Below are 288358 nucleotides of genomic sequence, written 5' to 3'. Positions count from 1 at the left end.
AGAGGAATTAAGCTCGTAGTTTTTATCTCATTTTTACGTCATTGATTCCCAAACCAAAATGTTGACCACCAATGGAGCAGGCCATCTGCTTGCCTCTTACTAACGGAAATAGTGACTTTAGCTCTGAATCAAGCAGGGTCATTTTTTTCCAGTTACAAAATTGTGTATGCTAGATTCTTCCATACTGAAAACTGTTATCAGCTCCTTTCCAACACCCAAATTGAATGATCTCAATGCTACTTGACATTAATAGAAAAGAGAGGAAAACATTTGAAGCAGCAGAAAAACATCAATGCCAAGTTCCCAACCCATTTTACAGATAAACCAACAAAAGATTGAACTCTTTCCTCTCCCACTTCATGCAATTATGTCTTCAGATGGAGAAGCTGAGGCAGCATGAATCTATTTTCATTGACATTACCTGCATCAGTGGTACAATCATCAGAACTCAGGAACTTCCCAGGCACACAGATGTTAACAAACACCTGCCCTCTACTTCTGTGTGTTTTTCAGTCACTCAGTCGTGTCTGACTCTTTGTGACCCCAAGGACTGTAGCCCACCAGGCTTCCCTGTTCTTCACCATCTCCCAGAGTTTGCTCAAACTCATATCCATTGAGTCAGTGATGCCATCCAACCATCTTGTCCTCTGCCATCCCCTTCCCCTCCAGCCCGCTATCTTTCCCAGCATCAGGGTCTTTTCCAATGACGATGTTTTCCAATCAGGGTCTCTTCTGTGTAAGCAGGCTTATAATTTCACCTACTTCAGGTCTCTGTCAGGTTCTTACTTCTCTCTGTGTAACTATTACTTTATTACAAATTAATAAAGCCATATTTTACTAAAAGCCTCTAAGGTAAAACTCAGTTGATTGATTTTTTAAATTTTCTTTATTTTTTCCTGGCCATACAGGACAGAATTTTTAAAAATCTGTTTTCAAACATTCTTTCAGAATGAAGTAAGTCAGAGAAACATAAATATTGTTTATGCCACTGATGCATATATGTGGCATCTAGAAAGATGGTACTGATGAATTTATTTTCAGGGAAGCAATAGAGAACAGACCTATGGATGTGGGGGAAGGTAAGGAGGGAGCCACTGGACCACCAGGGAAATCTCTGATTATTTTTTTTATTTTGTTTTTACTGTCTTTGCACTTTTGGTTCTAGTTTAGGTCCAGAGTCTGATCTTAGTTTGGATAACTTAGTTCTAAAACATGATGATGTTTTAAATTTTTTCTGTCAGTTTAATTTTACTACATTTCAGAAACAGGAATCAAATTTTATATTATCTTCATCTGAGTTGAGGACAGGCCTCCCTTGTTGCTTAGCTGATAAAGAATCCACCTACAATGCAGAAGACCTGGGTTTGATCCCTGGGTTGGGAAGATCCCTTGGAGAAGGGAAAGGCTACTGTCCACTCCAGTATTCTGGCCTGGAGAATTCCAGGGACTGTATAGTCCATGGGGTCGCAAAGGGTCTGACATACTGAGCGACTTTCACTTTAAGCGGAGGTCAAAGGTTTCTGTGATTAAAAAAAAAAAACAAATATCATTTTTCTCTATGTGAAAAATTCTGATCTCAGTTCACTTCATAGCTACCACACATACTTACATACATGATTTTTATATTGAAAGAATATTTTTGCCACTTTATTTTTTTTAATTGAAGGATAATTGCTTTACAGAATTTTGTGATTTTCTGTCAAACACCGACAAGAATCAGCCATAGGTACACCCCTGTCCCCTCCCTTTCAAACCTCCCTCCCGTCTCCCTCACCATCCCACCCTTAGATTGTTACAGAGCCCCTGTTTGAGTTCCCTGCGTCATGCAGCAAATTTCCATTGGCTGTCCATTTTACATATGGTAATATAAATTTCCATGTTACTCTCTCCACACATCTCACCCGTCCCTCCTTCCCTGCCCCCACGCCCATAGGTCTGTTCTCTATGTGTGTTTCTCCAATGCTGCCCTGAAAATAAATTCATCAGTACCATCTTTCTAGATTTCATATCTATGCATCAGTATACAATATTTATATTTCTTTCTGACTTACTTCACTCTGAAAGAATATTTGAAACCAGATTTTTAAGAATTCTGTCCCCATTATTAAAAGTAATAACTAATTTCCATTTCCCCTCACTTTGATGCTATTTGGCACTAGAATTTAAGTGCCATTAAATTCCACTTGCAGTTAATTCTATGGGTACACTATGTTTTGAGGGCTAAATATTGATCCGTGCATGATGAAAATAGTATTCAGAGACAAAAATAAAGAAAAAAGTGTGTTTAATGGTTAGACCACATCCTGCAGCTAGCTCAGAAGTACGTATCACTAGTTACAAAGGAAAATGAAAAAGGGAGTATAAAAATCTTAGTAATATTGATAACTGGAAAAGAAGTCAAGTTCAGGGCATACAGATGATAGATCAGTTATACCACCTTTTTATTTGAAGGACACCACACTTTATTAGTTGACAGTCTGCAAAGTTTAGTTGTAGTTTCAGAATCAATCATACTAATTTCGATATATATCTGAGTATGTATAGCATACTTCTACCTAGAAATCTCTTATTCCTAACAGTCTGTCTTCAAATCCAAGTTTCAGAATAGTTGCCATCCATTCTTTTTTAAAGGAGCAATTCATTATGATTAAATTTTATTGAACCATTTAGAGAAAAAGTTTCTGAAATGCAGAAAGTAGAACAAACTTGGGTTTCCTGCCTTTGAGTTCATACAATTAGTCCAGAAACCAGATCTTAAATGGCACAAGGCGATTTTCATAGTTTAAAGAGAGAAGACAGTAAATCTGGTTTATCATGTTCTTATCTTTCAAAAACGTGAGGACCTCTGTGAATCGAACAATAATTATAAAATTAGGAACAAAAGAATCAGATGGAACAAAGCCTTTTTTTGCTTTTTTCTCCTTTCTTTTTTAGGATTCTAAATCACATACAAAACATTTGTTCTGCTCCAGCTCTTTGTGAACTAATTGGCTCTCCTGGAGGGATAGGTAATTGTACCTGACTACAGAAGCTGTCCCGAAGCTCCCTTGGAAAGCTCCAGTAAGCTTCTAGTGTTAGCAGCCATCAAGGATTTCACAGGTCAGGCATCGGATCGATACAGCTAAAAGCAGCAGGGACTGTAATGTCGACAGCAGGTTTCAGAAAGCGCTGCAAGTGCCAGTTTGTTCCTCTTCATGCAGAAGCTCAAGACAGCTTAATTAACCCTTGGAAAATACAATTTATCCAGAGGCTCGGCAGGTCCCTACCAGGCCTTATTGGTGAACTGATAGGAGAGATACTATAGCTGGCAGTGCTGAATTCCCATTTCCCCCTTTAATGCTGTTTCAGTTAGGATGCAAAGAAAACATGATTTTCGGTGGATGTGTTCATCCTGTCCTGAAGAGCCTGCAATAGGAGGCAGCTTTAGAGGGGGGTTTGTTAGAACTCACATGTGACTTCAGCAGGAGCGAGGCTGGGCCTGGGCATTGATCATCCGAGTCCTGGGGCGAGGCAGTGGTGTGTGTGTGTGTGTACGTGGGTGTGTGTGAATTAGATGTGTGTGTGAGGGAAAGTCAGATGTGTGAGGAGTGTGTGTGTGTGAGTGTGAGTGAGAGGGGGTGGGGAAAAAGATAGGGGGAGCAAAAGCATTTTGTACTTTTCCACTGATGTAAATGTGTCCATGAACTTATTTAAAGATATCCTCTTGTTCGTTGTCTGTAATATATAACCAAGAAAAAACAGGTCCAAAAATATTTTATATCCCCCCAAATATTTTACTTGGGAAGACAAAACACCAGCTGGGGTGATGGAGAAAGAAGTTAATTTGTCCTATATTATAGTCAAATCCTCGTCTCCAGAGTTGCCCACTGTGTCACAGGTCTTTTCCCCTAGTGCAGTTCCTCCATGCTAAGGCAAGCAGCCAAGGAGACATAAATGAAGGTAACCAGATACAGAAAATATTGAAAGTTAGTGGGGCTTGAGGAATTGTGGCCACATGAATGGTCTGGTGCGGTTCATTTAAATTGATTGTGTCTACTTATATTTGCATTCACATTAGCTACATTTTAAAATTTTGTATCATTTCAATTAATTCCTATAAAAGTATTTTCCTAGGTTTGTATCTATGATCATTAGTGAGAGTTCATGGCATTCAGGTTCCAGAACAGTGAACCCTTGCAGGGATACAGCACGGATAGATGCCCTCTCCTTTCTGCTGGCTCATTTCCACTTATGATCAGATGCAAAGTAGATTGAAGTGGAAGAAATAAAGTTAAATACAGATTAAATATGCATAGGATCAAACATGATCTCTTTAAAATAATTTCTAACAAATATAACACACACAGAGAAAAAACAATCATATTCGATGACAGGTGAGAAACCGGTACTCTTCACCCATCACCGGTCTTTCTCCCCAGAGCTGCAGCATGTAACCACTCATGTTACTGGCTTTTTTATAGGTTGTTGCTGTTGTTGTTTTAGTTGCTAAGTCACGTCCAACTCTGTGCGACCCCGTGGACTGTAGCCCACCAGACTCCTCTGTTGGTGGAATTTCCCAGGCAAGAATATTAGAGTGGGTTGCCTGTTTTTTCTCCAGGGGATCTTCCTGACAACAGATATTGAACCTGAGTCCTGTTTGGCAGCCAGATTCTATAGCACTGGTCTACCTGGGGAGCCTTTCTATAGGTACCAGCATGTATTTACTCAACACATACATACTGAACAGTTACTATGTGCCAGGTAACTTTTTAGACCTAGATGAAGAGGCAAGTGAAAGAAAGGAAGAAAGAAACAAGGACTTACATCAAAGAGTTTATTTAGTAAGGTAGTTTATTTTCTGAGTAGACAAAAGATAGTCAAACAAAAACACATATATAATATGTCAGGAAGTGACTATAAAGAAGCATGGAGCAGGGTAAGAAGTTTGGAGTTTCTATCATTATCATCCCTTCTAGCATTAGTTGGGGAAGTTGTCTCAAAAGGTAACACTGAGGAAAATTAGGGGGGAAAAAAAGAATAGTGTTCCATGTAGATACCTGGAGGAAGAGCTATCCAGGCAAAGGCAGCATGTACAAGGGCCCTGAGGTTGAAGTGTGCTTTTCCTGACCACAGATGAGCAAGAAAGATTTTGTGGTTGAAGCAAATTATGCTTGGGAGAAAAAAAGCAGGACTTTAAGTCATGGTATAGTCAAGAGCCAGCTCATGTAAGGCCTGATAGGTCTTTCCAAGCATCCCGTTGCTAGTAAGAGCAGAGCTGGGATTTGAACACAAGAATAACTGTGTGTACCTAACCACCATGCTGCACTAGCATTTCGTTTTACACGTGATCAAAACGGAGTCATCTATACTGTATCCCTTCTATCTGCATGCCTGCATGCTAAGTTACTTCATTCATGTCCGACTCTGAGCAAAGTACGAACCTATGGACTGCAGCCTACCAGTTTCCTCTGTCAATGGGATTCTCCAGGGAAGAATACTACAGTGAGTTGCTGTGTGCTCCTCCAGGGGATCTTCCCAACCCAGGGATCAAACCCCATGTTTCTTAAGTCTCCTACACTGGCAGGTGGCTTCTTTACCGCTAGCATCACGTGGGAAACCCCTCCCTTCTGCACTCATTGTCTTATTCTGGTTAATCAAGAGATGACTGTAATTCTAAATTAACAGACTTATTAACTGATCTGTAACAACATCTCCACCGCAAACAGACATCCATGTTTTCTAGCTGTATGTGAGGAGAAGTGACAGAAGCTTTATCAAGAATTACGTATGTCTTCCAATAAGACTTCCAAAAGGCTGAATACAGACCCAGTCCTTGACTAGTGACACTGGAAAGGACCACAGAGGTTAACTAGCCAACCCTCTTCATTCTATAAACAAGGGGGGGAAAAAGGCCTAGAGTGATTAGTAGTTTCCTTTTCAAATTCAGAAAAGTAAACCACCACGGAGATGATCACTGATCTAGTAGCTATGATTTTCTACCTCAGTGTCTGAGATGGCCCCTTTTCACCCTCTCTTTTCTTTCTGACTAGCTCTGCCCCAGTGCACTCCTCCAGCTTCCAATTTCTGATAACACTAAAAATTCACACTATGAATTTTTAGTTTTTTATGACAGGATATAAGAAAAAGAGAAGGCATGAAATCCCTCAAGCTCATTTTCATTGTACTGTCCTTCTCTTCAAACTGCTCACTGAAGCATCTAGAAAACAAAAGGATAACATGTATTTGTGAATTTCACTTTCTTTCTACACCCTTGTGCTGTGAAGTTCAACAAAATGGCTGAAAAGTGAACGGTGGGAGGCTTGGGGCTGGGGGAGGAGATGAGGCAGTGAGGGCTGGAGGCATAGCATAAACTCATTCATCAGATGACCTGTGATGTGATTTTTTTTTTGCCATGTGATGTGATTTTGAGCAGGTCTCTTAAGGATGTTAAGCCCTAGATTCCTCTTGTGCAAATTGAGAGCTTGAATAGATAATCTCAAAGTTCCTGTCAGCATTAAATGAGGTTTTAAATTCATGCCATCAAAGGACCAGCACCTAGCTGTCACAACTTGTCCCCAAAAGCCACACACCATTCTTCTACTGCTGAGATTTCTGTACATTTCATATAACTACCATTCAAATGTGGCATGCACTCCTAATTAGCACTTTATTAAAGCTCAGCTCGTGTGTCTGTAGTCCATTTTTCAAGATGACTTAAAAGAAATCAGAATTTGTATGCTATTCATTCCCTCTAAAAAGCATATTTTCAAGATGTATTTAGGCAATAGTGCTTTTCCAAAGCATAATTGTATCCTAATGTAAAAACTGCAAATATATTTCTTTTTTTCCATGTTTGGCAAATCCTTAAATGACCTCACATTTTAGCATCATTATATAATACACAAAGGAAGATGCATTTTATGTGAACTTACACACATAAATAGGATTTTAAAAAATTCTTGACACATTACCGTATGCTGCATCCTTTTTATGGATTATGAAAGAACAGAAGACTAATATACTAACTGAAGTTTAAGAATTTCTCAACATTATCTGAATTTCTATGGCATTTACTCCATTTCATGACACATTTAAATGTCAGTCCGTTAACAGGGTCCTCAAAATGTTTATATGTTGACTGCATTTGAACAAGATTTTTTTTATATTTTCTTTTTGCAACCTATCAATGCTACTATGTCTGAATCACAAAGATGAGAGACCATCAGATTTATTGACAGATGTTGCATATTCATATTACAGTTATTGCAATGTTTTCATGATCAAAGTGGAAATAACAGAATTAGCAAATACATCTGTTTGTTTAATGACATCCCCAACATAGCTTTTGTACTCTAAGAACTATTTAAAGTATCATGATACCATCTAAACTAGCCAGCCATATCTTTCTTCAGTTTTTACTTGGCTTCATATTTCTTCATAAGCTTATCATTATCTGAAATTATGCTATAAATATATAGCCATACTGCCTCTAATGTGATTTCCCTGAATGTGGAAAGCTTGATTCTAATCTTGTATCTACAGCCCCTACAAAAATATTGAGCACATAGTAGATACAAAGTATATATTTGTTGGATAACTAAACTTTGGACCATTTGTATGCATTTGTAAAGAAGAATATACAACATTGAGTTTATACATTGGCATATCCATAGTATATTTTTAACATTAAGAAATCTCTAAGGCTGATAATTCAAATATAATAAACGTGATTGGATATTTGCAAAGTCATCTTAAGGAGACTGAAGGTCTCTACAGCTAAGTGTGAGACCTGGAGATATTTATTTCCTGGCCTCATTCCAAAAAATGTCTAATGGGGAAATAGCTAAGTTTTTAATAATGATACATCCAAGAAGAAATGGCATATTAAGAAAGCAGGAATAGAATGCAGTAGAAGTATAGAAAAATAGAAGCCAGAAATTTTAAATTGATAATGTGCCAAAGTCAAGAATGCTTCAGAACCAGAGCAACTGAGGCACCAGAAAAGAAAGACAAGGTGCTTCCTCTGGCTCACACACTATCATGCTCCTTTACTCTGATTCTAACCTTACAGAGCAGTCCTTTGATTTAGAGTTGTCTTACTGATGAGGGGCAGTAAATACAAGCATTACCCTCTCCAGAAAGGGGATCTCTGATAATTAATGAAACACATCTCTAGTTTATACATGACCTTTATTGTTCTAAGCTCATCTGTGAGACTGTGAGACACTGCCCCATCCTCAATATGGGACATCAGTTTCATGAGATTCTAAGGCCATCTAAGATCTAGACTCCGGGATAGTGTGTCAGAACTGACTTGATTCTTCAAGATCTTAAGTGGAGGAGGCTTAATCGACAAATTGAGGAGGCTCACCATGAGTCAAGATCTGAAATCCTGTCAGAACTGTGACTAGCCAGCTTTCATCTGCCCACACTCCTACAACCAGACACAAATGGATCCATTAATTTAGTGTAAAGAACATTTCACCATATGCCAAAATATATACAAAATTCTATATCCTTACAGAGACCTTCCATTTTTCACTTGTTTTTAACAATTTCTAAGTCATTTGGCCACAGGACTGGAAAAGGTCAGTTTTCATTCCAATCCCTAAGAAAGGCAATGCCAAAGAATGCTCAAACTACCCCACAATTGCACTCATCTCACACGCTAGTAAAGTAATGCTCAAAATTCTCCAAGCCAGGCCTCAGCAATATGTGAATCATGAACTTCAAGATGTTCAAGCTGGTTTTAGGAAAGGCAGAGGAGCCAGAGATCAAATTGCCAACATCCGCTGGATCATCAAAAAAGCAAGAGAGTTCCAGAAAAACATCTATTTCTGCTTTATTGACCATGCCAAAGCCTTTGACTGTGTGGATCACAATAAACTCTGGAAAATTCTTCAAGAGATGGGAATACCAGACCACCTGACCTGCCTCTTGAGAAACCTGTATGCAGCTCAGGAAGCAACAGTTAGAACTGGACATGGAACAACAGACTGGTTCCAAGTAGGAAAAGGAGTACTTCAAGGCTGTATATTGTCACCCTGCTTATTTACTTATATGGAGAGAACATCATGAGAAACGCTGGGCTGGAAGAAGCACAAGCTGGAATCAAGATAGCGGGAGAAATATCAATAACCTCAGATATGCAGATGACACCACACTTATGGAAGAAAGTGAAGAAGAACTAAAGAGCCTCTTGATAAAAGTGAGAGGAGAGTGAAAAAGTTGGCTTAAAACTCAACATTCAGAAAACTAAGATCATGGCATCCGGTCCCATCACTTCATGGCAAATAGGCAGGGAAACAGTGGTAGACTATTTTTTCCGGCTCCAAAATCACTGCAGATGGTGATTGCAGCTATGAAATTAAAAGACACTTACTCCTTGGAAGGAAAGTTATGACCAACCTAGACAGCATATTAAAAAGCGGAGAAGTTATTTTGCCAACAAAGGTCCATCTAGTCAAGGCTGTGGTTTTTCCAGTAGTCATGTATGGATGTGAGTGAGAGTTGGACTATAAAGAAAGCTGAGTGCAGAAGAATTGATGCTTTTGAACTGTGGTGTTGTAGAAGACTCCTGAGAGTCCCTTAGACTGCAAGGAGATCCAACCAGTCCATCCTAAAGGAGATCAGTCCTGGGCATTCACTGGAAGGACTGATGTTGAAGCTGAAACTCCAATACTTTGACCACCTGATGTGAAGAGCTGACTCATTTGAAAAGACCCTGATGCTGGGAAAGATTGAGGGCAGGAGGAGAAGGGGACGACAGAGGATGAGATGGTTGGATGGCATCACCGACTCAATGGACATGAGTTTGGGTAAACTCCGGGAGTTGGTGATGGACAGGGAGGCCCGGCGTTCTGCAGTTCATAGGGTCACAAAGAGTCCAACACGACTGAGCAACTGAACTGAACTGAAGTTATTTTGAGTAAATCAAAGGACATACATTCAGCATCTTTAAAATCCCTGACAGAGAACAATCCCAACTTCAGAAAGGATGGCAAGGTGCATACCTATTACCACTCCATAGATATCAAGCATAGACAATGACACTTACTGCATCAGACTAAGACAGTTTAATACTCAGCAATACCATGTGTCATCATAGTATCACAGATTCCCCTTGTCTCTCAAATTCCATGAGCATCATTGGGCCAGATGAATGCTCTAATATAGTGGGTTGAGTTGCAGCTAAGGAAAATAAGGTCAAGGGTTCAGCACCTTTTATAGCAAGTAGCAAACAAGTTAGTGGTCACATCACAATCACCTTGACTAACTTAGTGATGCTGCACAGCCATCCACAGAATTTGCTCAGTATCATGAGACAGAAAGAAGGTAAAGTGAAAGAGTTAGTTGTTCAGTTGTACTTGACTCTTTGCAACCCCATGGACTGTAGCCTGTCAGGCCCCTCTCTGCAAAGAATTTTCCGGGCAAGAATACTGGAGTGAGTTGCCTTTCCCTTCTCCAGGGGATCTTCTGGACCCAGGGATCAAACCTGGGTCTCCCCAGGCAGGCAGATTCTTTATCATCTGAGGCATCAGGGAAGCACATCTACAGAATTTGTTCGTTTGATGAGACAGAGAGAAAGAAGGAAGCATACAAATAATAAATTGTAGGGAGGAGGAGGTCTCATCCCCTGAAGACTGGACTGGTTTGATTCAGTTCCAAAATTAAAGTGTTTTATTCTAAAGAGTATCATTATCTATAATTTTTTCATGGTGACAGCTCACCTTGGAATTCTCTAAGTTGCTTCATTCATTATCTAATCAAATAACTATAGAATGTAAATATATAAAAATTTTTCAGAGAAAAGGCAAAGCAGTTGAGGTTGAATAATTACTCCCAAATCTCAAAGACACCAAAAGAGCCTACTTGGCATTGCAGAAAAATTTGAATCATTAGAATATAGAACCAGCATGAAAAGTATTCTTAGTATGCTGCAGAAAAGGATAAGATAATGTAAATCATGAAAGAAGAAAAATTAAGGATAAAGAACAAATGTACAAACTATAAAAAATAGACATAGGAGGAAGAAATCGAAACAATTTGAGTAAAGTAATAAAGGTATAAGAGAAGAAACCTCTTCTCTAAAAAGTTTTGAATTTAGAATTAAGGGACTTCCTTGTTGGTCTGGTGGTTAAGACTTCACCTTCCAGTGCAGTTGGTGTGGGTTTGATTCCTGATTAGGGAGCTAAGATCCCACATGCCTTGTAGCCAAAAAACCAAAATATAAAACAGAGCAATATTGTAACAAATTCAACACTTTAAAAATGGTCCACGTTAAAAAAAAAAATCTTTACAAAAAAAGAAATTGAGAATGTTCACCATTATAAATCAAGAAAAATAAATGAGAGAGATACTTGCTTACCTAGACATATTCTAGTAAGATGTTTGATTCTTAAGCATAAAGCTAGATTCACTGAAAAGGAACAGATAAACTGGTCTTAGAATGCCAGAAGAAAATAAACATCTGTGGTGCTTTGAGAGGAAACAGTTGATTCAAGATTTTATACCCAATCAAGCTGTTGTTGTTATGTGAATGTCATCTTGAGATAAGCAGTGTATCAGAAAATATACCATTTTGTACCTTTTTACCAAATAAAAAAATTTGCCCCAGGTTACCAGGAGATTAATCAAATTTTAAAGCTGAATAATGAGGAAGAAATGTCAAGTTTGACTGCCAATGAGTATTGATATTGGTTAAAAATTTAGAGATAGTCCAAAACAGTATAGTCCAATTGGAAAAACATTGACTTTGTGGAATACTAAAAATGTTCTGGGCTTTAAAATTGGTTCTATAGTTGAAATTTTAGGGGAAATTTTGCATAATACAACTTCCTAGAGAAAATTCACCATACTTATGATTATATTAGTCTCCCTTAAGATGCCTTTTGGGCTTCCCCAGTGGTTCAGAGGTAAAGAATCAGCCTGCAATGCAGGAATCACAGGAAACGAAGGTTTAATCCCCCGTCAGGAAGATCCCCTGGAGGAGGGCATGGCAACCCACTCTAGTATTCTTGCTGGAAAACCCTATGGACAGAGGAGCCTGGTGGACTGCAGTCTATAAGGTTGCACCACTTGGTGACTAAACAACAACAACAAAGATGCCTTTAAATTAGAATATCAGAGTAATTGTGTTTACCTCTGCATTGTCTGGCTAGCCTTACTGTGAAAGAGTCCTTTCTATGGAATACACCAATGTATTATAAAACAATGTATATTGGAAGTCTCTAATTGGAAAATGCTATCCTCAATAATGTGATAAATGTACCTAAAGATAAAACATAAAGGACAAAATTTGCAGAGAGATGCCTACTATAAAGGGAAAGAGGGATCAATATGACAAAAATTAGGATAACAAAGAATGGGAGGAATTATGAATGGGAAACTAACAAAGTAGAGAAGAGCAACACAGTCTTCATCTTTTATTTGATAAAATCAGAAGTTATTTTAGTTTTGAGCTACAAATAAATATATGTTTAAGAATTGTTTTTAAAGTTAAACACTTGAAAATTTAAATGCATTTGCCTAGTTACACATCAAGGAGGACATAAATTATGAGTTCAATGCTATTTCATTCACATTATTAAAGATAGCAATTTAGGAAATCATGAGGTTGAATGTTATTTATATATTCAAACTTTTTGTATGGAGCTAGGACTGCATCAAAAGTAAATTCATATCTTATATATAACCCTTTATTAAAGGAAGAGTAAAAACTAAATAAAGATTAGAAATTGCTATTATTTTAAGTATCTTTGCATGTATGTTTACATGTGAGATATTCATTTTCCTTGTTTTATGAATTAAACTGCTTTTGATATTGAATTTACATCTTCCCTGGTGGCTCAGACAGTAAAGAATCCACCTGAAAATATAGGAGACCAGGGTTTGATTCCTGAGCTGGGAAGATCCTCTAGAGGAGGGCATGGAACTCACTGCAGTATTTGCCTGGAGAATCCCATGGACAGAGGAGCCTGATAGGCTACAGTTCATTGGGTTGCAAAGAGTTGGACATGACTGAGCAATCAACACTTTCACTTTTCTGCTTTATAATTCCTCTATACTCAAAGGAAAATCTATATTAAAAGAAGAACCTGTTTCTTGAAGATCCATAAAGCACTTGAGCCAGGGTTCTTTTTAATAAACAGCCAGAGTCATATTTATGGTTTGGGTTTTTTTTTTCATTGATTTTTATTAGTTGGAAGCTAATTACTTTACAATATTGTAGTGGTTTTTGCCATACATTGACATGAATCAGCCATGGATTTGCATGTGTTCCCCATTCTGATCCCCCCTCCCACCTCCGTCCCCACCCCATCCCTCTGGGTCTTCCCAGTGCACCAGCCCTGAGCACTTGTCTCATGCATCCAACCTAGGCTCGCGATCTGTTTCACACTTGATAATATACATGTTTCAATGCTATTCTCTCAGATCATCCCACCCTCGCCTTCTCCCACAGAGTCCAAAAGTCTGTTCTATACATCTGTGTCTCTTTTTCTGTCTTGCATATAGGGTTATCGTTACTATCTTTTTAAATTCCATATATATGCATTAGTGTACTGTATTGGTGTTTGTCTTTCTGGCTTACTTCACTCTGTATAACGGGCTCCAGTTTTATCCATCTCATTAGAACTGATTCAAATGTATTCTTTTTAATGGCTGAGTAATATTCCATTGTGTATGTGTACCACAGCTTTCTTAGCCATTCATCTGCTGATGGGCATCTAGGTTGCTTCCATGTCCTGGCTATTATAAACAGTGCTGCAATGAACATTGGGGTGCACGTGTCTCTTTCAGATCTGGTTTCCTTGGTGTGTATGCCCAGAAGTGGGATTGCTGGGTCATATGGCAGTTCTATTTCCAGTTTTTTAAGGAATCTCCACACTGTTCTCCATAGTGACTGTACTAGTTTGCATTCCCACCAACAGTGTAAGAGGGTTCCCTTTTCTCCACACCCTCTCCAGCATTTATTGCTTGTAGACTTTTGGATAGCAGCCATTCTGACTGGCATGTAATGGTACCTCATTGTGGTTTAGATTTGCATTTCTCTAATAATGAGTGATGTTGAGCATCTTTTCATGTGTTTGTTAGCCATCTGTATGTCTTCTTTGGAGAAATGTCTGTTTAGTTCTAAGGCCCATTTTTTGATTGGGTCATTTATTTTTCTGGAATTGAGCTGCAGGAGTTGCTTGTAAATTTTTGAGATTAATCCTTTGTTTCTTTGTTATTATTTTCTCCCATTCTGAAGGATGTCTTTTCACCTTGCTTATAGTTTCCTTTGTTGTGCAAAAGCTTTTAATTTTAATTAGGTCCCATTTGTTTATTTTTGCTTTTATTTCCAATATACTGGGAGGTGGGTCATAGAGGATCTTGCTGTGATTTATGTCGGAGAGTGTTTTGCCTATGTTCTCCTCTAGGAGTTTTATAGTTTCTGGTCTTACATTTAGATCTTTAATCCATTTTGAGTTTATTTTTGTGTATGGTGTTAGAAAGTGTTCTAGTTTCATTCTTTTACAAGTGGTTGACCAGTTTTCCCAGCACCACTTGTTAAAGAGGTTGTCTTTTTTCCATTGTATATCCTTGCCTCCTTTGTCAAAGATAAGGTGTCCATAGGTTCGTGGATTTATCTCTGGGCTTTCTATTCTGTTCCATTGATCTATATTTCTGTCTTTGTGCCAGTACCATACTGTCTTGATGACTGTGGCTTTGTAGTAGAGTCTGAAGTCAGGCAGCTTGATTCCTCCAGTTCTATTCTTCTTTCTCAAGATTGCTTTGGCTATTCGAGGTTTTTTGTATTTCCATACGAATTGTGAAATTATTTGTTCTAGTTCTGTGAAGAATACCATTGGTAGCTTGATGGGGATTGCATTGAATCTATAGATTGCTTTGGGTAGTATACTCATTTTCACAGTGTTGATTCTTCCAATCCATGAACACGATATATTTCTCCATCTATTTGTGTCCTCTTTGATTTCTTTCATCAGTGTTTTATAGTTTTCTATGTATAAGTCTTTTATTTCTTTAGATAGATATACTCCTAAGTATTTTGTTCTTTTTGTTGAAATGGTGAATGGTATTGTTTCCTTAATTTCTCTTTCTGTTTTCTCATTGTTAGTGTATAGGAATGCAAGGGATTTCTGAGTGTTAATTTTATATCCTGCAACTTTACTATATTCATTGATTGGCTCTAGTAATTTTCTGGTAGAGTCTTTAGAGTTTTCTATGTAGAGGATCATGTCATCTGCAAACAGTGAGAGTTTTACTTATTCTTTTCCTATCTGGATTCCTTTTATTTCTTTTTCTACCCTGATTGCTCTGGCAAAAACTTCCAAAACTATGCTGAATAGTAGTGGTGAGAATGGGCACCATTGTCTTGTTCCTGACTTTAGGGGAAATGCTTTCAATTTTTCACCATTGAGGATAATGTTTGCTGTGGGTTTGTCATATATAGCTTCTATTATGTTGAGATATGTTCCTGCTATTCCTGCTTTCTGGAGAGTTTTTATCATAAATGGGTGTTGAATTTTGTCAAAGGCTTTTTCTGCATCTATTGAGATAATCATATGGTTTTTATCTTTCAATTTGTTAATGTGATGTATTACATTGACTGATTTGCAGATATTAAAGAATCCTTGCATTCCTGGGATAAAGTCCACTTGGTCATGATGTATGATCTTTTTAATATGTTGTTGGATTCTGTTTGCTAGAATTTTGTTAAGGACTTTTGGATCTATGTTCCTCAGTGATATTGGCCTGTAGTCTTCTTTTTTTTGTGGCATCTTTGTCTGGCTTTGGAATTGGGTGATGGTGGCCTCATAGAATGAGTTTGGAAGCTTACCTTCATCTGCAATTTTCTGGAAGAGTTTGAGTAAGATAGGTGTTAGCTCTTCTCTGAATTTTTGGTAGAATTCAGCTGTGAAGCCATCTGGTCCTGGGCTTTTGTTTGCTGGAAGATTTCTGATTACAGTTTCGATTTCCTAGCTTGTGATGGGTCTGTTAAGATCTTCTATTTCTTCCTGGTTCAGTTTTGGAAAGTTATACTTTTCTAAGAATTTGTCCATTTCTTCCACGTTGTCCATTTTACTGGCATATAGCTACTGGTAGTAGTCTCTTATGATCCTTTGTATTTCCGTGTTGTCTGTTGTGATCTCTCCATTTTCATTTCTAATTTTGTTGATTTGGTTCTTCTCCCTTTGTTTCTTGATGAGTCTGGCTAATGGTTTGTCAATTTTATTTACCTTTTCAAGAAACAGCTTTTAGCTTTGTTGATTTTTGCTATGGTCTCTTTTGTTTCTTTTGCATTTATTTCTGCCCTAATTTTTAAGATTTCTTTCCTTCTACTAACCCTGGGGTTCTTCATTTCTTCCTTCTCTAGTTGCTTTAGGTGTAGAGTCAGGTTATTTATTTGACTTTTTTCTTGTTTCTTGAGGCAAGCCTGTAATGCTATGAACCTTCCCCTTAGCACTGCTTTCACAGGGTCCCATAGGTTTTGGGTTGTTGTGTTTTCATTTTCATTCATTTCTATGCATATTTTGATTTCTTTTTTGATTTCTTCTATGATTTGTTGGTTATTCAGAAGTGTGTTATTTAGCCTCCATATGTTGGAATTTTTAACATTTTTTTTTCCTGTAATTGAGATCTAATCTTACTGCATTGTGGTCAGAAAAGATGACTGGAATGATTTCAGTTTTTTTGAATTTACCAAGGCTATATTTATGGCCCAGGATGTGATCTATTCTGGAGAAGGTTCTGTGTGCACTTGAGAAAAAGGTGAAATTGATTGCTTTTGGGTGAAATGTCCTATAGATATCAATTAGGTCTAGCTGGTCCATTGTGTCATTTAAAGTTTGTGTTTCCTTGTTAATTTTCTGCTTAGTTGATCTATCCATAGTTGTGAGTGGGGTATTAAAGTCTCCCACTATTATTGTGTTACTATTAATTTCCTCTTTCATACTCGTTAGCATTTGCCTTACATATTGTGGTGCTCCTATGTTGGGTGCATATATATTTATAATTGTTATATCTTCTTCTTGGATTGATCCTTTGATCATTATGTAGTGTCCTTCTTTGTCTCTTTTCACAGCCTTTATTTTGAAGTCTGATATGAGTATTGTGACTCCTGCTTTCTTTTGGTCTCCGTTTGCATGAAATATTTTTTTTCCAGCCCTTCACTTTCAGTCTGTATGTGTCCCTTGTTTTGAGGTGGGTCTCTTGTAGACAGTATATATAGGGGTCTTGCTTTTGTATCCATTCAGCCAGTCTTTGTCTTTTGGTTGGGGCATTCAACCCATTTACATTTAAGGTAGTTATTGATAAGTATGGTCCCGTTGCCATTTGCTTTGTTCTTTTGGGTTTGCGTTCATACAACCTTTCTTGTGTTTCCTGTCTAGAGACGATCCTTTAGCATTTGTTGAAGAGCTGGTTTGGTGGTGCTGAATTCTCTCAGCTTTTGCTTGTCTGTAAAGCTTTTGAATTCTCCTTCATATCTGAATGAGATCCTTGCTGGGTATAGTAATCTGGGTTATAGGTTATTCTCTTTCATTACTTGTATGTCCTGCCATTCCCTTCTGGCCTGAAGAGTTTCTATTGAAAGATCAGCTGTTATCCTCATGGGAATCCCCTTGTGTGTTATTTGTTGTTTCTCCCTTGCTGCTTATAATATTTGTTCTTTGTGTTTGATCTTTGTTAATTTGATTAATATTTGTCTTGGAGTGTTTAGCCTTGGGTTTATCCTGTTTGGGACTTTCTGGGTTTCTTGGACTTGTGTGACTATTTCCTTCCCCATTTTAGGGAAGTTTTCAGCTATTATCTCCTCGAGTATTTTCTCATGGCCTTTCTTTTTGTCTTCTTCTGGAACTCCTATGATTCGAATGTTGGGGTGTTTCACACTGTCCCAGAGGTCCCTGAGGTTGTCCTCATTTCTTTTGATTCTTTTTTCATTTTTCTTCTGTGCTTCATTTATTTCCACCATTTTATCTTCTACCTCACTTATCCTATCTTTTGTCTCCATTATTCTACTGTTGGTTCCCTCCAGAGTGTTTTTGATCTCATTTATTGCATTATTCATTTTTAACTGACTCTTTTTTTCTTCTTCTAGGTCCTTGTTAAACATTTCTTGCATCTTCTCAATCCTTGTCTCCAGGCTATTTATCTGTAACTCCATTTTGTTTTCAAGATTTTGGATTATTTTTATTATCATTATTCTAAATTCTTTTTCAGGTAGATTCCCTATCTCCTCCTCTTTTGTTTGGCTTGGTGGGCATTTTTCATGTTCCTTTACCTGCTGGGTATTTCTCTGCCTTTTCATCTTATTTAGATTGCTGTGTTTGGGGTGGCCTTTCTATATTCTGGTAGTCTGTGGTTCCTTTTTATTGTGGAGGTTTCTCCCAGTGGGTGGGGTTGGACGATTGGCTTGTCAAAGTTTCCTGGTTAGGGAAGCTTGTGTTGGTGTTCTGGTGGGTGGAGCTGGATTTCTTCTTTCTGGAATGTAATGGAATGTCCATTAGTGAGTTTTTTTTTTTTTTTTTTTTTTTTATTATTATTATTTTTTTTTTCCAGTGGGTTTTGTCATACATTGATATGAATCAACCATGGATTTACATGTATTCCCAATCCCGATCCCCCCTCCCACCTCCCTCTCCACCCGATTCCTCTGGGTCTTCCCAGTGCACCAGGCCGGAGCACTTGTCTCGTGCATCCCACCTGGGCTGGTGATCTGTTTCACCATAGATAGTATACATGCTGTTCTTTTGAAATATCCCACCCTCACATTCTCCCACAAAGTTCAAAAGTCTGTTCTGTATTTCTGTGTCTCTTTTTCTGTTCTGCATATAGGGTTATCGTTATCACCTTTCTAAATTCCATATACATGTGTCCGTATGCTGTAATGTTCTTTATCTTTCTGGCTTACTTCACTCTGTATAATGGGCTCCAGCTTCATCCATCTCATTAGGACTGGTTCAAATGAATTCTTTTTAACGGCTGAGTAATATTCCATGGTGTATATGTACCACAGCTTCCTTATCCATTCATCTGCTGATGGGCATCTAGGTTGCTTCCATGTCCTGGCTATTATAAACAGTGCTCCGATGAACATTGGGGTGCACGTGTCTCTTTCAGATCTGGTTTCCTCAGCGTGTATGCCCAGAAGTGGGATTGCTGGGTCATATGGCAGTTCTATGTCCAGTTTTTTAAGAAATCTCCACACTGTTTTCCATAGCGGCTGTACTAGTTTGCATTCCCACCAACAGTGTAAGAGGGTTCCCTTTTCTCCACACCCTCTCCAGCATTTATTGCTTGTAGACTTTTGGATAGCAGCCATCCTGGCTGGCGTGTAATGGTACCTCATTGTGGTTTTGATTTGCATTTCTCTAATAATGAGTGATGTTGAGCATCTTTTCATGTGTTTGTTAGCCATCTGTATGTCTTCTTTGGAGAAATGTCTGTTTAGTTCTTTGGCCCATTTTTTGATTGGGTCATTTATTTTTCTGGAATTGAGCTGCAGGAGTTGCTTGTATATTTTTGAGATTAATCCTTTGTCTGTTTCTTCATTTGCTATTATTTTCTCCCAATCTGAGGGCTGTCTTTTCACCTTACTTATAGTTTCCTTTGTAGTGCAAAAGCTTTTAAGTTTCATTAGGTCCCATTTGTTTAGTTTTGCTTTTATTTCCAATATTCTGGGAGGTGGGTCATAGAGGATCTTGCTGTGATTTATGTCGGAGAGTGTTTTGCCTATGTTCTCCTCTAGGAGTTTTATAGTTTCTGGTCTTACATTTAGATCTTTAATCCATTTTGAGTTTATTTTTGTGTATGGTGTTAGAAAGTGTTCTAGTTTCATTCTTTTACAAGTGGTTGACCAGTTTTCCCAGCACCACTTGTTAAAGAGGTTGTCTTTTTTCCATTGTATATCCTTGCCTCCTTTGTCAAAGATAAGGTGTCCATAGGTTCGTGGATTTATCTCTGGGCTTTCTATTCTGTTCCATTGATCTATATTTCTGTCTTTGTGCCAGTACCATACTGTCTTGATGACTGTGGCTTTGTAGTACAGTCTGAAGTCAGGCAGGTTGATTCCTCCAGTTCCATTCTTCTTTCTCAAGATTACTTTGGCTATTCGAGGTTTTTTGTATTTCCATACAAATTGTGAAATTCTTTGGTCTAGTTCTGTGAAAAATACCGTTGGTAGCTTGATAGGGATTGCATTGAATCTATAGACTGCTTTGGGTAGAATAGCCATTTTGACAATATTAATTCTTCCAATCCATGAACACGGTATGTTTCTCCATCTGTTTGTGTCCTCTTTGATTTCTTTCATCAGTGTTTTATAGTTTTCTATGTATAGGTCCTTTGTTTCTTTAGGTAGATATACTCCTAAGTATTTTATTCTTTTTGTTGCAATGGTGAATGGTATTGTTTCCTTAATTTCTCTTTCTGTTTTTTCATTGTTAGTATATAGGAATGCAAGGGATTTCTGTGTGTTAATTTTATATCCTGCAACTTTACTATATTCATTGATTAGCTCTAGTAATTTTCTGGTAGAATCTTTAGGGTTTTCTATGTAGAGGATCATGTCATCTGCAAACAGTGAGAGTTTTACTTCTTTTCCTATCTGGATTCCTTTTACTTCGCAAACGGAGACCAAAAGAAAGCAGGAGTCGCAATACTCATATCAGATAAAATAGACTTTCAAATAAAGGAAGTGAAAAGAGACAAAGAAGGACACTACATAATGATCAAAGGATCAATCAAAAAAGAAGATATAACAATTATAAATATATATGCACCCAACATAGGAGCACCGCAATATGTACGGCAAACGCTAACAAGTATGAAAGAGGAAATTAATAGTAACACAATAATAGTGGGAGACTTTAATACCCCACTCACAACTATGGATAGATCAACTAAACAGAAAATTAACAAGGAAACACAAACCTTAAATGACACAATGGACCAGCTAGACCTAATTGATATCTATAGGACATTTCACCCCAAAACAATCAACTTCACCTTTTTCTCAAGTGCACACGGAACATTCTCCAGAATAGATCACATCCTGGGCCATAAATCTGGTCTTGGAAAATTCATTAGTGAGTTTTGAGATGGGTCTATTGGTTTGGTGTGACTTTGGGCAGCCTGTATGTTGACGCTCAGGGCTATGTTCCTGTGTTGCTGGAGAATTTGCCTGGTATGTCTTGTCCTGAAACTTACTGGCTCTTGGGTGGTGATTGGTTTCAGTGCAGGTATGGAGGTTTTTGGATGATCTCTTATTAATTAGTGTTCCCTGTAGTCTGGAGTTCTCTGGTATTCTCAGGTTTGGGGCTTAAGCCTCTTGCCTCTGGATTTCATCTTATTCTTCCAGTAGCCTCAAGACTTCTCCATCCATACAGCAATGATAATAAAACTTCTAGGTTATTGCTGAAAAGATTCTCCACAGTCAGGGACACCCAGAGAGGTTCACAGAGTTACATGAAGAAGAGGAGAGAGGGGAAGGAGATAGAGGTGAGCAGGAGGAGAAAGGGGGGGATTCAAGAGGAGAGAGACAGATCTAGGTTATACTCTATTCCCTACATGTTCTCCACAGCCCAGAACACCCACAGAGATTCACAGAATTGGATTGAAAAGAGAGGGGGGAGGGAGGAAATAGAGGTGATCTGGGGGAGAAAAAGGAGAGTCAAAAAGGGGAGAGAGTAATCAAACCAGTAATCACACTCCTGAGTAAAAATGGGTACTGAAGGTTGGATTCTTAAATGTCCAAAATTGATATCAAATACTGAAAAACAAAGATTAAAAATCTAGAATAGAGGTTAGACTCTTAAAAATACAATATTAAAAAAACAAAAACACAAAAAATTTAATAAATATATATGAAGTTTGCTTTAAAAATAGGGTCCCCCCCCCCTTTTTTTTTTCCAAGGTTATAGTGGGTTATAAAAATGAAAATTAAGGAGTAATAGAGAACTTTAAAAAAAAAAGAAAGAAAAAAAATTTTTAATTAAAAAAATAATAATAGTAAAAATATATCTAAGAATTTCTCTGGAGCTGTTGCAGACAGTGTGAGTTCAGTTCAGTTTCAGATAGCTCCTTGTTCCAGCTTGCACTTCTTGATGTCTATAGGCCCCTTCCAGTGTAGTCGGTGTTAACCACAGGAATTTTAATCTGGCTTCTGTTTGCAGGTCTCTACAGTGACTAATTTCCACCCTGACACAGGCGGGCAGAGGTGGTCTCTTGTTTAGGTTCGCTTGTTCAGTCGTGCTGCAGACAAATATCACTGGTGTGTGTGGGGAGCACTCGCAGTGTTCCGGCCACACTGGGTTTGCCCCCACTCACGGCACATGTGCTTTCCCCGTCTACATTGCTCAGGCTCCAGGCTGCTCTCCAGGGAACGGGTCCTGAGTTGCATGCACTTCCCAGGCCCAAGCCACTCAGGTTCAGGTTTTCGGGTACTCCACAAAGGCGCAGAGTCCGTTGAGCCTTCGTTTTGTGCCTTCCCCGGTCGGAGCAGCTCAGGGAATCAGGAGCTTGACGAGCACACTCTGCCCAGGCGCAGTGCGCCTTATCCCCTCCCTGTCCCCGCCTGAGTTTCCAGCTGCGCCTGTCGAGTGCACCTTGTGTCTGTTCTGGGGAGCTGATCTCTGGCTGCAACCCTCCTGGGGGATGTCAACCATCCAGAATCTCCGGAAGTCTTTGGTTAGAAACTGGAGGCCTGTTTGCAGTTTGGTAGGGGATGCCCTCTCTGTGGCCGAGTTTGCCCCTTCCCGCCCACCTCCTGCCTCCGGTGGGGGATGGCCTGGTCCTCCACTGGCTAGCTCTTCTCTGGAATTGCTCAGTCGTTCCTTTGTTCCGCAAACGGCCGGCAGTGCCTTCGGTTAGGGCTTTTCCCAGGTTAATTCTCTCTCTCTCTATTGCTATCCCACAGTTTAAGTTGCTATCTCTCATTAGCTCCTTCCGATTGCCTTCAGGGCATTCAGGCCCGGTCCTACTCTAAGCAATGCCGCCCGCTCCTCTCCGTTCAGCCCCCACTTGCTGGTGGCAGATGTGAGCGTCTGGGGTACTTTTCTGCTGGGAGTTGCTTTTAGGCATGTAATCTGTGGGTTTTATTTATTTTTCCTCCCAGTTATATTGCCCTCCGAGATTCAAAAACTTCCCCCAGACCTGCTGGTTTCTGGTGTTTGGAGACTTTCTCTATTAGGACTCCCTTCCCGGGACGGATCTCCGTCCCTCACTCTTTTGTCTCTCTTTTTATCTTTTATATTTTGTCCTACTTCCTTTCGAAGACAATGGGCTGCTTTTCTGGGTGCCTGATGTCCTCTGCTAGCGATCAGAAATTGTTTTGTGGAGTTTGCTCAGCATTCAAATGATCTTTCTATGAATTTGTGGGGGAGAAAGTGGTCTCCCCGCCCTATTCCTCAACCATCTTAACTCCTCCTCCCAGAGTCATATTTAATTAAAGATTCTTGGTAGCTCAGCTGGTAAAGAATCTGCCTGCAATGAAGGAGATCCTGGTTCGATTCCTGGGTCGGGAAGATCCCCTGGTAAAAGGAATAGGCTACCCACTCCAGTATTTTTGGACTTTCCTGATGGCTCAGATGGTAAAGAGTCTGCCTGCAATGTGGGAGACATGGGTTTGATCCCTGGGTTGGGAAGATTCCCTGGAGAAGGGCATGGCAACCCATTCCAGTATTCTTGCCTAGAGAATCCCCATGGACAGAGGAGCCTGGTGGGCTACAGTCTATGGGGTCAAAAAGAGTTGGACAGGGCAGAGCAACTAAGCACATAGTACAGCAATATCTGTGTATACATTTTCATTGTTTACTTTTATTTTACATTGATACTTCCTTTGCAACTATGGAATATTTTATGTTTTAACAGAAAATTTATTTCAAAAATTCTGATTTTAGCAAAATATACAATATAGTCATATCTTCAACACATTTTGGTTTAAAAGTATATATATATATTCACACATACATCTAGCCATATAAATATTTATATGAATATGTATGTATGTGTTTTATATACATGCATTTTATATATCTTTTACAATATGTAATTATTTCGTGTTCCCTCCCACATAAACCTAATACTCTGGCATTGGCCACACAGTACAGACTATAGGTTTATATGAAAGAAAAAAATAGGAAAGAGGAAAACTGAAATTGAAACTTGTTCGTATCAAGGGGTCAATGGGATTCTTTTATGGTGAAGCAGAAAGACCTCAGCACAGGAACAGAGAACATTTTTGAAGCTATAATGTGGACAGTGGGGCTAGCAAGCCAAAGCAAGAGTGTTCTAAGTTCAGAATAAGAGGGGAGATTTCTTAAACTGCTTAAGCATCGATGCAGCTGATCCTAAAAGAAGTAAACTCAAGGTTTCTTTTAATACCTTCCTCAGTTCTCCTGTTTTACATTTCATTTGTTTTGTTTTCATATATATTATATCCATTCTCTTGATTTTTCTTAGGACTCCTCAAAGTGCTTTTTCTAGATTCTTGAAATATAAGCTAAATTAATATGACTTTTACCACTATAGAATTACTTTAAAACCAATCCCAAGGATCAATTTATTTCATCTCTAAACGTTTCATAAATCTCTTTTAATTAGTACATTTTTTCTTCCTCTTTATATCTTTTGCAGTTTATTTTTTAAAGAGACTGTAGAGTTTTCCACATTCTGTACTCCGCTGCTTGTATCGCTGTGGGGTCACTTACATGTTCCTTTAGTCTATGTATTTTCTGTAGACTGGTGGTAACATGCAGACTCTTTGTGTTGGGATCTCCAAGATCACCTTCAGGTTCAGTGATTCACTAGACAAATTCACAGGACTCAGCATATAGTCATATTTGTGGCTATGGTTTATTACCCAAAAAAGATATAAAGAAAGTCAACAAATGGTAAAGATACATAGTGACTCCAGGTGCAAGCTTGCAGAGCCCTCCCCCAGCACAGTCAGACAGTATTAGCAGCAAGTGGAGTGGAGTGAAGTCGCTCAGTCGTGTCTGACTTTTTGTGACCCCATCGACTGTAGCCTACCAGGTTCCTCCGTCCATGGGATTTTCTAGGCAAGAATACTGGAGTGGGTTGCCATTTCCTTCTCCAGGAGATCTTCCCGACCCAGGGATTGAACCCAGGTCTCCTGCATTGTAGACACACTTTACCGTCTGAGCCACCAAGTGATAACACACAAAATGCCATACACTTAGGACGCTCACTAAAAACTCAGTGTTTAAAGATTTTATTAGGAGCTGATAGGTCAGCTGGCCATTCCAGCTGAGCTATTTAGAATCCTAAGAGATGATCCTGTTAAAGTGCTATACTCTATATGCCAGCATACTTGGAAAACTCAGCAGTGGTCACAGGACTGGAAAAGGTCAGTTTTCATTCCAGTCCCAAAGAAGGTCAATGCCAAAGAATGTTCAATCTACCACACAATTACACTCATCTCACACTCTAGCGAGGTTATGCTCAAAATCCTTCAAGCTAGGCTTCAGCATTACATGAACCAAGAACTTCCAGATGTACAAGCTGGGTTCTGAAGAGGTAGGGAAACCAGAGATCAAATTGTCAGCATTCGTTGGATCATGGAGAAAGCAAGGGACTTCCAGAAAAACATCTACTTCTGCTTCATTGACTACACTAAAGCCTTTGACTGTGTGGATTACAACAAATGGTGGAAAATTCTTAAAGAGATGGGAATACAAGACCACCTTACTTGCCTCCTGAGAACCCTGTATGCAGATCAAGAAGCAACAGTTAGAACCAGACATGGAACAACTGACTGGCTTCAAATTGGGAAAGGAGTACAACAAGGCTTATTTAACTCATATGCAGCCTGTGCTAAGTCACTTTAGTCATGTCTAACTCTTTGTGACCCCATGGACTATAGCCCGCCAAGCTTCTCTGTCCATGGGATTTTCCAGGCAAGAATACTGGAGTGGGTTGCCATTTCCTCCTCCAGGACATCTTCCCAACCCAGGGATCGAACCGGCATCTCTTAGTTCTCCCGCATTGGCAGGCAGATTCTTTACCACCAGTGCCACCTGGGAAGTCCTACCAGCAGCAGCGGCATACATCATGAGAAATGCCAGTCTGGATGAATCACAAGCTGGAATCAAGATTGCCAGGAGAAGTATCTACAACCTCAGATATACAGATGATATCACTCTAAAAGTGCAGGGCAACTAAAGAGCCTCTTGAGGAGGGTCAAAGAGGAGAGTGAAAAAACTGGCTTGAAACTCAACATTTACGTATAACTCTATGGCTGATTCATATCAATATATGACAAAACCCACTGAAATGTTGTGAAGTAATTAGCCTCCAACTAAAAAAAAAAAGAAATAATGGCATTTAAAATCAGGCCCTGATGAGGCTGAGAAAGAAAAATAAAAAAATAAAAAACTAAGATCATGGCATCTGGTCCCATCACTGCATGTCAAATATATAAGGGGGAAAAGTGGAAGCAGTGACAGATTTTCTCTTCTTGGACTCCAAAATCACTGTGGATGGTGACTGCAGCCATGAAATTAAAAGATGCTTGCTCCTTGGAAGGAAAGCTGTGACAAACCTAGACAGCATATTCAAAAGCAGAAACATCACTTTGCCAATAAAGGTCTGTATAGTCAAAGCTATAGTTTTTTCAGTAGTCAATATGGATGTGAAAGTTGGACAATAAAAAAGGCTGAGTGCTGAAGAATTGATGCTTTCAAATTGTGGTGCTGGAGAAGACTGTTGAGAGTCCCTTGGACTGCAATGAGATAAAACCAGTCAGTCCTAAAGGAAATCAATCCTGAATATTCATTGGAAGGACTGATGCTGAAGCTCTGATGCTTTGGCCACCTGATGTGAAGAACCAGCTCACTGGAAAAGACTCTGATACTGGGAAAGATTGAAGGCAAAAGGATAAGAGGGTGGCAGAGAGTGAGATAGTTACATAGCATCACCATCTCAGTGGACATGAATTTGAACAAACTCAGGGAGACAGTGAAGGACAGAGGGGCCTGCAGTCCATGGGGTTGCAAAGAATCAGGCACAACTTAGTTACTGAACAACAACTACACTTCATGCAGGCACCTTCTGCCTGGCACATACCACTGTTTGAGACACCCAGAAAGAAAGGGTGTTAAGTGTTAGTCAGCTAATTCAGTTAAGGCACAGTGAGGCATTCTTATCAGGGAATGGAGGTAACTCTCAACATCCAAGCTTCCAGATACCAGTCAAAGACCAACTTTAAGCAGGCTTCAGTAAGGATTAGGAAACTTGGGCTTCCTCTGTTAACTATTACCTGTGCAGTCTTGATATGATTGTATCTTTTTTTTGTTTTTTGTTTGTTTGCAAGACTGCTTTATACGTAGAATCTTCTTTCAGAAAGCTCATAATTCCTGCTTCTGTTTATTTTTTATGTTAGGATCTATTTATAATCAATGCTTGAATCCATTATTTCATTTAAGATTAAAATTTATGGTATTCTATTTCTATTTTCACATTTACTAACTGGAACAATTATATTAAGACTTTTCCTAAAACAAGAAAGACAGAGAGTTCATTTCACATAGAACAGGCAAATGAATTCTTAAATTGCTTACTTAGCATTCTCAAAGGTGACCAATGAGATTTTTTTCTTTAATTATTATTATCTATTCATGTATTTAAGCATATTGCATACGTTCCAACTCCTCTGTGTGGTGGTGGTGTTGTTTTGCCCTAAGACTTGTCTAGCTCTTTTTCTACCCCATGGACTGTAGCCTGCCAGGCTCTTCTGTCCATAAGATTCCCAGGCAAGAATACTGGAATGGATCATCTTTTCCTCCTCCAGGGGATCTTCCCAACCCAGGGATTGAACCCAAGTCTCCTGTGTGGGGAAGCAGATTCTATTCCACTGAGCCACCAGGGAAGCCCTCCAACTCCTTACAGTTATTACTCCTAAAATTTGATTGTCTTCGGCTAATAAGAGATTTCTTCATGTTGGCTCTTGAGTTCTGTAGTTTTTAAATAGTTACCTTGCTTTCTCCAATACTTTGGCCACCTGATGCAAAGAACTGACTCATTGGAAAAGACCCTGATAATGGGAAAGATTGAAGGCAGGAGGAGAAGGGGACAACAGAGGATGAGATGACTGGATGGCATCACCAACTTGATGGACATGAGTTTGAGCAAGCTCTGGGAGTTGGTGTTGGACAGGGAAGCCTGGCATGCTGCAGTCCATGGGGTCACAAAGAGCCAGACACAACTGAGCAACTGAACTGACTGACCTTGCTTTTTTATTGGACATGATGTTCCCAGATTACCTTGTATTTTTCCTGCCTCAGACTTGGATTCAGCCAAGGAATTCAATCATATTCAAACAAACCAAGGAGTCTTGCTTTGTTTATTGGGAATTGAGACCGCACTTTGGGCATGTGCATATTCATTGCTGTTAGGTTAGTCATTTCTAGACTATTCAGTAGACAAATCTAGTAAATATGTTTGTTTGCTTCTGCTGTGCTTTTAAGAGAAAATACATATGCTATCATATCAATATTTCTAACTCAAATGTAGAATCTGAGCCTTTAATTCCCTTAATCTTATACCTGTTTCTCTTCTCTCTTATACCAAGACTTTTAGTTCCTAATGATATTAATGTACTTTTTCCTACTATACATATGTAATAGTTACAGAATAACACCACCAAGAGTAGATTACCAAAACAGTTTAATTTGTTTCTGTTGTTTTGGTTTTTAGGATGTAACTCACTAAGAAATTTCAATTGATTCACTATATTTTAATCTCTTGCATTAATTATTTTCTGGGTGGTTATGCCAACAGTTTACTACAGAGTTAGACTCATTTGTCTTATTTTAATTTTGTGTTTAACTTTTTGCATTTTTTCATTTTGATTTAATTTTTCATATTTCCATAAAATAACATTACAAAGTCAAGTCTATAAAACAAGATATATAACTTTTCAATCTTCAATATCTAGATCTTATTCATTTTTCCTGTCCCATAGATAAGTATACACAGTTTTCTCCAACTTACTTTTCTTTTTCATCTAAAAATATGTATTGAAAATTATTCCATATGTGTATATAAAAACGTCCCTTATTTATTTTTACAGCTACCTATTTCCATTGTATGAATGCAATTAGTTCATATTCAATCAGACACCAGTTGATGAGTGTTTGGGCTCTTTCCAATTTTTGCTACTATAAATAACTCTAGTAAATAGCCTCATACATATGTCTTTCATAGTTTTCCAGAGTATCATTGGAATAGATTCCTAGAAATGAGTTTTCTGGGTCAAAGGGTAAATGTTTATGTAGTTTTGTTAGATGTTGCCAAATTTTATTCCATGGGGGTTGTACCATTTTTTATTATCATGAGCAATATATGAGTACGTATTTTCTCATAGCCTTGCCAACAGATGTCAAACTTTTGGATTTTTGCCAGTCTGATAGAGGAGAAATAGTACCTCAGTATAATTTTAATTGGCATTTCTCCTATTATGAATAAATTTGAACATCTTTTTTCATATCTTTAAGGGCCAGAAAATATAAGTAGAAAATATATAAAAAGTATGATCTCCTATTAACAAGTAAATATATTTCAAATAAATAAGTGATGATAAATAAGAAACACATCAACGTAATATGTAGTACAAGTATATCAAATTTAAATATATTTACTCAAAAAAGGCTGAAAAGCATTTTTCTTTTCATCATCCACTACCCGTTTCTTAGGGGTTCTTTTAGCTCTTAAATTTTGAAGTTCTATGTAATAAATTTTGCTCAAATTATTTACCTCTTTTGACCTTTCAATAAAATAACCCGGAAGAGAAATACAAAATAATAATTGCCTTGTAGCACTGTAAAACTATGAATGGCCATCAAAGAAGTAAATTTTAGGGTTTTTCTGGAAGACATCATGCAGATGTCATTAAAATTGCAAAGGAGTGTGCTGGTCCTAAGTGCTGAAAATTAAAAGAAAGGATAACTCCCAGAGAGTTTCTCATTTCTTGGCAAATATGTATTCCTAAAAGTCACAGAGGAACCTTTATGTCCAGAAAAAATTAAAAGAATTTTACTATGAAAACCAATCTTCTTCAAGGAAAACTACATTTTAATTCTGGGAGAAACATGTTAGGTACCTGAAACTATAGAATGAAAGGGAAGCAGAAGTGTAAAGATCCCAAAAACAAGGTATATGTGTGGCAGGCAAGGAGGTGGAAGTATTTCAGAAAATCAAAGGCTCTGAGGAAAGAAGCAACTGTGTCCTATAGACTAAAATAATATTGGGTAAGGTAACAGCAGCAAGTTGATTCTAAGTGTGATAAAAAGACATGGAAGAATATTGCATTTATTTAAAACAATTTTTTCTGCTGTGAAGAAAATGTGGTCAGAGGAGAAACTGACTGATAGAGCTTTAATCATGAAGAAATATTTTCTAATACCTTTCTCTCAGAAACTATCAGTTCAAATAGATATATAAATTTAATAAAGTCTGAATTGATTAATATATTGATAATTATTTAACCAACTAACATAGAATACATATGCTTTTCAAATGTCCATGGTATATTTTAAATTAATTATCTATAAATTATTAAGACATAGCAAAATTCCATTAAACTGAAATAAGATGAGCATATTTTCTTATTATATTTCAAAGGACAAGAACTTTTCTTGTCCAAAATATTTCTTATTTTAAATAAGAAATGCAAATCAAATCTCTCAGAAGGAGAAAAGAATTTCTTATAAAAAATCAGCTAAAAATACAGAATCTGTAGAACTCAAGGAAAAATGAACATATCTTGTTAAATTATGTGGGATAAAGGCAAAAACCACAGAGTCAATTTATGGCACTATAGTCTTTCCATTAGTCATGTATGGATGTGAGCGTTGGACTGTAAGGAAGGCTGAGCATCAAAGAATTGATGCTTTGGAACTGTGGTGTTGGAGAAGACTCTTGAGAGTCCCCTGGACTGCAAGGAGATCGAACCAGTCAATCCTAAGGAAATCAGTCCTGAATATTCATTGGAAGGATGGATGCTGAAGCTCCAATACTTTGGCCACCTGATGTGAAGAACTGAGTTATTGGAAAAGACCCTCATGCTGGGAAAGATTGAAGGCGGGAGGAGAAGGGGACGACAGAGGATGAGATGGATGGATAGCATCACCAACTCGATGGACATGATGAGTTCAAGCAAGCTCCAGGAGTTGGTGATGGACAGGGAGGCCTGGCGTGGTACAGTCCATGGGGTCACAAAGAGTCAGACAAGACTGAGAGACTAAACTGAACTGAATTGCTTTACAAATGTGTTAGTTTCTGCTGTACCGCAAAGTGAATCCATTATCCGTATACCTATGTCCCCTCTTTTTTGGATTTTCTTCAAATTTAGGTTACCATAGAGCACTGAGTAGAGTCCCCTGTTCTATACAGGAAGTTCTCATTAGTTATGTTTTATACAAAGTAATGTATATATGTCAATCCCATTCTTCCGATTCATTCCACCAGCCCCCACCCCACCTTGGTAACCATATATTTGTCTTTACATCTGAGACTATTTCTGCTTTTCAGATAAGTTCATCTGTATCATTTTTCTAGATTGCACATATAAGCGATATTTTAGGATGTTTGTTTTTCTCTTTCTGACTCACTTCACTCTGTAAGACAGACTCTATCTAGGTCTAAGTAATATTCCACTGTTTATGTGTAGCATATCTTCTTTATCCATTCTTCACAATGGTCAGCTCTTATTTGATAAATAGTGGCATCAAAATACACAAAGCAAAAGCTATTGCACATTCATGAAGAATCTAAAAAAAATAAATACAGTGAAGAAATCGACACCCATCACATTTGAGAGATTAGGACTAAGACACTGATAAAGATATCTTAAATAATGTAATTTATAAGATTTATTTAACTGAGTTATACATAATGTCATAAATTATAGAGAACATATTTTATTTGTATATTATATTACACAAATTACTTGCAAACTATGCTACCATATTTTAAGCTCAAACAACCTCTAACAATTTGAAAAGTAAAATTTGTGCAAGCAAGTCTTTCTAATAACAATAAGAAAAACACACGGTACCAAGAAATTAATAACAAAGTTATATATCTGTAAACCAAGGTATTCTAGATAAGATCAGTAGCTGAACTGGATCTTTGGCTCATTCCCAAAATTAGCCGTGCTCCAAACACATAAAAATGCTAAACAAAATCAGAATGATAGTAAACTTCTTAGGAGCAATTGTAAGTGCAGAAAGGTAATGAAGTAGTGCCTTTTGTGCTAAGATTTTTTTTTAAACAGTCAAGTTAGGTTTGTATATTAGTTTTCTATTGCCACCATAACAACTTGCCACAGACTTTAAGGTTTAAGCTTAAACCAATACAAATGTATAAACCAATACAAATACAAATGTGTTACCTTACAGTTCTTGGCTCATGATGCTCTTCCTGCATCTTTAAAGCCAGCAATATTGCATCTCTAATTTTTCTTTCATAGTCACTTCTTCATCTAACCTCCTTGAAGGGACTCATTGGATTAGATTGAGCCCGCCTGGATAGTCCAGGACACTTTTCCTATCTCAAGATCTTGAGCCTTAATCACATCTGCAAAGTCCCTTTTCCACATAATGTATTCATAAATTTCAGGGGTTGGGAAAATGACATATTTGAAAAGCTGCTATGCTGATCACCACACACCTGTCAAGTTATCATGTAAGTTTAAAAAAAATGAAAAAAAAAAGCCCAGAAGGAAACTATTAATATTGTAGGACTCTAAATTAACAGTATTTGTCTCCTTTTAATACTTTCTGTCTTGGCATTACTTGCTACTACTGAAAAGTTTACTGTCAAGAGGGAAATAGAATCGGCTATACCCCAATACAAAATAAAAAGTTTAAAACACAAAGAGAGGGAAGTAGAAACAAGTTCCTACTGTATAGCACGAGGAACTATACTCAATATTCTGTGATAAACCATAATGGAAAAGAATACAAAATAGAATGCATGTGTGTGTGTGTGTGTGTGTGTGTGTGTGTGTGTGTGTGTAGGATTCTGGGAGGTTGGTAGGGCATATGGACTAGCATCTCCTCTCCTTTTGACCTTTCCTAAATTTTTCTGTTTATTGTAACCTGTTGGTTCCACATTCTTTACCAGGACCTCCTGCTCAAAGACAACTCATGCAAGTGGTTACTATCAGTTCCAAACAGGACAAGCAGTTTCAGTCAGTGGTTCTTCTAACAATAGTTAAAGTGCAAATGAACATAATTGTTCCATATGTAGAGCTGAAGAGTAGGGAGGACACTCTGGACTATATACATATATACATAAAAGTAAAAACAACTTCATATTTCAACCTAACAAAAAGAAAATTAAACGAATCTATAGTACAGTCCCAAGTATCAATGTAAATGCAAAACAAAACAAAGCTTTCCCAACTCAAATGCTAACAATGTGTTTTATGTGTATTAGGGGAAAAATACTCAGTGACCAAGTAGGTCATTTCTAGAATAAAAGAGTAGGAAATTTGACACTATAACTTATCTCTAGTAAGAGGGTTAAAATCATGTAATTATTAGTATTTGGCAATATAATTTATCTCTGATAAGAAGATGGAAATCCTGTAATCTTGTTGTTAAGTGCTAAAAGGCATTATATTAACAGTTAACTATACCAAGCTTTTTTCTTCCATTTGCTAAAACTTTCTTACTAAACTCGAAAAGGAAGGATCCTTCTTTAACATAATAAAACTGTCTCAGCCCAATGTACCCCACGAGTGACAGACTGCATTAAATCCCTGTAATGTCAGAGAGGAAACAGATGGCTCAAGACAATGTCCTTGAAGTTACAATCAATCCAACTAGAGGACAATAATGACACATTTTGAAAAGAAGGAGATAATTTATTTTCTTTAGCTAACATTACTATCTATCATAAAAAACCCCAAGGAAAACAATTAAAAAGTGTTACAAGAGATCATTATAAAATAAACATCTAAAATTCTATAGCTTTTCTACCTATCAACAAAAGCAAGCTGGAAGATAGTGAAAGACTGCATTTTAAAAGCAGCAAAAAGACGTAGCATGTAGGAATGAAACATTTTTAAAAGGTAAAATAATATGGAACATATATAAAGAAAACTAAAACATTTTATTAAATATTTCACAAAATTAAGGTTATCAAAAAGTCATTTTTAAAATCATTAAAAAGTCACCATTAAGTCATATGTTTGTTATGTTCTAATTTTCTGTACATTAGAAGCACACCATAAAAAATATCTCTTGCTGGATAGCTACCTAGCTAGGTAAAGTTTGGGCAAAACTGTATCTCTGCTAAAGGAAATTGCTTAAAAATTATTCTATGTTTATCAACTAAAATATTATAAATAAAATCAAATGTATATTATGAAATAACACTTAATAATATAGAAATAATATGAAAAATAGTTATATCTCCTTTATTACTATATAATCAGTATATACTAATTACTTAAAGTTATTATATAAGTAATAAAAATATAAAAATATTACTTATATAATCAGTATATAATAAATACTTATCAGAAAAGAAAGGATTGTGAGAGAAAATAATCACAGATAAAAAATAAATGAATTTGACTATGTAAAATATCTTACCTATAACATAACTATCTCAAACCAGTATACCAAACTTATATATTACTTATATAATCAGGAAAATTATAGGACTGAAAGGAGATCCAACCAGTCAATCCTAAAGGAAATCAGTCCTGAATATTCATTGGAAGGACTGATGCTGAAGCTGAAACTCCAGTACTTTGGCCACCTGATGCAAAGGGCTGATTCACAGGAAAAGACCCTGATGCTGGGAAAGATTGAAGGCAGGAAGAGAAGGGGGCAACAGAGGATGAGATGGTTGGATCGCATCACTGTCACGATGAACATGAGTTTGAGCAAGCTCCAGGAGATAGTGAAGGAGAGGGAAGCCTGGCGTGCTGCAGTCCATGGAGTCACAAAGAGTCAGACACGACAGAGTGACTGAACTGAACTGAATCAGGAAAAAAAATCCAATAAATTTTCGCTAGCAAATATGTCAATGGAAAAAAGATGATTTATCAGCCAAAAATATTGGATCCATTGCTTGACCAATCAATTTCAGAATTTTACTTTATATCTCACTTTAAGATAAATTGTATATCCAACAGATTATAAACTCTAGGGAGTGAAACTATCATGAAAGTTTTGAAAGTAAGTAAATACTTATCAGAAAGGAAAGGATTGTAAGAGGAAATAATCACAGACAAAAAATAAATGAATTTGCCTATGTAAAATATCTTACTTCGAAAATAATAGAACTGTATCAACCCAATATACCAGAGTTAAAACACTGGAAGCAGCCATTTGCCAGCTAGTCACAGTTCAGTTCAGTTCACTTCAGTTGCTCAGTCTTGTCCCACTCTTTGTGACCCCATGGACTGCAGCAAGCCAGGCCTCCCTACCATTCACCAACTCCTGGAGGTTACTCAAACTTGTCTCCATTGAGTCGGTGATGACATCCAACCATCTCCTCCTCTGTTGTCCCCTTCTCCACCCACATTCAATCTTTCCAAGCATAGCATCAGGTGACCACAGTATTGGAGTTTCAGCTTCAGCATCAGTCTTTCCAATGAATATTCAGGATTCATTTCCTTTAGGATGAACTGGTTGGATCTCCTTGCAGTCCAAGGGACTCTCAAGAGCCTTCTCCAACACCTCAGTTCAAAAGCATCAGTTCTTTGGGGCTCAGCTTTCTTTACAGTCCAACTCTCACACTTATACATGACCACTGGAGAAATCATAGCCTTGACTAGACAGACCTTTGTTGGCAAAGTAATATCTCTGCTTTTTAATATGCTGTCTAGGTTGGTCATAACTTTCCTTCAAAGGAGTAAGCGTCTTTTAATTTTGTGACTGCAGTCACCATCTGCAGTGATTTTGGAGCCCAAAAAAATAAAGTCTGCCACTGTTTCCCACATCTATTTGCCACGAAGTGATGGGACCGGATGCCATGATCTTCGTTTTCTGAATGTTGAGTTTTAAGCCAACTCCTTCATTCTCCTGTTTCACCTTCATCAGGAAGCTCTTTAGTTCTTCACTTTCTGCCATAAGGGTGGTGTCATTTGCATATCTGAGGTTATTTATACTTCTCCCAGCAATCTTGATTCCAGCTTCTGCTTCATCCAGCCCAGCATTTCTCATGATGTTCTCTGCATATAAGTTAAATAAGCAGGGTGACAATATACAACCTTGACATACGCCTTTCCCTATATGGAACAAGTCTGTTGTTTCATGACCAGTTCTAACTGTTGTTTCCTAACCTGCATACAGATTTCTTAAGAGGCAGGTCTGGTCGTCTGATATTCCCTTCTCTTTCAGAATTTTCCAGTTTGTGGTAATCCACACAGTCAACGGCTTTGGCATAGTCAATAAAGCAGAAATAGATGTTTTATGGAACTATTTTCCTTTGTCAGATCCAGCAGATGTTGGCAATTTGATCTCTGCTTCCTCTGCCTTTTCTAAATCCAACTTGAACATCTGGAAGTTCATGGTTCACATATTGTTGAAGCCTGGCTAGGAGAATTTTGAGCATTACTAGTGTATGAGATGAGTGCAATTTTGCAGTAGTTTGATCATTCTTTGGCATTGCTTTTCTTTAAGATTGGAATGAAAACTGACCTTTTCCAGTCCTGTGGCCACTGCTGAGTTTTCCAAATTTGCTGGCATATTGAGTGCAGCACTTTCACAGCATCATCTTTCAGGATTTGAAATAGCTCAACTGGAATTCCATCACCTCCACTAGCTTTGTTCATAGTGATGCTTCCTAAGGCCCACTTGACTTCACATTCCAGGATGTCTGACTCTAGGTGAGTGATCACACCATCGTGATCATCTGGGTTGTGAAGATCTTTTTTGTACAGTTCTTCTGTGTATTCTTGCCACCTCTTCTTAATATCTTCTGCTTCTATTAGGTCCATACCATTTCTGTCCTTTATTGAGCCCATCTTTGCATGAAATGTTCCCTTGGTATAATTTTCTTGAAGAGATCTCTAGTCTTTCCCATTCTATTGTTTTCCTCTGTTTCTTTGCAGTGATTGCTGAGGAAGTCTTTCTTACCTCCCCTGGCTATTCTTTGGAACTCTGCATTCAAATGGGTATATCTTTCCTTTTCTCCTTTGCTTTTCACTTCTCTTCTTTTCACAGCTATTTGTAAGGCCTCCTCAGACAGCCATTTTGCCTTTTTGCATTTCTTTTTCTTGGGGATGGTCTTGATCCCTGTCTCCTGTGCAATGTCATGAATCTGCATCCACAGTTCATCCGGTACTCTGTCTATCAGATCTAGTCCCTTAAATCTATTTCTCACTTCCACTGTATAATCGTAAGGGATTTGGTTTAATTTATACCTGAATGGCCTAGTGGTTTTCCCCACTTTCTTCAATTTAAGTCTAAATTTGGCAACAAGGAGTTCACGATCTGAGCCACAGTTAGCTCCTGGCCTTGTTTTTGCTGACTGTATAGAGCTTCTTCATCTTTGGCTGCAAAGAATATAATCAGCTGATTTCAGTATTGACCATCTGGTGATGTCCTTGTGTAGAGTCTTCTCTTGTGTTGTTGGAAGAGGGTGTTTGCTATGACCTGAGCATTCTCTTGGCAAAACTCTATTAGCCTTTGCCCTGCTTCATTCTGTACTCCAAGGCCAAATTTGCCTGTTACTCCAGGTGTTTCTTGACTTCCTACTTTTGTATTCCAGTCCCCTATAATGAAAAGGACATCGTTTTTGGGTGTTAGTTCTAAAAGGTCTTGTGGGTCTTCATCGAACCATTCAGCTTCTTCAGCATTATTGGTCGAGGCATAGACTTGGGTTACTGTGATACTGAATGGTTTGCCTTTGAAACGAACAGAGATCATTCTGTCATTTTTGAATTTGCATCCAAGTACTGCATTTCAGACTCTCTTGTTGACTATGATGGCTACTCCTTTTCTTCTAAGGGATTCTTGCCCACAGTAGTAGAGATAATGAAGCAGCTAGTCACAGTACCAGACAAATTGGCAGGACTTGAAATGTAAGCCTGATTTCTAAAAGGAAAAAGAAGTTGAAATTACATGTTAACACACAGTGCTGTTTCTTGTCTAAATTCTGGTGTAGTAAAGAAGCAGATATTGACAGTGATTTATGCTGCAGTAATAACAAACAGACACAGCAAATAGAAAGGGAAACTTAATTACTCATTGATTTCCCCCATTTAAATCCTGGAATAACTGGCAGGAAGAGAAATTTAACTGATGCATGGAAGATCCCAAATGGTCACATTTTAAAGTTAAATTTTGATTTTGACTTTAAAAGTTGAATTTCTGCAATTCAATAGGTAAACCAGAAGTTTGGAGGTTAATGGAATTTTTATTAAGATATCTGTACATTGCAACCAGAATTTCTTTCTTTATGATATATTTCAAGTGTCCAGAAAAGGAGAAAGAGTAATGTTACAAATATGTATAGAATCAGCACCTGGAATGAATACACATATTTTGATATTTTCTATAGATACTTCAAAAAGAAAATATTATAAACACAGTGGAAAACCCTAATATTTTTCAGTTTTGTTCCCCCGCCCCAGAACCAACATCACTATCCTGATGTTGGGTTTTCTTTCCAAACATGTTCTGATACTTTTCTCTGTACTTCCAAAAGATTTTTAGATTTGGCTAATTAAGTTCCACACAATAAGGTTTTAGGTATTTTATTTAAATTATGCTGAATTTATTGCTTAATTGGAAAAAAAGTTAACATTTTTTCATTTTTATCTTTCCTTTCATCAATATGGTCTATTTATTCATTCATTGGTCTCCTTTATGTACTTTAAAATAATTTGATTTTTTAAATAATGTTCACCATTTTATATATATATATATATATATATATGTATATATAGATAGATAGATAATTTTGAGGGTTGCTCTGGGTCTTTACTGTTGCAAGCAAGCTTTCTCTGGTTGGAGTAGGGCCTACTCTCGAGTTATGGAGCACAGGCTCTCAAATGCTTGGGCTCACTCATGGGTCAGTTTCTCCATGGCCTGTGGGATCTTCCCGGATCAGGGATCAAACCCATGTCCCCTCCATTGGCAGGTGGATTCTTAACCATTGGACCATCAGGGAAGTCCATAATAAATTTTTTTATTACATCTAATCTTAGGTCAATTTTGGTTTCCTATTATGAAACTGCTTTTTATAAACAATATTTTCCAGTTTGCTTGTTACCAGTTCATGGTATAATTTGATGTCTTCATAATTGTACTTGTAAACAGCTACCTGGCTGATCTTTCTCACTAGTTTAACTGGTTTGTCTGCAGACCCTCTTAGATTTTGCCTTACTAGAATATGCCACTTATTTTTTTTTTTTCTCTTTCACTGCTTAAAACCTCCAGTAAAACAGTGAATAGAAGTGGTTGAAAAAAAAGGCACATTAAGGAGAATTTAAGTTCAACAGCTATTATGATGATTTTTTTTAAATCAGTGGTTTAAATAAAAAAGATTACTTACCAGGGCTAGTACATGGTGTCAGAGACCAAAGTGGTTATATCTGGTTGCCCTGTCATTTTTAGGATGTTGTCTTCATCCACATGCTCCATTCATAGTTATATATCTAGCTCAGTAGGCAGGAAAGCCTAAGTGTCAAGAATGAGATGGGCTCCCTCCCTTTCATGATGCATCCTAAAAGTTACACACATTACTTCCAAAATGGACAAAGGTATACTCGTTCACCAGAGAGGCCAGGCCATATAGGCAGCTATGGGTCCACTTTAAAATCAGTGGTTATTTTACTACAGGAGGAGAAAACAGGTATTGGAGGCACCCTTTCTCTGTGACTTTCATAGAGACTGCTTCTAATATTTTACCCTCTTAGTTATGTTTGAAGAAGTTATCTCCTACAGCTAGTTATTTTAGTCTTCTTATCACAAGTAAATTCTCTGCCTTTTTTTTTTCTTCTTTTTTTTTTTTTTTACAAATTGCTCATGTGGGATATTTCATTTGTTGTTGTTCAGACACTCAGTCGTGCCAAACTCTTTGCGACCCCATGGGCTGCAGCATGCTAGTTTTCCCTGTCCTTCACCATCTCCTGGAGCTTGGTCAAACTCGTGACCGTTGAGTCAATATGCCATCCAGCCATCTTATCCTCTGTCACCGCTTTCTCTCAGTCTTTCCCAGCATCAGGGTCTTTTCCAATGAGTCACCTCTTCACATCAGGTGGTCAAAGTATTGGAGCTTCAGCTTCAGCATCAGTCTTTCCAATAAATATTCAGGATTCATTTCCTTTAGGATTGACTGGTTTGATCTCCTTGCAATCCAAAGGACTCTCAAGAGTCTTCTCCAACATCACAGTTCAAAAGCATCAATTCGCTCAGGCTTCTTTATTGTCCAACTCTCACATCCATACATGAGTACTAGTAAAACCATAGTCTTGACCATACAGAGCTTTGTTGGCAAAGTAATGTCTCTGCTTTTTAATATGCTGTCTAGGTTGGTCATAGCTTTCTTCCAAGGAGTAAGCGTCTTTTAATTTCATGGCTGCAGTTGCCATCTGCAGTGATTTTGGAGCCCAAGAAAAATAAAGTCACTGTTTTCATTGTTTCCCCATTGATTTGCCATCAAGTGATGGGACCAGATGCCATGATCTTTGTTTTTGAATATTGAGTTTTAAGCCAGCTTTTTCACTCTCCTGTTTCACCTTCATCAGGAGGCTCTTTGGTTCTTCTTCACTTTCTGCCATAAGGGTGGTGTTATCTGCATATCTGAGGTTATTGATATTTCTGCTGGCAATCTTGATTCCAGCTTGTGCTTCATCCAGCCCTGCATTTCACATGATGTACTCTGCATACTAGTTAATTATTTTATTCCTTTAGAACATCATACTTAGCCAAAGTAAATTATTTAAAAATATTGCTGCATTTCATTTGCAGGCATTATGTCTGTGACTAGATTTCCATTTTCTTGAGTGTCATTAATATTTAATTTTATTTTTGTGTATTGCCTTTATCTGGTTTTGGTGTCAATCTTATATTAATATAAAATTTAAGAATATTGCTTTGTCTCTTTTAATTTATTTTCTGAAACTTTTCTGAAACTTTATAAGATATGTATTACTCGTTCCTTGAAAGTTTAGTAAAATTTATATAACAATTTCAGCTTGGTTCCTTTGACACTAGGTGGTAGGAAGTGAGGAGTTTTTTCAAATTCAATTTATTGTTTTCTGTTGTGCCTTAAGAAAGTTTGGAATATATATTTTTTCCTAAAACATTCTCTATTTATATAAAGTTTTAAAATTTGCTGGCTGTAAAGTTTTTCCAATATTTCTGTATGCTTTTATTCAGTTCAATAAAAGCTTTTCCTGTTGGTTTTTCATTCTATGCAACTTATTTGTACCTTCTCTCTCTTTTTGATTAATTTGGTCAGTATTTTTCTGTTATTGTTTTCAAAAGAACAGTGATTTATTTTTATTAATTTATATTTATTTTCTGTATAATCAATTTATTATTATTTTTACTCTTTACTTGGGGAGAAGGAAAATTTAACTGTGGTCTAGCTTCTTAAACAGAACCCAGATTTTCAATATTCCTGACTTTCTATAATATATATTCAATATAAATTACCCTCTAGGTATTTCACATAAATATTAATATAGAGTGCTTCTATTATTTGCATGTAAATATTGTATAACTTTGCTAGCTGCTCAGTCACGTCTGACTCTTTCCTTCCCCACGAACTGTAGCTTGTTAGGCTCCTCTGTCCATGGAATTCTCCAGGCAAGAATAATGGAGTGGGTTGCCATTCCCTTCTTCAGGGGATCTTCCTAACCAAGGATCAAACCTGGGTCTCCCACATTACAAGCAGATTCTTTACCATTTGAGCCAACAGGAAAGCCCTATATTGTATAAGGTAAATTATAACAAGATATTTAGCTTATAAAATATTTATAGTTTTTGGTTTGTTTTCAATCATATGCTTTTGAATATCTCTTTATATTCTAACTACATTGCATTAAGATTATGCCATGTCATTCATATGGTATCATGTCTTTGGAAGTTATTAAAACTTTTTACTAGCCTAATATATTACCAATATTTGTACATTTTAATGTGCATTCAAATAGAATGTACTCACTCAGTCATGTCTGACTCTTTGCAACCACATGGACTTCAGCCCATCAGGCTCCTCTGTCCATGAAATTTTCCAGACAAGAGTACTACAGTGGGTTGTCATTTGTTACTCCAGAGGATCTTCCAGACCCAGGGATCAAACCCACATCTCCTGTGGCTCCTGCACTGGCAGGCAGATTTTTTACCACTGAGCCACCTAGGAAGCCAATATAATGCCAATTTTGTACATTTTAATGTGTATTTTAATAAAATATACTTTTTAGGGTGCAGTATCTATCAGATTGAACTTTTAGTATTTTAAAATTCTTCTATACCTAATTTTTTTTTAGATTTCTGTTATCAGTTTCTTAGGTAGGAGTGTCAAAAATATCTTCTGTAACAATAGAGAATTTGGCAGACATTACCTTAACCAACTTTTCAAAGTCTCAATCACTTGTTACTAAACACATCATGTATCTCCTGATATGAAACACTGAGAAAACAAGATCATTTCTATAGTGTTCTTGTCAAAAATATATAACCTCAATCTTATTGTGAGAAAACATCAGACAAGCCCAAATTGAGAGATAGTCTATATATAATTCATCAGTATTCTTCTAATGAAAGACAAAACTGAAGAACTATCTCAGACTGGAGGAGAGCGAGACAGAAAACTAAACAGTCCATGGGATCTTTGACTGGGTCCTGTACCAGAACATGGGCATTAGTGGGATAACTGAAAATATTTGAATAAAATCTATATAATAGTTAATAGTATTTATCACTGCTAATTACCAGTTTGATCACTGTACTATTAGGTAATGCGTAAACATTTGATGAGAAACAGAATATCTGGGAACTTTGTGAAATATTTTTGAAACTTTTTTAAAATCTAAAATTACTTCAACATAAAAAGTTTACAATCTTTTCACAACTGTGGGTTTTTGCATTTTATCTCATAATTATATAGGCCTTTGCTTTATGTATCTTCAGATAGTTTTGTTAACTAAATACAGGATATTGACCTATATCTTTCAGGTAGACAATCACTGCATCAGTCTCTTCAATTATATTCTATCCTGATCTGTCTAGTCAGCATTCCACCAGGAAGGAAAAACCACACTATACAGAGAATTTGTTGTATAAATGTTGGAGGGTTGAAAGAATTTGAGGTAACTCAGAAATAATCACTGTGAGAAGCAGTTACTTTCTCTAGAATGGCAGATGTGAAAGGGAAGGAAAGAACTTCCTAGAACGTGTAAGGTCAGAGAAGCTGCCCTACAGAAATGGTGCTCAGACTGCTAATAAAGAGACAGGACAAGACTGGCTCTGGGCGTGCCCAAAGAAGCTGGAGACTGAAGCTGACACTGATGGAGCAACAATGAAAGAATAGGAAGTCCCTTATCCTTCTCACTCTCTCTAGTGCCACCTATTGACAGAACTTAATGGAAACCAACTGGAAAAACATCTGGGAAATGTAACTACTCTGCTGAATTCCAGTACCAGCATCACAGAGCAAGGTATACAAGAGAGATTTGGAGCTAAGAGACAAGAGGCAAATACAGTACTTGATACACCCATTAACACTTTCCTTCAAATACAGATTTCCCAATTTCAAATTATAACAACATCTTTCTTTTAATACTTGCCAGATATACCTTTATCTTTGTTTAAGAATTTTTTATACCATCAAAATGCATTTCTCTTTTAATAGTGAAGTTTATTAATATTTAATGTTATTGCTGATATATGTGTCCATTCGTTTTTAACTTTATTTTTATTTACCATATGTTTTATTAAACCCAACTTATTTTTTTCCTTCCTGCCTCCTATTAGATTTATCAAATTCTATTTATTCATTAATTTCCCTTCCTGGTCTGCAAAGTTTATTTTCTGTTTCTATTATCTTAGTGATCATCTTCTCCTCTTCTAAAATCTCTACTTATTCCAAGCCTACTAGAGACCTAAGTAGTCTATATGTCTGTGCTCATGCTTAGTCATGTCTAGCTCTTTGCGACCCCATGGACTATAGCCTACCAGGCTCTTCTGTCCATGGGATTTTTTAGGAAAGAATACTGGAGTGGGTTGCCATTTCCTCTTCCAGGGGATCTTCCCAACCCAGGGATCAAACCCACGCTTCCTATGTCTCCTGCATTGCAGACAGATTCTTTATCAGCTGAGCCAACTCTATTCACCTCTTAAATCATAGAAAAAACTTAGACTATTTTAGCTTCATACATTTCCTCCCATTGTCCATGTGACTGCTATCTTCTCTTTTTAAAATAATTCCTCAAATTAATCTTTCATTTTTACAAGCTAATGTAGTTACAAATTTCTTTGCTTATAATGTCTTCATACATGATGTTTTTGTTCTAGACTCAATTTCCTTCTTGTAATTGTTCTTTCTGCAAACACATGTGTGTATTACATACACTGATACTGTATGATGGTGTCTTTATTTCATACTTAATCCTGGATGACAATTGATCAGTTACAAATTCTAAGATGAAAAAGTTATTTTATTTTTCAGTACTTCAATGTGCTAAGATTCTTTTTTTTTTATGTACTAAGATGTTACATCAATGTGTCTAGGTATATATTTTGCTTTTATCTTTCCTCCTCAGGATTCATTGGGTTTCAAAGCCCAAAGACTCATCTTTTATCTCCTCTAGAGAATTATTGAATATTAACTATTTGAATATTGCCATTTTACCTATTCTCCTTTCCTGGAATTCTTACTAGACATATATGCAAGTTTAACATTCTGTCCTCCTTGTTTCTACTGTATACCTCCTGTATTTGATTTACATTTTCTATATTCACAGTGATTTTTCTCCTCTCTCATATCTTCTGATAAGCTAAGTTTCTTTACCCCTGTATTTAACTTGCTGTTTAACCTTTTAATTTTTATTGCTATCTTTCTGGTTTCTAAAAATTCAGAATTTCTATTTGGCTGGTTGTTAAGATTACCTATTTCAACTAAAGGTCACAACTATAACAACTATAAACCTTCAAAATTAATAAGGAAACACTATGAACAACTCTTCCCATAAATTTTACTTCTCTTGTGGCTCAGCTGGTAAAGAATCCACCTGCAATGTGGAAGACCTGGGTGGGATCCCTGGGTTTGGAAGATCCTCTGGAGAAGGGAAAGGCTACCTACTCCAATATTCTGGCCTAGAGAATTCTATGGACTATGCATGGGTCACAAAGAGTTGGACATGACTGAGAACGACTTTCACTTCACTTCCATAAATTTTACAACATAGGCAAATTGTTTTAAAGACACAAATTGCCAAAGGTCACTCAAGAAGAAATGGAAAAATGAAAAATTATTGTATCTATTAAAGGCATTAAATTTATAGTTAAAGATCTTCTAACCAAGGAAACTCCATGCTGGCAAATTCTACAAAACAGTTAAGAAATAAATAATATCAATTCTATACAAACTCTTCCATAATATGGGAAAGGAGGAAGCATTTACTGACTTATTTTACAAGGCCAGACAAGTAACAGAAATAGGTTACAAAAAATTTTTTTGGAACCTATTGTTCTTCATGAATCTAGGTACAACTATCCTCAACAGAATACTAGTGGATTAAATTAAATCTAGCAATATAAAAAAAGGACAGAATATCATGACCAAATAAGACTTATCCCAGGAGTGCAAGTCTAGTTAAGCATTGTTAATCAATTATTATAATGTCATGTTAGTAAGCTAAAAAATGTTAAAAATGCATTCATATCCCAATTATACAGAAAAAGAATCATTAAAATTCAATATCCAAAGTGATTCAATACAACAACAAAACTCTCACCAAACTCAGAATTAAAGAGAATTTCCTTCTATTTCTTTAATCTGGTAAAGGATAGCTACCAAAAATCTACAGCTAACATCATATGTACTAGTGAAACAATGAATGATTTCCTCCTAAGATCAGAAATAAAGTGAGAATGTTCTACTTTCATCCCTCCTATTCAATACCATACTACGATCAGAACTGACATCACAAATTACTGGTAAGGATTCAGAATACGTGGAATCCCTCATATGTTAGTGGTGAGAAGGCAATTTATTACAGCCTCTTTGGAAGATGTTTGGAAGTTTCTTATAAAGTTATACATTTACTTGGAGAAGGCAATGGCAACCCACTCCAGTACTCTTGCCTGGAAAATCCCATGGATGGAGGAACCTTGTAGACTGCAGTCCATGGGGTCTCGAAGAGTCGGACACGACTGAGCGCCTTCCCTTTCAACTCTTCATTTTCATGCATTGGAAAAGGCAGTGGCAACCCACTCCAGTATTCTTGCCTGGAGAATCCCAGGGACAGAGGAGCCTGGTGGACTGCTGTCTATGGGGTCGCACAGAGTCAGACACAACTGAAGCAACTTAGCAGCAGCAGCAGCAGAAGCATACATTTACTTATCATATGATGCAACAGTCAGATGGAAGAATGTTCACACCAACACCTATGTATAAATATTTATAACATCTTTATTCATAATTGCTAAACAATTATATGGAAACGATTCATATGTCCCTCAACTAGAGAATGAACAAAAAATAATATGACATCTCCATAAAATGGAATAGTATGTAGCAATAAAATGGAATGAACTCCTGTCCTGATACACGCAGCAGCTTGGATGAATTTCAGATGCATCAAGTTAGATAAAAGAAGCTACATTCAAAAGGCTATACATACTGTATAACTTCTTTTACATGACATTCTGGAAAAGCCAAAGCTACTGGACAGAAAACAAGTTAGTTGTTTTCAGGACCTGGGGTTGGGAGGAGGGATTGACTGTAAAGGAGGGCATAGAAAATATTTGGAGGCAAAGGAGCTGTTTTTTGTTTATCTTGTTTATTGTGGTGTCGGTGTACAGCTGTACATGTTTGCCCAAACTTGCAGAACTGTGTGCCCAAAAGGGTGAATTTTGCTGCATGTAAATTATGCTTTAATTTACACATTTTTAAAATGTTCACTCTTCTTTTGTACTGTTTTAGCCAGATTTTATGGTTTTCTTCTGTCTTTTACATTTCTGACATACTTACCTTAAAATCTCTTCATGTTTATGGTTTCTTCTTCTTGAGATATTTTGCCATCAGCAATGGCTCAGTGTTTTTCTTAGTAACTGTACCTAGTTCTACTGCCTAATGCTGTCACTGTGAATTTGGACCCAGACCTATTCAAAGCACAGACTGGGGTTATATAGTTTTTTCCTACCCATGGCACTAGAAAATGCTGGTTTCTTATTGCTTCCAAGCCACCAGATAATTTTTTCCTATTCTCAGTTTCCTGAACATAGCAACTCTCTCTAGCTCAGTTTCAGCATCTTGATTTGCCTGGATTTAATTTCTCATCACATGTCCATGTAGATATTAAAAAAACCAGGCATCAAGGTCCTCAGATCCCCCATGAGACATTCAACTTCAGCAGGAGCTCACTATTCTACCTGATTTCAGTCTTTGTTTCTGGCAGCTAAGTTTTCCATTTCTTGGGTTCACATTCAAATGTACATTTCAATTATTATTTTTCCTAACACTTTCTGTACTTGGATCCAGAAAGTGATTGGGTGGAATTTCACATCACTTAAGGGTGCCCTCCTGGCTGAAAGTCTCACAACAATATTTCCTAACATACAATTCTGATATCACTTGGGTTTTTTCATACATGAAAGGTGAGTTGGAACATTAACTTAATTGTACACTTTGGAAAAGAAATGTTCATCTTAATTTTATATATTTTCTTTTTTGTTATTTGTTTTGTATTTTGTATTCTGTTACATGACCTGAATTTTCTACTAAGTACTTCATGTTTTAGTAAAAGTTTTGTTTTTGTTTACATAGTGAATGTATAGTATCCTTAATATATGAGTAATTCATTCAGGTAGATTCAGGATTAAACCAAATAAGTGTCACTAATTTAATCCACAAACAACTCAGACTTCCTTGTAGCCCAGCTTCAGAGTCCAAGAAAACCTGAAAGTTGAGATGTATGAAGTATCCACATAAGGAATACATTCTCATTTCTTTCAGAGAATTCAGATTTGATAATAAAATTATCCAATTTTAAACAAAGTAGCTTAAAACAGTAGTCATCCCCTGTTTGTTATAATATTTTAAGAAAAATACAATATTTCTGCAATAATTTATAAAACTGCCAAAGGATATATAAGTTAATAATACTGTATAATAGATCACTAGATTTAGAACATCTGACTGGAAAAGCTGGAAATGAGAAGTTTAAAGTTCAAGGAGGTCTGAAATCTAACAAGCTTAATCAAAGGAAAAGATGTGAAATTTTCACAAAAAGGAGTCTGCAAAGCCACACACACAGAAAGACTCTGCCAGTGTGGGAAAAGAATGGCAACTTTTTCCTATTAAGAAAAAATAAAAATAGGTCACATTGTTGACCTTGGCCATCCTCTGGCATAGTCATGTCACAGTCATAACACAGAGCATCACATAAATGGCCAAGGGGCTCGCAACATGTGAGAACAATTTCTGAAAAGGGGGTAGGAAATCAATTCATACTAATTTTAACTCCCTCTTGTTTCTGCAAAGCCTCATCTTTATTTCTTGGTGAACTTTAACACTCTCAGACTCCTTGACACAGTTCAGTTTTTGTGCAGTTCCCCTTAGACTACAAAAGAGGTCACTGGACCATAGACGGTGCAACAGATAAACATGACCTATCTTGTACTAAAAATGAGTATGTCATACTGAGCTGAAAGAAGAGAATTAGACAGGGTAAATATGGTCCAGATGTAGGACCAGATCACAGGCAGAAGTGCATTAAGATTTACCTTTCAAAATGGCACAGCAATTTTTTATACTTATCATCAAAAACGTCATCAGAAAACAGCTCTAAATCTAAAATTAAACTTCACTCCAGTATCACTGGCTAGTGTTGCTCACACATCAAGCTCAAAGAAAAACACTCATTACATGTAAACTTGTATCCATATTTTGCTGAGCACTATTGTAAAGATAAGAAATGTAGAAAAATATCTTACATTTCAAAAATACTTTGTTATTTATAAAACACTTTGCTGTTAGCATAGGCAAAGGGTAGCAGTATCTATTATATTCCTCTCAATTTCTGATTACAGTAGATACACACACACACCAAATTAAATAAAAGAGAAGTTGAGTATACAAACTATATATTAAATGTATGAAGAGAAAAGAGTTGGAAAGGAACTTTATGACTTTCCTGTTCATAGGAATGGATGGAAAATAATATGTATTTGAATATCCCTAAATTCACTCCCTGAAACAAATGGCACAGATCACTTAAAAAAACACTTTAATCTACTCCCGTTCTTAGACTCTAATATGTAGATCCAAAGTCTGTATTTACCAGTAAACTGGTGAACATTTTTCAGTTGCAAGAGGCATGCTTTCTGAGTTTGACAGATTTCACCAGTAACTCTCCCCTTCACCAGTGCCTCTGTTTACACACCTATTTAGACACTTAAGTTTTTAAATATTCACTATGGTTCTATATTTTGATTGAAGTGGTAGTTACATGACAATATGCATTTGCCAAACATTGAACTACTCTTTTTAAAAAGGGCGAATTTTAATCTCTATAAATGATATCTCAGCAAAAAAGAAAAAGTAAGTTAAAATATGTACAATATGATAAGAAGTAATGGGAGGCAAGGGCACTGTTGTGTCGAACTTGGACATGTTGTTGTTATTTCATCGCCAAGTCATTGTCTAACTCTTTCGCAACCCCAGAAACTGTAGCTCACCAGGCTCCTCTGTCCATGGGATTTCCCAGGCAAGAGTACTAGAGTGGGTTGCCATTTCCTTCTGCAGGGGGTCTTCCTAAGGGAGAGATAGAACCCACGTCTCCTGGTTGGCAGACAGATTCTTTACTACTGAGCCATGTGAGATGCTCTGAACTTGGATATACTTATTTAAGAAAAAGCATTTCAAATAAGCGTTGCAAAAGATTGATGTTTGCAGGCCAACAAAGTCTACGGGAAGCAGACTTTATTCATCTCATAAAGAACGTGAAAGTGAAGTCACTCAGTCGTGTCTGACTCTTTGCTACCCCGTGGAGTACAGCCCACCAGGCTCCTCTGTCCATGGGATTTTCCAGGCAAGAATACTGGAGTGGGTTGCCATTTCCTTCTCCAGGGGATCTTCCCAACCCAGGGATCGAACCCAGGTCTCCCACATTGCAGGCAGATACTTTAACCTCTGAGTCACCACATCTCGTAGCATTTACCAAAGCAGTGTCCAGAGAGGGTGCAGACATATGAATATAACATCTTCCTTGAAAATGTTTCACAAATACTGACTTTAAAAAGAATGATTAACAATCTTCATTTTTAAAATTGAAATATAGTTGATTTACATCATTGTGTTAATTTCTGCTTTACAACAAAGTGATTCAGCTATAAATTTATACATTCTTTTTTTTTAATATTCTTATCCATTGTGGTTTACCATAGGGCATTGAATATAGTCCTCTGTGGTGCACAGTAGGAACTTGCTTTTGTCCATTCTATATATAATAGCTTATATCTGGTAACCCCAACCCCCCACTCCATTGCCCCCCCAACTCTCTCCCCCTTGATGATCACAGATCTTTTCTCTATGTCTGTGAGTCTGTTTCTGTTTCACGGATAGATTCATTTGTGTCATATTTTAGAGTCTACATATAAGTGATAACTTACGGCATTTGTCTTTGTCTTTCTGACTTACTTAGTATGATAATCTCTAATTGCATCCATGTTGCTGCACATGGCATTATTTCATTCTTTTTATGGCCGAATAATACTCCACTGTAGATATGTACCACATCTTCTTCACCCATTCATCTGTCAAGGGACATTTTGGTTGTTTCCGTGCCTTGGCTGTTGTGAATAGTGCCCCTGTGAACATAGGGGTGCATGTACCTTTTTTAATTAGAGTTTTGTCTGCATATATGCCCAGGAGTGGGATTGTTGGATCATATGATGGTTCTATTTTTAGTTTTCGGAGGAACCTCCATACTCTTTCATAGTGACTGCACCAGCTTACATTCCCACCAGCAGTGTAAGATGGTTCCCTGCTCTCCACACCCTCTCTAGCATTTGTTAGTAGTAGTTTTTCATGATGGCCATTCTGCCTGGTGTGGGATGGTGCTTCATTGTAGTTTTCAACAAGCGTCTTTGTTACGGGACTTCTCCAGGTGCTTCATCATGCATTTCCAAGAGGGAGAAGTAGCACATTGTATCCCAAAAAACATATGAAATCCTCACACATATGAAATCCCTGAGCAAGCAAATGGCAACCAGAGACTAATTTCATCCTCCAGAACAGTTAGAGGTCCTGAAATTAAACTGCCGTGCAGAACAGACTGGTCTAGAGACCATGAAATGCTGACTTTCAAATCATGGACAGATCTAGGTGCAAATTACCTGAGAGCTAAAATACACAGTTAAGAGGATTAAGATACAACAGTGTGTAGGCATGTAGCACCTGTTTAGATGTCTCTGAGTTCACAATTAAACAAATATGTATATGTATGTTATATTAAAATTTGTAAATACTTATCTTCAATTTAAATATGCAAAAATACTGAAACAAGAAAAAAATTTGGAATAAAAACATGTTGCTGAAATTGCTTCCTGTGCAAAACATAAGAATACCATGTTCAACATTTATTTGATGCAACAAAAAAATCTAAATGATGAAGCAAGAAGCAAGGAGTCATGAGAGGGCAATGTTCTGAGATGGAATGGGACAAAGAAATGAAGCTGGCTAAAAAATAAGCTAAGCAACAAATAACTTTTAAAAGTAACAACAGAGTAAAAAGTAATTGCATCAGGAAAACCCCAAATTGTCATCATTAGAGAAAACCAAATCAGTAAAATGCGGGCAAACTCAAAAGGTTCTCCCAGTGTTAGAAGAAATGGATAATGAGAATACAATCCAATACAATCCAAATGAGTTGGCCTAGCTTCCAAAGTTCATTACCAGCTGGCCTCTGTCTGACTCTTCATTTTACCACCATCTCAACCTCTTCCCTTACCACAGCCCACACTTTAGGCTTAAATAATTACCTGCAACTCCCTGAATATGATGCTACTCTTTCATTACCCTAATTTAAAAGCATCAGGAGTTAAATGCCAACTCAGATTTCAATTCTTCCAATGACTAACTTTATGATCCTGAAAAAATTACTTTACCTTTCTACGCGTCAGGTATTCTAACTGTAAAATAGGGATCATTCCTCAGCTTTTAATGTTTTTCTTCCTCTTTTCCAAAGAGCTAAATCCTACTCCTCTTTAAATCTCAGTGTTTACTGTTATTTCCTGGTCTTCCGGTCTATGTTAGACATCTTAAAAATATTGTTTATTAAAACAAGATCTATGTCTTTATTATTTTATCTTCTAGCATCTAGAAGTGAAAGTGTTAGTCGCTCAGTCATGTCCAACTCTTGCAAACCCCATGAACTCTAGCCTGTCAGGTTCCTCTCTCCATGGAATTCTCTAGGCTAGAATACTGGAGTGAGTTGTCATTTCCTTCTCCAGGGTATCTTCCTGACCCAGGGATCAAACCTGTGTCTCCTGAATTGTAGGCAGATTCTTTATCATCTGAGTTATCAGGGAAGAATCTAGAAGAGTGTACATTAAAAAACCCTAATAAGTAGCTATTGGAAGTGCAAATAAGTGAATAAATTAAGAGGTTAATGATAATAGCTGAATAATGCTAAATTTCAGTCAAAACAATAAAGATAGTAGTCTAGCTTAAGATGGTAAGAATTACTAGCTAAATAGAAATTTGTGAAGAGAAGGTATTGGATGCCATGTAAGAGCTTATTTTTAATCAGAAGCTAATGATCTCAGGCTTGTTCCATAATTTCTTGGTTTGGGTAGAAATTCTACTAGAAATCCTCTGTATTCTATTCCAACTCTTAAATTTTAGGAGACACCGGTTTTTAACAGATATAATTTTATGGAGGAAATGAAATTTAAAATGAGCTTTAAAGAATGGGTTGCATTTCACTAGCGTAAAGAGGAAGGGGATTCAGATTAGGGAACAACAAGTACCAAACCATGAATATTTCAGTTGTCTTACAGTGAAAAGGAAATGAATCACTAAAGTTAGATATAAGAAATAATGAAAATCCCATAAGCTGCTAACAGAATTCACTACTGTTTATTTTTAATCATACTGTATTTTGAAAACCCAGAGAAGAATCATAGTGTGAGAGTTAAATTCATATTCTCTGAAGCTAGTTGGCCTGCTTTCTAATTCCACTTCTGAGACTAATAAGCACTTTGGACAAAGTTGTAAGTGCCTCAATTTACTCATCTATAAAAAGGATACAATAACAACACTGCCCTCATGAAGTGGTTCTAATGGTTAAATAACTTAATACATGCAAGTCACTTAGAACAATTACTAGCATATTTAAATGCTCAAATATTGTTACTTAAGAGCAGATTTTCTCTTGAAGGTTAGGTATATATCATTCAACATTTAGCTAGTTAAACTAAGTCTTTTCTAACTTGGAATTATAGTGACTCACTGACACTTTAAGACAGTTTCCAGTACTAACAACACTATCTTATTTAGGGTAACATGGGGCTTAATGTCATAAAAGTCAAAGGAAGACGAATTCCTGTGAGATTACCCCATTTTTATTGATGGTATTCAAAAATCCCAAACACAGGTGCATTAGAATGAGATTATGCTAACCAGTGGGTTATTCTTGAAAACAAAAAATCCCTAGAAAAAAATGAGAAGGAAGGGAGGAAAGAAAGAAAGAAGGAAGGGAGAAAGAGTGGGAGGAAAGGGGGAGAAGGTGGAGAAGGGAAAAGAAAATAAAGAGGAAACAGAGTTTCGACTTTGTTCCTATTCAACCTGGAAAAGGGCTTCCCTAGTAGCTCAGTTGGTAAAGAATCCACTTGCAATGCAGGAGACCCCAGTTCGATTCCTGGGTTGGGATGATTTGCTAGAGAAGGGATAAGCTACCCACTCCAGTATTCTGGCCTAGAGAACTCCAGACTGTATAGTCCATGGGGTCGCAAAGAGTCAGACACAACTACGTGACTTTCAATTCACTAACCTGGAAAAAATTATAGCAGAAACTGTGTAAAGACCCTAAAAACTTCTTTCTAAATTACACTGCACGTGAGCCATTGGTACTGTTTGTTGCCCTGGACCGGATTCATTCAGAGTTACTGAAATATTAATCTGATCTGCGATTTGGAAAATGTTTCTCAATAAAAATATTCAAAAGCCTGAGTGCTTCTCAGCTCTCAGATGAGTTAAGATTTAACTCTGACATGAATTGAACCTCTCTCTAGGGATGCTTCTCTTTACGGGGGCTGAGATCACAGAGTTCATCCTTCCGGCACTAGCAGCCCTTTGATTTTTGTCAGGAAGGCCTGCCACCGGAGCGCAATGCATAGCAACGTGAGGGTATGTCTCCCCAGTCCCCTAATGAAAAGCTAGCATGGAGAGTGGGGGTAGGTTGGAGGGTAAATTTCAAAGAGGGGAAAGGTCAGTTCTTGGTCAAAGTATGAAGAGCTTGTGGAAGAAAGAAAACTTCGAAAATAAAGCATTAACATAAATTACTGAGCACAGGCTTTCAAGTTCTATAGAAAGAGATGAACCAATGCTACCACGATAAAGGGTCCCCTTTTTAAAGGATGTGTCCATCTTTGTCCTCTTCTTATTGCTTCAGAAAATTATCAGAAATGTCGGTAGATGATTCTATTTGAGCTTCTTAAAGAAAACTTTACAGGCATTGACACTTAAAGAGATCCCCCCCTCTTAAAATCAGAAAGGTGTTAAGGTCATGGGGTTAGCTTTCTGGGAAGAAAATAAAATCTCACTTTCTCAGGAGAAGAGCCTTTACTAACTGAGGAGGAAATAGTTAAGTTGACATGCTGCTGCTGCTGCTGCTAAGTCATTTATAACACAAAGTGCATCAGTTCAAAGATATGGGGACACAAGTCAGTGTCAATAATATGGTAAATTTAATAATCTATAAGTAAACTAAACAATTATTTCCCCAAAGTACAGATTGGGATGGGAGAAGAGGGGCTGTTTTCTGCAGGATTTGAAGGAATAACATAACTAGCCAGTTTTCTACTACCAGAGTGATAGAAGGACAAAAATATTCAGAAGGATTCAGAAACAAAAACTCAGCAGAAAGACTATGGTGAAGACTTCAGTTCATTGCAGGCAAGAAGTTAAGAGTAGTGGCTTTGGCCTTAGGACCCCTTTTGAAGACCCCCAAAGACCATTTGTATGTGGATTACATATTTCAACATTTGCTCTTTTAAAAATTAAAACTGAAAAGTGTTTAAATATTCATTTGAAAACAATAACCATAGACTTGCTCTATATTAACATAAATTGCATGTATTTTTACCAAAAATCTCTGTATTTTCCCAAACCGAAAAAAAATTATTGAGAAGAGTGACATTATCTTACACTTTTGCAAATCTCTTTTAATATCTGGCTTAATAAAGACAGCTGAATTCTCTCTGCTTCTGTATTCCATCTGTTGTGATATCTTAATTTTAATTAAAAATATCAAGAAAATCTGGTCTCACACAGAAATGCAGTAGGAAAAGGAAGAAGCATTTTAACAGCCTTTTCAGATAAATCTGGGTACTCTTCTCTGATACGACACTAATATCTGACAAGTGATAGCGTCTCAAAGGTTACTTGCGATGTAGAATCTGAAACCACACCAGTGGCTTTTCCATACTCTGTTACATTGAAATGCATTGGTCAGTAGGGTATTTTGAATGAATCTTTTATCTATGCATGATTTGTAACATCATACATTTGTCATTTAGAAAAAACAATAGTTTGCTGGGTTATGTAACTCTTCTATTGCATAAATTCATTAATATCACCACTAATTTCAGAAAAAAAAAAACACTTTAAGTATTGAGAAGCTGTCAAACTCACAGTAGTGGATAGGAGCTTTACAAAAACTTAATTTTTGCCTGAAAGCTTAAATTTTATTATTGGTGATAAATACTGTTAGTGGTTTCCTTAAAGAGATTGTTTTTCTCCATTCATTATCAAGCAAATATCATCACCTACATTATCATAGTTTTTCTGTCAATCATTCTTTCAAATAGAAATAATGTTTAATGAAAAAAAAAAACATGTGTCTTGTTCAACATACTTCTCAAATGATCACTTAAGTTATTTTGCCCGAGACAGTTACTATGTTCCAGTGTGCAACAGAAAGGCTTTATGCATTTTTCCTGCCTTGTCATACAGTATTAAAAAGGTGTGCTCAAAGGTGAAGATTTAATACAGTAATAAGTTTTATTTTTCATCAAGAACACTCTCAGTAAAATTGTTAAAAGAAAAAAGAACTTTGAGTCCAGTTTGGTAACACTGACTGGATTCATGCCAAGGCACTTGCATTTTACCTACCACCTTTGCTTTTTCATCATCCGTAAAAATGCCAGTACAAAGAAACAATGTCTTAGTGTTATCATAAAATATTTTCTTTTATTATAGAAGTTGCAGGTATGGAGCACTATAATTCAACATCCACATACACCACAAAATGATCAGCAGCACGAGTCTAGCTTCCATCCATCACTTTACTACTGATCCCCTTCATTCATCGCATCCACCCCCAACCCGCTTCTTCTCTGGCAACCATTAATCTTGTGCTCTGTATCTCTTTGTTTTTGTTTGGTTTGGTTGGTGTTTCAGATTCCACATGTGGGTAAAATCATAAGGTATTTGTCATTCTCTGCTGACTTGTTTCACGTAGCATAATAACCTTTAGGGTTGATGCATGTTGTTTCAAATGAAGGATTTCATTCTTTTTTGTGACTAGTAGTATTTGTGTGTGTGTGTGTGTGTGTGTGCGCGCGCGCACACACACGTATCAGTGGGCATTTAGCATGTTTCCATATTTTGGCTGTTACCTCTCATAAACCACCAAAAATGTCTTTTGGACTCTCAAGGGTCCTCAAGTCATACTTTGAAAACTAATAAAAATAGAGATAAGTTGGCTAAAGCTCAAAGAATAGCAAGTATTATGAGATACTATAGTAAGAGCAGAGGAAAAAGCTTCTGACTTTTTGCTTTTTATACCAGATCAATTAAGGAGAGAATTTGGGGGACGATAGATGCTCGTCATATCCTGAAAGAAAGCAAACATATGCAGTAACCTTTTTAAAAAATCTGTATCTTGAGTGGAAAGAAGGAGAACTAGCTACAACTAATTGGATATAACTATATCCACAAGGCCTTGGAAGAATTTCAGCCCAAATTAGAATAAGAGATCTCTGAACTCTAGGGAAGAATGTCTTCCAAAAAAAGAAATTCTAAGCAACAGACCAAATGAGGAACAAGCTAAAGATGGCTAACATTTTCCTTGTCTCAACAAGAAAAGAAGGATGGTTCCAGGTCTAAAAAAAAAAGAAACAAAAACTAAACAAGAAAGTTTGATCCAAATAAGATGCAAACAAAGTATGATATGATTTGAGCAATGGATGGAAGGAAAGAAGAGAGAATCCATTTATTGATGCCTGGAAATTTCTCTTTTGAGTTAATAAGAGATTTTGACTTTGGATTTGTAGAGAAGAAAGTATTTCATGTCTTATAATAATATAAATACTATTTACTCTCTATATATGTATATAACGATACACAACTTTTAGGTTAATTATATATATATATTTCAGTTAAATATACATGTTATTTACATATATATAATTACATATGTATGTGCTCAGTCAGTCATATCTGACTCTTTGCAACCTCATGGACTGTAGCCATGTGGCTTCAATACTGAATCAGATTGCCAGTTCCTACTCCAGGGGATCTTCCCGAGGCAGAGATCGAACCCACATCTCTTGCATCTCTTGCTTTGGCAGGCAGGTTCTTTACCACCAGCGTCACCTATGTAACCAAAAGACAAAATAAAGATTTCAATATGGTTGCGGAACAATGTGTTAATGTCTATATTATAGATGGCGGGCAGAGGGAATGGGAATCCCTGAGAATCTCCTCAGTAATGGGGAGTCAAGGAATGCAATTTACAGTTAACAGAAAAAGAAATACAGGGGAACTTCAAGTATTAAGTATTCTTTAGCATTGTAAAGTTAAGAGATTTAGAAAATCATACAATTATCATAAATTGGGAAAAGTGGGAGAGATAGGTCTTGTGAATGAGCTAAATTTTCTTTAATAGTGCTGACTCAAGAGATGATGTTTCATTATGATAAATCCAAAAATAAGAATATAAATTATATTATTTGTGCTGGTAGTTTAGTTGCTAAGTCGTGTCCATCTCTGTGACCCATGGACTATAGCCCACCAGGCTCCTCTGTTCATGGAATTTCCCAGGCAAGAAGTGGATTGCCATTTCCATCTCCAGGGGATCTTCCTGACCCAGGGATCGAACCTGTATCTCCTGCATTGCAGGTGTTCTCCTGCATTGCAGGCAGATGGTCTACCATTTAGCCAGCAGGGAAGCCCAACTTCTATTATTTAGATGGCCTTAATATTAAAAATATTTGACAACTATTAATATTGTGGCATAGGCACATGATGTTCAGACCAGATGTCTATATGTTCAGAGTGAAGACTGCCTGGGACACACTGGCTCTGTATCAACTCTTTTTAAAACAGAATTGGGGGACTTCCTTGGTGGTCCAGTGGTTAACACTCTGAGCTGCAATGCAGGGGATAGTGGTACAAACCCTATTCAGGGAACTAAGATGCTGCATGCCAGTGATATGGCCCAAAATAAATAATTCTTTTTTAAAAAGAAGAAGGCTGAATTACATTAGAAAAAACAAACAAATCAACAGAATTAGGAAGATAACAACTATAAAAAATAAAGACAGGAGCAGGCCAAAAAGTAGTCAGGGCTAAGGTAGGAAACTATTGCTTTTTATTAAAAGCCTTTCTCTGCTATTTTAATTTTTACTGTATGCATGTATTACTTTGACGAGAAATAATATTAATGTATAAAAAGGATTTTTCATCCTATTAGTTGTTAAAACTCTTTAAATATTGTGCCATCATCCTCCTTAACATCTGTAAGCAAATGATGTTCAGTAGAAATAAATTTAATAAAATATCTCCTTAGTAAACATTTTCTTGGTTTAGTAGCAGACTTTTTAATGTATCCTCATATATATTCTCAAGCATATATAATGGAATTACTTCAAATTTTAATTTAAAAGATAAATCATACTTTTATTTCTTTCTCATGATGACAGGGAAGCAATGGAAAGTATCCTAAAACATACAGCTTGTCTCTAGGGCACATTCCTTTAAAAGTTATCAATGCTTTTAAATAGTAGGAGATTCTCCTTACCAAAATTAAAGATGATGTTGGGGATTTTATTTTACTTTTAATGAATAGGCTCCAATGACCCATAACTTGTTTCTCTATGGCACAATTAACTATCCTTACTGTTCTTTAGATCACCACAGAGAACAAGAGGCCTACAATAATTACTAGAAGATGTATTTTGAGGACATTGCTTTACTTGAATTTATGAGTAGCACAATTAGTCACAGATATTGTTGGCTACAAGAAATAAGTCCATGAAAAATAGTCTCCCAAGTAACATAGATGCCTGTGCTAAGAATTATTTGCATGTTGGACTAATTCATTCTGAAGGTATATGAAGTCAGTAAAGGAAATTATGTAGTAAAAGTTATCAAAACATGAAACCTACTTGCCATTTTCATATGTTTCAAAACCTAGAATTTTGTAAACTTTTATGTACATTTATAGATATGAAAAAAATGTTTATAATATTGGACAGTTGTTATGTTACAAGGTATAGAGGTATGGGGAGTGGACAAGTCAGGATACCAGGTTTGGGTTCACTTGGAAGAGGGCCTGACACAAATTTAAAGTTACAGTCCCTCTAACCAACACCTCCATCTTGAGTCAGCTTCCTCACTGCGTTATAGATCAGTGTCTTTGTATAGTATTTTGGGTCTCCAGGGTCAAATCAAACAGCATTTTAGGTCACATGGCTCTGTTCTTTTGTATGTTTCAAACATTCAATTTATAGTTCCTTCTTTACTTATGTTTATTATTTAATTTTATAGATTTCATGCAGTATAAATATAATATTTATTACATAGTTTAGTCATACCTATCAAAAAAGTGGAATTTCTACAGGTAGGCACATAATATAGCTATGAGAAATGGAAACGAAACCTTCCTTTAGTGAGCATATTAAATTATTCAAATCAAATAGCTTTCCGTCTGTACACATATGTCTACAACAGCCTAATCAAAAGCAAAGATAGAAAGTTAATAATTCAAAGCTTTGGTTATCTTTAATCAAATAGGTGGACTTTTGAGGCTATAAAAGTCATATATACATAAATATGTAAAGTACATAAATATATAAAAAGTCTGAAAGAATATCGCTAGAGGCCTGTATTTATTTAAAATACCAATTAAGTCTTGTGTCATTTGTTAAAACCATGAGTTCTAGCAAACATCTGTAGGAAGATACCAAAATTAGTCTTGGACTTAGTATAGGTTTATCAGCTAAAGCAACAAGTTTACATAAGTCGTATTACTAAAGTATTTGTTTTTGTCCTATAGTTAAGTATTTGGAAGCAGAGTTCTTAGGGTCTTAGGACATAACAAATGAAAGTGTATTAAAATCTGTTTTAAAGCACATTATTTCTACCTAAGAAAGCAAATTTAATGCACTAGCTTCTTCCCCATTCATTCAATTACTTATTCACCATTCATCTCATAAATATTTATTGAGCTCCCTGCTCCTACACTACTGTAGGGAAGGCAGAGGCATAAAGTATATGGCCATAATACTGTGCGATAAATGCTCTGGGTTATTTACCAAGTTAGGCCATTCATGAGAACAAATAAGTTAATTACAAAAAGTCCCTCAATAATGTTACTTCCAAAGTAACTGGGTTTAAAAATAAAAAGTTGCCTACATTAGGCTTCATTATACTGTAAAAGAACTGGTGAGTGAAAAACTCTAGAATTATTATATTTACATTAAGGAAAATTAGGCAAGATGCCTATCTTCTTAACTTCATATTCATTTAATGGACATCCATTCTTCATCTTTTCTCTTCAGTTATAGAAATACTTAAAAGGCATTATAACAGGTTCATTTTAATAAAAGAGAGGACAATCATACAGAAAATGGCTAAATTATTCTCAGTTTAGGGTTTCACTGTTTATTTATTTATTTATTTATTTTTGCCTCAGGCTTTGGGGACATTAAGGCCATGTTATAAATCCTGGTCACTGCTTTTTCTAAAGAGCAAAAATGAGAGTTTATTAGCATCTCAGTGGTTGCCACAATAATGACAAAACAGTTGCTCATTACTGCTCATTAGTTTCATATTAGATTCATTTGCAGTAGCAATACATCTTCTATTCATACTCGATTGCAAAACACCCGATATGATTTGACACCTGCTGTACAATAGAATTCATTAGATAGTAATAACATAAATAGAAATTCAGGAGCTGGACTTCTATTTGCCTCTCTGATGACTCTGTACAGGAAAAGGCCTCTGAAATCATCTAGGCTAGAATAAGATAAATATGCATAGCAGATAATCAAGGTTTTCAAATACTGAATTTTTTTGTCTACAACAATGTTCTGTAACACGATGTAATATTTTTATGAGTGACATAATTTCCAAAATAATAAAGCATTCCTACTATACAGATGAAATGAAATGTTATTTTAAAAACCATATTGAATAAAAAACAAGCCTAAAGTTTTTTTAAATCACAAGATAGACCAAATTTGTTTTCAAACACTTCATATTCATACATTTATGCTCTAATTTATGGGAAGGAATCAGGTTTCAAAATGTACCTAATCATTACTTCTGATATTCGATTATGTTTGTTTACTTGAATTCTTGTGAATATTGCCACATGTCACTGAATATAATAAAAGAAGAGGATTTCAAATAGTATTCTTTTGTTTAGATTCATGTCCTCTAAATCACCTAAGTGCAACACAGAAATTCAAAATGAATGACTGCTCTTGCTCACCAGAAATGTTTTAGGGAAATCTAAAGTGCTTTCTTCAGGTAAGAAAGTCAATTGTTAACTTTTTTATATTTCCGTTTCCATTTCCTCCTCTGAAGGAGGAATGGAATTTGGATAGGTGGAAACTGGGGAAAAAATATTTTAAAGAAGAGAAAATAACTGCCATCAGCGTAGAAGTAGAAATGAGCACAGGAAATACTGACAATGTCTGCAATGGCTATTTTACATTATATTGGGTTGGCCAAAAACTTCATTTGAATTTTCATATGCTGTTACAGGGGAAAAAAAAAAAAATGAAAGAACTTTTTGGCCAACCAAATATTTAAAGCTTGTAAATAAGATATTTTCATATATATGCTGCCTCTTTTCAGACGTCAGAAAAATTTTTTAAAAGTCACATTCCTAAAATATGTGTCATGAGCCATGAATAAGTCATAACTTATTCTGTTCCGTTTCACAACCATTTTTTTAGGTACTCACACTATTCCAGGGGTTATGAGGCCATGATATTCATACTTTTTGCAAGTAGAATTTAACAACACTTTGTCATTTCCATCACATCATAAACTCCAAAGAATGTCAATATTGGCCAACTTTTTGGCCAACCCAATATTTAAAGTTTTTAAATAAGGTATTTTCACATGTATACTGCCTTTTTTCAGACATCAGAATATGGTGGTCCCCTTTATTCAGGGTTTTGTGTTTCATAATTTTAATTACATGCTGTCAACCATGGTCTAAAAATGTTATTTTATGCCTTAATATTCCTCAATAATGATTGATTTTCTTCAATTTTATCTTTTATCAAAAACATACTCAAAGCAAAGAGTAGAAATGTGTCTAACTCTTTTATATATGTGGTTGTGTTAGTTAAGTTTTAATAGGCTACATAAATAAAATTTCTCTTAGATAAACATTTACCTGGGTTCTTTCACTGAATTAGACAAAGAATCCGAACATTTTGCTTTGTGAAATATCAAAAATTTTGAAGTTGATCAGGGAGTGTTGAGACATAAACTAGTTCTTCCAGTCCAATAGAAGACCATTTTAAAAACTGTATAAGTAATAGTCTATCATATTCTCAGTAGTCACAGTGAATGTAGAGACCTAAAGACTAGCTGCTACTGCTGCTGCTGCTGCTAAGTCACTTCAGTCGTGTCTGACTCTGTGCGACCCCATAGACGGCAGCCCACCAGGCTCCCCCGTCCCTGGGATTCTCCAGGCAAGAACACTGGAGTGGGTTGCCATTTCCTTCTCCAATGCGTGAAAGTGAAAAGTGAAAGTGAAGTCGCTCAGTCGTGTCTGACTCTTCGCGACCCCATGGACTGCAGCCTACCAGGCTCCTCTGTCCATGGGATTTTCCAGGCAAGAGTACTGAAGTGGGTTGCCATTGCCTTCTCTGTAAAGACTAGTTAACCAGCCACTATTCTAATTCCAGAGGCCAGTTAGTTGATCATTTAGTCTAATTTCACAGTTGAAAAGCAAAAAATGCCAAAATATTCAGGCATTAACTTTCATGCAATTAAGATTTGCAGTTTTACTGATCATCTAGAAAGTATTCATCAAGAATTGTCAAATACACTGTCTTCTGTTTGATATGTCTTTATAAATTAGCTTGGTCAGTATGTAGGGATTTAGATGCAAAAACTCTTTTGCCAGGAAACCAGGCTTACATAAGGATTAATTTATTAAAAGAAAAAGTATCTAAGAAGATAAAGCTATTAATACATTAAAAATCATCAAAATGGATTGCTTTTCTTTAAAAATTATCAATTTCTTTTTTCAAAAGCAGTTTAAGCTCATGGTAGAAAATTTGAAAAACTTAGGGGACAGATTAAAATTAAAACAATTTCATATTATAGTATGAAATATTGGAATTTCTAAATACTTTGTAGAAAGCATTTGCTTTTTGATACATTTATTTCTAGTCTTCCAAATATTAGTTTACAAAACAGGGATTATATTGGGTACTGTTTTTAATAATAGGATAATTAGATGTAAAACATCAATAAGTGAAGTAAAGAGCAATTTAGACCTAATTGAATAAAAGTTAAGATGCAAAATAAATCTGATGAAATGACATAAAAATCTAGTAAGAAGAAAAAGTATAAGACATAAAAGAGGAATTAAAAACATGGGAGAACAATTGAAAATGTCAGTAACAACATTCAAAAAGATAAAATGTAAACATTCTTCCAAAGTTGTTTTAAACATCAAAACTCAGATTAAGAATACCAGTCAATCTTAAACAAACTTAAAATTCTTAGACACAATTGTATGTTTATACATCTTGGGTAAATAAAGTGAGTGAGTAAAGTGAAGGTCGCTCAGTCGTGTCCAACTCTTTGCAATCCCATGGACTATATATCCATGGAATTCTCCAGGCAAGAATACTGGAGTGGGTAGCCCTTCCCTTCTACAGGGGATGTTCCTAACCCAGGGATCGAACCCAGGTCTCCCATATTGTGGGCAGATTCTTTACCAGTTGAGCTACAAAGGAACAGCATATATAAAGAAAAGATTTCACAGTTTTCTGGCAATGGTATTACTTTTAAAAAATTGAGTAGAGAGTCCTATTTCCAATAATTGGGAACTTGGAAATTTTGACCAGTCTTCCTGTAAGAACTAGGAAATTTGAACAACAGAAAAAATTGTTTCAAATCATTAGAAGATAACAGGCATTGAAAATTTATGTATCAAAGATAGAAAATGAAAAAGAAACTCAGAATGTGGAACCAGGCATTTGACTGCTTTCTCCTTAAAAACTTATACTGATACTGGAAAATTTAATCCACCTGAGAAAGTGAGCAGAGATTTCACTGGACTTGTGAAGACAGAGAAAAATTAGCATGTGTAGTCTGCAAAAATATGGAAGATGGGGGAGCTAGGGCATGGAAACTCTACTGGGCTACAAACAAGGAGTAAGGGTGAACCAGACAGACCTTTCTTTGTAGAGACTGAAGCTTAGCTTTGAATAAAACTAACATTTGATTGATTTAAGGCAATCAGGAATTGTTGATTGTTTCTACTAGTTTTCTACCAGAAGCAAATATAAATTATCTATGGAAGACGGCAACATCATCCTATATCTCAAGTATCTTAGTATCTGTGACTCAATCAATAAAAAGCATATAATGAAGGAAAAAAGTGACCTAAACTAAAAGAACCAATAGGCACTAAGTATTAGTAAAGGTTGATTTCTTTCTTATTTTTATTGGGTAGGCCAAAGGTTTGTTTGTTTTTTTGCAATAGATGGCTCTAGCCTTTAGTTATTTTTAAGTTCATTCAAAACAACTTCGTTAAATTGTATTGTGACAGTTGTCCTATTAACGTGCATTTTTTAAAAACTTGCCAGAATTGGTGAATTTTTGCGTAGACATTTTAATATTGAAGATGGAAAAAAAACAGCAAGTCTTTTAGCATATGATGCTTTGTTAGGGCTTCCCAGGTGGCGCAGTGTTAAATAATTCACCTACCAATGCAGTAGGTGCTAGAGACGGGGTTTGATCCCTGGGTTGGGAAGACACCCTGGAGAAGGAAATGGCAACCCACTCCAGTATTCTTGCCTGGAAAATTCCATGGACAGAGGAGCCTGGTGGGCTACAGTCCATGGGGTCACAAAGAGTCAGACACAATTGAGCGGCTGAGCACAACTACACATGCTTAATTATTTCAATAAAGGTAAAATACAACTGAAACACACACAAAAAAATGATTTTGATTTGTGCAATGTATGAAGAAAATGCTGTGACCAACTGAATATGTCAAAAGTTGTTTGCAAAGTTTCGTGCTTGAGATTTCTCACCGGACAATACTCCTTGGTCAGGTAGAATAGTTGAAGTTGTTAGCAATCAAATCGAGATATTAACTGAGAACATCAATGTTATACCACACAGGAGATGGCCATTGTACTCAGAATATCCAAATCAGGCAGTGAAAATCATTTGCACCAGCTTGATTATATTAATCGCTTTGATGTTTGGATTCTATGTAAGTTAAGCAGGGGGGGGATAACCTTCTTGACTGTATTTCTACAGGAAATTTTCTACTTAAATGTAATGAAAATGTTCTATTTTTTAAAAAAATTGTGTTGGGGAATGATAAGTAGATACAGCACAATAATGTGGAATGCAAGAAATCATGGGGCAGGTGAAATGAATCACCACCAACCACACCAAAGGCCAGTCTTCATGCAAAGAAGGTGATGTGTGTATATGGTGGGATTGGAAGGGAGTTCTCTATTATCAGTTCCTTCCAGAAAACTAGACTATTAATTCCAACAAGTACTTCTTCAAGTTGAGATCAACTGAAGTCAGTCATGGAGAAAAGATTACAGATTTAGTCAACAGAAAATGCATAATCTTCCATCAGGGAGACCACATGTTTCTTTGATGACCAGGCAAAAACTGTTACAGCTTGACTGGGAAGTTCTGATTCATCAGCCATGTTCACCAGACATTGCACCTTCAGATATCCATTTATTTCAGCCTTTACAAAATTCTCTTAATGAAAAAAGTTTCAATTCCCTGAAAGACTGTAAAAGGAAGTTGGTATAGTTCTTTGTTCAAAAAAAACTAATGTTCTGGGAAAATGGAATTATAAAGTTGTCTGAAAAAATGGCAAAAGGTAGTGAAGCAAAATGGTGAATATATTGATCAAATAAAAAAAAATCATCTTTTGTTTTTACTTAAAAACCAAAGGAAATTTTTTGCCAATCCAGTAGTTTAAAAATAATATAATTAATAGATCTATTTTGTCTTCTTATACCTGATCACTTTTTTTTCACATCACCTGTGATGTTCACACCTTGAATTATATGCATATTTTATTTAATTTCTAATTTGATGTTCTGCTGTGTCAGTTTTTATCATTCTGCTCTTTGCATGTCATCTACTATTTCAGACTATACCTATTTCATTTTATTTCTAAAGCCCATATTTTATTGAAATTGTAAAGAGTACAACATAGTTGCTAATTTTTTTCCTAAGGTTAGTAGGGTTTAGGTATATATTGACTAATGAGATTATGTTTTGTTGATTCCTCAAGTTGATTTTTTTTTTTTCTGAATATATCATTCTTTAATGAGGAGCAACCAGTATATCCAGGCCTACATGTTGTAAATTGACAATGTGAATATGCATTCCAAATTTTCTTCTACTTAGTGTCCACTGGGATATTGACAAAATTCTCCTCTCTTATATTAATCTGGAGAACAATGCATGTGTACTCTCAAATTTATGGTTTCTGGTTAATGCTTATTTGGTGCAACTGAGACAGAATTGTTTTATCCCCACTGTTGTTATTGTTGACTTACACAGTTGTGTCTGACTCTTTGCGATCCCATGGACTGCAGCATGTTAGGCTTCCCTGTCCTACACTATCTCTTGGAGTTTGCTCAGATTCATGTCCATTGAGTCGATGATACCATCCAACCATCTCATCCTCTGTTGCCCCCTTCTTCTCCTGCCTTCAATCTTTCCCAGTGTCAGAGTCTTTGTCAGTGAGTCAGCTCTTCACTTTGGGTGGCCAAACTGTAGGAGCTTCAGCTTCAGCATCAGTCCTTCCAGTGAATATTTCCTTTATGACTGACTGATTTGATGTCCTTGCAGTTCAAGGGACTCTTAAGGGTCTTCTCCAGCATCACAGTTCAAAAGCACCAATTCTTTGACACTCATTCAGCCTTCTTTACGGTCCAACTCACATCCATATATGACTACTGGAAAAACCATAGTTTTGACTGTATGGACACTGGTCGGCAAAGTGATGTCTCTGCTTTTTAATATGCTATCTAGGTTTGTCATAGCGTCTTTTCCAAGGAGCAAGCGTCTTTTAATTTCATGGCAGCAGTCACCATCCACAGTGATTTTGGAGGTCAAGAAAATAAAATTTGTCACCGTTTCCATTGTTTCCCCATCTATTTGCCATAAAGTGATGGGACCAGATGCCATGATCTTAGTTTTTTGAATGTTAAGTTTTAAGCCAACTTTTTCACATCCTTCTTTCACCTTCATCAAGAGGCTCTTTAGTTCCTCTTTGCTTTATGCCATTAGAGTGGTGTCATCTGCATATCTGAGGTTATTGGTATTTCTCCAGGCAATCTTGATTCCAGCTTGAACTTTATCCAGCCCAGAATTTCACATGATGTACTCTGCATATAAGTTAAATAAGCAGGGTGACAATATACAGCCTTGATGTACTCTTTCCCAATTTTGAAACAGTCCATTATTCCATATCCAATCCTAACGGTTGCTTTTTGATCAGCATACAGGTTTCTCGGGAAGCAAAGGTAGTCTTGTATTCTCATCTCTTTAAGAATTTTCCAGTTTTTTGTGATCCACACAGTCAAAGGCTTTAGCGTAGTCAATAAAGCAATAGTAGATGTTTTTCTGGAATTCTCTTGCTTTTTCTATGATCCAGTGTATGTTGGGAATTTGATCTCTGGTTCCTCTGCATTTCCTCTGGTTCCTCTTATCTCCTCTACCTAGTTCCTTTACGATGAGAGGCCAGTCTGGTGTATTGTTTAAAAGCATAGTATCTCGAAATATATCACTCAGGTTCAAACCCAGCTCTGCAACCTATTGGAGGTGTGACCTTGGGCAAATCACTTAGCTTGTCTCTGCTTTAAACAGCATATCTCTAAAATAGAGATGATAATCCTTACCTCACAGTGCTGCTATAATTCTGTGGCAAATGAGTGTGACTGCTTATTAATTTATGTTTGGGTCTTTCTTTAATATTTTTTAAAATTTATTTTTAATTGAAGGATAATTGCTTTACAATGTGTTGATTTTTGCTGTACAAGAGCATGAATTATCCATAAGTATATGTATATCCCCTACCTCTTTATCTTCCCTCCCACCTCCTCATCCCACCCTTCTAGATCATCATAGAGCACCAGCCTAAGCTCCCCGTGTTACATAGCAACTTCCCACTATCTATTTTACACGTGGCAGTATATGGACGTCAGTGCCACTCAATTCATCCCACCCTCTCCTTCTACCGCTTGCCAGTCGAAAATAAAACTCTCTACACGGTACTGCTGCTGCTGCTGCTGCTAAGTCACTTCAGTCGTGTACGACTCTGTGCGACCCCATGGACTGCAGCCTACCAGGCTCCTCTGTCCATGGGATTTTCCAGGCAAGAGTACTGGAGTGGGTTGCCATTGCCTTCTCCGCCTTCTCCACTACACAGTACTAATTCCCTTAATTCCCTGTGTCTTTCTGTTTCTACTCTCACTTACAGCTGATTTAATACCCAGGCATTATAGGCTTCACCTGTCCCTTTTCACCTCTGTCTAGTTTACATACTATGACTTTCAGACACTCAATTGATAGGAAATTTAATGTTGGTCAATTTTTTTTGCCCCAGCCAGGGGAATAATCACTGCTCTTTGTGGTTGAACACAGGCCTCCATTTCTGATATAGGAACAGGGAATAGGGACTCACTCCCATCTAATATCTGCCTGTCCGTGCAACACTTTTGGGGGCCCAGACATGAGTGCCATTCTTCTCAATCTGATACTTTTACAAAATTAATACTTTAAGTTTGGCAACTCTGTGTATCCCTCGCCTTATAGAACACTTTATTTTACAGCCTCACTTTATAGAGATGAAAGAACTGAGGTTCAGAGAAACTTAGCATCACAAAGCTAGTAAATGGATGAGCTAGACGTTTTCACTCCATCATGCTGCAAATGATTCCTCTCTCTACGCTCAAACCGGGTCAGCTTTCATTGTTCCCTGCATCATTAATGATGCCACTATTCCTCTAGTTTTGTGGACTAAATTTCTGAGTTTGCCTTAACACTTCCTGGTCCCTCATCATCGCTCATGTCCCATTCATTTTCCACTCCTGTTTATTTCACTTCTGAAAGAACTAAAACCATCCGCTTCTCTTCCTTTCTACCTCCACAGTATCAGTGCATGTAGACATCATCTTTCCCGGGCCCCTTCTTTAGGCTTACCCACATTCACTCTGATGCTCCCCGATCTATCCTCCACGATGCTGTCAATGTAGTTTTTCTGATTGCTGAAAGCTCTTAGACACAGTCTGGCCATTTCCTGCCCCTCCTAACACTGACTCACATCCTTTCCTGCTGCCTCTCAGGTTAAGCATCCCTTTCTTGGGGAAGCTTTCTCTGACTTCCCTTGATTACCTGAATCCTTCCAGGTTGATTGTGTCTTGTCTGCCTCTACCCTGCCCAGAATGATATCTCTAAAAAAGACAGGGAATTTTCTCTATACGTTTACCTAAAACAGTGCCTGGCCCAGAATAGGGCCTCAAATAAATATTTAACACATTTTTCACTTTATAGTAAAATTGCAACTCTACAAGTGTTCCTGTGTTCTCAGAGGCTTATCAGTGGGGAGCTTTATCAGACAAAGCTTAGCTGACCACTGTAGCTTGGAAGTCAAGTGCATTATTTTAAGAGCCAGTCATTTGGACTTTCTGCAATACATATCAGATTTTTTAAAAATATATATTTAACAGCCCAGAGCATCTTTTCCTTGGTCATGTCAGAGAAAACAATTGAAGTCACTGAATTTGCATTAGGAGCAGCAACTTTCCCTCAAACAGTAGCTGCCTTAGGGCAAGGGCAAACCTTCAGCAATGCTGGCTAGACTGGGTTGAAAACTGCATTGGTCATAGACCCTGCTCTAGATATACCATAGAATGAAATTGGTTTTGGTTACTAGTATTCGTGACATTCCTTTTAGGGTTTTTTCCCAATTCTTTTCAGTTCTAACGTTCTTACTCTATTTATGATGATTTCAACTGCTAGTAAAAAAGCTTCTATCCAAAACTGCTAGCTGAGAAGATACTTGAATTGGAATTTCTAATAATAAGTATTGTAAACAATGACTTAGTGTCATTCATCTAATAAGTTATATTAAATCATGGAAGAAATACACAAGATGTGTCTGGTGTGTTTTTCCTCCTGATGGATTTTTTCCCTGCTTAATAATAGTCCTTAAATTGTTAAGATGGTAAGAGATGTGCAAAAGTGAAAGTGAAGTAGCTCAGTTGTGTCCGACTCTTTGTGACCCCATGGACTGTAGCCTACCAGGACTTTCCAGGCAAGAGTACTGGAGTGGATTGCCACTTCCTTCTCCAGGGGAATCTTCCCAACCCAGGGAATGAACCCAGGTCTCCCGCATTGCAGGCAGATGCTTTACCATCTGAGCCACGAGGGAAGCCTGAGAGAGATGTGTTCATGGCATTTACTCCTCCTGACATTTCATTTTTGGGTCTTGTTAATATACTGGGAGATTAAAACCAGTTCCACAAAATGAAATTGTTAACAGTTGAAATTCAGGGGTTCTCATTGTTATGTCACAAATTCAAACTCATAAAATCATTTGCTATTACATAAATGCTATTATCTGAACCAAATATCACTTACTATATGGAAAGCAATATCCGCATATGTCATTTTCCAACAACAATTCTCTAAATCTCTGATACCAGCTGGGTATTCTACAATTCACTCATATTCTGACACTAACTACCCAGAGCTAGCATCAGACTCCATAGATATAAGGACTCAATCATGTAAGACTACATTCACTTCAGACAACATTCACAATTCCTGGGTCCTACACTTCTGTCAGACTTGTCTAAAATTCAGGAGCTCCCACAACCTACCCCTACCCTCAGCTTCAGTAATTATTAATAGAATGATTCATAGCACTCAGAAAAATCACTGTACCTGGATTACTGGTTTATTGTAAAGGTTACAACTCAGCCAAATGGTTAAGATGTGTGGGGCATGGTATTAGGAGGAAGGGGCAGAGCTTTCAGGCCTTCTCCAGAAGAGCCACCCTCCCAGCAAGTTGAGGCATTTACCAGCACAAAGATCTCTGAATCTCACTGGTTTTCAAGGTCTTATTCCTTAGACCTGCTTGATTAAGTCATTGATCACTGGTGATTAAACTCTATTCCCAGCCACTTTTCCCTACAACAAGTGTGGCCAGTTTCTCCCTTGAAATTATCTAAAAGGCCACCTTGAATCACCTCTTGAGCATAAACTCATAGTGAAAAAAGTTCATTTCTATGAACAACAGAAGACACTCCGTCACCCAGGAAATTCCAAGGCTTTTTAGGAGCCCTGTGACAGGAACCACGAATAAAAACCGATTTTTTAATACAAGCCTGGGTAAATCAAATTTACTGATGTATTTTGTATATTATATCTAAATAATACTATTTTTGTTACTATTCTGTAGCCAGATGCTTTGAATTTTTTAATGAAAAAAATAAGATTTAAATCTTCCAGTGTGTTTTAATCTGGCAAAAACTTTGTTAAACATTCCAGTATCTAAAAAACTTCAAATTATGCAAGGTTTCAAATCATACCTAGGAGGAAGTAGTTTTTTGGAGAATAATACTATTTCAAAAAAAGTGAAATTTTAACTTTAGATGTACTCTATTTTCTATTTTTTAAAATAAATTATTTCAACTCCAGGTTTTACTTATTTATTTATTTGGCTGAGCTGTGTCTTAGTTGCAACTTGCTTGAGCTTCAGTCTTGTTGCAGCATGGGGGATCTTTAGTTGCAACATGTGGGATCTAATTCCGTGACCACAGATCAAGCCCAAGTCCCCTGCATTAGGAGTGCAATCTTAGCCACTGGACCACCAGGGAAGTCCCTTAGTTCCTGTTTTAGATGAACAAAATTAAACCAAAAAAAAAAAAAAGAAGAAAAAAATTACAGTCTGTTTTTTAAATGCCAACATATTTTAATGGTGAAATATGAAAATAGAAATATAAAAAGATCTTTAAATATTATAATCAAAGTTTGATTTTTACCACAAGGTAAACTTGTAAAGTTTGTAAGTGGACTTGCAGAAGGCATTTTTGTAACTTCCAGCTACATTTATTTGTATCTGTTCTTTGCACATTTACTAAGGTCATCAAAAATGCATAATGAGAGAGCAGTGGCAGAATACTTGGTCTAGATAATATATTTACATATTCTGATTGCTAATACCCTATGTGATGTTGAAAGAAATAAGTAAGTTAAAATGTCTTCCAGTGCTATTCTTGTAAAGAATTTAGTTTCAATTATCTAAAAAAATTTTTGAATATGTAGTTCCCTTCCTATATTTTTAAAATAACTAATACTTGCTAAAGAGTTTTGTAGAAAGAGACAGGTATAGTAACTTGTTCAATACAAACTGATTAAATTTTCCATGTTAATTTTATATTGAACTGCAATATGTTCTCAATTTACTCAAATTTTGCACATGTTATAGGTTAATCCTTTAATAATACTTTCAGAAGAACTATCACTTAGACAATAAGGATATTGCAGTGTTTCTACTTTCTTATAGCAAGGATTTAATAGCAGCTATTCTTAGCTGAGAATTCTTTGCTAATTAGTTCATATTATCATTTTTTAAATTGATACATGTACTAAAAAGTCATGCACAAACTTGGGAACATACTATGCTGTAATTTGCTCTAGCTTGTGCCCTTTTCTATCTTCCTAAAGGGATAAACCTCTGAATCTATACAGTGTACATTGGACAATAGCAGTGTAAATTTTCAATACTATATGAGCAAGTATAATTCCAATTAACACAATGTCCTTTGTTATATTTAAAAACCTATCTTAATTTGTGTTATGAGGTTTTCTTTGATTATTAATTTTCAGTTCACTCCTTTTTCTTTTTCTAGAATTAAGTCTCTGGGCTCTTGAGCTATACTGCCTAACTCTACCACTTATAAATCTCCAATCTTTGAACAAGTTGTTTAACTGCTCTGTGCCTTGGTTTCCTCATCTGTAAAATGGAGAACATATTAGCATTCACCTAATAATGCCATTGTGAGGATAACATCTCATTGCATGTAAAGGATTAAAAAAAAAGACTCTAGCATTTAATAAAAGGTTAACAAACACAAATTGTTATTGATAGTCTTATCACCATATTCCTATAGAACTTCTAATTTATAGACTGTTTCTTATGTTTCAATTTTGAATAGAGTTTACATTTAAACCCAATCTTTTAAAATTTCTAAATTGCTACATTTGCATGGATGCCATGTTTTCTAGACTCTTGTGGGGAACATGAACTAGAGAGTTTTGAAAATTTGCTCCTGTTTCTTGAAATAAATCTGTTTTATTACCTCCAAAGGATATTTGCTTTATCTCCTCACAATGGTTTTCCTACCCAGAAATACTAAATATTTCCATTGGCCTGATGGTTTTTCTGTTGGTTCAACTTTACAAAATGAGAGTCTTGTTCAGTTGGGGAAGTTGATGTAGGGTCAGTCAGCAGTTAGGTAGGTTTCATTTCTGTTTTAGTTCCAGTCAAAGGGGAAAAGGAAACATCTTCATTTTCTGAGGCTTTATTTTGCTGTATCTGAGAGTCCCAAGTTCCTTCAGGAGTCTGGGAGAAGGACCCACATGACAAATATTTATGCTGTGGAAAGAGGGTTTCTCTTCCACAATTGTTGAATCCCAAATTATAGGTGAGCACCTGGCCCTACCTTCTCCACCTAACAGTACTAATCTCACGACTGGTCTCTTGTGACACCAGCCACCTCAGCCAGTTTTTCTACTGGTACCCTGTGTTATTTGCCCTCCATTCACTCACTACTGGAGGGGACTAATCCTCAACTTCTGTTCAGAGATTGGACTTTGTCAACGACATTAGGCAATCTTGTTTTCTTATTTCCCAGGTGAACTTTTTTTGTTGTAAGTACTTTATCACAAACTAGTTTTTTACAACTTTCCATCTGCTCCCATCTGCAATAGATTTTGTTGGGACAGTCCTGTAATATGGGCCTCTGAATGGCCTTCTTTCCTGTTATGCAACATGTTAATGATTTTTTAAAAATTTCTCCCATTATTTATATTTCTTTGATCAATTTCTTGAAATAGTGTTAAATATATGTGCTCACATTACTATCCTGAAATGCATATCTCCTATTTTCTTTTCTTTTTTTTAATGGGAGATCCTTACTTTTCCAAAGCACTGACATTAGTGTATTATGAACCCAAATTTGAAATATGTAATTAAATATGTAATGCATCTACTTGAAAAAGTAAGTTACATTATTTCTTGTTAATTATAGTAAGGCCATTCTCTTGGATTTGTTGCTGAATTTCTGTTAAACAAATAAATAAGCAAGATACCATGAATTTTTAAGCTGCTACCTGATAATTATATGAAAATATTCATAGAATATGTTGCAATGTAATAGAGACAACAAATGTGTAGAAAATAATCTCTCTTGAATATTAGAAAATAGAAAATATATTTTCAAAAACAAAAGCTTTGAATCCACTAAGTTAAGTCCAGTTCTTCAATGAGAGAAAATTTTACTTTTACTTGGTTCATCCTACCTTGTTAATTCTAAAAGATCTTATTTTATGACTCATGTATATGAGTGTTTTTCTCCTTGCTAAAATTCATGTTCATTTGCAGCAAATATTTGTTAAGGTCTTATGTTCCTAAAATTTGTGTTTCAAAAGGTATTTTTTCATTATAAATGTAGCATGATATTATAATGTTGAAGTATACTTTTTTCAAATTGTAACATTTCTGCAGAAATTCTGATATGCCCTGCAGGCTACTTAAGTATACATCTGACTTCTCCCTAATTCCTCTGAATAAAAATGCTGGTCTAAAAGAAAAATACTGGTTTATATGGAGAAAGCACATCGAAATCTTTGTTTTGCTTATTTATTTTTATAGTAGAGATATTGTCTGGCTAAAAAACAAACTCTGATTTTTCCTTTTAAGTGAGTGAAGTTGCTCAGTCGTGTCCGACTCTTTGCGACCTCGTGGACTGTAGCCTACCAGGCTCCTCCATCCATGGGATTTTCCAAGCAAGAATACTAGAGTGGATTGCCATTTCCTTCTCCAGGAGAATCTTCCCGACCCAGGGATTGAACCTGGGTCTCCGCATTATAGGCAGATGCTTTACCATCTGAGCCACCAGGGAAGTCCTTTTCCTTTTAACGCTTCTCTATATGGTCAAGGCAGAGCTGACCACTTCCAGGCCTGAGGTTGCAAGTAACAGGTTCTGTCCATTCTGCAGGTTTTATTCCATTCACTTAAAATGCCTCTCTAGTCCCAGGCCTTCAGAGTTACCTAGTGTACATCCTAATCTCATCCAAATGACCTCCACATAACTGTAACTGTGGGTTATGTGCCCCCTTCTCTGGGAGTTTTCCTGAACCAAGCTTGGCTTATACTACCTACATATGCTCATCACTAATACGGTTCTTCTCACACAGTATTGAAAAATTCCTCTTTAAATGCCTTTCCTACCTAATGAAAAGCTCAGCAGGCAAGAACTATTCCTTCCTCAAAATTCTATTTAAAGCACTAAGCATAATATCTGCTCTCAGAAATATTTGTGAGTTAATTACTAAATGATGTTACCATACTAAACATTCAAATCATAAAGAGAAAATTTGAACACCACTATCACAGAACTGGCAACACTGAGAACATCAGTAATACTCGTACTTTAAGTGTGGGGGTAACCTATGCTTTACGACCAACGAATAAGTATCTCTGAGTTATTCTGTAAAAATTTTGCAGTCATCATGTAAATGACAGCATTATGTAATGTTGATAGGAGTTAAAATTTAGCCATGACTCATATTCATATCAGGTTTTCATGGCACATGTGACAGAGAAATAAGACAATTATCCAGGAAATCAGGGTGTGGGGTGGGAATAGAAAGCCTTGACCTAAATGACAGTGAGTGTAGAATTTAATTCAGCTTTGATTTTCAATTATGACAGAAAAAAGAGTAGCACTCCACTTATTTCAGGATCCTTCAGGCTTCCTGACCTCCTAGTGCTGGTGAAGACTTTCTTTCTAAACAAATGCTTTTCATCAACATAACCTGGTGGGATTCTGTTCATAAAGCTATACTTCTAAGGAGAACCATGGCATCTAACAACTACTCAGAAGTGTACTAATTCTCTTAATGCTTAAAGAGTAAATAGATATTATTCCAAGAAAGGAAATAATTGAGTATTTATACAAAATTATAGTTATAGAGGGCTTTCCAGATGGCTTAGACAGTAAAGAATTTGCCTGCAATGTGGGACACCTAGGTTTGATCCCTGGGTCGGGAAGATCCCCTGGAGAAGGGAATGACTACCCACTCCAGTATTCTTGCCTGAAGAATCCCATGGTCAAAGAAGCCTGGTGGGCTACAGTCCAGTGGGTCACTGAGCAACTAACACACATAGTTACAGAGAAATAACTAGAGAGACTGGAAAAACTATGCACTTTCAACTTTTCAAACAATTTGAACTTTTAGAGGGAAAATACAAATATACTTGCAAAACAAAGAAACATAGGCAATTAGAGATGGATTAAAAAGAAGCATTAAAAACAAACCAAAAAAAAGCATAAGGCAAGGCGACATAACCAAGAGTAAACACATCAAAACACATCTATACACAGAAAATATCTATATCTATACACAGAAAATATTAATCAGTATTTAGGGACATTGTTTGAAATAGTATAATACTGAATGCAGTCAACAAAGATCAGATAAAGTAGGGATACTTCATATAATCAAATACAACCTAGCCACTAAAACTTAAAAATGAACTGTTTTCTTTATATTGACATGGAGCAATTGTCAAGATATACTGTAAAGTGACAAAGGTAAGGTATAAATTATTGTGTAAAACAGAAAAAATTAACATCCTATATAAATATATGTATATATAATATAAAATATATTACATATATGCTTAGATTTGAATCAAAAGGCTCATAGAAAATAAATGATTGCTTCTGGTGAGTAGCATTTGGGGTAAGAAAGAAACTTGCTTTTCATTATATAATTTGTTGTGTTATATAACTGAATATGTTTTAATGTGCATGAATTATCTTTTAAGTTTTTTTTCATAATAAGATAAAATCTCTGAATTACTTCTGATACCTAAAGTTAAAAGCCACTGGTCTAGTATGAATCATTTAGACCTTAATAAAGTCACTGTGTAGCAGAGGTTCTTAACATGGTTCTGTGCCATGGACCCCTTGCCAGACCAGGAGAGCTTTTAGACTCATTCATCTAAAGTTTTGACTTTTTTAACTGGATAAAATAAAATAACAGACATAGGATCATAAAAGAAATAAAATTGTGAAATTAGTTATAAAAATTTTTTAATACCTAGATCTGACATTGGGTCAGATTTTTGTAATAGTGATGAACATAAATGATATTTTGAGATATGCAGAACAGCTCTGTTATGAAAATATCTTCAATTTCTTTTGGTGGAAAAATCATAAGTAATGCTAGTGCTACATTGTTTGCTACATAGGTTAAATCCCAGTTAAAATTAGTGAAAATAAATATTATATATACATATTTTTTTTTTTCCCCTCACTTTCACCTTCACATTCACAGACTTCTCTATCTATCCAGGAATTTACTGAGTGTCTGTGAACTCCAAACTAAGAACCTTTTCTTTATAAGAATTCTCTGGTAGTAAATTCTTTCAGATTCAAAAAAATTAGTACATATCGTTGTCATAAGGATTTCAGATGAGTAGCTAATGTGTTAACTATAGAAGTTTTCTTATTTCCCACTTATAAATATGTTTGAATATGTTTGGGATATTAATTTTTTCTAGATACCACAGTCAACAAGTCAGTCAGAGATATTGTGACAATTTTGAGTTTATACTAACCTATGAAATGAAAAATACATCAGTCAGTTACCCAGTGGATCGTTTCCATGCAGACATCTGTTATTATTAATTCTAGGTTTGGTTTTGTTTTTTTTTTTGGTAATTAAACTTCATCTTTTTTCTCCAGCCCACCCTAAAATCAGTGAATTACAGCTTTTTTCATTTTCTTTACTTTTTGCACAGGGCTCAGCTAGTAACAGCTCCCATACATCTCCATACCAGGACAGGTGGCTACCAAAACCTACATCTTCATTTGGTTTTATATGGCAGTGCATTTTTTTAGCCTGGGATATATGATTGAATGAAATTGCTCAAATTCCAATGCCCTTGCCTTTTAAACAATCATTGCTTCTTCATTTTGTCTCAACCATCAAAGCTGTTAATACTTTGAACCCTCTTTAAGCTGCAAAATGTCCACTTGAAAACCTTAATCAGTCAGAAAGTTGGTAAATTATACCTTCATGCTATCCATATTGAGTACCCATTACTCCTGGACATAGCACATTAACTGACTCATTAGCTATTTCAAACCATATGGACTTGGGTTTGGGCGGGTCATTTTGATAATATACTGAGGTGAGTTTCCTAATTATTGCAATTATGTGATCTCAATCATGAGGCCAGGCTCACAAAATAGTGTCAGTGGCTTTAGAATGAGTGTCAACGCACCCAGACAATGACTGAGATGAGCAACATGCTCTTTGGTTGTTATAAGTCCCTTGATACCCAAAAAGTAATTACTTGAAAAGTTCTGAGAAAATGCCAGAAACAGTCTTGAGAATCAAGTAAGCATGGAATGTTGCAGTGCTTGACAGCCATGAATAGATGGGCCAGAGCTGAAAGTGGGAAAACTTGAATATTTAATATTGATGCTGTTTAGACATTATGTTTCTAATATAAACCTCAAATAGTATTTTAAGCAACAAGCAGATTTTTTTAAAACGGGAATGAGAAAAGAGTAAATGTAAAAACTTTGTCGTCTGTGAGAAATTCTGTAAAGATATTACAGAAAACAAATGTGGCAGATTAGAAGTTCACATATTAGAGGTGATGGAGGGGAGCGAGAGTTTTTTTTTTTATTTTAATAACAAAGCTTTTTACTGTAAAGTATACATGAAAGTTATCATTTAAAGTGTACAGTTTTGTGGCATTAAGTGCATTCTCATTGTTCTGCAACCAGCAACACAACTATTTTCAAAATTTTTCTTCCTGGAAACTGAAATTCTACCCTAATGCAGTAAGTCTTCAGTCTCTCCTCCTCCTGGCCCCTGGTAATGACCAATCTGCTTTCTGTCTCTGAATTTGTCTACTCTGGGTACCTCATATAAGTGTCATCATACGACATTTATTCTTTTGTGACTGTCCCTATGTCACTTAGCATATCTTTAAGGTTCATATATGTTATAGCACGTGTCAGAATTTTCCTCCTTTTGTAAGGATGAATAATATTTCTGAATGTATATATGTATTTGTATACATATCACATTGTTTATCCATTCATCTGTTGATGGACATTTGAGCTACTTCCACCTTTTAGTTACTGAAAATGAAACAGAGGGAATCCCCCAAATTTACCATTTCCTTTTATTTTTCTGGCTTCTTTACCTAACAGCCAAAAACAAACATTAGCAATCAAAATTTTCTGTTCCTGTGGCTCTAAGATACATGTGAAAGGATTCGCACAATCAGAGCTGCTGAAGTGGATCATCTGGAGACAACACCTAAGCACTATTACAAAATTGATATGGAAGCTTTGGAGGGGAGTGGTCATGCTCAGGCTGATGTAAACAATAGAACCGTTGAATTCAGAGGTTTTCTGGGAAAGGTGGGGTTTCCCTGGTGGCTCAGAGGTAAAGAATCCTCCTGCAATGCAGTAGCCACAGGAGATGTGGGTTTGATCCCTGGGTCAGGAAGATCCCCTGGAGGAGGGCATGGCAACCCACTCCAGTATTCTTGCCTGGAGAATCCCGTGGACAGAGGAGCCTGGCAAGCTACGGTGCATAGGGTTGCAAAGAGTCAGACACGACCGAAGTGACTTAGCATGCTTGTATGTGCTGGGAAAAGGAAAGAAGTCTGTAATTCCATAGCTGAGTGATGAGTAGATAGCTAGCTAGGAAGAAACATTTTAAATATTTAAAATCTAGAGATAGGGAGACACAAGAACAGATTCTGAGATAAATATACATTTAGGCTGGAAATGCGGTGAGTGTGAGTAGGTCTCAGCTTGACAAGCACTATTCACACTTGTGAATAGCTTGAGAGTTCTGGACAGATATTTCCAATTTAGAGGCTGAAGTAACAGGCCTAGAAATCAGAATAAATCAGGAATTAGTAGTAGTTTGTGTGTGTATATGTGTGTGTTTCATTCTGTTAAAGTATTAAAGCACTTGTTAGAGTGTGACATCATTTGTTAGTGGGAATCTAAATTCAGTGGATATATGATGTTCAACCCATGGAGAAGACACTCTCATTGACTTTAACAGTTCTAAATTATCTTCGGTCAGAAAGAGAATCATGGCTTTCTTGATATTTTATTTTGGAAGTGTTTGTTCTAAACTTGAACCTGTCCAAATTTATTCCTAGATAGCCTATCCCCTGACCCATTGGAGCAAATCTGTTACCTAAGTAAGGGCTGAATACCTTAAAGACATTTTATTTCAAGGTTTTGATATTCTCATAAAGACCTGACTCATAAAATACTAAGCTCTTAAAATGTAACATAATATTTTTGAGTAACTGTGCATGAGGGTGCTGAATTTAGTTGCTTAATGTGACAGAAACTTGGTGAAAAAGATTAATAATTTTTGGAAATAAAGATTAGCTGAAGAGCCTCAAATATAAAGGAAAAAACCTTCACTAGAAACTAAATGTAAATGTGGGTGATACACCTTGTTTTATCTGCCTGAGGGTTACTTTGTAGAATAAAGGCAGAAAGACCAGGTGGTAAGACTTCTCTTCTGGACAAAGGACACTTCATATGACCACTGTTTGATTAAGCCATCCTGTCCTTAATCCCATTTAACACCAGACTTTGTACGAAGTGTAGCAGAGTGGTTAAGAGTACAGATTCTGCAGCTGAACTGCCTGGATTCAAATTCTGTCTCCATTGCTTGCCTGCTGTGTGATCTTAGGCAATTAACTAAACTACTCAGATCCTTGGGTTCATCTACTGTAAAATAGGGACAGTAATATACATATATATATGTGTATATGTAAACTTCATTTTTTCTTTTTTTTGACTATTAAATGAATTAATATGTAGAAAGTAATTAGAACAGGGCCTGGAACATATGAATAGCTCAATATGTGGTAAACCATTACGGTTGCTCTCACTGTGGTTTCCTCCTTTCATTTGACTTTCTAACAAGCGTTCAAAAACCAATTCTACAGTGTATTAACGCATATATATGAAATTTAGAAACATGGTAACAATGACCCTATATGCAAGACAGCAAAAGAGACACAGATGTAGAGAACAGACTTTTTGTAGACTTTTGGAACAGACTTCTGTGGGAGAAGGCAAGGGAGGGATAATTTGAGAGAATAGCATTGAAACATGTGTATTACTATATGTGAAACAGATGACCAGTCCAAGTTCAATGCATGAAATAGGGCAGTCAAAGCTGGTGCACTGGGACAACCCAGAGGGATAGGATGGGGAAGGAGATGAGACGGGTTTGGGACAGGGGGACACATGTACGCCTGTGGCTGATTCATGTCAATGTATGGCAAAAACCACCACAATAGTGTAAAGTAATTGGCCTCCAATTAAAATAAATAAATACATTAAAAATAAAATTATATATATATATATATATGTATAAAAAGGCCAATTCTAGAGAAAGCCCAAACTGAAGAATCACACAAAAAGAGAAAATCACAGGCCAATTTTTTTAATTAAAATATTTGCCATATCTTAATTATTTCTAAGTCTTTCATCTGCCTTTATGTTCATTGATTAGGGCTTTTAGGTCAATTATGCTCACGCGTAAGTCATGGTTTATCTTCTTACCTGTCTCAAAGCTGAGGGCAGCTGGGAACGGTGGCATGAACTTTCTTCAGGGACAGAATGAATCCCCTAGCTGGATTAAAGTTGCTCTTATATGTTGGAAGGCTTTTTCCTAGTGTTTTTCAAGGTTGGTTCAGCTTACCAGAGAAGGGGTGACAGTTGGGTGGCTTTTATGGAAAGGTAAGCTTCTGCTTACTGCTGCTGCTGCTGCTAAGTCACTTCAGTTGTGTCCGACTCTGTGTGACCCCATCCCTGGGATTCTCCAGGCAAGAACGCTGGAGTGGGTTGCCATTTCCTTCTCCAATGCATAAAAGTGAAAAGTGAAAGTGAAGTCGCTCAGTCGTGTCTGACTCTTTGCGACCCCATGGACTGCAGCCTACCAGGCTCCTCCGTCCATGGGATTTTCCAGGCAAGAGTACTGGAGTGGGGTGCCATTGCCTTCTCTGAAGCTTCTGCTTAGAGACACTCAAAAACCTTTTGCCTGACCTTTGCAGATCACTGGTTCCTCTATTAGCCTTTCCAAGTAGTGCCTCCTTTACCTAACATTTGTTCCCGTACTTCTAGGCCCTTTCCATCTAATTTATAACGTGTAATAAGCATTCATCAGTTTGCAATAATGCTCTCTGTGATTTCAGCATAGATGACTACCCTTCATGTATTAGTGTTCTATAAAACTATGTGTAAATGAAATAAAATGTGACTCTTCTATGACTTCAACTACTGCAAGTCTTCCCTCCTTCAGCTTTCTCTGTTTCACTTCTATTATGTCATAGAGATGCACCTAGCACATTTTCCCTTCTGAGAGAATAACAGAAAATCTTTCCATTGCTGAGATTATTGAAATGTCTATTACACAAGACTGGGTGTTGCCAATGAGACCAAAAGCAAGTGTGTGAAAGAGAAAAAGGTAAAGAGGGAGGGGGACACTTTAACATGTAGTTTATATAATTAATTTCTGTAACATGAAAACATTTTATACATTTAGCTAAGGAACACTGATATGACTCCTGAAGACAACAGATCCACAGCACTCTTCCTGTAAATATGAAACAGTGAGAAATAGGTTTTCAAATAATTTGGAGGTCATGAATTAAGCTTGTCAGTATTGGCCTGTGCAGTGTTTTGGAGAGTAAATATAGTTCCATTTAATTTGTAAACTCTATTGACGTTAATGGAATGAAAGAACCATTTAATTTTTCTTATAGGCTAATGGCTAAAGGGAAATATTGGTTAACTGCCGAAGATATATGAATATGCAAATATTAGTGAGTTTTAGCTACCCTATGGCTATATAGTTTTAAACTTCTATATAAAAAAGTAATAATAAGTTAAACAATAGTACTATCCAATGCAAATTAAGGGTATCCTTCCCTTGTAAGTCTTTTCCTTTAGTAATTGTTTATAATCTCCATCGCATTATATTCCAGATCTAAGGACACCCAGTTCAGAATGCCCAGTGAGGCACCAGAATGAGAAAAACCTCAGTGGAGGCCAGTGAGAATTCAGCGTTATACGTGAAGACAAAACACCTCTCATATGAACTCTGTGAACACAAATAAAATCCCACAGTATTCAAATTACAACTAGGGAAAGCAACAGGAATGAGCAGTGGTGAGACAATTTCTATAGAGTGAGAACAACAGCTATGATGGATAAGATGACAGAATATACATCATAAGGAGTCTTTTAAACAACAAGAGACATGGTTTCCCCTACTTATTAATAACAAAATTATGATTTCTGTTTGGGTCACATGTTAGTGGTAGTGATGGAGGGAATGGTGGAAAATGTATAAAAGAGATTGCTGGATTTGGAAGCTATCTGTGGAAATGGGGGCTGAGAGATAAAGAAAAGGGTCAATTTTAGTTTGTCAACTGTAGAAATAAAAATTACTTTTTGTACATCTGAATCAATGTATATAAATAAATATTGATTCTAATACAGATAAAATTATTGATAGAATATTCTCATAAGCTTTTCAGACTAGGAAAGCAATACTGGCTCCATCTACAAAATATATAGAAGTATGAGTATCTAACATGGGATATGACAGAGGGTAATAGGAATGGCTACATAAATAAAGAGAAAAAAACACTGCTCTCTGAACAGATGTGCTTGTATTTCCATGAATGTGGCCAATATTTTATTTTCTCTTTTACCATTGAAATAGGAAATTTTTATAATAAGTATTTGAGATAAGCTGTTTTCACAAATAGTCTGGGTTTGTCTTCTGTAAATTTTGTAAAATTTTCAAATCAGATTTCAACTGGAACTTTGTCATGCTTTCATTGAGTACAGCTGTATGCATGTGAAATCCCACAGCATTCGGTGCTTTCAGGGATATGGGAAATGGGCATGTTGGCAGCACGGCATCACTGGAGATGGTTGATGCACAGGAAGTGCATGAAGGAAGTGAACCTAACGCGTGTGGGGATTACACCAAGTGGCCACCGGTGACTGGTGTCACCACTGACGCCACCACACAGCTCGTGGGGACAGAACCTTCCCTTAAGTTAGAGAAGAAAAATAAACCACAGCCTATATTTTTTTCAAGAATTAGGCATTAAATCTCTTATTGTTTCCAAATGTCTAAATGGGCAAACAAATGATCTAGTGAATTTTGTTCAAAGATAATCAAAGCAATGGGACAAAATTCTGCTCCAGGTGAATAAAACTGTTAGTAGGAAAAATGTGTTAAACTTTTTATTAAAATTTAAAAAAATTTAATAATCTTGTTGATCTAGTGATACTTAGTTCAGTTTTCCAGTCTACTTTTATTTTTAAAAAACCAAAAAAGGCCAATATTTTAAAACAAAAGTCTTAAGAAGAATTTGATGTGGCTGAATGACATAGTTCTAATAAAATGTGGTAAGGCTACAGTATATGTCTATCTAGTGGACGAGTGAAATACCATGGCTGGGGCTAGATTCAAAGGAAGAACAGCCTGGTAGAAGGACAGTGACTAGTGTTAAATAGAGCTCAAACAATCTCATAATCTAGGTCTTTAATTTAATGGGAAAAATCTCACTGCTACCCCTGGATTCACCAGCTACTCTTAGGATTCAGAAAAGAGAAAATTTTTACCTTGGGACATCTACAAATCCCGATCTAGTGCTTCATACTCCAGCGTTCCCAGAGAGAGAGAGTCAACTAGAAACATCACTTCCAGGTTTGGCTATAGTTCCTGTTTAATACCACTCTATAACAAAGATTCAGTACAGTTCAGTTGCTCAGCTGTGTCTGACTCTTTACAACTCCATGAACCGCAGCACACCAGGCCTCCCTGTCCATCACCAACTCCCAGAGTTTACCCCAACTCATGTCCATTGAGTCGGTGATGCCATCCAACCATCTCCTCCTCTGTCATCGCCTTCTCCTCCTGCCCTCAACCTTTCCCAGCATCAGGGTCTTTTCAAATGAGTAAGCTCGTTGCATCAGGTGCCCAAAGTATTGGAGTTTCAGCTTCCAACATCAGTCCTTCCAATGAACACCCAGGACTGATCTCCTTTAGGATGGACTGGTTGAATTTCCTTGCAGTCCAAAGGACTCTCAAGAGTCTTCTCCAACACCACAGTTCAAAACCATCAATTCTTCTGCACTCAGCTATCTTTATAGTCAAACTCTCACATCCATACAGACCACTGGAAAAACCATAGCCTTGACTAGACAGACCTTTGTTGACAAAGTAATGTCTCTGCTTTTTAATATGTTATCTAGGTTGGTCATAACTTTCCTTCCAAGGAGTAAGCGTTGTTTAATTTCATGGCTGCAGTCACCATCTACAGTGACTTTGGAGCCCAGAAAAATAAAGTCAGCCACTGTTTCCACTGTTTCCCCATCTATTTGCCATGAAGTGATGGGACCAGATGCCATGATCTTAGTTTTCTGGATGTTGAGCTTAAGCCAACTTTTTCACTCTCCTTTTTCACTTTCATCAAGAGGCTCTTTAGTTCTTCACTTTCTGCCATAAGGGTGGTGTCATCTGCCTATCTGAGGTTATTGATATTTCTCCTGGCAATCTTGATTCCAGCTTGTGCTTCCTGCAGCCCAGCATTTTTCATGATGTACTCTGCATGTAAGTGAAATAAGCAGGGTGACAATATACAGCCTTGAGGTACTCCTTTTCCTATTTGGAACCAGTCTGTTGTTTCATGTCCAGTTCTAACTGTTGCTTTCTGTCCTGTATATAGGTTTCTCAAGAGGCAGGTCAGGTGGTCTGGTATTCCCATTTCTTTCAGAATTTTCCACAGTTTATTGTGATCCACACAGTCAAAGGCTTTGGCATAGTCAATAAAGCAGAAATGGAGGTTTTTCTGGAACTCTCTTGCTTTTTTGATGATCCAGCAGATATTGGCAATTTGATCTCTGGTTCCTCTGCCTTTTCTAAAACCCGCTTGAACATCTGTAAGTTCACAGTTCACGTATTGCTGAAGCCTGGCTTGGAGAATTTTGAGCATTACTTTACTAGCGTGTGAGATGAGTGCAATTGTGTGGTAGTTTGACCATTCTTTGGCATCGCCTTTCTTAGGGATTGGAACGAAAATTCACCTTTTCCAGTCCTGTGGGCACTGCTGAGTTTTCCAAATTTGCTGACATATTGAGGGCAGCACTTTCACAGCATTATCTTCTACGATTAGATAGCTCAACTGGAATTCCATCACCTCCACTAGTTTTGTTCATGGTGATGCTTCCTAAGGCTCACTTGGCTTCACATTCCAGGATATCTGGCTCTAGATGAGTGATGATACCATCGTGATTATCTGGGTCGTGAAGATCTTTTTTGTACAGTTCTGTGTATTTTGTCACCTCTTCTTAATATCTTCTGCTTCTGTTAGGTCCATACAATTCCTGTCCTTTATTGAGCCCATATTTGCATGAAATGTTCCCTTGGTATCTTTAATTTTCTTGAAGAGATGTCTAGCCTCTCCCATTTTATTGTTTTCCTCTATTTCTTTGCATTGATCACTGAGGAAGGCTTTCTTATCTCTCCTTGCTATTCTTTGGAACTCTGCATTCAAATAGGTATATCTTTCCTTTTCTCCTTCACTTTTCGCTTCTCTTCTTTTCACAGCTATTTGTAAGGCCTCCTCAGACAGCCACTTTGCCTTTTTGCATTTCTTTTTCTTGGGGATGGTTTTGATCTGTGTCTTCTGTACAATGTTACGAACTTCTGTCCATAGTTCATCAGGCACTCTGTCTATCAGATCTAGTCCCTTAAATCTATTTCTCACTTCCACTGTATAGTCATAAGGGATTTGATTTAGGTCATACCTGAATGGTCTAGTGGTTTTCCCCACTTTCTTCAATTTCAGTCTGAATTTGACAATAAGGAGTTCATGATCTGAGCCACAGTCAGCTCCCAGTCTTGTTTTTGCTGACTGTATAGAGCCTCTCCATCTTTGGCTGCAAAGAATATAATCAATCTGATTTCAATGGTGGCCATCTGGTAATGTCCATGTGTAGAGTCTTCTCTTGTGTTGTTGGATGAGGGTGTTTTCTATGATCTGTGCATTCTCTTGGCAAAACTCTATTAGCCTTTACCCTGCTTCATTCTGTACTCCAAAGCCAAATTTGCCTGTTACTCCAGATGTTTCTTGACTTCCTACTTTTGCATTCCAGTCCCCTATAATGAAAAGGACAAATTTTTTGGGGTGTTAGTTCTAAAAGGTCTTGTAGGTCTTCATAGAACTGTTCAACTTTAGCTTCTTCAGCATTACTGGTTGGGGCATAGGCTTGGATTACCGTGATATTGAATGGTTTGCCTAGGAAATGAAATGAGATCATTCTTTCATTTTTGAGATTGCATCCAAGTACTGCACTTCGGACTCTTTTGTTGACTATGATGGCTACTCCATTTCTTCTAAGGATTCCTGCCCACAGTAGTAGATATAATGGCCATCTGAGTTAAAGTCACCCATTCCAGTCCATTTTAGTTCGCTGATTCCTAGAATGTCGACTTTCAGTCTTGCCATCTCCTGTTTGACTACTTCCAATTCGCTTTGATTCATGGACCTAATATTCCTGGTTCCTATGCAATATTGCTCTTTACAGCATCAGACCTTGCTTCTATCACCAGTCACATCCACAACTGGGTGTTATTTTTTACTTTGGCTCCATCCCTTCATTCTTTCTGGATTTATTTCTCCACTAATCTCCAGTAGCATATTGGGTACCTACCGACCTGGGGAGTTCATCTTTCAGTGTCCTATCTTTTTGCCTTTTCATACTGTTCATGGGGTTCTCAAGGCAAGAATACTGAAGTGGTTTGCCATTCTCTTCTCCAGTTGACCACATTCTGTCAGACCTCTCCACCATGATCCGTCCATCTTGGGTGGCCCCATAGGTCATGGCTTAGTTTCATTGAGTTAGACAAGGCTGTGGTCCATGTGATCAGATTGGCTAGTTTTCTGTGATTGTGGTTTCAGTCTGTCTGCTCTCTGATGCCCTCTCTCAGTGCCTACCATCTTACTTGGGTTTCTCTCACCTTGGTCATGGTGTATCTCTTCGTGGCTGCTCCAGCAAAGTGCAGTCGCTGCTCCTTACCTTGGACGAGGGGTATCTCCTCACAGCCGCTGCTACTGACCTTGGACATGGGGTATCTCCTCTCGGCCACTGCTCCTGACCTTGGACGTGGGGTATCTCCTATCTGCCACTCCTGCTGCTCCTCCAGATAACAAAGATTAGGAATATACAAAAAAGGAAGCAATGTCTTCCAAAGAGTAATCTGATAGAATAGTTTCTGTGATTCTTGATACTCTTGACAGTTACACTAAAACACTCATCAATTTGATCTCTCTTGAAAAATACCTGTAGACCTTCTGGATAATGAAAGATCTAATTGCAGTTTGTGAAGTGAAAGTCACTCAGTTGTGTCTGACTCTTTGCGACCCCATGGACTATACAGTCCATGGAATTCTCCAGGCCAGAATACTGGAGTGGGTAGCCTATCCCTTCTTCAAGGGGTCTTCCCGACCCAGGAATTGAACTGGGGTCTCCTGCATTGCAGGCAGATTCTTTACAAACTGAGCTATCAGGGAAGCCCCCAGTTTAGTTGACCAATAGCTCCAAAAAACTAGCTGAGAAGTCTATTCATTATTTGTTGTTGTTCAGTCATTCAGTCATATCTGACTCTTTGCAACCCCATGGATTGCAGCACTCTAGGCTTCCTTGTCCTTCACCATCTCCTGGAACTTGCTCAAACTCATGTCCATTGAGTCGGTGATGCTACACAACCATCTTGTCCTCTGTCATCCCCTTCTCCTCCTGCCCTCAATCTTTCCCAGCATCAAGGTCTTTTTAATGAGTCTTATCAGGTGGCCAAAGTATTGAAACTTCACAGCTTCAGCATCAGTCCTTCCAATGAACACTCAGGACTGATCTCTTTTAGGATGTACTGGTTGGATCTCCTTGTAGTCCAAAGGACTCTGAAGAGTCTTCTCCAACACCACAGTTCAAAAGCATCAATTCTTTGGCACTCAGCCTTCTTTATAGTCCAACTCTCACATCCATACATGACTACTAGAAAAACCATAGCCTTGACTAGATGGACCTTTGTTCACAAAGTAATATCTCTGCTTTTTAATATGCTTTCTAGGTTGGTCATAGCTTTTCTTCCAAGGAGAAAGTGTATTTTAGTTTCATGACTGCAGTCACCATCTGCAGTGATTTTCGAGCTCAAGAAAATAAAGTCTGTCACTGTTTCCATTGTTTCCCCATCTATTTGCCATGAAGTGATGGGACCAGATGCCATGATCTTAGTTTTCTGAATGTTGAGTTTTAAGCCAACTTTTTCACTCTCCTCTTTCACTTTCATCAAGAGGCCCTTTAGTTCTTCTTCACTTTCTGCCATAAGGGTGGTGTCATCTGCATATCTGAGGTTATTGATGTTTCTCCTGGCAATCTTGATTCCAGCTTGTGCTTCATCTAGTCTGGCATTTCTCATGATGTACTCTGCATATAAGTCATTTGCATATCTGAGGAAGTTCCTTTAAAAGTCTATGGAGCTCTATGGAAGCTGATGAACTGCTTTCTACTTCTATTACAAAGCAGGTAGAGGGGAAAAAATAAAAGGGAAACCTCTGGGCATGATGTGATCTATATAACTTCATCTCCAATTTTTCTCCACCTTCCATATCCTTCACCTATTTGGCCAGCGTCCACCATTATTCTGTCTTAGACTGGTTTCCTCACAGGCACTTTTGACTTCAAGCCTCAAAGTCTCTGATTGCCCTTTCTAATGTTGTTCAGATGGGAACTTTGTGCTTTGCATCAATTCAAGTAGAAACTGACATTAGAAAAGAAACTTTTACTAGCATTTAGGAAGAAAGTTAAGTAATTCTATACTAACCAAACGTAGACTTAACCAGGAGCTAGTAGTATGGCTGGTTTGCAAGATCTTCCCCTATATTCTTTTCTTAGCCACAATCTTTTCTCATAACTTGATTATTCAAGTTGCTCGGCTAAGGCAGACATAGGCTGTTTTCCTTGTCATATTGAGGTCCTTAGGAGTTTTCACTTTTGATTTTGTGTCAGAATGGACAGTTTGGCTCTGAGATGTGGTTAGCTCCTGGTCTACAGTTATCTTTGACTGTTGATTGTTACCTTTTATAGTCATCCAACTTTTCTTGAGTATCTGGATGAAGAAGGCACATTCTTCTGGTTGCTAACAATGCTTTCTGATGTTCCAAGACAAATGTCTCACAAGACACTTAATCATTGTATTTGTCCTTTTAGAATATTATTTGAGCTCTAGAGTCATCCGTCAGATCTTCTAGTCCAAACACCTGAGTGATCAGACCTTCAGATGGTGCTAGCCCTCAGGCTGTGAGTCACCCCTAGCCTGCAAATCACCCAACAAGGGCATGCCATCCTCTCTAAGTTTCTGACACACAGAATATGTGAGCTTAGCACTTGTTTTATGCCACTAAGTTTGGATTGTTTATCACTCCAAATGGTAACTGAAACAGCTGAGGGTAGAAATTTTGGAGTCTACAACATATACATTGCATTTAAAGCTTTGGTACTAGATAGAATGAAAGATAATCAGCGTCTGAGCCCTGAATAGAGGCTGAGTTGAGACAGATTAAGCAAAGTACATTTAGAATGAATAGCCAGTGGACTAGAAGAAGCACCAGGAGAATATTGATATCATGGAAGCCCAAGGAAGAGACCTGAGATTGGAAAGGATGCATTTTTGGTGATGGGACCAAAGGTATGATTGCCAGTTTCCTACCTTCCTTCAGAGTAACTGACTTCAGTTGATTTGACTTCAGTAGGAGTGGAGGAAAAAATGCTGAAGTTGAGAGGTCAAATAAAGAAATCTTTTTTTTTAAGGCTTTTAAAAATGTTTATTATTTATTTGATTGTGTTGGATCTTAGTTGTTTAAATACATTTAAAATTATATTTAAAATACTTAGTTGGACTTCAGATCATCAATGGCTGCTACCATTATATTCCAACTGTAATATTTGTAATTTACATGCAATTGAAATGATAACCAGGTGCTTTCCAGTCTTTCCAGATCTAGACAAAATGAACTCAAGTCCCTTTAAAATTTCTATGGATTTTTAGGGGCTTGCATTCTCATGGCTACTTCTGATATGTTGCTTCTTCATGTGCCATTTCTGATTTGAGTCATATTTGCTCAGACATAGACATGAATTCTTCAGTTTACACACTCATGCAAACTGGGAAACAAATGGGAGGAAGGTAAAAGAGAAGTTGAAATCACAGCAACTCAAATAACTTTAAGTGAAACAGTAGATATTTTCATTCTTGAACGATCTTTGGTCTCTCCTACAACCAAGGTCTCCATAATGCTCTCTTACTTCATTCAATATCCAGCTTCATACCATCTCTCTGGTTTTCATGTTCTTTCTTCCTCCTATCTTACTCCTGTTAATCTCCAAGAACTTCATATTTTTCTTAATTCTAGAGAGCAGTTTCCCTTCAAGTTGTCCAGCCAATGAAATTTTCTTCCATTGGTGGTGGTACAGTTATGAACAGATAGAAAAAAACTTTGTTTGTAGACATGTCTGTAGACACTTTATTCAAGTTGATTTGATAGTATAAATTCTGACTTTTACTTATTTGATGATATCTCCCTTTGCGTCATCATGCATAAGAATAACTTGACTGTGTTTAGCATTCTTAAGTCACAATCATTTTATTTATATCTCTGTGATCAATTCTTTTTCTTCTTTTATTTAGAGTCTTAGAGAGTAATCTTTGAGGCCTATTTAATCGCTGGTAAGTAGATATTTGTCCGGCTACATTGTGGATATTTTCCCTTATCTCTGAAGCTTGTTATCCTTTCTTTTGAATTCTAAAATATTTTTGTAAGTTTATCTTCTACATTACTAATGTTGCCTTTTCAGATGTAACAACTTGGGTTGCTTTCAGCTTTGCTTTGTAATTTAGAATTATGTTATGTGGTGTTGTTTATTTTTTAATCTTTGATCCATGAGAATTTTTTTCTAGAATGCTTTGTGGTAGTTAGAATAATGACACACCACTGCTGTGCACCCACTAAAGATGTCCATGTTCTGATCCCTGGAAAGTGTGAATCTTACTTTACATGGCAAGACCTTGTAGATGTGGTTATGTTAAGGATCTTGAGAAGGAAACATCATTCTGGATTATCTGGGTCAATGCAATGTATTATCAAAGGTCGGTATAAGAGAGATCAGGAAAGTCAGAACCAGAGAGGAATACGGGAAAATACAACAATGCTGGAACATGGACCCAACAGGCCAAAGAGTGAAGGCAGCCTGTAGAAGCTAGAAAACTCAAGGAAATTGACCCTTCCCTACAGTGTCCAGAGGAACACACCCTACTCTCATCTTGATTTTAGGATTTCTAACCTCCAGCTCTATAAGAGGGTAAATTTGTATTGCTTAAGTCATAATTTTGTGCTAATTTATTAAACAGTAATAAGAATTTAATACATACTACTATTAGTTTCATAGTAAAAATAGCTTCTTTTATTTTGCACATGACTCAAGAAAATTTTAGAATGATTTTATGTTTATTGTAGGAATTTTATTACTTGAAATAGGTAGTTTTGATTTTTCAAAAAAAGAATATAGTATAAATTAGAGCATCTTTCCTTGAGTGTGGTAATTTTTCTGTTTGGTCATCCACAAAGGACTGTCTGTACTTTCTTAGTCTTAGACTAAATCAAAATAGATACAATTTTCTCACTAATATCTCCTGTATAGATCAAGTAATAAATGGAAAAAGTTACAATATAATAGTGTAACTCTGATGTCTTCCCAAATCCCAAGGTTTTTGAAATAACTCCTCTGTCATAGAAATTAAGTAATTCAGGCTCTCATTCAATGTGAGTGAAGATAGTGTAGTTGTTTCCTGAATAATTTCTGAGACATACTGATGGCTAACAAACACATGAAAAGATGCTCAACATCACTCATTATCAGAGAAATGCAAATCAAAACCACAATGAGGTACCATTACATGCCAGTCAGGATGGCTGCTATCCAAAAGTCTACAAGCAATAAATGCTGGAGAGGGTGTGGAGAAAAGGGAACCCTCTTACACTGTTGGTGGGAATGCAAACTAGTACAGTGACTATGGAGAACAGTGTGGAGATTTCTTAAAAAATTGGAAATAGAACTGCTATATGACCCAGCAATCCCACTCCTAGGCATACACACCGAGGAAACCAGAACTGAAAGATACGTGTATCCCAATGTTCATCGCAGCACTGTTTATAATAGCCAGGACATGGAAGCAACCTAGATGCCCATCAGCAGATGAATGGATAAGGAAGCTGTGGTACATATACACCATGGAATATTACTCAGTCATTAAAAAGAATACATTTGAACCAGTTCTAATGAGATGGATGAAACTGGAGCCCATCATACAGAGTGAAGTAAGCCAGAAAGATAAACACCAATACAGTATACAAACGCATATATATGGAATTTAGAAAGATGGTAACGATAACCCTATACGCAAGACAGAAAAAGAGACACAGATGTACAGAACAGACTTTTGGACTCTATGGGAGAAGGCGAGGGTGGGATGATCTGAGAGAATAGCATTGAAACATGTATATTATCAAGTGTGAAACAGATCGCCAGTCCAGGTTGAATGCCTGAGACAAGTGCTCAGGGCTGGTGCACTGGGAAGACCCAGAGGGATGGGATGGGGAGGGCGGTGGGAGGGGGGGTCGGGATGGGGAAACACATGTAAATCCATGACTGATTCATGTCAATGTATGGCAAAAACCACTACAATAGTGTAAAGTAATTAGCCTCCAACTAATACAAATAAATGAAAAAAAAATCTCTGAGGTCTCAGTAAGTGCTTACAAATTTTAATAGCCTTTTGCAATTTCCCACTATGAATTATTGAGACAGTGATTACTCAGAGTAATCCTAAAATGTAGATAGTATCATGTCATTCTCTTGTTTAAATTCTTCAGTGGCTCCTCATTTCACTTTGGAAAAAGAAAAAAAAAAAATCTTTAAACTCACAGACCTCAACATTATCTGTCCTGCACCTACCTCTCCAAGATCAGCTGCCTCTGTCATCTCTCATTGTTGTCCTTTTGGGACCTTAAATACATCAAGCTTCTTCCTACCTCAGGACTTTGCATAAATCCTTTCCTCCATGAAATGTTTTTCCTCCCCACCCGGTCTGCCTCCTAACAACTCTTCATCCTTCAGGTCTCATTTTAAGTGTCAGTCTCTCAAAGGTTTCCCATGACCTTGCCTGCCAGTTAAAATTAGCTCCTCCTGTTACAGCTGCTAATAGAATCCTATAAATTCTCTCAGTGATTATTTAATGCCTGTCCCCTCTAAAAGGCTATAAGTTTTAAGAAGGCAAAGACTATGTCTTTTGTTATAGTCTACCTCCAGAGCCAAGTACAAGTAATATTTGAGTAAGTGACTGAATCTGAATTGCTGTTTCTGGCCTCTCCATGGTGATTTCTGGCCATTGCATTTCACCCTCTAGTCTATTTTGTTAATCTTTCTTAGCCACAGAGCATGAACATCACCTCTCATCTTTGTTTTTCAGTCCCCAAGTCAGTGGTAAAGGAAGGCTGATGCCAGGTTGCAGGTTTGTTTCTATTTTTAAATTTCATGTGTTTATTCAAACTGTTTGTACTGGGCACTATTCTAAATGTTTTTCTTTCTTGGTGTAGGGAACAAGATGCAGTGTTGGCTGCTCATAGTTCTATAATATGTTGTGCCCTTGATATGGTCCAAATGTTTTGGTCCATATACATGAGGTTATACTCCTAATGATACAATGCCTGGACTTCAAGTTTAACCCTAATATTTTTGAATTTCAGAGGATGGTGTTAGTAATTGATGACTGTTTTCTTTACTGCATTATGAATACATTGCCCTTTTAAAAGAGGATATTTGACATTGGCACTCCATGACTTCCTTTAATACCATTCTATCTGCATTACTTTTAACAGAAATGCATCAAAAAGTGTCTTGCATATGGCCAGTATGCATCTTTACTTTTTAGTGCTCATGTGGAATTTTTTCCTCTTTCCCATTTAAAACAAATATGGTATTGGGCATCACAATCAGAATTTGAAAGCTGGAAGATAAAAGTCTGCCCTTGTCATTATCTTGCCCAGAAGCTGGCAATGATTTCTTTACCAAACTCTGGTTTCCTTACCCTCTATCTTCCGGTTGTCTATTTATCAGTTTATTTTTGTTATGGGTAGGTACTGCATTCTAGGAAATTACTATGTATATTAAAAACTCAGGAGTATCCATATAGCGTGAAATATCCTGTAATAGATTGTCCCGATTGCTTCAGAGGAAACATTCATGACTCCAGTAACATTTGCATTTCATAGTTGATTGAGTACCTTGTGAATGAATGAGCACTGTCAAGAATACTTCACTCTGTTGATTCCCTCCAGTATACTGGCGTTTGAATGTTCATCACCCCCATCAAATCAATTCAGCATTACTAACTTCACTTCTGGGGAATGGGTTTTTGTAGCCTTCTTCTCCATAACCTGGCAGAAGAGAAAAGAGAAAGCTCCATGAGGTATGAAAGAGTGCTAGAATTCTTCCATTTTAGAAGTGAATTCAAGTGGCATCAGATGAAACTCAATCACATCTGTGTGAGGATATGAAACACTAAGGTGTGGATAACATTCAGACAGAAAATGAGATCACTATCCGCAAATAAAGTTGTTCTTTTGAACTGCATTATTGGAAAATAATCTTGGAAAGAAGAACTTCTAACACTAGTTATGGCTGTAATCCATTAGAATGATTTCCTAAGAATGGCTTATAAATATCCTCTTAAATATACTTGAATAAGAAGAATTTTCCTCCTGTGTGCTTGAGGTGGCTAAATAAAGCATGGTCTTTCCAGAACTGAGACCAACACAATAGATCATTAATTTTATCCAATTGTTTCCTGAAGTGGCCCCAATTATCTGATTTTCTTCATCTAATATAGTTCATTCACAGAAAGTGGAATGTAAGCAACATTGTATTTCATTGTCTACTAAGAAAGGGAGTTTATTTGATATAATAATATTATTTTGGACCCTTTATATTGAAAGAAAGAATATATATCCTTTTAAACTATAAAGTATCTACATTCAACTGGGTACCTAATTATCATCCCTGAGAACTTTTTTTAAAGAACAAATGTGATGAGGCAATGAGTATATCATTTATTTCATTTTATAGAAATAACACTCGTGTTTTTCTTTGTCATAGTAAGTAAAACATTTCAGAGATCTAAAATGTTAATCCAATCCCAGCTTTCCTGTTCCACATCCTGACAGAACCCAACATAATCAGTATCAGGATAACCTTTATCTTCCACATTATTTTCTATGTTTATACAAATAGAGTATGTACACATAATATGAAAATATCCAAGACAATATAAAAAGAAATTATAAATTTACCATAATCAAAAGAATATGATATTGGCTGAGGAACAGACTTGTCACATACACACCGCTCTATATTCTGTGGGGCTATCACATGTGAGCAGATAGTGTCAGCCTCCTGCTCAAGTCTCCATTGATGCTCATTGTCTGTAGTAGTTCTGACCAATAAAACTTCCTATGATCACAGAAATATTCCATAACCTGTTCTATCCAATGAGGTAGCTACAAGCCACACATGGCTATTGGACATTTGAGACATGGCTCGTGAAACTAAGGTACTGAATTTTAAATTGTGCTGCGTTTCAATTAATTGAAATGTAAATGGTCATAAGTGTTTTATAACTAGTGTACTGGACAGCACAGATCTGGAATGTCAGACCCAGACTTCTTATCAAGCATTTAAGATCCTCCATAATTTTATTTCAGACAACCTTAGATCAAGACCTATAGGACCTTAGAATTAAAAACGGAAAGACAGTGGTGCTCCAAATACGGGAAAGGAAAGCCTAAAAGTGTGGCCTGCAAGACACATGGGAAAACTGCTCTTACCTCTGCTTTGAATATATCATCAGCTTAATTCTTATTGAAAGCACAGCTTCCACTTAAAAATCATTCAGCAAGTTCCCCTTCCTCCTTTTCCAGTTCATGTTTTGATTATTGCAGACATAATAGTGGGGAGGAAGAAGATGTAAAGGGTGAATGCAGTTTTATAATTAATTAGCCTTTTATGGTTCTTCCTTTGTAGCTCAGTCGGTAAAGAATATGCCTGCAGTGCAGGAGACCCAGGTTCGATCCCTGGGTCAGGAAGAGCCCTTGGAGAAGGAAATGTCAACCCACTCCAGTGTCCTTGCCTGGAAAATTTCGTGGACAGAAGAGCCTGGTGGGTTACAGTCTATGGGGTCGCAAAGAATTGGGCATGACTGGGTGACTAACACTTACTTACTTAACCTTTTATGATGCTTGTATTGGGGAATGGATACAGTAAAACTAAGAAGCACACTTTTGACTAGCCAATATTAGGTTTTATTACATTCAGTTGTTTGAGAGATAATTCAATACATACTTCCTTCCAGTTGTTTAGCAGCAGGGCTCTACTGATTAATATATCTGGAAAATATTTTACCTAGTCATTGACATACTAGCAAAGTAATGCTCAAAATTCTCCAAGACAGGTTTCACCAGTACATGAACCGTGAACTTCCAGATGTTCAGGCTGGATTTAGAAAAGGCAGAGAAACCAGAGATCAAATTGCCAACATCTGTTGAATCATAGAAAAAGCAAGAGAGTTCAAGAAAAACATCTATTTCTGCTTAATTGACTACCCCAAAGCCTTTGACTGTGTGTATCACAACAAACTGGAAAATTCTGAAAGAGATGGGAATACCTGACCTGCCTCCTGAGAAATCCTGCAGTTCAAGAAGCAACAGTTAGAACTAGACATGGAACAACAAACTGGTTCCAAATAGGGAAAGGAATACTTCAAGGTTGTATATTGTCACCCTGCTTATTTAACTTATATTCAGAGTATATGCAAAATGCTGGGCTGGATGAAGCACAGGCTGGAATCAAGATTGCCGGGAGAAATATCAATAACCTCAGATATGCAGATGACACCACCCTTATGGCAGAAAGTGAAGAAAGAACCTCTTGATGAAAGTAAAAGAGGAGAGTGAAAAAGTTGGCTTAAGCTCAACATTCAGAAAACGAAGATCATGGCATCTGGTCCCATCACTTCACGGGAAATAGTTGGGGAAACAGTGGAAACAGTGGCTGACTTTATTTTTCTGGGCTCCAAAATCACTGCAGATGATGATTGCAGCCATGAAATTAAAAGACGCTTACTCCTTGGAAGGAAAGTTATGACCAACCTAGACAGCATCTTAAAAAGCAGAGACATTACTTTGCCAACAAAGGTCCATCTAGTCAAGGCTATGGTTTTTCCAGTAGTCATGTATGGATGTGACAGTTGGACTATAAAGAAAGCTGAGCGCCGAAGAATTGATGGTTTTGAACTGTGGTGTTGGAGAAGACTCTTGAGAGTCCTTTGGACTGCAAGGAGATCCAACCAATCCATCCTAAAGGAGACTGGTCCTGGGTGTTTATTGGAAGGATTGATGTTGAAGCTGAAACTCCAATACTTTGGGCACCTGATACGAAGAACCTTCTCATTTGAAAAGACCCTGATGCTGGGAAAGATTGAGGGCAGGAGGAGAAGGGGATGACAGAGGATGAGATGATTGGATGGCATCACTGACTCAATGGATATGAGTTTGGGTAATCTCCAGGAGTTGGTGATGGACAGGGAAGTCCATGGGGTCACAAAGAGTCAGACACGACTGAGTGACTGAACTGAACTGAACTGACACACTGACAAATGACATAAAGACATTTTATTTTGTCCTTGTCTTTCATTTATACGGATAGTCAAGAATTATGCCTTTGGAGAAACAAGTTCATACTTTGTAGTGGTCTTGTATGTGAAGAATGCTAAGAGCATAGCATTTGGTCCAATTGTTTGTCTGATAGCTTTGAGATTCCATTTATCTGAATACTGTTATTTTCAAAATTTCTATGTCAGTAACTGCTTAGTGCTCCAGGGATTGTGCATTTGTGAGTGCAAATGGCCTCCTGATTTTTATAAAACAGAACTAGCTTGTTTGGCAGGCAAAATGTTTGCAGTGAAGTGATCTCCTTTTCTCACATTAAATAACAAAGATTGGACTTTTCTAAATGTCTTGTCTATGCAACATCTTTAACACTTTAATTGATTTGAAATGATCTTGGCCTTGTAAAGTATGCTAGCTAAATGCTGAGGGTTTTCTTTTTTCTTTGAACTAATGCAAGTATTTCTATAGCACCTGGTTCTTTGAAAAGCAGAACCCATGCCATACCTGCAGGCTGGCACACCGCCAAGAGAGTCCTTTTGTTTGTGTGTGTTTGTGGTAAATCATTCATACTCTATGAGATCTATCAAAATAGTGTTGTTTGAAAACCTTGTTTTCCCTACTTTTTTTCTTCTGATGACTCATACTTCATTGCTTTCATGTCTAGATCCTCTTTTCTTTCTTGTTTCTCATCATGTTCATTCAGAAGATGTTCTTTCACTAGTTTCAAAATTTGTATTTCTATATCTGTCAGTTTTCGTCTTGAAACATATACACAGCAATATGCTCTGAATTATAAAATTCTGCATTAAATACTAACACTTAAAAACATCCCACATATTCTCAACACAGGCTTACCTGCACTTCTGTTCTCATTTTTATTTAGTACAAATTTATTAGCATTTTAATTTCATTAGCACTTGAAACTTTATCTGTTAAGAAGATTTTGACTGCGAGAAACATAAAACCAATGCTAAGTGGCTTTAATAGTAAGGATACTTGATACTTCATGCATGAATATGAAAAGTATGGTGGCCTCAAGGTTAGGTGAGGGAGGAATAATGGTCTCAAGGACTCAGGTTCCTCCCATCTTTCTCTTCACTCATTCTTTCCTTTTTAACAGTTTTATTGAAGCATAACTTACAAACAATACAATTCATGAATTTTAAGTGTACAATTAAATGAATTTTGACAAATGTATTATCATGTAATCACTGCCACAATCAAGAATTCCAAAAAGTTCCACTAGCCCCTCTGTAAACAATCCCATTCTCCCAACCTTGTCCCTGGCAATTTCAATGGAATTATACAGTATGTAGTCTTGTTGTGTGTTCTTACCTTAACAAAGCATCATGCTTTTGAGATCCATCCAGGTTGTTGCTTTTATCAACAGTTTGTTCCTTTTTATGCTGAGTGATGGTCCATTGTGTAGGAGATATATTGCATACCATAACTTGTATATGCATTCACTAGATGATGGGAATTTGAATTGTTTCCAGTTGTTGGCTAGAAAGTTGTTATAAACATTCACATACAAGTCACTGTGTAGATATAGGTTCATATTTCTCTTGGGAAAATATTTAGGAACATGAATACTGGGTCATATACTAATTGTATGTTTAACATTATAAAAAACTGACAAACTGTTTTCCAAAGTAGCTGTACTATTTTGGATCTCTACCAGGAGTATAAGAGAGTTCCAATTACTCCACATGCACACTAAAGCTTGGTGTCTTAGTGCTTTCTGAAGAGCAAAAGTTTTTAATAATTATGAAGTTAATTTATGAATATCTTTATTTAGGTTTTCAACTTTCCCCCTAACCCCAGGTACATTCTCATTACACAAATTCAAAGATGACAAAGATTTATCTGTTCCAAGATAAAATCTTTCTCCCAGGTTTTCTTCCAAAAGTTTTATAGCTTTAACTCTTGTATTTAGATTTAGGTTTATGATCAATTTCAAGTTAATTTTTCTGTGGCATGTAAGTTAAGTGTTGAGGTTCTTTTCTTTGTCAACAAGGAGTTGTCTGGCCCAAGTGTCAATAGCACCAAGGTTGAAAAACACTGTTTTAGGTCATAGTGAGGACTGGCTAACAGTGACTGAATTAGAATGGCACTGAAGTGTTTTGAGCAGAGGAATGATCTAAGCTTTTAAAAAAAGACCATGTGGCTGTTTGTTGTGAAGAGACTGAAGGGGTGGAAGCGTGAGAAATAGGATTGCTTTTAGGATGGTACTGTCAGTCTCCAGCAAAGACATGTGGTTTAGACCAGAAAGATGGAAATAGGGGCAGTAGTAAGTGGTGGATTGTGGGCATATTTTGAAGGTTGAGCTCACAGGATTTACTGACTGTCATGGGCTAAATGTTTGTGCCCTCCTAAAATTCGCATGTTGAAATATAATTCCCAACGTGATGGTATTTGGAGGTAGAGACTTTTAGGAGGTGACTGAGTCATGAACTCCTCAGCCTCAGAACTGTGGGAAATGCATTCTTGTTGTTTAAAGCCACCTAGTCTATGGTATTCTATTATAGCAACAGGAAAGGGCTATTACACCAACACAAGTAGGCACATATAGGTATGGAAGAGAGAAGCCATGTATGAATGACCCCTTAAGAATAATCTGTTGTGCCTGGTCCTGGAGCCTCAGAGTGGATAGAAAGCTGAACAAATTTAGAATGGGAACTTTAATGTCCAAATAAATGTTTGGACAGGAAACAAATAGCATGTTACATATGTATCTTATGGAAGTAAGAATGGATGTTACATTAATGAATGAGTATCTTAAAGGGCACAATTATTCTGCATACAGACTATTGAGTTTCTTTAAAAATGCTTTTATATCCACAACGTGAAGTTTTTTTTAAGAAGTGTCTTCTCATGCCATTTTTAATTTGGTGACATTTTGATAGGTGTAGGAAGTCCTAAAACTCTATTCCATCAAAGTCATTAAAGGATCTTGACTTTCCTTTCAGTATTTGCATCCCAAGCAATTACTGACTTCCTACAGAAGATGTCGACGTACTGTTTAATAATTGCTTTCTGAACATTTGTTTTGCCTACCTTAAATTTTATATTTTAGGAGGAAAAGAGGATGACAGAGGATGAGATGGTTGGATGACATCACCAACTTGATGGACATGAGTTTGAGCAAACTCTGGGTGTTGGTGATGGACAAGGGGAAGCCTGGCCTGCTGCAGTCCATGGGGTCGCAGAGTCGGACATGACTGAGAGACTGAACTGAACTAACTGAAAATATTATAAGCTCTGCTGCTGCTGCTGCTGCTAAGTCACTTCAGTTGTGTCTGACTCTGTGCGACCCCATAGATAGACAGCAGCCCACCAGGCTCCGCCATCCCTGGGATTCTCCAGGAAAGAACACTGGAGTGGGTTGCCATTTCCTTCTCCAATGCATGAAAGTGAAAAGTGAAAGTGAAGTCGCTCAGTCGTGTCCGACTCTTCGTGACCCCATGGACTGCAGCCTACCAGACTCTTCCGTCCATGGGATTTTCCAGGAAAGAGTACTGCAATGAGTTGCCATTGCCGTCTCCATTATAAGCTATGAGTCCTTATTATATATTAAAAAACAGCTTATTTTTCCTTCTTACTTAATTATCACCTAAATCTTATAACCAATAACCTGACAAAGATCCTTTCCTTGACCAAACTCTACTTAGGCTCACCTGAACTCTTTCCCAAATAGGCGTTCACTTTTGGACTTATAAGTTTTCTCCATACTGTCCAATATCAGTAAGCATCTCCCAGTGCTAAGTTTAGCCAGCATCTCCCAATCCTTCATTGGAGGATACAGTCCCTCAGCTTCTATCATCCCACAGGTGATGTCTGATTACCCTGACCTGCCTTCTGCAAGAATTCTGTTAGCACTATGTAGCAAGTACTCTCTTTACCCCCTGATAATTCCTCTCAGTAAATATCATAGCATCCGGCCCCATTACTGCATGGCAAATAGAAAGGGAAAAGGTGGAAGTAGTGACAGATTCCCTCTTCTTGGGCTCCAAAATTACTGTGGACAGTGACTGCAGCCATGAAATCAGATGATTGCTTCTTGGCAGGAAAGTGATGGCAAACATAGTGTGTTGTAAAGCAGAGACATTACTTTGCAGACAAAGGTTCATGCAGTCAAGGCTGTGGTCCTCCCAGTGGTCACGTATGGTTGTGAGAGCCGGACACCATAAAGAGGACAGAATTCCAAAGAACTGATGCCTTCCAACTGTGGTACTGGAGAAGACTCCTGAAAATACCTTGGATGGCAACGAGATCAAACTAGTCGGTGTTAAGGGAGATTAACCCTGACTATTCACTGGAAGGACTGACCCTGAAGCTGAAGCTCCAGTATTTTGGTCATCAGATGCGAACAGACTTATTGGAAAAGTCCCTGATGCTAGGAAAGATTGAGGGTAGAAAGAGAAGAGGGCGACAGAGGAGGAGATGGCTGGAGGGTATCACCAATGCAATGAACATGAACTTGGGCAAACTCCAGGAGATGGTGAGGGACAGTGAGGCCTGGCATGCTGCAGTCCATGGGGTCGCAAAGAGTGGAACTGGACTGGGCGACTGAACAACTCTTTGCCCTGATATTTCCTCTTAGTAGTTTTCTATCCACTGACCCCCACCTGTTCCTTGGCCATAAATTCCCGCTTTTGTTTTCTGTCCATAATTAGAATGGAGCATAGCTCTTTCTCCTATTTCAAGAGTTCTTTTTTCAAACTTTTTAACTTTTTATTTTGTATGGGGGTATAGACAATTAACAAAGTTGTGGTAGTTTCAGGTGAACACCGAAAGGACTCAGCGATACATACACATGTATCCATTCTCAATGTTACGACGCTCTGCCAGCCTGGATGGGGGCGGAGAATGGTTACATTCTATTGCAAGAGTTTTGAATAAACTCTTATTGTTTAAAAAAAATGCCAGAATATATTTTTTAATTTAATAAATTTTATTAACCTAAATAGGGTTATTTTCACTTCACGGACAAAAAAAAATTAGACCATGTTTTTGAAGTTTTAAAGTAATTACGGTTGCCCCCGGGACTAGGCTCCGCAGAACCCGGGCCAGCGTCTCCGCCCTGGCTAAGCGATGCGGTAACAGGGGCAGAAAGTTTGCTAGGCCCCTACCGAGGGCCGAGCCGGCTCCGGGCCCGCCTCCCCGCGGGATTGGAGGCCCGCCGCCCCGCCCGGCCTCGCGAGGCCCAAGGGAGCCTTCCCTCTTCCTGGGTGCCGGGAGTCGCGGCGAGACCCCGCACTTCCGCGTCCCGCCTGCCCCGCCCGCGCGGCGCCGCACGCCTGGAAGGAGCTGCCGTCGGAGTGAGAGGCCGGGCCCGGGAGGGTTCCCTGCTTCCGCGGTGGGTTCTGACTATTTTAAAACTCAGCGCGAAATCCTGGCGCCCCTTCCCCACGCGTTTGCCCAAAACGCGGGGCGGGGGAGTTAGGCGGGAAAGGGGATTGGGTTTCTTTTACCACCGCCTACAGGGGCTCGAGGTACGAAGTGAGAGTCCGGACGCCGGCGGGCTTCCGGTGGTTCCGGCCGGCCCTGGGCGTGGCGAGAAGTGGGGAGTTGGGTGGGTGGGAAGCTACGGGGCTGTCTTGGACGGCCGCGCTGACCCGGCCTGTCCCCGCCGTCACGGTCCGTCTCCGAGGCCGCCCCAAGCCCGGTCCCGGCTCGGGTTCAGGCCTCTGGGTACCGGGGTGTCTTCGGAAACTCGTGTTAAGCACTTTTCATCCTAGCGGGAAGGGCCCTGAAGCAGCAGGGACAAGCTTGTCTGGGACTGGCCTTGAGAGGAGGTTGGCGCTTCCTCCTGTGCCTTGAACTCTGGATCCATGCCGCGGGTGTTCACTGTATAGACAGTCACCTTTCACGCTTCCAGTTCTGGTGCCACGGACTTGCCCCAAACGGTTTTTATCTTCTTCATACTGATGGAGAATGTATGCCCTGCTGAAAAGTTGTTATCACAAGACTTAAGGTTTTAAATCAGCAGATAAGTGTTGGATACCAGTATTTAAACAAGATTCTGGTCAGTATATAGAAAGTGAAAGTGTCAGTCTTTGAATCGTGTGACTTTGCAACTCCATGGTCTGTAGCCCACCAGGCTATCCTGTCCATGGGGCAAGAATATTGGAGTGGGTTTCCATTCCCTTCTCCAGGGGATCTTCCTGATCCTGGGATCCAACCCGGGTCTCCTGCATTGGAGGCAGATTCTTTAATTGTCTGAGCCCCCAGTATAAAGTCCTGGTCAGAACTTTTCCTTCTTTGGGGCACTGTTCATATGATTTCCCAGCTTCCTTTGTGTTCGAGTTAGGAGGACGAGTGAATATTGCTCTACCCGGGTGTTACTGCTGAGTAAGATAGGGCATTGGGTTAATATAAGTGAAGTAGGGGGAAAGCCTACTGAAAGGAACAGAAACCTTGTTCAGAAGATGGATAGATTATACAACGAAGACTACTTTCATTTCGAAGGCCTAAAAAAAGGTTTAAAAAAAATTCTTTGAAACTACTTAGAGGATTGCTGTTATTGGAGAAGGAAATGGCATCCCACTCCAGTGCACTTGCCTGGAGAATCCCAGGGACGGGGGAACCTGTGGGCTGTTGTCTATGGGGTTGCACAGAGTCGGACATGACTGAAGCGACTTAGCAGCAGCAGCAGAGGATTGCCGTTACCTTCACACTTGTTTCAGGCTTATATGCTGTGTGTGCGTTTTGTTTCTCCCTAAGAAATTTTCTAGTCCTTCCCAAAAATCTCTAGTAAGATTCACTAACCTATGTACAATTACAGTTAATTGGTTAAAGTTGTGTGGCTATCCTGTGGCGTCTCTACACTGTTGTTGGTAGTGCTGCATAAATTTCTAAGGCAGGGCAGTTTTCACTTCGGTGATAATGGGGAAGAGACAGGGTAGAGAGAAGTAGAAAGAAGTTGAAACAGTAGTGTGGTAGTCTTACAACTAACTGCACAGTGGCTTAGTGCTCTGCTTAGTTACACATCCATGAACATGGGCTCAATAAAGGACAGAAATGGTATGGACCTAACAGAAGCAGAAGATATTAAGAAGATGTGGCAAGAATACACAGAAGAACTGTACAAAAAAGATCTTCACGACCCAGATAATCACAATGGTGTGATCACTCACCTAGAGCCAGACATCCTGGAATGTGAAGCCAAGTGGGCCTTAGAAAGCATCACTACGAACAAAGCTAGTGGATGTGATGGAATTCCAGTTGAGCTATTTCAAATCCTGAAAGATGATGCTGTGAAAGTGCTGCACTCAATATGCCAGCAAATTTGGAAAACTCAGCAGTGGCCACAGGACTAGAAAAGGTTGGTTTTCATTCCACTCCCTAAGAAAGGCAATGCCAAAGAATGCTCAAACTACCACACAATTGCACTCATCTCACACGCTAGTAAGGTAATGCTCAAAATTTTCCAAGCCAGGCTTCAGCAATACATGAACTGAGAACTTACAGATGTTCAAGCTGGTTTTAGAAAAGGCAGAGGAACCAGAGATCAAATTGCCAATATCCACTGGATCATCAAAAAAGCAAGAGAGTTCCAGAAAAACATCCATTTCTGCTTTATTGATAACGCCAAAGCCTTCAACTGTGTGGATCACAATAAACTGTGGAAAATTCTGAAGGAGAAGGGAATACCAGACCACCTGATCTGCCTCTTGAGAAACCTGTTTGCAGGTCAGGAAGCAACAGTTAGAACTGGACATGGAGCAACAGACTGGTTCCAAATAGAAAAGGAGTACGTCAAGGCTGCATATTGTCACCCTGCTTATTTAACTTCTATGCAGAGTACATCATGAGAAATGCTAGGCTGGAGGAAGCACAAACTGGAATCAAGATGGCCGGGAGAAATATCAATAACTTCATATATGTAGATGACACTACCCTTATGGCAGAAAGTGAAGAGGAACTAAAAAGCCTCTTGATGAAAGTGAAAGAGAAGAGTGAAAGAGCTGGCTTAAAGCTTAACATTCAGAAAACTAAGATCATGGCATCTGGTCCCATCACCTCATGGGAAATAGTTGGGGAGACAGTGGAAACAGTGTCAGACTTTATTTTTTTGGGGCTCCAAAATCACTGCAGGTGGTGACTGCAGCCAAGAAATTAAAGATGCTTACTCCTTGGAAGGAAAGTTATTACCAACCTAGATAGCATATTAAAAAGCAGAGACATTACTTTGCCAACAAAGGTCTGTCTGGTCAAGGCTATGGTTTTTCCAGTGGTCATGTATGGATGTGAGAGTTGGACTATAAAGAAAGCTGAGCACCGAAAAATTGATGCTTTTGAACTGTGGTGTTGGAGAAGACTCTTTAAGAGTCCCCTGGACTGCAAGGAGATCCAGCCAGTCCATCCTGAAGGAGATACGTCCTGGGTGTTCGTTGGAAGGACTGATGCTGAAGCTGAAACCCCGATACTTTGGCCACCTCATGCAAAGAGTTGACTCATTGGAAAAGACCCTGGTGCTGGGAGGGATTGGGGGTAGGAGGAGAAGGGGATGACAGAGGATGAGATGGCTGGATGGCATCACTGATTCAATAGGCATGAGTATGAGTAAACTCTGGGAGTTTGTGATGGACAGGGAGGCCTGGCGTGCTGTGATTCCTGGGGTCACAAAGAGTCGGACATGACTGAGCGACTGAACTGAACTGAACTGAGTAGGTGTTTTGACCCCCTAACTGAATTTTGGAAATGTTAAGTGAGGTTCAGCAGGCTTTGTTTTTTTTAGTATCAGTGTCTCTTCGATTTCAATATTGTAATCTTGGTGAATCTCCAGTTTGAATATAATATGTGGGCTTTCCCAATCCCAGTTGACTTTAGAATCCTAATTTCTGGGAAGGTGCCCCATAGAAGACATTTTGAGAAATGTATTTAAGTGGAGTTTTCTTTGTTGTTTTTATTTTTAATTACAGCCTCACCCCTTCTGTCAACAGAAGTGATGCCACCAAGAAGAAAAGAAAAATACAAGCTTCCTATTCCACTTCCAGAAGGCACAGTCCTGGATGATATGGAAGGAAAACAATGGGTGCTGGGCAAGCTGATTGGCTCTGGAGGATTTGGCTTGATATATTTAGGTAAAGTATAAATCACCAGATACTCTTATGTATGTGACTGTGACGACTTAATATTTTGAAAATTGAAATAAAATAGAATTCATAAATGTAAGTAATATGAAGATAGTTAGTGTTTAGTAGAACGTCTATGCTAGGTTCAAGATATGACTAACCCTAGTCCCTTCTTGTCCATGTCTTTCTAAATGACTCTTAGAAAGTCTTTTCAGAGCACAGTTACACAGTCTGCCAGACAAATGGTTAATGTTCTGTTTTGAGACTGTTTTCTTGGAAACATTGGTTTTTATGACTCAAGAGAACACAACTCTATGATTATGAACATTTCCCATTTGTGAATCTTAATCATTAATATTGAAGTAGTGTAAGGTTCTGGTCATTTCTTCACTAGGTCTCACTAGAGAACTGGGCCTTAATACCCCAAGGCTCTCTATTGCGTGGAATGAATTAACTTCTCTCTTGTACATCTAGATTGGTACTATTATGTGCTATCTTTAGGATAATTAACAGATACTTAAACATAGTTTCTGTGTTTTTTGGTACAAGTAAGGAACCTAAGTTGAGTGTGTTTTTACACTATATTAAAAAATTTTAAATTACATTGACTTTAAAAGGATTGTTCAGGGCTACCTTTTATTTATAGTTTTAAGGATCAAGGGATATCCATTACAAGATGAGATTTAATGAATAAGATAAATATTAGTGATTAAAAAAAATCCTCTCAAGGAGAAATTCTAAATATATTGACTTATTACATCTGTGTCTGGAGGCGTTTAAGAAGTTGGTAAAAAAGCCTTGCTTGGAAGAATCTTGGGTTCCTTATTAAACATTTTAGAGTAAAGGGGAGGAAAGACATTCCCTCTGCCCTCCTAAGTTTAATAGCTGGGTTTATGAAATGAACTGATAGCAGGAAGATTAACAGGAGATAGGGTATACAAATACATCAATTTTTTGATGTTATGTGCACAGTAATATTACAGGTGGAAAAATAGTTGAATAAATATCCTAAAGCATGGTAAAATTTGAGAGCTTACATGCTATCTTAATAAGGGAAGAGAAGGGACTAGGCCACTTTAGGGACAGTACATGATTTTTCGGAGAGATTACTAGGCCTGTAGAAGAGTAGATGGGGGCTGTGATAGTCTGTAACAAAGTTTGGGAGTGATGTCAACATCTAATCTCTTCTGTGATGACTCAGTCTTTCCTAGTTAATGAAGCTCTTCTAGATGTCATTTAAAACAGTAGAGTTGTGTGTGTGTTTTTTTGGGGGGGAGGGGTGCTCTGTCTTTAGCCAGGTAAAGGGAGTTCAGAGAAAGCCTTTCCCTGCATTTGCTATTTTTCAAGTGCATTCAGTGCAAAATAATCCTGTTGCCAAACAGGCACCAAACAGGTGGCAGAATATGCCACCCTTCTCACGCAAATGTGTTTCATGGATCTTGAAGGCTCGTCTTCTGATGAAGTTGAGATTGTAGTATTGAATAAATGGGTGAAATACAGTGAATAAGTAACTTCTTATTAATCACTTAAGTGTCTAATCTAGTTGGGAAGATAAGACCAACACAAAAGTGTAGTGTGGGTTAGATAAAGAACAACTTCCCTATTTAAAGGGTTTGAACTTGCTTGAAAAATGTTAAGTACTAGATTTAGTGACACAAGCGGCACTGTTTAACAGAAATGTAATGCAAGCCACATATGGAATATAAAATTGTCAAGGAGCCACATTAAAAAAAAGCAGGTGAAATTTATTTAAATAATATGTATTATTTAATGTGATGTATCTAAAGTATAATTCCAATACATTATTGATATTAAAAAAGGGAAATATTTCACTTCTTTAGTTAAATGGGACTAGACCAGGATATGTTTAGCCCCATTTCAGGGACTCAGTAACTACCTATAGGTAGTGGCTACCATGTTGAATGTTGCAGATAAAGACCCTGAGAGGACTTGGAGTCTACAGAGAGTATATTCTTTGAAGAGTAATTGTTGGTTGAAACTCTGAATTGATGAACTCTCTTGTATAGATGAGTGTTAAGATCTCTAGTATATTGTCTTGACTCAAGGTCAGAGAAATGGAGTGGAATAAGTTATTTCTGATGTGGCTGAACTGTAGCCTTGGATTGCACAGCTTGTCAGTTATTCTAATGTTTGAATTATTTTGAGTAATTTCAAAGAACTACAGAAAAGTATTGATTGTGCTAGTCTTATATCTTTTCTCTTTTTAATTGTAAATATTATATGTGTTAATATGTATTTAAATTTAAGACCATGTTTAAAGTTGAATTATGTGTGTGTATGCATACATATATGTGTACACATGCTACTTGTGTGGTTCCTGTTGTGAAAAAGGAATTTAGGCATGTGGAATTAGGAATTTAGGCTTAGTCATGTGATTTATTTGCCCCTATTCAAATATAGGAAAAAACCTTGCTTCTTTCAATCTAAGTACTGCACATATTTTTTACTTAATTTTTCTCAATAATATTTAGTTTGCAACAATTTTCAAGATTTCATAGTTATGAAGTACCCCCTACTATCTGAATTTTAGAACCTGGATCCTGGATATATGAGCAAATGCATATGACTGGGATAAGATTTTAAAGAAATGTTTAGCTATTTTGAGGAAAAGTTGTGTGTTGCAAATGTTGTTACTGTTCTATCAAAAGTGGCACTCATAAATTATAATCTCAGCTCTTCATTGAGATGCTGTCAGCAATAACTTTGTTAAAATTAGTTTTTACGTATTTTTTTCAAGCTGAGAAAATCCATATGAAATTATATCATGTTTTTGCATTTTAACATGGTTCTCATCATTTCCTGTATAAAGGAAGTAGCCAGCCAGTTCAGGTTTCCCTAATACCTTTGTGACAGCTACATTGTTAAGCATTATGTTTTCTAGATACACTTTCAGCAGACACTTCATCAGCATTGTCACTTAAGGCTGAGAAGAGACTAACCGCCCTGACTGACTCATATGTGCATGTACAACTGTCCTGTAGTTTTGAGATCAATAGCCAAAGACTTTCAGTAGTCAGCAAGAAGTAAAGGGGAAGGGGCAGAGATGTTTTGTATTTACTCTCAACTTGGAGAAATAATGTTCCTGTAGCAGTAACAGAAATAGTAATAAGAGGAAAAAGAAAGTCTGAACATAAAACAAAGTTCTTCCTTTGCATCTGAAAAGAGAGGAGGGGAAAAGGAAGAAAGGAAACTGTTTCAGGGAGTGGGAAAGCTTGCAGTAACCTCAGGATCAAAAAAGTGAAAAAAAAATTCTAAAACTTCAGGAGACAGAACTAAGAGTTTGAATTTTACTTTAGTGCTAGGAATAACACAGAACCAAGCAAACTGGAGAGTTTCATAAATCACAGCTTAAGATTTTGAGCTGAGCCTTTTGCGAAATGAGTAACTTTCATCTATTCAGGAATCTTTGTTTCTGTTCTCCAGGATTGAGGTAATAATACTTGGAATGACTAAGGTAGTATTTTTAAAGAACTTGGAACTTGATAAGCAATTCACTGTAATTGATTTATTTATTTAGAACCTCCCATTCTCAGTGATAGCTGAACTCTAAATTCGGTGTCTGGTGCTCAGATTAGCATGGTGACTAAGACATGTATGGGAGGGTTTTTCCATTAGTCCTCCCATGGACTGTGATGGGCTTAGCTACTAAATGTGGTGAAACTGAGAAACAGAGAATGTCAGTGGAAGTCTATGACATTTTACTTGCCAAAGTGTATGTTTTTCCCATTTCAATTTACAGTAGTAGCCATTATGACATGGTGAAAAGTTCTCACATAAGCTGTATCTTATGTTTCAGATATGAAAGGTACTATGTTTCAGATATGAAAGGTACTATGTTTCAGAATTAGTCAAAAATCTAGAAAAACAGAATTATAGAGAATAAACTTTAGCCAAATTCCTTTAAAGTCTTCTTATACAGCTTTCCCAGGTGGCTCAATGGTAAAGAATCTGCCTACCAATGCAGGAGAGGTGGGTTTGACCCCTGGTTTGGGAAGATCCCCTGGAGAAAGTAACAAATGATAGAATGATTTATCTATAGAAGTTTTATTTTTTAGAATTTGAGCATAGCCATGACCATTTAGCATCTCTGGAATATCAAGCACAGGCTATATGTTTACCAGTTATTTGCCTCAGAGATTGAGACTGAAGTCGAGCTACTAAACCCGCACAAGCCAGTTTGCCTTTTCCCCCCACATAATTATAGATGTCACCCTTAACTCCAGCCTGTAATCTTAAAGATAACACTCTTAGTCATAAAAACTTGAGACAAGTTAACTATAAAATCTATATATGCTTTATTGACAGTAAATCAAGAGCATTATATTTTATAAATAATGTTATAACTAAGATTAATTCTTGAAGCATTAAGATCAATCATTTATTCATGGATAAATGTTTAGAGTTCAGGTGACTGCCATACATTTCTTGGGTAATCCTCTCAGATTAGCTCAATTTTGTTCTTTAGAAACAGAAGAAATCTTTGTTGGGTGGGGCAGAGAGAAGATAGAGTAACTGGGAGTTGTAGATATTGTCAAAGTTGAACTCAATTATTGATGAAGAAATAGACTTTTATCTAAATAGAAAAAATTTTTTATGTGTGGTTTTTATTTATTGTATTTTTCTTGTTTGGTGGCTCAGTGGTAAAGAATCTGCCTTCCAGTGTGGGAGATGCTGATTTGATCCCTGGGTTGGGAAGATCCCCTGGAGAGGGAAATGGCAGCCCACTCCAGTGTTCTTGGCTAGGAGATCCCATGGACAGAGGAGCCTAGTGGGCTACAGTCCAGGGGGTCACAAAGAGTCAGACATGACTTAGTGACTGAACGAGAACAACTTTCTAGTCAGCTAGAATGGATTCGTTTTTAAGGTATGAAGAGTAATGTTCTGAAGAGCCTAATGATAATGCTAGCAACAAAATAAAGTTACTAAAACATGTATTGCTTCATAATATATTGCTGTGTTAGATGTTATTTTGGCAGTGTTTTATAGAGAAGACTTTGAGATAAGCAGTTAATCTGACCTAACACGATGCAACATTGTGGCCCCACCACCATGCTGCTGCTGCTACTGCTAAGCCGCTTCAGTTGTGTCCGACTCTGTGCGACCCCATAGACGGAAGCCCACCAGGCTCCCCCATCCCTGGGATTCTCCAGGAAAGAACACTGGAGTGGGTTGTCATTTCCTTCTCCAATGCATGAAAGTGAAAAGTGAAAGTGAAGTCGCTCAGTTGTGTCCAACTATTAGCGACCCCATGGACCGCAGTCTACCAGGCTCCTCCGTCCATGGGATTTTCCAGGCAAGAGTACTGGAGTGGGGTGCCATTGCCTTCTCCTCCCACCAGAATAGTTACTAGGAAATTTTGCGGCTGATACCCTGGGGGTGAGAAGAAGGAAATAAACATGAAATAAGGATAACTTGTACTAGAAACTGTCGTATATAAGATAAATTAGTTCCCAGCTGAAGGTTTATAATGTAATAGTTGGTATAATCTGGAGAAGGCAATGGCACCCCACTCCAGTACTCTTGCCTGGAAAATCCCATGGATGGAGGAGCCTGATAGGCTACAGTCTGTGGGGTTGTGAAGAGTTGGACATGACTGAGCGACTTCACTTTCACTTTTCACTTTCATGCACCGGAGAAGGAAATGGCAACCCACTCCAGTGTTCTTGCCTGGAGAATCCCAGGGACGGGGGAGCCTGGTAGGCTGTCGTCTATGGGGTCACACAGAGTCGGACATGACTGAAGTGACTTAGCAGCAGCAGCAGTTGGTATAATCTCAACAGATGAAGAGATTGCTTGGGATTTTGTGAATTTAATAAACGTGTTGTACCTTTCATAAGAATTTAAAGTTCCTAGAAGTTTTATTTTAATTTTGTATGTGCTGGCCATTGGCTGTTAATTTTGAATTTTAAAAGCACAGTGTTCATTTACTTACCAGCTAAGAAGTCTAAATACCTGCAACAGTTTGGATTCTTTGTATAAAAAGGAAGCATCCTCCTAAGGTTTACTTAGTCTTTGCTGTCTTTTTTGTTTTTGTAAGTATCCGATCTTTTTAACATATTTTATATTATGGGTCTTCATGTTCAGCATTCTACTGTCAAACTCTTTTGCCTTAAGGGAAGATTTACAAACTGCTCTGTTCTTCAATAATTTGTGCATTATGCCTCTTCCACTGCACCTGTTACTATCTTACAATGGTTTCAGTGGTCAAGGTTTTTAAATTTGAAGCCTATCACTATAGGGAAGTTTCTTCTTCATGAAATGAGTTCACCTCTATTGCCACACAATAAAAAACAAAACAAAACAAAACTCAACTTTCGGGAGCTTCTAGCTTCCTTATGAAATATGAATGGAGTTTAGCTTCTGAAGTGTTTTAGGCTTTTTTTCTTTAGGTATGGAAGAAGAGTAGGAAGTAGTCTTCTTTTAAGAAACAGGAATATCTATGTTTATAGAATAAATGAGAAGAAAATTAAGAAACTCTAAAGCTCTAAATAGGAGTATTCACTAGAAATTAACTATTTGGATGATGAAAATTTGTTCACCCTCCTCACTTAACAATGATTCAAAAATGTTCATGGACCTTATACTGCTTACATACTTGATTTTGCAATTCGTGCATCTTCAGAATGTTTGTCCCTTATAACTCTATTACATGAACTGAGTACATTATGCAGTTTTCTACATGAAAGGGCATTTTAAGAGGAAGGACATAAAACTCAGCAATTATTTCAAGAAAATTTTTGAAGATTTCCATTGTTTCTTTTAAAAGGGAAAAAGAAAGTCATCCTGACTTCATTTAGTCAGGAAGACTTTCCTTTAACATCTCCAATCAAGTAATACTTGAAGGAAAAGATTCATAGAAAGATATCCATTGAAGGCCAGAAACATCTACAGATGCAGTGTGATCCTAGGCAATGAGGCATGTGGCCCTTCATTGGCATTATATGATAACAGGAGGATCTTCTGGCAGAAGAGCTGACTTTTGCTGCGTTCTGCATGCTGCCCCTCCAAGCCCATCTTTGATTGGCACCTATGCCCTATTGAAACTGGCATCACACCTTCTGAATGGGCACAGTGCCAGCCAAGCAGATGGGTATGGGCAAAAGCATGCCAGAAACCCAGTATGTGCATCAAGTTTAAGTATCAGGGGCCCAAACTCCCATCCAGGGATATAAAAACTGCAGTCTGTTGAGAGCTTTTTGTGCTTAAGGTTAAAGGACATGCCATTTCTACTCCAGCTTAGAGGTTGATTAATTTTGAAAGTCAAACAGGAGCTCCTGTGGCAGTGTCAAGCAAAATTCTATCTTTGGTGAATGAGAATTACTGCTTCATGTAGGGAAGAGAAAAGTATTGTAATGAAGTTTCCAATGAGAGTAACTCTCCTGCAAGTGCCTCCAGCACTTAAGCAGCATGCATTCAGTGGAGATGAATATTTCTGTTCTCCAGCAGAGCCAGGTGCATTCAAAGCCAGATCTTCAACCTGCTGCAGTAAAGAACCCTAAATTTAGAAAGGGCAGGTAAAGTTTGGAAGAACTCCTTGGTGGCAGCTCTCACCATGAGCTCAGGCTTCACAAAAGTGTGTAAAGGAGATGAAGGAAAAACTCCAAATTAAAAACCTTCCGATTATTTTAGTCTGAAACAGAAAGATCTTTAATAAAGGGAAAAGTTTAGTCCTTTCTCTAAATGCAGAATTTTTTTTGAATTTTATATCAATAAAAAGTTAGTTTACCAAAACGTTAGAACCGACTTAATGCATAAGTAACAAAGCTTCCTATTCTAACATTTATTTCATTGCATGTCTATCATGTATATAAACTTCACTTCTTGAATAATGGATTTTGCATAAAATTGAGTTCTAAATATCATATTCCTTATGATCGTCTCACACCAGCTACAGAACTGGGCAAAAATAAAAAAAAAGGGCATCATTTCTTGTGATCACTTTAATCGTATTCTCTAAATGCTCTTAAATTTACAAGAATGCCTGTAAGACCAGCTGTGGCCAAGAGAAGCTTTTTGTAATCGCCTTATAGCCATTGCTTTTTCTTTTCCACTGTGTAAACTTTATCTATGGAGCAGATTCCATGAGACCATTGTGAATACTTCAACGTATTCAAAACATATAACTGCCACAAATTAAACTACTAAAACTAAAGCTGGTGCATTGTAACTGCCAAGTAAAGCTGGCACGTCCCTCCGTCAGACTGCGGGAGAGTATGCCATACAGTCCTCAGAAAACACAATTCATCCAGAAGCACTCTTGTCACTTGCTCTGATATTAAACCAGAGAAAGTGACATTAATTAAAGAAGTGACATGAGCCAACAAAAGCAATGAAATTCTAAGCTTTGGCTCATATGCAGACCTTACTCCAACTTGCTTTGCTTAGGTATAGTGGCCATTTAAGAGGAGTATGGCTACTTCCCTGGTCCTCCTCCTCTCATCTTTCCATTTGGAAACATCGTTTTCAGGCAACTAAAATTTCATACCCAGGGTTGCCCTAGCCAGTTGGTACACTGCAGGGTTTCCTAAAATAGTCGTGTGGTGGCATGTGATGCATTTACTGCAGTTGGTGACTGCATGAGATGAACAACTAGGGACAGAGGCGAGTTGGTCTTACAAAAAGGCGAACAGCAGCCGAATTGAGCAGAGTCCATAGGTTCAGTAGACTGAGAGCTAGGGGAGTCTGTTGCTGGGATCACTGGTGGAAACAAATGGTGGCCAATAGGCCTTATGAAAATTCTAACATGCTAACGAGGCAAGCAGGGGAGTAGCCACAACTTTTCTTGCTTGCTCTTTGTTCCTTCCTGTAATATGTTCTTTCGAAGCGCTTATCTTGTTTCTTATGATTGCCATTTGTATACTGTTTACCCTCCACCAATATTAGATTATAAACTCCTCGTAGGCCTTCTCTCAAGAGTGCTTCAACAAGGCCCAATATATAACAGCTTAAAAAATGATTGGTTAAATTAAAACTAGTCTGTTGGGGAAAAATAATTTTCCCAACAGTTGGCTTATCTGAGATGAAATTTTGTGCTGTTGGTACTGTAACATGTGGCATGTATGTAGGGTTCTGTCTTTTTAGAGTTAGAGGCATTGTTTTATTTGTCTTGGGGAGCTTGAGGGGTATAAGTTTCTGTTCATCTTCTTTTCAAGTATGTTTTTTAAATATAAGAAGCCATGTACTTAATCCATAGATTATAGGATTTATTGAGGGGGTCTACTTTGCTAATGCACAGTGCAGAGAGAGTTTAAAAAAATGGACATTATATTAAGATTAAACAGTTTTGTGTTTAGAATGAAACAATTCTACAGAGTAGCCCTTAATTGAAGTAGACTTAACAGCAAGTATAAACTTTTGTGGAGAAAATAGATGGGGTTTAATGTTAAATGGATTGACTTATAGGCAGGTAAATGTATTTTTAAAATCTACTTTTCAAAGAATATAAACACAACTTTAATGGAAAATAAATTGTTGGTATTTCTTTTAATCCAAGTGAATGAAAGATTTGATTAAGAGTTTTATACATAGTCAGAAGCTTTTGTTATAGTTTCTGGGCATGGGTGTTTTATATTTGAGATCAGGAATTTTCTGTGTAATTAGTCGAGAGGTTTAATGTACATTTTTAATATCAGACAGACAATGGCTTCAAAGAGACAGCAGTGCTGCAAAGGAGCAAGAAAAGAAGGCCAAAGTTGACACACACAGAGGCAAAACAGTGTAGGAAAAATCAACACGTTTTGCAAAATCAATCATTGAAAATGTGTCAGTGTTCAGGAGACTGTCTTTAATTTGCAATCCAAGTGAAAAAGAGTATTTAAATATGAGAGGCAGTATTATTGAGCCCAGCATGCCTGCTACCACTTGTTTGACTAGCTCAGAATAGAACACTGAAAGGCAAGGGCTCAAAGTTAAATGAACATTTATACATTTTAAAATCAAATGAAAGATTCAGAGTATATTCATGAATTAATTTTTTTTTTCAGAACCCTAAATTTAATCAGCTGGAATTACTTTTAAAGTGCCATTCTATTTAACTTTTGGGAATGATGAATTTGCCTTTTAATAGGAATGCTGTATTTTATCATGAAGATGAAACAAACTGTCCTTTATTAATTATTCCCCAGAGACACTGGCCATTTTTCTCTCCTATGCTTAGTGTGGAGTAAAGGCAGCTTCCCGCAAATTTATATCAAGCAAGAGCAATCGGAAGCTACAGCATGTGTGAAAGAGGCTGATGGAAGGCTTAGCATCCATTGTAGCTGTTCTGAAGGCCACCTAATGAAATTCACAGAGGTGATGTTAACCAAAGCCTCACTGTGGAGGCCGTGAGCACAGGACACAGAGCAGTGAAAAGGAATGAAAGCAAGAATCCCTGGTGAAGACTAGCAGATGAGTCATATGTGTCTGGGGCGTGCTGCCAGGCATAGTTTCTGAAACCTTTTTTAGGAAATCTTCTTCCTCATCCACTACCGATAGAATCTTTTACTCAGTGTGTGCCAAGCTCTGTGTTAAATGCTTCATATGGATTATTTCATTTAATTCTCCCAGCAGCTTGACAAGGCAGTTTTGAGGACTAGGAATGTTAAGTAATTTGTCTAATTGTCTTCCATCTCCATTTGAACTCGGGTCTCTCTGCTCTCCTGGTTGGTGTCTTTTGTCAAAGAACACTGTGAATTTATTACTAGCCAGAGAAAATAGTGACAAATGACATGCCTGTGTGATGCTCATTTCTAAAATAACTGAAGTATCTAATTGATGGTATTGGCAGCTAATTTAAGAAATATGTTAGCGCTGATGCTGGTAATAGTGTCATTTTCGTTCAGATTGACAACTTGAGGTGTAGAGCATTCGTGATATGTTTTTAATATTTTTACAAAATCTGTGAAAGTACATCTGATATTTATAGTAAATCTAATGTTAAGAACAGGAAAAAAATACATATACTAAAAATGTACCTAGAACAAACAATATTTTTATGAAAAAAAAAAGTGAGAATAATCAGTCAGTAGTGCATACAAACTGATGGGAAAGATTAGATTTTTCTGCTTTTTAAAAAATAAGTATGTCGAGTTTATGGGGATATTATGCATTTGTTTTGAGGGTAATAAGCAACAAGGAGATCAAAAGAAGCCTCTTTAAATCCCTATGACAGACTTTAAGAAGCATCATGTGAAAATAGATATTTTTACAAATATTGAATTGTTTTTGGCATGTCTTTTTTCCATTGAGTAATAATTTAAAGATATACTATTTAGAAAACTAAGCCTTTTAAGAAAATAAAAAAAACCCAAGTACTTGGATAAGTGAAATGTTGATAAAGAATATGTTTCTTTATAGAATTTGTTCATATACCAAAATATTTATAAGAATAATTTAAAAAAATTTATTCGGTCATGGAATAGTTATCATGTACCCATAGATGATTTTATGAAAAAACTATAACCTTTCATGTACAGGTAAATCTTTATGTGTTTTTAATGGAGAAGTGATATTTATTAGATATTGTAATGCTAGTTTCATGCTTTGATACTTTTTTCTTGTGAGTATATACATAGCAAGGAAAAGAAGGAACAAAGTATAATATTACATTAGAGGGCATGTTATTGAGCACTTTTGGTGATAGAGAGTTATTAATTTCAATTACTGGAGAATGTGAAGAAAAATGCTCTTCATTACATTTCATCATGTTTCTATTAAAAGATTATGTGTTACACTTCTGACATAGATTTCCAGTATCAAATGTGAGTACTGTATTACAGTTGAGGATGGAATATTAGTTATGTAAACCTTCTGTCTTACAAAGTGTTACGAGGATGGTAGAAGGAAAAGTAGTAAAACCCACTGAACAATCCCTACACAATACACTTCAAGACAAATGAAAAGAAAGCCAAACAAAGTTGCATATCTAACAGACAGTTGTTGTATGATGAAAAGAGGAAGAAAAAAAGCTGTAAGACTTCCATCATACCAGAATTTTCATTCTAGCAGAAAACATTTGAACAAGTACAGATGTTCTGAAATTAACTAGTTTAATGTAAATTGAAAGCATTATGGAATCTATGTTAAAAATAAGAGGTTTTTGGTTGGGGAAGGACCTTTAAGTTCCTTCGGACCCTGAGAATCTGTGAGATCCTGAAATATGGTGAGAGAGACTAAAACATGGATAAAGGCTTTAAGGAAAGAATTGATCCAGCTGAACAAAGAGTTCTGCTATTAATAAGCAAGCAAAATAAATCTAAGCCACAGAAAAATGATGTAAAGGGATCATCAAGAAGAAAAACATAATGGTTCTATTATCTGTTTATGTTGTATGTTTTTGAATAATAAGAATATGATATGAAAATGTAAAGACTTGCAAAATAGAGACCATGTGGAATGATATAAGGAAGATTTCCCTTATTTGAAACCTAATTTCATCATGAATATTAGTAAGTGTTTCAAAAAGTGAGAGTAGGGCCAAAACTTTTACATAGTAGCTTTTTAAACTTAAAATATATAATTTCAGGAAGGGAGTTCAATAACTACTTCAGCCTTTAATTCATAGACTGACAATAGAAAGAGAGCTAAGAGAAATATGGTTATCATTCCAGTATTCTATTTGGCCAAACTGAGTTCCTCTTAAGAGAGAAGGAAATATTTGAGGATTTAGGAAATCTGAAATGATTTTATAACAGATTACTAAAGATAAAGTAGACTTGAAAATATGTAAGTGAATAAGACTTCCAAGAGATAAATGAATTACAATATTGAGAAAAGATTGATGATACAAAGTAAAAAGTTGAGTGAAAACTGGAGTTATGGACATAATTTTATAATACATCTTGCATTTCTAAAATAGATTCAAGAACTGTGGTTAGGACTTACAGGATTAAGAGTTAAACAGAAAAGTTGTTATATATCAACTTGTCAGGCAAGCCCAAAATGTATTTAGTTAATAATAATGAAAACATCTGAATTAGAGTGTATCAGTGTGGAGTGAGAAATAAATGGATTGAAAGATAGTCTATTATAAGATAAAATAAAATGTGTAATATATACCACAGCCAGTTAATAATTAGTGAAGGGGCGCAAAAAAGAATAATAATAATATAAATTTGCAGATTATTGTATTATAACTTGTTATTTGTTGTTCAGTTGTATCCAACTCTTTGTAGACTCCATGGACTGCAGCATGCCAGGCTTCCCTGTCCTTTCCCATCTTCCAGAGGTTTCTTAAACTCATGTTCATTGAGTTGGTGATGCTGTCCAACAATCTTGTCCTCATATCATAATTGTATTATAATCAGTTCAGTTCAGTTCAGCTCAGTCGCTCAGTTGTGTCCGACTCTTTGTGACCCCATGGACTGCAACACAATTGCCAGTTACCACACTTGATAAAAAACTGTCTGAAATCTATTAAAGAATGCCATTGACCAAAACCCCATAACTATTTGCCAAAAGAAATACCTGAAAACAATAAAATATTAGGATAATAAAGAATAAGGTTTTTCATGCATGTAGAAGCAAAAGAGTAAGATGAGCATTTTAAAAAATTATCTTATGTTCTACAGTAAAATACCATTACAAGAACTAGACAAGGACATTATATAATGGCAAAAGATTAATAAAACCAAGTGAAAATAAAACGATAGAATTTGATATGGCCAGATTGCTAGTGTTGTTGTTTTTTTCTTAGAGAAAAGACAAAAGAAAAAAGATCTAGCAGATATTCAAGACGATCATGTTACAAATATAACTAGAGGTATTATAAACAAAGTCAGGAAATGACTAATCAGTCACCTGTTAGGTCTTCATACTGGTCTCTATGGAACCCAAGTATACAGGTAAAAGGAGTAGGGTCTCTGGTCCCTCCACCCATGTTTCAACCTGAGCATTCTGCTTTGTTCTAATCTTTTTATCAGGCTGAAAAGAAACATTTCATTACTAAAAGAGTTTGAAGATAACTGATTATATTGTAATAATTAGTAAGCTCCAAAGTTGAATAGTAAAGCTCCCAAAGAAAGACAATGCCAAAGAATGCTCAACTACCACACAATTACACTCATCTCACACGCTAGTAAAGTAATGCTCAAAATTCTCCAAGCCAGGCTTCAGCAATACATGAACCGTGAACTTCCAGATGTTCAAGCTGGTTTTACAAAAGGCAGAGGAACCAGAGATCAAATTGCCAATATCCGCTGGATCATCAAAAAAGCAAGAGAGTTCCAGAAAAACATCCATTTCTGCTTTATTGACTATGCCAAAGCCTTTGACTGTGTGGATCACAATAAACTGTGGAAAATTCTGAAAGAGATGGGAGTACCAGCCCACCTGACCTGCCTCTTGAGAAACCTGTGTGCAGGTCAGGAAGCAACAGTTAGAACTGGACATGGAACAACAGACTGGTTCCAAATAGGAAAAGGAGTACATCAAGGCTGTATATTGTCACCCTGCTTATTTCACTTACATGCAGAGTACATCATGAGAAGCGCTGGGCTGGAAGAAGCACAAGCTGGAATCAAGATTGCCAGGAGAAATATCAATGACCTCAGATATGTAGATGACACTACCCTTATGGCAGAAAGTGAAGAAGAACTAAGCTTCTTGATGAAAGTGAAAAAGGAGATTGAAAAAGTTGGCTTAAAGCTCAACATTCAGAAAACTAAGATCATGGCATCTGGTCCCATCACTTCATGGCAAATAGGTGGGGAAACAGTGGCTGACTATTTTTCTGGGCTCCAAAATCACTGCAGATGGTGAATGCAGCCATGAGATTAAAGACACTTACTCCTTGGAAGGAAAGTTATGACCAACCTAGGTAGCATATTAAAAAGAAGAGACATTACTTTGCTGACAAAGGTCTGTCTAGGAAAGGCTATGGTTTTTCCAGTGGTCATGTATGGATGTGAGAGTTGGACTATAAAGAAAACTGAGTGCTGAAGAATTGATGCTTTTGAACTGTGGTGTTGAAGACTCTTGAGAGTCCCTTGGACTGCAAGGAGATCCAACCAGTCGATCCTGAAGGAGATCAGTCCTAGGTGTTCATTGGAAGGACTGATGCTGAAGCTGAAACTCCAATACTTTGGCCACCTGATGCGAAGAGCTGACTCATTTGAAAAGACCCTGATGCTGGGAAAGGTTGAGGGCAGGAGGAGAAGGGGACCACAGAGGATGAGATGGTTGGATGGCATCACCGACTCAATGGACATGGGTTTGGGTAGACTCCGGGATTTGGTGATGGACAGGGAGGCCTGGCATGCTGTGTGGTTCATGGGGTTGCAAAGAGTCGGACGCGACTGAGCGACTGAACTGAACTGAACTGAAAGTTGAATATGCAATTAACAAGAGTTTATATTTGGAGGGGATTTAATAGCATTATCCACAATATGATTTTTCCCCCTAATTGTATGAGAACTCATTTTGTGTGTGGTGATTTAGTAAATTTTAAAAAATCAGAATTTTTATATGCCATAGTCTTGGACATAATGGTGAAAATAAATATCAATATCATCTTGCTAGCTTTGTTATTCTCTTATAACCTGCATTCTGTCTCCACAGTTTCTATGTATTCAAATTGTGTTTATTTGAAGTTCACTTCCCACTTGAAGTCTGCTGTTTTCCTTTTTTACATTTTCTGCCAGAGTTGTATATTGTGTATTTGTTTTCAATAATATTTTTGCCCCTCTTTTGTCAGAGACAAAATTTTGGAGAGTTGACATTGAAGATATGTTGAGTCTTCAATTCACAAATACAGTATCTTTCTCCATTTCTGTAGGTCTTTGATTTCTTTCATCACTGTTTTGGCTTCTAGCATATCAATCCTGTACATGTAATGTTAGGTGTGTATGTTTTTCTCTTTTCTTTTGAAATGTTTAGTGCTATTGAAAATGATACTGCTTTTGTAATTTTGTTTTCCAGTTGTGCATTATTAGTGTATAAAAACACAAATTGATTTTTGCTTGTTGACCTCATCTTGGTAAACCTGCTTATTAGTTCTAGGATTTTTTTTTTTTTTTCAGATTCTTTGGAAATTTTCTCTATAGTTAATCATATCATCTGGGAGTAGGGACCTCTTTATTTCTTCTTTTCCAGTCTCTGTACTTTTTGTTTCCTGATGTTTCGCACTAGCTAGGACTTCCAGCACTTTATTGAGTAGGAATGGTGAGAGTGGACATCCTTGACTGTTCCCAGTTTAAGGGAGAAAACATTCAGCCTCTCATCATTTATAATGATACTAGCAATATGTTGTTTCTAGATATTCTTTTTCAAGTTGAGGAAGCTGTCCTTTACTATTCGGAGAGTTTTTATCTTGAATGGATATCAGATTTTGTCAAATACTTTTTCTGTATCAATTGATGTGATCATTTGGGTTTTTTTACATTCTTAATATGGTAGGTGACATTAATTTCTTATTTATTTTATTTTATTTTTTCTTTTGCCTCAACATGAGAGGAGGCTATTGGTCTGAGTAGTTTTCTTTTTGTTTCTTTCTTTATACTTTTTTTCCCCCTCTACTATGTCTGGTTTTGGCTTTATGGGTAATGCTGGCTTCATAAAATGAGTTGTGAATTATTCCCTCCATTTTTGCTTTTTGGAAAAGAGTATACAGAATTGATGTTACTTCTTTTCCATGTGTTTGGTAGAATTCTGTAGTGAAGCCATCTGGAGTTGGAGATACCTTTTTTTCTGAACAATGTTTGTTTGTTTTAGAACTTGATTTCACCTGGGACTTGTTTGGTTGGTTGTTTCATTTCAGGTAACTTTTAGTAGTTTGTGATTTTTAAGCAGTTGTTTCATTTCATCTAAGTTGTCAAGTTTCTGTCTATAGAGTTGTTCATAATATTTGTTTATTATACTTTTAATACTAATTTCTATAGTGACATTCCGTTTTCATTCCTTGTATAGGATCATTTTTTCTCTTTGTTTTCTCTTTTGTTAGTCTTGATATCATTTTATTGGTCATTTCAAGGAAACAGCTCTTGGTTTTGTGGCTTTACTGTATTTTTCTGTTTTCAATTTCACTGATTTCTGTTTTAATCTCCTTTCTTCCATTTGCTTTGGGTTTGGTTTGTTCTTTCCTTGGTTCCGTCAGATGGAAACTTACTTATTTGAATCTTTCTTTTGTAGTAAAAGTATTCAGTGCTAAATTTATTTCTAAGTCCTTCTTTGGCAGAACCGCACACATTTTGATATGTTGTAGTTGTCTTATATATTACATCTAGACTAATTTAAATTCCTCCAGACCATATTATAATTTTGCTTCAACTATGAAATACATTTTAACTGAAGAAAGGAATAATCCATTGCATTTTCCCAATATTTACTATTTTTTCTCTTTTATTCCTGGTAGTCCACATTTCCTTGTATGATTTTCTTTTCTTTTTTGAATATCTTTGTTTAGCAATTCTTATATAGCAGATCTGCTGACTATGGCTACTCTTAGTACTCCTAACTTGAGAATGTCTTTATTTAACTTTAATTCCAGAAAAATATTTTTGCTGGATATTGGATTGACTGTTATTTTCAGCACTTCAAATAGGTTGTGACTCTTCCTTCAGGTCTTCAGGGTTTCTGATGAGAAATTCACAGTAATATGAGTCATTTTACCCTGTAACTAATTTACTGTTTTACTCTAGCTCCTTTCAAGGTTTTTCTTTTAGTTTTCAGCAGTTTGTGTGTATGTGTCCGGGCATCGATTTATTTGGGTTTATTCCAGTGGAGGATTCACTGAACTGTAGGTTTATGTATCTGTAAAATTTGGGACATTTCAGCCATTATTCATCAAATATTTTTCTGCACCACACTCTTTACTTTTCTTCTTCAGTAACTGCAGTATCATGAAGATTTGTTAAATGTTCTGTTATTTGCCTGAGATTCTGTTCAGTTTTTTCATGTTCTATTTTGCTGTTTTTCAGGTTGGTATATTTTTATTGATCCATCATCAAATTCAGTGACTCACATGTCATCTCCATGATCATATTGAACCCAATCATGAGTTTAAAAAATTTTGGTTTGGTTATTGTATTTTTCAGATCTAAAAGTGTTATTTAATTTTTTCTTTGTATATTCTATGTCTTTGCTACACTAGTCTGTCTTTCCATTTATTCCAAAAGTGTTTGCTGTTACTTCCTAGAACATTTTTATTATAGTTTCTTTGAAGTCTTTATCAGATAGTCCCCAGTTTTGTATAATTTTGGCATTGATGTCTTGAATTAGTGTGGTGGTTTTGTTAATTTATTACAAAATTAGTTAGTATTAGTTAATTTATTAACTAAAGTCCATCATTTATATTAGTGTTCACTTATATAGTACAGTTTTATGGGTTTTGACAAATGCATGATGTCATGTATTGACCATTATAGTATCATGCAGAGTAGTTTCTCTGCCTGAAGTTTCTCCTGTGTTCTATTTATTTATCCCTTTGCCCCCTGTTTCAGAATGGCATATAGTTGAAATCATACATTATATAACTGTTTCAAACCAGCTTTTGTTTCCTTTGAATATATCCAGAAGTGGAATTGCTAGATCACATACTGGTTCTATTTTTAATTTTTTGAAGAACCTCCACGCTGTTTTCCATAGTGGTTATACAAGTTTATATTCCTTCAAAGGGTTTCATTTTCTCTACATCCTCACCAGCATTTGTTACTACCTGTCTTTTTGATAATAGCCATGCTAACAGGTGTGAGGTAATATCTCGTGGTTTAATTTGCATTTCCCTGGTAATCAGTTATGGTGAGCAGTTTCATGTACCTATTGCCATTTGAATGTTTTCTTTGGAAAAAATCTACTAAAAATAGCCTTTATTCATTTAAAAATTGGATTATTTATCTTTTTTTGCTGTTGAGTTGTATCATTTTTGTATATTTTGATATTGGATATGTGATTTGCAAATATTTTCTTATTCCATAGGTTGCCTTCTCATTTTGTTGGTGGTTTCCTTTGCTATGCAGAAGTTTTTAGTTTTATAGTTAGTCCCACATGTGTAAATATTTTTGCTTTTATTGCCTTTGTTTTTGGTGTTAGATCCAAAAGAGTCATTACCAAGACAAATATGAAGGGACCTACCTGCTATGTTTTCTTCTAGATCTTGTATGATTTTAGGTCTTACTCACAAGTCTTTAAATCCATTCTGAGTTGATTTTTGTGTACAGGATAACATAGGGGTCCAGTTTAATTGTTTTGCATGTGGCTATCTAGTGTTCCTAGCACCATTTACTGAAGAGCCTGTCTTTTCCCCATTGTATATTCTTTACTTCATTGTCAATTAATTGACCTTGAATTTATAGGTTTATTTCTGGGCTGTCTGTTTGGTACCATTGATTCGTGTCTGCTTTAATGCCAATACCATCCTGTTTTGATTATTACAGCTTTGTAATCTAGTTTGAAATCAGGGAATGTGATGCTTCCAGCTTTGTTTTTCTTGCTCTGTATACTTTGACTATTCAGGATGTTTTTTGGTTCCATGTAGATTTTAAAACAATTTCTATGAAAAATACCACTGGAATTTTGGTAGAGATTACATTGAATCTGTATATTGTTTGACTGGTTTGCAAATTTTAACACTATTAATTCTTTTGATCCATGAGCATGTAATATCTTTCCATTCATTGTGTTTTCTTTCATCAATGTTATAAAGTCCTCTGTGTACATAGTTATCATATCCTTGGTTAAATTTACTCCTAAGTAATGGATTCTTTTTGATACTATATGTTTGTATGTCATAAGGATTTTCTCCATAGATGTCATCTACAAACAGATAATTTTACTTTCTTTCTTCCCAATTTGGATGTCTTTTATTTCTTTTTATTGCCTGACTTCTCTGGCTAGGACTTTCAGTACTATGTTGAATACAAGTTGCAAGAGTGGGGATCCTTGTCTTGTTCCTGATCTTAAGGGAAAAGCTTTCAGCTTTTTACTTGGGTATGATGCTGGATGTGGGTTTCTCATAATTAGCCTTTGTTAGGTTTGGGTATGTTCTTTCATTACTCAGTTTTGAGAATTTTTGATCCTGAAAGGATTTTGAATTTTGTCAAGTGGTTTTTCTGCATCTATTAAAATGATCTTAAGATTTCTATCCTTCATTTTGTTATTGTAGTTTATCATGTTAATTGATTTGCATATTGAACCATCCTTGGATCCCCAAAATAAATCCCACTTGATCATGGTGTATGATTCTTTAATGTACTGTTGAATTCAATTTGAGCATTGAAATGAGTATTTTTGCATGTATGTTCATCAGAGATACTGGTCTGTAATTTTCTTGTAGTCTTTGTCTGAATTGATCTTTTCTATTGTCTTTCTAGTTCTGTTTCATTTATTTCCATTCTGGTCTTTATTTCCTTGTTCTACTAATGTTGAGCTTCCTTTTTCTAGTTCTTTGATGTGTAAAGTTAGAATATATATTGGATTTTTCATAGTATAAAACTTTATTGTTACAAAATTCCTTCTTAGAGCTATTTTTACTGTAACCCACAAGTAGTGATATGTTTTGTGTCCATTTCCATTTGTCTCAAGTTATTTCTTGATTTCTGAAAAGTTCTTCTTTGAGCCAGTGATTGTTCAAGAGTATATTGTTCCAGTTTCCATATATTTGTGAATTTGCCAGTTTTTCTCTTATAATTGATAAGTAGTTTTGTATCATTGTGGTCCAAAAAAGCACTTGATAATACTTTATATGACTTCATTTTTCTCACATTTGTTACAACTTGCTTCATCACCTAACATGATCTAGCCTGAAAATACCTTCCCTGTGTACTTAAGAAGAATGTATTCTGCTGCTGTTGTTGGACTCTTCTGTGTATGTCTATTAGACTTCTCTTATATAACGTTTAGTTTACATCCATTATTTCCCCATTGATTTCCTATCTGGATGGTCTATCCATTGTTGAAAGTAGGATATTGAAGCCCTATACTATTTTATTGCTATTCCCCCCTTTAGATCTGTTAATATTTGCTTTATATATTTAGGTTCACCTATCTTGGGTACATAGACATTTACAATTGTGATATCCTCTTGATGAAGTGATCCCTTTATCGTTATATAATGATCTTACTTGTTTCTTGTTATAGTTTTTGGTTTAAAATATATTTTGCTTGACATAAGTGTAGTTTCCCTTGCTTTCTTTTGGCTTCCATTTGCATAGAACATCTTTTTCCACCCCTTCACTTTAAATCTTGTGTGTCTTTGCATCAGAAACAAATCTCTTGTAGATGTCATATAATTGGGTCCTTTTTATTTTTTTATCCATTCAATCACCCTGTCTTTTGATTGGTGATGAAGCCTGCTTTCTTGGTAAAAGTATGGGCAGTTAAAAAAATGTTTTATGTCAGGTTGAAAAGAAAATATATTCTTTTTTTTTAATGTGGCCTTTAGATAAAAACTGTTAATTGTAGTTTCAGTTTATTTTTGCTGGTTGCCGATACCTTATGAAATTGTATTAAAATCTTCCATGATTTTTCCAGCTTGCTTTAAGCTAATTTTGGCTAATTAGTTTCTTATCTTTTTATTTTGTTTCTCTGTATCACTAGGTTTTAGTTGTCTTATAAATAGTATACATTTATTTGTTTTTTTAACAACCTTAAAGTTTCTTTCTTTAGCTGGTGAGTTTAGTCTACTCAAATTTATTATTATTATTGACATTTTAAAAAAATGAAAGATGTTATTGATTACAATGTACATCATCATTTTATATATGTATATTAAGTCTCCACTGTGTGTGCTGCTAAGTTGCTTCAGTAGTGTCCGACACTTTGTAACCCTATGGACTGTGGCCCACCAGGCTCCTCTGTCCTTGGAATTCTCCAGGCAAGAATACTGGAGCGAGTGAGTGGCCATGCCTGCCTCCAGGGAATCTTTCTGACCCAGGGATTGAACTCGTGTCTCTTATGTCTCCTGCTTTGGCAAGCAGCTTTTTTACCATTAGCACCATCTGAGAAACCCTAAGTCTCTATTAGATGTTTGAAAGTTCATAATTATCTTCCTCATGAATTGTTATTTTTGTTTATGTAAGATCTACTTTATATGTAATGCCTGACACTGCCCATTAAACTATGACACAGTACCTTTAAAATAATCTTACATATGGAACACTCAATTGTTGTAGTTTGTGTAAGTCTCTGGTTGCCAATTTCAGAATCTCAAATTAATTTAATCAAAAGGGAGACTTATTAACTCTTGTAAGTGAGAAGTACAGGACTTTTTGGGCTTTAGGTATGAGTGACTCCAGGGCTTATGCAATGTCACTGGGGCTCTTTCTCTCGCCCTGCCTTAACCCTAGTTTTCTCAGTTTTGGATTTTATTTTCAGGCTTTATTTTCCATTTACCAGAAAAAAATGATCGCTGATATTTCTAAGATTTTGGTGTCCTTAAAGTTTATCATCTGTCTTATGTTACTTAGTTACATCAACTGCTAGGGAAGACTTTTCTACCTAGTTGAGCACCTTGCTCCTTCTGAACTAGTTACGGTGGCCAGTGGGCTTGTACATTCCAGATCGCGAGGCTCGGTCCTGTGTCCAACTCTGGAATGGAAGGGAGGATACACTATGATCGCAGCCCTACTAGGTCTACATAGATAGTTTGAGGTTGGGCTTCTCAAAAGAAAAATCAGAGAAAGTCCCAATGGATAGAAAAGAGATGCTAGGAAGGCAAATACCATGTATGTGTACAATGCATCCCTTTTCAGGTCATCAGATACCTCTTCAGAAATTTAAATGAGGATGTGAAACTACTTTTTTTTAAATTAAATTTTATTTATTTTTAAATGAAACAAAGATGAATATTTTTAACAATAAAAGTTATAATTCACAAAGAAGATAAAAGATTAATATAAATTAATATAAATAGAAATCTACTATATTTAAATTATTAATGACATCATTCAACATGCTCCTATTCTTATATTTTCTGCACTTGATAAAACTTTCTCAGAGAAACATTAATATGTCTATGATTACATTTAAAAAAATTTTCCCTTATATTTATCCTGATTTTTGCTTTATGTATCTTTGTTTCTTTGTTGTTAGGTGACTACTTTCAATACTATCACTGTCCATGCTTGATCATTCTTCTCAACTTCCAATAGCTCTGTCAGCTGTAACCTACCAAACTATTTATCTTTCCCTCCATGATCAAGTCCTATCAGTTTCACTTTGTGAAATCTCTGGAATCTGCTTACTTTTCTTTATCTGCCATTGATACTTGAATCCAACCTACAGTCCTCTCTTTTCTAATCTATCAAAATTAAATCCTTACTGGTCTGTGTGTATCTACTCTGATTCCCCTTCAGTCTGTTCTCCAGACTAGTGTATTGATCTGTTCAGGATGCAAATCTAATTATGTGTTTCGTGTCCTAAACGACACCTCAAGCTTTTAAAACTTTCTATGGACAGAAATTCTTAGCTAGATTTTCATCTGGCCCTTTACTACCTCTTCAATTATGCTTGTATAAGCATTCCCTTTTATATAAGTTAAATTATACCATCTACCTCATTGTGCCATCTTCCTTTCCCTGTAACACTTATGTTAATTAGTTTTACACTTTTGTATGAGTATTTGATGAATGTCTGATTTCTCCGCTAGACTATGAAAGCAGATACTTTGTCTGTTTTCTGTCATTATTTAATTTCACTACCTAGAATGTGTTTTGGTTTACAGTAGAATTGTTTAATTAATTAACTGATTATTGTAATGAGACCTCCTTGATCACTAGGACAATTTATTTGTTCACTGTCCATCTCCATGAGCTTTCTGGTCAATTGATTTTGAATTTAGGCCCTCCAACATAATCTGACTTGGAAGTTTATAGAGAATATTGTATAACTATCAAATGACAAGTATGGGGATGCTTCAAGTGTATGTCAACACATGATTATGTTCATGTGAAATCATATGAAAGAGAAGATTCAGATTATAGAATGGTAAAGGTATACAGATTGAAATCAGCAAAGAGTAAGACATTGGCCTGGTTGGATATCTTTTCCCCCACTTGCAATGTAATAAGTTACATATCGAATTAAAACTCTCATTTTCCTTTTGTGCTTTTATGTTTGTGTTCTGCTGTCCTGGCCACTTGCTTTCAGAAGAGAAGCAGGGAGTTTCTTTGCTTCTATCTCAGGAAGCAAAGACCATTGCCTAGTGTCAATTACTGTATTGAGTGGATCAGGGTTAGGGCAGGATTATTTCTCTCCAGGCTTGGGTACCATACTGGTAAAAATAGTTTGCCATAGGGTGGGAGGAGGAAGGGGTTTCCTCATCCTTTCTTCTGTACCAGGACTAGACCCCTTTATAGACTTTCTTCAGTATTTTGTTTCCTAGGTATGGATAATTCATTCTTCCTATCGTTCCCTTGGGACTACTGCATGGGTGAAAATGAAATGACTTTTATGTGAATAAAGATGAAGAGAAAAGTTTAATTGATGTAAATAGGTTTAGTTTCTTTGTTACTCTGAAGAGGTCTGGGTTCACAGTTTAAGATTAACTAAAATTGAAGTAATTTCTTCAACTGACTAATAACATTGCTAACATAAAAGTGTTTGGAGATTGATTAAGAAAATTGTGCATGAGTTGGCTTAATTGTGAAAGAGAATTTATATACTTTAGTAAATTTATAACATTTTTTGCATCTAATATGTAATACAATAGAGAAAAGACAAAGTGATAGGAGAAAGGAAAAAATGTTAGTAGTAATGAGAGGACATAGCATTTTGGTAAATACAGTGAAAATTCACTTGAAAAATTTAATCTTATTCTCAATCTAAGTTTTTAATACTAGTTTGACCTTTTTTCCTTTATTTTCATAATATGCTAGCCTCTTAATAAATAAATATTTGTTAGTTGAATGAATAAAGGGATCAATGAAGAGTAAATAGATGAATGGCAAAATTCTAAACCTTCACAATACAAATAAATATACATGTCAACTTCTCTTATCAAGATTTGAAAACAAAATAATCTTTTAATAATTTAGATAATGTAGATGAAATGATTGATTTGGTTTAAGAATTTCAACAGTGAACTTCTCATAAGTTGGATTACTATATCTAAAATGCAAATAGTAATAAAATGAAGTAAGATAACTTGAAATGAGCTTATATAATGAGATACATACTCTTTAATTTAGGAATAGTTGATTGCTAGGTTCAGGAGATGATTCTTTTTAAAGGCTTTATTCTCTTTCAAACTTGATTTACTTTAGAATTTCGCCAAGTAAAAGTTGTTTTGAAGTTTCCACTTAAGATGAATCAGTTTTCACTTCTAAATTATCATTAATTTTAGTTTAGAAAAATGGAGTGAATAGATTATACAGTATATCATTTTGGGGTTTAATGCTGTATGTCTAGAAAAAGGTTTCCCCTACATTTGGATCTATATGATTAATGTAATCTACTGGTTTCTGTGTTTGAATATTTGAATATGGTTTATGGTAAAGAGTGTAGGCTATGGTGTCAGATTTGAATTTCAGTCCCCAGTCTGCTACTACTTAGTAAGCAGATTATACAACTTGTTAAACCTTAAGAAGGATATCGTATAAAACAGAAGTGGTACCATAAGAGGTTCTTAGCACGGCGTCTGGGACATAGTAAGCAATCAGGAATTGGAAACAACCATTTTTTTTCCTCACTGTCTTTGTTTTGCAGCTTTCCCCACAAATAAACCAGATAAAGATGCAAGACATGTAATAAAAGTTGTAAGTATTGCTCTTAAATTTATGTTTCACATACATTTGACTTTTTTATTGTCTGCTTTATTTCATTTTTGTAAAAGTGTTTCTCATCTTAGTCTTCATGATTTTATGATCAACACAACAAACATTATTATATATTTTTACATTATAAAAATTTAAAGACTATAGAATTTTGTTCTTCTTCATTGACATTTATCATCCTTGTATCTTATCTAGGTATCTATCTTCTCCTTCTCTTTTCCTCTCTGTTCTAGACAGTGAAGTCCATAATGGCAGGAATGAGGTTTTATTTGTGTTTGCATCCCCTGTGCCTAGTATGATTAATAAAAATAGGAGAAATTCAGTAAAAGTATCATGTATGAGTGAACCACCAAGGTAGTTTGCAGTGTATCCACCCTGTTATGCATGTTGGTACACGTGAGTGTCTGTGTATTAGTACAGTTCTCAGTGTTTTTAGTAAGTTCTTTCCATAAGAAGACTGTTTTCATGTGTAAGACTGTCTAGTGATAGCATTACAAAATGTTAAAAATGAGATTCTTTATTTAGTGAGAAAATCTTGAGATTTTTGTGATTCAGGTACTATTACTTATTATGTATGTGTGCTCGTATTTTCACATTTGAAATACCAATTCCATCTTTAAAATTTTTTTTCTAATAAAATCAATTGTTCTTTTATAGGAATATCAAGAAAATGGCCCATTATTTTCAGAACTTAAATTTTATCAAAGAGCAGCAAAAAAAGAATGTAGTAAGTAAAATAAGTAAAGTAAGCTACTTCCAAATATATGTTTGCTAAGTGGGAGTTAATATTTTTGTCTTTTTCTGGCCTTATGGAAATTTTTTTTCAATTAGAAATTTTTATTGTAAAATGATACAGTTAATTGTTATGTAAAAATGACAGAGGTATATAAATAGTGATATTATGTACATAATGGGTTATATATTTCAAATCGAAGTTATTTGTTACCTTACATAAAATGTTGGATTGTCGATTGAAGCCACTGAGAGTTCTTTAGGTGTAAAAGATAGAATGAAATTATTTCTTTTGCAAAAAACCATTTGGATAGAAAGGATATAAAGAAAAGACATTAAAATGGGCAGTAGATTATAAATTAAAGGAATGACCATAGAATAGATTAGGCCAAAGCATATGAAGATGATTATAAACATTAAGATGATTTAGAAAGTAAGTTAAAAATATTGAAAATTTGTATGTTGGGAAATTAATTGGAGCTGAATATCAGATGTAAGAACTACCAGTTAGAGGATTAGACTATGATATAAATATGAGCAAGGCTAAGAAGAATAAAAGCATTTTGTAAAAACTGTATGATACAGATGGATTTGTAAAGCTTGAAAGAAATTGATATGAGTAATGCCTGTATAATCAAGGTCATTTACATTATGTTTGGGAAAAAGAATGATGAGTCTCACCTCAATAATTAACTTTGTTTTCTTTAATAAAACCTTCTGAACATCAAGACTGTAGTCTTTACTAACTGCTTAAACTATGTCAGAGTGACAAATAGAATCCATTAAACTTCATTGTTTATCAGTAGAGCTGTCTTAAACATTAAGCATATTTGGTAGAAAAGTGAAAAATTAAATAAGCTTTCTGATTATTTAAGTGGATTTGTTTTTTTTGTTGTTGTTTGTGTTTTTTTTTAATAAAATTTAATCAAAACAGTTTCTGTACAATAGTTTCAGAGTAAGATGATTCTTCTGACCAATTTCTATTTTTTAAGAAAGTCTTATTAATATTTTGGCTCTGCCAGGTCTTTGTTGCTGCTTGGGCTTTTCTCTATTGCAGTGAACGGGGGCTACTCTCTAGTTGCGGTGCACAGCACAGGCTTCTCATTGTGGTGCTTTCTCTTGCTGCTGAACAAAGCTCTGGGGCGCATGGGCTCGTAGTTGTGAGGCAGGGGCTCAGTTGCTCTGTGATAATGTGCAATCTTCCCGGACCAGGGATTGAACCTGTGTCTGCTGCATTGGCAGGTGGACTCTTTACCACTGAGTGACCAGTGATGCCCCTATTTTTTTTTTTTTTTTGCTACTCTGGTTTTAGGTTTTTAGTAATAAGAAAGAAAAAGCTGTCTTTCTACTGCTCCTTTGGTAGTTATCATATTTTTTTTATTTAAAAATTTAACAAGCATATAAGGGAATGAATTTTGCTAATGGATAGAAACATTTGGATAAATGGTGTGTCCTCAATTGCTTAGTCGTGTCCGACTGAGAACCCCATGGACTAGCCCACCAGGATCCTCTGTCCATGGAAGTTTTCAGTCATGAATATTGGAGTGGGTTGCCATTTTCTGCTCCAGGGGATCTTCCTGAGTCAGGGATCGAACCTGTGTCTCTTGCGTCTCCTGCACTGCAGACAGGTTCTTTACCACTGTCCCAGCTGAGAAGCCCCCATACAACACTTGATCTTAGCTAAAAGGGTGAGAAGCAGTAAATGATATCAGTGAATTTTATGACTATGACTATTTCTGTTGCGTATTTTATTTACTTACTTTTTTTTGGAGTATAGTTGATATACAACATTGTATTAGTTTCTTCTGTACTTTCTTTAGATTCTTTTTCCATATAGATTATTAGAGTATTGAGTATAGTGATTATGACTTTTTAAATGTTGGAAATCTGTATTATGTATTTAATATTATCTGTTAATTATTGCAATAAATAGAATTTGAAACTGTTAGCTAGATATATTTGATTTTTAAAAAAAATATTTTTAGGAAGGTCTAATTTCTATTTGTTAGCTGAATAAGTTTAAGTATCTACACAAATGTAAGAAATACCTTCCTAAAAATGTGTACTTTTTTCCTCTTAAATTTGTCTTTACAGTCAAAAAATGGATAGAACTCAAAAAGCTTGATTATTTGGGAATTCCTCAGTTTTATGGATCTGGCATTACTGAATTCAAGGGAAAAAGGTAAAATGGAATTACTATAATCAGATATTGTCCTGTAACTATTTCTTATGTGGTCTCTTAGTTATTTGTAGCTATATAGCTAGTTGCCTAAAATGTAGTGGCTTATAATGACAAACTAATATTATCTTAGTTTCTGTGGGTCAGTTATCTGTGTAAAAATGGCTTCCCTAGATAGTTCTGGCTCAGGACTTCTCATGAGGATGTAGTCAAATGTCTTCTGGCGATAGTCATCTCAAGGCTTGACTGAGGAAGCTCACTCATGTGGCTATTGGCAGGCCTAAGAAGATCTGATTCTAATTTCACTCATGATTGTTGGCAGGCCTCACTTCCTCACTATGTAGGTCTCTCTTTTGGCTGCTTGAGTGTCAAAAAGACATGGCAGCCAGCTTCCAGTAATTGAAAGAGAGGAGAAAGAGCACACACAAGAGTATGCATCCAAGAAGAAAGTCACGGTCCTTATATAATCTTATTTTAGAAGTGATATCCCATCATTTCCCCTTTCTTAATGGTACATCCATACCATATAACACTATGCAGCCCATTAAGGAAATTAATTAGAGCACTACCAGTTGATTTGGGAGGATTTCAATGAGGTATTATTGAAAAAAATGTGATGCAAAGAAGTTCTTATAAGAAGATCACATTTTTGTAAAACAGGTGTAAAACTTTCTATATGCCTTTGTGTGTGGCTACATAAATACAGAACAGGGGCTTTTGTGAGTATGTAAGTGAAGGGAAGTGAAGAAGAGAAGGAGGTCTCAAATAGAAAAGAAAAAGAAGAAGTGCATTTTTAAAAAAACACAAGTTTATAAATGTATAGAGAAAATAAATATGATATTATAAGGTCAATAAACAAATATAAATAAAATATTCTGTATGGAAAAATAATTTGCTCAAGGCCATATGTCAAGAAGGTAGTGGAATCAAAATAAATTAAGTTCAAGACTAATTTAGAAAGACTCCTCTTTTCATGATCTAAGACCATGTAAGTGGCTCAGCACAGCTTGCTCTTCTATTCCGAAACTATCTGCAAAGTAAATACTTAGTAATGTGTTTCTGCAAAAGGCCAAGATTATTAATATACATTCATTCTCAGTTAGTTCAGATTGGATCATTCTTCACTGTTGGGGGCATTTTTCCATTGTTTCAAATTCGTAAATGGACAGTTTCAGCATTGCCGTTTTAACATCTCCTTTTGACTTCTCCTTCTTATAGTTACAGATTTATGGTAATGGAAAGACTGGGAATAGATTTGCAGAAGATCTCAGACCAGAATGGTACTTTTAAAAAGTCAACTGTCTTGCAGCTAGGTATCCGAATGGTAAGAAAGAATGACTTATTTCCCATGCTCCATTTTCAGATTATTTACTTGTTACAACATACAAATTGTTGCCCTTTGTGGAATTATCAGAGAATGAAGGATTATTGCCCTAGAAATGTCAGTTATTGAGAGTAGATGCTATTTTGGTGAAATTGATAACAGTGGGCTCTGTAAGTGACAGAATGTGCTGTGTTTGGCACTACAAACTCAATTAGGCTTTGGTGCTACTGTCTGATTTTTTTTTACCCTCACAGCTTTGTTTTACATACCAGAACAAGCTTGCATTGCTATAAGAATAACCTCTCTTTTGTCAGTTATTTTTATGACAATGCAAAGTATGGCAAAATATATTATTTTCCATACTACACATGTGATAAGGGGGTGCTATAAAGTTTTTATTATGAGTTTGGGATGGTGGCAGTCATTAGTGTAGCAGTGAATAATATCAGTATGTACTTTGCCAAATAAGAAGCAATGAAATCTTACTAGCACCCTTGCACACATTTTGTTTATACCACATATTTGTCTTACCTTGTTGGTGTTTGGTTTGCCTAAGCTTCATTTTATTGTTTCCATTTTAGATAGAATGCAACTACTCCTTCCAGGTTGGGATGTGGCAAATAGAATTCATTAATTTTCCCACTCATCCTCTAGCCAGCCAACAAATGTTTTTTGAGCACTAGGTGTAGGTAACATGCAAGTTTCAAGGGCTTCAGAGAGGAAGCATAGATGTTTTTTGTTGCTCTACAGAGGGAGAATGGCTTTCTGTGGTAATGGACATGGTGTTTTGTTCTGGGTGGCCTCAAAACTTACTTAATAATTATTGCTTGGGTGAGGAATTGCTGAGTGGGCGTCATGATTATTTCACTTCACTTCTCTGATTTTGCCATGTTTCTCCTCTTTGGACAGAAGATTTGGGCATCAGACTGTCGGGAGTGTAGCACAGGTATTGCTGAGTCTTGGCTTCCTTTCCATCAGAGGTGCCCTTGAAACATTAAAGCATTTGATGTTCAAGGATCCTTTTATGCAATTTTTCCCCAGGATGAGCAACCAGAACATGTGATAATTTTAGAATAAATAAATGCACAGTTGGGAAATACATCACTTCATCATTGTTAATATGAAAAAAAAATACATGTTATTCTCTATTCAAAATGTTCAGGTTGATCATGAGTTCTAAGTTGACTGTATATATCTCTTTTCACAGTTGGATGTACTGGAATATATACATGAAAATGAATATGTTCACGGTGATATAAAAGCAGCGAATCTACTCTTGGGTTACAGAAATCCAGATCGGGTAAATATAGTATTAAGCTGTTGCCTTCAGTAAGGATCTTTAAAGTTCTGTACTGAGACAGACATTCAGAAAACAAACTCCTAATCTAGAAGAGTTTGCAAATGAGGACTTAAGGTGATGAGTGTTATAATTTACCTTATCTTGCTTATCTAATTTAGTGCACTAAGCTAATAAGTAGGGCTTCCCTGGTGGCTCAAATGGTAAAGAATCTGCCTGCAGCGCAGAAAATTCAGCTTCAATCCCTGAGTTGGGAAGATCCCCTGGAAAAGGAAATGGCCACCCACTCCAGTATTCTTGCCTGAAGAATTCCACTGACAGAGGAGCCTGGCAGGCTACAGTCAGTAATCTGTAGTAGTAGTAGCCACTGACTACAGTCAGTGGGGTTGCAAAGAGTCAGACACGACTGAGCAACTTTTACTTTTTGAACTAATATGAGGAAACTGAGACTTGGTTCAGTTCACCTCAGTCGCTCAGTCGTGTCCGACTCTGTGACCTGATAGACTGCAGCACGCCAGGCCTCCCTTTCCGTCACCGACTCCCGGACTTTACTCAAACTCATGTCCATTGAGTCGGTGGTGCCATCCAACCATCTCATCCTCTGTTGTCCCCTTCTCCTCGCACCTTCAATCTTCCCCAGCATCAGGGTCTTTTCCAGTGAGTCAGTTCTTCGCATCAGGTGGCCAAAGGATTGGAGTTTCAGCTTCAGCATCAGTCCTTCCAATGAAAATTCAGGACTGATTTCCTTTAGGATTGACTGGTTGGATCTCCTTGCAGTCCAAGGGACTCTCAAGAGTCTTCTCCAGCACCACAGTTCAAAAGCATCAATTCTTCTGTGCTCAGCTTTCTTTGTAGTCCAACTCTCACATCTGTACATGACTACTGGAAAAACCATAGCTTTGACTAGATGGACCTGTGTTCTCAAAGTAATGTCTTTACTTTTTAATATGCCAACTAGGTTGCATAGCTTTTCTTCCAAGGAAAAAGTGTCTTTTAGTTTCTTGGCTGCAGTCACCATCTGCAGTGATTTTGGAGCCCAAGAAAATAAAGTCTGTCACTGTTTCCATTGTTTCCCCACCTATTTGCCATGAAGTGATGGGACCAGATGCCACGATCTTAGTTTTCTGAATGTTGAGTTTTAAGCCAACTTTATCACTCTCCTCTTTCACTTTCATCAAGAGACTCTTTACTTCTTCTTCACTTTCTGCCATAAGGATGGTGTCATCTGCATATCTGAGGTTATTGATATTTCTCCCGGCAATCTTGATTCCAGCTTGTGCTTCATCCACTTGGTGGGAGGTATTAAATAATTTGTTAATGGTCACATAGTAGCTGGGTAAGGATTTGAACTTCTGAGCAAGTATAAACAAAGAACCATCAAAATTAAATGAGAGAAGGGATGGGTTTATGCAGAGAAAAATAAAAGCTGTCACCTTAGTTCCTCTTCCACTGTATAAACAATTAAGTTTTTAATAGAGCTACTTTGCCAATATAACTTTCTGTGATGATGGAAATATCCTATATGTTACTGTTCAGTATGGTAGCCATTAGCCACATGGGCTATTAAAGCACTTGAAATGTGGATAGTACACAATGTCAGTGCTGATGAGGACGTGGGGCAGCAGGAACTCTCATTCACTGCTGGTGGGATGGCCACTGTGAAAGACAATTTGGCAGTTTCTTACAAAACTGAACACGTTCTAACATATGATCTGGGAGTTGAGTTCATTGGTATTTACACAAAGAAGTTGAAAACTTATATCCACACAAATACCTACACACAGATGTTTATAGCAGCTTTAGTCATAGTTGCCAAAACTTGAAGCAACCAAGATGTTCTTTAATAGATAAATAAACTATTTCATCCAAACAATTCAGTATTACTTGGTGTTAAAAAGAAATGAGCAGTTAAGGCGTGAAAAGACATGAAGGAAGCTTACATGTGTATTACTAACTGAAAATCTGTGTAATTCCAATTATTTAACTTTTGGAAAAGGCAAACCTATAAAGACACCAAAAAGGTCAGTGATTGCCAAGAGTTAGAGGGAAGGGAGGGACGAACAGGTGGAGTGCGGAGGACGTTAGGGAAGCAAAACAATCATGGATAGATGTCATTTTACATTTGCCGAAACTCATAGCATATTCCCACCAAAAGTGAACCCTAACATAAATTATAGACTTTTAGTGATAATGTTGCATCACTATGGATTCATCCATTGCAATGGATGTGATACTGTGGTGTAGGATGTTGATAGTGAGGAAGGCTGTATTTGGGAGGAGGGAAGAGTGGTATGTGAGAACTTAATGTAACTTGCTGCTCAGTTTTACCTACCTTGCTATAAATTTAGTAAAATTGAATTTAAAACTACTCTGAAAATATTCTGAAATAGTGTAACTAGTATGACTGAAGAACTGAATTTAAAATTTAACTTAATTCTAATTAGTGATATTTTTCATCTTGCTTTGTTCCTTAGCTTTATTGAGGTTTAATTGACAAAACTTGCATGTGTTTAAGTCTCACAATGAATTTTTTAAGGTATGCAAAGTGATGATTTATTATACATATGTATTGTGAAATCATTAATCAAATTAACACATTGATCCCACTTCACATAGTTGCTTTTTGTTTTGTTTTTTGGTGAGAACACATAAGGTGTACTCTTTTAGCAAATTTGAAGTATATAGTCACTATGTTAGGCATTAGATCCCCAGAACTTACTCATCTTCTAGCTAAAAGTTTGTACTTTTTAACCAACATCTCTCCATTTCTTCCAGCTCCCTCCCCCCACCAGCCCCTGGCACCACTGTTCTACACTCTGGTTCTATAAGTTACTTTTTGTATATGCCACATGTTAGTGAGATCATGCAGTATTGTCTTTCAGTGTGTCTTGACTTATTTCACTTAGCATTATGTCCTCTGGGTTCACCCATGTTGTTTCAAGTGGTGTATTTCTATGCTTTTTATGACTGAATGTGCATATATGTAGCACATTTTCTTTATCTGTTTATCCATCAGTAGACACTAAGGTTATTTATGTGTCTTGGCTACTTTTAATAATGCTGCAATAACAGGGGAATATAGGTATTTCTTCAAGATAATGATTTCTTTTCCTTTGGATATATATCCAGAAGTGGTTTGCTGGATCACATGGTAATTCAGTTTTTAACGTTTTTTTTTTCTGAAGAAGCTCCATTTTGTTTTATATACTTCCATATATACTTTTTTATATGTTTTATATACTTCCCATACTGTTTTATATACTTCCCAGGTGGCACTGTGGGTAAAGAATCCGCCTGCCAATGCAGGAGACTCAAGAGATGCAGGTTTGATCCTGGGTCGAGAAGATCTCTTGGAATAGGAAATGGCAATCCACTCCAATATTCTTTCCTGGAAAATTCCGTGGACAAAGGAGCCTGGTGGGCTGCAGTCCATGGGGTTGCAAGAATCAGAGATGACTGAGCACGCATGCATGCACACACATACTGTTTTCCGTAATGACTGTACCAGTTTACATTCCCACCAACAGTTGAACAGGGGCTCCCTTTTCTCCAAACCCTCACTAACATTTGCTATCTCTAATAGCCCTTCTAACAGGTATGAGGTGATGTCTCATTATGGTTGTGATTTTTTGTTTCTTTGATAATTAATAATGTTGAGCATTTTTTCATACACTTGTTGGCCATTTGTATGTCTTCTTCGGAAAAATGTCTGTCTAGGTCCCTTGTCTGTGTTTTAATTGAGTTATTTTGTCTTGCAAGTGAGTTTTATGGATTCTTGTATATTTTGGATGTTAACCCCTTAGCAGATATGTGGTTTGCAGGTATTCTCTCCCATCCCATCAGTTGCCTTTTCATTTTGTTGATGATTTCCTTGGCTGTGGAGAATCATTTTCGTTTGATGTAGTCCTACTTGTATATTTTTGGTTTTGTTACCTATGCCTTTGGTTTCAGTTGCAAAAAATCATTGCCAAAATCATGGATTGGAAGAATCAACGTTGTTAAAATGTCTACACTACCCAAAGCAGTCTACAGATTCAGTGCAGTCCCTCGCAAAGGTTCAGTGGTATTTTTCACAGAAATAAAAACCCAGTCCTCAACTGTGTGTGGAAGCAAAAAAAACCCTGAAAAGCCAGAGCATTCTGGAGAAAGAACAAATCAGGAGGCATTATACTTCGTGATTCAAACTGTATTGCTCTGCTCTAGTAATCAAAGCAGTAAACTGTTGGCATAAAAACAGACCCAGCCCAATGGAACAGAATTGAGAGTAATGCATATATGATCAGTTAATCTTTGACAGGGGTGCCAGGAATATTCAATGGGGCAAAGATAGTTTCATCAATAAATGGTGGTGGGAAAATGGCATATATACATGCAAAAGAGTAGACTTGGATTCTTATATCATATACAAGAAAAAACTCAAAATTGTTCAAAGACTTAAATGGAAGACCTGAAACTGTACATCTAGGAGAAACCTAGGGAGGAAGCTTAATTGATTTATATTTATAAGCCACATGTCGCTAACAGCCAATGCATCAGCAGAGATTTAAAAAGTTAAAAAATAGAGTGCATAAAAAAATAGCATTTAGCTGGGTGTTTAACTGAACTGTGCATGAAGAGAGAAATTTCTTAATAAAAATACCCCTAAAATCTTAGAATATATGGAGAAATTTCAAATTTTAAGATGTCTGTATATTTTAAAAAATTGGAAAAGGAAAAACAAATGAAAAGCTGAGAAGTATTTATGACAAATAAACTTTAGGATATATAGCAAGTTCTAAAAAAATTAATAAAATAAAAAACCACAGTTTCTTGAAACTGATTAAAAAAAATGAACAACAGAAGAAATAGAACTGTTTAATAGATGAAAAAAAGTTCCCCATCACTAACTACTGAGAGATGTGCAAATCAAAACAATGAGGCAACATTTCAAAAGAACTTAGCAAATAGGGAAAGTCTAAAATAATAATCTGATGACATTCAGGCTGATGAGGGTACAGGCACTTGTAGAATGTAAGTGGGAATGTAAATTAAATGACAGTAGGAGATGAAATCAAGTTAATGGAAGTGCAATTTGGAAATATATGTTAAAAGCCTTTAAAAGTGTGCCTGCTTTTTTAAGGTTAGATTTATTGAAATATAATTTACAAACAATAAAATCCATCTTCTTAAATGTATAGTGTGATGTGTATTTACACATGTATATCGTATAACCAGCACCACAAGACATAGAGTATTTCTATCATCCTCAGTCAGTCCCCTTCTCTCACCGAGGCAATGATTTCTGCCTTTTTTCTTTTTTACATTTTTAGCGACACCATATAAATGGACTTACAGGTTTTTACTCTTTGTGTCTGGTTTCCTTTATTTAGCTTATTTCTGAGGTTGATCCATGCTGTAGTTCGTTAGTAGTTCATTCCTCTATAATGATAGGTAGTAGTTCACTGAAAACTATTGCATTTTCTTTCCTGTTTACTCCTGGATAGATATTTATATTGTTTCCAGTTTTTGACAATTATAAATGAGGGTTTATAAACACTTACATATAGGTTTTTGTATAGATTATATATTTTAACTTCTTCTGGGTAAATAACTAGGGGTGGGATTTTCAGATTATGTGAATGTGTATGTGTGCTAAATTGCTTCAGTGGTGTCCAACTCTTTGTGACCCTATGGAACACAGCCCAGTAAGGATATTGGAGTGGATTGCCATGCCCTCCTCCAGGATCTTCCCAATCCAGGGATCAAACCTGCGCCTCTTGAGTCTCCTGCTTTGGCAGTTGGCTTCTTCACCACCAGTGCCACCTGGGAAGCCCTATGTGGATGTGTATGTATGACTTTCGTATTGTTTTCCAGAGTGATTTTACCATAATATATTCCCAAAGGCAATGTAGATAATTCCAGCTGTTCCATATTATGCCACCATTTAGGCTTCATTAGTTGTAAAATTTTAAGCCATTATAGTAGATGTGTGGTTATATTGAATAGTAGGTTATTTACTTTTGGCAACGCTGGGTCTTTGCTGCTGCCTGTCAGTGCAGTTCAGTTGCTCAGTCATGTCTGACTCTTTGCGACCCCATCAGTCGCATCACACCAGGCCTCCCTGTCCATCACCAACTCCCTGAGTTCACCCAAACTCATGTGCATCGAGTCATGATGCCATCCAGCCATCTCATCCTCTGTCATCCCCTTCTCCTCCTTCCCCCAATCCCTCCCAGCATCAGAGTCTTTTCAGATGAGTCAGCTCTTTGCATCAGGTGGCCAAAGTATTGGAGTTTCAGCTTCAACATCAGTCCTTCCAGTGAATGCCCAGGACTGATCTCCTTTAGGATGGACTGGTTGGTTCTCCTTGTAGTCCAAGGGACTCTCAAGAGTATTCTCCAACACCACAGTTCAAAAGCATCAATTCTTTGGTGCTCAGCTTTCTTTATAGTCCAACTCTCACATCCATACATGACCACTGGAGAAACCATAGCCCTGACTAGACTCACCTTTGTTGACAAAGTGATGTCTCTGCTTTTTAATATGCTATTTAGGTTGGTCATAACTTTCCTTCCAAGGAACAAGTGTCTTTTAATTTCATGGCTGCAGTCACCATCTGCAGTGATTTTGGAGCCCAGAAAAATAGTCAGCCACTGTTTCCACTGTTTCCCCATCTATTTGCCATAAAGTGATGGGACTGGATGCCATAATCTTAGTTTTATAAGTGTTGAGCTTTAAGCCAACTTCTTCACTCTCCTCTTTCACTTTCATCAAGAGGCCCTTTAGTTCTTCTTCTCTTTGTGCCATAAAGGTGGTGTCATCTGCATATCGAGGTTATTGATATTCAGACTGAAATTGAAGAAAGTGGGGAAACCACTAGACCATTCAGGTATGGCATAAGTCAAATCTCTTATGATTATACAGTGGAAGTGAGAAATAAATTTAAGGGACTAGATCTGATAGAGTGCCTGATGAACTATGGACGGAGGTTCGTGACATTGTACAGGAGACAGGAATCAAGACCATCCCCAAGAAAAAGAAATGGGAAAAAGCAAAATGCCTGTCTGAGGAAGCCTTACAAATAGCTGTGAAAAGAAGAGAAGTGAAAAGGAAAGGGAAAGTTATACCCATTTGAGTGCAGAGTTCCAAAGAATAGCAAGGAGAGATAAGAAAGCCTTCCTCAGTGATCAGTGCAAAGAAATAGAGGAAAACAATAGAATGGGAAAGACTAGAGATCTCTTCAAGAAAATTAGAGATACCAAGGGAACATTTCATGCAAAGATGGGCTCAATAAAGGACAGAATGGCATGGACCTAACAGAAGCAGAAGCTGCTGCCTATGGGCTACTCTTTGGTTGCAGGGTGTGGGTTTTTCACTGCAGTGGCTTCTCTTGTTGTGGAGCACAGGCTCTAGTTGCACAGGTTTCAGTAGTTGTGACATGGGTGCTCAGCTGCCCTCCGGCATGTGGGATCTCAGTTTCCAGACCACGGATCAAACACACATATCATGCATAGGCAGGTGGATTCTCTACCACTGGACCATGAGAGAAGTCCCCTAGTAGCGGGGTTTTTTTTTAAGTTGTTACTTTATTTATCCCATCTGCAGTGGGAGTGTAAATCCAGCCATTTTACTCCCACTTTGCCATAAGTGGGCTTTCCTTATGTCTTAGCTGGTGAAGAATCCACCTGCAATGTGGGAGACTTAGGTTCAATCTCTGGGTTGGGAAGGTCCTCTGGAGATGGGAAAGACTACTCTGTCCAGTATTCTGGCCTGGAGAATTCCATGGACTATATAGTCTGTGGGATCACAAAGAGTCAGGCCCGACTGAGCGACTTCTACATTCACTTTGCCATAAGTAAAAAGGACAAGTTTTTAAAATTTATTTATTTATTGTGAATTGTTTGCTTATGTCTTTTGCTTATTTTTCTAACATATTTTTGTCTTTAGTGCTTGATTTTGAAGAGTTCTTTAGATGTGAATTATATTAGCTTTTCATCTATTGCATATTTTGTAGATATTTTCTCCCAGTTTGATTTTTGCTCTTTGATTATACTTATGTTGTTTTATTGCCATATAGAAGATGAATTTTTAAATTTTTAGTGGTCAAATTTATCAATCATTCATTACTATGGATGTTGAGTCATGGTTAGTAACCTTGTTCTTGTTGCTTAGTTGCTAAATTGTGTATGACTCTTTTGCAACCCCATGGACTGTAGCCCACCAGGCTCCTTGGTCAATGGGATTTCCCAGGCAGGAGTACTGGAGTGGGTTTCCATTTCCTTCTCCATGGGATCTTCCCAACCTGGGATCAAGCCCATGTCTCTTGAGTCTCCTGCATTGGCAGGTGGGTTCTTTATGATTGAGCCACCAGGGAAGTCCATCTTGTTCTACAAACAGGTTTATATGAATTTTATTATATGGTTTCATTTTTTACATTTAAATCACTTATTCACTTAGAGTTTATTCTTCTACATGACAGGAGGTATCAACCCCATGTTATCTTTTCTTAAATGATTTTCCTAATTTTCAAAAACTTGGAACTATTTTATAATAGTTCTATAAACTATAAGCTATTTAAAAAAAACAAAACTTTGCTTCAGTGATGTTAGATACCATTTTTGTTATATACTGAGTTTCCATATGTACTTGAGTTTATTCATGTACTTCCTTGAATCCTTCTGATTTGACATCTGTGCTTCATTGCCATACTAGTGCATTAATTTCTATGGCTTTGTAATGTATTTTAATATCTGGTAGGTCTGGTAGTAACTTGTAGAGTTTCTTTTTCAGTATTAGTCTAGCTATTCATATTTTTCTATGTTCTGTTGTGTAGCTTCATTTGAAAAAATACTTGTTGGTGTTTTCATTGAAATTTTGTTAAAACTTTTAATATTAATTTAGGGAATACCTGACATCTTTATGATGTATAGATGTTCTATTCAACAACAAAGAATGTTTTTGAATTCCATCAGCTTTTGCATTTGTTTCTTCTGAGTGATTATTGTTTGTATGTATGGAAGATACTGATTTTTGAACATTCATGGTATATCCTGTTAATTTACTAAATTTGTTGGAGGTGGTTTTAGTAGATTTTCCAGGCTTTTCTTGGGAAACTGTCATATCATATGCAAGTAAATGTAATTTTCCTTCTTTTCCAGGTCTTATGTTTCTGATTTGTTTTGCCTAATATGGATCCAGTATATGGTTCAGTTCAGTCGTGTCCGACTCTTTGTGACCCCATGAATCGCAGCCCACCAGGCCTCCCTGTCCATCACCAACTCCCGGAGTTTACTCAAACTCATATCCATTGAGTCGGTGATGCCATCCAGCCATCTTATCCTCTGTCATTCTCTTCTCCTCCTGCCCCCATATATGGTAAATTGTAGTAAAAGTCATGATCATCTTTTTCTCTTTCTCTTCTTGATCTTAGTGAAATGCCTAAAAGTAGTACCTCATTAAATATGATACTGGCTTTAGGACTCAGGTGTGCATGTGAGTGTGTATGTATGTCTTTACAGCTATAATAAGGAAATAATCAGTGGAAACAATGACAGACTTTATTTTGGGAGGCTCCAAAATCACTGCAGATGGTGACTGCAGCCATGAAATTAAAGGACGCTTGCTCCTTGGAAGGAAAGTTATGTCCAACCTAGACAGCATATTAAAAAGCAGAGACATTACTTTGCCAACAAAGGTGAGTCTAGTCAAAGCTATGGTTTTTCCAGTAGTCATGTATGGATGTGAGAGTTGGACTATAAACAAAGCTGAGCGCTGAAGAATTGATGCTTTTTAACTGTGGTGTTGGAGAAGACTCTTGAGAGTCCCTTGGACTGCAAGGAGATCCAACCATTCAATCCTAAAGGAAATTAGTCTTGGGCGTTCACTGGGAGGACTGATGCTGAAGCAGAAACTCCAGTACTTTGGCCACGTGATGCAAAGAGCTGACTCATTTGAAAAGACCCTGATGCTGGGAAAGATTGAGGGCAGGAGGTGAAGGGGATGACAGAGGATGAGATGGTTGGATGGCAGGCATCACCAACACAATGGACGTGGGTTTGGGTGAACTCAGGGAGTTGGTGATGGACAGGGAGGCCTGGCGTTTTGCCGTTGATGGGGTCGCAAATAGTCGGGCACGACGGAGCGAGTGAACTGAATTGAACTGAATCATTTTACCAGGATATGTTTTAGAGTAGATCGCTGTGTATTGGTTTTCCCAGATACTTTTATGGGCCCTTTTGATATATTAATTAAGCTGTTTGTTTCCAGAAAGTTTTCTTGGTTTATAGTTTTAAATATTGGTTCTCTGTGTGTGTATGTTTTAAATTAAAACAATGGAGAAAGGAACTTAAGCAGTAAGTTATTTAATGGGGAAAAAAATAAGTGAGAAAAAAATTCAAAATTAGAGAGGGAAGATGTTGAATGATTTGACATGAGGAAAAGGCAAGAAAAGTTGACATTTATACAGCCTTTGTCAACGCAAAAGGGTTATAAGGATTGAGGTAAAACTGGAAAATAGAGTCAAATAAGTTTTGCATAAAAATAGCAACCTTCTTGGTTAAGGTGAAATGGTAAGATTCTGACAAGGATAATAATCAGAAGTCATGTCCTGGATAGCCAGTTGCAGGCACAACTGATGTTCTCAGATGTTTTTATTTTGTTTGGTTTTATTGGAAAAGTTTCCCAAAATAATATTCACAGTGAGATTAAACAATGTTTTTCTTTAAAAATAGTCCCATATAGAGCCAAATGCCTATTGTAAATTATTTTGATTCTTCTCATTACTTTCTCTGCATTTTAATAGCATCCATTTCTTGATAATTCATCTGACACTGTCCAGATTTAGAAGTTTTAAGATTCTCAAAGTGTACACCCTTAACCTTCTTTCATGATTTTCAATGTTTTTATTGAAAACAAAAAAAACCAACTTTATCTGTGGAAAAATTTCATTTTAAAAAAATCGAGGGTTTTTAGGTGCTTCTTTACATCATCTCTGTTTTGTTTTTGTTTTTTTCTTTTATTTCTTTCTTTATTTTGGCTTTGCTGGGTCTCCACCGCTGCTTGGACTTTTCCCTGGTTGCACTGAGCAGGGGCTGCCCTCTGGCTCAGGGTGTGGGCTTCTCATTGCAGTGGCTTTCCTTGTGTGGAGCTCAGGCCCTAGGACACGCGGGCTTCAGTAGTTGTGGCATGTGGGCTCTGTAGTCTCGGCTCCCGGGCTCTGGAGCACAGGCTCAATAGTTGTGCACAGGCTTAGTTGCTCCAAGGCATGTGGGATCTTCCCTGACTGGGGCTCAAACCTGTGTCTCCTGCATTAGCAGGCAGATTCTTTACTACTGAGCCACCCGGGAAGCCCCCAACTTAGGGTTTTCTTATCCCATGCCCACAGCAGACATCACTAATTGATGACCTCACTCAGCCATCTGGGGTCAGCCCCAGACTCAGAATCCTCCCCAAGACAGCACACCAGTGAACCAGTAACAGTTTCCCAGTGATGACACAGGAGATGCCGAAGCCGACTGGGGCATCCATGCCCTAGGCCTTAGTCACTGTGTTCTCTCCTGCATTGGAAGAGCTCTCTGTGCTGCTCAAAGAGCTTTCTGTGCTTCTTCTGGCCTTTGACAATTGGAGATTTCCTGGATGTGAAGGAGACAGGTTTCAAGCTGCTCGAGTCTTCTCCTTGGGATCAGCCTGAAATCCCATCAGCCATGCAGTCGGCAGTGAGCAGTCCTTAATTCACACAAAGGTTGTTAAGGAGGTGCTGGAATTTGAACCAAAATCTGGCTGACATCTGAAACCCATGTTGTTCTTCTCTATGCTGCTATCTCCTCAGACGATACTGAAATCAGCTTGGCTGATGGACTTATACAGTTCTATCTTCATATAGTTCATGACTGTATGCTTTTTTTCCCCTCTTGCTTTATTAATCCCAAGGATTTATTTTTCAGTCCAGTGTCATTAAAGTTTAGGATAGTCAGTTATCTACCAAATGCATTCTAAGAAGTTTCAGATCCAGAGAATCTAGTATCAAAAATACCTGTCTTTGTTTTCGTTCATTTAACAAGAATGTTCTCAGTAAGTGTTCTCTAATTTCAAGGGATGATTGATGATATCTGAAAGGAGACAGTGGGGCACCACAAAGATGTAGGGGTTCTGATTGTGAATATTTGATGGATATGATTATTGGTTTTTACAACACATTCAATAGTCTTCAGAGACAGAATCTTCTGGAATGCAGGAGTGTCTGTCAGTCAGTAGGGAAGGTACCAAGGCCAACTGGTCAGCGAGGCCGGATGCTGTCATGAAATGATTGACAGGGCTTTCTCAGAAGAGACTCCTCAACAGATTCCTAGGTAAGTAATGCTGCTGTGGTTCCAAAGGAAAGACGTCAAGGCTGTGGTAGCATCTTTATCACTTCTGTATTCCATACAGTCGAGGATCTGCTCCATGATGGGCATGTGAATACAACAGTAAGCCAGGCACAATTTATTTTTCTTCTTTTGAATTCCTTACAGCACCTAGGTTAGTCTTCCTTTATTAATAACCCTTCAAGAAATACTTCATTGACTTCTTAGGACAGGGGGCTGATACCTCTTGCTTAGTACCAGGACTAAGTGGTACTTGATTATTCAGCTCCTTGACCTCACCATGCCCCATGTGTTTCTGCCCCAGAGCTCCTGCTAAATCGAAGGGGATGGCCCTCATTGGTAGAGGGGAACAGTTCTTCATGTCAACATCTGGAGTGATAAGTATGCCATAAGAAACTTGCGATTTTTATAAACACTTGTTTGATTACTGGGATTTGTGTTGGACTGAAAGTCAGGAGACCAAGTTCTGGTCCCAGCTCTGACACTTGAGCAGAATTGCAGCTTTCAGAAAATTATTTCACCTGTGTGGATTTTGGCTTTTTTGTCTGTAAAACATGGAGCTCTGGCTAAGTGAACTCAAAAGTTTCTTCTTGCAGTAAAAGCCTGTGATTCTCTTAAAATGTGTTTTCCAAGTGCTTAATACTTACTGCCAAAGTGATGTTTCTTAAACTATTTTCAACATGTGTTGCTTGCTGTTGTGTAGCTAAAGAAGTTAAAAAGTTCAAATTTAGAAAAATAATTTAATGATCTGGTAGCAGGAATTGTAGCACCTGACCTGTGTCTGCTGGCAAAATGCTTGCTTTCAGATTCTCTAGGATATCCATAGGATAGGGTCATAAGCCTCATTAAAGCTGCTTGTTCACTGTTTGCTAGAGGGGATTCTAACATAATCCATTTATCAATCACAGTTACTTGTAAGATGGAGTGTGAATTTGTGTCTGTAAGAATTTTGCATGGTATGTGAACCTAATCTGGTTCCCATTTAGAGAGAGCATTTCCTTTGTTGAACGTGTATAGTCCTGATAACATGCGTCAGTATTTTGTTATTTCCAGAGTAGCATTATATGACCTTAGCTTGATGATACCCTAATATTGCTAGATGGTACAGCTGGCGAGGCTACTTTAAAATATTTTGATATTGCGTGTACAGGGTTATGCTGCAGATTAAATAACATGGTAGTGTTTATAGTCACTTAAAGCATACAGTAACGTGCCTGTTATTTTCTTTCTTCCTAGTGAGGTTCTGCTATATTTCTTCAGTTGAGCAATAAGACTGAAAATTGTTGCTGTGATTTTAGGTATTTGAATGTTGAAAATTAATATTTTATGAGTTTTATATTAATAGAATTATTTTTTAAATATACACTTTCATTGGCATTTTATCTCAGTATAAGTATCTGTCTTATCGATATATTGTTTTAAAGATTTAATAGATTGCATGTATCTGCTCTTCATAGATCATGTCTACAAACTTTCTGTTTTGGAATCCTTTCAGAATGATTTGTCAAATAAAGTCAGCTCCAAATTTTATTTCCATCTAACATTCTGTAATGTGTTAATACAACCAAGTTTTACTATACTCCAATTTATTACTTTAAAATTATTTAAGTAATCAAATGTATTTCTAGCTTTCTTATCTGATATTTAATAGTGTTCCTATCATTAAAATTTCTATACATGTGTACATTATAATAAGATGTCTGATTTGAATCAGATTAGCTCCATATAAAAATTCTTATTTCAAAATACTTTCCAAATGACAGCTATGTGAATATAGACCACTGGAGTCATTATTGGAGGGTGATGATGGGTGGGAAAATATTGACGAAAAACATCATGATATAATTTGAAAGTCATGGTGTCCATATTTAAAATTAATCTTTTATAAAGCTTATTTCCCAGTACAGAGACTCTGAGAATCTGTTAAGGGCTATATATGGTTTATTTACTAGTTAATATGGAAAAGTGGCATTTCTGAATTCTGAGTTAACTCACTGAACTGTATAAACTGGAAGGATTAAGAGGTATGCCTGTTTCTGTTGTGCTGTGCTCAGTCGTGTCTGACTCCTTGCGACCCCATGGATTGTAGCCCCCCAGGCTCCTCTGTCCATGGAGATTCTCCAAGCAAAAATAATGGAGTGGGTTGCCTTGCCCTCCTCCAGGGGATCTTCCCAACCCAGGGATTGAACCCAGGTCTCCCGCACTACAGGTGGATTCTTTACTGACTAAGCCACCAGGGTTTAGGGTCTGTTAAAAAGCTGTGGACTGGGAATTTCCTGGTGGTCCAGTGGTTAGGACTTGGCACTTTCACTCTAAGAGCCCTATTTCAATCAATGATTGGGGAACTAAAATGCCATGTGCTGCACGGCCATGAAATTAGATGATTACTTCTTGGCTGGAATGCTGTGACAAACCTAGCAAGTGACAGTCGCTCAGTCGTGTCTGACTCTTTGCAACCCCATGGACTGTATAGTCCATGGAATTCTCCAGGTGAGAATACTGGAGTGGGTAGCCTTTCTGTTCTCCAGGGGATCTTCCCAACCCAGGGATTGAACCCAGGTCTCCCACATTGCAGGAAGATTCTTTACCAGCTGAGTTACAAGGACCCTAGACAGTGTGTTAAAAAGCAAAGACGTTACTTTGCCAACAAAGCTCCATATAGTCAAGGCTATGGTCTTTACAGTAGTTATGTGTGGTTGTGAGAGATGAACCGTAATGGCAGAGCACCGAAGAATTGATGCTTCTGAACTGTGGTGTTGGTGAAGACTCTTGAGAGTCCCTTGGGCAGCGAGGAGATCAAACCAGTCATTCTTAAAGGAAATCAACTCTGCATACTCATTGAAAGGACTGATGCTGAAGCTGAGACTCCAATACTTTGACTACCTAATGGGAACAGCTGACTCATTGGAAAAATCCTTGATGCTGGGAAAGATTGAAGGCAGAAGAAGAGGGCAACAGAGAATGAGATGGTTGGATGGCATCGAATGATGCAGTGAACATGAATTTGGGCAAACTCTGGGAAATGGGACAGGGAGGCCTGGCTGGCTGCAGTCTGTGGGGTCACAAAGAGTTTCACAACTAAGCGACTAAACAACAAGAACATGCTTCATGACATCACAGAAACAAACAACAACTGTGGACCCCCAAGGGGAAATACATGTAAGAATGGCATGATCGCTGACAATGTCAACACTGTCTTGGAAATGAATAGAATTTGTAGCTAATGTAGAGCAAGGAGATGCTTTTGAATGTTTAGGTAACTGTGTTTTATGTAGACACAACTTACTTTATGAAGTGAAACTTTTATAATATGGTTCAGTTCAGTTCAGTCGCTCTGCGTGTCCAACCCTTTGCGACCCCATGAACTTCAGCATGCCAGGCCTCCCTGTCCATCACCAAATCCCAGAGTCCACCCAAACCCATTTCCATTGAGTCGGTGATGCCATCTAACCACCTTATCCTCTGTTGTCCCCTTCTTCTCCTGCGCTCAATCTTTCCCAGTAACAGGGTCTTTTCAAATGAGTCAGCTCTTCATATCAGGTGGCCAAAGTATTGGAGTTTCAGCTTCAGCATCAGTCCTTCCAATGTACACCCAGGACTGATCTCCTTTCAGATGGACTGGTTGGAGCTCCTTGCAGTCCAAGGGACTCTGAAGAGTCTTCTCCAACACCACAGTTCAAAAGCATCAATTCTTTGGTGCTCAGCTTTCTTTATAGTCCCACTCTCATATCCATACATGACCACTGGAAAAACCAAGCCTTGACTAGATGGACCTTTGTTGACAAAGTAATGTCTCTGCTTTTTAATATGCTGTCTAGGTTGGTCATAACTTTCCTTCCAAGGAGCAAGCGTCCTTTAATTTCATGGCTGCAGTCACCATCTGCAGTGATTCTGGAGCCCAGAAAAATAAAGTCAGCCACTGTTTCCACTGTTTCCCCATCTATTTGCCATGAAGTGATGGGACCGGATGCCATGATCTTTGTTTGCTGAATGTTGATAATACAGTAATCACAGTCAATTGATATCAGCTATTATTTTGTATCTTCTGTTAAAGATACAAGCTCTGATAATGCTTTGTTGTTCAGTCACTAAGTCATGTCCAACTCTTTGTGACCCATGGACTATAGCACTTCAGGCTTCCCTATTCTTCACTATCTCCTGGAGTTTGCTCAGACTCATGTCCCTTGAATGCCATCCAACCATCTCATCCTCTGACACCCTTTTGTCCTCCTGCTCTCAGTCTTTCCCAGCATCAGAGTCTTTTCCAATGAGTTGGCTGTTTTCATCAGGTGGTCAGAGTATTGGAGTTTCAGCTTCAGCAGCAGTCCTTCCAGTGAGTAGTCAGGATTGATTTTCTTTAGGAATGACTTGACCTCCTTGCTGTCCAAGGGATTCTCAAGAGTCTTCTCCAGCTCCACAGTTCGAAAGCAGCAATTCTTCATTGTGCAGCCTGCTTTATGATCCAACTGTATGATCACATCCATACATGACTAATGGAAAACCACAGCCTTGACTAGATAGACCTTTGTTGGCAAAGTGATGTCTCTGCTTTTTAATACACTGTCTAGGTTTGTTATAGCTTTTCTTCCAAGGAGCAAGTCTCTTTTAATTCTGTGGATGCAGTCACTGTCCACAGTGATTTTGGAAACCAAGAAAATAAAATCTGCCACAGTTCCCACTTTTTCACTGTCTGTTTGCCATGAAGTAATGGGATCAGATGCCATGATCTTCCTTTTTTGACTATTGAGTTTTTAGTCAACTTTTTTACTCTCCTCTTTCATGTTCATCAAGAGGCTCTTCAGTTCCCTTTCACTTTCCGTCACTAGATGGTATTATCTGCATATCTGAGGTTGTTGATATTTCTCCTGGCAATCTTAATTCCAGTATGTGATTCATCCAGTTCAGCATTTTGCATGATGTACTCTACATATGCATTAAATAAGCAGGAAAGCAATATACAGCCTTGTCATAATCCTTTCTCAATTTTGAACCAGTCTGTTGTTCCATGTCTGGTTCTAACTGTTGCTTCTTGATCAGTATCCAGGTTTCTTAGGAGGCAGGTAAGGTGGTCTGGTATTCCCATCTCTTTCAGAATTTTCCACAGTTTGTTGTGATCCACATAGTAAAAGTCTTTCGTGTAGTGGATGAAGCAAAAGTAGATGTTTTTTGGGAATTCCCTTGCTTTTTCTATGATCCAGTGATATTGATGATTTCCTCTGCCTTTTCTACATCTAGCTTGTACATCTGGAAGTTCTTGGTTCACATGTTGCTGAAGCCTAGCTTGAAAGATTTTATTACCTTGTGTGCATGTAAAATGAGTGCAATTGTATAGCAGTTTGAACATTCTTCAGGCTTCCCTGGTAGCTCAGCTGGTAAAGAATCTGCCTGCAATGAAGGAGACCATGGTTCGATTCCTGGGTCGAGAGATATGCTGGAGAAGGGATAGACTACCCACTCAGTATTCTTTGGCTTACCTGGTGGCTCAGATGGTAAGAATATACCTGCAGTGTGGGAGTCCTGGCTTTGATCCTTGGGTTGGGAAGAACCCCTGGAGAAGGGAATAGCTACCCACTCCAGTATACTGGCCTGGAAAATTCCATGGACAGAGAAGCATGCAGGCTATAGTCCATAGCATTGCAGAGTTGGGCACTACTGAGCGACTTTCACTTGAACATTTTCTGGCATTGCCTTTCTTTGGGATTGGAATGAAAACTGACCTTTTCCAGTCCTGTGGCCACTGCTGAGTTTTCCAGACTTACTGGCATCTGAGTGCAGCACTTTAACAGCATCATCTTTTTAGAATTTGGAATAGCTCAACTAGAATTCCATTACCTCCACTAGCTTTGTTCATAGTAATGCTTAAGTAATGCCTACTTGACTTCACACTCCATGATGCCTGGCTCTAGATAGTGCCCACACCATTGTGGTTATCCAGGTCATTAAGACCTTGTTTGTATAGTTCTTCTATATATTCTTGCTACCTCTTCTTAATCTCTTCTGCTTCTGTTAGGTCCTTGCCATTTCTGTCCTTGATTGTGCCCATCTTCCCATGAAATATCCCCTTTGTATCTCTAGTTGTTTTCTTCTATTTCTTTGCACTGTTCACTTAGTAAGGGTTTCTTATCTCTCTGCTATTCTCTGGAACTCTGCATTCAGATTTGGGTATATCAGTCAGTTGGGTATATCTTTCCCTTTCTCCTTTACCTTTTGTTTCTCTTCTTTTCTCAGCTACTTGTTAGGCCTCCTCAGACAACCACTTTGCCTTCTTGCATTTTATTTTCTTTGGGATGGTTTTGGTCACTGCCTCCTGTTCATTGTTATGAACCTGCATCCGTAGTTCTTCAGGCACTTTGTCTACCAGATCTAATCCCTTGAATCTATTTGTCATCTCTACTGTATAGTCATAAGGGATTTAATATAGGGCATACCTGAATGGCTTAGTGCTTTTCCCTATTTTTTCAATTTAAGCCTGAATTTTGCCATAAAGAGCTGATGATCTGAGCCACAGCTCCAGGTCTTGTTTTTGCTGACTGTATAGAGCTTCTTCATCTTTGGCTGTAAAGAATATTATCAGTCTGATTTTGGTATTTGCCATCTGGTGATGTCCATATGTAGAGTTGTCTCTTGTGTTGTTGAAAGAGGGTGTTTGCTATGACCAGTATATTCTCTTGGCAAAACCCTGTTAGCCTTTGCCCTGTTTCATCTTGTACTCCAAGGCCAAACTTTCCTGTTACTCCAGGTATTTCTTGACTTCCTACTTTTGCAGTCCAGTCCCCTATGATAAGAAGGACATCTTTTTTTTTTTTTTTTTTCGTGTTAATTCTAGAAGGTCTTGTCATAGCACAACTGTTCAACTTCTTCAGTATTAGTGGTTGGGCATAAACTTGGATTACTGTGATGTTGAATGGTTTGCCTCGGAACCAATCCAAGATCATTCTGTTATTTTTGAAACTCTACCCAAGTGCTATATTTCAGGCTCTTTTTTTTTTTTGACTATGAGGGCTACTCCATTTCTTCTAAGGGATTCTTGCCTAACAGTAGTAAATATAATGGTCATCTGTATCAAATTCACCCCTTCCCTTCCTCTTTAGTTCACTGATTCTTAAACTGTCGATGTTCACTCTTGCCATCTCCTGCTTGAGCACATCCAGTTTACCTTGATTCATGGACCTAACCTGAACCATATACCTAAATCTGAAGAATTGATGCTTTTGACCTGTGGTGTTGGAGAAGACTCTTGAGAGTCTCTTGAACTGCAAGGAGAGCAAACCAGTCAATCCTAAAGGAAATCAGTCCTCAATATTCATTGGAAGGACTGATGCTGAAGCTGATGCTACAGTACTTTGGCCACCTGATGCAAAGAACTGACTCATAGGAAAAGACCCTGATTCTTGGAAAGATTGAAGGCATGACGAAAAGGGGATGACAGAGGATGAGATGGTTGGATGGCATCACTGACTCTATGAACATGAGTTTGAGCAAGCTCTGGGAGTTGGTGATGGACAGGGAAGCCCAGCATGCTACAATCGGGGTCGCAAAGAGTCGGACACAACTGAGCGACTGAACTGCACCGATGGACCTGATATTCCAGGTTCCTGTGCAATATTGTTCTTTACAGCATCAAACTTTTCTTTCACTACCAGACACATCCACAACTGAGCATCGTTTCTGCTTTGGCCCAGTCTCCCCTTCTTTCTGGAGCTATTTTTCTACTCTTTCCCAGTGCATTTTGGACACCTACTGACTTGGAGTCTCGTCTTCTGGTGTCGTGTCTTTTGCCTTTTCATACTGTTTACAGGATTCTCGAGGCAAGCATACTGGAGTGGTTTGCCATTCCCTTCTCCAGTGAATGTTTTGTCAGAACTCTGTACCATGACCTGTCCATTTTAGGTAGCTCTGCATGGCAGGGCCCATCGCTTCATCAAGTTACACAGGCTGTAGTCCACATGATCATTTGGTTAGCTTTCTATAATTGTGGTTTTCATTCTGTAGGCTGTGGGTTTATGCAAGCTTCCTAATGGGAGGGACTGGCTGTGGCGAAAACTGGGTCTTGCTGTGGTGGGCAGACCCATGCTCAATAAATCTTTAATAGAGTTGTCTGATGGGTGAGGCTGTGCTTCCTCCCTGTTAGTTGTTTGGCCTGAGGCAACCCAGTCCTGGAGTCTTTAAGCTCTGCGGTAGGGCTAATGGCAACCTCAGAGGACTTATGCCAACATGTGCCTCCCAGGCCTGCTGCTGCCAGTGCCCCTGTCCCTACAGAGAACACTGCCAACCCACACCTCCACAGGAGACCCTCAAACACTCACCAGCAGGTCTGACTCAATCTCCTGTGGGATCACTGCTCCTTTCCCCTGGGTCCTGGTGCACGCAAGACTTTGTGCCTCCCAGAAGTCTGTTTCCCCCTGTCTTGTGAAAGTTCTGGCACAAAGACAGAAATATAGATCAATGGAACAGAATAGAAAGCCCAGAGATAAATCCACGAACCTATGGACACCTTATCTTTGACAAAGGAGGCAAGAATATACAATGGAAAAAAGACAACCTCTTTAACAAGTGGTGCTGGGAAAACTGGTCAACCACTTGTAAAAGAATGAAAGTAGAACACTTTCTAACACCATACACAAAAATAAACTCAAAATGGATTAAAGATCTAAATGTAAGACCAGAAACTATAAAACTCCTAGAGGAGAACATAGGCAAAACACTCTCCGACATAAATCAAAGCAAGATCCTCTATGACCCACCTCCCAGAATATTGGAAATAAAAGCAAAACTAAACAAATGGGACCTAATGAAACTTAAAAGCTTTTGCACTACAAAGGAAACTATAAGTAAGGTGAAAAGACAGCCCTCAGATTGGGAGAAAATAATAGCAAATGAAGAAACAGACAAAGGATTAATCTCAAAAATATACAAGCAACACCTGCAGCTCAATTCCAGAAAAATAAATGACCCAATCAAAAAATGGGCCAAAGAACTAAACAGACATTTCTCCAAAGAAGACATACAGATGGCTAACAAACACATGAAAAGATGCTCAACCTCACTCATTATTAGAGAAATGCAAATCAAAACCACAATGAGGTACCATTACACGCCAGCCAGGATGGCTGCTATCCAAAAGTCTACAAGCAATAAATGCTGGAGAGGGTGTGGAGAAAAGGGAACCCTCTTACACTGTTGGTGGGAATGCAAACTAGTACAGCCGCTATGGAAAACAGTGTGGAGATTTCTTAAAAAACTGGAAATAGAACTGCCATATGACCCAGCAATCCCACTTCTGGGCATACACACTGAGGAAACCAGATCTGAAAGAGACACGTGTACCCCAATGTTCATCGCAGCACTGTTTATAATAGCCAGGACATGGAAGCAACCTAGATGCCCATCAGCAGATGAATGGATAAGGAAGCTGTGGTACATATACACCATGGAATATTACTCAGCCATTAAAAAGAATTCATTTGAACCAGTCCTAATGAGATGGATGAAGCTGGAGCCCATTATACAGAGTGAAGTAAGTCAGAAAGATAAAGAACATTACAGCATACTGACACATGTATATGGAATTTAGAAAGGTGATAACGATAACCCTATATTCAGAACAGAAAAAGAGACACAGAAATACAGAACAGACTTTTGAACTTTGTGAGAGAATGTGAGGGTGGGATATTTCAAAAGAACAGCATGTATACTATCTATGGTGAAACAGATCACCAACCCAGGTGGGATGCATGAGACAAGTGCTCCGGCCTGGTGCACTGGGAAGACCCAGAGGAATCGGGTGGAGAGGGAGGTGGGAGGGGGGATCGGGATTGGGAATACATGTAAATCCATGGCTGATTCATATCAATGTATGACAAAACCCACTGGAAAAAAAAAATAAAAATAATAAATAAAAAAAAAAAAAAAAAAGAAAGTTCTGAAATCAGAACCCACCAGCCTGCTAATAATGTTTGCCTGCTTATCAACATATTGCAAAGTCTTAAGCTTCTGTTTGATTTAGACAAAGAGGAGGATTGTAAATTGGATGCAATTCAGATTATCCTCTTTGTTTATTTTGTTTAAGGATAAACACAAGCACTTTCCTATCAATTGGAAATCAGTAAGAGAAGGTATTGTAGGTTCTTTCATATAATTGAGAACTTGTGTCAGAAGAACAAATTGGAAATTTACTGTAATTGAAAAAATTTCATTTTGCAAATGTGGTGTTTTTAGCAAAGAGGCAATTGTTAACCTATGTATTATTGAGGGAATTTCCCCCCAAAGTCTGGAAAACATATTAAGTTATAGCCCAACCATCTTGGATCAAATAGGCTTCCAGATATTGCTTGAAGAACCAGGTTGTAATAGGAGAGCAGGTTGGAATATAATTGGTTATAGGGTCAAAATGCTAGTATCATTAGGAAAATCCCTAAATGTAACTCAGTGTTTTGTTATGATACTTGAATTTATGGCCCTATTTCCAGGAGTCATAGACTTGGGTATCATGGAACAGTAGATGGAATGAAGAGATAGTGAAAAGGCACAGCTTTCTGCTTTTTCTTCACATGATAACTTCATGGATGTGTCTTTAAGTCTCTTAATCACAGTGAATATTAAATATAAAGGAAAAAAAGATAAAATTCCAGTAAGTAGTTGTGAGATATAAGAGGAGAAAAGAAAAACCCAACATATAAAGTACATGTAAACAGTATGTAAGATCAAACTGTACTTTTGAAAAATATACCTTAATATTTATTCTAATAAATCCCATGTTTGAAAAGTAACCTGGCACCTTTTAAAAGTCGTATTCTGTTGTCTGGGCTGTTATTAATAGGACACAGTGTCATCTGCAGTGTTGTGTTAATGGCAACAGGAGGATAGGGAAGTTGAGGAAAAACAAAAAAGTACCATATAATAAAAGAATAAAAAGAGCAGATTTATATCAAAATGTAGTAGCATCTATGAGGCTGCATATAGGTTTCTGGTAGATATGAATGACTTCTGTGAACATAAACATGCTGCTTATTCATTCCATGCTTCATTCCCCTTTTGGCATGTAGTGGTTTCCGTTAGTCAGTAAGCATTTAGTTTATTGTGAAGATATTCACATTATGGTATCTTGTTGAGAGAATAGGAAAATATTATGTGCTATTCAAATAAGATAAATGCTGTCTTTTTTTTTTATAAGAGCCTCTAAAGTTGCTGAATAAGTCTATATATTTTCCTACAGTTTTGAAAGCGTTTTCTAAATTGCCATTAAACAAAGTCATGAATAGTGACTATCTCCCTCCATAGTATAATTTCCATCAGTCTCTGATGAGAGTTTAAGACACATTTCTTGCTACAACAGGATATGCTACTTAAAAGACTTTAATTGTATAAAATAGTCTAAATTATGATAAGGTGATTAGATTTTACAATAGGAGAGATTTAAGTTCTTGAAAACTGAATCACATTTTGGGGCTGTATCCACATCTCTTTAATGTGAATCTGCAAAGTGGGGGTTAAGTCGTAATATGATTTAGTGAGTGGTCACATCTCAATGAGCAATGGCATTTGTCCACATTAACATCTTTTTTCTGTTCCAGCTCTGTTGTCTCTTGCACCCACTTCTCCAGCTCACACTTTGCTGTCTGTCATGCAGATGTTGAAAAATGCTTCCATATGAGCTGTTCTGGCTGCCTGGTACTTAGGTTTCCTGGTTGCTTGAGGAGTAGGAAGGCAGCAGATTTGACTCTTGATGGGAAGGGGGTCCTTTATGTTTTCCATCATCTGTGAATCTCTCACTCAGTTCTGCATAAACTGAGAGAAGCAGAAACTAGTGGCATTAGTGTGTTAGCCATCAGTCAGCCAGTTTGCTTTTGATAGAAAGGTGAGTAAATCATTTTCTTTCTGAATCTTCTCTTCTGCCTCCTTTTCTCTTTTTGCCAAGTCATTGAATCCTCACTCAACTAGCCACACTGTTTCTAGAGTTACTTTTGACTCAGTCCTCTTACTGTTCTCTTTTTTGTCTTCTTTCTTTGTTCACTGGTGCCCTACTCCAGCCTCTCACTGTCTCTTGCCTGGACTGTTATCTTATTTTCCTAAATGGATTCTCTGCTTTCATTTCCCCATTATGTTGCTGCCAGTGCTGATAATATTATTCCTTGCCAAAAAAACTTTGGTGACATCTTTCTGCATGCAGAAATTGTGTCCCAGCTTCTTAGCATAGTTTTCAAAGCTTCCTATAAACCCATTATAACTGTTTTTCTTTTTTTTTCTCCTGGGTTATAATGTGTTTCTAATAGCCTCTACACTCCCAGAAGACACTAATCCAGCCCTGGTTTTCCTTGTTTTATTTCCTCTTCCCTATCTCCATTCGTAAAAATCTTAGATATTTTTCAAGGCCCATCTCAGTGTCACTTTGTTTTTTGAGTTCCCCAATTAGGAGATAACCTGTCTCCACCCCTACTCTAAAATATTATTATTTTAAAATCTGTTAGGCTTTTTTCGGAGTAGATGTTACTTCTAGATGTGCTGCTGTCATCTCTCCTTCCTCTATGTGGGACATTGGAAAAATCTCAGTATTCTGGTTAAGCTGATTTAGATTCTGATCTCAACTTTGCCAGTTGCTGTAGGTTTATTTGTTTTGCACAGAGAACCTAAATTCACTCATTGTCTTTTCTCATCCTCAAGGTATCTTAAAATAGTTTGCTCTTAGGGTCATGAGGGTTAAATAATTTGACTTCTGTAAAGCACATATTGCCTTTGCATAGCAAGTATTCAATCATATGCATTCATTTTGTTTTTCTTTCCTTTTAAAAATGTATGATTCTTCATATTTGATCATGCTTGGCACTCAGGTGGCTGTTGAAAGGGATTTACTTCTATTTGCCCAATTATTACTATCAAGTCAGATCAATAAAATTTCATTTAAGCTTCCTATGCAGAAGACCTTGGAGTAGGTGCTATCATGGATAGAAAAATGTATATATCATTATCATTGTCTTGTAGGAGTTTATAGCCTATACATGTGGAACCAAGGCATAAATAAAAGCTAAATATCTTTGTACATTTTTAAATAGTAAATCCATATGAACACAAATGAAAACCCAATGAGTTGCCTTGTGTTTAAAAGGGTCTACTTACCAGAACAGGATTCAGGTATGAGTGGTGGATCTAGGAAGTGTGAGGTGTCAATCCAGGAGGTATGGTAGGAAGTGGAGAAGAGCCCTTGGGGTGACCCTGGAGGGGTGCCGAACTGAAGACAAAGGCCCTTCCGGTGTAATTCACTGCAAGGAAAAGTTATCACACGCTGCTGTTTAATCATTCCTTTCTCTGGTCCATTTGGAAAAACTTTGTTATAAGTGTTATAAGATCCCGTAAGCATAAGAAAGCAAGGACAGGGAAGGAAAGATTTAGTTAAATGTAGAACTTGAGAACCTGGCCTCAACTATACATACAGTCCATGGAATTCTCCAGACCAGAATACTGGAGTGGGTAATCTTTCCCTTCTCCAAGGGATCTTCCCAACACAGGGATCAAACCCAGGTCTCCCACAATGCAGGCGGATTCTTTATCATCTGAGCCACCAGGGAAGCTCAAGAATTACTGGAGTGGGTAGCCTATCCCTTTTCCAGGGGATCTTCCTGACCCAGGAATTGAACTGGGATTTCCTGCACTGCAGGTGTATTCTTTACCAGCTGAGCTATCAAGGAAACCCGAACCTAGCTCTATGGTTATAAATTTGGCTAGGTAAAATAGGAAGTTGATTTTTGAGGCAGATCTATTTAGTATAGGAAAAGTTATGATTTTCATGGTCATCAAAGGCTAATTTGTTTTTCATCTTTATTAGTTTAGTGCTTTTAATCAGGGCTGTAATTTACTATCTGTGTCAAATTCACTTTTCAGAGACACAGATGTGTAGACAGCATTAGGAGTGCAAGCTCTTTATTGAGGGGAGGGAGTATAGTACCTGTATAACAGAAAGGCGCTAGCAGTAAAGAACCCGCCTGCCAGTGCAGGAGACATAAGAGACACAGGTTCAATCCCTGCATCTGAAAGATCCCCTGGAGGAAGGCGTGGCAATCCACTCCAGTATTCTTGCCTGGAGAATCAGATGGACAGAGGAGCCTGGTGGGCTGCAGTCCATAGGATCGCAAAGAGCCAGACACAACTGAAGTGACTTAGCACAATAGAAAGATAAAAGGAGAGGAAGCAGGTTTGGACAAGGAAAGCTTTCAGAGTGGGATGTTGCAATGACACCTATGAAAGAAAAGGAGACGGGAAGATTGGGCAGGGAGAGCTCAGACTGTGATACATTCCGACAAAATCTCAGCCAATTAGGGAGCACCAGAGCTAACGGGTCCCCTTTGAAGAGTCTCCAGTTGAGTAAAAATGGCCACACAGCTTTCCTGCCATGATCATTCTTTAGTAGGAGCTGCCAGGGGAGAGAGTGGCTTTGGCTCACATGCTGTGCCAGTTCCTAGTGGCGCTGCCTCTGGAGGTTGTCAGATGATTGCACTCCTCACAGGTGAAAGACCAGTTCTTTCTTAATGAGGTTGTGTCTCCATGGCTACTACACTACCTTTTAAATAATAAAATATTATAATTGAAAATCCTTGAAAGCATTAGTATAGATTAGATGTTTTTTGAGGGGGAGCGGACAGCCGAAAAATTCACTGAAACAATAAAATGTTTTGTAGAAGCTGAATTTAATGAGTGTTGGATGACTTGCATTATTTGGGTGTATCATATTATTGTTCATCTGTTAAATACATTTTCCCTACCTGTCTCACAAAGTTGTAAGAGAACAAAACAAAACTGTATAACATACAAGGGCATCCCCATTAAGGCTATTAGCTGATTTTTCAGCAAAATCTCTGTGGGCCAAAAGGGAATGGCAGGATGTATTAAAAGTGATGAAAGGGAAAAACCAACAACCAAGATTACTCTACCTAACAAGAATCTCGTAGGAATATAATTGCTTCACAATGCTATATTATCTTCTGCTGTACAATGAAGTGAGTCAGCTCTATGTATAAATATATCTCCTCTGTCTTGGACCTCCATCCCACCCTTTCTCCATCACACCCATCTAGGTCACCACCGAGCACCAAGCTGAGTGTCTTGTGTTTTTTTAAAGGTTCCCACTAGCTATCTGTTTTACACATGTCGATCCTAATTTCTCAGTTCATCCCACTATCCCCTTCCCTGTCTGCCATGTGCTCACACGTCTGTTCTCTACATCTGTCTCTATTCCTACCCTGGAAATAGTTTCATCAGCACTGTTTTTGTAGATGGCACATATATGTGTTAATATAAGATACTTGTTTCTCTCTTTCCAACTTACTTCACCCTGTATGACAAACTCTAGGTCCATTCATGTCTCTACATGTCTTTATTGTTTCTTTTGGTGGCTGAGTAATACTCCATTGTATATGTGTACCACATCTTTATCTGTTCATCTTTAGATGGATATTTAGATTGTTTCCATGACCTAGCTCTTGTAAATAGTGTTGCTATGAACACTGGGGTACATGTGTCCTTTTGAATTATGGTTTTTCAAGGTATATGCCCAGTAGTGGGATTGCTGGGTTATGTGGTAGTTCTATTTTTAGTTTTTTAAGGAACCTCCGTACTGTTCTCTACAGTGACTGTATTGATCTACATTTCCACCAGCAGTGCAAGAGGGTTCCCTTTTCTTCACACCCTGTCCAGCATTTTATTGTTTGTAGATTTTTTAATGATGGCCATTTTGACCAGTGCGAGGTGATACCTCATTATAGTTTTGATTGGTATTTTTCTATTAATTGGGCTTCCCTTGTGGCTCAGCTGGTAAAGAATCTGCCTGCAATGAGGGTGACCTGGGTTCGATCCTTGGGTTGGGAAGATAACCTGGAGAAGAGAAAAGCTACCCACTCCAGTATTCTGGCCTGGAGAATTCCATGGACTGTATAGATTTTGTACATTTTGTATATTATTTATAAATTCCATGGACTGGTTGTAGATTTTTTGATGATAGCCATTCTGACCAGTTTGAAGTGATACCTCTTTGTAGTTTTGATTTGTATTTTTCTAATAATTAATGATGTTGAGCATCTTTTCATGTGCCTCTGCCATCTGTATTTCTTCATTGAAGGGATGCCTATGTAGATCTTAGGCCTATTTTATGCTTGGGATGTTTGTTTTTTGTGTTGATCTCTATGTGCGTGCTGTATGCTGAGTTTCTTTAGTTGTCCCCAACTCTTTGCAACCCCGTGGTCTGTAGCCCACCAGGCTCCTCTGTCCATGGGATTCTCCAGGCAAGAATACTGGAGTGGGTTTCCATGCCCTCCTCCAAGGGATCTTTCCAACCCAGGGTTCAAGCCCATGTCTCTTAAAAGTCTCCTGCATTGGCAGGTGGCTTCTTTACCACTTGTGCCACCCGGGAAGCTTTTGTGTATTGAGCTCCATGAGTTGTTTGTATATTTTTGAGATTAATCCTTTGTCCGTTGCTTCATTTGCAAATATTTTCTCCCATTCTAAGGGTTATGTTTTCCTCTTGTTTATGGTTTCCTTTGCTGTGCAAAATATTCTAAGTTTTATTAGGTCCCATTTGTTTATTTATGTAGGTCAAAAAAGATCTTGCTGCAGTTTATGTCAGAGTGTTTTTCCTATGTTTTCCTCTAAGAGTTGTATAATGTCTGGTCTTACGCTTAGGTCTTTAATGCATTTTCAGACATTTTTGCCTCCTTTGTCATAGATTAGGTGACCATGAGTGCCTGGGTTTTTTATCCTGTGCCATTAGTCTACATTTCTGTTTCTGTGCCAATACTATACTATCTTGGTTACTGTAGCTTTGTATTATAGTTCAAAATTGGGGAGCCTGATTCCTCCGACTCTGTTTTTCTTTTTCAATATTGCTTTGGCTATTTGGTGTCTTTTGTGTTTCCATAAAAATTGTAAAATTTTTCTTCTACTTCTGTGAAGAATGCCGTTAGTACTTTAATAGGGATTGCATTAATTTAGAGAAGGGCTAACACCTATCTTACTCAAACTCTTCCAGAAAATTGCAGATGAAGGTAAGCTTCCAAACTCATTCTATGAGGCCACCATCACCCTAATTCCAAAACCAGACAAAGATGCCACAAAAAAAGAAAACTACAGGCCAATATCACTGATGAACATAGATGCAAAAATCCTTAACAAAATTCTAGCAAACAGAATCCAACAACATATTAAAAAAATCATACACCATGACCAAGTGGGCTTTATCCCAGGAATGCAAGGATTCTTTAATATCTGCAAATCAATCAATGTAATACACCACATTAACAAATTGAAAGATAAAAACCATATGATTATCTCAATAGATGCAGAGAAAGCCTTTGACAAAATTCAGCACTCATTTATGATTAAAACTCTCCAAAAAGCAGGAATAGAAGGAACATACCTCAACATAATAAAAGCTATATATGACAAACCCACAGCAAGCATCACCCTCAATGGTGAAAAATTGAAAGCATTTCCCCTGAAATCAGGAACAAGACAAGGGTGCCCACTCTCACCACTACTATTCAACATAGTGTTGGAAGTTTTGGCCACAGCAATCAGAGCAGAAAAAGAAGTAAAAGGAATCCAGATAGGAAAAGAAGAAGTGAAACTCTCACTGTTTGCAGATGACATGATCCTCTACATAGAAAACCCTAAAGACTCTACCAGAAAATTACTAGAGCTAATCAATGAATATAGTAAAGTTGCAGGATATAAAATTAACACACAGAAATCCCTTGCATTCCTATATACTAACAATGAAAAAACAGAAAGAGAAATTAAGGAAACAATACCATTCACCATTGCAACAAAAAGAATAAAATACTTAGGAGTATATCTACCTAAAGAAACAAAAGACCTATACATAGAAAACTATAAAACACTGATGAAAGAAATCAAAGAGGACACAAACAGATGGAGAAACATACCGTGTTCATGGATTGGAAGAATCAATATTGTCAAAATGGCTATTCTACCCAAAGCAATCTATAGATTCAATGCAATCCCTATCAAGCTACCAATGGTATTCTTCACAGAACTAGAACAAATAATTTCACAATTTGTATGGAAATACAGAAAACCTCGAATAGCCAAAGTAATCTTGAGAAAGAAAAATGGAACTGGAGGAATCAACCTGCCTGACTTCAGACTCTACTACAAAGCCACAGTCATCAAGACAGTATGGTACTGGCACAAAGACAGAAATATAGATCAATGGAACAGAATAGAAAGCCCAGAGATAAATCCACGAACCTATGGACACCTTATCTTTGACAAAGGAGGCAAGGATATACAATGGAAAAAAGACAACCTCTTTAACAAGTGGTGCTGGGATAACTGGTCAACCACTTGTAAAAGAATGAAAGTAGAACACTTTCTAACACCATACACAAAAATAAACTCAAAATGGATTAAAGATCTAAATGTAAGACCAGAAACTATAAAACTCCTAGAGGAGAACATAGGCAAAACACTCTCCGACATAAATCAAAGCAAGATCCTCTATGACCCACCTCCCAGAATATTGGAAATAAAAGCAAAACTAAACAAATGGGACCTAATGAAACTTAAAAGCTTTTGCACTACAAAGGAAACTATAAGTAAGGTGAAAAGACAGCCCTCAGATTGGGAGAAAATAATAGCAAATGAAGAAACAGACAAAGGATTAATCTCAAAAATATACAAGCAACTCCTGCAGCTCAATTCCAGAAAAATAAATGACCCAATCAAAAAATGGGCCAAAGAACTAAACAGACATTTCTCCAAAGAAGACATACAGATGGCTAACAAACACATGAAAAGATGCTCAACCTCACTCATTATTAGAGAAATGCAAATCAAAACCACAATGAGGTACCATTACACGCCAGTCAGGATGGCTGCTATCCAAAAGTCTACAAGCAATAAATGCTGGAGAGGGTGTGGAGAAAAGGGAACCCTCTTACACTGTTGGTGGGAATGCAAACTAGTACAGCCGCTATGGAAAACAGTGTGGAGATTCCTTAAAAAACTGGAAATAGAACTGCCATATGACCCAGCAATCCCACTTCTGGGCATACACACTGAGGAAACCAGATCTGAAAGAGACACGTGCACCCCAGTGTTCATCGCAGCACTGTTTATAATAGCCAGGACATGGAAGCAACCTAGATGCCCATCAGCAGATGAATGGATAAGGAAGCTGTGGTACATATACACCATGGAATATTACTCAGCCATTAAAAAGAATTCATTTGAACCAGTCCTAATGAGATGGATGAAGCTGGAGCCCCTTATACAGAGTGAAGTAAGCCAGAAAGATAAAGAACATAACAGCATACTAACACATATATATGGAATTTAGAAAGGTGATAACGATAACCCTATATGCAAAACAGAAAAAGAGACACAGAAATACAAAACAGACTTTTGAACTCTGTGGGAGAATGTGAGGGTGGGATATTTCAAAAGAACAGCATGTATACTATCTATGGTGAAACAGATCACCAGCCCAGGTGGGATGCATGAGACAAGTGCTCAGGCCTGGTGCACTGGGAAGACCCAGAGGAATCGTGTGGAGAGGGAGGTGGGAGCGGGGATCGGGATGGGGAATACGTGTAAATCCATGGCTGATTCATATCAATGTATGACAAAACCCACTGAAATGTTGTGAAGTAATTAGCCTCCAACTAATAAAGAAAAAAAAAAAAAAAGAAATAACAGTATAAATGCATGCAAAATAATAATAATAATAGGGATTGCATTGAATCTATAGATTGCTTTGAATAGTACATTCATTTTGACAGTGTTGATTCTTCCAATCCAAGAACATGGTATATTTGTCCATCTGTTTGTGTCATTTTTGATTTCTTTCATCAGTGTTTTATAGTTTTCTTGAATATAGTTCTTTTGCTTCCTTTGGTAGATTTATTCCTAAATATTTTATTCTTTTTGTTGCAGTAGTGAATGGAATTGTTCCCTTAATTTCTCTTTCTGATCTTCCATTGTTATTGTATAGGAATGCAAGACATTTCTGTGCATTTTGTATCCTGCAACTTTACCAAATTCATTGATTAGTTCTAGTAGTTTTCTAGTGGCATCTTTAAGATTGTCTATGTACAGTATCATGTCATCTGCCAATAGTAACAGTTTTGTTTCTAATTTTCCAGTTTATATTCCTTTTATTTCTGTTTCTTCTCTGATTGCCATGACTAGGACTCCTAAAACTATGTTGAATATGAGTGGCAAGAGTGGACATCCTTGTCTTATTCCTGATCCTAGTGGAAATGCCTTCAGTTTTTTACCATTGAGAATGATGTTTGCTGTGGGTTTGTCATATATGGCCTTTATTATGTTGGGGTATATTCCCTCTGTGCCCACTTACTGGAGAGTTTTTATTATAAATGTGTGTTAAGTTTTGTCAGAAGTTTTTCCTGCATCTGTTGAGAAGATCTTTTTTTTATTTTCTAATTTGTTAATATGGTGTTAACATTGATTGCTTTGTGTATATTGAAGAATCCTTGCATTCCTGGGATAGATTTCACTTGATCATGGTGTATGGTCCTTTTAATGTGCTCTTGGATTCTGTCTGCTAATATTTTGTTGAGAATTTTTGTGTCTTATGTTCATCAGTGATACTGGTCTGTAATTTTCTTTCTTCATGATATCTTTGTCTGGTTTTGGTGTCCAGCTAATGGTGGCCTCACAGAATGAATTTGAGAGTGTTCCTCCCTCTGTAATTTTTTGGAAGAGTTTGAGAGGGATTGGTGTTAGCTCTTAAAATGTTTGATAGAATTTACCTGTGAAGCCATCAGGTCCTGGACTGTTGTTTCTTAGATTTTTAACTATAGTTTCAATTTCATTACTTGTGACTGGTCTCTTCACATTTTCTAATTCTTCCTGGTTCAGTCTTGAAAAGTAGTACCTTTCCATTAATTTGTCTGTTTCTTCCAGGTTGTCCATTTTACTGGCAGATAGTAGCTTTTAGTAGTCTCTTATGATCCTTTGTATTTCTGCAGTGTCAGTTCTAATTTCTTTTTCATTTCTAATTTTATTGATTTGAGTCCTCTCCCTTTTTTTCTTGATAGTTTGGCCAAAAGTTTATCAATTTTGTTTATCTTCTCTAAGGACCAACTATGAGTTTTATTGACCTTTGCTCTTGTTTTCTTCATTTCTGTTTATTTCTGATCATTATGATTTCTTCTACTGACTTTGGGTTTTGTCTCTTCATCTTTTTCTGGTTGCTTTAGATGTAGGCTAGATTGTTTATTTGAGATGTTTCTTGAAATGAGATTGAATTGCTATAAACTTCCCTTTTATAACTGCTTTTGCTGCACCCCATAGGTTTGGATCATTGTGTTTTTGTTGTCATTTTTTTCTATGTAGTTTTTTTATTTCCTCTTTAATTTCTTCAGTGATCTCTTGGTTATTTAATGGTGCATGTTTTTTTGCCATGTGTTTGTGATTTTTTTATAGGTTGTTTTTTTCCTGTAATTGATTTCTAATCTCATAGCATTATGGAAAAAATATTTGATGCGATTTCAATTTTCTTAAACTTTCTAAGGCTTGATTTGTGACCCAGTGTGTGATCTATGCTGGAGAATGTTCTGTGTGCACTGGAGAAAAAGTGTACTCTGCTGCTTTCGGGTGGAATGTCCTATGAATATCAGTTATCTATCTGGTCTATTGTGTCATTTAAAGCTTGTGTTTTCTTTTTTGTTTTTTCTTTCTGGATGATCTGTCCATGTATTTTCTGTCCACTCATGTAAGTGGGGTCTTAAAGTCCCCCACTATTAATGTGTTATTGTCAATTTCCCCTTTTATAGCTGTTAGCATTTGCCTTATGTATTAAGGTGCTCCTATGTTTGGTGCATAAATATTTATAATTTTTGTTTCTTCTTGGATTGATCCCTTGATCATTATGTGATGTCCTTCCTTATCTCTAGTAACAGTCCTTACTTTGTAAAGTCTTTTTTATCTGGTACAAGTATTGCTACTCCAGCTTTCCTCTGATTTCCATTTGCATGGTTTATCTATTTATATCCCCTCACTTTCAGGTTGTATGTGTCCCTAGATCTGAAGTGGCTCTCTTGTATATATTACAGGACTTGTTTTTGTATCCATTCAGCCAGTCGATGTGTTTTGGTTGGAGCATTTAGTTCATTTACATTTAAGGTAATTATCACTGTGTATGTTCCTATAGCCATTTTCTTAATTGTTTTTGGTTTGTTTTTGAGGGTCTTTTTCTCCTCTGTGTTTCCCACCTAGAGAAGATCCTTTAGCATTTGTTGTAAAGCTGGTCTGGTGGTGCTGAATTCTCTTAACTTTTTTTCATCTGTAAAGCTTTTGATATCTCTGTTGAACTGAATGAGATCCTTTCCACTTGCTATCAATATTTATGTTCTCAGGATGTCTACTTTGCAAAGTGAAGTCTATTTAGTTCTCAAATAAAGATAAAAATGCATCATAAATAGTGAAAGCAAGCAACCAGTTTTACATCTGATTCTGAAGTGCAGTTACTTTGGGCAGTTACTCCTGAAGCCATGTTGAGAAATGGCATCTGTGAGTGAGAGACAAAACTGAAATACCATGTTTTCATACAATCTAGCAAGCTATGTTCTCCAGCAAATGAAGGAAACTGTGTTGTTTATATTTTGAAGTTCAGAATATCTTCTACTTAGGCTGTCCTGAAACCAACAACTTCAATTAAAATTTAATTTTCTTTTAATAGGTATCTTTTAAAATTCCATTTGTATTATAATATTAATACTTTATTGTCTTAAAGCTGAACATTGTGAAGTGTTGCCTTATTCCCTCAATTTTAAAGAAATACATGTGAAACAATCCATTTTGAAAGTTGAAGCTGCTTTGTTTTTCAGTGGTTTAGAGGGGAGAGGATCATGGTAACATGTAGGTAGAAAGTGTAATATTCTGACTGTGTGTTCATGCTGTCACTTCAGTTGTGTATGACTCTTAGCACCACTATGACCTGTAGCCTGCCAGGCACCTCTGTCTGTGGGATTTTTCCAGGCAAGAACACTAGAGTGGGTTGCCATTCCCTTCTCCAGGGGATCTTCCCAACCCATGGATTGAACCCAGGTCTTCTGCATTGCAGACTGACTCTTCACCATCTGATATATGTTAGAATAAACGTCTAATCATAACACTTCCCTATTCAGTGTATGCTTTATCTGTAAAACTACTTCTCTCCTCCCTTCTTTTTCTCTCCGAAAGTAACCTTAGGAAAATTCACTTGAATTGCTATCTGACTTTTCAACAATCTATATTCTGTTTGGATACCCTGCTTAGATTCTAACTGACTTTCAAAGATAACAGTCATGATATGGATTGGTCTGAAAGACCAAAAGTACTGCATTGATGTTCCATTCTTAAATACGGACAACATGATTCTGGGTTTTTGTTTTTTTTTTAATTTTGACAGTCATTATCCCTTATAGTCTGTTCACTGTTTTTATGCTTCCTGTTAATGGAGATTCCTGTAATATTAGCTTACTATTTTTAGATTGTTCTCCTCTCCCCTCCCTGTTGAAATAGTTTTATGTTACAAGGAGGGGTTACTAAGAAAAAAAGGCTGATCCTCATAAGCTGTATGAATACAGATAAAAAGACATATTGTGGTTTATGACATCTACATGCCCACCTAGAGGGAAGGGAATTTAAGAGCAGCATAAAAAGAATGAAAATCTAAGTCAACTCAGAAACAAGATATGCCTATGTTGAAGTAAGGATTTAAGTTAGAAAGTTCATTGTTATGGCCCCCAGTTGTATCTGTTTTATCTGAAGGCACCATTTGGTTTAATAAAATACAGATCTGAGGTTCTCTTAACCTATCAGTTTCTTAAGACTTAATTATAAAGGTTAACTTTTCAAAGGACAAAAACATTATTCATTTGTCTGTTCACGTCTTCCAGGTTTATCTTGCAGATTATGGACTTTCCTACAGATATTGTCCCAATGGGAACCACAAACAGTATCAGGAAAATCCTAAAAAAGGCCATAATGGGACAATAGAGTTTACCAGCTTGGATGCCCACAAGGGAGTAGGTAGGTTTCTTTTTTTTTATTTCACAATAATTAGAACAAAGTCTTAAGGCTCCATGAAATGACCTTTTTGCCTGGTCACTTTGAAGAATGAGAACATTGGTGAGATTTTTTTTATCAAAAGTAATGAATTCCTGTATGTCAACAAGTGTTCTTCTAACTGAGAGAAGAGATACAGACTTTTGACAAGTGAAAAAAGAGTAAAAGATGTCAAGTAAGCAAAATTTGATGCTCATTTGGAGCAGCCTAAGGTCCTAGTTTGTTTACATTAAACTTGAAAGTCAACAACTGAATTTTTATGCTTTAGAAAGTCTTTTGGATTTGGTGCAGGTACATGTGTGAAGAATGATTCCTGTTTTTCATTGTGCTCTTGTCAGAGCTTTAGCAGATACCATCTCAACAATAAGGAAGTCTTTTCTGAAACTATGAAGTGTTAACTTGTGGAAATCTCTCCTAGTCACCTTTCATATATCTTACTTATTTAAACTCACTTTGATGGTATTGGAAACACATTTGCAGGTAAATTACATACATAGTCCTTTTATTGGATATTGATTGTACTGCCTTGCATTCCAAGGCAGACTTAATTCAACAATTCCCTAATTAGTTAAAGTCATAACCTATGTCTTGTATTCATTTACCATTAATTAAACCTTAGCTGTTTATTACACTGCAGTCCAAATCCAATAGCCGACCCAGAAAGCCATGGAAAAGGAAGTAGGAGGTCAATATTGAAAATATATGGTGTGGAGTCCCCACTGATGGTTGCTTTGTTCACAATCAATATGGTCAATGCAACTGTACTTTCTTAGTTGCTCTGTCAGCAAGACAAAAAGTCAATTCTAATGTTATGCTAGTAAAAAAAAAAAAAATGGTGACTATTGAAAAACTTTGGCTTTCAAAATTATATTATTCATAAACTTTGTTCACAAAAGTATTTTCAAATACACTAAACCACACAAATAATTTTTAAACAGCTTTGAACGGACCACATTTTCACTAAAAGGCAGTTAGACATTTGCAGTTGTTAATGGCTGTTGAACTGTTACCCTAAACTGATACTTTCTAATGAGTTTTTGTTGGTGCAAACAACTGTATATTATTGCCTTTTCTATTAAAAGGACCATTGACCATGTAATGTAGAGGGTCTTGATAATTTTCGAGGGCAATTAAAACCCACTCTAGTTTAGGGTAGGCCACTGAAAAAGTGAAACAAGTGGGTCAGTTGTATACCTTCTTCCTTTCAGGAAGAATCATAGGTTAAATTTTTGGGGTTGGAAATTGGCTCATATAACTCCTGATCAGAGTAAGGGAAATCACTGCATTTTTTTTCAAAGATAGTTTGGTTAAAAAAGTAATGGTTTCACTCAGAAATTTAATAATATTGTATTACTTTTCACCATTAGCATTGTTAATGAATCAATGGGCATTTTAAAAATATATAAATGGGACATTGGCTTTAATTAAGGACTTCCCTGGTGACTCAGACAGTAAAGAATCCACCTGCAGTGCAGGAGACCTGGGTTTGATCCCTGGGTTGGGAAGATCCTCTGGAGAAGGGAGTGGCAACCCTCTCCAGTGTTCTTGCGGAGAACCCCATGGACAGAGGAGCCTGGTGGGCTACAGTCCACAGGGTCGCAAAGATTCAGACAAGACTGAGCGATTAAGCACAAGGAATGTAAAAGTCAAATGTTCATTGATAGTGTTTTGGGTTTTTTTAATTTAAAGTTCTCAGTGAATTTTGTTCTTCACTATTGCAATATGTATTAGTATGAAAGAATATTTAGAAACCTGAAAGTACTTTTTGATAGTAGTATAACTGGAAACTCATCATACAAATTCTTAAGCATTGGTCCAATTACGTTATTGACGATGTTAACTTATGATTGGGCCACTAAGTTCAACCAGTAGCTCTAATACTGATATGAATAGATTTGACCATTATAAATATAACTGTGATTGTGGAATGGGAAAGTAGAGTTGATGGATGTTGGTCTGATCACTGTTTGGACTGTGGTAATTCTGAAAGTCCTCCCCAGTTATTCCATAGTTTAGGTAAATATTTTCATTATGCTACCTTCATGAAAGATTTGAACAATATTTTATTCTGTAGTGTATTTAAGTTTTTGCTCCCTAAATAATAATACATGTTGATGAGCTGGGTAGATTTCACCATGTTAGGTCTTTGGAGAGAAGAATGAACTGAGAATAGTAATAGAAAGATATTACCTCTTTGGGAAGGCTGCTCAGGTTGGAGCCTCCACTACATATTTTTGGTATTTGCTGAAAAGTTATAAGCTGGAGTGAATATTCATTTTTACCACAGGTTTAAAAAGATTTCTATAAAAATTATATTCCCTTAATGCATTACAAATAGAGTGTAAAGTTCTCACCATTTCTGTATTTACATATATATATACATATATATGCATATGCCTTCACATATATGTATACACACATATATACTTCCACACATAGATGCATGGATGTGTATGTACACACATTTGCTGAAATTTTAACATGCAGTGTAGTATGAAAACTGAAAGGTTTGATATCCTCAAATATTTGAATACTATTCATTCCTAATGTTTTAGATTTAATTTTCCAAAATAAAACATTTCACTTTAGGATTTTATTAGAAATGGAATAATCATTTAGTCCTATCTAGAAACTAGTATAAACAAGGCCATAAATCCTGCAGGTAAATGCAGAAGGTCAGATTCATAAATATTAATGTGTTTACTTTCAGTATACATTATGTAGTTTAATCTCAGAAAAATCTTTTCTATACCAGTGCACCTATGAGATCAAATAAATACTGAGACAGATAATGCAAGGGAAAACATAAAGAGCAAAACAAGTTATCACTAGGAAATAGAATCTCTAGTTGTCAGAGCATTTGTTAACGTTTTAGGTTTATCTTGGCTTGATCAAGCCCTGGGAAATATCCAGCCTTCAATGTAAGACTGACTTATGGATTAGACACTTAACAGATATATTGCTAACCTGGTCAGACTGTCTGGTCTGTTACCTTTGTAGTGGTTATTCAGAAACTGAAGCTAACTCTCATGTTCCTGTGGATTATTAATAGTTGGGTTTTCATAATGAAGGAATTTGTATAAGGTGCCAGTCATCAGTTTTACATAAGCGTTTTTAGTTCAACTGTGTAAAAGGAGGGTAGCTTGTATTATTATAAGTAAAAATATGAATAGAGATATATAAAAGTGAATGAACAGATGGGTGAATGGATAGATAACTATTCTTGAGCTATTGTACATATGTATATATCTGTATTTTTTCAAATTGCAATTATTCTTCCAAACTCAATTCTCTTATGTGACCTAGAAGTGTTTTGTGAGTGGCTGAAGTGCTTCATTTAGTGTAAAATTAGAGTAATACATGTTGGGCTTATCTCATCTATTATTAATCTCTTATTCATAGAAACCAACATGTATAAACATTGACATATTTTTGGGCTTGTTGCCTGATAATTAAAGAGAATTATATCTGTGTCAAATACACTATTTTAAAATTTGTTACATTCTTAGTAATGTTAAAAAGCAATATTGGGATCAATGTGTGGTATGGATTTTTGTAGATTTTTCTGCTCACTGAGGCATGCAGTCAATACTTAATTTCTCTAGAGATATACTGCATTTAACATATTGAGCTTTTTTAAATACTTCAGACCTGTGCATTGAGTGTATAATACCTGTTTTAATTTGACATCATTGATGACCATACAATGTGATATCTAAATTGCATTTTAAATGTCCATTTGTTTATATGATATATTCAGTATCAAGGAAAGAACTATATTGCATACTTTAAAAAATTTTTGCCAGTTGCTACAGTTTATGAAATCCAAGTCTTGTGTTATTTCCTGCATGGCTGCATTTCACTCTAATATAGCACTCCAACTTACAAAATATATGTGAGATAAACTGCGAATGTGTTTTCATGCTACCAAACTTGGGGAAATGACATGGTTTACACAATATTTAACTTCCTAAACAATAATTCAAAAAAAGGAACCTATTTTTCAATTATAAGATATTAAGGTAAACCTTCAAGTTACTATTGAATCTACTAGTAGTCAGAAAAACATACTGTTGATTTTTATTTTTAAGTAAATTTCACTGCTATAAATACTCCTTGGTTGATGTATAAATAAATTTTAATGAAGGCACTATTCCCTCTATGTGGCATAACCCAATTTTGACATTTAGACAAGACTTTCAAAGTCTTGGCATAGATATTAAACTGTTTGGTTGGGTTAAGAATACACATTGGCCAAATGTAAGATACCTTTGCTCTGTTGAATAACTTCTCCTGAGATCACACAGTAGTGTTTCATCAAAAACTAAGGCTTAGGATTTAAAAGGTACTGAACAAATGAGAGACCTGATTTTATTTATTTGAAATGTGACACATTGCATTCTACTTTCCTAATATCCTAATTGCAGTAAATTGGAGCCACCTTAAAGTTCCCTAGCTCTTTATATATCTGAATTGGAAAAACTACTAAATAACATAGGTTAAAAAATAAATAAAAAATAACATAGGTTACTAGTTAGAAAAACAAGAGTAACGTTTAAATTTGTTCTGCAGATAGTCACAATTCACTTTTCAGGTGAGCATGTTACTCAGATGTTTTCTGCTTTCCTATTGTCATTTCTGAATATATAAACTAGTATTTTGAGCAATTAAACCCTGTTTGCTTAAGGCAGAAGTTTTAAGGCTCATTTTATTATTTCCTACAAAAACTTGTTTTTCCTCCTACTTTATAATGTTACTCTATATAAGAAAAAAAATGTTTTCTATACAAAAAACATGTTAGGCAAATAATCAGATCCATTTGGAGATTAACACTGATATTTTTCTTTTTCTCCCAATTCTTTCATTCCATTTGATGAATTTCACCCAGATAATTTTACTGCAGTTTATCTTTATAGTAAGGACCAGTTCTCCAGTGTGATTTCTTTGTTGTTTCTGTTCCAGCTTGGAAGAACCATTTAACATTTTATAAATTAGTGTTTTAATTAGACAGTCTTTTTCATCAGAATGAAGTAGTTTTAAACAAATAGTTTCATGAAAGGTTGGTTGCATGAAAAATTTTGTTAGTGCTGCAGCTTAGACCTCAGGATCTGCTGCTTATTTCTTCCTTGCCAGTATACCTGTCTTTGGTCAGTATATCTTTTGGTGTTTTAAGTTAAAATGCCTGCTTCAAATACTTCCCTAACTGTAGAAGCAGTATATATAATGTTGTCTAAATGGTGTTAAAACTAACAAGGGAGGCAAAGTAATTGGCAGATTGGAGTGTTGGCTTTGGATTCTGAACACTTTGGATTTCAGTGCAGAGCTCTGAATTTTTGCTCTGTGATACCGAGCAAGTTATTTAACCTCTCTGAGACTCTATTTTCTTCTTTGTCAACAGGGCTAATGATACTTACCTCATGTTATTGTTAGGATGATTAAATAAGATAAAAGCAGTTAGAGTGTCTGGCACAGTAGCAGCTTCATAAATCACATGGATTGTTTTTATTTTAATTATGTATTCTAGTGTCAGCTGTTTCTAGTATCTACTTTCTAGGGAAATAGAATTCAGGTCCCACTCCACCTGTGCATTTTTTGGGGGGATTTCTGTTGGCAATAATCATTTAGAAATGTTGAGCAACTGAAAACACCACCATATTAAAAAGCAAAGTAAAAATTGGATGCTAAATTATATTTAGATAGTGACATGAGAATATAGAAGAAAAATATTAATAACTAAATTTTCCTATATTTCCAAGCAGTAATACCATAAGTAAAAGTATGACTTTACATATAGGAAATATATATGGAAATATGCTGATAATGATTGTATTAATTATCAAGTGCACCTGATAAACTTTATGTATTATAATAAGTTATACAGAAATAAATATTATACAGAAATAAAATAATCTATAACATATGTTTCAGCTTTCAAATTAGAAAATATTTTCCTAGTTAGATATTGTCTTCTTCAGCTGTGATCAACTCTTGTTTTTTAATTTTCAGCATTTTGTTGTCAGATATATAGGAAATAACAGAATAATACAGTAAATATCCAAATGTTAGATTCCTAGATTCAACAGATATTATATTATCTTTTGTTTAAAGTACATCTACATTAAATTTAGATATATGATAAATTTACTGTGTTAATTACATACCCACTCATAGATACTAATATTGGCATCCAAAATATTTTAATTAATTTAACCAGTGTTAAAATTGCTCTTCTGTATGTAGTAGATGGAGAGATAACATAGTCATTGGTACAGTCTTAGAGTTTAGATTCTCAAATAAACACATCACCCTTTGCAGTTTGTTTCCCTGAGAGGGAGTTTCAGGGAGAGGTGTGTGCTTGGAAGCATTTTTAATCCTTTCATCTCACTGTTCAATGGTGGGAAAGAGTTAGTGTAGAATTTTTTCTTTAACATTACATGTATGTCTGCAGAACTTAGTGGAAACAGTGGTAAAACATTTACCTCACCATAGTTATTAATGTATATATGTAGTAAAAGTAAATAAAAGTTTGAAAAATGTGATGCCATAGTTTAATATTAGGTAAGACTGAACTATGCTAGTGAAGTAAAGTTAATTATCAAAGGGCTATTTCAAATGAAGACCAGTTTATGAAAGATTGGCTTCAGGAATCTAAATGACTTGTCATTACTTACAGCTTTGTATCAATTAATCCCTCAGTTGGAGGGTTGGGGGAAGTGACTGGAAATGTTCATTCTATTTTAATTCTGGTTGGTTTTCCTCAGAGGGTCTCTTGTGTGTAGCCTATATTGTCCAAACAGGTGCCAGAATATAATTTTTTGAAAATTAGAGGATGTGAATTTTTTTAAGTGGTAGTAATCAGGAATTGCCGTAATGGAAAAGGGACTTGTGAACACATCTGTACAAATGGAAACATTCCATTATTAATGGGAGATTTATTACTGAAGAAATCACTACAAAACAGCATGGTAGAGATTGTGTTTTTATTTTAATAGGGGAGCCAAGTCTTGCATTAGGACATTGTTGAAGCTGTGCAGAAAGGAAATGATACCCATGGGACTGTAGCATTCTACTCGATTGAAGGGCCTTTAATAATCCAGTACTCTAATAGCAGTTAAGATAGAGTATGTGTGAGAGCTAATCTTGTCTTCTGCTTTTATAATAGCTTATGTATGGTGACCAAAAGTAGTTATGGTGTGCTAGCAACACTGTTCTTAGTAGACGACTTTTAAAATTAAAAACTGAGTTTACTGAGTGACTTTTCAGAGTGTATTTAATGAAAGATAATAAAACAGGATACCTGTTTACAGCAGGTTTAGCAGCCATGAATTACACTTAGGAGATTTTATATCCCTACACAGGTGAACATTCAAGTTATGGTAGAAATCTAAGCCAACCTATTGTTTTATAACAATTTGGAATGGTTATAAAAATGAGTTTATTTTGTAGGACTTTGTTAATGTTTTGATCATTATTTCAGTAATATTTTGTACATTTTGAGATTTTACTATATTTCATTGTCCTTTTGATATCAGCTACTTAAAAAAAAACAATTATCATGAAATTAGTCTGTTATTTAGTAATTTTATGTAAATGATATTTATAGTGGCCTCAAAGTATTCTTTTCCTGTATTTTTTAATGAAAAGCCATCTTATATTAAATTCTGGAAGCCTCTATTTTGCTTTAAAATCTACTTCCCACCATCTCCACCTTCACCCTTCATGCACTCTGTTGCTTTACCTTTTTTTTTTTTCAGGATGTTTGGCCAGAATTTCACCAAAGCACTGCTTATATCTAAAATAACATTCGTAAAATTCTAGATCCGTGTACCCACAAAACAGAAGGCATACTTTTCCTATACTGTCATTTAATTGAAAAGTCTTAAGAAAGACCTGTATTTTAATACTGCACACTAGATGGCAGTTTTGTCATATTCTTCCAATTTCAAAGGCTACTAGTAAGAGTGGAACAGGAAAGGCCATCAATGTTTAGTCTGCACTCGAAGGGTCTCTGCATGACCAATGCAGACCCCATGGACTTCCTGGAACATGTGTTAGCAATTTAGCTGCAGACATTTATTTCTTTGTTTTACTGCTTGGCTCTTTGCGAAAGTGTTGGTGCCAGGTTATGGGTTGTCTGGATCATGTCAGAGGCCATGGAGATCAAGTTCATGTGACAGGCCAGACTAAGGAAGGATGAAGTTGGAGGAGGTGAGGAAACTGACCCTTACTTTCAACAGCAACAAGTCACTGCCTGTCTGTGGACTGGGGCCAAATGCCTGGACGTTTAAGCTTTTCTCCAGCTGAACAAACAAAACACATTGCCCATTTGGCTTTTTCATATTTCATCAGTGGTAGTTCATTCAGTGATTTCTCTATTTCTCAAAACTTGCTTATCCCTCATCTTTCTTTCTTAATGCTTATTCCTATAGCCCTGTCCAGACGAAGTGACCTTGAGATCCTCGGCTACTGCCTGCTGCGGTGGTTATGTGGGAGCCTGCCCTGGGAATGGAGCCTGCAGGACCCTGTAGCTGTCCAGGCTGCAAAAACAAAGTACATATTTTCAAGTATTGCATCATTTACAGCACCAGGGCTGAAAAGATACACTAAAGCAAGTTAATATATCAAAAAAAAAGACTGCCATTCAACTAACATGATAGCCAAAGCAAATTTCTTAAATTTGAAAAATATTTTTAAAAAACCAAACAGCTTACAGACATACCCGCCATTAAGCTAGCACCTATGAAATCACATGTATTGAGTTGTAATGCAAAATATAAAGTGAAATATTTGTTACTTCACAGGGTGTTTTCCAAAGCTTAGATTCTAGGTGGTGGTATTTTCAAGGAAGAACATTTTCAAATTATCATTGTACAAGTACATGGAGTTATTGTGAGCTTGGTAGCTTGGTGTGATTGATAATAACTGTGCAAAGCAACAGTGTGAAGTGGGACAAACAGGACTTATTTTTTCAAGTGAGAGGAACATACTTCTTTTTAATCCTGTGTTTTGGGAGGGAGGATGTTCTGTTTCTTAAGGAAGAAACAAACAAAATTTGTATATGTTTATCCAAGAGATAATTTTGCAGCCACATAAACATTTTTAATATTCCACATTCAATTTTTATCACCTGAACTCTATTAGCATGAGAATTAGGTTAGACTAAGAGCAGAGTGGTTTACTATTGTACTGTTTTTCTCACTGATCAGGCCTAAGAAAAAGTCAATTGCTTATAACACAGCATAGTCAATTTTTCATTATGTACCAAGATATTCTCAACAGTAGTTATGTACAGATATAATATCACGATTGGAAAAAGCTGCTGTATTTTAAATAAGACAAGTCACAACGGAAGTTTACAGAAGGGGTAACTAATCCGCAGAAATCAGTCTTTCAAATTCAGTGTGACATCAGTTCTTAACAGAGAGGGAAGCTAACCTGTAGATAGAGAGTAGTACAGATTACATTTGTAAATACTGACATATATTGTAAGATATATCTCTCCACTTCAGTCTGGATCATTCTAGTCCCTTACCCCAACTAACACGTTTGTATGTCAGCATTAGAACGATCTCATCAGTTATTTACTGCAGTGACTGATGTGTCCATCTAACCCTCAGGTAACTAATGCTCTTCAATATATGAGTCAGGGTCAAAGCACAGTCATGGGCACATGTAGGCAGTCTTGGTTTCCAATTTCCCACCTCAGTTTATCTAAGTTAAATAAAATGCTTTATTTAAAAAACTAGCATATTAATTCTAATGATAATATATATGTTTTTCTTTTCACAAGACTTACAGATATTCACAGACTTACAGATATTTGTTTTGGTCTTTTATCAATATGCATGTGTAGATGTGTACATTGTAGATCTCTTTAATGAATATGCCTGCATGTATATATTTGAAGGTAATAGGGTATCATATAAATAATAAAACATAATGCTAATAAACATAATCCCCATTTATATTTTTAGGTCCCTTGCCTGTGTTAGTATATTTATTTTGGCCTGATTAATAGCGTAAACCTACTGACCAGTAAAGCTAGTATTGTATTATAAAGTTTATAATTAAGGCATATATATGTATATTAATATGATATATATTCAGTTATGATATAAATATGTTCAAACTTCTTATATAGTACATATTCATAATTTATTCAACTTGCTGAGAAGGCATAACACTGAATTTCCCAGTAAGGGCGGGCTTGCATATTCAATCATATTACTATATCTCCCTCACGTCCTTTATGTTCCTGACACCAGGTAATATTAGATCAGTACATTTACTGTTGCAGTTGTGCCTGTGCCTGAGTTTGTGAATCATTCATATCAGTAATTTTAGTTGAGGTGTTCATATATTTGTGGCTGAGGCAACTTAAGAGATTTGTACTTGTTCAGTCTAAAACACTGAAAAGTCTTAGAATAATGGGTTTTGGGGGGGCTATTTCTTGTTAATCTGTTTAATCTTGTGCTTCGTTGCTCAGTTCTGTGTTCAACTCTCTGTGACCCTGCAAAGATTGTAGCCCGCCAGGCTCTTCTGTCCATGGGGATTCTCCAGGCAAGAATACTGGAGTGGGTTGCCATGCCCTCCTCCAGGGTATCTTCCCGACCCAGAGATTGAACCCAGGTCTCCCGCATTGCAGATGGATTCTTTACCGTCTGAGCCACCAGGGATAGCATAGCATAAAACTGCCCAGTGAAGAACAATAGACATAAAAAGGAAATAATATACCCCTTCCCAGTGGTAAATACCTGAGGAAAAATATCTTGAAAATCCAGGTAAAATTTTTCCACATATATTTTTCTTGAAGTTTTTACAGAAAAACCATGTATCCCTACTTCTGCATTTGCATGTACAGACCTTGTATTAAAGCATTTATACTGTATTTCTATGTTTAGTTTCTAGGTGATTGATATAAAATTGATCAGTGAGATTTGAGGGCTCTCCCCTTTCCGCTTTACCCTCTTATCCTTTACAGGTGGGTAGGAAAAAAAAGTAAGGAAAGTCACACTACCAGTGACCCATCAACAAGTTTTGTTTTCTGATCAAAACAACGTGTCACAGGACTGCAGACATTCACTGCGCCTTCCTCTTCTTTGTTTCAGTCTGTTGGACGAGCTGCCTGAGTCGGTGCTTCAGTGGGCTCCTTCTGGAAGCAGCTGCCGTAAGTCAGATGATGACTTCTACCTCCCCCTGTAGGATTTCCAGGTCACTGCGTGTGTCACTCTTGTCCCTTTTTCTGCGCCCAATCCCCTTCTCACAGTGGTGGGAAGAAAACCCCCAGGGTTCTAGCAACCCCCAGGTTGCTAGAGAAGAGAACTTTTCAATTCTCTTTTCATTAGGACACAAGAATGCTGCAGGAACTTGCTCAAGTAGTCTTCTCAGCTTTGCTGATGGCACTGCTTTCTTTCAGATGTATGTTTGGGGAATTGTGCACAGGTTCAATGGTCTACTATATCTGGTATTTCTAGAGTGGACTTTCTGGTTTTGTTTCTCTGAAGATAAAGTTGATCTAAGGAAAGACTGCTTTCAATTAGTAGTTTAAAAAAGCAAACCATTAAACATTTGAATGCTGTTTAGACCTGAGTTATAGTGTCACCCAGCAACCCGAAAAAAAATTTTTTTGGTCTGGTAAGGCATATGACCTGGGGATTCAGAGTATATTTCATTAAACGGGTTTCTCTTTCATGTTGGTATAGACCATTTTGCAATTCTTTAATTGGTAGTGCTGTCAGTAAAAATCGCAAGGCGATTGGGAATTACCCAAGTGCTGCATGGCACATTGTTCAGCCCCAGTTTAACAGCCGAGTTAGATTGCCTCACGGAACAGAGCCTGCTTCTGCCGTCCGGTTGCTTTCTTTCCGAGACGATAAGCAAAGTGAATCTTGATCTCTATTTGTACCGGGCAATTTCAGTTAGCTTTTAGCTGACTTATGAAAGCAAATATGTACACTGACTGTCTAGAGAAGGTCAAATAGTATCAGTTTCCACATGAGAGTTTGAAAGTAGAGTTAAATCATTTTAAACTTATACTTACAGCCCTTCTTTGACCAGAAACTAGAATTTTCATTTCCATAGGAAACAAATAAACCAGTTGTGCTTTCCCATTTCCATTTCCCAAGTCCCACAAGTCTGTCCCATATCTTCACTCTCTGTAGCCCCTTTCCTTCTGTTGGGTGGAGCAAGGCAAATGGGACAGCAGTATTCTCATTGGTGGGGATGGACTGCAAGATGAAAGCTTTTTGTTTATGTAACTGCACTGAGTAACTCAGTCAATATGCCAATATTCATTTTTGGCTAATATTCTTATTGGTACTTTTACCAAATCGTACAGGTTTCATTTTACTCAATAAGACAGCAAAATGAGAGGTGAAATGTTAAAAAAAACAACAACAAACATTTAAATTGTGTATCTGTCTTTTATTGTCCCTCCTGCCTAAAAAGTAAACTGCTGAGTTTAGGATTAGAAAAGAAAGCCCAGTTGCCCTGGATCGTACACAATAAATACCTATGGACCAGTGTGTATTCTGGGACACTGCTGTTGCTAGATATGAGATTTGAGTGATGAGAAATGGTAGGAGGAGTGCCAGGCTCCTCTTTTTCAGTACAAACCATTTGTTTGAGTCTATACTGTTATTTTATAAAATGCAGATTTCTATTTTTAAAGCACAAAATGTTGAAACTTTATGATTAACTCAAAGTCTCAAGTTGTTTATGCTTGGGAGAGTGGGTATTACTCGCATGAGAATTAATCTGATTTACAAAAGGTTTGTTACTAAGACATTTTATGATGTAAAACAGCTGAGAAGTTTGCAGCATGCATGTCCCACTCAGTGTAATAATAATAGTTTCAAAAGTTTCTGTCTCTTGAAATGATAGTCAGTAATGATACTTAATATTTCACTAGTAGCAGATGATTCAAGAATATCATAATTTCATACTACTCAAAGCATTTTGTTTTATAGCTCTGGAAATATGCTAGTAAATTAAAAGGTGTACCTAATATAATAAATCTAAATTTTGAAAGGCTAACATTTAAAACCAGTACTATATCACAATCGTCTGAGCATCAGGTTTATCATAATAAATTCATAACAGAGGTGGCTCTTCTCCTTTTCTTCCTCTCCTACCTCATGGTACCTCATTTTTTTAAAGCCCAGACCCACGAAGGCTTTCCAGCACAGCTGCAGTCAACTGGTAGAGCACCGGGAGTCTTCCGCTGTCTTCTAACAGTGATTTGGGAAAACTATGCCCAGCATATTCACATATTCAGCTCTCTTCTTCATTTGGGATATTCTGGTTAATAGAACTGTAGGGCTTCCCTGGTAGCTCAGCTGGTAAAGAATTCGCCTGGAATGCAGGAAACCCTGGTTCAATTCCTGTGTCAGGAAGATTCCCTGGAGGAGGGCATGGCAACCCACTCCAGTATTCTTTCCTGAAGAATCCTTATGGACAGAGGAGCCTGGCAGGCTATAGTCCATGGGATCTTAAAGAGTCAGACACAACTGAGTGACTAAGCACATAACTAAGCATACCAAACCAGGCTTACCAATCTTTAACAAGGAACAGCAGAATATTTACATTAATATTTATATTAAAATGGTAGTGGATATAATTTAATCTTTTTTTTGTTTTGTTAATCTCTTCAAGAATCAGATGCCCCCTAACGGGCTTCTGGAAACATGAGATATAACTTTGATGAAGCTGTAGCACTTGCTAGTTACAGATACCTGGTTGAGCAAATGGTCGGTAACAGAATTTTGACATCTTATACATTCAAGAGGAAAAATGGAGGTTGCAGAATTGCCACAGTTTCCAAAATGCCAAAAAAAACACAAACTCTGGAGCCAAGAATTTTCAGTTTAGCCATAGCAGCCTTATGCTCCTAGAAAACAGCTGTGGACAATACAGTGTAAAATGGTTACTCTCTGACATGCCTTGGGGGGAGAGATGATGACTATTCCTTTTTGAATTTTTCCCTGTAGGGAGTGATAACCCAGTGTCTCTGCAGTTCCCTACTTGAAAGGAGGTAGACCTAGAGGGGAGCAAAATTTTAGGAAGTTACTTCCAACTCACGAAGCTTCCCCGACTTCCCCGCCATAGGATATAAACGACTTAGTGAGAGAGTAAGAGCTCTTTGTGTCTGGGTTAGTAATGAGTTTTTGAAGGGGAAAGGCCTTGTAAAAACTAGTTTATGGAGTATAAACATCCTTGAACAAATGAAAACATGCCAGTTTTTAAATAGTGTATGGTATTATCACTTACTTGTATCTCAGATTGAACCTCCACCTGAAGCAAAAATGCAAACTACATTTGTTTTACAGTGGCTGTATTCGTCATTTTGGTTACAGATTCTGTTTGTGCTGAATGTATTTAAAAGTTTGTAGTTTGCAACTCCTTTTCTTGTGGGGAGATTACTCCACGGTTCTGGGGAAGAGAAGAAATAAAAGATGGCAACTTCTCGTGCTCTAAATCAGAAAGATTAAGCTGTCGTTGCACTGGTCTAGGTTGGTATGGGAGACCTGAGCGAGGTTTGGCAAATTCTAAGGTCAGTCATGGCTAAAACCATAGAATTCAAGGTCATTTCTAAATGTACTGTTGTAATCTCAAAATCAAAGCCTTAATTAAAATTTTCAGTGATTTTTTTTTCCTTTAAGGAGGTTTATAGTAAGTATTCTTAACTGAATTTTTAAAACTTCAAAAAAACTTATTTTTAACTGAATTTTGAAAACTTTAGGAAAAAAGTGTGAAGCATGGCTAGTCTGTTATTCATGTAATTCTTAGTAGTTGCACCCCATAAATTCAAATCACTAACTATAATTTTAAAATGGCTTCCTTTGATGAGTGAATTACAAACTTTATCAACAAAGACATGTAAATAAAAGCCCACCTGTTTCTCCATCTTGTCAAATCTGTAGGTCACTGTATGTCAGTCAAGTTTGGATATCATTTGAAAAGTACTTTACATTGAGTTGCTCATTCTTAGTTTCTTCATGGAGGATGTATGTATGCACATGCACATTCTTGTGTATGAGAAAAACAACTGAGATTTTGAGAATATTGAAGTCTTGACAACTTTTGCCTATTACGAATGACATATTAAAAAAAACTTAATACTTCACAGGTGAAATAGCCCAGTATTTGGTATGTGCTCATAATTTAGCATATGATGAAAAGCCAGACTATCAAATGCTCAGGAAGATTCTGAACCCAAGTGGAATACCTCTAGGACCACTGGAGTTTTGCACTAAAGGAGAGAGCTTAAATATGCGTGCTCCAAACAATCAAAAGGTAAGTAACAGCTCCTGCAGTCCAATGATGATCTTCTGTGAAGCTTATCTACCAAATGAAGTTGTTTTAGGTGTCAGAATGAGTCTGACAGTCTTGTTTCTTACTTATAATTTCTAATTCCTGTATCCCCTAACTGAGCTCCAAGAAATTTTGTTGAAGGTCCCTTTGACTTGTCTTTTAGAGAAAAATAGTAGAACCTGTGTGCCCTGTTGTGTGTTATTAAATAAATAAAGCAGTCACTAATATACCAGAGCTAGGACTAGAGTAAGATATTAAAGGCTAATCCAACTTTATTCATGAAAAATCTTTTTTTTTTTTCTGTTTTCCTTCAGATTTTCTTTAGTCATCCCTCTGCTTTTGCTTACTCATTCAGCCATAATTTGGTGGTAATAATAATATTCTTAGATTTTACCAGGTTATTTGTATGTGCTGATATTTCAATCTGTAAAAACAATTTTTGAAATAAGTTATTTTTTAAAGTTTTGCATTCCACTTTATGCAAGTGACTCCCTCAGAGCAGCACTAAAAATTAAAAAGAGAATTAGAACTGGAAATAACACAAAAGAATTAAAACTTGAAACATTTTTTAAGAGGATGAAGGAACCTGAAACTGCTGTCAACATTACTGGACAGGCAGCTAGATGTTCAGCCCTGCCGTGACACTGCTCATGTGCAAAAAAAATGGGGAGGGCTTTGTTTCCTGATGCATGTACATTGGGGTAGGGTCAGGATGCCATTCATTTTTAATATTTCTTCTGAACTTTGGATCATCATAAGTGTTCACGAGCCAAGAATGCAAGATGCAAACTAATGTGACTGATAGGCTGCTCGATGAATGGTGAGTCAAGTATCAGCGCACAGATGGTTCTGATTTGCTGAATTTTGTAGCTGCTGCAACTGAAGACATAAAATATCCTTCTAGTCATAAATTAGCTCTTTGGAAGCAAAACCTTGGCACCAGAGCTTTACAACCTTCAATTAGTAGGGAAAGAAGTATTTGAATGACTGTGGTATTGACATCTGTAGGCCTGCATAGTAATCATTCCTAATAGAAGAGAATATCTGTTTGAGGAGGTTTTGCATGGCTAATTAACTACCAGTGAGAATATGTAATTTTTTCATGATCTCCTGATTGTCACCTTTCTCTCATGATACAATTACATTTTATTGTAGCAAGTGCCTCACAAACCAATTGTCAGCACTATTTACGTATTGCAGAAGGCAGAACAAAAGTTCATGTTTAATAAAAAGCCACTGGATTTTGATCTTGGTAATTACTGAGACTTATTTTAACAGTTTTATTGACTTTTGTGTTTTTATCACTTTTGCAACAAAACAAAGAGCCATTTCCTTGACATAGTATTTCCCTTGCAATAATGGTCACCACTTAATCTACACTAATTTAAGTAGATTTTTTTCCTTTTTGGAGTTTTTCAGTTTCATAAACTTAATTGAAATATAAAAGAAGCCATTAAAAAAACTGATAGCTATATCCTCTGATATAAAATTCTAATTATTATCCACCAGAATTTTCAGTTTCATCAAATTCAATGGTTTGCTGTGAAACCATTTTTTTATATGCAGAGATAGAACATAAAACATTTTTTTCCAATGAGCCTCAATCAAAAATATTGTATTTCCCTTTTGATTAGAGCACTTTGATTATGAGTAAAAAGAAAACATTAAGAATAATATGCATTCTTAAGACTTTAGTTAATTTCTGTTGGATCAGCTTCAGTATATGGACATTGAGATGAATCGGGATATACTTCATAGCAGATCAATATTTATTGAACATTGACTTTATTTCTCTAGTATTTTGAGAACAGTGGAAACAGTGGCTGACTTTATTTTTCTGAGCTCCAAAATCACTGCAGATGGTGATTGCAGCCATGAAATTAAAAGACGCTTACTCCTTGGAAGGAAAGTTATGACCAAACTAGACAGCATATTAAAAAGCAGAGACATTACTTTGCCGACAAAGGTCTGTCTAGTCAAGGCTATGGTTTTTCCAGTGGTGATGTATGGATGTGAGAGTTGGACTATAAAGAAAGCTGAGTGCCGAAGAATTGATGCTTTTGAACTGTGGTATTGGAGACGACTCTTGAGAGTTCCTTGGACTGCAAGGAGATCCAACCAATCCATCCTAAAGAAAATCAGTCCTGGGTGTTCATTGGCAGGAGTGATTTTGAAGCTCAAACTCCAATACTTTGGCCACCTGATGAGAAGAGCCGACTCTTTTGAAAAGACCCTGATGCTGGGAAAGATTGAGGGCAGGAGGAGAAGGGGACGACGGAGAATGAGATGGTTAGATGGCATCACTGACTCAATGGACATGGGTTTGGGTGGACTCTGGGAGTTGGTGATGGACAGGGAGGCCTGGCATGATGCGGTTCATGGGGTCACAAAGAGTCGGACACGAATGAGCAACTGAACTGAACTGAATATATTTAATAATTATAGTATATAGATTCACCATATGTGACCACACCTTAAGTATCTTTTTATTTTTAAATTAAGTTTACAGATTTGGAAATGCTGCAAAATCCAGACTTGAAGATGATAAAAAACACAGTATACTAATATAAACTGTCCTGTACTCAGTTCTCCTGAATGATCAAGTACAGGATAGTTTCTACAGTTCATTGCTTCTATAACAAAAATCATTTTTAAGTCCAGAATGAATATCAATCACATGGCCCAAAATTTCTCTCTTTTTAGATAGAATTCCCTTATTAGCAACTAATAACATTTCTTGTTACTCTATACATGGACCTAATTATTTAACAGAATAAATAATGAACTCCAGACTTGTGCTTTTTGGACAAAGATTCTTGAAAAAAAGGTCAGTGGACCAGGAAGCATATATAATTAGATAAATAAAATGTTTCTAATTCAGTCTTCAAACAAAAGTTTTGGATATTTAATTAAGTGTTATTTCCCTCAGCTTGCTTTGTGCCTTTTTAAAAATTTTTTAAATATTTATTTTTGGTGGTGTCAGATCTTATTTGTGGCACGAGGAATCTTTGCGGGCTCTTGAGTAGGGCTGCGGGGTTTCTCTCAAGTTGTGTTGTGTGGGCTCCAGAGTGTGTGGACTCTGCGGCATGCAGGCTTAGCTCTAGTTGAGATGCACAGGTTCAGTAGTTGGAGCATGCGGGCTTAGTTCCCCTGAAGGCATGTGGGATCTTAGTTCCCTGACCAAGGATCAGACCCACATTCCCTGCATTGGAAGGGGGAACTCTTAACCACTGGACGATCAGGGAGGTTCCAGTTGTACCTTTAAATTTAGTAGTTATAACAAAAATGTTTTGGTTAGGTATTGGAAAATAGCCTATCACCATAAGAATCTTAGAAACTCATAGCATCTTTTTGGGGGGGGGGGGGGGGAAGGAGGGAGGGAAGGATTTTTCCAGTACTAGGCATCATAAACTGTTCCCTGTAAACTGAGCTGCCTTCTTGAAATCCTCAAATACTATTAATGGAAATAACTGGAAGTAAACGTTTGTTAAGGTGGTGGAGATATTGACATTTTGTCCTGAAAAGCAAATCTTTGGGGGTATTTGCCTCAATCAAGGTGACGGTAGGCATAGCTGAAATTACTCTCTGGTAGTTGTGAAGAGACTAGAGTTGAATTAGAAGAATCTATCATCAGGGCCACCTCAGTCTATTTATGCCATCCATTGGGATGTCATGTCCAGAATTCACTGAAGGAAACCATATTCAGTAAGAATGCTTATGGAGGCAGGGAGTAGCTGTAGGTCATAGTTTAAAATATTCAAGCTATCCTACATTTCAGGCAAGAAAAAGTTTGTTCCTTCTTTCACCTTAAATCTGAGGTTTGCATAGCAAATGCAGGGGTGAATAAGTTATTATGGATAGTAGTAATCTTTGTATTGACCTTAAAAGTCTACAGATTTCTTTCTTGAGCTTTACGTCCCAAAATAATTCTGTTAAACTTGTCTTCATATTTATTTTCTGTGTGAGAAAAAGTAGCATATAAATTCTTAATTATAAGCATATTTTTGCTTATTTAATTTTAGGAGTATAAAAGTATCCCTGATTTTGTAAAACAGTGTGAAGTGTCAATGGAAAATTAAATAAAAATTACCTTATTTGAATAGCCACTTTCTGGAAAGTGACACACATTTGGATAATGTCCTTCTATTTGATTATGTGAGATATCCAGAGTGTTTTCTATACTTAGTTTTATATCTTAGAGAAAAAGTTTTACTCTGTTCACAATTAAGGGTTAAACTTCATGATCCCACTTCGCTTTTACGATTTTAAAAGTTTCCCTAGAAATAGAAATTTTCCATATACTCAATATCATTTTGTTTGTCAGCTAGAAGTGCTCACGGCAGCACAACTTAACCATCCAGCCAACTGACAGCAGATCCAGGAAGTCACCGTCTCTTCCAGGAGGCCTCACAGAGGACTGAATATATTAGAACAAACTTTGTTTGTGCATCAGAGGCTCCTGGGCCCAAAACTGTCATAGCTAAAGTGCCTAGCATACAAGAGGCACCGAAATCATCAATTAATATCTCAACTAATGCTTTACGTCACAGAACACATTTCATGATGATTGGCAAGTCAGCATTTTATTAGGATAGAACTGTGTAGAGGCCTTGGGAAACCCTGTGTTTCACACTCGTCGTCTGACGGGCATTTATTACCAAGACGACTTCAATGGAAAACTGGCTCAGAAGGTGGTTACACATGAATTTTCCTAGGAGTTGGAGAGAGTTGAGTGGTAGAAATAAAGAACCCCTGAGTGATCAGACAGCAATTCCAGTTTTCAGGCTACCGAGAAGCAGTGGCTTTGCTACCTTTGAGAACCTGGGATCCGAGAGGAGGGGTGAATAAAGAATGGTGGTGTGACAGCTTAAGCCTAGCCACAAAACACCAGCATATTTTAAAGGGAAAGAGTGAACACATTTGGCAACAGAAGCTAAAAATTGAGAGACTAGAAATTAAGGCTCTGCTTGCCCAGCCAATGTAATTCATTCTCTAGTTTGGCACTGGCTACTCCATTATTTCCCCCTTGTATTGCTCCTATCTTCTGCCCCCTGTTTAACCCCTGAAAAAAAGGTGATGACACTTTCAGCTGCTGTAAACATGAAGCTGCTGAACAAATACTTCACGTGAGGATCTTCACTGTGGCTTTCAGTCTTCCAGCTGTATTGTGGGAGCTGCCCTTCTATTTCCGTGTCTCCTTCAAGGTTACTGAGAGTCAGTCATCCCCCCAGATAACAGCATGGTGTGAAAAAGAAACCTTAGAGACAGCAAGCTTGTTATAGAATTTAACCTCTGATACTAGTACACAGAATTAGATGACATGGACTGTTATTCATCTGTTCAAAGGTTAAATTACCTGTATAAAAAAGTAAGCAATATCATAAGCTCCTTTTATATGTTCACATTAATTAGGCTCACTTCAATGATAGGAAACTAAGATTCTAATTAATAAGAATTTAAACTGAAAAGATGTACTGGATCCACTCCAGCAAAGGTTAATAATGAATTCATGTGCAGTTTTAAAATGTGACAGTTTTCTGTAAAAAATGCCATTTTCAATAAGCAAGTTATCTGTAGAGATAATTTCTAAAGAGTGCACAACAGTGACACTAATTTTAATTGGTCTTGTCCTATTGATGAGAATAGGCCTGGATCTTGCCAACTACTCTATTTTTCTGTAACTTCCATTTGTTGGTTTCCTTTTTATTTCTCCCTTTTTTCAAAGATTGGCAAGTATAGTTTTCAAGAATCTGGACATGAATGCAGTTTTCTTTTACAAATGTCAGAAGTTTTCACTGTATATGTCATTACTTCCTGGGTGTCAACAGGTTGATTCACGAAAGGCTGCAACAAAACAAGTCTATCAGGTGCAGAATACATTAATAGGGAAAAAAGGCCACAGTGAGCGAAGTGCTGAGTCCCGTACACCGAGGAGAAAAGTGCAAGAGGAGAAGAAGCTGACTGGATTGTTTAGCAGTGAAACAGTGCAGGTAAGAGGTGTTTCTTGTTGCCTTCCTTAAGGTTACATTAGAATATGCCCTTTGGGAATAAAGACTTATTTTCTCCCGAGGACCAAGGTTGTACAGTTGCACTAAATAAGAAAGGACAGAAAATATCCTATCTGGCAGATAAAACCAAAGCAGCCAACACCAGTTATCACAGACACAGAGTGACATGAGCACCTTTGCCTGCAGATCTGATTCTTTCTTCAGCCTGAGAATGTAATGAAAAGGCACTTGAATTTGTTATGCTGTCTGTGATCCCTGAGGGACTCACCGTATTCCACACTTTTACATAGACTCCTCCAATGTCCAGCTCATCAGCAGATGTCACTGTGGTCGTATTTACTATTCTTTCTTTACTTATTTTTGGCGGCACTGGGCCGTCCTGGCTGTGTGCAAGCTTTTTCTGGTGCAGTGAGTAGGGATTGCTCTAGTTCTGATGAGCTGTGGGCTTCTCTCGTTGTGGTTCACAGGCTCCAGGGCACACGGGCTGTTTCCTCATGGCATGTGGAATCTTACTGGACCAGGGATTGAACCCCTGCATAGGCAGGCAGATTCTTAACCACTGGACCACCAGAGAAGTCCAGTTGTATTTTTAAATGACATATTTTTTATATCATCCATATAGTCTTTGGCTAGTGACTCACCTCTAGCAGATGACTCATTCAAGCAACAGCAAAGCTTTCCTAATTTAACCTTTTTTGACAAGAGGCGTACAAGGTATTTATATCTGCAGTCAAAACATTTTTTCCCAGAACAGCCAACATTTTATTATTTAAATAACCTCATTTTCCCCAAATGACTTGAGGTAGTTTACAATATGAAATAAAATAATTTAATGCCCCCCTCCTTCCATTTCTCCCCCACCCAAAGAAAGAAAAACAAATTGGTTCATCAGCCAACTGGGATGTGAATTGCTAAAGTGAGCACTGAATTTGCCTCTGAAGTTCTTGGCAGCCAAGGCAAAAATTAGAAGCATACTAGGTAGGCATTTCTCATGTAACCAGCAAGCATACAAGCTTATCTAGAGAGAGAGAGATGCTTTTTTAGTACTAATAGGAGTCTTTTGTATTTATTCTGTTATAAAAACAATGGTAGCATCATTTATTTTCTGTTTTCTTTTTAAATTGATAATAATCTACTTCAAATGAACAGAAGTTCCCATTTATAAAATTTTATAGTTTTATAGTTCCCATTTATAAAATTAAAGACAAATATTACTCAGTGACAAAATTCAGAGATTCTTGAATGCTTTTTCAACCCTTAATGGGCACTGGTATCACTTGAGTATGTAGTAGAGAGGGATATAAAAATACTGATGCCCACATTCCAAGGAAAGAAATGGATTTAATTGGGGTGGTAATTTGATAGGCTTGTGATTTTATCCCTCCTGAAAGTTCTTTGTTCCTTTTCTTAGTCAGTCCCCTTCCCTCAGAGACAACTTCTTATATTCTGATTTTTGTCACTAAATTTAGTTTTGTTTAAATCTGGGTCTCCTGCATTGTAGGCAGATTCTTTACCATCTGAGCAACCAGGGAAGCCCTTTACACACAGGTAGTCATATGATATGCCCTCTTTTCTAGCTTCTTTCAGTCAGCATGGTTTCTTGAAATTTCTCCATATTATTGCACCCACCAGTAATTTGTTCTTTTTCGTGTTGAGTTGTATAGTTACATCCATCGTATAGTTACATCATAACTTGTATATACACTCTCCTATTAGTGGGCACCTGGGCTTCCCCTGACCCTTCTTCTTGTTGTTCAATTGCTAAGTAGTGTGAGACTCTGATGCCATGGACTGCAGCACCCCAGGCTCCTCTGTCCTTCACTATCTCCTGGAGTTTGCTCAAATTCATGTAATTGAGTCGGTGATGCTATCTAACCATCTCATCCTCTGTGGCCCCCTTCTCCTCCTGCCCTCTTCCTGATCTTTCCCAGCACCAGGGACTTTTCCAGTGAGTCAGCTCTTCGCATCAGGCGGCCAGAGAACTGGAGTTTCAGCTTCAGCATCAGTCCTTCCAATGAACATTCAGGATTGATTTCTTTTAGGACTGACTGCTTTGATCTCCTTGCTGTCTAAGGGATTCTCAAGAGTCTTCTCCAGCACCACAGTTCAAAAGCATCAATTCTTTGGCACTCAGCCTTCTTTATGGTCCAACTCTCATATCCATACATGACTACTGAGAAAACCATAGCTTAACTATATGGACTTGTGTCAGCAAAGTGGTCTCTGCTTTTTAATATGCTGTCTGAGTTTATCATAGTTTTCCTTCCAAGGAACAAGCATCTTAATTTCATGGCCACAGTCACTGTCTGCAGTTATGACACAAGTCCTTCTATGGATATGTTCTGTTTGTCCTGAGAAGTGGAATTGCTGGGTAGCAGGAGAGATGTATGTTCACCATTTCAAAAAGCTAACAGATACTTGCCATTTTATACTCCCACCAATAATGTATGCGAATTCCAGCCATTGCACAACCTCCCTCCCCACTATTTGGTGTTTGTAAGTCTTTCTAGCCATTATAGCGTTTTGTGTATTAGTATCTCACAGTGATTCCAGTTACCGCCTACCTGATAACTAGACATGGCAAGCACCTTCTCCTGTGCTGACTGTCCACTCATAGCGCTTCTTTTGTGAAGTGCCCTTTCAAGTGTTTCTTTTATTTGGATAGTTGTTTTTAAGTTGTAGGAATTCTCTACATATTCCACGTCCCCTCTTCAATATCTATATTGCAGAAGTGTTCTCCTTGTGTGCATCCTGCCCGTTTAGTCTGTTATGAACAGAAACTATTTGTTTTTATTTGAAATTCAGTGTATCAATTTGCCTACTTGAAGATCACAAAGTTATTTTGATATCTTTTAGAAGGTCTATAGTTTTAGCTTTCATATTTGGGTCTATGAGCCATCTCAAATCAACTGGGTATGGTGTGACATAGAGGTTGACATTCATTTTTTCAATGTTGTAAGCCAGTTATCCCAGTACTGTTTCTTTAATTTTTTTGGCTGCACTGGGTCTTAGCTGTGGCATGTGGGATCTAGTTCCCTGACCAGGGATCAAACCCAGGCCTCCTGCTTTGGAAGCACAGAATCTTAGCCAGTGGGCCACCAGGGAAGTCCCAGAGTACCATACTTTTAGATTTTTCTAATTAAATTTCTTTGGAGCCCTTTTCAGAAGTCAGCTGACTATATAAATGGGTCTATTTTTAGACTTTCTTTTTGATCAATTTATTTGTTTATCCTTAGTTCTAAAATCAGGTAGTCCTTCAACCCCTTTCTTTTCTTCAAAGATGCCACGGCCATTTTAAATCCTGGTCCCCTCCATAAAATTTAAGAATCATCTTGTCAGTTTCCACTAAACAACACAGTGGGATTTTAACTGGGACTACACTGAATCTACAGATCAGTCTAAAGGGAACTGAAATCCCAACAACATTGAATTCTCCAATCCAAGAACCTGACACTTCTCTCCATTTATTTCTTTAAACATTGTTTGTTTGTTTTTTATTAGTTGGAGGCTAATTACAATATTGTAGTGGTTTTTGCCATACATTGACATGAATCAGCCATGGATTTACATGTGTTCCCATCCTGAACCTCCCCCCCACCTCCCTCCCCATAAACAATGTTTTTTAGTGTAGATAGCCTACCCTGCTTCCATTAAAATGATCTCTCAGTATTTTGGTTTTTAATCCTATTTTAAATGTCATTTTTCAAAAACTTCATATTCCAGTTATTTGTTGCTGGTATATAGAAATAAAATTTTAATGCCCTTGTGTCTTGAGATCTTCCTGCAGTTCACTTCACTATTCTAGTAGCGCCTTTGTATCCTCAGGATTTTTTACATAATCATGTTTTCTGAAAGTTTTTTTCCTAATGTACATGTCCTTCATTTCTTTCATGTCTTACTACACCTGCTGGGACCTCTAATACTATATTGACTATTCAATGTAGTAGTGAGAGGGCATCCATTTTACATCCCTCATTTTAGGGGGAAAGCATTCATTCTTTCACCACCAAGTATGATGTTAGCTGTAGATTTTTCCTAAATGCCTTTTATCATCAGGCTGAGGAAATTTCATTGTATTTATAGTTTACTGAAGAATAAATTTTAGTCAGGAATGGGTATTATTTTGGGGGATGTGTTCAGATCATATAATTTTTCATCTTTACTAGTATAATAAACTCCACTTAGTTATAATGTGTTGTCCTACTGAATTCAATTTGCTGTTTTTCCATTATAGATTCTTATATTCCTGTTGATGAGATAGTGGTCTGTAATTTTTTGTTTCAGTGTCCTTGTGTGGTTTTGTTTTCCAGTCACTGTGCAAGTTACATTAGAGGGAAGTATCTATTTTCAGAAAATGTTTCAGTAAGATTTGTCTTTCATGAATGAGAGTTTAGCAAGAAAACTATCGTCTATAGTTTCGTTGTAAAATTTTAAATTATGAATTTACTCTCTGTCACAAATACAGTGATTATTAGATTTTCTTTTTCTTCTTATGTCAGTTTTGGTAACTGATCTTTCAAGGAATTTGTCCATTTCATTTAACTTGTCAAATCTGTCAGCACTGTGTAGTTTGTAATATTCTTTTATACTTTTAACATCTTCAGTATTCTGGTAATGATAACTGAATTCATGTTGCTTTACAGTGACATGGTCTCCCCAATCCCAAACCCTGGAAAGCATTGGTCTGTTCTGCATCACTGTAATGTTGTCATTTTGAGTATGTCAGTATAAACCAAATTATACACTATGTAACTTCAGATTGGCTTTATTTCTTTCCCCATTATGTCTGTGAGATCCATCCAAATTTTGCATCTATTGATAGTTCATTCTTTTTTTATTGCTAGGTGGTATTCTGAGGTATGGATGTAGTGTTGAAGAACATGTGAGTTTCTTCCAGTTTTTTTGCCTTTTGCCATTTATGTCTAGTAGTTCTCAGTTAATTACTAAAAGCAATGTTTTCTAGTAAGAAGGATGTGAGATGCTGTCTGTTTGCTATCCCTTGCTTAATGCAAGGTAGTGGTGGTCAGTAGGGCTGTGTACCAATAAAACTTTACTCATAAACAGGCAGACAGTGAGCCACTTTTCCAATCCTACCATAGACTGTCTTTCCCAATCAGAGCTCTCAGGAAGACAGCTGAGGGTTAAATCCTTCTATGAGTGCTTTTCCATTTGACATCATCTGCTGTTGGTTAAGGAGAGACAAGGTATGTAAGTCACACAGGAGAGGACTGTCTTGAAATTTCAATAGTCGACTTCTGTTTTTACCTAGCTGGGGACTAACTAGATCATTCATTTCTACATTTAAGTTAAGTTGTAAGTAAATACTGTTTAAGTTAGCTTACCTGTGGCTCTTATCCTTTAGAAATATGATTTGATGGTATACTTCTTTGTGAAAGAACTATGCTTTATTGGCCTACTGGAAAAACTATTAACTCATTTTGCCTTTTTAGTGAATTAAGCTGACAAAACTTTAGGAAACTTTCATTCGTGTGGCTTTCTTAGCTCTCAGGCAGTAGTTTATAGTTATCTCGGTAATTTCTTAATGGAAAAGCCAAAGAGATGTCAAGACATCTCTTTGGGCATGGTAAAACTAACTTGTATAGATAGACTGATTCCTTTTTGCATAGGAGATTAGAGTGAGCATCTTTTCTCAGGTCAATTTCTGAACAAATAGATTTTTTCCAGCTGTCTTCTTGAGGTCTGTAATGGGAAGCTATTGGTGCTTGGGCAGGAGGCTACAGTGGCCAGGCCACTGGCTGACACCTCTCTATGTGGGTGCACGGTACACAAGTACCATCCTGCTCCAGTGCTTCTAGTATCCTTAATTATTACTGACCAAAGAGCTGTCTAACTATGACTGTTCTTATCCTCCTAAGATTAAGCCTGGTTTTTTCCTTGCCAAAAAATCATTATTTTCATATGCTATCCTATTTTTAGATTATTTAAGAAATAGCCTACTTCTTGGTTTAAAAGATCCAATCAAATTAACCAGATTGATTGATTGATGTTTTATAAATACTTAAAATCCAGAACCTAAAAATAACTTCTCAGGAAAAATAAAAAAGCACACAAAAACTTGATCTTATGTAACACATTTTATTTAGCATTCTTAAAGAGTACACTAAAGTACTTGGATAACTCAAACCTAACAGGTAATAAATATGTATTTTCTCATAGGAAAGCACAAGAAGAAGACAAAAATATTGTGAGTCTCAAGAATTTCAAAATGATGTAAAAAGTTCTCCACACAAATCCAGCTGTATACAATTCCCAAATTCGTGTTATGAACCCCATCAAGATTTTACCAATCCAGATATGTTCAACAAGTCAAGCTCTCCATCTTGGTACACAAACACTTCTACAACTGGTATGGAGGTCACAGAATTAGACAGTTCTACAGGATTTTGGTTTGCAGTGTCCCAGTTTACATTTAGTGAAGAGATAAAAGTAGATATATATTATTACAGCTTCACCATTATTTTTCTTTTGATATTAGTATGTCTTGCTTTATATTTTCTCTGAAGTTATCAAATAAAATCCTTTTGATAATTTAAGTTTCTGGCTCTTCACAGGACTGCTGCATTCTTATTTCAGGCTTTTCTCCCAGACATTTTCAAGGTAATTGGCTTATAGAAAGAGAGGGATGCTTTATATTAGAAATAGTATAATGAAAGGTAATAAATAAAATACTTAAGATTCAGATCATCTAGGAAACCTAGAAAAGGGGTTAACCTATTTTTGATCAAAAGAGAAATCTGTAAATTAAAATATTAATAGAGGCAAATTTATCTTAGAAATTTTTTTAAAATAAATTGACAAATGTTTCTAAAAGTTTTATATATACTGATATACTATAAAATTATATACTATATGTACTATATATATAAATCTTCTATACTATACTATATAAATATATCTTCTAAAATACATTACTGAAAGCTAGGTACAGTTTTATGAAATGTGACAAATAATTTGCTTACCTTACTACAATACGGACATTCACCAAATATGATGTTAAAACTCTGTCTGCTAGTCAGTAGTCCTCTCAACCACTGAAAATTTTGAACAGAGAAGGAAAGAGGAGGAATGTCAACATGAATGCAGGTATTCCAAATATCATTTCATTCTTTTTTAGTACATTATATTTTTATGTCAGAAGATTTGCCTTCTTAATTTTCTTTTGCAAGAGTAAGAAGAACATTTTCTGAGCCAATACCAAACTACTAAAATGCTGAAAAACAAGGGGAAACCAGTATGGATTTTAAGGTCTGTACACCACTGATTTATAACCAAATTACAGGCCCCTTTAAGAATCTGATAAAACGTATGCACCTTCTCTACCCTAGAACAGCTGTACACAAAAATAGTGTGTTCAAATCCATGGAGTTCACAGACCTAACCTAAATCCATGAATCACAAATTAAGAACTCCTGCTATAAAAGATACCACAGGCTCTTAAAATTTAGGTCTTAATTCTGATCTTAATCACCAGTAGTGGGGTTAATTCTCAACCCATTAATTACAAGCAGGAGGCAACCCATTTTTAAAAATTAAATGAATTTTCATTATTACAAAAGAAAGCATATGTTCCCATAAGAGTATCTCTATAATTAGACCTCATATTTTATGATTTTATATAACGTAAATTGACATCCCTACCTAAATTCTCACTGTTAAACTGCAGATAGCACCAGCCACTAAACTGATCACAAAACAAAAATCATGAGGTGATTTTAAGGAAGTCTTTGAACAGTGAAAGCACTATGCAGTGACAGGTTGTTTTTGTAGACAGATGCACACATAGTAATTATATGTCCACTGTGCCCTAAGATAAATGCTAGAGAGCAAGTGACTGTAGACAGGAATGAAAGCAGACTTAACATACAATAAATAGTAAGTAAAGTGTCACTAAGTGTTGTGAGATATTCAGATCACAAAATGCATTCTTAATATCAAAAGTAGGATTATTACATTTATTCTGTACTTAAATATAGCTTGAAAAGTAACAGATACTCTGTAGTACTAGCTCCCTTTCACGTTATTGCCACCATTAGTCCTACTTGGTTGAGTCTACAATGTAGCTACATGAGATATTTACACAAAGATTCCAATGTTCCATCAGAATCTTTAATTTGTTATACATCAGTGAAAAGTCCATGAATATAGTCTAGATACATGTCCCCCCTTCTGGGATACTTCAGAACATTTCTCAGTTCATCAGTAACCATGAAGAAATGAAACAGGGCATTTGGAATGAATGGTAAAGGAGCTAATGGCAAAAAAGATGATCACTATTGACTAGACAGATTTTATTTTAGATTTCACATGTATTTCCTATGCAGTTAAGTTTTGCTGATATTTTTATTTTTACCTCATATAAGCATATATAATGGAAAGACTGGCCACACTGTGAATTATCACACACTTGATCAGGAATGGCACCATCAAGTTGATAGGCATAACAAATCCCACAATCCATAGAAAAATCCTTCAAAAGAAAAGAAATATTCGGGGATGGGTGGGAGGAAAAAAGAAATAAGACTACACAAGGTGAAGTAAAAAAAAGAATGAATATGGTGCTAGATAATGTTAAATTTTTATAACATTTTTATAAATGTTATATTGCTATCTTATAAAAAATACAGTCACATCACTGTTTAACACCTTAGAAAAGCTATTTGCAAGAGAAGGCTTCCTTTTTCATCCAGTAAATAATATACACAGATATACTAAAAAACAGGTTCTACTTCTGGCTCACTAGATGTTTGGGCTTAAGTAATTTTCCTAGTTTGTACATCAATATAATGCCATGATAGAATGCAAAAACAGGAACTGACATCAGTTTGTGATTATACTAAACTTCAGAAGTCTGTAACTAAAGGAAAAAGACAAAAACATCCCACCGATTTAGTAGTCTACATTCATCATAAATCTATTATTTTTGCAGTGTAGTAGTATCTATTCAGTTTTGAACAACTATACTGCCATCTTTCACAAAGACTTCTTCAAACTAATTAGAACTTTATTTCAGTAATGCATAAGTAGACAGTATAGAAAATCCAAACATCTCATTATCTATACTAGAACTTTCCCCCTATTTTTAATAATAAAGATGTCATTAATCACTTCACTGCTTGAAGACCATGAAAAAAGTACACTCATAACACCAATCAAAGGTTAATAAGTTCTTTGATGCAACTGTTGCTTGCAGTTCAGAAATCTGTTGTAATATTCTTCCAGTTCCTTCCTTCTCGGCCTCATTTTTCTCTGGTGCCTAAAAGAACATTTAATTTTCACTATGCAATATCATTTGGAATATCAAAGCACTGATAAAACTTACAGATTTTTCCAGGATAGCACGAGCTGGAAAGTCAATTTCTAAAACATCTTTCAAATTTTGTAACAGACTGTTTTCTGGATCCCTGAAAGTATGAAAAAAAATTATTAAATTTGTTTAATCATAGAAGAAAGTAAAAATTATATTGCAAAGATACCTACCACAAATGTATGTTTCTGCTCAGCCTAATTCCCAGGGGTTTTACCACTTCAGATATTTTTTAAAAAAGAGAAAAAAATGTCAATTTAGGGTTTGCTGTTTTCATTTTTAAAGTCACATTTGGCACAGAATTTGTCTCTTCATTGAGCTATAACTGCTAACAATGTATTATATATTTAGGTATACAGCATAATGATCTGGTATCGGTATTTTGCAAAATGATTACCACAAGTTAAGTTAACATTTACCATCATGCAGTTACAAAATTTGAAATATACATAGTATTTGTTAATTACAGGATTTTGTTTCCTAACTATCTGATTAGAAAATCTAAATCATATATATATATATAAAAGAAACACAGAAGTACAGAGTTCACAATGAGACATTTTCATTTAAGATATTTACCATTAGTAATAATAATACATTAGAATATTTAATTATAGTAGTGGACAAGGATTTTATGATTCTGTTAAAAACATTTAAACCTGAGATCTCATACCATGGTCAGCTCCAAGAAAACAGCACTCGGGAAGCATAGTGGGATGCCTGGGGTCTACCTCTATATTTATTGAAACGTTATTCCCTAGAATAAAAGAATATTAAAGCTTTTAGAAATAGAATGGTTCATAAAAAAAATATAAAGGAGTAATTTGTCTGGGTACTTAGTTCATTGTATATCCAAGGAAAGATTGTTTTATATGGTTTTTTACAAAAGCAAATATATTACTAATTCATAATTTAAAAGAAGTGAAGTAATTTTAAAACTCTGATCATGACTAAAGATTTGGGATCCTAAGTTTCAAAAGACAGTGCCAATTCATAAGCTGTGTGCGCGTCCAGCCTCTCAGTTGTGTCTGACTTTTTGCGACCGTCCCTGAAGACCCTGCCGGGTTCCTCTGTCCAAGGGACCTTCCAGGCAAGAACAGTGGGGTGGTTGCCACTTCCTCCTCCAGGGGATCTTTCCAACCCAGGGACTGAACCCACATCTCCTGCATTGGCAGCCGGATTCTTTACCACTGAGCCACCTGAATTCTGGTTGGAATTCCATTAAAATTTGAATTATAATTTTCTATGGAGTGATAAAGATGTTTAATATAAAAAATTGCAAGTTACAAACTGAAAAATACTCTAAATGACTTCTATAACTTTCTTGAAAAGAACATAAAAGACTAAAAATACAATAAATGGTAAAAATAAATGTTTAAGATTTGAATTTTATACAAACATTGTTTCTCCATGTGAAGATTTCCTATGTAGGCTAACAAAGGGTTCAATTCATATTAAATGTTTGGAAACTGTTCATTTAGTATCAAAAACAACTAACAGTTCATGTAATCTAAGAATAAGCAATTTCTACTTGATACTACATTCTTTGATAAATTTTAACTATACTATAGTACAAATTTCAGAAATTTTATTGTTTTTATTGAAGGAACATATAGTGTAATTGTTCAAGGTTAATTTGGATTTCATTTTTATGGTAAAAATGTCTTAATAAATTCTATACACTGTAGCATAATCCTTTGGCTAAAGTTGGCAACAATATAAATACAATTATTACAGATCTGGCAAAAAGAGATAATCAAGTAAAATAAAAAATGAGTACAGTAAGTCAATAAGAAAAACAAAATTACAAAGTTAACTTATAATCTCACTGTTTAATGCATTTTTTACCATGAACACAAATTTCACGTTAGCCTTTAGCAATATCATCTGCTAATGGCTGCAGAAACTACTTTCACTTAACAACAATGGTCATACTATTGAATCTTTTGATTAATTTGCTGAAAACTTGGTCCTTTGGCAAACCAACGCCTGAAGGAAAAAAAACGGAACTAAAACGTAAATATATAAAGAAAGTGAATAAAAATAAAACCAAGGTTTTTTATGCTGAACCTTGAGAAATAAAGTAAAAATTGTATTTAATCATAACCTGGAGAAATAATTATATAATGGGGCCATTAATACTATACTTCTTTGGAGAAAATATTTTCATTTTATATCTACTTGTTCACAAATATACTGTAACTTGGTTACTTATTCTAAATTAAATACTGTTAAGACTTTTTCAAACTCAGTAATTAACAGTACTATTTGTAGAACTGCTGTGCTTCTCTTACTTCTCATAGTAACGTGTCCCTTTCCCCACCTAGATAATCTATTATGCCTGGGTAGAAACTATGCAAGCTGCTCAGTAATTTGGATATGATTCACATCAAAATATCCTTCATACAACTATAGTTTATTTACTGTGATCTCAAATATAGTTTTAAAACATCTAAAATCTTGAAAGGTTGAACTTTAAAACTGATTTCATGTATTGCTCGCTCATAATGATAATATATAAACCAGTAATTTCATAGTAAATAGAATATGGTAATATTGCCAGGATGATATTTATGGTTATTCCTTATCTTATAAATTTCATATATTTATAGTAAGAAAATTTATTATATAATACTTAATATTAATATTATTAATTAATATATAATAATACTAAGTACTATAATACTTAAAATGTATTCAATTATTATTTTGTAAAGCTTTCTTTTTACTCTTCAATGGCATGCATGGCCCACTTCAGGTTCTTTTATCCTCCTCTATATTTCTGTTAGAAAATATTCCCAGACTTGTTCATACTAATCTTGTCTAGTTTCACAAATGAAGACTTCATTATTTCTAACAGCTTTTCCCAAGTAATGGAAATTTTTAAAAAATCTACTCCATAATTTCCATGCTAAATAAAAGCTAATTAAATGCTATCTCCAAATGCTACATCCATGGATTAGATCATCACCTTTTATAATGAAACACCTCAGTACTTATCCTTTCTACTTAAATATTTACATTTAAATATGTACTAATAAATCATAGTTCATCCCTCATACAAAAAAGTCTCATCTAAAATCCAATGTCATCTTAGATTCCTTTTCCAAAGTAATATAAAATATACTCAAAACACCTTTAAAAAATAAAAAAAACCCTTAATCCTCTTTTACCCTACCTAATACAATTCTGCGTGCTGTAGCACTCCGTGTAGGTTTTTCTGGCTCAAGTACCCAAGTCTTCTCATCAATTTCATCCATAACATCCCAGAATGTCTTCAGTGATTCCACTGCTGCCAAAAACTGAGTATAAATGCTTATTAAGGAGCTCTGTGAAAAGACAAGTGAAAGATGAATAAGTTGCATGACTATCAATAGCAGACAGTCTTCCACTTACAACTCAATTTACAAGTTTTAAGCTCTGTTTCATTTCAGCTAAAACTAGGCTCTGGTAAACAAGAGTTAACTCTCCCTGCTTCGTATCTCTTCACCACTGTTAGTGTTAACAGAATTCTTTGTCACTGAACTGTGCACTTACCAAGTAAACTTTTTTAAAACCATATTTATTTTTACTATGATTAATTTTGTACTATATGTATGGAAAAGTAATTATTAATACAAGATATGTTTAAACTATTAATGTATATAATATATATTTAGCAGTCTATACAATTTTTAATATGAAAAATTTTACCCAGTTATCAAGCACTGTATTTACACTGCTATTTGTAATCTGATTACATTACTTTTATACACTATTAATAAGTAACTTTGCAGACTTAATTAGACATAGATTATGAAAAGTCTTTCCTCATTTTTAAAGAATTCAAACAGAAATTACAAGATTTCTTTTGATGTTAAATTTTTAGCCAGTCTCTGAATTCAGTATTTCAGGCATTAATCCATTACAGGAATTAACATTTTCACTACATGACAAGAATTAAAGCCGTCACTGACTTTAAAAATCAATTCATAGTTACCTGATTCAAAGTCAAGAGTTTCTCATAAAATAATGTATGATTAAAAGATACAACTATTTACTAAATATTTTATGTAAGAAGCAATCAAAACTAAAACCATTAAAAATGAATTAGGGATTTTATTTAGTTTCAAATAAAAAAAAATCACCAAAAATACTGCAAATGTACTCATCCAAAATAACTTAAGAATATGATAAGTAAGATGAAAAGAAATAACTCACTTCTTTAAAAATGTATTTTGTACTTATGTACTTAAGAAAAATCCATTTCATCTCACTTCAGCAGGGTTTTACATGTAGATGGATTCATAGCTCAGATTCACAAAGGTAATTTCAACTCTTCTAAACTTCTATACACAAAAAAAGAGGAGGAACTAGAACTTAATGTCCAAAAATAACCTTTTAGGAATTTGAGGGCAGGATGTCTATTCTTTTCTAGTATACCATACTTACCTACAAGTTTAGATGCCAGAATCCAGAAATCAGAAAACCAGACTCCCAAGTTTTTGGTTTTTTTTTTTTTTTTAAACCTTGAGATGTCCTTTATTTCCTCTTTCACTGAACACACCATCCTTCTTTATATACCCAACTAAGAAACCAGTTTTGACCCTTGTAGATTTCCAGCCTTATCACCTAGTAAGTTCAAAAGCTAACATGAGACCTAAGTCCATATTTACCATTTCTTGGTAATTATCCTAGTATTATACTATCAAAATAATCCATTATTCTTATTCCCATATCTAGATTTGCCATCCTTGACTTCATCTACCATCCTGCAGGGTACCCTATTTAAAATATAGCCCTGAACATATCAGTCGCTCTCTTAAAACCACGTAAGTCAACATTCCAACTGGATTTTTTCCCCCTCTAGTTACATTTCCCTAAAGCCCACTATTTACATTGCAATTGATTTTTGTATTCTACAAACCTGATACTATGATTTCTAGTTTACAATAAACAGTTTAAGTGCAGTTCTTCTCAAAGTGATGTTTTTGTCCTTGTGATACTACCATGGAATAAAAGCAATACAAATTCTAAGAACTGTTCAAGAAATATTTGTTTAAATTGAACTAAACTATTTGACATTAAAATATAACCACTGATGACCTTCATCGTTCTATTTATTAGGGTCACCATTATTTACAAGTAGCTTGCAAATTATGTTTTATGTTATCAGTGATTAAAACCACAGTTCTTTATCATGACTTACAGTTAATATTGATCAATATGCATACATAGATATGTTTACATAAAATAAATTGAAATACTTTCTGTGGGTATATTTACTACTCCAAGCTTCAATAACCACATTCTCTATGATCATTCACAAATTTGTTTAGCTCAGATAGAGAATCCAAAACTACTTAGCCATTTCTATATTGATGTTATTTATATGGCTATCTAACCTGCACACCATACTCAGATGGTCATCATCTTCCCAAAGAAGAATTTCCTTCCTGTTTTTTTTGTTTTCTTTTTTTTTCTTAGTGAAGGGACTACTACTTGTCCTACTCCCTAAGCCAGGAATCTAAGCATAGTTTTAAGTAGATTACTAAAACAACCTTCTAACTGAATTTTCTTCCTTTAGACATAGTCCTCCTACTGTAATTGACTTTTGTATTCTGTAAATCTAATACTGTAATTTCTTTGCTTACAATAAAACTCATTAACCATTTGATGCAAATATAATAAACCATTTGCTAGACAGTATGTTGGGATTTTTAATAGTTTTACTGAGGTATACTTGTCATACAAAGAACTGCACATATTCAATGTGTGCAAGTTGATGAGTTTGGGCATATGCATATATCCATAATACCATCACCACAATCAAGGTAATAGATACAGCCAACACTTTCTAAAGTTTCTTATGTCCTTTTGGGGTTTTCTTAACAAAAAACATGAGATCTACCGTCAACAAATTGTAAAATGCATACTACTTGCATTGTAAACTATCTTCTACACATGGTCCCTGACCTAGAGAAATCCACAATCTATCAAATCAGAAAGATCTGCACCACATTAGACAAAGGATTAACACCCTTAATATAAAGGTTACTTACTGAAAATCAACTTTCAAAATACATACATACATATTAAAGAATAGGGGATAAAGCTTCCCAGAGAAAGACTTGACACAATCATTTAAAAAATACTTTACCTCATAAGTTTAGGTATTATTTCTAAGTGTAAAGTTTCAGGTATGATGAAGTGCAAAGTTTCAGAGATGAGCAAAGCCTCAGATTTAAGAGGATGGTGCAAAAAAACGAGGTATACTGGATTGGGGTGTGGGGGTGGGTTTGCTTTCCCAAAGTAGCTTTTCTTTCAATAACTAGATAGCTCAATTCCATGGTGTGGCTTCTTTCTTACAGCCCTCCCATTACTAGTCACTGCTTTATTACAGAATGCCACTGAAGATGTGAGCATTCTGAAGGTCCTAAGGGACCATGGTATATGCCCTTAATCCATTCTAGAATAATCAAGAGTGGCTTTGTTATGATTCAAACACCAATGATTTTGTTCCAAGGCTTCATTTGTCGCTAAGTAGTATGGTTTTTAAAACGACCCTTTTAATGACAATTTTTATTTTCTACTTGTCCAGACTTCCCACAATAATATATATTACTTGTATAATCACAAAAGAGCACAGGTAGAAATAAAAGGTATGTCAGCTATTCTTTCATTTCATGATGTATATAGTGAAAAATATGCTAAATTTAATTAAACTAGTATTTCAACTATGCCTCAGGACTATATTAGGATCTCCAATACAAAGATAAAAAGAACCCAGTTCACAAAGATATCACCATTTTAATCTTGTAGGGTAACAAAGTATCCAATCTAGACATACTCAGCCTCTTGAAGCCTTAACATTAAGTCTATAAACGCGAGTGTGCCATAGAATCTACAGCATAGATAACTTCTAAGGTGACTTTCAGATCTAAAGTCAAGAATTCAAATATAACTTTGAAAATTCATACAGTAGATGATTCTGTCCACTCAAAAGTACATATATTTTCTTTCAAGATGCCAGTTACTATAAATACTCCCATTTATTTCCAAAGTATGTTTATAAACATTTTCTCATTCACATTATAAATAATTTATGATTCACTATAGAACAAACATTTCCTCTTTAATCAAAAGAACTGTTATACCAGGATGAAAATATTTGGATTACATTTTCTATCCTCACATATTTAAGGAGAGGAGTCAAAGATGCATTATACAACTGCTATTATTTTCTAAAATACAGGGACAAGATTTCAGTCTTCTAAAACTTTTGAGTTTTGAAATAATTTATAAAATGATAAATTTCTAGCAGAAATATAAAAGTAATAAATATCATGAACATTCAAAAATTACATGTGGAACACTGCAACTGATTAGTTTAATTAAAGGAAAATGTCAATCATTTCTGCACATACACATGATTAAAAGAAATAGAGGGGAAAAGCTGTAGGTGTAAGACAAAAGAAATTAGCAAAATAAACAATTAATTAAAACAAACAGAAAAGGCTTAGTATCCCAAAAGCAATAAATTGTTACAGAGGCGAAACGTACCCCAGTAACCAAGATTACGATGTAGAAGCTTCTCACATAAGCCATGCTGTGGTGGTGAGAGGATGTGATGATGCTAAACAACCTCTTGTTCTTAGAACATTTTTCTAATTAAAAAAGTCCTGAGAAACTTAAAAAATATCAAACAAGATAAGAAGAGCACATTCAATATCTCTACCTACTCCAAAGATTTGTAGCACACCATTTCAATGGCATACCAACCATATTATTTTATCTATGTATTTTTCATTCTATTTTTACATGGGGTAGGGCAGTGACAGGCGGAAAAAAAAAAAAAAAAAACACAGACTAACCACCAGACATTGGAAAACTACATCTGTAACATCCCATGCATTAGGAGCTCAACAGCTAGGTTTAACAGGGAAGAGAGTCTCTGAAATGGAGACCAATCTTCTTGTGTGAAAAGCTAAGGTCAGAAGATTAACCACTGTGTACACAGGCATCTCAAGGAGATCTGTATGTGAGATCCCTATGTTGATGCACTGAAAATTTCTGAATAAACACAATTGTGAACAGTTTGTTGGTATGAGAGATTTGGCATTTAAACCTTTAGATCATGAACCATTCTGGGCAAATGTCACCAAATTATGGCCTTACCAAAAAAATTAAAAGGCATATTCTATCTCCTGACTAGTTATTTATATTACTGAAACACAGTCAATTTTGGAAATGCTTGCCAATTTTCATTGCAGGGAAGTGTGATGACAATTAAGCAGAGGAAGGTAAAGTTGGTTATTCTTGTTTTATATTTAGTAAATAAATAAACCATCAGAAAACTAGATTACATCGGAAATCCTAAAGGGTTATCACCTTTTCTCACGACATACAGCCAACAAATAAGGAAGGAGATGAAAACGTTATATTCAGTGAAAGGAATTGGTGCTCTGGTTTCCACTGGCACCACTCACTAATGAGTGGTTTATATGCTAAAGTCTAAATTCTTCAAAACATGCTAGTCCTGATTACTGAAACGTTAATGATCTCTTTTTTATGTTTGACAAAGAAACTGGTTAACAAGTATAAGCTAAGAAGTTAGTGGCTGTGACCCATTATTATATAGAAGGTGTATAAAATTTTTCAAAGAGTGGTGACAAGTCAAAGGAAGCTCATAACAACTGTAAAGAAAGTTCTGTAGGGGTAAGGACATCATTTGAGAGATCAGTATACTATTTGAATTAAAATAAATTGAGTTTTTAAAAGAATTGTCAAGTTATATCGCTTAGAAGGTCACATAGAGCTGCAAAGGTTTTGTTCAATCTTGAAGAACAAATCAAACATGCAAAAGGCAAACATCAGGATTTTTTCAGGAAGATAAATTTGTGGGCCCTAGGTTTAACTGGTATATTTGGAGCACTGTCCTACATCATCTTTATTTGTAGCTATAACATTAAGTGACATATGCGATGGTAATTTTAACTTGGAAATCTCCCCCAAAAAGCAAAGCCTGAGGCAAGGGCTGGCAGTACAGATAGGTTATTAGAAGGAATCTTAGGGACTGAGGGAGTAGGGACTGGACAGAGTACAAGAGAAGAGAGAAAGCTAAAGTAAGGAAGTACTTTCAAGATGGTCACTGTGGTCAGTGGTGGCTCTGTGAGAAGTTTTGGAGAAAGTTCCTCAGAATTGCCACCCAAGAAACAATTCAGGAGCATTTATTCACTGGCTTCCATTCCTGACTGGTCGTGTTGCTCTCCGTGGGGTTACAAATCCTCTCACATTCCGATCTGCATACACACGTACACCTGGTGGCTCACACAGCATCGCTGGTCCCAGCGTTACAAGAGCTCTGGGCAAAGGGCATCGGCAGATCTGAGGTGAGGTGCTCTGTCAGGGTACACAACCATGAAATGCACTGACCCATGAGGCTGAGTAAAAAGCGGATGCAAAGGAAGTGAAGTAGGGAGCAAGGATTATCCAAGTCTTAGCCACTTGCCAAAAAGGGAAGTGACATATGGTCAATTCTTCAAGAGTTAAATATGCCTATTCTGAATAAACTTTCCTCTTAAAATTGATTTACACAAAGCTTTAATAGTAATAAAAGGGATTATTTGAAATAACATGTATATGTGTGTGTGTGTGTACATGTAATTATATAAATTCTGCCTATTTGGGGCTGTTGTCTTATTACTGAGCTTTCAGAGCTCTTTGTATATTCTAAGCACATGTGCATTATCTATATATCTTGCAAATAATTTCTCCTAGTCTACAGCTTGTCCTTTTGCTCTCTTAACAGTATTTTTCAAGAAGGAAAAAAAAAACTGTACATCTCCTATATGATCTAGCCATTCTAACTCTAGGTATTTTCTGAAAGGAAATGAAAGCATATATTCATACAATGATATTCATATAATGTTCATGTACCTTATTCATAACAGCCACATCTCAGAAACAACCACAGGTCCATCACAGGTAAACAAACAATATGTGATTATTCATAACATTCATACAAAGGAGTACTACTCAGCATAAAAAGGATGAATTATTAGTACATGCTATGACACTGATAAATCTCTAATTATGCTGAGGAAAGAAACCTAACATAGAAAAGTACACAGAATTACATAAAACTCTAGGGAGGAGAGCAGTAGTTGCCTGGGGATCGGGAGGAGGGACAAGAGGGACAAAAGGGAGAGATTAAAAAGGGGAAGGGGAAACTTGGTTGCTGTGGAAATGTTTATTATCTTGATTATGGGGTTGACTTCACCCATATAAACATTTCTCAATGCTCACCAGATCATACACTTTAAATACATTCAGCTTACTGTGTATCAATTATACCTCAAAAAAACTATTTAAATGGAGAAGGAAATGGCAATCCACGCCAGTATTCTTGCCTGGAAAATCTCATGGACAGAGAAGCCTGACGGACCCAGTCCATAGGGTCTCAAAGAGTTGGACATGACTATGTGACTCAATATGCACACACCAGGCTGTTTTAAAAAACACTCATCTGATTTCTGGACAGTAATGGCTCTATATAGCAGTACCTTCTTTGCAACAGATTTGTAGTGTATTTCTCAACATTTAGGAGCTAAACAATTTACACAATAGCCAAATTTCTAACACCAAGGACAAAGGCAGAAGAGTAACTGTTCATTAACCCACAATTTAGAGAATAAAGTTTTATCACTTGCATATGTATATACTGAAGAAGGAAGGAGAAAGGATATATATGGGAACTAAGATGTTAGCTATTCCCGCATAACTGTTATTAAATTATGTTAAACTAGGAAAGCACTTAAGCAGAAAAGTGTGAACACTGCCAATCTCAAAATGTAATGCTTATTATCTTTAAAAGCATTTTGTTACTTTTATAATACCTGAAGTGATATAATAATGTCAGTCACTTAACCAGATCTTAGAGTATAATATCTTCATCTTAAGTACTATTATTTCCAGTATTTTAATAATTTTCTCACAGTCCCGGAATGTGATCTTTGTGCTCTGATGACACTTAAATTAATAGCATAATTTTCTGGTACTTGCAACAGTTGCTTTCCATTCTGATTTTTTTATACTTTCCTATAATACATGCAGATAAATCCTCTAATAATCATTTTTGTCTTCATCTCTGAGGGATTCAAAAAGCTTCAACAGAATAAGGAAATATCAAGAGATTAAACTTTTAGAGAAATTTAATTTTAATATTAATTGCAATATTCCCAATCAGATATCTTTAAAGAGATGATAAATCTCTTAAATATCAGTTCATTTGCTCTTATTTGCAAGCTTCATTGATGTTCTCAACTCTTTCTGTAGGTATAACTAAATCTATTTAATCAAATACTGTTCCTTGGCATACAATCCATAAGGCATATAGCAACTCTTCTTATAGTTTACTTTTACTATAACTGACCACTGATGATTTAAAAGATCTGCTACTATTCTTAAGACATGTGGAGAGTATATATGCCCAAAATCAAATGAAACATACTCACTCCATGTGTAGCCATTACAGAATGTAGCAACTCTGCTTATAAAAAAGATAAGGGAGACTGGGAAGGAGAAGCAAATAAATTCTGTCAGGTGTATGTTGAAAATGTATAGGCACTTCCAATGTGATCCGAAGCTATCCTATATTGTAGACCATCAAAAAAAAAAAAAAAAAAGCTAATTAGATGAGAATTCTGGGTAGATTACAAAGTAGAAAGCAAAGTAGGAATCTGTCTCCCCACCCAGACAACAAATGCACTGACAGAAAACTATTCTAGAACTCTTAAGTCCATTGAAGGCTTGCAACTCTGGTCAATTTCAGCTCAGCTTCGCAGGGGCTACACATCACCCTGCTCCCTGACAGGCAGCTCTGCACACACTACATGAGCACCTTGCACACAGTTTATATAAGTCAGGGTAAGAGAATAGGAAAACTAAGATCATGGCATCTGGTCCCATCATTTCATGGGAAATAGATGGGGAAACAGTGGAAACAGTGTCAGACTTCATTTTTGGGGGCTCTAAAATCACTGCAGATGGTGATTGCAACCATGAAATTAAAAGATGCTTACTCCTTGGAAGGAAAGTTATGCCCAACCTAGATAGCATATTAAAAAGCAGGGACATTACATTGCCAACAAAGGTCCGTCTAGTCAAGGCTATGGTTTTTCCAGTGGTCGTGTATGGATGTGAGAGTTGGACTGTGAAGAAAGCTGAGTGCCGAAAAATTAATGCTTCTGAACTGTGGTGTTGGAGAAGACTCTTGAGAGTCCCTTGGACTGCAAGGAGATTCAACCAGTCCATCCTAAAGGAGATCAGTCCTGGGTGTTCATTGGAAGGACTGATGCTGAAGCTGAAACTCCAATACCTTGGCCACCTGATGCGAAGAACTGACTCACTGGAAAAGACCCTGCTGCTAGGAGGGATTGAGGGCAGGAGGAGAAAGGGACAACAGAGGATTAGATGGCTGGATGGCATCACCGACTCGATGGACAGGAGTTTGAGTGGACTCTGGGAGTTGGTGATGGACAGGGAGGTCTGGTGTGCTGCAATTCATGGGGTCACAAAGAGTTGGACATGACTGAGCGACTGAACTGAACTGAAGAGAATAGGATGTGTCTTTCAAATATCACGTGTCTGTGCTCTGATGACTGATTGCCACTTCTCATCTCAGAGGAAAAGACAAAGAGGCAGTTGGATATTGCTGCTGCACTTCCTTCAACTGTTGTAAATCCCTCCATCTCCTGCAAAAGTGACTTGCAGAGTACTATAAGCCACTGCCCCTTCCCCCCTCTTCATTTTTCTTTTTCCCCTTCTGAGTGTCAGGTATTAAAGACTATAACATTCAAAAGCAACTCAAGTGGGATGAGTGAAACAGGTGAGGAAAATTAAGACATATAAACTTCCAGTTACAAAATAAATGAGTCATGGGGGTGAAATGTACAATGTGGGGAATATAGTCAATAATATTGTAGTATCTTTGTATGTTGACAGATGGTAAACTAGATTTACAATGGTGATGTTTTTGAAATGTATAGAAATACTGAATCACTGTATATTGTGCACTAGAAATTAACAAAGTGTTGTAGGTCAATTATACTTCAAACAACAAACTCAGAAAAAGAGATCATATTTGTGGTTACTAGAGGGGAGGAGGTGGAGGGTAGAAAAATCAGATGAAGGTGGTCAAAAGGTACAAACTTCCAATTTCAGTTATAGTATATACTAGAGATGTAATATACATGATTGATATAATTAACACTTGTATATGAAACTTGTTAAAAGTAAATCCTAAAAGTTCTCATCACAAGAAAAAATAACAGAAGTTATTATGTCTGAGAAGTAGGAAGAAAAAAAGATCAAAGAAAAGTGCACAAGGTTTAAGGAAACTGTACGACACCACCAAGTTAACTGATATATGGACTGTGGGATCCCAGAAGAAGAAGAAAATGGCAGAAAGAATATTTGAATAATGACTAAAAAATCCCCAAATTTGATGAAATACATAAATATACACATCAAAGAAGCTCAATGAACTCTAAGAGATCCACCAAAGACATGATTTTTAACTCCACTCCTTTTTTTGTACATGATTTAAGAGTTTAAAGTATGTTTTAACACTAAGAATCATTCTACTCAAAGCTAATGTAACAGGAAGTTTGGTTTATAACTTCACATTTCATTTCCTACATAATTTAAGAGACAAATGCATTTAAAAGAACTATTAGTTTATGGTTTTGAACACACACTATGTAAATATGTAATTTTTGACAATTGATAAGGGTCGGTATAGAGCTGTAAAGGACCAAAGTTTGTGTATTATTGAAGTTAAGCTGGTATAAATCAGAGGATTATAACTTCAGAATGTTAAATGTAATCCTGACAGTAACCACAGAGGAAATAACTATAGAATATCCAGGACAATATATGACAAAAGAAATTTAAATGTTTAACCTCCAAAAAAATCAACTGAACTCTAAAGCAGTAATGCCAGAAATAAGGGAAGAATAACTATAAGGCATATGGAAACAGTAGCAAAATGACAGATTAAGTGCCTCCTTATCAGTATTAAACTATAAATGTAAATGAACTGAACTCTCTAATCAAAAGACATATTGGCAGGGTGGGTATACAAATACATGCTATCGATAACATTATCACTTTAGATCCACAGACACAAATGAGATGAAACTGAAAGAATGAAAAAAGATATTCCATGTAAACAATCACCAAAAGAGAACAGGAGTGGCTATACTAATATGAGACAAAATAGACTTTAAATCAAAATCAAAATAGATTATAAGAAACAAAGAAGAACATTATGTATTAATAAAACATTCTATACAGCACAAATTTATGAGAATTATACATTTCATGCAGCTCATAACAGCCATCAAAACATGAAACAAAAATTAATAGAACTGAAGAGAAACAGTTGTACAATAATATTTGCGAGACATCAATACCCTACTCTCAATAACAGAACAACCAGAAAGATAAATAAGGAAACAGAATACTTGAACAACACAACAAACCAACAAGATCTAACAGTCATATATTGGACACTCCACACAGTAACAAAAGTACATATTTCCCAAATGCACATGGAATATTTTCCAAAACATATCATGTTCCAGGCTACAAAATACATATGAATACATCTGAAAAGACGTCTAGACACCATATAAAGTACCTTTTCAAACCACAACTGAATGTAGTTATAAATCAGGAATAGAAAGAAAACTGGAAAACCCACAAATTTATGGAAATTGAACAACATACTCTTAATCAATGGATCAAATAAGAAATCACAGTGTAATCAGAAAATTGATTGTTGTTGTTGTGTAGACCCATGGACTGTAGCCCACCAGGCTTCTCTGTCTGTGCAATTTCCCAGGCACGGATATTGGTGTGGGTTGCTATTTCCTTCTGGAGGAGATTTTCCCGACCCAGGGATTGAACCCACATCTCCTGAATTGGCTGGCAGATTCTTTACCACTGAGCCACCAAGGGAAGCCCGATTAGAAAAAACTTGAGAGACAAAAACTGAAAACACAGCATTTAAAACTTACAGAATGTAGCAAACGTAGTAGTAAAGAGGATATTTATAGCTAAAATACATACATTAAAAAACAAGAAAAAGCTCACCATCAACAACCTAACTTTACAACTAAAGAACCAAACTAAACTCAAAGCTAGAAGAAAGAAAGAAGGATTAGAGAAGAGATAAGTAAAATAGAGCATAAAAAGACAAGAGAAAAATCAATGAAACCAAAGGTTGCTTCTTATAAAAGTTTCATGAAAAATTATATACCAACAAATTGCATAGCTTTGATGAATAAATTCCTAGAATCACAAAACTTTCCAAGGCTCAACCACAAATAAACAGAGAATCTGAATAGAATAATGAGGAGTAAGGAGACTGAATCAGTATTTAAAAGATCTCAACAGAGAAGTCCTGGACTTGATAGTGTCATTGACGAACTACACTAAACATTTTAAAAAACTTAACAAAATATCATCAACCTCAGATATGCAGATGATAGTACTCTAATGGCAGAAAGCAAAAAGGAACTAAAAAGCCTCTTGATGAGGGTGAAAAGAGGAGAGTGAAAAAGTTGGCTTAAAATTCAACATTCAAAAAACTAAGATCATGGCATCCAGTCCTATCACTTGATGGCAGATAGAAGGAGGAAAAATGGACACAATGACAGATTTCATTTTCTTGGACTCCAAAATCACTGTGGACAGTGACTGCAGAAGATGTTTGCTCTTTGGAAGGAAAAGTATGACAAACTTAGACAGCATATTAAAAAGCAAAGACATCAATTTTCTGACAAAGGTCCATACAGTCAAAACTATGGTTTTTCTAGTAGTCATGTACAGATGTGAGAGTTGGACCATAAGGCTGAGCGCCAGAGAACTAATGCTTTCAAAATGTGGTGCTAGAGAAGACTCTTGAGACTCCCTTGGACAGTAAGGAGATCTAACCATTCAGTCCTAAAGGAAATCAACCCTGAATATTCATTGGAAGGACTGATGCTAAAGCTGAAGCTCCAATACTTTTGGCCACCTGATGCAAAGAACTGACTCATTGGAAAAGACCTTGTCCTGGGAAAGACTGAGAGCAGGGGGAGAAGAGGGTGACAGAGGATGAGATGGTTAGGTGGCATCGACTCAATGGACATAATTTGAGCAAACTCGAAGATAGTGAAAGACAAGGAAGCCTTGAGTGCTGTAGTCCCTGGGGTCGCAAAGAGTTGGACATGACTTACTGACTGAACAACTACAACCACCAATACTTCTCAGACTTCTCCAAGAAACTGATAAGGATAAAATACTTCCTAACTAATTTTTAGATAAGCATAAAGAGGCTATCTTTACTCTGATACTAAAGTGCCAAGAAAACTAAAAACCATGATCCCTTTTGGATACTGATAAAAGAAAAATACTCAACGAAATACCAAATTTAGCAGCAATATTAAAAACATTATACACAGAGATCAGGTGGGATTTACTCCTGGAATACAAAAATGGCTCAAAATATGCAAATCAATAAAATGTAAAACACTATACTAATGGAATGAAAAAAAAAATCCATTTAATCATCTGAATTGACCCAGGAAAAACATTTGACAATATTTAACACCTTCTCATGATAAAAACTCAACAAAGATCAAAGAAAATTACTGCAACAAAATAAAAGCCATATTATAAAAAAAGAACAGCAAACATCATACTCAATGCTCAAAGACAGAGCTTTTCCTCTAAGATCAAGAACAAGGCAAGGATACCTACTTTCATCACTTCTGTTCAACACAGTACTAGAAGTTCTAGCTAGATCAATTAGGCAAGAAAAAGAAAGTAAAGCATCCGAATAAGGAAGGAAGAAATAAAATTATCCCTGCTTGCAGATGATATAAACTTACAAGTAAAAAATCCTAAATACTCCCCCAAAATTGTTAGAACTAAGAAATTAATTCAGCAAAGTGACAGGACACCTCTTTGATCACACCCTGGTGGCTCAGATGGTAAAGCATCTGCCTACAATGCGGGAGACCTGGGTTCGATCCCTCAGTCGGGAATATCCTTTGGAGAAGGAAATGGCAACCCACTCTAGTACTCTTGCCTGGAGAATCCCATGGATGGAAGAGGCTGGTAGGCTACAGTCTGTGGGGTCACAAAGAGTTGGACACAACTGAGTGATTTCACCTTACCTTACCTTACATTTCCAAACAGCAACAATAAACAACCCAAAAAAGAAATTAAGAAAACAATTCCATTTACAATATCATCAAAAAACAAAGCAAAAAAAAAAAAAAAAACCTCAGTAATTAACTTAACCAAGAAGATTAAGGACATAAAATGAAAACACAAATGGTTATATCACTCCTGAAAGAAATTAACAGAAGACATCAATAAAAGGAATCTCAACCCACATTCATGAACTGGAAGACAATGCAATCCTTATCAAAACCGAATGACATTTTTGGGGGGCACAAACAGAAAACCCCAACTTAAAACTCATAGAATCTTAAGAGACCCTGTATAGCCATACAATCTTGAAAAAGAATAACAAACATGGAGGAAAAAAGCACAAAGGACAAAGTGGAAATCACATTTTCTGATTTCAAAACTTCCTATAAAGCTACAGTAATCAAAACAATGTGGTACTAGCATAAAGACAGATAAAATACAAATGGAACAGAATAGAGAGCCTAGAAATATACAGTCATATACATGATCAAATCATTTCTGACAAAGTGTCAAGACCATTCAATGAGAAAAGAACAATCTTTTCAACTAATGGAGCTAGGAAAACTGGATATCAATATGCAATAATTAAGTTGGCCCCTTATCTAGTACCATATACAAAAAGTAACTTAAAATGGATCAAAGACATAGATATAAGAGCTGTTTAAGTATAAAACTCTCAAAAAAAAACACAGGGCAGAAGCTCTATGACACTGGATGGGGCAATGATTTCTTCAATATAGCACCAAGGGCACTGGCAACAACAGGAAAAGTTAGACTTGATGAAAATTTTAAAAGTTTGTGCATCAGAAGACAACAGCAACAGAGTAAAAAGGCAACACACAGAATGGGAAAAAACATTTGCAAATCATGTATGTGATAAAGGACACATATCTAGAATATATACAGAACTCTTAAAACTCAACAACACAACCTATTTTAAAACTGGGCAAAAGACTGACTAAGACATTTATCCAAAGATGATATAGAAATGGCCAATAAGTACATGAAAAGACACTCAGTATCTCTTGGGGAAATGCAAGTCACAACTGTAGTAAGATCACTTCACTCACACTCATTAAGAGAAAATAAGTGTTTGGGAGGATGTGGAGAAACTGAAACTCTTGTACACTGTTGTAGGGATGTAAAATGGTACAGGAGCTCTGGAAAGCAGTATAGCAGTTTCTCAAAATATTAAAGATAAATTTACCAATTAATTATTGGTAATTTAATTACCAATTAAAAGTGGGAACTCACAGAGCTATATATGCACATCCATGTTCACTTGCAGCATTATTCCCATGAGCTAAAATGCGAAAGCAATTTAAGTCCATCAATGGAGGAAGGGATAAACAAAATGTGGTATACACATGTAATGGCATATTTTCAATCTTAGAAAGGAAGGAAATTCTGACATATGCTACAACTTGAATGAACCTTGAGCAAATTATGCTAAGTGAAATAAGCCAGGCAAAAAAGACAAGTGCTGCATGATTCCACTTATGTAAGGTACTTAGCAGAGTCAAACTATTACAGAGTCAGAAACTAGAATGGTGGCTGCTAGACACTGGTGAAGAGAAGAGGAGTTACTGTTTAATGGGTATAGTGTTTCAGTTTTACAAGATTTGAAGAGTCCTGGAGATGAATGGTAGTAAAGGTAACCAACAACTTGATGAATGTATTTAATACCATTGAACTGCACCTTTAAAAATGGTTAAGATAGTAAATTTTGTGTATCTTATCACAATTTTAAAAAATAATAAAGATGCTAAGAATGCCAGGATAGGCCTAAGATACCATGGCAGCCTGAGCCTGACTGATGAACAACCCCCTGTGGCTGTTTATCCATTTATATCTCTCAGATTGCTAACTCTGAGAAAAACCATGTCTTGTACAATGCTACTTAAGACCCTTAGTATTTGGTTCAAATACATTTCTAATATTCCGTGTTAACTGTTTTTAACTTCCTTTACTTTGTATTAAAATAAAGTTCCACACAATAAAAAAAAATTAAGCCAATCAGAATAAAGCAAACTAGTCTAACTTTTTGCTCTAGGTAGGACATACCACGAAAGGGTTCTACTCTACCTTCATCAAAAAGTTGCCTATATCTAATTGTTATTATTCACACTAAAAACAACAAAATAAGGAAATAAATGTTCACAAAAATCTTTGCTTTCAGAGAACGTCAAGACTAATAAAATGTGTGTGTTGCTGGCTATCAATGTTACCTATCAATGTTACCTTCACAGCCAGAGCCAGGGAACTACATGCTAGCAGAAACATCACTTAAAAAAAATAATAATACTGTTCCATTGCCTCTGCTATCTACCAACTCCAAAATTCTGGTTTGCTTCATTATATCCATCTGCTAAGTTAGTCTGGCTTCTCATATTCAACTTTTTTTTTAGCACAAAAAGAGGATGAAAGTAAGTAAATATAGCTGAGAGTATTAGTCAGTGATTTTAGCAGATCATACTTGAATTAGCATCTTTCATATTTGAATTATCATTTCTGTCTTCTGTCTACTGGAACTTTATTTTCAATACAGGTACCTGTTTTTCCAAACGGATGGCTTAAAACACACATACACACATATATACCAATATTCACATATTTTAAAATAGTCCTTGGATTTAAAAAAAAAAAGTATAAATAGACTTAGTATATTAATTTGCTAGAGTCCCTGACAGTGACAAAACATAAGGTAGAGAATGTTAATAAATTGTGTTTGTGTTGAAATAAAATTGCTTTGCTGATAAGCTGAGACAATCCTTCTTATCCAAAATCATTTTAAAATATAAATCACAATATTAAGCCATTTGGAGACTGATACTTATATATTTTCTTTTACCTAGGACACTTGCTATATAAGAATATTTTATTGGTTTCCTCCAAACTACAGTCTAAGTATTAGCAATACATTAACCAGCAAACTGTAAGACCAAACAGTATTTCTTAATATATATTACTTGTTATATGTTATGTTACTTTGTTACTTATGTTACAATGTATATATAATCATCTACCACAACCAGAGAGCCTGGTGAGATTGATGGTTGTTTTGCATTAATCATCTCTATTTCATTTTTGAACACCAGAATACTTCCCGACTGTTGCATATAAATGGAAATATTGTCTTTAGAGTATATGTAGTTCAACATACAAAGAAAGAGATACCAATTACTTGTCATATATGGATGTAGGTATGTTTATATATACAATTATACAACATAATATAAATGTATATTGAAAGAGGGTTAACTGTTACTAATCCAGACTGCTGTTTCTTGCCCAGCAGTGTTGGTCCACGCTTGCCATAAGGGAGCATTTTCTGTTTGCTCAGTAACTTGTAGGCAGAAGGCTAAATAAAAGTCTTCTTCAACAAATCTGACCAATCAATCAAAAAGACCTAAAATATGGACATCTCGGGTAATCTATTCTGAGATCTACTTAGGTGACTCTATAATGAGGTTCACAATTGACAAGCCCCCAGTCATGTACTCAGAGCCTTCAAACAGTTTATAACAGCTGACTTTTAATCATGAGCAGATAACCAAAGATGACAAGAAAAAGCAACCCAAGGAAACAGAAACTATTCAGATGGGAAAAAAGATATATATTATTAGTATCTCTGGGGACAAAAGAAGATATGTCAATGAAGTAAACTCTTAAAAATTAACATGACAGTACTTAAAAAAAAAAAAAAAAAACTCAACAGGAAGGTTACCAGAAAACGTTGATGAAATTTACCATTAAGTAAAGCTAATAGGAAACCCCACGTAGATGATTAAGAGTAGATTTAGACAACTGATGGAAAATTGTGGACTGAATGAGTTTTAAATACACAGAAAACTAAGAAAATGAAATAGACAACTGTTAACTCTAGGTGGTAACAAAAACTGGGGCAACAAAGGAAAAATAATATTGAATACACATGGTATATCCCTGCATAGTATATGTATATGCTCACCATAATAAAAGTAAACAGAACACTGATAATCAAAATTACAATATAACTATCTGAGAAGAAAAAGAACACAGGAAGTATTCATATGTGTTTGGGGTGCGGGAAAGGCAGAAGAAATAGCAAAATGAAACAGCAAATCCCTCATTATCTACAGTCGGAAGTTAACAGATAGTGGCCAAACCAAACCAACAAAAGGTAGTATAATTACAAGAGCATGTTATAATACAAATTACATTATAATACCAAAAGGATCAGCTAACAATTAAAAGTGGTTGGCCCTGGAGAGGGAGAAAAAGGCAGAAGGATGCTAGGTCATGCTGTTTTGTCTGAAAAGAAAGCAAACAGCAACAACAACAAAAAAAACCCTTGTAAATCTAACTCTTTAAACTATGTTCATATACAACTTTTATTAGAGTATATACACTTTAAAAAAAAATCAATAGCTTGCCCACATTATAAACTAGAAAACACGATTAAAAAAAGACCAAATAGGCAATAGCAACAAATACTATATAGTAGTTAGGAATAAACTCAACAAAAATGTACAAGATGTGGATTAAGAAACTATAGCTATTAAACTGGGGAACCTAAATAAATGTAGAGGTAATCAGTTCCTAGACTGTGAATATATTCTTAATTGGATGGATAAATGTAAACCCAATTATAACTAAAAACTAAATTATCCTAAAGATTATCTGGAATAATAAATACACAGCATTATCAATAATATTGCAAAAAAAATGAAATATTTTGTTAAATGATAAGCATAGGTTCAGATTAACCAGTGACATCCCAACTCTATAAATGAAGGCATTAAAAGTGATTTCACATTTTAAAAATTTTGCTTGCTTGTATTTTCTCTCTTTTTTTTTTAAGAACCAATGTAGGGGTACTTTTAAAATACATGTTATTTTAAAAAAAGAAAGAGAAGCAGTTAGTTACTGAGTTCAATAGGATACCATATCACAGAAGTCATACCATATCACAGAAGTCAATCATATCACATAATCTCAATAATGAACTAAGTTTCTTTGTTTTGATTCCTTTGATGTCTTTTTATCCATACCACTGTAGCAACAATAAGATGGCCAAGAAACCAAAAGTATATTTAATTAACCAATAAAGACTGAATAAAAATCCAGTTCTATGAGTTCTCCAACAAGGACAACAGAGAAAAAAATGGAAAGAAAGATAATCCAGTAGATCAAAAAAGCAGAATATCCTTAGGATCCATACAGTATGATACTGAGCGTTTTCTCCATCTACCATTCTATTTGTTTTAGACCAAATTTATTTTCTTAAGATCTCTTAGAAATAGAAAAAGTTCACTATTTCCATATACATACGAACTGAGGCAAAGAACAGCCTTGTGATTTGTTTGAGATTATACAATTAAGTCAACGGCTGAACTGCAAACAGAACCAAGGATACCCAACTGCTAGTCTGTTGCTCTAACTAATGGATCATGCTCCCTGCTATGTAATAGGATTGTTTTCCTTTAATTACAATTTCTTCATTCACCATCAGATTATCAGCCACAGGCTTTATCATTAGTTTTGCTCTTCTTATATTCACGGCATTACTCCCAAGAATATGAGATTTACATGATAAAAAAATATAATGACCACTGTTTACTATATCATATCCAACCTCTGAAAATTCCAGTCAGCATGACAAGGCCAGTTCACTGAAGCCTACACTTAATGGCATATTTACAGGTAAAGGTACAACTTCAGCATCTATTTTGGGTTGATCAGCGACCTGGAGAAAGGTAATTTTGTTTTTACAGAATCACTAATGTCAATGCACTTAAAATCTTACATTAGAGCATCCTATGGTCTCATCAGTCGACATTATTCATATATATGATCTAGACATACAAGTCCAAAGAGCAGCAGATTAGAAACATTTTAGAGCGTTTGTCATGTTGGGAAGTAGAATAAGATAAAAATCATGACATGCTCTTACATTCCTATGCTGTAATCTAGAAAAGAAAACTGACTGGGTAAACAAAGTAAATATGTGAAAAGAGGTGTGCAGTCACTCGTCTTTGAGAAGCACTCTGTTTCTCTGGCACATAGCACTGCAGCAGTAGAAGCAGCAGCCTTGCCCTTGGTGCTCATTTCTTACCACTCGAAATGCCTCCTCGGAGCCAGAATACACTGGCTGCTGCTGATCATGCTGTGAGACACCTGCACTGGCTACTAGGCTTGTCATGACGCACAAAACCCTACCATCTTCAGCTTGACATTGTGCAAGTTATAATTATTCATCCAAATGAATATGTCAGAGCAGCAGCAGCAGACCTCTCATCAGAGCAAAAGAAAAATACATCAAAACATTATCAACCCAGCAGGAAGACAGGGACCATAAGGAAAATTACCCATTTTTAATATGGATGCCACAAAGTCATGCCTATTATTTTACAGAAAGAAAGGAAAATAAAGATCTTCTAAGTTTAAAGTCCAGAAACACTGAATCCAAATAGGAAATGTACAAAAAGGAGACAGGGAATTTTTTAAAATCAATTATCTGGCACCTGTTTACAATCTTTTAAATGTAAGTTTGCTGTTAGACTACAATACTACAATTCTTTATGAACCACAACTGTTTAAAAATTGTTTTAAAAAGGTAAAAAGATAGTACTCCCACAAGCAGAATTGTTTCCAATAGGCCAATGAAAAAAGGCCACACACAGCAAAGAATTGATGTTGCTTCACACTTTCAAAACATAAACTAACATTGCCAACACTTTTATCATGTCGAAAACACTCAAGAGTTCATCTGGAAATAGCAGCAAAATGCTTAACAATGTATAGCTGAACTCTAACAATGGACAATTTTAGTAGTACATGGAGAAGAAAAATAAAATCACCCCAGACCTCCACAAATGAAGATGCATCCAAATTCTATAAACATATATAAAAAAGGCAAATGTAAATATAATTCCTATCTCATATTTAAATGTGAAAAAAGTATAACTTTTACAATAAACTTTCAATGAATATCTTTTTAAAACAAGATACAAAAAATTTTCTCATTCAAGACACATAAAGCAGAAATCACAATGAAGAGACTGATAAATGTGACCACACTGAATATTAAACTTCTGATTGACAAAATATAGCAAAGTTAAAAAGCATGCCACAGGGGTAAGACACTTATATCCCATACAACCAATACATAATTAGTATCCAAAGTATGTAAGAAATGCTTATAATAAAAGACAAAAATTTAAGTAGGCAAAGATTATAAACACGACAATAAAGAGTATCAGTTCTTAATAGCAATTTAGATCAGAGTAAAACCAGACTGACTTAGAAAGGATGCGGGAAAGTAGAAATTGCTATGCATTGCTGGGTAGGAGGATAAAGCTATACAACCAATTTGGGAAGATAATTTGGCAATGTTTGGTAACCTCAAAGAGGTATACTCCTTACAATCCAGCATTTTCACTTCAAAGCATAAACCATACTAAAAGTCTCACATGTATGAAAGGAAACATAGAAAGATGTTTACAGCAGCACTGTTTAGTAAGAACTTGTGCAAGAAATTGTTAACAACCATATCATTAGGACACTGAATAAACTAACTGGTGGATTCATATAATGAAATGATATAAAGCATTTAAAATGTACTACAGGCATAGATCATGTGTAAATCTCAGAAACAATGTTGTTTAAAAAAGACTGAAAATACTATAGAATATGGCATAAACAAATGTAGCAAAAGAGTATGCATGGATAGCATACACGTCAATTCCAGGCAAAAGATTTTCCTCAAGAAAGGGAAAGAAGGAAAGAAAGGAAAGGAGAGAAGAAAAAGAGGAGTAAAATTTTAAGTCCCAGAACATTTTATTCCTAAAAGAGAGACAAAAAGATATCTGAAACAAATGTGATAAATATTAAACATGTCAAATTTGAGTTGTGGTTAAAATGATGTCAATTTTTATCTGTACTATACTAAATTCTAGTATGTTCTTTTAATTAAAAAAAATGCAATTCCAGTTACTACTAATTAATTCTGTATTCTTAAAACTAATACAAAATAGAAAACCTGACATACGACACAATTAAATCTAAATCTGGATTTGAATTAATATTATAAACACTTATTCCATGCTTATATGTGCAAGGCACTTAGCTGGTGTTAAGTAGGGACACAAAATTTAGAAGAAATTGCTCTTAAGATTTTGTAGTGTTAGAGTCACAAACTAATTTTGTTAAATGGCAAGAAGGTAACTGCTAAACAGTCCTTTTGGGGAGATGCGAACTTCACAGATTAAAGCCTGAGGAAAACTTGCATGATTAAACATGTTTAAAAAAAACAACTAGGAAATTCATCAAAAATATATTCTTCAACCTTGGGATTTTGATAAACGTTAAATTATAATCTACAGATAACATATGGAAAGAGTAATACAATCTAGGAACAATGTTATCTCATGATCTCATATCATACATAAAATTTATAGAGGCAAACTGAAAATATAGTATAGTCATATTTTTCAAAAACTATGCAATTTATGTACAACTCCAATTCTTTAAAAAAACACACACAGTATTTATGTATTTATAACACATATCACAATATCAAAAGCAAATCATAGTGTTTTTCATCACCTATATTTTGCTGTGTTTTCTTGATTTCCATTAGAAGGAGGGAGACTGTTTTGTTTTTAAAGAAGAAAATGACAAAAATATATTTTAAATGTAGATGGTATAATTTAATATTTGAAACCTCATAAGACTATGTAAATGCTGTTAGGCTTTTTTTTTTTAAGCTGACAAGATGATTACTTTACTCTATATATTAGAATTTAAATGTAAGCATAAATTTTCACTTGAACCTACCAAAATTTCGTTAACAAAAATAAGAGTAGCCTCTACTCAGAGTATTTGTTAAATGTCACTAGGAATTTTTTTCACTTTGTATAAGAATAGAAAGATTCTCTTCATTTTGGTATCGATTTACTTGGTGAGACATTAGATTACCTATCATTAGATTTTTCTTTGAATCTAACCACCATCCTGCCAGATCTTTAAAAGTCACACATGTCAATGTTGATGACAGAACTATTGATAATCATACCACATTTTATCTACATAATGGTACAATTTACAGTGCACTCCTAAATACATTAACTTGTTAGATATCACCAATGTATTGAGAAATTAAACTGACAGAAGCAGGAGAAAGAATCAAAGTAAGAATATTCCAAAGCATATGCAAAAAGAATATAGTATAAGTTCAAGGACAAACTAAGGACAAACACTTTAGAACAATAAAAACTGAAGAGAAATGGCAGGATTTATATTTTCATTCATAACTCATTCTCCTCTGAAAAAAGATTCTCTGATATTATGTCTGAAAAGTTCCACCCGATTTTTAACCTACTGCTAACTGCTTTATAAAAGAGCTCCTTAGGATTTAAAATTAAAGGACAATTTCTGTCAACAGAGCTTTTTCATGTTTATTTGAAATGGAGCATAAAGATCTAAAGGCTGAATGGGGTGTCTGTGTGTATGTGTTTGGAGGATGGGGAAGGAGGTGGGGAGAGTCATAGGGCAGGAAGAATGGACATCAACTGCTAGGAAATATGAAAGCAACACTCTCAAAATCCTGTTTGTAAATAAATGTTTAAAGAAAGCTGAAAAAACTACTTTATAATGGCCATTTAAAATGCTTTTTAGCTACTTAAAATAAATTTAAGAATTTACCTGTGGTGTCCAGGAAACAGAAAATGGAACAGGAAAATCCACAACACAATCTGGTGATTCTGCAGGGTACTATAAAAAAGCATAAAATTAGGGTCATTTTTGTTTCACTGTGACAATTTCACATAAAATATTTTAGAAAAACTGAATATATTAGGAAAAGTATTTCTATAAATGCAAAGGTATTATGTATTTTTTGGTTCTACTATTACAAAGGTGTTAAGAGCTGATAAACAGTCAACAAGCTCAAGAGGTACAAAGTGTAGTGATTTGGGGATGCCAAACCAATCAGTTTTGAATACAGAGTAATGAACTAAGTTTCTGGGCAGCTGCTAATGCGATTTGAGGGACAAACCACACTGAACCTGTTTCTTTATCTTTAAAATGACAAATCAAAATGGTTGACATTTCATTTCCTTTCAGTCTAAAATTTAACCTCAAACAGCCTCAGTCACTATTTAAAGAGGCAATACTTGTTAAAAGAATAAAGAAATGCACAAAATGAACCATATAGTTATCAATTAAAGTATTTTCCACAAGAAAGCATTTAATTTTAGCAAGAAGACAAATAAAAAGAAACAATGAAATGCCTTCTGGTTTATTAAGGAAAAACAAAATATTAGGTTTAAGAAAAATTTTTTCATGGTTGATAAACAGAAAATTAATCCTTCAATAGTTCTATACAAGAAGTGATAGCCAAAGGACTAACCACAATTCTAAGTTAACAAAGACAAAAGATAGCTTCCTTAAAATCAATTTTGTCACTAGAGAATTCTAGTACATGATTTCTCTAAGATTCAGTTTGGATTCTTAAAAGTCACATGTAATTTTTAAAATGCTCACTTCTTTTCTTTAAAAAGCTAAATTTACTAAAAAGAAAACTCAGGAAAACTTTCTCTCATTTGACAAAATAACCTAAGTTTTAGACTTTCACTTTTTTCAACCGTCTATTTTTAGCTACTTCTCTGCATAGCAAAAGGGTACAAACAATTACCACAACAGTATTTGTTACAAACATCAGTCCATTTGAAATCAATGCTTCAAAAAGAATTAACATTTAATTATGACAGGCTGGCTAAAAATAAACTTGTCATTGTATACTCTGACTAATGGAATCTGGCTATGCAGAACTGATATCACAAGGGTAAAGACAAGGAAACTATATAAACATATAACTATGCTCTAATTTGGGGGGGAAGAAAGGAAGATCTGGCTGAGATTACAGAAGAAGCCCTACTTCCGACAATTCAAACTATTAGATGATGTTCTTCCAATTAAAACTGCTGCAATCACTAGAAAAACAATTTGCATGCAGTTTTTACAAGTCATGTGATTATCTCAAAGTAAATGCAGGCAGAGATCTTAGCTTTCTTTGGTTTATGATTCTGCTAATTAACTCCTGACCTTGGACAAGTCATTTAACTTCTCTGGCTGTTTTATATGTAAAAATGATAGAACATAACCAAAAGCATTGTAAAATCTCTTTCCCCTCTAAAATGTGAATTTTCTGCGAAAAAAAATAAAAAATGCAAACTTAAAACCTCCTTGTGTCAAAAATGGAACATTTAGTTTACCTTGAGTTGCTGCTATTTGTCTATTTGGCTGACAATGAACAATATCAACTCTCTAAACAATCATCAATCAAGGTTAAGAACTTAATGTTTACTGTATACAGAGTAGATAAACCCAGTAAAGTACCTGTAACTTTGGAAATCATTAAGTATATATGGCACATTATGATAAAAGAGAATTATGATCCTACATTCAAAGAGGGCTCAGGGTACTAAATGGCACGTATGTACTGATAAAGAGAGCCACAAGGAGTTAAACAAAAAGCAGGTTAAAATAAATATGATTCCACATATCTGAGATAACATTCAGATATATACTTAGGTACTTTTATGCAAACATACAAATATGTATACAATAAATTAGACTGATCTATAAACAGTTGGCTTTATTGAGTCAATGTATAAATATAGTATTATATTCACATTCAAGATCAATTCTGTTTATATAATAATATTACATAACTGTATCAAACCTAAAAGGCACAAATTTATATAATTCGGAATGATTTAACATGACTCATCAGTAAGCATCCCTAGATACTCATTTTTGGAGTTGTGTGTATACTCTTTGCAACCCCATGGACTATAACACGCCAGGATTCCCTGTCCTTCACCGTCTCCCAGAGCTTACTCAAACTCATGCCCATTGACTAATATGAACTATAATATATATAACTAAGTACGATACTGTAAAATGACTATCAAATTCAGTATTTTTCAAGCCACTAGAGATTGTCAAAGTTTTACTTTAGAAATCTAGTTGACAATAATAACTAAAGCTCCACATAAAGAAATAAACTTAAAAATAGGTATAGTAATTAATATAGTTTTTCAAGTCTCACTTGAAGCAATTCAAATTAATAACTGTAAGAGAATATAATTATTTAATATTGAGTATATACTTTCATAACAAACAGTATTTATTAGACTCTATAGCATACATTCCTAAGGAAAAATTTAACCCAACTCAATTCATGACTGGACTCCCTGGCAGAATCATACATACAAATTGCAGCAGATTATAAAAATAGTCATCAGAGTGCCCAGTCTCAGAAACATCTATGATCTGTTTTTCAAGTAGTTCTGATCTTAGCCAAAGCTAAGGAAGCTCTGGGCTACCTCTCTTTTAAAGAAAAGACAAAAATTTCATCTTATGGTTTAGGATGAACTGTAAATACTGCATTAAAAATACACTTATAAAAATGCCAAAATTCAACTGATTTCCTTATGGTATTTCTTTTTGATTATATGTTCACTTTTAATAGAGGAAGTCTGGACAGAATTCATACTATTTTCTTTGTGGGTTTTTGGAGACAGTGAGGCCCAGGGGCAGAACTGGTAGAGTTGTATTCAAGAAAAAAAACAAACACGTTATGAGATATCAAACAGTATCAGATAAAAGAAACAGGTTTGTGTATTTACAAAAGTAATCATGTTGCAAGGTTTGTCAAAAAAAAAAAAAGCCTGACCCTATAAAATTCAGTTTGGATTAAGATTTTGCATTGTATTAAGGACCCTTTAACATGTAAGTTGTAGCTTTCACTGTTTTTAACTGACAATCCCAAATATTCTTAAGAAAGAAATTACCACACCTGAAAAACAACTTTGGTCTCTATGAAAACTGAACTAAATGGACAATTTAAGACTAATAAGTCAACCAACCTAAGAGTCATTTAGTTTCTGCCTTTTTTTTTTTAATGCAGATTTTTTTTTTCTTCCTAATTTCTTAAAAACTCAAAGCTTTCTCTTCTTTCTTGCCAGGGCATCCATAATAGTGCTTTATAGCTATCGGTGCTGTAAAAATTCACACCTGAAAATATTCTCCAGAGAAATATTAAAAGGGCCACCTTTATCTACTTTGAAAAATTTTAAGAAAAAGCAGAGAGGATGGACCATTCTAATGGCTAAACATCCTCCCTCTGAATACTATCAAAAATATTAATTAGAATAATAAAATCTTATAGATGTAGTTACAAGCAATGTAGATTTAAATCATTACCTCTCATTTAGTAGAAAAGATGGCAAGAAATGAGGCTATCAGAAAAAATAGAATCAGGATAGGATGTATTTTAAATTCTTCATTTTGGTCTTCAAAGCAGCAACTTTTATCAATGTACAAAATATAAACAAATAAAACTCTGAAGAAACTGACAGAACCTTGCCACTGGCAGTATGTGACCTTTGTAAGGATAAAGACAGATTTCTCCTTGATTAAAAAAAAATTTTTTTTAATTAAGAAGGAAAATAAGTGTTTTCACTTTCATTTAATAAAAATATTCATGTAACTTATTTTACAATAAATATTTATATCCCAAATATTTTCTCAAAACGTATCACATATGAATCTTAAAACTATAAACATTTGGTGTGTAAGAAAAAGAACGAGTTGTTTCTCAGTTTGTCTGATAGAGAGGCACTATAAGATACCAACTTTTCTGTCACCCCAGCACAGCTTTATGTATTAATTCTCTCATGAAAAGCTTAAATGCCAGACACATTTTTAAAAAGGACAAACACAATTGATCTTTTCATCACTATAATCTTCTGAAATAGAGTTGACTGATGACTTGTAAGAATAATAAAAAAAAGTTAGATGACCTGGTTTTCTCAAATTCTAATATTTCTCCAGTGATTACTAAGTATATGAGTAATATCCTGAACTTGCTTGTTCTACTTATTTCTCAAAATTCACAATGTATAATTAAAAAAAGATGAAATAGCTATGCATTATGCCAATAAAATTAGTAGTTATAGATCACTAGCCTGTAAGGGCTCTATAAATAGAGGTATCAATAGAGGTAACCTCTGCAAAATTTTTAAAACCATAAGTAAAAAAATTTCAGCCAAGAAAATAAAAAGTATCCATACATATGGGTCTGTGTTTGGGGTATGGTGGTTAAGTGAGAAATAAGAACAAAGGTAATTCATAAAAAAATAAAAGTTGAAGACAAAAGACTCCTTAGTAGAACTTGGGATAGCAGAAACTCCCAACTCTTTTCTACATAGGATGTTACAAACATAACATCATGGTATTTTGAAGCTACCAAGCCTTATTTGATCAAATCTGAACTAAAACAGTGACATGAAATTACATCTAGACTTTCGGAAACTTAATGAATAAATCAGAGGCATTCCAAAATAATTCCTTTAGGGGTCATATATGTATTTTTAGAAGCAACTAGCACTTGTTTACACTGAAACATTTTCAGAATTCACTTCACAAGGTAATTCCTGGTCAGAGTAACAGTCTAACGAAGCACATACCTTCGCCTTCAACTTGACGGTGATTAGATGCTCTCTACCAGAAACATCTGCTTTTAACTTGATGGTACTAAAGCAAGGATCCACAGACACAAGCCTGGTGAGTAGAAAGGAATAAAAAAAGATCGCAATGGGGAGGGTGAGGCTGGGGGGAGGAAGAGGTTGGAGGATGGCAGGAATTGAAAATATTTGCTATATTCCTATTAATCCATTACAAAAATTAATCAGAGGAATTTCTGCATGCCATCCCATTCTGCTGCTCTAGATTTACTACCGTTACGACACCAGCCCAGCGCCTAATGCAGCCATAGATCTCCGGATTATTTACAACGTGTGTCAAGGCTCACGCTGTGGTCAGTGAGCACTACGTTTCGGCTTTCCATCACTGGAACCTTTGGCACACACAGCATGTTCCTGTCAGACTCTACTTATGTACACATTAAACTTCCTGTCAAACTCTTTGATCCATTTCTGTAGTTTTATACAGTATGAGACGTTTATGCTTCCTTTATTTGTTTTTCTCCTCGATGAACTTCTCCTTTATTATCAATAATGTTACTGTACAAACACCTGGCGAATATTAGTTCATATACTCAAATTGATCCTCGAAGGAAAGTGCTGTGTAAGCAGAGGTACCGCCTGGTCTCCCAACAATAAATTTTCTTGTTGTGCAACATATAGCTTCTGACATTTAACCTGGGCATGTATTCAAGATGACTAATATTTTAAACATATAGCACAAGCACAATTGTTTTGGCTTTAAGTTGCTCTAAATGCATGAATTTTCTCAAATGGAAACCAATACCCTTTGAAATATGTCATTCTGTAAAAATACAGTCCCTTGAGTAGCATAAGCTACTGCCAAAAAGGATCAAATTTAGCAGTATATTTACTGGTGAACTGGGCATGTGGATATTTTTTTTGACATTTTTACAATACCATTCTCTTGTAAAGATAAAAAGTAGCCTAAGAGTATTGCACAACTTATCACCCAGACTGATGGCAAAACCTATTAGAGTTCAACACTAACATTAGCCTCCTAACCCAAGAATCATTTTTTTTTAAACACTCTTGTGCTGTTAAGTCACTGGCCAGATATAATAGTAAAATAGGTCAATTTCAAGAAATTTTGGGCAATAAAGCTGTGGAATACTATCTGTACTGAAAAGATCTCAAACTGAAAATACAAATCTTGAATAACAGAATAAAAAGTAAAACAGAACAATCTTTATCAACAGAAAAAAAATTTATCATCATCTATGAAAACTCTAAGGTATTAGAAAACAAATGAAGCCAAAATTATTCTAGAAATGTCTACTTAGATAAAAGTATCAATGAATTTATATAATCATTTTTTTCTTTCAGCTTTATCTGTAAACATCACAAATTCCCCTCCCCTCCAAAATTTAGAACATAGGACTTTATCCTATGTTTTATCAATATGACTGTAAGGGTTAGATACACAGGCATCTGACTCTGAGGACATCAACATTCCAGATTCAAGATGTTGAGAAGAACGTATGTATTTATATCTTCTCTACTCATATACAAAAAATGGAATTTCAAAGAGACATATATAAACCCACAGTTACAAAAAGCACCAACCAAAGCAAATTTTCAACAAACTATATAAAAATGTAAAGTGGTCAGAAGTGCACTGACTGACCAAACAGATCAGAAGACAGAAAATAAGGCTCTCGAAGGGAGCCAGCTGGCCAAACCAGAACGTCCACAGGATAGAGGGTGTTGCTGATGTGTGGGAAGAGATTAAGAGAATTTTTTAAAAATATAAGAAACCAGAATGGGAAGAGGAAATTTTAAACTAAATTATAAACAATAAAGCTATGTTAAAAATGGTAATTGCTCTACCATTAGCTTTTCAGTGAAAAATATTTATGTAGTCATAAAAAATTAAACTGCTTACTAATTACAATTTTTAGAATTCAGCAATAGACAAAGCTAGCAGACTTAATTATAGTTACAGAAATGAATGTAAATATATTTGATCATTGCAATTTAAAAGACGACAAGAACTGAGAAGTAGAAAGGGGAAAGATATGAGGAGGGAAGATTAGAAACATTAAATTTTGTAATTGCTAATTTGAGAGTAAGAGATACCATCTTTAAGCAGACATGTAAGAAGTTTAAGAAACAGTAAAGCTAATAGAAAAATAAAAGAATAGTGATGAAGGGAGAGAGAAGGTGGTATATGAACTAAGTTTATTTTTATTACAGTAATTAATCAGTATGTAATTCTGATAAATCAAGCAATGCTGCATATAGGCATATTTTTAAAAAATACATAAGTTACTTATAAACATGAACATTTCATAGTGTTTATCGCAAAGAATAAGACCAGGGATGGGAAGTGGTATGGAAAAAGCCTGTTGCTTCTCATTATAATCCCTACATAGTTTAGAAGCATGATGAATGTATACACATAGAGAAAGCAAGAAGGAACATGGAGACAGAAGGAAAAACTAAATCACCAACTAGTACTTCTCATACTCCTCATTGCTGCTTGGCATCAACATGTTCAAAATTACAGAACATCTATTAAATAAGACAGAAATAAACTAAAGTTCTAGTCTTTTGTTTGCCATCACAGGAACAAAAGATTATCTTCCCACAAAGTTTAAGATATAGAAATAATACATTAGAGAAAAACAGCTTCACGCTCAAAGTATTGCCCTGAATCAAAAGGATTATAAGGTTAATTCCATTGAACTGTAAATCATAATTCAAACTTTAAAAAGTAATAACTTCAGGTTAATCTCAGCATGGTCATTTAAAATGAAACACTTTACCCACATTGATTCTACTTTGAGAAAGATGGAGAAAACTAAATGTGATCATCATATTAAGTACATGTGACCTAGATTGGCAAGTGTCCTCTAGTATTTATTCTCAGCTTCTTTCATTTGGTAACAGGATCACTGCCTCCACAGCACTCCCAGCTAAACTAAGTTTTGGCTGGGTACACTCCATCCAGCTAGTAACCCTTCCAGCTGCCCTTGGGTATCAGCATATCATTATATTTTGGCCAATGTACTACAAGCAGAAGTGATATGTACACCTTTCAGATCATTTGTAACCAAATATTAGCCGTACCTCCCACCACCCCTCCCATTCTCTCTTCCTATAGAGTAGAACTTAGGCTAATATGCAGACTTTGACTCTCTGAAGACTTCAACACTCCAGATTCAAGATGCTGAGAAGAGTGTATGTATTTATATCTTCTCTCTACTAACATACAAAAATTAGAATTTTTTAAGAACAACCTCTTAACGCAGGTCTGACCAACAGAACTTTCTGTGATGATGGTATCTGCACTGTCCAAAGACTAGCCATTAAACATCTGTAGCTATGGAGGACTTAAAATGTAGCTAATATAAATATCAATATTAGCCAACTCATTGGAAAAGACCCTGATGCTGAGAAAGACTGAAGGCAGGAGAAGAGGATGACAGAGGATGAGATGGTTGGATGGACATGAACTTGGGCAAACTGTGGGAGATGGTGAGGAAGAGGGAGGCCTGGCTGCAGTCCCTGGGGTTGCAAACAGTGGGACATGACTTGTTCTGTGTGACAGTCTGCGGATTTGGAGTTCTTTGTGAACAGCAACTCAGCCTGTGCCTTAACTAGCATAATATACATCTCTTATCTGTTCACAACAGAAAAGAATATCTTAACGTTTGTCCTACAGAATAGATGTTAAATGGGAAAAAGCAGTAATAAGCTCTTACAAATAAAATTAAAATCAGTTTTTCTTTAAAAAAGTTATTTTAAATGTTCTATTTTACTGTTAAATTGGATAGCTCAATTTAAACAATATGAAATAATTTCTATTCATTTAAATAATACATTGCGGGAATTTTATTGGAAAACTCATTTTTTTGAGAAGCTATAAAATCATATTTAAAATTTATATTTAGAAGGAATCTAGGTATCTACTCCTTAGCTAGATATATTCTAAAATTGACTAAGAAAAAATAAAAACAAAAATATAAAATCTAAAGAATAAAACACTATACTTTTTGCACTTGAATTTCCATTCATCATTTGCTGCATTTCTTTATAAGTTACTGCTTACAATAAGTAAATGGTACTAAACTTAAAGAGTTAATTTTTTTTAAACACTTGAAAGGGATACTTAAGCTTTAGAGAGGTTTTTGTTGTTTTGGTTAATAGGTGAATGTAATCAATACAGAAAAAAAAAATGTCCTTTGTATCTCTTGAAATACTTGGTATTTATTTTGACAAAAGCTTAAGTTTTATAGTTTCTTTAAATATCTAGATGCATTTATGTAGTAATAACACCAAAAGGGAGACTGAAGACTTGCATGTTTTAATAAAGCATCACAGTTTGTTTCCATCCTTAATCTTAAGTATTAACTTTTTCCAAAAATCACTTCCCTAATTGACATTTTAACTCCCTATCTTTTCTCTGTGTGTGCTCACTCAGTTGCGTCCGACTCTTTGAGACACCACAGACTGTAGCATGGCCAGGCTTCTCTGTCTATGGAATTGTCAGGCGAGTATATGCTCCTCGGTTCTTTGTCTCATCACAACAAAGATTTGGAGTGACAGACATTAAAGCCCTCAGTGCGTCACAGCTGTTGGGTCTTGGACAGACCATGTTATAGCTCTTAGACAAATCAGTGTTACAGCTCTATTTTATTTAGAAGATAGCAGGAGAATCCATCCTCGAAGAACAGAAGAGAGTGGAGGAGTGCGCCAGCTCAGGGGGGAGAAGGGAGGGAGGGAGACAGAGAGACAGCGCACATACGCACACGTGGGAGAGAGAAGAGAGCGAGCCTTTGGCTCCTCTTTTTATGTTTTTTTCTTCCCCCTGGGCCTGTCCTATGCAAACTGGGCTTAGGCGGGAGCGCTGTTCTCCCTGAAGTCCTCACTCCGGTCCTCTGACCTTCCTTTCACCTTCCTCTGCTCTATTTTCGCGGGCTTTTCCCACCTGTCTTTTAGCCACCGCCATTTTGGACTCCTTTTTCCTATTCTAACTAACTAACTAACAGAATTTTCCAGACAAAAATACTGGAGTGGGCTGCCATTTCCTTCTCCAGGCAATCTTCCCAACCCAGGGATAAAACCCACATCTCTTGTGTCTCCTGCATTGGCAGGCAGATTGTTTATCACTGCACCACCTGGGAAGCTCCACACCTCTATCCTGCCTTCTGCTAGATAATCTTTCCAAGTATCTTATTAACATATCAACCATTTACTCAAAAATATTCAGTGAGTCCCCATTGCCTGGCATATAAAGAATCCTTAGTTTAATAGTTAAGACCTTTCAGTCTGACCCCAATATTAATCCTCTTACACAACCAACCAATCCACTCTGAAGTCCAAAAATGAATCGCACATTTCCATCATCTCTACCTTCTCTCCTCCATTCCCACCCTTTTAAGGCTTTTTATAGTCCTTCCAAACTTTCCCACTGTTCACCTCCTCGAAGAACCTTCCTAAATTATCTGTAGTGAAAAAACACTTCACCTTTATCAAAACTATCATACAGCTCCTTTTCATGGAAGTTTTGCCTTCCAATCAAGTAACTATTTAAAATAAGGAATATGTAAGTTTTATTAATGTTTACCTATGGATGTGTCCATGTTCTACGTGTCAAATAACATAAACAAGTTGCTGTCAGACTGATTCATATTTACTGATTCACATGTAAGTCTTATACAATTAAAGCAAATTCTTCTTCGAATTAAAGAAAAAGAAATGCAAGAAGTCAAAATGGTTGTCTGAGGAGGCCTTAAAACCAGCTCTGAAAAGAAGAGAAATGAAAGGCAAAGGAGATAAGGAAAGGTATACCCATTTGAATGCAGAGTTCCAAAGAATAGCAAGGAGAGATAAGAGTCTTCCTCAAAAAAAAAAAAAAAAAAGAGTCTTCCTCAATGAAAAATGCAAATAGAGGGAAACAATAGAATGGGAAAGACTAGAGATAGCTTCAAGAGAATTAGAGATATCAAGGGAACATTTCATGCAAAGATAGGCATGATAAAGGACAGAAATGGTATGGACCTAAAAGAAGCAGAAGATATTAAGAAGAGGTGGCAAGAATACACACAACTGTACAAAAAAGATCTTCATGACCCAGATAACCATGATGGTGGGATCACTCACCTAGAGCCAGGCATCCTGGAATGTGAAGTCAAGTGAGTCATAGGAAGCATCACTACGAACAAAGCTAGTGGAGGTGATGGAATTCCAGGTGAGCTATTTATAACCCTAAAAGATGATGCTGTGAAAGGGCTGCACTCAATACACCAGCAAATTTGAAAAACTCAGCAGTGGCCACAGGACTCGAAAACGTCAGTTTTCATTCCAAACCCAAAGAAAGGTAATGCCAAAGAATATTCAAACTACTGCACAATTGTACTCATCTCACACGCTAGCAAAGTAATGCTCAAAATTCTCCAAGCCAGGCTTCAACAGTACATGAACCGTGAACTTCCAGATGTTCAAGCTGGATTTAGAAAAGGCAGAGGAACAAGAGATCACATTGCCAACATCCGCTGGATCACTGAGAAAGAAACAGAGTTCCAGAAAAACATCTATTTCTGCTTTATTGACTATACCAAAGCCTTTGACTATGTGGATCACAATAAACTGTGGAAAATTCTTCAAGAAATGGGAATACCAGACCACCTTACCTGCCTCTTGAGAAACCTGTATGCAGGTCAAGAAGCAACAGCTAGAACTGGACACAAAACAACAGACTGGTTCCAAATAGGAAAAGGAGTACGTCAAGGCTGTATATTGTCACCCTGCTTATTTAACTTATATGCAGAGTACATCATGAGAAATGCCGGGCGGGATGAAGCACATCCTGGAATCAAAGACTGCCAGGAGAAATATCAATAACCTCAGATATGCAGATGACACCACCCTTATGGCAGAAAGTGAAGAACTAAAGAGCCTCTTGAAAGTGAAAGAGGACAGTGAAAAAGATGGCTTAAAACTCAACATCCAGAAAACTAAGATCATGGCATCTGGTCCCATCACTTCATGGCAAACAGATGGGGAAACAGTGGAAACAGTGACAGACTTTATTCTTGGGGGCTCCAGAATCACTACAGATGGTGATTGCAGCCATGAAATTAAAAGACACTTGCTCCTTGGAAGAAAAGTTATGTCTAACCTAGACAGCATATTAAAAAGCAGAGACATTACTTCACAACAAAGGTCCATCTAGTCAAAGCTATGGTTTTTCCAGTAGTCATGTATGGATGTGACAGTTGCACTACAAAAAAGCTAGGCGCAGAAGAATTGATGCTTTTCAACTGTGGTGTTGGAGAAGACTCTTGAGAGTCCCTTGGACTGCAAGGAGATACAACCAGTCCATCCTAAAAGAAATCAGTCCTGAATATTCACTGGAAGGACTGATGCTGAAGCTGAAACTGCAATCCTTTGGCCACCTGATGCGAAGAACTGACTCACTGGAAAAGACCCTGATACTGGGAATGATTGAAGGCGGGAAGACAAGGGGATGAGATGGTTGGATGGCATCACCAACTCAATGGACATGAGTATGAGTAAACTCCAGGAGCTGGTGATGGACACGGAGGCCTGGCGTGCTGCAGTCCATGGGGTCACAGAGTCGGACACGACTGAGCAACTGAACTGAACTGTACTGGGACACATTTGAGACTAAAATCGGCCAAGATAAAAGGAATTAGGACTATCCTATGTAGATATAGATATAGATTAACCATTCTATTACATTGGTGTTAACTTATTTGCAGTTTTGGACAGCGAATTTTAAATAATTAGGCTCAAACACATTTTTATTAATCAAAATAGGGCATCATTACAATCATTTTTGTCAAGGAGAAATAACTTTGTTTATTCCTGTAGTGCAAAAGTCCATGCCTCAGGATTTGATCAACTCTTGGAAAGCACTTTCTGCCTCCTGCTGGCTGTAGAAGCATTTTCCCTGCAAAAAGTTGCTTGAAGAAATGGTTGGTTGGCAAGAGGTCAGGTGAATATGGAGGATGAGGCAAAACATCGTAACCCAATTAATTCAACTTCTGAAGCACTGGTTGTGCAACTTGCTGAAAAACTGGGCCCTCTCTGTTAATCAATGCCAACTGCAAGCATTGAAGTTTTTGATAGTTCTCATCGATTTGCTGAGCATACGTCTCAGGTACAATGGTTTCACTAGGATTCAGAAACCTGTACTGAATCAGACTGTCAGCAGACCACCAAACAACCATCAAACACTGACCATGACCTTTTTTGGGTGCAAGTTTGGCCTTGGAAAGTGCTTTGGAGCTTCTTCTCGGTCCAACCGTGGAGCTGGTCATCACCGGTTGTCACATAAAATCCACTTTTTGTCACAGATCACAATCTGATGGAGAAATGGTTCATTGTTGATGCACAGAATAAGAGAAGACCACACTTCAAAATGACGATTTTTTTTTTTATCTGCGGTCAGCTCATGACGTACCCACTTATCGAGTTTTCTCACCTTTCCAATTTTCTTCAAATGCCTAATGACTGTAGAATGGTTGATGTTGAGTTCTTCAGCAACTTCTCACGTAGTTGTAAGAGGATCAGCCTCAATAATGCTCTCAACTGGTTGCTGTAAACTTCCGATGGCCTGCCACTAATCTTCAAGGCTCTTATCTCCTTTGCAAAACTTTTTGAACCACCACTGCACTATATGTTCAGTTAGCATTTTCTGGGCCAAATGCATTTTTGATGTTGTGAGTTGTTTCCCCTGCTTTATGACCCATTTTGAACTCAAATAAGAAAATCGCTCAAATTTGCTTTTTGTCTAACATCATTTCCATAGTCTAAAATAAATAGCAAGTAATGACATTAGCAAAAAAAAAAAAAATGTAAAGTGAGAAATGTGAATTTAAGTGATGTATAACATAACCACATTAAATGTATTTTAATACCAAATGTCAAACTTCAACAGTGCAAAACCGCAATTATTTTTGCACCAAATAATGAAAAGCAAACAATGCTTTCAACTTCAGGACATTCTTAATACCAAGCAGAAAATCCTGTTAAACCCTAAGGATTCTGCTTAATTCTTACTGTTTTAATGAGCTATTCTGTAACACAACACAAGCAAAAGTTAACAAAAAGCTATCAAGACACTTTTTTGCATCACTCACTTTTTGGAGCCAGTTATAAACCCAAAATTATGCACAACTTCATCTTACCCTAGGACAACTTGTGTTTTTAGTGTGTTCTTACAAAAGTTGAAGCAAGTATAGAAATTATAACTATAGTAATCAAACTTAAGATCAGCTACTAATTCTGTTTCTTTTTTTTAAAAGGTACAAGGAAAGATTTCAATCATATTTTAAATATTTCCTTTTTTCTAACTTTTGTTTTTTTTTGCACAAAACCTGATCCTACAGAGTTGATTAGATATGTCGAGTATGTAATTTAAAAACACACCTATGTTTTCCTTAACTTAAAAAAAATCCTTCTTTTTATGATTGGATTTTACTACTCCACTAACAAATCTACAAGATTATTATTTAGAGTGTAAGTAAAATATAGACTGTATTGACATGTTCGAGGAATCATGAGAGTTTGAAAATCCATTTACATCCATTTGTCATGCAAATCATTATGTATGTTATTTTAAAAAATATTTTATTTTATTTTATTATTTTTTTTCATTAGTTAGAGGCCAATTACTTCACAACATTTCTGAACCAGTCCTAATGAGATGGATGAAACTGGAGCCCATTATACAGAGTGAAGTAAGCCAGAAAGATAAAGAACATTACAGCATACTAACACATATATATGGAATTTAGAAAGATGGTAACGATAACCCTATATGCAAAACAGAAAAAGAGACACAGAAATACAGAACAGACTTTTGAACTCTGTGGGAGAAGGTGAGGGTGGGATGTTTCAAAAGAACAGCATGTATACTATCTATGGTGAAACAGATCACCAGCCCAGGTGGGATGCATGAGACAAGTGCTCGGGCCTGGTGCACTGGGAAGACCCAGAGGAATCGGGTGGAGAGGGAGGTAGGAGGGGGGGATTGGGATGGGGAATACGTGTAAATCTATGGCTGATTCATATCAATGTATGACAAAACCCACTGAAATGTTGTGAAGCAATAAATGCTGGAGAGGGTGTGGAGAAAAGGGAACCCTCTTACACTGTTGGTGGGAATGCAAACTAGTACAGCTGCTATGGAAAACAGTGTGGAGATTTCTTAAAAACTGGAAATAGAACTGCCATATGACCCAGCAATCCCACTCCTGGGCATACACACCAAGGAAACCAGATCTGAAAGAGACAAGTGCACCCCAATGTTCATAGCAGCACTGTTTATAATAGCCAGGACATGGAAGCAACCTAGATGCCCATCAGCAGACGAATGGATAAGGAAGCTGTGGTACATATACACCATGGAATATTACTCAGCCATTAAAAAGAATTCATTTAAAAAATATTTTAAATTAAAAAGTTGGCCAGCTGCTCAGGCAGGGCCTCAAAAGGTAACAAATCTATCATGAAGACAGTAGTTCAGGTTTCATTTTTAACTCCATGGGTCCTGAAATCCAGTAGTATCAGTGTCTCAAGTGTACTAGGCCTGATTTAAGAATTAAGTCACAACAATAAAACTGAAAGATGTTCTTGCTTTGCCAGACAGTGGTGGATAAATACTGACAAAACCTTACTATATGGCTTCTCACAATCCATGCAGAGAACTTCTCTTCTGCTAACACATTATTTGTAAAGACTATGAAACAAATGATTAGGTAACAGCAGGTATATTCTAATTCAATCATGCATCCTAATTACTCTAATTAAACTATGATTTTTCATAAATCTAAGCAACAGATTTGAAAACTATCATTTTTTCACATGGTCAATTTTTTCCATAAGGAGAGTCACACTTTGAGGCTGAAACTAATAAAATCTATATCCAATTACTTGAGGGAGCTTTACTAAAAGCTCCATACCAGAGCCATCTCCAGAGCACAACTCCAAGAAGCATCGTCAAGCCAAATACCACAGCGCTGTTATGCAGTCAGCCTTGGCCATGTACACCATCTTATAAGCAAAGTTGGGGATAAAAATATACGTCTTGAAATTTTTTTGGAGAATTAAATAGGAACTATAAAGTAGCTAGCAAGAACTTATAATTGGAATTTCCTACATATAATAACCTTAGTCTAAAGGGAAGACAAACATTAATACTGTGATGAATGCTACAGTAGAGCATTCATATACATACCTTGGCTTTCATCTATTATCTGAGTTAGAGACCTGTTTCTTTTTTTCTCCCATATCAGAAGAATGTGTATAAAGCAAAGCAAAAGTCAGTACTTTTATGTATCTATAAAAACACTTATTCCATAAAATATTTTATATACTTGCACTACTTCTAACTTTGTTGCTAACAGCACTCAAAAAATCCTTAAAGTGTATTCCATAATATCTACCTGAGTTAGAATTAGGTACTACTGGAATCATCTACTTAAATTCTGATTCTTCTACTAGATGTAAGTTCCATGAGGAATCCTAAGTCTTGCTTGTGTATATTCACTGCCTTATATTGTAGGCATTCAATAAATAATAGATGGAAAAAATAAATTATTCAATGCTTCAACTAATCCTCATTGTTGAAGTTCTCCCAATAATGTCACATCTACTTAGAAATTGCCTCAAACTATCAAAATAACAGAAGTAAAACAAGAACATTGCTTCTTCCCTTTCCAAGGCCTTCCTACACCCCTATCTTCTAAACACTAAAATCTTAATATTTAAGCATCAGAAAATAAATCAAAGTAATTTTTCTCTTCTATCACTTCAAATCCAAAGAATAATCAGGTCCATAACATCAATGGCTCAGATGTTAAAGAATCTGTCTGCAATGCAGGAGACCTGGGTTGGATCCATGGGTCAGGAAGATACCCTGGAGAAGGGAATGGCTATCCACTCCAATATTCTTGCCAGGAGAACTACACAAACAGAGAAACCTGGTGGTCTACAGCCCATAGGGCTGCAAACAGTAGGATGTGCCTGAGCGACTTTCACTTTCATGACATCAATGCCTGAAGAAAAATCTTTGTAACTTCAGCAGAATTGTAAAAAGTGCACCTCAATTCATTATTTGTCTTCTCTGTCTCTAAAAAAGGTTTCATCTATCCCAAATCCTATTCAGGAATGACACCTTATCAGATAAGGTTAATTTCATGAATATGCACTAACCAGTTCTCAATCTCACCATAATGGTACATTTAAAATTATACATAACATCCATTTCTGGCTAAAAAATGGAATACCTTAGACCAAAACTTCCAATGAGAACAACTAAAGCAGCCTGATGACAAGGAAAAGAAAAAGTTTCAAGGTGTCAAAAAACTGCTAAGGAAACCAGGACTTGACAGACCAAGGTCCTGAAGAAGGGGGAACAGAGAAGAAGTAAGACAACACTTCAGCCATTTTCCCTCAGGGTATCTAGCAATTCCCCCAAGGTAAGAAAAGGAGGATCTGAGGAAACTGGGCAAGCAGAGAGTTATTAGTAAGTAGCCAAACAAACAAACAGAAACAAAAGAACAAAAACCAACTCAGCAGCATTTCTGGCAATTTCATGAGAATAGAGGAATAAAAATAAGAGACTTAAAGGTCCAGAATCTGGTGAAAAGGTAGGGTCAGAGACTGAAGCCTAATATTCATCAAATTTTTCATCAAAACTTTTCATAAATTGCAAGGTACGAGAAGATAAAAAGCCAAGCAGAAAGCCAATGAAAAACAAAGTGTAATATTCAGAAATCTCATAATACTGAAGATAAATTAATTAGAATTTAGAACCCACCAGTGGGGAAGATTCCCAGTGAACATACCTATGCTCTCAGTGGGAATCCCTGGAGGGCTAACTATAAAAGCAAAGTAAACAAGATGCATATGAAGCACTGCTCAAAATGGAGCCCAGACTCTAACGGAGAGGTAAACTAGCCTTACAAAGACAAAGATTAGAGTTTAGGATCTACCAAGGGAGAAATCCGAATGAACACACTTGGCTCTTGCTTGAAAGCTCTGGAGGGTTATAGCCTGGGGGTGGAGAGAGAGAATGAGAACCCTGCAAAAACTACAACCCATCCTGAATCATTCAGTCTCTATGGCAACTTCCCCCCACTTTATTTTCCTAGCAAAAAAAAAAAGTAAACCCTTTGTAGAAGAAAATATCATCTGGAGCCTCTAAGTTTTTTAATACACAATATCCAACACTCAACAAAAGATTATCAGGCATAGCAATGAAGCCTGAATGGCCAAGGGCAAAACACTGAAGAACTGCCAGCAGGATAGTGAAAAAAGGAAAAAAGGGGCATTAGCTAGAATGCATAGAAATTAAGACAGCTTCCTCATTTCTCCCTTTTTTGCCTATTTTTTTTTTCTTTTTTAAGAAAAAACAACCATGTTATTGCTTCCCTGGTGGCTCAGATGGTAAAGAATGTGCCTGCAATGCCGGAGGTCTGGGTTCAATCCCTGGGTTGGAAAAATCTCCTGGAGAAGGAAACCGCAACCCACTCCAGTATTCTTGCCTGGAGAATCCCATGGACAGAGGAGCCTGGCAGTCTACAGTTCACGGGGTCACAAAGAGTCGGACACAACTGAGCGACTTCTACAGTTCATGGGGTCGCAAAGAATCGGACATGACTGAGTGACTAACACTTTCACTTTTCAATCATGTTACTAAGCAGAAACAGGGAGACAACATTTTACATTTTTTGTTGTTGTTATACAGTATTCAACTTTGTACTGATTCAATTGTGACAACAAAGAAAAACCTTTACTTTTTGCTCTTAAAAAAGTCTAGGCCTTGGTATTTACCTAACAGAGTTAAAAAATAACATCCACATGAAAAACCTGCACATAGCTATTTAAAGCAGCTTTATTCATAGCTGCCAAAACCTGGAAGCAAGCAAGATGTCCTTCAGCTTGTGAATGGATAAACTGTGGTTCACCCAGACAATGAAATATTATTCAGTGCTACAAACAAATGAACTATGAAAAGATTGAGAAGAAATTTAAATACATATTACCAGTGAAATAAGTCAACATGAAAAGACTTCACAATGTATGATTCCAACCACATGATATTTTGGAAAAGGCAAAACTTTTGGAGACAGTGAACAGAGCAGTAGTTGCCAGGGGTCAGAGCAGAAGAAGGGATAAGTAGGTAGAACATAAGGTATTTCGGAGGCAGTAAAATTACTCTGTACCGTATTATAGTAGCAGATGCATGTTTTTATACATTTGTCCAAAAAGAGAGAAAGTATATGACTAAGAGTATATGCTAATGTAAACTATGGTCTGGGGGTGATAACAATATGTCAGTGTGGGTTCATCCACTGTAACCAATGTACCACTCTGACAGGGGATGCTGATAATGGGGGAATCTAAAGGTTTATCTGGGGGAAGAAAGCATATGGAAAATCTCCATACCCTCCTAATTTTGTGATGATCCTAAAACTACTCTTAAGAAAACAAGTCTATTAACAAAAATTAATAAAAGTACCAGGGAATGCCAAGATCCAGCACTATATTGACAGAAAATCACAAAAAAATAAATAAATTAAAAACAGACTCCAGGGAATCTAGATTATGGGAGTAGGTAGAAAAAATTTTAAACTATGAAAATATAGAGAAAAAATAAAGAGAATTTCAACAGAGCAGTAAAATCTAGTAGAGTTATACTAACACCTAACAAAGTAGACATTAAGGCAAGAAATATTACTAGATACAGAAAGAAACATTTAATGATGAGGGAAAATCACAAGGAAGAGGCAGCAATTATAAATCTATATCCACTCTAAAATTAAAAACAGAACTTCAGTATGATTCAGCAATTCCATTTCTGAGTATATGTCTGAAACAAATCACAATGTCAAAGAGACACCTGCACACCCATCAATGCAGCATTATTTACAACAGCCAACACGGAAACAACCCAAGTGCCACTGACAGATGAATGGATCAATAAAATGTGGTCTGTGTGTGTATATATACACACACCATGGAATAGTTTTCAACCATTAAAAAAGAACATCCCACCATTTGCAACAATGTGGATGACCTCTAATGGGCATTATGCTAAATGAAATAAGACAAACAGAAAAAGACATGGTGTCACTTATATGTGGCATGTAAAAAGTATCCTAAAATACTAAATTCATAGATACAGAGAAAAGACGGGGGGTTGCCAGAGATGGCTGTGGAAGGTGAGTGAAATGAGTGAAAAGAGGTCATCAGGTACAAACTTCCAGTTAGAAAATAATTAATCGGAGTGTAACTGTATAGCTTATATATATTACAGCTTATACAGTGACTATAGTTTATAATATCAAACAGATGACCCTTGAACAACATGGGGGTTAGATGCACCAACCTTCAACACAGTTGAAAATCCACCTATTAACTTTACAGTAGCTGTAAAGTTCCCTCCATAGCTGCACTTCCACATCCATGCATTAAACAAATGGCAGATCAGATAGTACTGCAGTAACATTCACTAAAAAAAAATCTGCATATAACAACCCATGAAGTTCAAGGGTCAACTGTATTGTATATTTCAAAGCTGTTAAAAGTAAATCTTCCAAGTTCTCATCATAAGAAAAAAATATATGTATGCATGCTTACAGATGTTATCTAGACTTCTTGTGGCAATCATTTCATAATACATACACATACTGAATTATCATGTTGTACATGTGTATGAGTTCAGTCACTCTGTTGTGTCTGCCTTTTACAACCCCACGGACTATAGCCCACCAGTTTCCTCTGTCCATTCAATTTACCAGGCAAGAATACAGGAGGATGTTGCCACTTCCTACTACAAGGGATCTTCCTGACCCAGAGATTGAACTCATTATCTCCCTGCACTGGTAGGCAGATTCCTTACCACTGAACCACCTGAGAAGTGCCTTATGTTGTATACCTGAAACTAGTATATGGTCAAGTATACCTCAGTAAAAAAATATTAAAAGCAATTCTTTAGTCAGGAGGAAAATTATTCCAGACAGGATAAAAATGCAGTAAGGAAGGAATAAAGAACACTGGGAGGAATAATTATGTGTGTATGTATAAAAACATTGACTTTAAAAACAATAATAATGCTTGTCAAATTTAAATATAGAATTAAAATGCATTATAACAATAACAACAGGGGGCGAAACTGCCATAGAGTTTTAGATTCTCACAATATAAGAAAACTGATAAAGATAACAATATACATTTTGCTCTGTGTCTATTGTAATCTCTAAGGTAACCTCTAGAAGAATAAAAAAAAGTATGTAACTAACAAGTTAATAGAAAAATATAATAAAAACTGTGATTAATTCAAATAAAGGCAGATGAAGAGAAAAACACAAAATATATGAGACAAACAGAAAACATGTAGCAAGATAGTAGATATAAAACTAAGTAAATCAGGTGATGTCAGTTAATGGCAGTCAGAAGTTCCTAAAATTCTCCTCCCATACAATAGCAACAAGAAATTGACCCAAAAATGTCAGCAAAAAAGTAAATATACAAGGTGAGTGAGTGAAAGTCACTCAGCTGTGTCCGACTCTGTGACCCCATGGACTGTAGCCCATCAGGATCCTCTGTCCATTGAATTCTCCAGGCCAGAATACTGGAAGGGGTAGCCTTTCCCTTCTTCAGGGGATCTTTCCAACCCAGGGATCAAACTCAGCTCGCCAGCATTGCAGGCAGATTCTTTACTGAGCCACAAGGGAAGCCCTTATGTGGTTAGGGATATGCTAATTAATGCAACTGTCGTAATCCTTTCACAATATACAGGTATATCAAATCACCACACAGTACACTTTAAATATGTTAAAATTTTATTTGTCAATTATATCTCACTACAACTAAAAGAGAACAAAGTAACACTGATAACTTCTTAGCTTACTGTGTACATAAAAAGGTTATTTTTCCCAAATTATATTTAGTATTTTACCTTGTAAGTCAATTTTTTATGCTGACACACCTTTAATTCATAGTCACAAAAAGGATCAGATACTCAAACTACAATGAAACGCTTTGACTAAAAACACAAACTGCTAAAAGCTGCAAATATATCAAATTGAAATGTGTTAAGAAACAGGCATTTCTAAAACATATTTTAAAATAGACATACTTATCCCAACCAAGAGTTCTTATCTCTCCAATAAGGCTTGAGTAGAACTTGGGAGGAGGAGATAGTACATGTGGTTCTTTTTTATTCTTTAAAGCAACTTCCTGTTTAAAAGAAAAAACTTGAATCAGCTGTGGAATGCTACACAATGAATTATTAGTACCTGATTACAAAACACAACTCTTGCACCTCACTAACATGTCCATTATTTTGACAGAAAATCCACCTTATTTCCCTCCTCATAAAAACAAAAAAAAGACTTAAAAAGGGGTAAAGGACTGCACCAAAGGTCATGTAAAAATGTCAACTATTATACCATACAAACTTAAGTCTAATATTCTCCTAGACTATCATGTCTATCACAGATGAATAAAGATCACCAAAAAACAAAGCAAAATCCTCATCCTCAAGGCTTTACTATTTTTCTACCCCTGTGGATATGATGTTTGATAGAAAGAAATATGTACCTTTAAAGAAAAGCCTGAACTCTATGTACATGGCCTAGACTGATATATCTGTACAGCATTATGAATCACAATCTTACAAACAAAAATCCTTCTTTATCACAATAAATAGTTAACCTGTTAATTTCCTTTATTGACTTCCACGCTGTATTACTCCCAGACCAGTGAAGCATTTTGCCATCTATCTGGTTAGATCACAGCTTCTTTCCCCACCAACGTACCTATGACATCTTTAAGATGATTTATGTTCCCCTGAACAAAACTAAAATTTACATTTTTTACAAGCAATACAAGCATCACTAGAGTTGCTGAGGCTGAAAATTACCAATTACTTCAAAGGTGTTAACCTGGACAGTATCTTATTTGGAAAGTAAAAAATAAATGTACATATGAATTACACAGAGGTTCATATGGTTTGGATTATCAAAAGGTATTATAAAAAGTGGGCTTCCCAGATGGCTCAGTGATAAAGAATCCACCTGCCAATGCAGGAGACACAGGAGACCCAGAGTTCAATCCCTGGGTCTGGAAGATTCCCTGGAGAAGGAAATGACAACCCACTCCACTATTCTTGCCTGGGAAATCCCATGTACAGACGAGCCTCGCTGGCTACAGTCCATGGGGTTGCAAACAGTCAGACATGACTAAGTACATTATAAAAATTAAAGAAATAAAAATCTTAAAAAACAGATATAATAACAAAACCACATAAGAACAAGTGTAAAATTATAAAGATTTCTGGTAACCCTAATAAAAAGTATACATTTTTATTCACTTACATATATCTATTAACATGGACAGAAGGCTATTAAATTAACACTAGAAAAGACTAGATTTTTACAAAACAGCATTTCAAAATTCAGTACTGCTAACTGAAACTACTTAAATACAGGTCTAAATCTGCTTTAGGATAAAAACAAACAAACCAAACCCTGAAAGCTGGTTAGTAAGGCCTAGAATGTCAATCTGAATTAGAAAGGAAGCTCCTAGAAGACAAAAAGTATACTGCCTTTTCATAACTACTTAGTGCTGTATATAAATAGCCTGATGGTCCACAAAAATTATTAGTATTAAGATTCTCCTGTTACAAATACTACTAACAGGAGTCAGTATAGTTCCTGTACTTACAAACATGTAAGAGTTACACAGTTACTTGTTTGGAAATTTTTTTCAATTCAAAAATATTAATTACTGTTATTCATATATACTGAAGATAAAAACAAACTTGGATAATAATGTACTTGGATAAAAAGAGTACTTTAATCCTAGATTTATGACACTTTTTAACTCTGCCTTCGACCTTGGGTCAGACAAGTTATTCCTATTCTAGAACCGTAACACAGAAAAGGGCAAAGACAGAGAAGCAAAGTGTTCTTTGTGGAGAATGAAGGAAAGGTACTTAGAAGAAAGAACACAGGCTTTACAAACCAGAAGTTTAGATCCTATCTTCGAACAATTCCAAGTTTTGAGGCCTTGGAAAAGAACATTAAAAAGAATGTATATACATGCATAACTGAGTCACTCTGCTATACATCAGAAACTGTAAATCAACAGGACTTCAATAATAAAGAAATACTAGAAATGAAAACTCAGATTTAAGAGAAAAGAGATACAAGCATAAAAGTCAAAGAAGTAAAATCCCTATGCCAAATTTGAACTGAAAATATTGAAATGAACACAGGTAACAGCAAAGGTTTGAATAGTCAAAGCTGTGGTTTCTCCAGTAATCATGTACAGATGTGAAAGGTGGACCATAAAGTAGGGAGTGCCGAGTGCTGAAGAACTGATGCTTTCAAATTGTGGTGCTGGAAAAGACTTTTGGGAGTCCCTTAAACAGTAAGGCACCCTTATGGCAGAAAGTGAAGAGGAACTAAAAAGCCTCTTGATGAAATTGAAAGAGGAGAGTGAAAAAGTTGGCTTAAAGCTCAACATTCAGAAAACTAAGATCATGGCATCTGGTCCCATCACCTCATGGGAAATAGATGGGGAGACAGTGGAAACAGTGTCAGACTTTATTTTTGGGGGCTCCAAGATCACTGCAGATGGTGACTGCAGCCATGAAATTAAAAGACGCTTACTCCTTGGAAGGAAAGTTATGGCCAACCTAGATAGCATATTAAAAAGCAGAGACATTACTTTGCCAACAAAGGTCCGACTAGTCAAGGTTATGGTTTTTCCAGTGGTCACATATGGATGTGAGAGTTGGACTGTGAAGAAAGCTGAGCACCAAAAAATTGATGCTTTTGAACTGTGGTGTTGGAGAAGACTCTTGAGAGTCCCTTGGACTGAAAGGAGATCCAACCAGTCCATCCTGAAGGAGATAAGTCCTGGGTGTTCATTGGAAGGACTGATGCTGAAGCTGAAACTCCAATACTTTGGTCACCTCATGCGAAGAGTTGACTCGTTGGAAAAGACCCTGATGCTGGGAAGGATTGGGGGCAGGAGAAGGGGACGACAGAGCATGAGATGGCTGGATGGCATCACCGACTCAATGGGCATGAGTCTGAGTAGACTCCAGGGGTTTGTGATGGACAGGGAGGCTGGCGTGCTGCGATTCACGGGGTCGCAAAGAGTCGGACGCGACTGAACTGAACTGAACTGACTGAAACAGTAAGGAGATCAAACCAGTCAATCCTAAAGGAAATCAACCCTGAATATTCACTGGAAGGACTGATGTTGAAGCTCTGATATTTTGGCCACGTGATGCGAAGAGCAGACTCATTGGAAAAGACCCTGATGCCGGGAAAGATTGAGGGCAGGGGGAGAAGAGGGTGACTGAGGGTAAGATGGTTGGATGGCATCACCAACTCAATGGACCTGAGTGTGAGCAAACTCTGGCAGATAGTGAAGGACAAGGAAGCCTGGGGTGCTGCAGTCTATGGGGTCACAAAGAGTCAGACATGACTTAGCAACTGAACAACAAATAGCAATGAACATGCCAGTTTCAAGACTGTGGTATCCAAATACCATTTTCTACAAAGAAACCATATCTGTTTGGTAAAACAGGATGAGTGAATGAAACTGGGGCAACTGGTGCCACAAAGTGAAGCTTAGATTGTGTTAAAAGAACTCAGGAGCCAACATGAAAGGACTTAAACTGACCAAATCTGGTATAATTTAACCATTAAAAAGAATAATCATCACAATGGGCTAAAGTTAATCAAATATTTTAAAATACAGGGGTTCATAATACTAAAAAAATCATTAGCTCCCTTTGAGTTCCTAGGCACCAGTTCATTATTCTTAAAATTAATTTAAAAAAAAAAAGGAAAAAAATCAGCACTTGTCCTCATTCCAGTATGGGCAAGATATCAAATTTACCAAATAAATGATGAGGGGAACTTCTTTTTTGTAAAATTTTCAGCTAATAAATGTAACACAATGGATTTTTAAAAATCACCATTTGCGACCCCTAACAAAACAGTGGATATAGTGAATGACCATCATTGGAAGCTAAAATCAGTAGGTGATAGGCTAATCAGAAACTTTATATTGGACAGATCTAAACCTATTGATTAATCTTAACTCTATTAAATGAGGAACTACCAGACACCATGTACCTCCTATGCATAGTATGAAGTATAGAGCATAAAGTATTCTTATCAGGACAACTGAACGCAACTCCATTCAGACCTCTAGATTTAACTGCCAGATTACAAAAAAAAAAATAGGTAGAATATGTTAAAAGATAGCATGAATATCTAATGAACCAAATTCAGAATGTAGGAAACCTTTTAAAATGCTCCAGTCTCCTTCCCCTAAAGGAGTAGATAGGGAAAGAAATATCTTAGGCAAAATTTTGAAGTTCGCTCATGGGTCCATGGGTATTTACTGTAATTTTCCTTCTTTTGCTAATCAAGTATCTTATGTACCCATGCATGCTAAGTCATTGCAGTCATGTCCAACTCTTTGCAATCCCATGGGCTGGAGGTTGGCCAGGTTCCTCTGTCCATGGGAATTCTCCAGGCAAGAATACTGGAGTGGGTTGCCATGCTTTCCTCCAGGGGATTTTCCCACCCCAAGGATCTAACTCATGTCTCTTGTGTCTCCTGCATTGGCAGATGGCTTCTTTCCCATTAGCACCACCTGGGAAGCCAATTTATGCACAGTTAACTGAATAATCAATTGCATATAACTGTATATATGTAATGAAACTTAACATATTTTTCAGAAATCTGTAATTGTATATGAAATTATTTATACATTGTACTATATCTTTAATAGTGATTTTTTAATCTCTGTTGATGTTACATTCTCTAACAGACCAGAAGTACACTTTATTTCTTCACCACCTGTCCAAGTCTAGTGTCAAGTGTACCCATTAAACTGGTTCTTACACACAGTTCTATTCCTCTTGCAGTTCCAGAAAAGTACCATCCACATTTATGCATGAGTAAAATAAAACATTAAATGACTGAGAGGTGAGAAGTTTTAAATTCTAATGTTAGTTTTTAAAAGAACTACAAAAACACACCAGATTTACAGAGTATAATGCCAGTGTTAGAAAACAAATTCTTACCAAAATCATCTTCAACTCCATCATAAAACTCACCAGATCAGGAGACTGCTGCATTCTCTAGACCAAAACATATTTTTAATTAATTTCATGTGTACAATGAATATTCCATGCACTGGAAATGGAAATTTTTTTAAAGTCCATATAAATATTAAAAAAAAATTAGCTATCTTAAATGTATAAGAATTGAACTATTGGTCATCAACACTATTATTTCTACCAATTTCATTCTGAAAGAGTAATTAAAGCCCTCAAATCTAATTTGGTGAGATATGCTGAATTATGTAAGCATGGCACTTAAAGTCTCATACATTACTCTATTTCTTCAGCACTGACTACTGTCAAGTTTAGCAAATCTAGCAAACCACAGCACTATTTAAAAAAATAGTATGAATGGAATGTCAAGAGGAGTATAAAATATAAAAATCAGGCAAATCTATACAATTAAATCTAGTTAGAACAATGAATTAACTAATCAATAATACTGTCTATTTTAATTTTTTCTTTGACCTTAAAGACTGCCTATAATTGTTAATTTTGTCCTTTCACATGAACCTGTATTAATTCAAAAGGAGTCAATCTTTCAATAAGGTAAAACAGTTAAAATAATACGACAGATAGGAAATAACTTCTGAAGTACAATGTTAAAGTGTCAGGGCTCCATTTCCTAGAAATCTTTGATTATTGAAAGAAAATTATTATAAAATAAAAGCGAAAAAATTCTCATTGAAAATTGCCTTACTAGATAAATCTCTACATCATTTCTCTGCTTGAAAATCAAAATAACGTTATTTTTGCTACTTTTTCTAATGCACTGCACTACCACCACACAGTTCTGAAACTGATCTGTAAATTTCAGTTTTCAGAGGAGAAAAATAATAATCTAAAGTATTCAACATTACACGAGGCATATGATTCATACCTTAATGTAGATTGGTAGGACACGTGTTTGCAGAACAAATCTTTGACTTTCCTTTCTTCTATATATTTCCCCTGTAGTTGACTAGTGATGAGTAATAAATTATACCAAAAGTGTGCAAACTATAGCCCAGAAGCTAAATCCAGCCCAATAGCGGTTTTTATTGAGCTGTAATGAAAAGCAGCCACACCTATTCATTTACCTCTTGTCAAAGCTGCTCTGTGCTACAAGGGCAGAACTATGTAGTCATGACTGAGATCTTAGGGTCCACAAAACCCGTAAAATTCACTATCTGGCCCTTCATAGAAAAGACTGCTGACCACACCTCCCGCCCTGACTCATATTTAATGAAGTTAAAAATGATACCAGGAAAGAACGATAACGTTCACCTGGACTTTGGAATAAAACAAAGACTAAAACTATAATACTGGGTTCTACAGTACTGGAGGGCAGGGGGGGAGATACATAATTCGGACTTTTTCGAGGAACTCTCGAAAGGTGAATTGGTGGAGAAAAACTTGTGAATCTTAAGTCTTAAGAGTTTTTCTTCAAGCTATTTAGCTATCTCATTAGATTCATTTCTTAAACTTCAGCATACAATATAGTCTCAGTGAAAGGGGAGGGGACGGTGGAGAGAATGCAGAGAGAAATCATTTAAACATCCCCTTAAAAATATGCTGTAATTATATTGCCAGCAGTGACAGTCTACTTTCTACAGATCAAACAATTTCCTCTATTTCTCCGTAGTTCAGTACTGCTTTACGTGAGACTAACTGTCATTGTCATTTACCATAGATAATAACCTGCTTTAAGACAGAGAAAACAGAAGATCAGGAAAAACACACAAATTAATAAACCATTAAAAGAAAGGCAGCTCTACTTACATCTACTTTTCTACAAGAGGTATTTCATTCTTTTCAGTTGCTTCAGTAACTGATTTGCTTGTTTCTCTAATCTCTAAAAGAATCTTCAGGTAGAGGAACCCTAACACTAAGAATAACTGAATTTTGGTGGGGATAAAGTGGGTGAAAGGTGTCAAAAGTATAAACTTATAAATTTTTTTAAAAAATAAAAAGTAACTAAATAAATCCTGCCTATATTTCACCTATGCTGCCTTTACATCCACTCTCATTACATAAGCATGCCTGATCCTATGTGATTTCCACCCCACCTTTTCTGTTGCTAATCTTGAACTACAATCACATTTTTGCCACAGATATCCTACAACTCCTAAATGGGTTCTGGGATACTTTTCGTACCACCGCTATTCAAGAGAGAGTAAACGCATTTGAAGGCCCTGAAGTTCCAAGCATGGAAATAAAATTTCAACACAAATGCTACCTGGAAATATGCTGAGGATTTTAGGCTGAAAATATCTTACATAAAATATGGATCCTTAAAATGCTTGATAGAGAAAAAACCTACAGAATTCAACAACTACTAAACCAGTGTGTTTTAACACTTTGCAAAATAGGTTTTAAAAAGAGCTTATTTAGTAACTTCCTAACCTCACTTGGCAAAATGGTTGTCTGACAAGGCCTTAAAAATAGCTGAGAAAAGAAGAGAAGCAAAAGGCAAAGGAGAAAAGGAAAGATATACCCATTTGAATGCAGAGTTCCAAAGAATAGTAAGGAGAGGTCAGAAAGCCTTCCTCCGTGACCAATGCGAAGAAATAGAGGAAAACAATAGAATGGGGAAGACTTGAGATCTCTTCAATAAAATCAGAGATACCAAGGGAACATTTCATGCAAAGATGAGCACAATAAAGGACAGAAATGGTATGGACCTAACAGAAGCAGAAGATATTAAGAGGTGGCAAGAATACAGAGAAGAAATGTACAAAAAAGATCTTCAGACCCAGATAATCATGATGGTGTGATTAGTCACCTAGAGCCAGATATCCTGGAACATGCAGTCAAGTAGGCCTTAGGAAGCATCACTAAGAACAAAGCTAGTGGAGGTGATGGAATTCCAGGTGAGCTATTTTAAATCCTAAAAGATGATGCTGTGAAAGTGCTGCCCTAAATACACCAGCAAATGTGAAAAACCCAGCAGTGGCTAACAGCACTGGAAAACGTCAGTTTTCATTCCAATCCCAAAGAAAGTCAATGCCAAAGAATGTTCAAACTACCTCACAACTGCCCTCTTCTCACACGCTAGCAAAGTAATGCTCAAAATTCACCAGGCCAAGCTTTAGCAGTACATGAACCGTGAACTTCCAGATGTTCAAGCTGGATTTAGAAAAGGCAGAGGAATCAAGAGATCAAATTGCCAACATGCACTGGATCATAGAAAAAGAAAAAGAGTTCCAGAAAAACATCTACTTTCGCTTTATTGACTATGCCAAAGCTTTTGACTATGTGGATCACAACAAACTGTGGAAAATTCTGAAAGAGATGGGAATACCAGACCACTTGACCTGCCTCTTGAGAAACCTGTAGGCAGGTCAATAAGCAACAGTTGGAACTGGACATGGAACAACAGACTGGTTCCAAATCAGGAAAGGAGTATGTCAAGGCTGTATACTGTCACCCTGCTTATTTAACTTATTCACAAAGTACATCATGAGAGATGCTGGACTGGATGAAGCACAAGCTGGAATCAAGATTTCTGGGAGAAATATCAACAACCTCAAATATGCAGAAGACACGACCCTTATTGCAGAAAGTAAAGAAGAACTAAAGACCCTCTTGATGAAAGTGATCCACACAGTCAAAGGCTTTGGCATAGTCAATAAAGCAAAAGTAGACGTTTTTCAGGAACTCTCTTACTTTTTCAATGATCCAGCGGATGTTGGCAATTTGATCTTTGGTTCCTCTGCCTTTTCTAAATACAGCTTGAACATCCGGAAGTTCACAGTTCATGTACTGCTAAAGCCTGGCTTGGAGAATTTTGAGCATTACTTTGCTAGCATTTAAGATGAGGGCAATTGTGAGGTCATTTGAACATTCTGTGGCATTGACTTTCTTTGGGATTGGAATAAAAACTGACCTTTTCCAATCCTGTGGGTGCTGCTGAGTTTTCCAAATTTGCTGGTGTATTGAGTGCAGCCCTTTCACAGAATCATCTTTTAGGATTTGAAATAGCTCACCTGGAATTCCATCACCTCCACTAGCTTTGTTTGTAGTGATGCTTCCTATGACTCACTTGACTTCACATTCTAGGATGTGTGGCTCTAGGTGAATGATCCCATCATTGTGGTTATCTGGGTCATGAAGATCTTTTCTGTATAGTTCTGTGTATTCTTGCCACCTCTTCTTAGTATCTTCTGCTTCAGTTAGGTCCTTACCATTTCTGTCCTTTATTGTGCTCATCTTTGCATGAATGTTCCCTTGGTATCTCTAATTTTATTGAAGAGATTTCAAGTCTTTCCCATTCTATTGTTTTCCTCTATTTCTTTGCACTGATCACAGAGGAAGGCTTTCTGATCTCTCCTTGCTATTCTTTGGAACTCTGCATTCAAATGGATATATCTTTCCTCTTCTCCTTTGCCTTTCACTTCTCTTCTTTTCTTAGCTATTTGTAAGTCCTCTTCAAATAACCACTTTGCCTTTTTACAATTCTTTTTCTTGAGGATGGTCTTGATATCTGCCTCCTGTACAATGTCACGAACCTTCACCATAGTTTTTCAGGCACTCTGTCTTTCAGATCTAATCCCTTGAATCTATTTCTCACTTCCACAGTATAACTGCTGGGGATTTGATTTAGGTCATACCTGAATGGTTTAGAGGTTTTCCCTACCTTCTTCAATTTAAGTCTGAATTTGGCAATAAGGAATTCATGATCTGAGTCACAGTTTCCAGTCTTGTTTTTGCTGACTGTACAGGGCTTCTCCATCTTTGGCTGCAAAGTATATAATCAGTCTGTTTTTGGTATTGACCATCTGGTGATGTCCATGTGTAGAGTCTTCTCTTGTGTTTTTGTTAGAGGGTGTTTGCTATGACCAGTGTGTTCTCTTGGCAAAACTCTATTAACCTTTGACCACTTCATTCTCTACTCCAAAACCAAATTTGCCTGTTACTCCAAGTATCTCTTGACTTCCTACTTTTGCATTCCAGTCCCTTATAATGAAAAGGACATCTTGGTATTAGTTCTAGACAGTCTTGTAGGTCTTCATAGAACTGCTCAAATTCAGCTTCTTCAGCATTACTGGTCAGGGCATGGACTTGGATTACTGTGATATTGAATGGTTTGCCTTGGAAACGAACAGAGATCATTCTGTCGTTTTTAAGACTGCATCCAAATAGTGCATTTCAGACTCTTTTGTTGACTATGATGGCTACCTCCATTTCTTCTAAGGGATTCTTGCCCGCAGTAGTAGATATAATGATCTGAGTTAAATTCACCCATTCCAGTCCATTTTAGCTCGCAGATTCCTAAAATGTCGACATTCACTCTTGCCATCTCCTATTTGACCACTTCCAATTTGCCTGATTCATGGACCTAACATTCCAGGTTCCTATCAATATTGCTCTTTACAGCATAAGACTTTACTTCCATCACCAGTCACATCCACAACTGAGTGGTGTTTTTGCTTTGGCTCCATCCCTTCATTCTTTCTGGAGTTATTTCTCCACTGATCTCCAGTAGCATATTAGGCACCTCCCGACCTGGGGAGTTCACCTTTCAGTGTCATATCTTTTTGCCTTTTCATACTGTTCATGGGGTTCTCAAGGCAAGAATACTGAAGTAGTTTGCCATTCCCTTCTCCAGTGGACCACATTTTGTCAGAACTCTCCACCATGACCCATCCATCATGGGTGGCCCTACACAGCATGGCTCATAGTTTCACTGAGATAGACAAGGCTGTGGTCCATGTGATCAGATTAACTAACTACTCTCACTTAAAACAAATCTTTTAAAAAAAGGACTTACCTGTTGTACTACGTGATGATATCCATTAAGTACTGTTCTCAGCTGCCAACTACACAGTAATCTAAAATTTTAATGGAACAAAATGGTTTGTTCATTGTTTAGAATTAAAAGGGAAAAACTATTTGTATGCTAACTCCAATATGTACATACATAGAAAAAAATGACATAATCATAATTCTGACAAGTTAATAAAATTTTTACCTCTAGTACTGTTGAAAATCATGTCTTCAAACTGTTGGTACTAATTTTATTTCAAAATATAAATGACTGCAATCAGCAAATGACATGCAAACAAACAGTACATTTTTTTTTAAATTTTAACATATCCAAAGCAACGTTTTCTTGAATTGGATTCTATTCTAAGGTAGGTTAAATAAAACCAACAGTTTTGATCATAATATACAGAACTTGTATTTGAGAAACCAAATGCATTATAAAATCTGTGTTTGTGCTGGCTTAGTTGTGTCTGACTCTTCGAGACTTCGTGGACTGTAGCCCGCTAGGCTCCTGTGTCCTTATAACAATCTAATCTTCCTTAAATTCCAGATTAAGGACATACATACTTTCAACTGTGTAAGTAGTGATAAATTAATTTTCATCTATCTACTGGCTCGCCCTCAGCTGCACTCTTAACACTGTTAGGTACTCTTCTAGAAATGTTTTTACTTACCTCGAAGTAGAAAGTCTGAGTTTTCCCAACCATGGTCTTTTCAAACCATCATGACTCTCCTTTTCTGGTCTGCTAACCTGCATCCTCTCTGCTATCTCCAATCACAGGGGCAGAGTAGTGCGTTCAACTGCCCATGAGAAACCCCATCTTCAAATGTACTTTCCACCCCCTGCCACCAACTCAGTCACATCAATTCACTAATTACTACTTTACTGTGGTATCCTTACTTTCCGCTAGTGTTTTTTACACTGTAACTTGTTTAAGCAAATCTTATTTTTAAGAAAACACGTAATTATAACTCTTCCTTGACTGCACACCCTTCTCTAGCCACTCCTGTTCTTCAAAGTAGTTTATACTGTTTACAATTCCTTTCTACCCACTCCAAAAACCCCAATACAAGCCGACTTCAACCACTACATGAAACTTGCAATCTAACCTGACCCCTTTGCAACACTAAGCAATGTTAACCACTCTGACTTTTAAGCTGCTCTTTCTTTGGTTTCAGAAACAACTGTCCAGGTTTTCCTGTTAAATCTGGTCAATGCTTTGTCTTCTTCCAAGGTCTTCTTTATTTACCACACCTTTAAATGTTGTTATGCCCTCAAGATTATGTCACTGGCTTTCTCTTCTCACTCTATCCATGCAGGAAAACCTATCCACATTCATGGCCCCAAATCCCATGCCTACTGTGACTTCTACACACATCTCCACTCCAAACTTTATGCTTAAGTTCCCCACCAAAACACTAATACCTACTAAAATGTCCTCTTCATACTTCACATCTGATATGCCTTCAAACAATTCCCCTTGGACTTCTTCCATCTGTGACCTCTTATTTGAGTTAGAAATTTGCAAAGAATCCTCCACTCCTCTCCCCCTCTTATCTCCCACTTCTGATCAGTCACAAAATCTTGTCGGTTCTACTGGTAACTGTCTCTGGATTCTTCTTCCCTTCCTACCCTCAGAAAAATTTTGGAGCAGAAATTAGATTTTAGGTGCTACCCTTCTATTTTCATCTCTTGACATTCCTTGAAGGGCTGTCAATACCTATAGCCCATGTTGACACCTAATTTCTATCAGGGCAGAACTGATATTGTGGGGCTTCCCATGCCTGAACATACATATAATTAACATCAGTCAAAAGTTGGAAACAAAGTTTTCTAATTATTTTCTATTCTCCAAATATTTTCTCTTGTTGTTTACTGCTTTAAATAAAAAGTAAATTAGACTGTGTTGCTGTTGAAGAGCACTTCAACACCACAGAAAATCATTTAAAAAGCATACTGATTTGCAAAAATCAGAAACGCTTCTGTTTAACTAATTAATAAGCAGAACTCTAACAAACAGAACCAGCTTATACAGACCTGACTGCCCATCCCACCAAGATGCCTGCAGAGTATGTAACAAAACACCACATTACCTTGCATTCCTCAGCTGCAAATCTTTGGGCAGCAATAGTCTAAGGTGGAAATCTCTTCCCTGTGGAAAATGTTAAAAAGGTTCACTCAAATTAAGAGAAGTCAATCAGAATCACATTAAAAAGGCAACATTTTCCTGTATTTTCTAAAAGGTATCAACTTTATTCAAATACTTGTTAAAATATAAGCAACTAAATAGTGCATTTGAGGGAAAATAACTCAAAAATGTACCAGAAACTTATGTGAATACTGACTGCGTAATCAAAACACTGAGACAGGATTTTGTTTTTAAAGAAAAAATCATTCACATAAATAAGAAATACTAACAAATTGTTATGCAGATATAAAGGAGAAATTTCTTAGGAAATAAATTCAAGAAAAAAGAAATTCCTTCAAACTGATTTGAATATAGGAGAAAAAATCATGACATACCCCATATTTGTAGTTTTCCAAATTTTAATAAAGTGAAAATATATTTTATCTTAATATACAGACATCAGAGAAATATTTTCATAAATCAGAGTATATTTAGTTCTTCCACACTTGTAGACCTTTAATAAATAAAATCCTTGAAACACTGTTACTTATTTTAATTTAAATATTCATTAACTATAACCTGAAAAGACTAAATTTTACTCAAAAGTCTCTCTAAGGAAAAAAGGACAGTTCTCTGAGAAATATACTGTTTTACTTTCTTGAGAAAATGAATGGGTAAGCAGCTTAAACTTTGTACCTTAAATAGCATAATACACATGAAATCTAAGCAAAGGTAAGCAGAAAAAGACAAACAGAAATATAATCTTTTACTCCAACAGTATAAAATGAAAAAGAGTAATAAAATTCTTGAAAAACAATTACCACGAGAATTTTATCAGAATCTCCCTCAAAGCAGTTTCAAAAATAGAGGAACACAATTAAATGTACCCCATAACCTTTACTTTCATGGTAATATTGCAGTTCTGACTTTCATTACATTTAAATGTCCTTTAAAAAAATGAAACAAAATGTACTACTGACCTTTTCAAAAGGTCAAGTAACAATAATTCACTATTTCATTAAACCACTAAAAGGTATTATGTAGTAACCTTAACCTAACTTTATAGACATCTCACACATAGGTGTAAGACCAATCTGGAACTCAAAATTTACATGAAAAATAGTAAAACTACTCTACTCATCTGTTATGTAAAATAATAAAATTTCAAAGTCCCTTATTTGCAAAATTCAACCATTTTAAAAGTCAAATGCCATGTCACATGCCATAATACTTCGATTCAAGAAAATGTCTAAAATTATCTTTTTTTAGTTAAATCATAAGGAAAAAAATACGTTAACTGCTCTCACGAAGACTTTCCAAATTTACAGCAAACAAAAGTATCGACAATTGCCTAAATCTGAATCTCTCTACATATCATTCCCAAAAAATAAGTACATCAAAATTAAGAACAAATAGAGCCACAAAAACCCCCTGTCTTAGGCAGAGGCAGAAGAAAGAGAAAAGTTTAAACTTCAAAATTGCCTGTCAGAAGAAAAATACAAACCACTGTCCAGTGCCTTCCATCCTGGGGCTCCTACATCAAGTCCTTTGAGAGAGCTAACAGATTCAGGAAATTTAAAAAAAAAAAAAAAAAAAAAACAGAAGAGGGGATTAGATTATGGTGAAAAATAAAGAATTAGCAACATAAAAGTCAAGGATCTCACCTTGGATAAGAACTGTAAAAGTAGAAGATGGTAAAGGGCTATCCTTTGGAAACGGTGTTAGAGGAAAAAGTACCAACTATGGGAAACTGAGGCTCTTACATAACATTAAAAACATTGGATTCTTCCTTCAACACTTCCAAAAAAAATCATCCATCAAGTGAGCTGCATTTTGCAGACAGAAGAGAGTAGTGTTTTAAATCAGAGTGTAGCTGCTTTACACCGCTGTGTCAGCTTCTGCTGTACAGCAAAGTGAATCAACCATACACATACATACATTCCTTCATTTCTGGATTTCCTTCCTATGTAGGTCAAAAGAGGGTATTCTTGAGGAATTTAACAAATTACTGCAGCCAACAGTTGACAAACACAAAGATAATGTCTCCATCAATGCTAAGCTCAGTTCAGTTCAGTAGCTCAGTCATGTCCAACTCTTTGCAACCCCATGGACTACAGCACACCAGGCCTCCCTGTCCATCACCAACTCCCAGGGCTTGCTCAAACTCATGTCCATTGACTCGGTGATGCCATCCAACCATCTCATCCTCTGTTGTCCCCTTCTCCTCCTGCCTTCAATCTTTCCCAGCATAAGGGTCCTTTCCAATGAGTCAGTTCTTCGCATCAGGTGGCCAAAGGATTGGAGTTTCAGCTTCAGCATCAGTCTTTCCAATGAAAATTCAGGACTGATTTCCTCTAGGATGGACTGGTTGGATCTCCTTGCAGTCCAAGAGACTCTCAAGAGTCTCCTCCAACACCACAGTTCAAAAGCATCAATTCTTCGGTACTCAGCCGAAGTTTATAATCCAACACTCACATCCATACACGACTACTAGAAAAACCACAGCTTTGACTAGATGGACCTTTGTCAGCAAGTAATGCCTCTACTTTTTAAGACGCTGTCTAGGTTTGTCATAGCTTTTCTTCCAAGGAACAAGTATCTTTCAATTTCAGGGCTGCAGTCACTATCTGCAGTGATTTTGGAGCCCAAAAAAATAAAGTCAGCCACTGTTACCACTGTTTCCCCATCTATTTCCCATGAAGTGATGGGACCAAATGCCATGATCTTAGTTTTCTGAATACTGAGTTTGAAGCCAACTTTTTCACTCTCCTCTTTCACTTTCATCAAGAGGCTCTTTAGTTCCTCTTCACTTTCTGCCATAACAGTGGTGTCATCTGCATATCTGAAGTTATTGATATTTCTCCCAACAATCTTTGATTCCAGGTTGTGCTTCTTCCAGTCCAGCATTTCACATGATGTACTCTGCATATGTTAAATAAGCAGGGTAACAATATACAGCCTTGACATACTCCTTTCCCAATTTTGAACCAGTCTGTTGTTCTATGTCCAGTTCTAACTATTGCTTCTTGACCTGCATACTACTATGACCTGCTAAGCTACTATGAGACAAAAACAAAATGTGGAGAGAGAGGTGGGAGGGGGATTCAGAATGGAGGGGACATTATGTATAGCTATGGCTGATTCACACTGATGTATGGCAAAAACCATCACAAAACTGTGAAGTAATTGTCCTCCAAATAAAATAAATAAATACACTTAAAAAAAATAAGAGCTGAGACATTTCAGGTGATGACAATCCCTCAACATAAACAAAAACCACAAGGCATAAACAAATTACAATACTGAATTAAACATTATTTGGTGAGCATTTACACCCAGATTCAGAAATTTTAAAACCTCACAATAGAAACTGAAGGGAAAAAAAAGACAAAATAATATTAAAATGGAAGGATAAATTAAGAGTTGTTCAAAGAAGAACAGAGCAAAATAAAAATTTCATAAAAGACAAAAAGGTAAGAAAATGACCAAATGAGAAAAAATTAAAGACCACCTGAGAGAAGCAACTGAAGTGGAACACAAGAAAAAAAAAAACCAATAAGAAAAAGATCAAATAACATATGGGAAACAGAATAATACTGGCACCAGACATCTTAAAACAAGACCTTAAAAAGCCACAGTGGAACAAACTTTTAATAGTCTGAGTGAAAATGCTCAATGAATAATATATAATTCAGTATTCCTTTAAGAAACTGAAAGGGAACTAATATATTAGTTTATATAATGGAACAACAGGGAAGGATTTATTTTCCCACGTTAACTAAAAGATTGGACAAAATATCTGAAACAATGATTTTTAGACATCAAACAACAGGCAGCACAGGACAATGACCCTTGAAAGAAGGGAAACAAAGGAGAAAAGTCTCTGTAATTGGCCAGCCTGGAGAATTTTCAGGCTGCAAGGCAAGGATGAAGAACCAAATAGAGCCTAACATTTTCTATTATTTGAGAAGACAGGCATGAGTAAGGGGAGGCCAAGGCATGTAGAATTTACAAAGTACAGTACAAAAGAGGAGAGAAATACATGGAGAAAAATTACACAGAGAAAAATTCTACAGAACTTCAGAGAATTCCTAAAAAGAATTCTTCAGCTGAGTACTGATTGCCACAGGATGTGGGAAGACCTGCCTAAAGATGGGGAGATAAGAGACTATCTCAAGGCACTCACACAAGGCTAACAGAAATCATGCTCTAACCAACCAGAGTGGAAAACCTTGCACTGTAAGAGCTATTAACCAGTACTCATAAGAGTGTTGTCTCAGGGGTACAACCAAATCTCTAGGCTCAAGTCTGTTCTGTTTCAGCTTAACAAAGCTTAAAAGCAAACCTTGGGAAGAGCATACTGTTTCCAAGTAATTTAACAGTTGTCATTCAGTCACTAAGTTGTGTCCAACTCCTTGCGACCCCATGAACTACAACACGCCAGCCTTCCCTGTCTTTCACTATCTTCCAAAATTTGCTCAAACTCATATCCATTGAGTCGGTGATGCCATCCAACCATCTCTACTTGTTGCCCCTGTCTCCTCCTGCTCTCAATCTTTCCCAGCATCAAGGTCTTTTCCAATGAGTTGGTTCTTTGAAATCAAGAATATTTAAGAGAACAAAAAATATCATACAACCAGTGGAATGCACAATGTATGTCATCCAATCAAAATATACCAGGTATGCAAAGCAGGAAAATAAGATTAAAAAGAGTAAAATCAAGAGAAACAAATACAAAAATGGCAGATAATAGAGCTTCCCCTCCCACACTTAAGCAGTTATAACTGTATTATGTACGTTCAAGAAGATAGAGGAAAGCATCAGTATGCTAAATAGACACAAAAAAGCAAAAAGACCCAAGTTGAAGAGATGAAAAATACAATGTCTGAGATGAAAAATATGTTACAATGAAGTTATTAACAGCAGATTAAACCTTGAAAAAAATATATTTGTGTACCTGAAAACACAGAAGTAGAACATCCAAAGCAAGCAGAGAAACTGACTGGAAAAAAGAAAAAAAAAAAAATTCATGAATTATGGAACAACTTAAAGTGGTTTAATATGCATGTATTTGGAGTCCCCAACATAGGAAGCAGGAAGGAACAAAAACTTTTTGAAGAAATAATGGTTAAAGTTTTTCCAAATTAAATGAAAATACAGATCCAAAAAGCACCATAAACCCTATGAAGGAAATATATGAAGAAAACTACACCAAGGAACATCACAATCAAACTGACAGAAACCAATGAGAAAAATATTAACAGGCAAAGAAAAACAATATACTTACAGAGAATCAAAGATAAAAAGTAGAGATTTCTCATACAAAATAAAACAAGACAGTGAAACAAAACTGCTAAAGCACTAAAACAAAAAGTCAACCTAGAACTTTATACCCAGTGAAAGTATCTTTCAAAAGGCCAAATAAACAATTTTTGAGACATAAAACAGCTGAAGAATTCATCACTAGCAGACATGCACTACAAGAAATGTTAAAGGAACAAGTTTAGGAAGAAAGTGAATGAGTCCACAGGTAGCAAAGACCTGGACATGACTGAGTGACTGAACAACAATAACAACAAAATAAAACAAGATGGAAATCTGGATATACAACAAAGAGTATCCGAAACAGTAAATATATAGATAAGTATAAAAGGCTTTTCTTATTTTTTAAAATCTCTTTAAAGCATAATTGTGCCAAAGCTGGAATAACTTAAGCAACAAATAACGCAGTGCTAGAATAAAATTCAAAATATAAAATATCTGTATGCCCATACTGATATAAATGATTGAATTAAGAAACGGAGAAATTAATCTCCCATACAGAAGAATTCCAGATAAATTACCACTGACTCTCAAACAACATGAATTTGAATTGTTCAGGTCCACTTATACATGGATTTTTTTTTTTTTTTAACCATAATTAATACTGTATTACCAAACAGTCTGCAGTTGGCTGATCTCACAGATGCAGAACCATGGATAGAGAAAGCAGACTATAAAGTTATACATGGATTTTCAAGCCCACGAGGTTTAGCACCCTTAAGGCTTGCATTATTCAAGGGACAACTGTATATAGATACTCCACTTGAAAAGAGAGGCAGCATAATCCCCCACTTCTTAATGAGGGCTGCTCACAGTGACTTCCTGCCAAAGAGTACAGTATGGAAAGGAGTAGGAAAACCGACTTCCCAGAAGGGAACCCACAAACAAACTTCAGCCAAGCGATCAAGGTCAACGTCAACAGACATAAATCATGTTGATAATACGTACCCTTAATATGTGATGAAACGGTATCTAAACTTTGCAATGTTTCTCTCAAAAACCCATAAAGCCTAATCATGAGAAAAAAGGCAAATCCTAGTAGAGCAGTGTCCTACAATAAACTTGACTAGAATTCCTCAATTAAAACGGTCATTTCATAATCATAAAGGAGTCAGAGTCATCAAGGACAAGGAAGGGCTAAGAAATTATCACAGCTCAGAGAAGCCTTCATGGCAAATAAATGGGGAAACAATGGAACAGTGAGAGACTTTATTTTGGGAGGCTCCAAAATCACTGCACTTGCTGACTGCAGCCCTGAAATTAAAAGACGCTTGCTTCTTGGAAGAAAGGCTATGACAAACCTAGATAGCATATTAAAAAGCAGAGACATTACTTTGCTGACAAAGGTCCATCTAGTCAAAGCTATGGGTTTTCCAGTAGTCATGTGTGAATGTGAGAGTTGGACTGTAAAGAAAGCTGAGCGCTGAAGAATTGATGCTTTTGAACTGTGGTGTTGCAGAAGACTCTTGAGAGTCTCTTGGACTGCAAGGAGATCCAACCAGTCCATCCTAAAGGAAATCAGTCCTAAATATTCATTGGAAGGACTGATGCTGAAGCTGAAACTCCAATCCTTTGGCCACCTGATGTGAACTGACTCACTGGAAAAGACCCTTATGCTGGGAAAGATTGAAGGCAGGAGGAGAAGGGGACGACAGAGGATGAGATGGTTGGATGGCATCACCGAGTCAATGGACATGAGTTTGAGCAAGCCCCGCAAGCCCCGGGAGTTGGTGATGGACAGGGAGGCCTGGCTTGCTGCAGTCCATGGGGTCACAAAGAGTTGGACATGACTGAGCAACTGAACTGAACTGAACAGAAGCCTAAAGAGACAAAATAACAAGGCATCTTGGATCAAAACCCAGAACAGAAAAATATTAAGTAAAAACAAAGGAAATATGAATAGACTATGGACCTGAGTTAGGACAGGAAAGCCTGACATGCTGCAGTCCATGGGGTCACAAAGGGACAGACACAACTTAGCAACTGAACAACAAATGGACCCAAGTTAATAATGCATGCGTGCTCAATCACTCAGTCGTGTCGTGTATGACTCCCTGAGACCCCACTGACTGCAGCCCACCAGGTTCCTCTGTTCATGGAATTCTCTAGGCAAGAATAGTTGAGTGGGTTGCCATTTCCTTCCCATGAATTAATAACAATGTACCAATATCAGTTCATTAATTGTAATAATTATATCATACTAATATAAGATGTTAATAGCTGGACAAACTGTGTGGGGAAGGAGATGGTACATAAGAACTCCTTTTACCACTTGCTCAACTTTTCTATAAATCTAAACTATTCTTAAAAAAATCTAAACTTTATCTATTTAAAATAGCTAATTGGCTGCTTAAAAGAAAATTAAGTGTGTTGGAAAGGTTATAAGATAAACAGAAATAAAATATATGACAACAACAGCACAAAAACCAGGAGATGAGAGATACAAGTAAACCACTGTAAGATTCTTAAACTATAAGGGAAGAGATATACTTGAGAATAGACTATGGAAAGTTAAAGATGCATATCGTAAACCCCAGAGCAAACACTAAAAAGGAGAGACAAAAGTAATATAGCAACTATTTAAGGGGAAAAAACAGGGGAAAAGCTAACAGAAGAGATACATTATAGAAAAATAACTCAAATAATGTAAAATGCAGAAATTAGTCAAAATATAAAAAAAATAACAAAACAAAAAGCAAACAGCTAGATATTAGGCTTACGCACAACCATATCAACAATCACATTAGATGAAAAGGGTTACACAACCCCAAGTAAAAAGCAATGATTATCGGATTGGATAAAAAAGCATGGCCCAAAAGAAATACACTTTAAATTAAACATAAAGAAACAAATAAGAATAAATGAAAAAAGGATGAAATGAGACTCCATGCCACACTAATGAGAAAAGAGTCCATGTAACACTAATCCCAAAAAACATACTATTAGTATCCAAAAATACAGATTCCAAGATTCCAAAGATTATTACCAAGGATGCTGCTGCTGCTAAGTCGCTTCAGTCGTGTCCAACTCTGTGCGACCCCATAGACGGCCAGCCCACCACAGGCTCCACCGTCCCTAGGGTTCTCCAGGCAAGAACACTGGAGTGGGTTGCCATTTCCTTCTCCAATGCATGAAAGTGAAAAGTGAAAGTGAAGTCTCTCAGTCGTGTCCAACTCCTAGCGACCCCATGGACTGCAGCCTACCAGGCTCCTCCGTCCATGGAATTTTTCAGGCAAGAGTACTAGAGCGGGGTGCCATTGCCTTTTCCAATTACCAAGGATAAAAAGGATAATTTCAGAATCATAAAGGAGTCAGTTCAGCAAGAGTACTTACAATCCTAAAAGTTTATGTACCTAAAGAACTTCAAAGTACATGATGAAAAAACTGACAAAAAATGAAAGTAGCAATAGAAAAAAACAAACGTAACACAGCCCCTCTTTATCCAGTTTCACTTTCTGTAGTTTCAATTACCTGTGATCAGCTGAAAATATTAAATGAAAAATTTCAGAAATAAACAATTCATAAGTTTTTAATTGTGTACCATTCTGAGTAGTGTGACAGAATCTTGTGCTGCCACACTCCATCACACCCAGGATGGAATCACACTCTGTCCAGGGTATCAGCCTGTTAGTCACTTAATAGCTGTCTCGATGATAAGATCCACTGTCCGAGTATCTCAATGCGTGTTTTCAAATAATCCTTATTTCACGTCATGCTGCTGTGCTGTGCTTAGTAGCTTAGTCGTGTCAGACCCCTTGTGACCCCACGGGCTGTAGCCCGCCAGGCTCCTCTGTGCACAGGGATTTTCCAGGCAAGAATACTGGAGTGGGTTGCTATGCCCTCCTGCAGGGGATCTTTCCAACTCGGGGACTGAACCCAGGTCTTCCGCATGGCAGGTGGATTCTTTACCATCTGAGCCACCAGGGAAGCCCCATTTTACTTAACAATGACCCTTAAATTCAAGAGTAGAGAGGAGGACAATTTAGATATTCTCTTGCTGTGCCTAATTTATAAGTTGAACTTTATCATAGGTATGAATACATTGTAAAAAACAGTACATACTATCCAGTTTCAGGCATCCACTGAGGCCTTGGAATATACCCCTGCAGACAGAGCTGGACTAATGTAGCAGGAGCGGAGGCCGTGCAGCACAGGAGGAGTGGCGAGGAGATACCTCACATCGAAGGTCAGGACCAGCGTTCAAGAGGAGATACCCCACGTCCAAGGTCAGGAGCACAGGCTGTGAGGAGATACCCCACAACCAAGGTAAAGAAAACCAAGTAAGACGGTAGGTGCTGAGAGAGGGCATCAGAGAAACCACAATCACAGACAACTAGCCAGTCTGATCACATGGACCAAAGCCCTGTCTAACTCAGTGAAAATAAGCCATGCCATGTGGGGCCACCCAAGACGGATGGGTCATGTGAAGAGGTCTGACAGAATGTGGTCCACTGGAAAAGGGAATGGCAAACCACTTCAGTATTCTTGCCTTGAGAACCCCATGAACAGTAAAAAACGGCAAAAACATAGGACACTGAAAGATAAACTCCCCAGGTTAGTAGGTGCCCAATATGCTACCACTGGAGAAATAAATCCAGAAAGAATGAAGGGATGGAGCCAGAGCAAAAACAAAACCCAGCTGTGGATGTGACTGGTGATAGAATCAAGCTCCGATGCTGTAAAGAACAATGCTGCATAGTAACCTGGAATGTTAGGTCCATGAATCAAGCCAAATTGGAAGTGGTCAAACAGGAGATGGCAAGAGTGAACGTCCACATTGTAGGAATCAGTGAACTAAAATGGACTGGAATGGGTGAATTTAACTCAGATAACCATTATATCTACTACTGTGGGCAAGAATCCCTTAGAAAAAATGGAGTAGCCATAGTCAACAAAAGAGTCCGAAATGCAGTACTTGGATGTAACCTCCGAAATCACAGAATGATCTTTGTTCATTTCCAAAGGAAACCATTCAATATCAAGGAAACCCAAGTCTATGCCCCGACCAGTAACACTGAAGAAGCTGAAGTTGAATGGTTCTAAGAAGACCTATAAGAGCTTTTAGAACTAACACCCAAAAAAGATGTCCTTTTCATTATAGAGGACTGGAACGCAAAAGAAGAAATCAAGAAACACCTGGAGTAACAGGCAAATTTGGTTTTGGAGTACGGAATGAACCCGGTCAAGAGAACCCAGCCAAGAGAACACACTGAGTCATAGCAAACACCCTCTTCCAGAAACACAAGACTCTACACGAGGACATCACCAGATGACCAACACTGAAATCAAACTGATTATATTCTTTGCAGCCAAAGAAGAAGCAGCTCTATACAGTCAGCAAAAACAAGACTGGGAGCTGACTGTGGCTCAGATCATGAATTCCTTATTGCCAAATTCAGACTTAAATTGAAGAAAGTAGGGAAAACCACTGGATCATTCAGGTATGACCTAAATCAAATCCCTAACAGTTATACAGTGGAAGTGAGAAATAGATTTAAGGCACTCGAACTGATAAACAGAATGCCTGATGAACTATGGAGAGTTTCATAACATTGTACAGGAGACAGGGATCAACACCATCCCCAAGAAAAAGAAATGCAAAAAAGCAAAATGACTGTCTGAGGGGGCCTTACAAATAGCTGTGAAAAGAAGAGAAGGGAAAAGCAAAGGAGAAAAGGAAAGATACACCCATTTGAATGCAGAGTTCCAAAGAATAGCAAGGAGAAATAAGAAAGCCTTCCACAGCAATCAATGCAAAGAAATAGAGGAAAACAATAGAATGGGAAAGACTAGAGATCTCTTCACGGAGAAGGCAATGGCACCCCACTCTAGCACTCTTGCCTGGAAAATCCCATGGATAGAGGAGCCTGGTAGGCTGCGGTCCATGGGGTCGCTAAGAGTCGGACACGACTGAGCGACTTCACGTTCACTTTTCACTTTCATGCATTGGAGAAGGAAATGGCAACCCACTCCAGTGTTTTGGCCTGGAGAATCCCAGGGACGGGGGAGCCTGGTGGGCTGCTGTCTATGGGGTCACACAGAGTTGGACACGACTGAAGTGACTTAGCTGCAGCAGCAGAGATCTCTTCAAGAAAATTAGAGATACCAAGGGAACATTTCATGCAAATATGGTTCAATAAAGGACAGAAATGGCATGGACCTAACAGAAGCAGAAGATATTAAGAAGAGGTGGCAAGAATACACAGAAGAAATGTACAAAAAAAGATCTTCACGACCCAGATAATCACAATGGTGTGATCACTCACCTAGAGCCAGACATCCTGGAATGTGCAGTCAAGCGGGCCTTAGGCAGCATCACTACAAACAAAGCTAGTGGAGGTGATGGAATTCCAGTTGAGCTATTTCAAATCCTAAAAGATGATGCTGTGAAAGTGCTGCACTCAATATGTCAGCAAATTTGGAAAACTCAGCAGGGGCCACAGGACTGGAAAAGGTCAGCTTTCATTCCAATCCCAAAGAGCAATGCCAAAGAATGCTCAAACTACCACACAATTGCACTCATCTCACACACTAGTAAAGTAATGCTCAACATTCTCCATGCCAGGCTTCAGCAATATGTGAACCATGAACTCCCAGATGTTTTAGATGTTTTAGAAAAGGCAGAGGAAACAGAAATCAAATTGCCAACATCCACTGGATCATGGAAAAAGCAAGAGAGTTTCAGAAAAAAAAAACATCTATTTCTACTTTATTGACTATGCCAAAGCCTTTGACTGTGTGGATCACAAGAAACTGTGGAAAATTCTTCAACAGATGGGAATACCAGACCACCTGACCTGCCTCTTGAGAAACCCATATACAGGTCAATAAGCAACAGTTAGAACTGGACATGGAACAACAGACTGGTTCCAAATAGGAAAAGGAGTATGTCAAGGCTATATATTGTCACTCTGCTTATTTAACTTATATGCAGAGTACATCATGTGAAATGCTGGCCTGGAAAAAGCACAAGCTGGAATCAAGATTACCAGGAGAAATATCAATAACCTCAGATATGCAGATGACAGCACTGTTACGGCAGAAAGTGAAGAAGAACTAAAGAGCCTCTTGATGAAAGTGAAAGAGAAGAGTGAAAAAGTTGGCTTAAAGCTCAACATTCAGAAAACTAAGATCATAGCATCCAGTCCCATCACTTCATGGCAAATAGATGGGGAAACAGTGGAAACAGTGTCAGACCTTATTTTTTCAGGCTCCAAAATCACTGTAGATGGTGACTGCTGCCATGAAATTAAAAGACGCCTACTCCTTGGAAGGAAAGTTATGACCAACCTAGACAGCGTATTAAAAAGCAGAGACATTACTTTGTCAACAAAAGTCCGTCTAGTCAAGGCTATGGTTTTCCCAGTAGTCATGTATGGATGTGAGAGTTGGACTATAAAGAAAGTTGAGTGCCGAAGAATTGATGCTTTTGAACTGTGATGTTGGAGAAGACTCTTGAGAGTCCCTTGGACTGCAAGGAGATCCAACCAGTCCATCCTATAGGAGATCAGTCCTGGGTGTTCATTGGAAGGACTGATGTTGAAGCTGAAACTCCTCTGGCCACCTGATGTGAAGAGCTGACTCATTTGAAAAGACCCTGATGCTGGGAAAGATGGAGGGCAGGAGAAGGGGATGGCAGAGAATGAGATGGTTGGATGGCATCACGATTCAATGGACATGAGTTTGGGTAAACTCCGGGAGTTGTTGATGGACAGGGAGACCTGGCGTGCTGTGATTCACGGGGTCGCAAAGAGTTGGACAAGACTGAAGGACTGAACGAACTGAATGTAGTTGGAAATTTCAATACCCCCTTTCATTAGCTGAACAACTACAGAAACTCAGTAAGGATATACAAAATCTGAATAGCATTATGAACCAATCTGACCTGACATTTATAGAACACTGTACCTAACAGCAGCATAATATACATTCTCTCCAAGTATACACAGAACATTTACCAAAATAAACCATATTCTATACCATAAAGTGAGATCCAATAAATTTAAAAGAATTTATATCATATAAATTATATTGTTCAGTTCAGTCGCTACAAAACACAAACTACAAAAGCTTACTCAAGGGGAGATAAAGAACCTGATAACAGAGAAAACATCTTTTAATCACACACAGATCACCCACAAATAAATAAGATTTTATTTTTACAAACATCACTGACAAAAACCACTACAATATTGTAAAGTAGCCTCCAACTAATAAAAATAAATGAAAAGAAAAATCACTGTTTATTCACAGTGCAATAAAACCAGAAATAACAAATTAAAATGAAAAAAGATATGCCATGAGAAAATTTTCAGATCGTCTATTAAATAACTTCCGGGTGCAGGGGAACTACAAATTAAAATTAAGTTCTAAAAAATAAAACATACATGTCAGCATCTACAGGATACCTTTAAAACGGTAATGAGGATAAAATGCAAATCATTAAAAACACATCAAGAAAATATTCTCTCACTGGTCAAATCTGGGATAATTTAAACATCAAATAGAAAGGATTATAATCCATTAGATAAAATTACTTTTAAAATCCATAAGCCTGATATAAATAAATGGTAAAGGGAAAGTCACTTTATCACAGAATGCCAATTAATAAATATAGAAGAAAGAAAATCATTATTGGGAAACATCAATTAACTGATTGGAACAATAGTCAATGGCTGCTACAATGGAGGTGGGGGGGAGGGAAAAGAGTTTGATGTCTCAAAGTAGCTTCCTCTAAGTCCTTAATAATTACAAGAGGAAAATCTGGCAGATGCCACCTTAAACCTGTGATCAGAGATAACATCATCGATAATGAGACCTGCTGACATCCCATGCCCTAAAAAGGACAGGATATTCTTTCTGTGGCATATGTGTCAGAACTGCATAACCTGAATTTAACCATGAGCAAAGAGTCAAATCTAAATGAGGGACATTCTCCCTAATGACTAGCCTGTACCCCAAAAATGTCAAGTTCATGAAAAACAAGGGGAAACTAAGGAACTACTCCAGATTAAAGAGACAAGACAACTAAATGTAGTGTAACATTTTACATCAGATGGTTAGGGGCTGGGGAAAGGGTATAAAAAATGTAACTAGCAACAGTAACAAAATCTGAATTTGGACTTCAGATTAGATAATGGTATTTTATGATGATTAAATTTTCTGATAATGGTACTGAGGCTGTTATGGGTGTGCCCTTGTTGTCATGAAATACACACTTAAGTATTCAGGAATAAAGGAGCACTGTGTCTGCAACTGAATCTCAAACTGTTCAGGGAAATGATGTGTGTACACACCCACCCACATACACAGACTCAGAATAAATCAAATGAGGCAAATAGAAAATGGTGAATCTCCCCAAATGTACACACAAATTTTTCCTACATCCTTGCTATTTTTCTGTAAATTTGAAATTATATACAAGACAAACATTTTTAGAAAAAACAAGCTCCACCAAAACAAAACAATGTTAAATAAGATCTTCAGGTTAGGATTTCAACAAGCTGCTTAAGCCAAGTAAAATGAAAATTGTAACTATAAGCAAGGATCCTAATAAAATTTCATCTAATCTGACTACTGATGGCTACATGTTTTCTAAGAAGCTTCAGCAGATTCAAGCAATACCTCTTCAACTTTTCTAAATGTTGTGAAAGTTTTCAACTTGGTAATTCAAGACCAGTACTTCCAACTGGAGAAGGAAAAGGTGGATTAACTTTATTCCAGAAGTAACAACGAAATTTAACCTTTCGTGATGAAATCTACTTTCTGTGATGGTCACAATGAATTTGAAAACAAATGAAATTCAAGTGTATGGTCTATAATCTTTTCTTAATCCATGTAATTAGGATTAGTTCTACACCTAATATTCTTAGGAATAGGTAAAATTTTCATTTAGCATGTGAATTTAAATAATTCACTCAATATTCTTGATTGTGTTTTGAGGAAACTTCAAAACATGTGATTCCTAGAACATGGCCCCTATCCTCAAAAAATATGTGCGCTGGTTGGAGAGGGCAAAATGTTGAATTTGTCCAGAAAGCAAAGTCTATACTCAGAATTCTAACCTAAGGTAGCTTGGTAGAGGAGGAAAACCTACGAGTGGAATTAGACATACTGAGTTTAAAGGAGTCTGTTGCGATCAAGGACAAGTAACTTAATCCCCCCCAATTCCCCATGCCGTGATTTACTACTATAAAACGAGATTTTTTTTTTTAAATTCCTGCTTCAAAAGGCTGAGGATTAGGCGAGATATTGTAGTTAGAAAGTGCTTTGTAAACTTCAAAGCCCTACACGTGTTTACTCTGTGTAATAAACTCCACAAGAGAGGCCACTTGGAATCGGCAAAGATAATTCGGTTGTCATGAGTTCCTACGAAATACCGCAACTGGATGTGCTCTGGTACACTGGACTTGGCAGAGTCAAAATGAGGTTCTCCTCAAAAATGCTCTTTCTGCAGGAAATACCAACCTAACGAGCGAGCGCAGACACCCCTCTGAATGGCCTCCGACCTTCGCGGAGGTGGGGGAATGTTAAGCATCGCAGCAAGCAAAAACTGACCAATTTTTTCAAAACTTGAAACGTGCGACCGACGCTAACTTAGGAGCCAGGCAGAGAGGGGCGGGGACGAGGGGGCGTGGCCCGCAGCCGGTTCCCCTCCCCCCCGCCCCACTCCCGCCGCGCGCGCGGACCTCCTAGCGTCTCCTGCGGGCGGCCACCCCGGCCCAGGCGTGTAACCGGCGACGAGGAACGGGTTTCCAGCAACAGCCCACAATTCTCAAACTTCTACTCTCCGAGGAGCCCTCGCGGACTACCCTTCTCAAAAACCACAAGTCCGAGTCCCCTAACCCCTCAGGTCACAGACTTCCAGGACCCGGGCTGCGCCGCCAAAGGAAAGCTCTCCGAGGGAAAGAGCATCAGCCGGGCGAGTACCTGAGCCGAAATGAAGCCTTCATACACGGTTTTCGCCCGGTTCTGGGGCAGAAAGAGCGGAAACTGGCGCAGCAGGGTCGCTTCCGTCTCCGCCATAGCTCGCGGTCCGTGGAAACGTCTGGGTACCGGCGGCCGCTGGTCCCGCACATGCGCAGTACTGCCTGCGCCTGGGGCGCCGAGAGACGTACGCCCGCGCGTTTGGCGGGAAGTCTCGAGCTTTCCGTGGGCAAAAATGAAGGTCCGGTGGTAGTCGGGATGCCTGGGCTCAGCTCCAGCCACAGTAAATTCGGCTCAGCAGGAAGCAGCATTGGCCCCAACGCGAGGCAGGAGGGAAGACTTTGCTGAACCTGACCGAACCTGATCATACTAGCTTTGATTTTCCCAAGAACTGTGTTGGGTGTTTCTATTAATCCAGACTCAAGTCAACACCAGGCTTCTGGTGCGTTGCACTTGCGAATATCTAAGGCAAAACAGGAGGGAAAATTGCTAATGGACTTGAGGAACCGAATTTAATTTTTCTTTAACAACGCTTTCTATGTACCGTGCTAAGTCACTTAAGTCGTGTCACTTAAGTAGGACCAACACAACGATTATGTGACCCTATGGACTCTGGCCAGCCAGGCTTCTCTGTCCGTGGGATTCTCCGGGCAAGGATACTGGTATACATATTTCTAACTCAGGAATGGTAATTATCCATTCCCTTTTTTTTTTTTAAACTAAGGGGTGATTAAATAAGGAACCTAATGTTTACTGCACAGTTATTTGATTTCAATCAATATTCAATGCAGTATTCAATATTGCAATCAATTCAATCAATATTCAGTCAATTCTTTATTCAATATTGTATTTTTGAACCCTTGTATTTGCGAAACGTCATTGTAATAGGCTACAGGTTGTGCAAAATGAGTAAGATTCACACCCAAACATTTTGATTGCCCTCAAAATCAGATGAGACTTCTTCAAGATTCTTAGTTTGACAAGAATTATAAGTTTTCTGGATACTTAGAGAAAAACAAGAATGTTAGCAGTGTAAATATAGGTTACTCTAAAGCAGTGGCTTTCCAAAGTTCCGGATCCATTAGCATCACCTGGGAAATTTTACATCACCTTTACAGAAAGGCAAATTCTCACCCCTCTGTCTCAGACCTAGGGAATCCCAAACTCTGAGAGTGAGGCCCAATCATCTGTGTTATAACAAGCCCTCGAGGTACTATGTTGCACAGGCTAAAGTTAGAGAATCTCTCCAGAGGCATGGCATGCAATCCACTCAGTTATGCAATTCATTTATTAAAAATGACAGGCTACAAGTTTTGTGAGGGGCATAAAGTGAAGGTCGTTAAAACAGTAGGACCAACACAAAGATTATTAGCACGCATAGTCACTGCCTTCAAGGACTTATGAGTTAAAACAGTTGCTGTTACCAAGGATTTCCCTGGTGGTCCAGTAGCTGAGACTCCTCCCTCCCAATGTAGGGTTAGGGTTAGGTTTGATCCGGATTTCTGGTCAGGGAACTAGATCCCACATGCTTCAACTAAGACCCAGAGCAGCCAAATAAGTAAATAAATAATTTTTTAAAAAAGCATTTGCTGTTTCCAGTATTTCAAACTTCACCACCCCCACCACCACGTTCCCCGTGGAACTTCTCCCCTTCGTTTAAGGCTTTCTCAACTGCTACCTTTTTTTGGAAACCATTTCTTAATTGATGAAAATTATTGCTTTCCCTAATCACTTGGTATATTTCTTGGTACACTGTAGGTGTTCATTAACTATTTACTAAAATGTTAATTAATATCCAGTAGTCCTATAGGCAGATTACAAATAAGTATTATGAGAATTCAGAAGAATTAAGGAACTTTTCACAAAATATTTAAGTTGGTTTCCATTTATTATATCATAATCATAATAGTGCTGCATAGCACTATTCTAGACTTTATCTGATTTATTTAAATTATACTAAAACTAGCATGTATAAGGAGAAGGCAATGGCACCCCACTCCAGTACTCTTGCCTGGAAAATCCCATGGATGGAGGAGCCTGGTGGGCTGCAGTCCATGGGGTCACTAAGAGCGACTGAGCAACTTCACTTTCACGTTTCACTTTCATGCATTGGAGAAGGAAATGGCAACCACTCCAGAGTTCTTGCCTGGAGAATCCCAGGGATGGGGGAGCCTGGTGGGCTGTCATCTATGGGGTCGCATAGGGTCAGACACGACTGAAGTGACTTAGCAGCAGCAGCATGTGTAAAGTACTTTCATATTTTATTTAGATTTTATGTTAGTGTTCTTTAGATATGTATTTTTTATAATGTCTGTTTTTGTATGCTTTATGCAAGTAAACTGAGATTCAGATATATTAAATAAGTTGCTTAAAATAGCAACTTAGTGACTTGTATAATGAAGATTAAATTCCAGTGTTCTAAATTTTAGATTCAATAAAATTTCCATTAAATCAGCACAGATGCACTGCCCATCAGGAAACTCAGAAGAAGTTAATCTAAACTGGAGCCCATTATACAGAGTGAAGTAAGCCAGAAAGATAAAGACCAATACAGTATACTAACACATATATATGGAATTTAGAAAGATGGTAACAATAACCCTATATGCAAAACAGAAAAAGAGACACAGATGTACAGAACAGACTTTTGGACTCTGTGAGAGAAGGCAAAGGTGGGATGTTTCGAGAGAACAGCATCGAAACATGTATATTATCTAGGGTGAAACAGATCACCAGCCCAGGCTGGATGCATGAGACAAGTGCTTGGGCCTGG

The 288358-nt window shown here is 36.6% G+C and overlaps 2 protein-coding genes across 9 annotated transcripts; one reads left to right on the top strand and one right to left on the bottom strand.

Moving 5' to 3' along the window:
* The first annotated feature begins 105340 nt into the window (after positions 1 to 105340).
* On the top strand, positions 105341 to 204724 carry VRK2 (VRK serine/threonine kinase 2). Of its 3 annotated transcripts, XM_061155400.1 has the most exons (14): positions 105341 to 105494; positions 109063 to 109224; positions 134854 to 134903; positions 135579 to 135648; positions 137748 to 137835; positions 139051 to 139156; positions 140364 to 140456; positions 176704 to 176836; positions 185302 to 185422; positions 187981 to 188039; positions 192000 to 192166; positions 198013 to 198174; positions 203037 to 203074; positions 204370 to 204507. In XM_061155400.1, exons 2-13 carry the CDS (start codon positions 109089 to 109091, stop codon positions 203046 to 203048), a joined length of 1197 nt encoding a protein of 398 aa, XP_061011383.1. In that variant the 5' UTR covers positions 105341 to 105494; positions 109063 to 109088; the 3' UTR covers positions 203049 to 203074; positions 204370 to 204507. The 3 variants fall into 3 exon arrangements, with proteins under 3 accessions (XP_061011383.1, XP_061011382.1, XP_061011381.1); XM_061155399.1 differs by lacking the exon at positions 203037 to 203074 and having other exon boundaries at positions 109084 to 109224; positions 204370 to 204724; XM_061155398.1 differs by lacking the exon at positions 203037 to 203074 and having other exon boundaries at positions 204370 to 204724.
* Positions 204683 to 286294, bottom strand: FANCL (FA complementation group L). 6 transcript variants are annotated; one of them, XM_061155405.1, is made up of 15 exons: positions 285589 to 285671; positions 270842 to 270894; positions 269303 to 269361; positions 267213 to 267273; positions 261422 to 261478; positions 256442 to 256542; positions 239284 to 239377; positions 234452 to 234520; positions 210696 to 210846; positions 208191 to 208274; positions 207691 to 207736; positions 207533 to 207614; positions 206564 to 206680; positions 205173 to 205244; positions 204683 to 204818 (listed from the first exon to the last, which is right to left on the bottom strand). In XM_061155405.1, exons 5-15 carry the CDS (start codon positions 261473 to 261475, stop codon positions 204783 to 204785), a joined length of 906 nt encoding a protein of 301 aa, XP_061011388.1. In that variant the 5' UTR covers positions 261476 to 261478; positions 267213 to 267273; positions 269303 to 269361; positions 270842 to 270894; positions 285589 to 285671; the 3' UTR covers positions 204683 to 204782. The 6 variants fall into 6 exon arrangements, with proteins under 6 accessions (XP_061011388.1, XP_061011384.1, XP_061011387.1 ...); XM_061155401.1 differs by lacking the exon at positions 270842 to 270894 and having other exon boundaries at positions 285589 to 285748; XM_061155404.1 differs by lacking the exons at positions 239284 to 239377; positions 256442 to 256542; positions 270842 to 270894 and having other exon boundaries at positions 285589 to 285747.
* Between the last annotated feature and the right edge of the window lie 2064 nt (positions 286295 to 288358).

This window comes from Dama dama, chromosome 11 (genome assembly GCF_033118175.1).
Source record: "Dama dama isolate Ldn47 chromosome 11, ASM3311817v1, whole genome shotgun sequence".
NCBI classification, from domain to species: Eukaryota; Metazoa; Chordata; class Mammalia; order Artiodactyla; family Cervidae; genus Dama; species Dama dama.
The sequence above is the reverse complement of the archived record's forward strand: the minus strand, read 5'-3'. Positions and strand labels throughout refer to the sequence as shown.

What these genes read in the sequence shown, in the direction of transcription:
- FANCL (XM_061155401.1), bottom strand. Translation starts at nt 285,684, where the DNA reads ATGGCGGAGACGGAAGCGACCCTGCTGCGCCAGTTTCCGCTCTTTCTG. An exon ending in TGGAGTTGAAGATGATTTTG is followed by an intron (nt 256,543 to 261,421) that starts GTAAGAATTTGT and finishes TCTTTTAAACAG; the next exon opens with GAAGTTGCTTTAAAGAATAA. An exon ending in CTGTTTCCTGGACACCACAG is followed by an intron (nt 210,847 to 234,451) that starts GTAAATTCTTAA and finishes GTCTTTTCACAG; the next exon opens with AGCTCCTTAATAAGCATTTA.
- VRK2 (XM_061155399.1), top strand. Translation starts at nt 109,089, where the DNA reads ATGCCACCAAGAAGAAAAGAAAAATACAAGCTTCCTATTCCACTTCCA. An exon ending in GGATGCCCACAAGGGAGTAG is followed by an intron (nt 176,837 to 185,301) that starts GTAGGTTTCTTT and finishes TTATTCCTATAG; the next exon opens with CCCTGTCCAGACGAAGTGAC. An exon ending in GTGCTCCAAACAATCAAAAG is followed by an intron (nt 192,167 to 198,012) that starts GTAAGTAACAGC and finishes GGGTGTCAACAG; the next exon opens with GTTGATTCACGAAAGGCTGC.